Here is a 288,358-nt window from a genome sequence, read left to right on the forward strand (position 1 = left end):
CAATATTTTTTCCTTTAGATTTAGTCCTGGCAGCAATGAAAAATAGTGCTGCTGTCATTGCAATCTTGTTTTTCATTTCAGTGCTACGTTGGCATACTGCTAAATCCTTGATTCTTAATATGGAAAAATCATCCATCCATCTGTATGTAAATATACAGGTATGTATGTATACACATACATGTATATCTGCATGCAATGGATAGAATTTGTGGGCAAATGCTCGTGGAGCTTGTACATATTCTTAGAAAGCAAAAGGTATTTGATAGTTTATTATATTTGGAAGATGTTGTATTTTAGCTTGGACAGTACATTAATGAGATTTTTGTTTATTACTGCTGAAAATTAACAGTTTATCCTCGCAGAAAGGTAAAAATTCTTAAGTTGGTAAAATTTTGAGGGAGTTTTTTATCTGAAAATGTGCAAATTTTGGCACATACACTATTATTACTATGAAAGCTATCTCAGACATCTATCCATCCAAGTTATGCATGTGTAGGTGTAATAGGAAAACCTGAAGAACAATAGAAAACTTTTATATACACTGGCTGTAGTCATTTTTACTGTGGTTGTTATTGCTATGCAGGCTTGGGGAAGTGTGTCCTTGAAACTGTCAGGTCAGTTCATGGCTAGAACATAAGAATAGTTGCAGAAAATATGTATGAGCATCCATGAATAACCACGATGATAGCTACTTCTGCCACTGCTTGTTGAAAATTTAGTATAATGGTTAATTAGTCTGGAATTGAGAGTCCTTTTATGTATGCACCGTAACAACTTTGGTCAATACATTGATGAAGGTTTGTGTAGTTAACAGTTCCTTCCTTCTCAAAATAAAGTAATTTTCTAATAGGGAGGCTGGGGAATTCCTGAGACATCTCTAAATAAGTTGTTCTTGATGTTCTCGGTGTCTTTGGCATAAAACTGGATTTTTCTGGTTTTTACATGAAACTGAATCAAGTTCTGCATATAAGGTTATACAAGCCTGTCATTCTTTCTTTACGTAAATAAAAGTTTCTGTTTTATTTTCTTTTCCTAGAAATTGTGACCTCACTGTTTAAGACCTGAAAGTGTTTGGAGAATGCTGGCACATGTCATATCTAATATGAAATTATTTTTCTCACGTTTCGTTGTACAGTATACGCTATAAGTTACTCTCAGTTAATGTAGAACCATCTGACTTAATAGCCTGGTCTTAAACCTTTACGTTTCTCCATATGAGAAAATAGTGTCTTTACTCCAGATCATGCCTTTTTCCATATACTCTAAGTATACAGTCATTGGGAAAGAAGGAAAATTCAAATTCATATCTTGCAGGAAAAAAAATTATTTCATGGTCATGAATTTGTTTGTTTTTCCCTATCTAGGGTCAGGTGAGACAAGGCTATAGTTTCAGATGTGTTTGCTGGGGGTACAATCCCTTGGTTAATTTAGCATTAATTTTTGGAATTCCCAGTTTGCCTAAGAGTTCATGCTATGAGAATCAGCAATATTAAGTACTGTCAAGAATGAAACAGAAAGGATCATGTATTCCAGATATTCATCATTTATGTGCTTTTAAACAGCCATGAACTAAACTGTCTTTAAATTTGTATTTTTAGTGCTGTACAATCAAAAGAACTCTAACTAGAAAAACAAAAATGAGCCTACTGTGCATGTCTCTAGACTTTCTCTTTCCTTACTTGGACAGCCAAATAAATGAGTGGAAAAATGGTAGGAAAAAGATTAATATGGGCTGCTGGAGATCATAGTTGGTGACTGTTTAAAGCCCACTTCAGAAAATTTTCTATTGCTCTAAGAAAATACTGTGTTTCCTTAGGAACAAATTTGATATCAAACAGAATCAGATCTGGGGTAAGTTTCTGGAGTAACATTCATCAGCCTCTCCTCTGCTGATGTAAAACAAATCAGCATGCATGTCTCTGCTGTTTCTTTGATGATGCTTTAGAGCAGTTCTGTGTGGTAGCATGCTTCAAAATTGCATGCTGTGGATGTTTTAGAGGTGTAAGATTTTCAGCTGATTGGTTTTCAAAGGCAAACCACTGTGGACAAAAATATACATGTGTCTTTGAAGGAGACTGTATACGTTAATAAAGTGGGGTGTATTATGTTTGAGGACAGGCAGCAAATATATAAAGTTTAAGGCAAATGCATGCCAAAACAATTACTGAAAGCAGAGACATTAGTTATTTTAAAATTTTCTCATTTGAGTATTATGTAGAAAATATTCCACATATGTACTTGTTTAGAGTAAGATATTTGGGCTATGCTCTGCAGGTATATAATGAAAAATGAACAGTAGAGCACATAGAAATACTTTCAAAGAACATTTGATTTTATATAAGAATATCACGTCTCCTAATATTTCAGAGATACAATTTTTTATTGTTATTGTTGTTGTTAACAACAGCAGAAGAAACAGTAATATTTTTCATTATATGTATTTTCCAAAGTTTTCAGTCCATATGAAGAATAGTTTTGAATTCCTTTGCTGTGGAGCAGCTCTCTGACCAAGCAGTAGAGGGCATTCTTTCTTTAGGAGACAGAACTATTTCCTTCAATAGACTAGTATTTTATTCAGGAAGTTGGTGTCCTTGAGGCCTCTTTGTCTTTAAGTACAGGCCATTCACATGTAGATACTGGAGATAGGATGAAAGGGTAAATTCTTACATCAAATGTACAATATATTGCTTAGGGTTGAGTACTGAGTTACTAAAGTTGTATATGTCTTCCATTATTTCATAGAGCATTTCTGGAGAAATGAAAGTTTATATACCTTTCACTCAAATTCATTGCAGCATTTTTCATAAATTCACTTCCCTCTAAGCTTCCCTCTGAGCTAACTAATTTGGTATGATCAACCAATTACCCTAATAAAAGCATTTTTAATAGTACTTACAGCAAACCACTCATAATCCACTTAGTTATATACACCAACCTGGGTAGATATTTTGAGAGCATATTCATTTTATGTTGTTTGGGACCTCATTAAAATTCCAATTAGCATATTGTTTCTAATAGGTTTTTACATATTTAAGCCAGCCTTGCTTGTAATTAAATTTAGTGTGGTGTGTTCCTCTTCTACCTGGAAAATGCTACCTCTTCTGGGGAAAATGAGCATTGAGGGTTAGACCCCACCCATTCAACATCTGGAGGTTCTCCACTCAGCTGTGTGGAGCCTATGCAGTCAGAGCCCCACACAGAGCAGCAGTATGGGTGCTGTGCACACAGAGCAAGTGTGTGAGGTGACCTCGGAGGAGCCTTCGGGTGCTGCTGAATGCTGCTTCCCCCTTACCCAAATGCTGGCTACACATGGGGTACTTTGGGAGGAGGTTTTTAAGTGTTCCTCTGTTGTGAGATTGAGGTCCTCTTCTTCTTTTTAAAATGAAGTGAGACCAATGTGACTAAATGACTGTTAAGTGTGAATACTAGGCAAAGACAGATCCATTACATTCCAGATTTCTTTTCAGAGGGTGGCTAGCTGCTGTAGTGAGCCCAGCATCTTTGTCACTGGGCAGTTCAGAGCCACAGGTAAGGTATTAAACAGCATACACAACAAAATGTTTCTATCTATATGCACTTTAATAACATGAGAAAAACAAAATGCCAGATATTAAAATTACATATTAAATTTGAGGCAGCCTATTGCAGTTAGAATCATGATGTTGCAGCTGAGTATATTAAAATAAAACTCTTTCCCAGGGCATTTACCTAATGATTCACATCTGCTATTTTATAATTTTTCTCTAACATTTCCTGGTCATCAATAGTGTATAACCTCATTGTATGTTAAAAAGAAACACCATGGGAGAAACAATAATTGACAAATACAAGAAGCCTGAAGAGACAAACAACAGAATGTGATCCAATATATCACTACTCTGCTTATGATACATAATTTCATTTGAAGTCTGGTGAGTTATTGTTTTAACTTTGCACAAATTTTGCTTTAGAATCAAACCAACTGCTTTGTTTCTATATAGCACTCCTGACAGACCCTTCTTACAACAAAAATTTTTGATGTCTACTTCAGGATTTTTCTCCAACTTTATGAAAGAAGTTTTACAGACCATATTTTTTTACTTTAAAAAAACCCAAAACTAACTAAAACAAACATAACACATTAGAGTTTATTAGAAAAAAATAGCAATCAGTTATGAATCAGAAAAAAACGCTTTTGTTCTGTGGAAAGGGGAGAGTCCAGAATCTAGTGCCCCTTCAGCTGCCTAATAGTTCTTCTGGTACTAAAAACCTTCGAATAGTTACTTAAGATAATGCCTGCAAATAAAATACCTTTCCAAGTCACTGGACTACTGATTTGCATTATATTTCCTTGATATTTTGATTTTAAATAAAGAGGTTTTGCTTATCAGATTCCAGAATCTAACTCTGCAAAGCAATCCTTATTTCCAAGGATGATTGTGAGCAGGAAACAAGTGAATTTGGCCTCACCTAGATGCCAATTAAGTGTAAAAGAATGAAATAAACCTGAAAAGTAAGTACCACAGCTTTCTTCAGCTGTAGAATTCTGAAGATCTTTCTGAGGATGGAACTTCTGTAGTTTAGCTGGAATATCTGTCCCATGATTTTCTTTTATATTAATGGGTTGGCAAAGAGAACATAAGAGAAGGGACATTTAAGCTCACAAAAGAGTCATTTTTGGAGAAGGTTCACAGATTTGAAATTCAAAAGGGCTTTTTGTGGAAAAGTAGCCAGAGTGAAGCCCGAAATAAAAACTTTCTTTTTATTCTTTTATCTGTTTAGGTTTTGGTTTTTTTTTTTTTAAATTTAACCATGAAGAAGGGAAATTATGCTTTCATGTGGTTCAATGAAAAACCCCAATAAGAACTTCTGATGCCAAGCAAGGTGATGAGAGTGCAGAGCAAGACTGGTCAGCCAAGAGAAAGCAGGACCTCTTTGAAAAGTAAAGAGCTGTCATTGAGTCATCTGACTCATCCTCTGAAATAATAAAGAATCACAGAATTAATTACATTGGAAAAGACATTTGAGACCATTAAGTCCAACCGATGACAAAACACCACCTTTTTAACTACACCATGGAAGTGAGTGCCATATCCAGATTTTTCTTAAACACATCCAGGGATGGCAACTCCACCAACTCCCTGGGCAGCCTACTCCAGCGCCCAGCCATCCTTTCTGTGAAGAACAGAATATGGGTTGGTAAGCTTCATCCTATGACTTTAATCCCAAGAAAGTGGAAAAAGTCTAAGGAGCAGGGAAAGTTCTTCAGACCAGTCGCCGGACTGGGTGAGACACAGGTGAATTAGACAAAAGAATTCAACATTTATGGGTCTTGGCCTGTTCTAGTATCTTGTTGCTCCATCTTGGCAATTTATATTTGAATGAAACAATTTTTTAGGCACTTTTCTCAGTGCTTCTATAGATTCTTAGGAAGTTAGGCAGTAATGTAACATTTTTTGTATTTACATTTTTTGATTTGTGCAGAGATAGTAGAACATAGTCTTAAATTGGTCCATGAAAGTCAGTGGGCTGCAGCTGATTTGTTTAAAAACAGAGAAGTAGCCTGGGGTGAGAAGAATATTTAATGCAAGCATCCCAGGTTCTTCATGTTCTGCTTTAAACACTGGTGTTTTTCTATTTAAATTGTGACATACCGCTTTTTTGCTTCAAAGCAGGAAGATTGAAATCTTGACTTTGCATTTAGCTGCCTCACCAGTGAATTTAGGGCTTTGTAGACACAAAGCTTTGGGTGGAAAGTATTTAACAGATTAACTAGGAAATGGAAAATTCCCTGATAAATGTCTAGTCTAATGTTTATGGTGCACATCATAGAATCATAGAATGGCTTGGGTTGGAAGGGACCTTGAAGACAATCTCCTTCCATCCCAGCTGCCATGAGCAGGGACAACTTTCTCTAGACTCTGAGGTTGCTTAGAACTCTGTCCAACCTGGCCTTGAACACCCCAGGGATGGGGCATCCACAGATTTTCTGGGCAACCTGTGCCAGTGTCTCACCACCCTCACAGTAAATAAATTTTTAATCTAATCTAATCTAATCTAATCTAATCTAATCTACTGTGTTTAATTTTGAACCCATTGCCCTTTGTCCAACCACTGCATGCTCTTGTAAAGAGTCCCTCTCCAGATTTCTTGTAGACTCCCTTCGGGTAATTAAGGCTCCCTTCAGGTAGTTGACTGGTAATCCTTTTTATATGTCAGCAGCAGTCCTCAGAAGAAATGAAAAAGTTAAAAACCAGATTGATTTACAGTACTGTAGTTGTATGAAGTCTGCCTGTCTTGGGAATAAAAATGTAATGTGATCTTAAAATTTTTAAAAATATTTACTGATGTTGGAGTAATGATGTTATCTATCCTGAATGCTAACTCAAAATAAGATCTCTAATTGTCTGGAAAAGAACAGCATTCTCTATGACACTTGTTTATTTTTTTCAGGAAAAAAATGACAACAGAAAACATTAAACATTGTCTTTAAATATTAAATATCCTAGTGCATCATAAATTTTTAATATGCCAATTAGCAAAGCAATATCTGTCTTTGTTTCTGTGCAAATGTAAGAGGACTGCAAAGAGTTCAGCAGACAGAATACTAGCTGCAGTGAAAGGAAAGGACAGCACTACAAAGCAAAACTGCAGTTCCCAGAGGAGACCTTATTTCACCCAACTAATGTTTTAAGAAGCAAGAATCTTGGGATTTTTAAAAACATCTTAATTTTTGGAAATGCTTGAAGGATATAACAGATTTTTAAGAAGAAGTGCTTTTAAGAAATTAGTGCTTTAGCTTATCAACTTACCTCTAACATTAAGGAAATGAATGTTAAAAAAAAACAGAACAGCAAATGGTGCAGCTGTAGCTATTCACAAATGCAAGTATATTTTTATAGGTAAATACATCACCAAGATGTTATTGCAGATTCCTGTTGCTGATACCACTTGTATTACAGTTTTATATTGTAAGACTGTTTTCAAGGTGCATACCCATTTCCACCTGGCAAAGTACTATGAGGTTCTACCCCTAGAAAGCTATGAATGTTAAATGGCAGCATGTAGGAAAGAAGGAATTTCTTAAATTTGGCACAATTAACATGGAAATGTGTGGATGCTAGCTTTGGAACAGGCTGCAGGGAGCTGCAGAAACTGCAGGCCCCATAGCTTTCTCAAGTCCAGCCTGAGAAAGTAGCCTGGGAAGTTTTAAGGAGGAATCAAAACAGTTCTTAGAGACAGAAAACAACTGCAGGTGCTGTTTTCCTGTCTCTTGTTGTCTTTGCAAGAGAAAGTCAGAGGGTGTTATTCACCACTGACCAATGATGGTGATGTAGCAGTTTACTAACCAATAAGAGTTTCCTTTCTGTATTTTCCACTAACTAGTCTATAAAACATAGATGAAATAATAAACTAGAGGATTCTTCTGTTCTGACTCCCCAGAGAGTCCTTGTCGTTCTCGCCGTTCCTAATTAGAACGACAGAAATGCCCTGCCTCTAGCTGTCTTTGGGGCTGAGTACTTGTGGAAGAGTTAGATGTTTGATAAGCTGAACATGAAGTTTTTGACAAAACTTGATATGGTAATTTCTGGGCAAAGGACGCCTGTTTGGGCTGCATGACAATGTGTGCACATGGCATAATTCCAGGACTTTGTGTTTTCAGAGTTGGAGTACTATAGCAGTTGGAGGTTAACACAAAGGTCTTCATGTGTAAGAGTAGTTTCCTTTCCCACATAAACCCATAGTTCATAGAATACAATAAGGAAAGTAGGAATTCTTGGTATTAATTTGTTTATACAGATATATACTTTACTGCCGAGTTGAGAAAGATCTGTGCCATCACTGAATTCCAGTTAAAAAAGCAATTGTTACAGTCATTGGTTTTTAGCTTACTATGAGCATAAGACTACGTATTTCCTAGTGTGAAAACATGGTTGCAACTATTCTTAATACCAGCACCTTTTAGAATTCTAAAAGTCTACTGGGCTAGGCTTCATCTAGTCTAGTTTGAACTTTTCTCCTTTTGTCTCAAGTACACACCCATACTACCTCCTTTCCCAACATCATTTCCAAACATCCCTCCACCTTTCAGGCTGTTAACATTTTATAGGCAATGGGACATTAAGAACATGAATCAAGTTAGTAGAATGATTCTATAGAGTCTCTTTTCCTGCATGAAATAGCCTTGAAAACAAACTGTTATTTTTTTCCTATTAGAGCATGCCTTTTTTGGCTGGCTCACTGGACTACACTGATGTTTTACAAGACCTTCAAAAATTCCTATTGTACCTGCTATATATCTGCCTAGGTATTTGCTATATAAAAGCTATAGACTTCAGAGCAGAGCTTTCTGCTGTTCTTTTCTGCTCAAAGCAATCAGTGTCAGCAGCTCTCCAAATTATGTGTTAATTAATTATACAATTATTAATTATATAGTTATGTAATTATTAATTATATTAATCAGGTATGGACAGCACTTGCATACTGGAAATATACAGTACTTATATACAGTATATAGTATATATATTTACATACAGGACTAATATACAGTACTTATGATGGGATCTCAACAGGTTCAGAGGAAAGATTTTTCATGTTTTGATATTGGAATTTGGTTAGTTTTAAACACAGAGGAATCAACAGCCGAGGCTCTGGTTGTAAAAATTTTGTGAGGTTTGCAAGACCTAAGCAGGTGTATTCTTCACTTTTCTTGTTGTGTGGGCCTGTGAGATAAGTAGAAAGAACTTAAAATTTGTTTCCTCCTCTCAGGTCCTGCTATTGAAATACAGATAGAATTAAGTACATAAGAAGAAGCATATTTTGATTGTAGAACTGTCAATGTGGTTTAAATAGTTTGGACTGCTAATCTCTTCTTATGTTGTTGCTTATGGCTGTGCAGTGGGTTGACCATGGCTGGACTCCAGATGCTGACCACAGATGCTCTATCCCTTCCTTCCTTAGCTGGGCAGGGGGAGAGAAAAGAGAATAAAAGGATTATAGGTCAAGATAAGGACAGGAAGAGATCATTCATCAAAACTGACTCTATTAAGAGAAATTAATTTAATTAATTGCCAATTGTATCAGAGTACAGTAGTGAGAAATAAACCCAAATGTTAAAACATCTTCCCCCCACCGCTCCCTTCTCCTCAGGATCAATTTCACTCCCAAATTTTCCACCTCTTCCCTGCAGTGGCTCAGGTGGACAGGGAATGGGGGCTGCGGCCAGTTCATCACATTCTGTTTTTGCTGTTCCTTCCTCCTCATGATCTTCCCCTGCTCCAGGGTGGGTCCCTTCCACAGGATGCAATCCTTTAGGAACAGACTGCTCCAGCATGGATCCATAATGTGACACAGCAGTCACAGGCTCCTTCAGGCATTCACCTACCTTCACCTGCTCCACAATGAGATCTTCAAGGGGCTGCAGGTGGATCTCTGCATCCCCATGGACCTCTATGTGTTGCAGGGTCACAGCTGCCTCACCATGGGCTGCACCATGGGCTGCAGAGGAATCTCTGCCTCTGAGCAAGTGAGCAGAGGTACCTGACTCTGGTACCTGACTCAGGGGATGACTTCCTCCCCATCCTTCTACACTCACCTCAGTGTCTGAAGGGCTGCTTCTCTCACATATTCTCAGCCCTCTCTTTCGGCTCCTTTTTGATTTTCTCTTAGCAGCACATTTTTCCCTCCTTCATAAAAGGGTTATCCCAGAGGCACTGTTACCATTGCCTATGGGCTCAGCTCTTTGAGCCAGCTGGAACTGTCTCTGTCAGACATGAAGGAAGCTTCTGGCATCTCTCACAGAAGACACCCAGTCTCCTTGTTACCAAAACCCTACTAAAATCCAGAATAGACTTGAAGACATTCTAGCAGAAATCAGTGGTAAAGTTCTCATTAAAGTTCCAGTTGTAAACCATAGACGGAATTCCAACACGTTCTTAGTGTGATCACTGAGACATTGAACTGGAATATAAAATGGGCATTCAGATAAATGGTGTAATTTTCTGTCTGTCTAGAAATACACATGAGCTGACTGGTTTTCTCAGATTCTTTCAATTCAATTCACTTAAATACCTTAGAGTTTGTATTTTATCTAGTTTTACTCTGGTTATTCATGCTTATATCATGATTTGTTTCCAATAGCTGCTGAGAGTCAAACAGAGAAATTTATTGTGTTCTATCACAGGTTACTATATGAGACTTTCAGCAAACAAGTCAATGCTAACTCATTCTGAAAGTTGAAATTAATATGGAAAATAATTATTTTAATCTTTCAATCAAAATCTCAGCCCGTTTTTAAAGCCTTGAAGCAGAAATTAACTTTCATCACTTTTGTTAATTAATCCACTAGTGGGCAGAGCAGAATCCCATGAAACTGCATGTATATCTCTAAGGTCTGTGATGCTGTGTGCCACTGGAGCAGAATATATAGACAAGCAGCATGTCCTTCAGTTGAAGAGACAATGAGTCCTTCAGTCCGCTATCCCTAATCCACCCACGGAAAAATTATTTCATTGCTATCACTTGACATATTTCTGAAAAAAATTTGCTTCTCACGTATTTTACATGGGCTTCCATCATGTATGGCATTGATATTTCTACTTTTGGAAATATTGAGACAGAAAGATGAATATAGCATTCAAAATCTATCAAAAATACTACTACTGATGTTTTTCGTGTATTTGGAAGGAAGAAGAATTACAGTCAAATGACATGGCAAACTTAGATAGTTATGGTACAGTTTTTATACAGTGGAAGTGATAATTATTGCTGCTAGTACGCTTCTATTATTATATCAAAAGGAAGAGAAAAACACATTTGCTGTATGTTTTGACATAATGTTCCAGATTAGATGAATATTTTTAAATAAAAGCAGAAGGGTAACTTCAGTATACAACACTGGGAATCAAGTCCCTTGTTCAAATAACAGAAAAAATGTGCTCAACCTAACACATGTATTCAACGGACTTAGACAAATGTTAGCATTTGTGTGCTTGTGAGATCTGAGCCTTACAAAGAGTTTGAGACAGTATCAATACTCATGTTTTAAAGTAAAAGAAGGAAATGAGATAACCTTTTGCCAGAGCTCAGTGCAGGTAAGGGAAAAACGGGTAGCACCTGCCAAATGATTTTTCCTTTTTTGGTGACTACTGTTATCTATGATACTAGAAAGAAGGACAAATTACCAAGTGTTAAAATCGGTTAGTCAGTTAACTAAGAATAATTTTCAAACAGCTACCATTTTCAGAAATAACACCTGTTCTACATAAATGATTTTTTTTTTTTTAATATTAAATAAATAAATTAAGATATTAAATGAGACATTAGTTTTGGCATTCTGAAGACACTTAAAAGCCCAAGGCAGTTTATGTTTAATTGGCTCTCCACGGTAGAAAACAATTCTATATAGACAGATCCCTTAGCCTTTTATCCTTCATCCCTACCTTGGACTTACCCATCTGAAGGAGAACTAGAGGAGAAGTAGAAGTACAGTCTAGCTGGAAAAGTAGATAGGTCAATTTCCCACCAGAAATAATTCCTGGGTACCTTGAGAATTTGCTGCAAAAATTAATAGTGTATTCATTCTTCTATACTCTGTCTTATTTGAAGCAAATAATACTAATTCAGTAAATTGTCCTCAGAAAAACAGTTGCTGAGATTTATGCAAGGTTGAGAAACTTCAAAAAAGTTGTGCCCTCATAAAATGATCAGTTTGTCTTAGTTTACTTTTACTCAGATTACAGTTACTTTCCTGTAGGAAGCTTATGGACTGTAAGCAATGAGAGGCATGAGGTTGCCTGCCTGCCATCTTCCAGGAATTATCTTTCTCTGATTCTGCTTACAGAAGCTTTGGGCTGTAAAATCCCATCTTTCTGCCTGTAATAACACAGTTCAAATATCCCTTCTCCTCAACAATTTCACACATTCTGGATAAATATGAGCTCTTCAAGAAGTGATAATTGTAACATACAATTAGATTACCTATATACTGCCAAGGGAAAGAATCACAAAGGAATTACTTATCAAGAGCTATAATCACTATATATAAAGGAGGCAATTTCTAGCACTCTCTTCATATTGTCATGCACATATAAAGCCATAAACATAAGAAGAAAGACTAATGCTAGCAAAGGAAATCAGCATGTATAACTAAATTTTGAGATGCTATGAGGAAGCTACAATTCCCAAGCTTTTTTCTTTCATATTCTAAAATCTCTTTCTTTCTCCTAGTGGGCAGTTTGCACTAAAAGTGACTAAGTTTTCTTTGCTTGTTTGACTGTTTTTAATCTTTATTTTTGTAATTATATACTTGCCCATGAGGAGAAACTGGAACAAAACATTTTATGATCTATCACAGTTTTTAGACACTTGTCTGCTTCTGCAGCTCTTATCACAACCTCATGCATCCAACACCAGTGTTTACTCCACAGTGCAAAGATCCACATTTATTCTACTCTTTTTCTATGAAAATAGGAGTGTTCTTAGTTGAAATAAAACCTCATTTCCAGAGCTGCATAGGGAAGCTTCTGCAACAGCTGTCTGCACTGTATTTTTACTGTGGATAAGTAGGGGACTTTGAATAAATATCATAATTAGGAACATAATAGCACATTTTGATTCCGTTAATAAATAAGACCAACATGAATCTCTTTATAATGGTGACACTAATGATCATTAATGGCTAAGCCTGTTATCTTTACAGTATGAATTCTTAGTTGAAAAGCCAAAGTCTTCAATACAAGACATACCATTATTGAAGCAGAAAATAAATGCAAGTCCTTGGTATTAATCCCATTGGTTTAAGATAGTCCACAAAAACATAAACCACAAATAACAGAAAACACTCCAAAATTGTAGTTTTCATTTGTTTCCATGCAAAAGTAATAAATTTCTGTTATTAATATTATTGCTGTTTCTTACCTTATTGCTGTTTTCAGTAAATTGTTCTTATCTCAAGCCATGATATTCACCATTTGTACTTCCAATTCTCAATTCCATCCTGCCTTAGAGGGAAGTGGGAGGGAAAGGGGGATCGAGAGAATGGCATTTGATTTTGGACAGTCTTGGTGTGGGCACTGAATTGGGGTAAACCATTGCATTGCTACCTAATACAACGCTCCAACCATTACATTGCTACCTAATACAATGCTCCAACCCACAACGCTGGGATTAAAAGTCTTGTGATCTACTGGCTGAGCAAGCAAAGGCATGGGATGGTATAGAAAAAACAATGTAATAACACGGTATTTTTTTAGGAATGTTACTTGTCTGTTGAATGAGAGGATCTGTCTAAAAATTATAATGTGATATTCAACTAATTAAGAAATTTCTTCCTTAAAAATTTTAGCTGTCTGTGATGAGCCCTTGCATATTCTGGTCAATTTGCAAAATGAGAAGTTCTTACACTATTTTTAGATTTTCAAATAGTTACCACTACATTATTCAGTGTAATATGTTTCAGAATTATTACCACAGAGCCAATATTCTCTTCATGTTATTTTCTATCATTTGAAATCTGGGGTTCACTCTTATTTCCTTTTTATCTGTATTCAAACTAATAGTTGTAAGAATGTTCCCTTCTGAACTTCATCTAAACATCTAAAAATGCAAGAATAATAATCATACTATATTAAGTTGATCAATGGTAATCTATAAAGCCAAAGTTTTATGTACTGTTTACTCTAATTTTCTTATAGTTAACTTGAAAATGCCCTGTGCTCACTGCAGCATTAAGCTTCTGAGGACTTTGACCCATGTACATGGGAAGCAAATTATGTTAATGATTTAAGTCAAGTATCTTAAGCCCTTACCCCTACTTTGACAGAGATTACCATCCCTTGGAAACATACTTTCTGCCTAGTTAAAACACTACTAGTATATAAATTAGTATACTAGTATACTAGTATGATAAATTTAATAAATTAACTTCCAAGTGAGGGGTAAGTGGACAGGAGATTTGGTAATAGTTTAAACTGAGCCCGTCTACCAGAATTACTTCTTTGACCTGGGACTAGCTTCACACAGATAGCCTGTACTGAGGCTGTGCAAATGACAAACATACTCTGCCATTTAGTAGATTGATCTTTTGTACAGCTGGAGATGGATTCACATGGCACACGCAATTTGCCTAAATTATCAGCATACATGGTGTAAGAAAGAGGCAGGAGCACAGAAGGTTAACTCATATAATAACCTGTCTTAGAATACAGCTGTGTTGAAATTTGATGAACAGCCTGGGAACTTGGATTCCATGGACATAGTGCTGATGGGAAACTAATCGGAACTCTAGCTTCTCACACCTAATTTCATGCTTATTTGGTACAAGCTGTAGTTTGGGAGTGGACTAAACCTGCAGTTCTATTGTCCACCTTCAGCAGTACTTTCCCACACAGAAAGCCATTCAATCACTCATTGTTTGGGATACCTCCAAGTACATTTGGCATTGATTCAATATTGCTTTTTGGCCTTGAATTAGTAGCTAGCCTTGGCTCAAAAGTGCACACTCCAGTATCTTACTCAGTTTTGCAAGGAGGAACAGAACAGACAATTATTGTAACAGAGGAATTAAGTGCTATTCACAACTGAAATATGGTTAATGCACTTGGTCTTTGAAAACCTCAACAGATATATGTATCAGACCTTTAGGAGTCTAACCACGCATGGCTTCTTTCTCTTCCTTTGACCCTCAGAAAAAAGCAGTGGCTATTTCATTTCTTTGTACCTAAGATTTCACAAAGAAACAGGGCGTGTTATAGTTTCACCTTGAAATTTATGGTTAGGAATGAAATAACCAAATAAAACTAAACCCTTGGAGAGCAAATTTTCTTAATAATACTTGGTTTACATTGAACAAATCAGAAGTCCAAAAGGGATGGTGAGTTCATTGCGTCCATTTTCCTGCTCACTTTCACTAAAGTAAGATAGGAGGCATTCACAGGATAGAGGTTTTATGCATTGTTGATGGGTAGTCGTCATGTTTGGAGAAGAGTCTTCTGATACTTGAAATGCTTTCTTTTTGTTTGTGTTTATAGGGTGACTGGCAACCAGTCACAAGTAGTGCTCCCCAGGGCTCAGCAGTGGGGCCAGTTCCATTTAATATATTTATTAATGATCTAAATGAAGGGTTGACTAGGTGCTCCCTCAGTCAGTTTGCAGATGACACCAAGCTGGGTGGACTTGTTGATCTACTGAGGGCAGGAAGGCTCTACAGAGGGATCTGGATGGACTGGATCGACGGGTCAAGGCCAGTGGTATGAGGCTTGAAAAGGCTAAGTGCCAGTTCCTGTCCTTGGGTCTCCAGAACACCATGAAACAGTGCTACAGGCTGGGGACAGAGTGGCTGGAAAGCTGCCCAGCAAAAAAGGACCAGAGGCTGTTGGTTGACAGCAGCTGAACATGAGCCAGCTGTGCCCAGGTAATCAAGAAGGCCAGCATCCTGGCCTACATCAGCAACAGTGTGGCCAGCAGGAGCAAAGGGAGCAAAGGGTAGCCCCTGTACTCTGGTGAGGTCTCACCTCAAATTTTTTATGCAGTGTTGGGCCCCTCTCTCACTACAGGACAGAAACTGGGGCTGGAGAGCATCCAGAGAAACTGAAGAGTGTAGAGGGCAAGCCCTATGAGAAGTAGCTGAGGGAGCTGGGGTTGCTTAATCTGGAGAAAATATTGGCATTTAGGGACACAGTTTAGTGGTGAACACTAGTGCTGGATTAATGGGTGGACTTGATGATGTTAGGGGTCTTTTCCAAACTAAACTTTCCATAAGCCTGGGATCAGGATAACTGAAAAATGAAAAACTGTGGAAATGCTAACCAGAGGAAGTGAAGACACTTGATACCTAAATATAACTTAGGATAACTGGTGATTCTAAGGACATGACCTGTTGGTAAAACTCTTAAGAAAAAAGCAGTAGCTTTCATAGGTGTACATGGAAATCATAGAGAGTAAAATGCCTTGAGTGCCAATGCAAATTACTGTCAGCCTACACTCAGTCAACTACTGTCAGCTGCTTAAACACAGCTTTGTTCTTTTTTGTTTCTTCGGGTGGCTGTCTGGAGAATTATTCTTTCACTAATTTCTGAAATCACCTTTTTCCTTTCAAATGTTAAAATAATATCCTCTTAGAAGAGCTGAGAGCTGTGAACTTCTTTTGTGCTATTATTAAAATGATTATGTTACATTCTCATTCCACAAGCAGGAACTATTTAGTCTTACTGTGATAAAGTCTTGAAATGGGAACCTCAGCCTTATTTAACATGAAAATGATTGTTAATACATTACTGAAATGTTTATCATAAAAAACCATTTTGATAGAAATGGTAGACCGCTGGATAGCTGTATCATGACACCTCTTCTATTTCCTTGCTAAATGGTAAAGATGAGTTACAGAGTTCAGCTCTGAATTGTTCTGAGACGTGTGTGATGATTGGTTTTACTTCTCCATTATATGGAATAGAATCATCTGAACGGTATGCCTGGAGAATAAATAAAATGGATATGAACCACAGAAACTATGGAATGTCACAAAAGTCTGTATTGTTTGGTAGCACACAATGCATGAGGATAAAAGGTTTTACTAAGATAGTTTGTATATCATGCAAATTGCTTTTCCCTGGTTGACCACAGTGAAAATGGGAGTTCTAGAAGAACATGAAGCGTAAAACAGTGTTCATCATTACTAGAGTTACAGGAATTTCTGGGACACAGTAAAATGACAGAGCAAAATAATCACATATTTACACATGCCTGAATAATGGCTGAAATTAAGAACTTTGCCATGTGAACAGAGAAGCATTCACTTCCAAACCACACTCTCCAAAGAAGTATGACATTATTTGTATTTACATTTTCAGAATAACAAAATATACAAAGAAAAACTCTCAACTTACATCCTAAATCCCTTCAGTGTGACAAGATGTATAGCAAATGTGCTTATGAACAAGTATCAACAAGTCTATTTTTCAATAATTTGATTCTATAAATAAGATATTGAGCAAATTCTCACTTTGGGACACATACATGATTTCACAGATTTCATAAGGAGATAAGTTACACATATCAAATGAAGAACACACCTTAGAAAGGCCCCTGGATGACTGTGAACTGGTTTTAGCTACTTTAGGAAGAAGGATAAAAAAATTTATCTGGGTCCCGATTAATCTCTGATTTACACTTCAGTAAAGTGGAAGGAAATTAGTGGCTACAAGTGGGGTAGAAAAGAGGAGAAAAAGGCTTAAGAATTTATATTAAATATTAAACAGATAAAAAGATTGGTACTCTGTCTCTTGTTTTGCACAATTGGATATGAATTATTAATTATTCAATAGGTAACTCATACAATAATTATGGAGGCAAAAAAAAAGTTACTTAAAAAGCAGTTTCAAAAGCTATCTAGTGCTAATGTTTTCAGGGAGCTCAGGTGCACTCTGTTTTGTTTTCAGTGCAGCTGTACTGAGGCCATCTCTGGAAATCCCAAATAAGGGTCTGCACAGTTCTTCTAGATTCAGTAAAGGATCACTTGGATACTACAATGTAGATGTATATTTACATGCACAGATCTATTCAGTGGATGTACAATGAAGTAATTAGTCAGCACACTTTATTTACAGTGTATGAGAGTGAGTATGCTTTTTGGTATGAGGTGTAAGAACACAATTTTCCTGACTCTTTTGCAAATTCAGCTTTATTATTCAATTATTTGCTGTTCTGGTGCCTTTTTTTTTTTTTTTTAATACATATGCATCAAAAATTATCTTTTCAAGCATCAATTTCCCAAACTGAAGTTTAGTTCATGTAGCAAGTCAGATAGTTTAATTTTGTTCTGCAGACTTTACTGAAGCGAAATGTATACTTTACTCCTTTTTTTGTGTGTGTGGCATATTGTTTTTTTACTTGGCAGCACATTCCTAGTTGACCTCAACTCTGCATCCTAAGTTACACAGCAATTTCTGTATTGTAATACTTCAATTTCAAGTTTACAAGTATGAAAGTTTGTACCCGATTACCTACCTTTCTACAGAACCAGAAAACCCAAATTCAGGCAAAGTTCTGAAACAAATTAATGTGCAAACACACAAATGCATTTCAGAAGAAGAAATGTTCAGTAACTGAAACAGAATTATCTTTTTTTCCTGTAGAACACTGTCATTTAGAGTACTTTGCTTCATGTAATTGATCTACTCAAGTATTTTAATGAAGATTTACCTTCCAGTTTTAGATGGTTATGATACAGATTAAGGTTTATTTTTTCTGTTCCCCAGAACAATTTCTAACTGGAAAATATGACTAGGCAGAGCAGATTGATTATGGCAGGAAACACAGTAACAGGATCTGCAAGATATCATGGACGAATTAACAAATCAAATGAAAGTAAATTACAATCGTATGAAAATGTTTGTTAATAAGGAAGCAAGAGCTTTTAGCTCTTGCAGTAGTATCTCTAGTGAGCTAAAAAAAAAAAAATACACGAGAGAAAAATCCCAGATTTCATAGCTCTGAATTTATTAACAATTAGTCATCACTAACTCCTCAGTGAGGCGCAACTTGATTGGAATAATAACACTGCACTATCCTGGTTAGTCATTTTGAGTGGGGAAAAAGCCCCACACTGATGAACACTAGTGAGAGCATTGTAGATGCTGCAAACCCTACAGTTTATTTTCTGATCTACTCTACACTCATTGCATGACCTCAGATTGACTTCTAGTCCTGGACTCCAGCTCTTTGACAGTGGACTTTAGCCTAGGAGGCTCCTTTGTGGGCTGTTCAATTGAATAGGTATACAAAATGTGACTGTGGGCACAATATTTAGAAAGGATCCGAGGTTTGAGGCACAGGGCAGGGTTTATTGAGGCTTTACTGTGAAACACAGAGTTACAGAATCACAGAATGGTTTGAGTTGGAAGGGACACCAAACGACATCTAGTTTAAATCCCTCTGCAATGGACAGGGACACCTTCCACTAAAGCAGGTTGCTCAGAGCTCCTTCCAAACTGCTCTTGAACCGCTTCAGTGATCAGGCATCCTCAACTTCCCTGGGCAGTGCCTCGCAACCATCGGAAGAGGTTTTTTCCTAATTCGTAATCTAACCTGCTCCCTTGCATTTGAACCCGCTGCTTGGTTCCCTCCAGACTTTTTGCCACCGTGGGTAGGGGACCCCGAAACGTTCACTGCCTCTGACCCCAATGCCCTCGACTTCCACTGATGAGTTTTACCAAACATGAAACGGGGAACTGGGACACCGCCGCCCAACCAGCCCCCACTAGCCACCAGTTGGTGCCTGTTGCTTTGAGCCCCTGCGTCGGGCGGGTCTAGGCGCGATCTGTCCTTGGGCTAGCAGCTCTTGCCGGAGAGCAAGCCGCCGCTTCCCAGGGCCTGCCGCCCGGAGCGGCGCGGGGAGCACGTCCCGGCGCGGGGTGCACATCCCTCCGTGGGGAGCACATCCCGCCGTGGGAGCACATCCCGCCGTGGGAGCTCATCCCGCCGTGGGAGCTCATCCCGCCGTGGGAGCACACCCCACCATGGGAGCACACCCCACCGTGGGAGCACATCCCGCCCTAGGGAGCAAATCCCGGGGCGGGGAGCACATCTCGGAGCGGGGAGCACATCCCAGAGCGGGGAGCACATCCCAGAGCGGGGAGCACATCCCGGCGCGGGGAGCACATCCCGGCGCGGGGAGCACATCCCAGAGCGGGGAGCACATCCCAGAGCTGGGTGCGCGCCCCGCGGAGCCCCGCGCCGGCCCTTGCGGCACGGGCTGACGTCAGCGCCCGCGGCGGCCAGGGCGGGGCGGGGCGGGGCGGGCGCTCCGCAGCGCCGAGCGGGGCAGCGCCGAGCGGGGCAGAGCGCAGCCCCGCCGCGGTGCTGCCCTGAGCCCGGCCGGGGCCATGGAGGAGTTCCTGCAGCGCGCCCAGTCCCGGCTGGTGAGTGACGGCGGGGGGCAGCGGGCGCGGGACTTAGCCCGAGTTGCCGGTGACTGCATCCATCGGCCTCGCCCCCGCAGCCCCGGGTGCGGCGCCCGCGGGTGCTCTCCGAAACTTCTCGGGGCGGTGCTGTGGGTCCACCCGGGCAGGCGGCGGGCACAGGATGGGGCTGGTGACCTTCGCAGCGACTGGGGCTGCGGCGTGTTTTGGGGGTGCTGTCTTCTAATTCCTGCTGAATAATGCTCTGCTTTACGAACCCACGAGCCCGCGTTTGACAGGCGTTACGGGGGGTGTCAGCATGCCCTTTGAGGATTATTTGCACATTTCTTGGGACTTTAAGATGCATCAGGTTGCATAGTTGAAGGGAGGGGAATAATATGCAAAGTCGCTGAAGAAGTATTATTTCTGTGGTCTAAGTGACACTAGCTGTAGGGGATAAGTTTGGGTAAGCAAGATAATAAATAACTGAGCAATATGCAAGGATTACCAAGGTTTAGCATCGTAATTGTGTCGCAGTTGTCATTGGTCTTTAACACTGTGTTTGGAATCACAGAGGTATATAGATCCTGTTCTCAAACGGCTTGTTGATAGGGCTGTGCTGGAACTGCAGAGTGCTTATTTTGTTTACAGTGACTGTTAATCTACCCCAGACAGTGCATAATCTTTTCCCCTTTATGTGCACTGCAAAAGTAGGATGTTTTAAGACTGGGATGGTCTTAGGCCAACTCGTTGTCCATTTTGATTTTCTCTGCAAAACTCGGTTTTACTGGCTTCTTACCTTCCATGTGTAGCCTGCATGCCCACTAGCTATCCTAGCTCTAAGAAATGTGTTCAGTTATAGGAGTAGGAATGGGTTTATCCCATGGCTGCTTGTTTTATCCTGTCTTTTTGGGTATTTGGTACTTGCAGGTCCTTCCTAATTTCATAGAGCTGTCCTGGAGAAGGAGGAATCATAAACCCGAGATGCACTTTCTCTGACAGACATGATTCTGTATTTAAAATGATTTGTAAATGATGTTATACGATCCCTTCTTGGCATGCACTGTTGGAAATCAGAGAATCAAGTCTTTTTGAGGACTGGAGGACGGGATGAGAAAATGAATCCCCTGGTGGCTTCCTTAATATCTAACTGTGTTGACAGGTATTAAGGGTAAATAAACAGGAAGTGTATAATTCTAGTCACATGCCAACTAAGTTGTTTTATACTGTATTTTCAGGAGGTTTTAAAATATTTCCCTTATGTTTTCATATACACAGTTGTAACTTTGGCAGCCCTCTTAAAAGATACTGCACAGTGCAATATCCTTAATACATTTTTCACATTAGCACTTCAGGTATTATAGAATTTGAGATGGAGATGGTGGTGGTTTTGACAAACTTTCTGCTCAAGTAAATCATAGGTAGTCTGTCTTGCTAGACAATTATGCAATGATAATGCTTCCCATTAGTAAGTGGCAAGCAGTGAAAACAATTTGTTTACCCCTAAAACCAAATACTGCACTAATCTTTCTGAATAGCTTTTGATGATCAGAAAGGAGTTGTCTAGAAAACCAGAATCTAAAGAGGCCCATGGAGAATGGAGGATAGATAATATTATTTCTTTCATTTAGATGAAGTGGGGTGCACAACAACTGAACACACCAAAATAGCGCAGCCCTTTATATTCCTGTGATATGTGTTTTCAAAAGAAATGCAGAATTCTCTTTTCACCTTCTGAATCATGGGAGGAAAAGCCATGTTTTGGAGGAGGCCTCCTCTAGAGGAGTGGTGTTATGTGGGGAGAGTGTCTTTCTGACCAGTGTTTCCGTGTATGGGCATGTCAGCTGAGCGTGGCTGGGGATGAAGTGTCTGAGCACTGGTGTGTTCAGTTCAGAACAGATCCATAAATCTTATAGGTTGTCTCCAGTTTGCCAGTTTACTCTGAACTACAGCGGCCTGAAAAGGGTGACACAGAGAAATTCAAGATTTGCCTTCTGCAACATGAAGGGCTGATGATCTTCTCTCCTTTCAGCCTGGTCAGGCCTTTTGTGGGGAATCCTTCTCAGCTGGTAGTCGTAGGCTGAGCTGAGGCCAAACAATGAGCAGTCTTTGTTTTGACACTGATGTAAGGTAAAGCTGTGCAGGGGAATGGGTGAATAACTAAGGAGGAATGAGCTGCTGTGTGTTTTGCTACTGCAGTTGCCTCTGTGGAAGATGCTAAATGGCCTAAATTTGTCTGAGAGGCCTGGTGATGCCAGTGTCACAGCGCTGGTGTTTCACACCTCAGGTATTCATTTCATGTTAGGTTAAACAGATTACAGCGCATGGATTGCATGATTGCTGCTCAGCATGAATAAAGGAAAGTTTTCTCCAGAAGAACAGTTGCTCCAGACCATTCAGGAGAATCTATTACAGGAAGTGCTTTGTCATTCACTTGGGTCTGGATCCAGCCACAACATTAATCAAGGCTATTTATCCGCACGGAACAAATTATAGCCTTGGACTGTGCTGCACAAAGGACATGCTTGTTTTTTGTTTTCTAAGACTTTGTATTGTGTATCTTCATTGATTGTTGGAGAGGAAAATTCTCTGTGTATTATCTATTAACAATAAGGTCTCAGCTAGACTATTCCTTCTTAAAGAAAAATGGATTTTGCTTTCTTAGCTTGTCAACTGTAAAACACCCTCAGTAATTTTCAGTACCAATCTTTAAAGTTGTTACATATAATCCATGTAAAACCAAGGAGGCAAAATTTTCGAAGGCAATACATGACAAGGATATAAGAAATGCCATACTGACATTTTTTCACATTTATGATTCAGTTCTGCAGGTTTTTCTCCATTTTTTGTAAGTCTAGTAATAAAGCAAGAATAGGTGAGACTAGATGAGATCAAACATCCTTCTAAACCATTCTATCTTTTCTAGTGGAGGATTATAAAAAGTATAATACACAGGCTGATCAGGTGTTGAAAGCTTAGATCAAAATGTATAGGTGAACTAACATGTTAGCCACAGCTAGAACCGTCTTCCATACATTTGGCTACATCATGTGCTTGGTTTTTTCTATGCTTTGGCTTCAACAAAATCCCTGAGACAGTGAGTTTTACAGTTTTATTATGTGCTTTGTTTGACAGCGACAACATCCCTCTTTGTTTGCTTTAAATTGCCTGACAATTTTGATGTGTATTCTATGATGCTTCTACCAGAGTGAATATTTTTATTTCACTTTCTCTCTGGTCTTTATTAAATACTACCATATCCTTCTTGTCTTCTTTCAGACACATTTCCAAGCTAAAGTTTTCTGTTGCTTCTTCATACATGAGCATAATTCTATGATTCTGCTCATCCTTGTGCCTTTTCTCTGAAGATTTTATTTAACAGTTTGAAAGCTGGGGAACACAGAACCACCTGTCAGGTTTAAGTCATGACAGCATAAAAGACTGACAGTAGTACAATGACTTCTTTGTTTTTTCCCCCATTTTCTTAAGGGTTCTTGCTATCCTACTTATACTGTTTTACTGTCAGAAGGCATTTTTCTGATGCTATCAGAGTATCATGCAAAGTGAACGCATGATGTTTTTGCTGCTTGCTAATACCTTCTTTTAAAGCTCATCTGACAGTGTACAGCACCTCAGCTGAAATGAAGATGGGTTGTTTTCTCACAATTTGCCAAGTCTGCACTTCTTGGCCCTTGTTTCCACTTACTCTTTTATTCCCTAGTCCCTCAGTGTCATGAGTCCTTTCTGCAGTTCTTGTAGCCAGTTGCAGATTTGACTCTCCTAAATAATCTGGTATTGTGTGCAGCTTTTTCCACCTCATTATTTGCCTGCCTATTCTACTACAAGTAATATTATTATTTATGGGTATAAGAAACAGCACAAACCTCAGCACTTACTCTTTTGGAGAATCCTTCGTGGTTATTTTTTCTTCATTGAAAAACCGACCATTTGTTCCTGTCCTTTTTTCCTTAACTTTTAATTCTGTAGTATGTCATGAAAAGGATAACACCCCTTTTTTCTTTGGTGATTTCTTTAATTTATTGGCATATAGGAAATTTTCCAGTAATATTTTGGAATATCCAAATATAATATTTGCTTGTCCTTCTCTGCATGCTTATTGATTTATTTAAGAACTTTTCTTAACTTTAAACAATTCTGTGTAAAAAATTAAAAAAAAAAAAAAAAGTTACAGAATTGCCTCTGAGAGATGCTGAAACAAGGACTGCCAGAGAGTGCTTTCTCCCTGGCTTTAGGTCTGTGCCTAATGGAGAACCTAATGCTTTGTGTGCTGGCTTCAGGGAAGTCAGAGAACAGAATGAGCCCCAGAAAGGCGTAATGTGCTGATGATACTGAGATAACCACATACTGCAGCAAAGTGCTTCAAACTAGTAATTGAAAGATGGTCCTCCTCCTGCAGAGAATAGCGAATTAGCTGGGGCAATAATCTTTCTAAGTGCTATGTCATCCTCAGCAGTTAACAGTATTTGGGGAAAAAAAACCCCAAACCCTCTAAAAATTGAAGTTCTTTTAATCCCTTGCTGATAGAAGGAAAGAGACCAATGTTACACCTGGCGGGGTAACACACTGGACAAATCAGCTATTATGGTCCCAGACAGGTGTGCCCAAAGGAATACTGGATTGTGAGACTGGATATTTTCCAGACTGATGGCCAGACCCTTGACAAGGCGATGCCCTTGAGAATAGTAAATAAGGCTTTTAAGGCACTGCTTTGATAGATATGAAAAATGAATGTTGTGCTTGTTTCTGAGGCACAGGAGTTCAAAGAACAGTTAGTGATGATGGCATGACTTGGGTCGATTTATGTGTCCGCAGTTTAAAGACAAGCTGAGTCACTTACGTGCTTATTCATATTGCCTCTTACTTTCCGATCTAGAGTTTTTAAATCAATAATACACAGTGGTTACTTTGAAAATAATATTGGATTTAGTTGGAATAGTTTTGGCTTTACAGGGAGACACTACAGAAGTGAAGCAGAAGCTATTTTCCCATAAACTGCTGAACATCTCCAAGCCCAGGAATAAAAAAACTTTCATTTAGACAAGGAATTAAGTCTTACCCTTTCATGTATCTTCTTCGCATTCATCCAGCAGCACACAAGGGGCTTGACTCCACTTAGCAAGGCACTTACACTATGTAAGAATTAAAGAGTATGGATAATGATATTGACTCCAGTTGAAAAATTCAGATACAGAAGTTGTATATACGCCTGAAAAGGTTGCAGAATCGGAGTGTTATGGCTGATTATCCTTTTACTACCTCAGTCTGTCAGAAGAAATCATGCAGCAGCAACTACAGAGTCAGTGTTTATTAGTAATAAGAGAAAAATGTATAAATGTTGCAACAACATAATTCTGAGGTAAATTTCTAAACAAAGCATGGTTATGAGCAGTTGGAGTAATACTGAAGGGCTGGTTTTTGTCATCATGATACAGTTTGAAAGTGGAATACTTCCTTCTTTTATGGGTACCACATAATCAAAAATATTTTTTAACTGGGAAAAGAATTCAGGGAATCATAAGAAAATTATTTAAAGAATTGATGTCCAAGAAAAAAAAATGAATTAAACATAATACTTGATAAAACTACTGCTGCACTGAGACATGAGAAGCAGTCTGGATCTATGAGATTGCCAGAAGTAATGCAAAGAAAGAAAGAAAGGAATCATTCATTCAGGTACGTAGGTATAAATATCTAATTGCAAAACAGTCAGCAAAAGCTTAATAAAGAAAGTATTTCTAGAAAATGAGGTCAGTTAGAGAAGGGAGAGAAGCCTTTGCATATAAGCAAAGCAAAATTAAACCCGGATTGGATGAGCGTATGTAAAACTACTTTAGAAAGCAACATGTAATTATAAGGAAAATATATTAGGTAATTTAATAGCTTTTGCAGTTCCACGAAAGTCAGACAGACTGCAAACATGTGGCAGAAATTGAGAATTGAAAATGCTTTTCCTCATGGATTTTTATGGTTTGGGATGATAGAAATAGCATTTTTAAACAATAACCTACATTCCTTGCATTTAGTCAGTTTCTGCTGCAGTGATAATTGAAGCACACAATAAGGTTAAATTCTATCCTGGTTAACTTTTGGGGTGTTGAATCATTGCATATGTAGCTGACATACTTTATACTCTGTTCTACACACAAATGAATTCCAAAGGCATTTCAGTGCACTGTAGTAGGGTATTTACTAGGGTATCACACAACTGTTAAATTTTGGCCATGATTTTGTTGTGTTAGATTACATGCAAATACTTGATTTAAAAATTAGTTAAATTCCTATCTTAAGGGTCTTAAGAGTGGAGGAAGTGGACAAATTCAAAGTAGTATGGTGGTAGTAGTTGGTAATAATTGGTTTGATTTTTCCTAACCTATTTGTTAGCATTTTAGCAAAGGACAGTTTTGAGTAGGAGTTAGAAAAAAGCCAGAAGTTTCTGAGGTTTGGAAACATGTCTTTAAGCAAAGGGACAACATCAGAGAAGAGTGAAATCTGATTTCTCTTTCCGTTCCTCTGCTATATACTGTCTGAAGATAAAACTTGGTGTTTCATTATTGAGTAGGAAATGATAAATGAAGCAGAGGAGGATTCAAGATGTTTTTGAGGCATTTTCTTGAATGTCCTGGAGCAAGGAGGGTTGGAAGAGGGAGGTCTGTATGGGCAGAGACAACATGTCAGAGTCAGAGCCACAGGCTAGGAGGGGAAGGCTTTCCACAGCATGGTTGTGGAAGCTGCTAGGTTACTTCTGTTGAAACCAAATAATGTTTATTTGATTAAACCATCTGTTATCTGGTAATGATAGCCAGAGTATTAGCTCTTAGGATAGGCAGGAAAGGTTGATGAGCTAAACAGGCCTGCAGGACTTTGCAGTAGATAAGAAGTGTGTGTCTGAACTGAATATGATGCCAGGATTACAGACTGGAGTTACAGGTGGGATACTTTCAGCAGTCCCTTATTTGTCTGTGATTTATGTTCCTCTGAGAGAGAGGAGTAGTAAAAGGAGAGGGAGTAAAACCTCAGCTTTAACTATGCTCAGCTGGACTATATGATTGTGTTTATGCTGGGAAGGTAGGATTTTAGTTTGGAAAGGGCAGGACTGTAGCAGCATGGAAGTCCTGTTTGCCAGCCAGGTGTCCTGAGGGAGATCAGGCATAGGATTTGAGTGCTTTCATAACATTCCTGTTATATTCTTTTTCTTAAAAGAAGGGAGTCTGGTCCCAAAAACAGTTTGACGGATCCTTAACAACAGGCATGATATCACTTGTTCTAATGAGATCCAAATGTATTGTAGCACAATAAGGACAAAGGATGGACAATGAAAAGATTAGGAAAATTTCAGAAAATGATGACGTCCAGAGGACGTCAGATAGTTCTCCTTCCTTGTTTACTTAATCATTTGACAGTAACTGAATAATGTGTAATGGGCCTAAAAGACCTAATGCACTGGCCCAGTTCCATCTTGCACAGTCATAACCTGCTTCTGTACATTTCCTTCTAGCTGTAATTTATTAATCTTAAGCCTTATTATAAGAAAATCTGTCTAGAACACAGTTTGATTTTGCAATGTACCTGTTTTGGACTACTAAATGATTTACCTGTTTTGTACTACCTAGAAAATTTTGATCTCATTGTACTTTGATAGCAGTAATTGTGCTCATGTCTGTTTGTAATTGGCACAGTTTTGTTTTTTAATTTAGTCTTGTGTATGGAAGTGGGTCTGTATGCAGTCCCTGTAGTTAGTTGCTAACTAACCAGGTTAGCTGCTAAATGAGCCTTTGCCTCTGAGACACCATTACGCTGTAGTGACCTTTTCCCTAATGGTTAATCTCATTGTGCTACCCAGCATGAAAATTGTCATTCTCAGGAAATATTTCCTTGCACTTGTACAGTAGTGATTACAAAATCCTGATCAAAGAGGAGTTGGTAGGAAAGAAGAAAACTCTGAATTGTTTTTTCAGCACTGTCATGCTCTTATAAATCCTGGAAATATGTGCAGACTTAGAATCTGGAGTGCTACAGAGACAGGCATATTCTGCTTGGGGAACCTTGTATGCTGTTCTGGAGTCAGTGGGATGGGTGGAAAGAGGAAAACTTCTCTTTGATGAGAAGCAGAATTCCTGTGCTTAGAATGTATTTGACTTTTTCTGAAGCAGTGATAAATGTTAAACATTTGAATACTTGCAGGGACAGTCCTAAATATAGACAGTTGGCAAATAACCAGTTGACTAAGTCAGCAGTCTTTCTCTGACTTAGAAAAGGTTTCAGCATTCAAAGTCATTTGCAGGCCTGGCTGTGTTACAGCTGAGTCAGATGGAGTACAGTGGTGGTTTACCCTGCTGGAAAAATAAGCTTCTATGTTTGACAATGCCTGTATGCAGTCCACATAAATCTCGTATATGTTTGCTTAGTTTTCTTACAGTTAAATCTGTTTGAGACTTTATCATTAGAAGTCACATTACTTAGAGGACCAAGTGGCTTTTTGTGATGTACCTTAGTATTGTGTTTGTAAGAGGGTGTTCAGGACTATATGAAATCTTGGAAAGGTTAGTCTGCAGGGTTCCTGCATGTCTTTTTTACCTCTTTCAAATAAGTAGCCTCATAAAGTTAAAAGACCAGATACGATTTAACCCCCCATTTCACTTCCAGTTTCTTTGTGGTTTTGTATTTGGTTCTGTGCTTCTTTGATTTTATCTTTTTTTTTTTTTTTTTTTTTAATTTAACTAACATAAAAATGGCAATTACCCATTCAATTGAAATAATTGTAATGCAGAAAACAAACACAATTTTCCCTTTTTCCAAAGATGGATTTGACTGTTCTTTCTCTTGATTTAGTTGAAATAGGATGTATGGTAATTTTTTGACTTGCAAAAATACTGTAATTCAAGTTTACCTGAATTAAAAACTTTCTTTTTTAAAATTCAAAATTAATTACTCTTCCAGTTTGTGAGGGGTTTGTAGACTGTATCACTAGGGCATTCGTTGTCTGTAGTAAAGAGATGATACACTTTTTCTCCACCACCCAAAAGGAAATCTCTGCATTTTTCTCTGTGACAGGATGGGACTGTAGAGGCTGATGATAGATAAAACCGTTTGCAGTTGCTGCAAACAGCTTTAAAATTTTGCAACTTGTCTACTGTTTTACATAAAATTTGTTTTGTGTACAAAAGGAAGAGGTATGGGATGATTTTATATGCTTCTTTGCTTTCTGCATATTCTAAATGGCAAACAGCATAAACTTATATAGAGGCAGTTTCATACTGCTGTGAGGGATGCTTTTCCTTCTTTGACAATCTGATGCACACTAGAACTTCAGCACTGACGGTCTTAGGACAAGAATAAAAAGATTTCATTGACTGAAGTGGTGTAACTATGCATTAAAGACTTCATTCCAGGGATAAGACAGTGGTGTAAACTGGATTTCTAGTCTTTGCTTTCCAGGGACACTGGCTCATATCCTGTTTAAATCACATGTGAAAGTGAATGAAATAAACTAATGCTAGCTATTTGATAACATCCTAAAGATCATTGCACAGTTTTTAACTGTCACTGTTTGTGCAGTGGAAGAGGAATTTCTGAAGCTGGGTCAGAGATACTTTGCTTCATCTGTTTTGCAAAGTTTGTGCAATAGTTGTGGTATGGTATGAGCCTATCTCAATATCAAGGTGTTGAGCCTTCATTTGAAAAACCAATCAAAGTAGCCATCAATTCCCCCTGACCGCCCCCCACCCCATATGATAATTGAACCAGTTATAATCTCATGGTCTGAAAAGATCATCTATTTACATATCCTAAGTAAAACAGAAGTTACAGTTGATAAAGAAAATTAACTGATCAAAATAAATATTTTTGTTTAAATTTAGGTAAGTATGAAATCTATGAACTCTGCTTGACTAAAAATGCTGAAATCTTGTTTACATTTATAGCTGGGTAAAACTGAGGAGAGTGGCCCTAGTATGTGGAAATGGAGCACTAAATACAAAAAATGCTCTCTTTTAATGCTGACAGCAATAAGCAGATGAACTTATCTTCTTGTATCCTTTTCTACTCAACTTTGGAGTTTCCAAAGAGGGTGAATTAATGAGATATTTACCTGTGTTTTTATTTTTCCTTTCCGCTATTTTTTCTCTCTACTTAGTCTCCTTTCCACCAGGTACAGTACCCAACAAGCAGAGCTATGATACTGCCATATGGCTTCCAAGAGCAGAGGAGTGTACAGTGTGTGTGAAATTAGTGTAGACTTTCTGTAAATTTCAACAGTTTCAGAACACTGCAGTGTAAGTACTTTGTGGTTCTTCATCAGTGCTAGTGCTAGTGTAGTTTGTCTTTTCCTTCTGTGGCAATGAATGAGCTACAGATTCATTCTTTCATACATCATGTTTTACGATAAATTAACCTTTTGGGATGTGGTTGTTTCTGAACTTTCAGTTCTGCCATGTGACATGCTGTCTTTTGCTAAAAAGCCAGATCATCCTATCTGCCTCTGCATTTTGCTGCACTAAAAAATGAGCAAAGTTGCTAAACAAGATGTGAAATGACGTTCTGCATATTTCTAGCTCCACTTGTTTGCATGTGTCCTCCATCGACTTAGAATTCGTTTAAGGCTTTGCATATTTCAAATTTTCAGACCCTAAATCAGTGCTACTTGATGATGGTGTGGCAGAAGCAACCTGGTTAGTTGCCCTATTAAGCAGTGGTTAGAATTTAGCTGCTTTTATTCCAACCAGATAGTAATTACTGATACTCAATTAACAGCAGTTTGTAGGAGCAGAATCTGTTCTCTGCTTCCATAAATCAGAAGTGGTTATACATACGTATTTCATGTAATTGTTTGAGCCACAGTAAAATACCAGAAGCTACAGCTGGAGTAGTAATCTGATGTGTTCTGTCCAGTTTAAAAACTCAGAGGATGATTGAATTCCAGGAATTGTAAGGTGTAAGCATCTTTCTCAGATGCATGAAAATCTCCATTACAGATTGATTGCATTGTGAGAATGCAGGACATTCTCACATTTTAACATTTCCAAAGTGACAACATAGATTCTTTACGAGGAGACTCTATATGACAGCTGAAGAAGGTAAGACTGGGGAAGATGGAAAGGGGCTGCAAACACTGAGTGTGGTTGTCCAACCTGGCATCTCAGCCTTAGCAGTTTTCACTTAGTCTATATTGTTAAATGAGCACTTTCATGTAGGTCCCTTATACACTCACATTCTCTGTAACTTGCACACACAGAGAGAAACACAGACCCCCTAGGGAGTCTGTTTCTAGAAATTGTTGAGATAGGCAAGAAAATTCCTGAGGTGATGGGACTAGAGATCTTACTGAATAAGACTGGTCAAGTTGGAATCTTTCATATGTATTAGAAACATGGATCTCTTTGGTAAATTTGCACCTCTAAAGACAGAGGAAGCTAGGCTTTCCTTATTCCCGTATAGCATGCTATACCTTTTGACTTTCTGACAAACACTGTTAAAGAAATAAAGCACTCTTAATGCTCTATTTTCACTTTGATTTGAAGGAAAAATTTGAGGGCTTCAAGGGCTAGACTTCAAAGGAATATCTGAGGTCACCTGGTTTGCTCAGCTTGAGGGAAGAGAAGGCTGAGGCAAGGGTGGTGACAGGGGAGCTGTTGATCTCTCCTTATGAGCGATGATAGATCATAAGGAAATAGAATGAAGCTGTGCCAGGGGATGTTCACACTGGACATTAGGAAGGTTCCTTGCTTAAAGAGAGGGTGGTTAGTCACTAGAACAGGCTTCTCAGGGAAGTGTTCATAGCATCAAAGCCTCTCAGAATTCAAGGAGAGTCTGGGTGATGCTTTTGTTAATCTAGTTTAGTTCAGGTAGTCCTGCAAGAATCAGGGAGTTGGACTTGATGGTCCCATGAATACCTTCCAACTTGAGGTATTCAAGGATTTTATGACTCTGTGAAATATGAAGAGCTTTAATTTCTTCCTTTGAAACAAAAAGAAATATGGTAAACAACTTTTTTCAAGCTCTTCTACAAAATCTGAAATAGGTCTTTTTACTTTGTGGCCATAGTTTGATATATTCTTGCATGTATTTTCAAGCCTGAATATTAATAAGTGTGTAACAGATAGATTCAGAGCATCACAGATTCTTGAGAAAGCACATTAAATCAACTGACTTTTCATATTTAGACAGGAAGGACAGGATAAGCTCCATCCCTCAGAGATCCCAGCAGAATACACAGCTGTAGTCGGTGACTGGATGACAGTGAAACAGTTATAGCGGTAAGACACAGTAAAAAGATTTAGCCCTTGTGATAGACTGTTAATATCTGACAGTCCAGAGAAGCTCAGAAGTGGCATGCTTCTTTATTCAGATATACCTTTTTTCTTTTTTTTTTTTAAGAGTAAATCTTGACAGCATTTCTTTTGAGGACTCCTTTACACATTGCTGAATGTTTAGAAAGTAACTGATTTTTGTGATAGGTTGGTGTGAACTAGTTTGGTATGTGATAGAAGAGAATGTTGTCTGCACTGAGAGTTAGAAACCACTTCTGTAATAAAAAATACACAGAAATCTGGAGAAGTGGATAATAGACAGGGCAAGGAAATTTCTTTTCACTATTGCTCTGCATATTAACAGAAGTATTTGGGTGCTTGCAAGCCCCATTCTTTCCCCAGTGCTTGTTAACATTAAGTACTATTTTGAACAAGGGTATGGTGTGACACATTTAAGTTACAAATAGGTAGCTGGAAATTATGGAACCTTATTTGACATGATTGCTGAGTAAGACAGGCTCTAGGCTGGGGACTGAATAGGATACACACTCAGCCCTCCCCTCCCTCTGGCCCCCAACCAAACAAAAAACAACCAACCAAAGAGGCCTCCAAACAAAACAAAAAAGTCCAGCAAAAATATCCCTGTACATCTTTCCCCCTGCAAAAAAATACTCCATATCAACTAATAAATTAAAATCCTGAAAAAGACATAAGTGAAAGTAGAATGGTAATATTTATTGAATTCCAGAAGTGTCTTGTTTTCCTTTCCCCCCCTCTTCCTTTCCCCCCCTCTTCCTTTCCCCCCCCCCCTTCCTTTTTCCTTCTCTGCCTTTTTCTTTTCTTCACTTTTCCTCTTTTCCTTCTTGTGTTTCAGTATGTTTATATGGAGAATCTGCTAGCTTGGTTTTTGGGTAGTGATCATTCTCTTAGTATCAGTTAGCCAAGATGGATGAAGAATTACTTAGACAGAGGTGGTATCTATTTTCTGTGTCCTGCTATTTGCAAAATATTTAGAGGTATCCAAAACTGATGGCAGTTTTTTTATTTGAGGTGTTATATATCTATTAAAAACTCTTTAAATTTAGGTATTTTCTACTGTATTCTCTGTATGTTGTTTCTATGCATTAAAACCCAACATTTTATACTGAAAAGGAGAATTCCCTTTTGAGGAGCAGTTCGGTGTAGGTTTCATTTAGCTATTTTATGAACTTTCCTTTGTTGTGCATTTTTAAATGGTGTTTTGAGTTTCATCTTATTGTTAAATACCACTATCACTTCATATCACATTGACTACACAGACTAATTGTCAGCAGAGTAAGAAATGCAGATTTTCTTGCTAATGCTATGTTAAGCATATTACACAGCCCAAATGCTTCATAGTATACCTTTCATAACAAAACAGGTAATTTAAGTTAAGCTTTTATTAAAACATGTATATATGTTGATATTGGTGTATCATACGGTCTGGTTTTAAGGAAAAAAAAAATAACTTTTTATTTTGATGGTAATTGTGATACTAACTACCATAATTGTTAACATCCTGCTTCCCCAAATTAATGGGCATCATTACAGTATGTTTGTAAGGCTGGCCATTTAATCACAGGAATGTCAAATTCACATGGTTTAGCGAGTGTGGATCTCCTCAGACAGGCATAGCAGTCTATCTTTGTAAGAAGACCTCATTCTCAATATTTGCTTCTCATGTACTGCTGTGTGTAATAGATGACTTGAATCAGAAACCCTCTGTGGGCTTCTATAAATTTTAACAGCTTACTAGTATCTTATAATCTTGTAGTGAAGTATCTCAAATCTCTTTTAAGTCAGTATGTTTTTTTATTATATGATATGCTTTTTTTATTCAAGCGTGGCAGTATATATGGTGGTGCTTATATATATGAACTCTGTCTTCAGCTAGGGATTGAATGTTCAAATGTGACTGAATATAATTATATTGCCATTATACACCCTCCTCTTTGGCTGATGCTAAGAAAAATTATTGTTCTACTTAGCTGGTGAAAGGAAGGAAAGAATTACGCTTGATTTTTAACAGGCTTTCCTAATTCCATTAATGCTGAACAGATACCCTTTCAAAAGCAGTACAAGTCCAGTATATGCTTCCCATATAAGGTAAAGAAAGCTACATGTAGTTATTAAATTTTTTCTTCCAGTGAAAAATACTTCCAGTACACAAAATACTGTGTAATCATCCTCTGATATGCTGAGATGTATGCAATTAACTAAGCAGAATAATGAGCTAAAAAAATACCAGACTGGGAGCAGAGAGTGACCTTACGCTGCAAAGTTGTGATATCATCACCAGTTTCTTACATTACCACTGCTCCTGTTCTGACAAGTGTTTATCTGGATGCTTGTCAGTATCTCCAAGGGCAGTGAATCCCTGTAACAGCTTGAACACATGGAGGATACAGAGAAATTTTAGTTCATGCGTTGTCGCATTCGTATACCTGGAAATACAGGAATTGTCTTACTGGCGCAGAATGCATGTCTGTGAGTTGGAGTAAGTGGTGTTGCTATTCAGTGAGATGAGGTTACAATTTTAGGTGCCATACCAGTGTCCTCAGAGTTTGCTAGTAGGAAAATCTGGGCCTGGATGCTGTGAGCAGCCTTGTGCATAGGTATTTTGGCTTACATATGTCACTTTTATGGACATAACGGTTCTGTTTCTGTTTGTGGGTTTGGGGGGGGTGGGGGTGGTGTGTTTGTGTGAGGGTTTTTTTGTTTTGTTTTTTGTTTGCTTGTTTATGGTTTTTTTTGTTTGTTTGGGCTTTTTTTGTGGTTTTTTTTTTTGTGTTGTTGGATTTTTATTTCTGGGGGGTTTTGTTTGTTTGTTTATTTTGGGTTTTTGTTTTTTTATTAGTTTTTTGAAGGTTTTTTTACCTCCACTCCCAGAGACTTAAGACCTAGGAAGGATGTTGTACCTTAGGTTTTTCTACATTCATAATCAGAGTTTAAGCAAGTTTTTTGCTCTGTGGTGTAGTGGGAGTAAAGTAAGCCTGAGAAGAAGAAGATTATTTTTTGCTGGTTTAGGTACCTCTCCTTACCTTTGGGCCATTTGTTCTTAACTACAGTAAGATGGCATGGAAATCCGTGGAGATGTCTTTTCCCAGCAGTGTCCTCTTTGATACTTTGACCCAAACCATCACTGTTGAAGAAAATCTAGCAAGTCTCTCTGTGGGGGAGGGCGCATATATCTATTTTCATAGATTAAAAATCCATAATAGAGTCTTCAATGCAAAACTAGGAGATACTGAAAGATAGAAGTTGAAATATTAATGTAATTTACTTCGTTTGTAGTAACCGTATTTTTAAAAAAAATATTTCTTGTGTTTTGAATCAGCTAGGGCAGGAGATTTGCCAGGGATGATGAATTACCCGTTTTGGTCTTAAGTAAGAGGATTCAGCAAAAATCATTGAGGAGGATGTCTTAATCAGTCATTAATGTCTCTTCATATGTAAATTTGTCAATTTATATCTTCTGTTTCTTTCTGCTTAATAAAATTTTAAATAATACATCCTGAAAAACTTAATGCAAATTAATGAAACTGGGCAAATCTTAAAAAAAAACTTCTAGTTGTGTTTGTATCTCTTCCATTTCTGTTTTTATTAACAGAAATAATGTGATGTCCTTAAAAAAAAATAAAATTATAGCTTTATAATACAAGCAGTGCTTTATTTTACATTGTAATTACACTTTAAATTATTTTGTCTTATGTTTTCCATACTTTCAAAGCAGAAGTTGATATGCTTACCATAAAGATAATTTCTAATCCTATATACTCTCTGATTCTATGGTCAGCTCTCTATGACATATTTTGTAGGAGATGAATTGAACTACTGTGATAGATAAGAATTTGTGCAATCAATATCCTATTTACTATTACTGCAGTTTTCCTTCATTTCCTTCATCCTGCATTTCCTTTCCTTATTCAAGGTGGGAATTTTGTGTAGTTAGTGACAATCTGCCTATAATTCTGTATGAGGAAGATGTATTTATTGTATTGCGGCTCTCACAGATCTTGGCTGTGCTGGAACATTACTTGTTGACTGCAGAATTAACTTAATTCTTTTTTTTTTTCCTCTGTACCACTTGTTCTAGTGCATTAAATTAATAACGTGGCTCAGTTACACATAATTTACAAATCAGACAAAGTACTGTAAAATGGAGCTCTGTTTCAGAGGAAAAATAATAATCTTCATTATAAATACTGTTTTCAGTATCATGTCAGTTGAAGGTGTCAATGGCACGATACAAGAGTAGGAGTCTTACCCAGAATCTGTAATCTCAGTGTTCTTAATCCTTTTTGTAATCTTTTTAGTGAGTGCTGTGGTGCCTTGTGGAACTTTACCTACTGCAGTACTGAACTAAGTGGAATAAGGAATGGGAAACGCAAGTTGGAGAATATTTCTTCCAGTAGATCTTTCCCAACTTACCTTGGGAATGAGGAAATAATTATTCTACGTCCCAATAATGTTTTGCTTTAAAGTGAATATTATTTTTTCCAGTTCTTTTTCTATTTTTACATAGTCAATTTTAGACAATTGCTAGACAGTTACAAGGATTAGATCCACTGTTTTCCCTGATGCACCAAATTTTCATAGAAAAATCTGTAAGTTCCTGCTTAAACTTATTTTTTCCTTGAAGAATCATATATCCTCAGCAGTATTTTAAATATTTTTCCTGAAACCCAGACATTCCATTTCGGTTTCCTACCTTTTTCTCATTGAATGTTAAAAGAGGAAGTTTTTCGGTAAATTAGGACTAGCATTGCATTACTTCAAATAGGAATATTTGTGGATGTGCTTGTAGTGTAGTTTTTTGTTGTTGTTTTTGGGGTTTTTTTTTTGGTTTTTTTTGTTTGTTTTTTTCTTTCCAGGAGTGTATTTTGACTGCTTTATCTAATGAAAAGGAAAACTAACACCAGCACAGCAAAAACTAATGTTTTAGATTGCTATTGTATATTGCCTTTCAGCATACTTTAATTAAAGTGACATTTGTTTGTCCTATAATATCACCATTCCCTAATCGATGTACTGAGCAAGCACCATGGTGACAAGATAAGTTGCTTTGTTTTGTTCCATATGTCTGTGTTCCAAATTTTCTATAGTTTTAATTGGTTCCCTGCAGAATAACATTTACAAACATATGGTATGGAAAATGCTGACTGCATTTGTTATCATATATTTTAGTATATTAGTGGCACTAGCTCACTAAGCCTTTAAATGTGATTATGAGGTTATTTAATGCAGTAAATAGTGTGCTTAAAATACAGCAAATTTCTGCAGTGAGCTAAATGGTATCAAGGAATTATGTTTAAATGTCTTCTTAATGCTTCAGGGATAGATGGGGAAGTCTGATTCAGAAAAGGTTTTGGGTAATGTTTATGATGAAACATACTTTGTTACGTGACAGCAATTCTGAAAGCTCTGTGGATGCTACTTAGCATCAGAAGAGGACTGTCCACAGGAAGTGCAGAGGCAAAATACCTGTTGATATGTCTAGGCTAATTGACTTCCGAAGAAATGCAATAGTGTAAGCTGATGAAATTGGTTGGAGGATCAGCTCCTAAATCTCATATATCTGGCTCTGAAGACATCATTAGCACATTTTTACATGATTCTGCTTTGGAGAAGGATGGCCTGTGCAAGAGGAAGGGACTGTGAGTGACAGGGAAGACCCCAATCATCTCAGTGCATGTCAGGGGGGTCTTGGTTCAGCAGTACTGATACAGGTTTATACCTCTTTGGTTATGCTGAAGGGGAGGTGTGTCATGGTGGAGAACATCTGAATTGAATTTTTTGCTAAAGCAAGTTCGTCAAGGTGGTTTGAGACTGCTCCAGTAAGTGTTCAGTGGGTCATTGTATTAATGACCTCTGGATTTCATGAGCAGACTGGATACTTGGACACAGCCCAAATGATCAGAGTAAGAGCTTCACTCCATACATGGATATTTCTGATGTATGTGTACGTGTTCAAGAGGTAACGTACTGTCTCTGTTCCTAGCCTGAACTCAGATGAACTTACTAAATTAACTACTTAGAAATTTCTATTGCTGTAGTGTCATCCATGTAAAAAGGAGTATTAGGCATTAAATAATTTTATTAGTGATTAGCCCTACACTGAAATCATCTGCATGTTAAAAGTAATACAGGAACGAAATTACACGTTTTCTCTTTCTCATTTGCAACATATCTGTGGTTCTGATATTAGTGTTATAGTGAGGTCTTCAGAGATCTAAACAGTGTAGACCTAACTAATTACTGTATTAGTAAAAAGTGCATTTTCATAATGAATCATGTTTTATTCTCATAAGATCGCAAATAATTTTTTTTTTTTAAGTCAGGTTTTATTCTGAGTGTACTGTCATTTTACTAACAAGCACAGTATTACGATTTTTATTGTGTGCTCAGCTTTTAAATCAAATCAACCAAATGTTTATCTTTCAGAAGGACAAGAGGAGTAAAACATATTACAATAATAGAATTCCCTCACGGAAAAAGAAGCTGCCAATGATAATAAAGAGTTTTTGTGGAATGGCTGAGCAGAGCAGTACTGGCTGCTACAGAGGAATAGGTGTCTGGTTTTCACTGTGGAATAAGAAAGCAACTGAAATAATGCTGAAGTTAAAAACTGAAACAAAACAAAGACTGGCATCTTTTCATCATAATTCTTGCAAGAGAATGGGTAAAAAACCAGACATTTTAGAATTTCAGTATGATAAAAACCTGCTGAACAAGAAAGGCAAAAGTGGAAGTGACTTTGGCCTGATCTTCTCTTCTGACTATGATTTTCATGCTTACTAATGATACTGCCACTGAGTTGTTGGCTTACTTCAGGCCATGGTTTCATGTTCAGCTTGGTGCCCATCACCTGAGGGTTATTGTGACTTAAGAAATATGAAACTTAACTCCAAAGGCTTCTTAAAATGTAGTGTTCAAGTGCTGCCTGGCTGTTGGTAAACTTAAACTTGGTTGCTTCCTTCATTTTAAACAAGCAGCTAAACTTAAGCAATCCGAGGTCAGGTGTTAGGTCTGTGAGAAGCAGGTAAATTAACTGCTTTGTTTGGATTTCATTCCCTTGCCTTCACCGAAACAAACCCACCTGTTTTTCTCCAATACACTTTCTCTTTGCTCTATATAATTTATTTAGCCTCTGCAGTGTATGATGTTTATTGCTACCTGTCACCTCCTGACACACCACAGAACTGATATATGACAGGGGCACTCTGCTCCTCAGGCAAATGTACTCCTTAAAGTCATTTATATCAAATATCTCGAAGAAGAGTTTGGTTCTATAGTAAGCCAAACAATTCCTAAGGGCAATAAATACAATCAAGTCCTGTTAGCTAGGTAGGCATCCTAGTCTCTCTCACTTCTGCATGTTAAGTGGCAGGTGGGGAGGAAGTGGGAAGAGGAGTTAGTTAGCTTGAGGTGGAAATTCAAAGATTTGCTGTGACTGACTTGAGGCACTGAAGATGACCTGGAATACGAATATAACTTGCTCTTTTCCAAAGCTGAATTTCTGTATGCTGAATACTCAGTTATTAGGTGAGAGCACTGATCCTATGCAAGACAGGTTTTTGAACAACAAATTAACTAATGTGGCAAAAATGAAAGAGGGAGACTTTGATTTTTATTTTAGTAACTTCTGTCAAAGAGAATCCTATTGACAGACTGTTGAAGTATTGCTGAGTAAAGCTTAATAATCATTGTGCTGGGAACATTTTCCTTTTCCAGCCACAGGAGACCATATCCTGTTTGTCTTGCAGGCAGAATAATATAATGTTACTGAGCCTAAAGCCATTAAAATAAGAATTTGCTTTATCATTTTATTTATCTTACATCATAAAAACTTAGGTTTCTCTAAGACAAAGCATATTTAATGTCTGTCTGACTTAATGCATTTTTTACCTTGATATAGCAGCAAAGTTGGGATAAAAGCATATGGTGTCAAAGTCACACTTTCAAACTTGTGTGCAAGTTGGGCATATAAATGTACCCTATGTAGGATTCAGTTTGAAAACCACATACTATTGGGTATTCTGGGTACATACACTCTATGATCTAATAGGAGTGGTGTCTCAAGTGTTGATCCTGAAGGCAAGAAATTTGTAGAAGCAGGAGAGTGCAAACATGTAAAGCTTATAAAACATGGTGAAAAATCAATGCCAAAATAATTGATGGAATAAATCTAATTTTAAAAGGAGCCAACAAAATTTTGATTGATGTTCTGATTTTATGTAGTGCTTCTTTCTTACATTAAAATGGAATTTATGCATTATTTGATTATTCCAGCTATTCTTTTTCAAATGAAAACTTGATGTAGAAATCATTGTTCATTTCTGGATTTTTGCAATGTGAATGGATATATATAATAAGCTAGAGAGAAGGTATTTCCAAAACAAGCAGAGCAGACTTGCTTGCAGTTACAGGCTGTAAAATAAACTAAAATTGAAAAAGGAATAAATGTTTCTAGTTCCTCAGGATTATTTCTTGAATAGTGTTAAGTTTGTCTGCTTGTAGAATTCCGAGTCAGAGCCTGTTGGTAATGCAGAAATACTGAACTACATTCTCATCAACAGTAGTTGACCGTGCCAGTTCTTAGATTAGAAATGACTGGAATAGAGAGTTCCTGTCCGGTGGAAATTCCAGGAACAGTCTAAAGATAAGACTTTCTTACCTGGCTGGCATGTCAGATAGCTACCCTGCCTCATTTCCATTATTAATTTTGAAGGAAAATCCTAATCCTGTGGAATATTGTGAATTTGGGAAGCAACATTTTAAAATAAAACTATTTTTATCAAGAGGTTGACTCTTAAATACAGCTTTTAAAATACTAATGTCAGAAGAGCAGATGTAATCATAAGGCTATGCTCAACCTGCCGTAAGGAAGTGCACTCATCATCAGAGTGCAATATGACTGGATAAATTGTGTACAACTTCTATATATGCAACAGCTAAGGTGTGAAGACCTTCCAGCCTTTTTTATGGACTTGTCATAGTCTTTTCTTATCGTATCCCATTCAAAGCAAAGTATCAGATAACATTTTATGCCTCTCCAGCAATTCCTAAGGATAGTGTTAAGTTTTTGATCCTTCCACTTTTGTTTATTTTACTGGTAAGGCTGTGTCTCCCACACAAAAGCAGATGATGTGGAATTAGAAAATGCCCCTTTTGTTTTGTATTTTGTTCTGCTAGTGGTATTGGTGTTTGCTGTAAAAGGTTGTTTTTTTTCAGATTTTTAAGTAAAGCAAGGCTGTACAATGGATATTAAATAGTTAATTATTAGAACATGTCACACTTGAAATTTTTGTGACTATACTTATTTTCCTTGGGAAAGAATCCTTGTGTGACCAGATATTTGACAGCTACTACTTTAGATTACTATGTGTCATATACTGTCCATGATAACTGGGATACTACAGGGGCAGAGAAGTACAATAATTTTTTTGACTGACCTAAAAAATGGGAGAAAACAAGGATTCCCTTATATCTCTTCTTAGAATAAGAGACCATCTGTTTTTTTCCAGGCCAGTATAAAGCTTTCTTCTGGAAAGACTTTGAAAGTATTTAACTAACTGTAACTTTGCATTAAATATTAAATTAACTTTGCTTTGGCTTAAAACCATTTCTTTGACAACAGAGACATATAATCATGTTAAAAGCCCTCAGGCCACTGGAAGCATAATACTGCCTGATACTATAAGGCAAATGAAAGTTGTGCTCCAAAATGACTACTCAGTAAATTGTACCTCCGATTTGGAGGTAGAATTTCAGGTACAGAAATCCTCTTTCATCTCATTTGATGAGTTTAAATATTGAAAGATAGATTTTTTGACTATCTTGGCCTTAGTCCGAGTAGGTAGGGTTTTCCCCTATGCTCCTCCAGGAAAGCTGTGTCTGTGAAGCTTGGATCCATCCCCTGGTTGGTGCTTCAGCCACAAGGCTGGAGAAGTTTTCAGTGTTGTATCTGACGCTGTATATAACACACATATATATGTGGTTCTCCAGCTTCTTCCTTTTTAATATGCTTCTGTTAAGCCATATTGTTTCTTCAAAGAATTGCTTTGTTTGACAAGTGCTGTCCCATTCCTTGCAGTAAAAGTCAGTGATTTCATTACAGTTTAGGCACAGAACTTGTGAAATTTGAGGCAAAAAGCAAGTAGTGACTCAGAAAGCAAGGCCGTGTGTGACTGTGGGTGAATGTGTATGAAGGAAATAGAAAAGTTTTTTTTGCCTTGAGACAGTAAGCATTTTTAGGCATTCCTGTTTATACTGAGTCTTCAGTGTTTATTATCTTGCAAGATCACTTCAGCTTCTCTATTAACAGAAGAAAAAAAAAAAAAGTAGAGACAATGTAATTTTTGACTGGAATACTGTAGTTTGATCAATCATTGTGGTTAACATGTCCTGATCAAAACTTTTACAAACCTGATTGCCAGTATGTTTGAATATATCAGCTGTTTGATGCAGGTGGGAACCAATAAATGATATTTTTACTGCAGTTACATAGAGATGCAGTTGCATAGTCATGCTTTTATGTATTACTAGACTACAAAACTGAACAGATATGAGAGTTTCTTCATGGTAAATATCTGTGAGAGATATGAGAGAATCAGATCTCTTACGGAAGTGGCCTAATGTTTATAAATCTCTTTCCTGAGCACAATAAGTGAATGTTAATCTAGCAGGTCTGATCTAAATTAAGTTATCCTGACTGATGCCATCTGAAAATGACACATAATTTCTTTAATTCATTTTATCCCAGTCATCCAGTGCTTGTGCATTTTGCAGTTTACCTTTAATCTAGCTAAACGAAAACTCATCATCATGAAGAGAAATCTCTGATCTCCTATGCATTTTAATTCAAGAGTTCTAGCTTCATTATTAACCTCCTTAATTTTTTAATTCTTAGAGAGATATTGACAGTTCAAGTTTCCTCTCAGGTTTAGCTGTGGTAACTGCAGGAGGTAGTTACATTTTAGTCCTATTGTAGCTAAGCCTTACTGGGTTTATGGATCTTTGTCTTCTGGACTGTGGGCTTCTCTGCCCAGGTTTTTGCTTGGGAAGACCTGTGAGAGGAAGCCTTCCATCCATGTGGCTGCTTTTCCTGAAGATGGCTGATTTAACATGCAGAAGGCTAACCAAACTAATTGTATTTGAGATGGTGAAAGAGGAAGCAGTGATGCACATGAAAAATGAGCAGTATGCAATACTTCAGGGTTGCATGGTTATTATGCTAAAAAGCCATTCATTCAGCTGCACATGGGGAAATGGAATAATGGTGAAATCATGTATCTTGGATCTGCAAGAGGGGCAGCAGAAGAGAACCAAGTTCTGCTCAGTGAAAAGCAGGAAAGAAAGGTAGGGAAAAAGTTACTGCTAGTCACTGTCAGTACCACACAGGGACCTTGACAGGCTTGAGAGATGGGCCTGGGTGAACCTCATGAACCACAAGGCCAAGTGCAAGGTGCTGCACCTGCGCCAGGCCAGTGCCAAACACAAACACAGGCTGGGTGGAGAGCAGCCCTGAGGAGAAAAACTTATGGGTGTGTGTTCATTATAAACTGGGAATGTGTTACATCTCAGAAAGCCAAACATGTCCTGGGCTGCATCCAGAGCAGTGTGGGCAGCAGGGCCAGGGAGGGGATTCTGCCCCTCTGCTCTGCTCTGCTGAGACCCCACTGCAGTGCTGCATCAGCTCTGGGGCCGAGCACAGGGAGCACATGGACCTGTTGGAGTCCACAGGAGATCCTTAAAATTGACCATAGGGCTGAAGCAGCTCTCTTATAAAGACAGGTTCAGAGACTTGGGAATGTTCAGCCTGAAGATGGCTGCAGGAAGACCTTAGAGCAGCATTCCATAATGTAAAGGGGAAATACAGGAAAGCTGGAGAGAAACCTTTGACAAGGATGCGTAGTGATAGTACAAGTGTGAATGGCCATAAACTAGAAAAGGACGGGTTTAGATTAGATATTATGAAGAAATTCTTTACTGAGAGGGTACTGAAAAAAGGATGAGCTCATGAGCTTTATTTTTGTTTTTTATTGTGGCAAATCAATCAAATGCATGGTGCAGAAAAATGTGTTACAAAAATTATATTGAAAAGAGTATATGGAGACAGTTTGTTGAAGACTTAGAGCATAAATGAATGGATCTGTTCCAGACATTGTATTCTTCAGTAAGCTAGGTCTGTCTTTCCTGATGTATAGGGAATGGAGAATGTGTCCTGGATTTATTACTCAAATGTATTTTGATGGCTGTGTTCTATTAATGGAAAGAGAACTTAAGTCCTTATATCCAGGTAGAACTAAGACTTGACATAGAGGGAAAAGGTTAGCTTAAGAAAAATTGCACATTTGTAATTATTAAGGGTAATTACATGCTTCTGCTGAAAGACTAAAATTTTGACACCTGGAATTCCAGTTAAAAGTAGCAGAAAGTACAACAGCCTGTATATGCCAACACAAAAATGTTTACTTTCGTGTGTTTGTTTCTGAAGCGTGTCTCTTAGCATCAGGCACCTATGTTTCACCAATTAAGAAACAGTGAAAGTAGATAAACTGTTACGTTTTCATGCAGCTAGCTTGACCGTAATGATGTGCACAAGAGAAAAACTTAATCTTATATTTTATGTGTAGTTATGAAGAAGGTAGATCCTTCCCTTCAATACTTTTCTTTCACACAGTCTTCTCTTTTCCTCTTGTTGGAAAGGCTCCTAATTTTATTAAGTGGGAACAGTTCAAAACTCTTAGTACTTCAGCTGTGTTCAGCTTCTGAAGATTCAGTGTGAAAGGCATTTACTTTTTCTATTTACTGATTTCAGCTAAGTGAAAAGGGTAAAATTAAAATCACAACTTGCTAGGTATTATTTCCCGTGCATTTTGTTTTGTGTATTTCTACACCCTTTTTGTCTGTTTTATGAATGAATTTGTCAGGTGTTTTGAAAAGCTTTTCCACACATACATTGAAGCTGCTGCTTATCTATTTGTTGTGAAAGGGACTTCTGTCAGTTTCAGACCTCACTGGGTTCTAAACTATGGTGTCTTGTGAAATTTAGTTTTTGGCTTTCTTGGGAACTCTGAAGCCAAGGAATGTCTTATCCCACAAGAAGTCCACTCCTCCAGCCACCAGTGAAAAATGCTACAACTGAGAACAAAGTCTGATATTTAACTTGTCCTTTAAAATGTCATGGTGATTTTACTTTTTTCTCATCATATCCACTCATGGCAATTGTCTTCTAATGTCTTACAGAACAGGAGCAAACGCCTGGAAAAAGTCCATGTTGTTCTTGGGAATAAACCCTGTGATTTGGATTCACTTATTTCTACCCTGGCCTATGCCTACTTTCTAGACAAGGTAAAGGAAAAATTGGACTGAGTGGTCTTAATTCACTTGTTCCAGGTTGTTATAGACATTTTATTGTTAAGTCAATGGCTATAAAAACATCTTTTCTGGACAATGATTTTGTTACTATCGAAAATGATTTTTAAAGAGATAAATAACATTTCTTTTAATACAAAAATGAATGGGTGGTTATTAAATGGCTTGTTGAGTAGCATGAAAAATCAGTCCTGTGTTTCATTCCTTTTCCCATTCTGGTTTTGTAGGTACTCTGTAGGAACAGAGACCAATGAAGAAAAAAAAGAGCCAAATACCTCTTTTTTCTTTTAATTAAGTAAAGGGGAGAAAGCCCCAAGCAGAAAATCCAGGCTGTTTCTAATTGATCACTGTTAAAGTACTATGTTAAAGTACTGTCCTGATGAAAAACAAGTCAAATTCTCACAAATGCTATGTTACTGTGCTATGTTACAGGTCAGTCCTCCTGATGTTCTTTGCTTACCTGTGTTGAACATACCAAGAAGAGACTTCAGCTACTTCACTGAGACAAGATTTATTTTGGAGGAGCTGAATATCCCAGAGTCATTCCATATCTTCCGAGATGAAATCAATTTGCATCAGCTGAATGCTGAAGGGAAATTGTCTTTAACACTTGTAAACAGCAACATGCTGATGAGGTATTGCATTTTATGTACAGTAAAGTGGCTTATGTGAGTTTGAACTGTTTAAAAAATTACATTTTTTCTGTATTAATGTCAATATTGCTATGTTAATACAGACCTAAAAAAAATGTATTTTTTCTCCCATTATGTTTAATAAATGTAACAAGGTGAACATGATCTTTTCATCACTTTTAATGAAATTTCCACTTTTAAGAACCTTGTATTTACACACATCTGAGATTAGATATTTTAATTTAGTTACATAGTCTGGAAGTTTCCTGTGGCCAGTAGATAAGAGATCAGAGTTTTTTTCTGCTTCTTAGTTAGTTTTCCCTTGAGAATCTTTCATTGTTTTGTAGGTACCCAGACACTTTCATATGTGCTGTTAAGATGGCTGGATTGTTGTGGTCCTTACCAATGACAGCCTTTCAAAAGGCTTGGAGTTGATCTCTGGGAGATCAGAGTCCGTATACCCATAATAGTCCCATCCTTAAGAGGGACTATTTATGAGGCCATTGTGAATCCTTTATGAAGAGCTTCTTTATAATGGTATGCATGTCTTGCCCAGAGTGAAGGATGCTGTTTACTTCCAGCTGTCCTTAGAACTTCATTTAAGACATGTAGCATCCTAAGGCCCCATTGTACTCTGAGAAGTTTATAGAAGTTTATATAGACTAAAAGTAGGGAAAATCTGAAGAAAGAAGTATATGTGAATCTCATAGCTGTTGGTGTGTTAAGTGCCTTCAGCTCAGTGCATCATTCAGTCCTCAGAGTAAAAATTATCTGTAAGATCTGCTTTTTGTTTATGACTGTCACTTCCTGTGTTTCTTCCTTCTGAGGAGTTACAATTAGTATTTTATTATTAAAATTAGTTTGGCTTGATTACTGCTATTGTAAACAGAAACAAGAACTATCTAAACACACCCAAAAATTTTTTTTTAAGTTTTCAGAATATTCAGTTGGGAAAATCCTGAATCTCCTCTATATAAAGAAGGCTATTTTCAGCACATGTAGAAATACTTTTTGTCAATAATATTTAATAGATTTTGATGAGGCAAATGTTGTACTTAGTGATGTATCAAGCAGTAAAAGAACTCTGAACACTTTAAAAAATAGCATGTTTAGGATCCCTGTGTTATCCTTTGGCTTTATAGCAGGCTTCAGGTAGCTATAAAAATGCTGTTGTAGACCAGAATTTAAAAAAATATTTTGTACCTTTTTACTGAGTTGTCTAAGCAGCTATAAAGATAAATATATGTATAACTTCTAAATTTTCTTGATAGTGAGGATAAAAGTTTGGAATCAGCTGTTGTCAAAGTCATCAATCCAGATGAGCAATGTGACAGGAGCCTGGAGATACAAGCATGTTCTTCCTCTTTAGTCGTAAAAGAGATTCTTCAAAAGGCACCAGAGTTAATCACTCAGCAACTGGCTTATCTCCTCAGAGGTGAGAGATTACTCTTTATATTAAATACTGAAAGGTTTAATGGAGTGTTTCTGAATTTGCTCATGCAGAAAGAGTGTGATCCATTCTTTGGTTAACAATCCCTTTAAAGACCACAGGAAGCTTCATAAAAGAAGCAGGGAGTAAAGAGTTTGTTAAAGAGTAACATTATATTGAATATTAAAAATGTGCATTTAAAAATAGGCATGAGAGGTCTTTGCTGTATCACTAGACAAGAATATTAAATGAAACTGTCGACATACCAGCTGGGTAGCTGGAAAAGCTGTGCAGTTCGTTGATTTCAGGGGCACTGTGGACAACAATATGGATTGGAATCTAATATTTACAAGTTAAAGCTTATCCCTCCCAATGGTTGTACTTTTTTATAGAATGATGTTTTAATGATGTGATGCAAAACTTTTTCTGTTTAAAAGCAGTGTTACCAAATCTTCATTGCACTCTGCTTTTCTTTTGTACTGGGTATGCCCAGTAGAGTACAAAGTGGGGGTGGGCTTCAACAGTCAGAAGTATTTCTTCTCTGTCTTTGAAGTTCATAATTTGTATTCATTTTTTTAGTTTATTTGCTGCAGCAGAGCTTTCCAGTTGGAAATAAAACTGGCGTTGAAAAGAGCAGTTACTTCTTTTAAGTTACTGAATTCTAATAATGTTCAATGAATTTTATAGGTTTTAAGTTTTAATTATGTGAAACTGCTAAATATCCTTTTACGAAATTAATGTGGGCATGTTTAATGAGGATTATGAAAACTTGTCTACGTTTAGACTTCAGAAGCAACTAGAATCTTGGTAAATCACTATACTCATCACTGTGATAACTAAGAAGTATGTTATAAGAAATCACAAAGATTAATATTTTTCAAAAATATTCCACAGAATAAGCATTAACAGTAATACACCATTTAGCCTGCCATTACAGTATCTTTCCATGCTAACAAGCTTTAGTTAACTTGCCATGAAATGTTTTTGTAAGCTCCAAATTTCTGTTGAGTAGCTCTCCAGGAATCTGAGCAAATGACCAAGCACAATAATTGGTTTTGGAGGCAGAACAAAAAAGGGGTTTTGAGGCATATCAGGATACTTGTTTGTTGGTGGAGTGTCAAGAGGGAGAGTTAAAATGTTCAAGAACAGGTTCAAGTACTGTATGTGGATGTGTCAGCATGTTTTGTGCCTCTAATCTGTATCTAAATTAAAATATTTAGGCTTTTCTTAGTGTTTGCATAGTGCTTCCAGCTTTGGGAAATACAGTGGCTAATTTTTTTATTTTTTTTTTTTAATCAATGAGCAATTACATTTTGATTATTAAATTTGGTAGTGCATGTTTGAGGAACTTAGTGGATAAAAAGTCCCTGCATACCTTCTTCTGCATGGTATGAGAAGAAGCCTAGGCAAAGCCTAGGGTACAAAACACAGTTGCACTTGAGACTGGATGCTTTTCTACTTCTCCCAGCAGCACAGCTTGTACAAATCAAAAGTGAAACAGTGCAGCAAGTCCTCTCGGTATCTTAAAACAGAAAAAGTTTTTGTTACTTAAGAATATTTAATTACAAATTTAGAAAAGTCAGTGGTTTTGATGAGATTAATTTAAAAAAAAATTAAAAAGTCAGATAATAATGTGTGTAAATGACAGATCAAACTAAAACAGTCAGAAAATAAGAGATGAGCTATAGCCTGCCGTGTCTATGTTTTGGTTCCCTGTATATATTATGGTCTTTTATTATGAGGTATAGCTTCTTAAATTCATCTCACCATACCATAGGGAACAAAGGGACTGTGTATCATGGAAGAGGGTTGGCTCTTTTCATTCCCACAACTGACAGATAAGTACGTAGAGGCTTGCAGGTTGTCATCTTTCTCTGGGGGCACTTCACGGGTACAGAGGCTGCAAAATACTGGGATTTTCACCTTTTGTTATGTTACTTCCAGTGTAAATCTGTATATAGTTAGTTTGTATAAATTTCAGGTTAAGTTCAGAACAGAAGGCCAAAGTAGAAGTCAGAGTGCTAAGAGTTAGGATTTTATTTTCATAAAAATACTGAGAGATGCTGCTATCTGAGTCTTTGAGCTGGGAGGCCCTCTTTCATTTTCTGACTTTCCAGTGAGTATTTTGCTGGTAGACTTTTAAGATAAAAGAAAATCTCATGTTTTAATAATGGTCATGTAGTGATCAAGACAGCTTCATTTGTTGACGTTTTTTGAAACTTTTTTTCTTAAAGTCTGTTAGCAATTTTTAAGTTTTAATAAAAAAGAAAATGTTTATATATATAAATTGCACCTTTGACCAAAATTCACCTGTCTGTCAATGTTTAAAAAACAGCAACAGCAGCAGCAACAACAACAACTCGCAAGAGAAAAGGTATTTCCTATGAAACCAAGCATTATTCATTTAGGCATTTTTCTATTTAAAGAATAATTTTTTTTAGAGGAGTGCTTTTCGGGTATCTTTGTCTCCTTATCAGATGTTATATAAGCTAATTCTACCCTTGTGCTTTTGAGTAGAGCCTGCTTGGGGAATCAGTGTTCTACAGCCATATTTGCCTTACATTTGAGCTAGTGCAGTCCCTGGATTTGTGCCAGAAGCAAACAATTACAGAAGCTGCCAGAGTCCTAGGCCTGTATTATTTTATTTCCCAAGAGATGTTTATAAGGGGACTGTTGCCAAACTCAAGATCCATTAAACTGCTGAATCATTACATTCTCTGTTGCAGCCAGCTGGCAAGGATGTTATTCCAGGCACTCACTGTCAGGTATCTTGGGTCAATGCACTCTCAAAAATGCCTCCTTATGTTTATTTGTATAAGGCCTTGAAGGATGCCACAAGGTGCAAACCACAACATGTAAATATAGACAGATTTCCAGCAAGAGCGTCAGCAATTTTTTTAATGTGAATCTGCTTTTGCTAGTGATGAGCTGCATAGCTGAGGTATTTTCATGCCATGTTGGGGCAGTCTGACTTTCAGTAGAGAGGACTAGTTTGTTATTCTAGCCACCCAGACAAATGTTAAGAAATGCCCTTTTAAGGACTTTGGGGATTATGCCAGTATTTTTTTTTTTTGTTCTGTCTTGTACATTGATCAGATGATTCACATGCTCACTCATTGGTGCATCCTTAATGCCAGGAAGAAAGGATCATTTTGACCTGCAACAAGCACTTCACTTATTTGGACTGACACTCCTTTTCAATATATGGAAGCAGGTTTTGTTGGAGGCAGTGCTCCTCCTCTCTTTTCCCCAGTTACATTTTATTCCAGCTTCATTGCATTTCCTGTTAATTACTGTAAAGATTGCTTACTTGGGTATATTTACAATTTTGGTTTGCTGTTTTTGGCGGGGGGGGTGGGGAGCGATGCATGAGGAGTGTTGAAATCTAGTTTCCATAAGGGACTGTTGGTTTTCCTCTTTTCCCTGTCCTTTATTTTTACAGGTTATGGAACAAAACCTTGACAGGAGAAATGCCTGTGTTTTCATTGTACTGTTTCTCTCAGCCATAAACTTATAATTCAGGAGATGCTTTTGCTGTTCTTAATGTTTTCCCAAAACGACTTCTGCCTTCATTAGATCATGTTTAATATTAATGCACAGCAATTGCTTTTGGCAAAACTAATGCTTCACTTTCAAACTGCTTTGCAAAAAAAGAATAAAATGCACATTTTTTTAAGAGCCGTAGCCTATTTTCTAGTGACCTCTTCAGAAAAAAAAATGTAAAGTGTGATGTACGCAAGAAATAATATTGAATCTTGTGTTGCCTATTATATATATATATATTTTTCTCTGTTTTTAAGCAGACAGCAGCCACCATTATACTTTCAGAAACCCTGGGGGAGTTGCACCAACACTCAGTAAAATCTGCAGGAGATTTCTGAGACCATGTGTTGCTTTACAGCAGGTTTTTATAAGACAGCACATGACTAAATGAACTAATGACCTTTGGTCAAGCAAAAGTAGCTTAAGTGAACTGTTTTGCTAAGCTACCGGGAATCTTAACTCTCACAGGAATGCTGAGGATGCCTGAGGAGGAGAGGTGTGCCTTTCTTTCCTGGTAATGAGGACAATTTTGAAGAACAGTCATAGTATTAAAGGACAAGTAAATGTTGATCTTAGGGCTTGCTGACACCCTAGTGATTTGAGAATTATCCTTTTCTGGCTTGCATCCTAGTAGAAAAGTTATCAATTGCAAGCAGTACAGTACTGTTGTGGCTAGTGACAAAACCAGAGCTTTTAAAAAAGCTTTCTAAGGTGTCTGCCTATTGTGAGTGAAGGTTGCATCAAGTTGACTTCCAGACTGGTGAGCTTGGTTGGATATACAGCTCACACCTTTTGTTTTTCTACATTTTCCCTGTATGTTTGTACTAGGATTTTCTCTTCTTCATCTTACCCAAATATTCTATTTCCTGAAGCACACACAGCTGTGGTAAAAGTTTCATGCATTGTGTATCTGAGGTTCTGTGCAGATGGACAGACTGCCTGACTCATCCTAATGCTGCTGGAGGGCTTTATGGTATATGCTGCAGCCTCCCTCCAGTAGGTGTGATGAATTTGAGCACACATTGTAGATCCAGCACTTTCTGCTAGAGTCTCCATTTCCTTTGTGTGTGCATGAGCAATTTCCCTTTCTGTTTCTGGAGGAAGAAAACAAGCAGAAAATCACTGTTACTAAAATACTCCGTGCATCCTGGTCCCTGGGTCTGCCATTTACCCGGACGCAGCTCTGTGCTTACTGAAAGCATGTTGTGGGGTGTCTCACTCATTCTGGTCACCACTATTTCCAACCTATAGAATATACCTCAAGAGTATATATGTAGCACAAGCACTATTATCTGTGGAGCTGAACAACAAAGGGATATTTTTAGATGAATTACCATAGAGGGTGCTGGTTGAGAAACTTTCTTCCTGTTAGAGGGACTGAAAATTCGGCCTTGATAATGGGTATAGATATCTGGGTACTTTATATATCAATTATTTACCTATAGAAATTTGAAATCTGCTTGTTATGTTGTGTACTTAAATTTAGAAATAGCAATCTGGATCAGTATACATGATTTTCATGCAGTCTGTATTTATAGAGTATTTTTAATACTATTAAACAGAGCAGGAACATTGTCTTAAAGTGATTGAGATACTGACATAGAGAGTTGCTGCAAATTGAAAGAATATTGGCAGTTACAGTATCTGTAATAGAAACATAGACTGGAACTTCATGTATTTGTATTTAATTCCAGAAATTAGTATCTGATGGGGAGCAGCTTTTGGCTTGTTAAGCATTATTTATTATTTAATCCACACAGGATTTGTTTAATAAGGGTGTGTATACCCTTTATAATGGCACAATTATTTTGTGTTGCAAGAGGTTTGTAAATTTTGAAGAAATGCTATTTGTTATTTAATGTGACAATATTGTAGGAGAAAAGGAAAATTAATATATAGTAGATGTAGTAGATGTTTGGATCCTAGCTCATCTGGTGAGATTGAGGGTGGCAGTGTCAAGGTTTTTCATTTACTCTTTTTTGCTCTGTGCTAAAGCCTAAGCTCTTTGTTTTGTAGTCACTATCTAACTCATTTATTGTACTTATTGTACTCGATTGCTCATTGACCCAGCATAATGCAATGAAATCATACACTTGTTTGAAATTCTTGTGCACAGTAGAATACTAAATAATTTCAAGGCTGAAGTATAAGATTTTATTATCCTGAATTCACTGTGAGTGATTGGAAGAAAACACTATTTTTGGGTATATTGATAAATGGAATTCCAGTCTGCAGGGAATGGAAGGGGTGACTTAATGTGCAGCATGTAGTTGTCTGAAAAGACATCACTCTCACTTCCATATTGTAAGACAATTCCAGTCACTATGAAGTTATTTACTGGGTTATGTTTCTCTTAAATTTTAAAATTTTGATTGTCTGAATTGGTGGTTTTTTGGTGTGTCTGTTGACAAGAATTAGCCAGAGTCAGTTACACTGCAGTGACCAATGACTTGAAGATCATTTAGTTCAAACACCACTGCCATGAGCAGGGACACCTTTCACTATCCATGTTGCTCAGAGCCTGGTCCAACCTGGCCTTGGACACTTCCAGGAATGGGGCATCTCCATATTCTCTGGGCAGCCTGTTCTGGTGGCTCACCATCCTCACAGCAGAGTATTTCTTCCTTACGTCCGTTGTCGGATTTCACTGACATATCTGTAGAGGGAAGGCTGACAGTGTGGATTTATGTGTCAAAACACACCAGCACTTGGTCTAATGCCTGGAGAGAGGAGAACGTAGGGTGGTGTTTGTCCATCAGCTGCTGCTGGCTGTGCTGCACTGCCCTGTTAGTGTACAGAAGCATGCTGCACCCTGTGGCAGCACTGGGACCAGCCAATTAGCTGTAGCAGAGGCACTGAGGAGGCAGCCAGTTCTGATCTAGGAGCTTCATGTTAGAAGGATGTTTCTGGTGAATTCAGTGAACTCTCAGTGGAAACAACCTCCAAGAGTGAATGGGCTTGGGAAGCAATACAGTAAAACTTCTGTTTCAATAGTTCCTCTTTGATATTTACAAGAGACATTGATTTTTTTGTCTTTCAATATTTCAGGGAGCATTCTCTTCAAGTGCATGTCTTTGGAAACTGACAGAATGACAGAGCAGCAGGAGAAAGTACTGTCCATCTTGGAGGAAAGGTTTCCAGATCTTCCCCCACGAGAGGAAATTATCTCTGCTCTCCAGGAAACGCAGTTTAATGCCCAAGGTAGTGCAACTTCTTCCATTTTTCAGACCTGTTACAAATTTATTTGTGTAACTTATCAGAATATTGTCTGTGGTGAAAATAGATGCAACATGCTATCTTCATTGGCAGTTAAATGTAGTATATTAATTTTAAAATAAGTTGCTTACATTCTAAATCGTGGAATAATGATTTCTTTTGAGGAGCTACTTAGGTCATAAATAATATTTTATTGTTTTTGCAGATAAAGTTAACAATTCATATTTTATATTGCTTTTACAAGTATAAGCTCATCAATTTATGTTGATTCACATGGATGTAAAAAATGTGTCAGCCCATGGGCAGAAATTGTGCAATTGCCTATGTGGTGTGGAAGTAGATTTTGTTTTATGGCACAGATTTACTAAGGGCTGTGTACAGGTGAAGTGAATTTGACATCAGACTCGCATTAATGATGCAGTGGGAAAGTTGCAATTCTTTTCCTTTCTTCTGATAGAAATACCAAACAGAAATATTCAGTGATCTAAAGCGGCAATGTTTGAACCCAAAATTTACTTTTGGGTTCAAAACCAAAAAGCAGGCTTTTGAAGAGATGCTGTGAAAGCTGAAGATTGTTGCAATAACTCTTGCATTTTTTTACTGACATTTGCTGCCAGGCTTTTACCAAAGAGTGAGTATTAAATTCACAGGGATATTTCTCTGTTAGATATATCAAGTAAGCACAGGGTCCTTGCAGACTAAGTGTCTTTTTTTAGTCTCTGTCTTCCCATATGCAGAAAGTAGTCGTTGAAATTCAGACCATCAGTCTGAGACAGCTGCCCTGTCTAGCAGATAAAGACAGAATTTGCCCTTTCTTTCAGTGAGATTACAAGTTAATTTAGTTCAGGTCTGTAAAAGTTCACATGATTTCTCTTAAGTTCAAGAAATCATAGTTCAGTAATGAACTGTACGCAGTCTAGATTGGAAAGTGGCAGTGAAAGTGGCTTTTATGGAAGTCAGTACTTAGTTCTTCCAGTTGCCAAGGAAAATGGTTTAATACTGTTTGTCATTAAATTTTCAGTAATAGCAAATGTGAAACTTGGACAAGTATATGTAGTGGGTCTAGTCTGCATGGTTGCCAGTAATTTATATATGTCACATGAGGCATGGGGAGGGTACTGTCCTCCACTCTTTTTTTCTTTTTTTCTTTTTTTTTTTTTTTGCTTATAGCTTCTGTTTCAATGTATTACAAGGTACATATTTACTGTGTATTCATATTACAGATGCACATATTGCATGTGACACTTATTTTAGTAGGATGTTGCTAAGTTTCAGGAGCCCCTATGTAACCTCTGCTAAGTATTTTACCTTATTTACCTGTTACTTGAGGCAACATTAGGACAATTGAGCCAAAAAAAATCTGTTTCTGGCAGAATTAATGATTTATTGGCCTGAATTCATTTGTTATTTGAGGCACAACATGTTGCAGCCCCCCAGAAAGTCTACAGGTTATATACAAAAATTTTTACATGTCGGATGTGTAAATGTTCATCTTGTCATTAGACTGATTGCAGTAGCTGGACTCAAAGAACAGTAATGAAAGGATTAATTTCTTTGACTCAAGTTGGTATTTGTTTCCCTCTTGAAAATCATTTATACAGACACGTGGTGGATGCTAAACTGCTGTGCCTTAAAGGTTGGTGGACATTTTAGATGGCTTGCAGCATTCTTTACACAGACATTTGGCTATCAGGTCTGCGTTGCAGTCATGTGATGTAGTTATGTTCCTCTACATAATATGTATTTGTTTTGGACAAACATGTCCAGTGAGGGAAACTAGCCACCTGGATTTTCAATACCTTGTGCTTAAACTTACCAATGTGTCTGGTTGCAATTCCTGTTTTACGCCATTGTTTCTGATGAGAGTGTTTCTGTGGTCCATAAACATACACTTGGTTCATGAATGATTTGATGTACATGAGAAAAACCCATTGGTGTTACCAATTTGTGAAGATGGTCAGAAAGATTGAATGATTGTGTTTACAGAATATCTAAAATGCCTTGATTTTGAATGAATTATGATATTTCATAAACACCATAATAGTCCACAGGTGCTTTCCAATATATTACTTATTTCAGAACTAATTTTATATTTGTGATTTCATATTAGACCATGGAAATTGTCTAGCTAGACATTTATCATCAGCTGGAAGTATGTTCACTGCAAAAATTCAGTGTTCACACAGGAGCATAGGTGTTGCAGGAGACTTAATTCTTCATATTCATACTTGTTGTTAGTGTGTATCCTCCTTTAAATTTCTTTCTTCCTTAAAAAAAAAAATCCCTCTAGAAACATTAAGCACTGAAATATTAATGTTAGTTTTTATTTTCTCATGTGATGTTCTGAAGTACAGAAAGAAGGTTCAGCATTAAGGTAAGGTCTAAGCTGCGTTTTTAATTTATGTTGATGCATCTGTCTGCTGTAGATAATTGTATATATGGAAATTTGTTTCTTTTCTTAAGCAGGTGCGAGTATTGAGGAGGTTTTGCTCAAGGATCTCAGGGAGATTTCAGATGGAGAAATCAAAGTAGCAATTAGCACTGTGTACATGACACTGGAGGTAAGACAAAACTTAAAACATGTTTAACAGCCTTATTGCATATGGAGATAGTTCTTTAAAAGAGATTGTGAACAAATTGTTTTCTCAGTATTTTTTGCAGTATGAACAGAATTTACAGTGATTTAATTAACTTTGAGAGACCTAGTAGATATTTGTTGTCTGACTTTCATTGTTATGGTATTATGATTATTTCCTCCCTTTAGATTGTACCCTGGTGTGTTAAAAACAATGGCATAAACAAAGGTTGGAACCTTTGCATGAATTGAAGGTGTGAGCTTTCCACCTTGATCTGAAGGAGAGTTATGTTTTTCTGGATATTATGTAAAAATATTATTTTTAAAAAATGAATGCTTAGATTACTGAACAAGTATGACATGATGCTGTTATTTCTCACTGAAGTTTGAGTACTGGCATATTGATTAGTAATAAAACCTAAGTGGTCTGAAAAAGATATCAGTAACTTAAACATCTTTATATAGTGTATGTTTGTAATTTTCAGTCCTTTCATTTGCATGAAGGTCACCTATACAAAAGTATTTGAAATGTAGAAGAAATTTTCGTCTACTTTTGCACTAAATCCAAATTGTCTTTTTTTATGTCAAATGCTACTAACAAAAAAAAAAAAATCTCTTGAATAGTTCTTGCCTTGTATGTCCTAAGAGATTTCTTAATATGTGTGTCTTGTGATGCATTTTACAAAAATGCTTCTGTGGTTGAAGGAGTTTTTGTTACAATCCAGCTAATAATTATCCATAGATTTCTGCTTGCATACTTAAATATAAAAAGCAAATTGGGTAGCAAAGCTTCAAGAAATTAAGTAGAATCTATTAGTTTTCAATTAGTTGTTTCAATATTAAGCAGTCTTTACCATAAAAACAACATTGCTTTATTAACAATAATTTGATCCTAAAAATTATGCTGAGGCTGGGCAGAAAGGGGATGGCGAAAGAATATTGTAAGATAAATCTCCAAAAGAGAAAATGGGATTTTCTAAAGTTCTTAATAAAATCCTCATCTTCTTTTGTTTTAAATCTTTCTCTTTTACTCTGTTAGTTTCAGTTAATGTTGCACAGAGCCTGGAGCTAATCAGGAGCTAGCTAGCACATTACATTTTCTTTTGTATATTTTGTGTTTTAATAACTATGTAGAATACAGAGCAAATGTAGGAGCTAGCTAGCACAATGCGTTTTCTTTTGTTTGTTTTATGTTTCATAACTATGTAGAATACAGACCTTGTGCTCCACATGTCTAAGCTCCAGGTAGATCAGTCTGACCTCGTCTTTGCAACTCTATATGCTCAAATTAGTGGTAACTCAGAACTTGTCTTCCTTTTGGCTGGATCTCACAGTTTGACTTTGTCAAGAGTGGGTATTCCTAGTTCTCAAAGTAGGCAAATTTTCAGCCTTTTTTCAATGAAGTGTAACATGTGATGCTGACTTAACTTGGAAGTTAAGCAGTAAATGTTTCATAATTGTTTTTCTTATTTAGCTAGTGGTCATTGTGGAGGGCAGAGGAAATTTGTTTGCCTGTAAGAACAAAGTGAACAGATTTTACTGATGTTAGATGATTTTAGTCTGTTAAGTAGTTTTTGTTTACTAGTATTTGTGATGGGATTTCTTTCCGGAGGTCACAGGTACTTTCCTTTGTTTTTTGATGGCTGTTGTTCTTCTGTGAATAGTTTGTGTCAGAAAGGACTAACTTTTCAGGGGTTTAACTGCTTTTCTTTTCCCTAAATATAATGTGTGTGAAGTTACTGGGATGGAGATGAGTTTTGCATTTGCTTCATTACAGCTCTTTGTTGAAATGTTTCCTGAACACCTTCATTTTTGGTTCTTGGCCAGCAAATTATGTTTTTTTACTCAGTTTTATTAGCGATAGGGATGTAGTTACTTCACCCAGTGTCAGAAGCACAATATGTGTAAGAAAATTAATGACAAAACTGTCCAGACCTGTCTATTCAGTTAAGAGTTCTGTTATGAACTCAGAATCCACAAACTTTAATGAATTTGTGATTTTCTCGGCAATAATAATGGTAATTTGTTATTCATCCTCAAAGTGCTCCACAGACGCTACCTGATTAAATATTAAGGAAACATGAAGAATAGGCCTGGCAACAGGTGTTGAATCTCTAGTGTGTTTGTGTTTTTGCTTCTTCAGAAGTATTGCAAGGTCACTTTTTTTCCTTAATAATCAACAAATAAAGTATCTTCCATTAAAGTGCTTTCTATTGGGCAGTCATTTTGTGTGAATGTGTTTAGAGAGAGTCTGTATGCAGCTTTGCATTTCTTGAGATAACCACCTTTGGCTATCCTGGATTTAGGTGGCATTAAAGCTATAAGTTGCAATCAGACCTGTCAGAGTGCACACTGCTTGAATTTTGCATACACAACCACTTTATTTTTGAAGAGAACAACGAAATAAAAGTGACACTGCCCAGATCACAGTTATTTTTGTTGCCTTTGCTGGGAAGTTTCTCCAAGACATAATAGTGATTACTTATAAGATATTGTAGCAATATTCAATGGATGTGGTACTGTTAATTTCAGTTACATTTTGTTATACCCTTTGAGTATCTTGCTGTTTTGCTACTGGAATTCTCTTGGAATTGAGAAATGTCTTCTCAATGCAACTTTCTGGTAAAGTAATTTTCTTCCTGAGAAATGAATACTGTTGTAAAGCAAAGTCTGTTCTCTGCTTTTTTTTATGAATGTTCAGTTCAGCTGAAATGGCTTATTATAACATAGATTAATAATATGCTTGTTGTACTAGGTCTTTTATCTGTTGGTCCATGAAAATTTATTCTAACTACTCACACAACTTAGAATTAAAGAAAATCAATTACCACCTGAGGAAGCAGGCCAGTCAGTTAAAAACAAGTTCTGTGTTTGTCTGCTGCTGACTCTGACAGACAAGGGAGTATGTTCTGAATGCCTGTTGAGGTTCATGCCTCTGGCCATAGCATCCACATACGTCGTAATGACAACCACTTCTGTAGTGGTTCTATGCCACTTCTAAAAGCTTACAGAATATGTCAGATCCGCAGCAGAGGCTGCTGTCACGAGTGACCTGCAAGTTCATGCTGCCATGGGAAGCTTGACTGTCCTTAGGTAGCCTCCATAGTCCAAATGAGTTGGGAATGGTACCAATAGGAAGTTTTGTCTCTTGTAATAATTTCCCCTTTTGTGGCTTTATGCCTCAGAGGAACTTAGAGTAGCAGTCCCAGCAACAGTAATTTGAGAAATACGAAAGTGTTTGGTGCAGGGTTTATCATCTTCCTGTGCAAAACCAGTCTTATCTTGGAGATACAGTTTAATTTTAAAGCTACTTCGTAGCATTAGTAAGAAATGCCACTGTTTCACTAGTTTGGACAATTTTATTTCTGCATTTTGAAAAGTGATGTTTTTAATACTTCTGTAAAGCAAATCAAGAACTTCTCTCTTAGTTGAAGCATGTCAAACAAGTTCTAGGTAGACCATTATACCCAAATAAGTGAGATTACAAAGTGTGTCTTTGGAGATTTGAACTTCTGTTGTCTGTGTATAATGATTATGTATATATATATGGTATATTTGGCAACTTTTTTCTGTCAGTATAAATGTAAACGTATTTTAAATGGCAGATTGGTCCATGAATTTGTTTTTAATGCAAAAACCCCAAGTAAACATGTTAACATTTAATCTTCCAGTAATGGAATTGGAAACAAAATTCTCAGCAACTTACAATAGCAATATGGCTCAAAAGTATTTTTCTGATGCCTGTTGTGAGAAGTTAGGGTATGTAAAATAAATGATGTATAGAGCTGTAGGAATGCGACTTTTGCAGACTACCTTATGTCTAAGGAACATTAAACATAGGGTTCTCGTTTAGCAAATAAATAACCATTCATTTCAATGGCTGCATAGTCTGGACTTTTGTGCATATTTTTGCAAAGATGAGAAGAGGCCATTAGGGATTTAATATAAAATAAATCGCCACGGGGTCTTCTTGTAGTCCTAGTCTTTCTGCCACATGGTGTGTCACTAATGTGCATAAATGGGCTTAAATGAATTTGTTATCTGTATTACATTTGCAGTATGTATATATTTATATATTATTTTTTAATTGTGTTTAAAAATAAAACATTAAATACATCATTTCTGAGAGTTGAAAACATACCATTTGTAAATAAATCAACCTTAATTAAGGTCTTAAAATGTCAGTGTGTGATATCTGCCTTAGGAAAATTTATAACATATATAGTACATAAAGCTTAAACATACTTTCATTTGCTTTTTCATAAGTATTAAGAGGCTAATGTCATAACCTCATATGACTGAGTAGTGCAGCCACACGTGCATTAACACAAATACCATACTTCTGCTTAAACATCAGACTCCTGTCTTCTGGAGCACAATAGCTGTCCAGTTGATGCCTCAAGTCAGCCAAAGTACCCCCGTTGTAACAAGTACAATTCAATGTGTGGAGAGGTTAGACAGGCAAGCTGAATTCTCTGTAGTGACTTCCCTCTAAAGAAATTAATCTGATGGGGAGAACCGTTTAGGTGGTGGTTTTAAGTGGTTACTGTTGTAGCCATTTGGGAAATAAGCCAGGCCAATCAGAGCAGTGACAGCTGTTCCTTAGCTGCCTCCCAAGAAGACCTGGCACCTCATGTGTATTTATACAAGTGTGCAGAGCCTGGAGAATAAACACTAGGAACTCTACATCCAGTCAGAAAGTTAAGATATCATGGGAGTAACTGAATCATGACAAGACGAGTCCCATGACTGGAGGAATATGATGGGCTGTTTTGTAAAGAGAGGGAGGGGAGGAGGGGGACTTGCACTTTAAGTTAAGGAGAACCTCAATGCATAGAAGAATAAGAATGTATTATGTATTGTATACTATATGTATATATTATATATATATAATGTATATACTGTATAACTACAGTAACTATAGAAGCCCTACCAAGTGCCTCTGGTCCAGGTTGAAAGGGTCCTCTCCAAGCAATATTGCGGAGTTTGGGATCTATGACCTCTGAAGGTTAGTACTAAGTACTTAAAAGAGCAAGCTTCAGCTTGCTCGGAGCTCAATTGAAAGGGAAGCGTTAATGGAGAATAAAGGAGCTAGCAACTGCTGTGAATTTTTCAAGATGGCTCTCATGAAAGCACAAAACCAGTTCATTCTTTTCAAAGGGAAGAGAAGTAGGTGGAACATGAGACCCTCTTGCTTTAACTGTGAGCTTCTGAGTCTGTTCAGAACCAAAAGAGAAGCACACCAGAGATGGAAAAGGAATTACAAATCTGTTGAGAGCCACAAGAACATTTCCAGGGCATGAGATGCCATTAGAAAAGCAAAGCCTCAGCTTCAATTGAAATTGACAAGAGATGTCAGAAACTACAAGAAAGGGGATAAAAGTTGAATATATAAACAACAAGCAGAAACAGCGGAAACTATTGTCCCAGTTCTAAATGGGAGAGGTGAAATAGTCGCCAACAGCACTGAAAAGTCAGAAGTTCTCAACACTTCCTTGACCTCTGTTGTCACCAGCACAGCTGGGTCCCAGATGCTAGTGGAAGCAGAAGTGTGTGTTTATGCAAGCAGACCCACTGTCAGTGAAGGAAAAATTGCTGTGTGGGCTATTGTAGGAACTTGGCATCTGCAAATCTATAGGACCTTACTGTGTCCACTCAAGAGTATTGGAGAGCTGACTGGGGTCATTGTGAGGCTGTTCTCCATAATCCTTGAGAAGTTTTGGAGATCAGGAGACAATCCAGAAAGACTGGAAGAAAGCTAATGTCACCACCATCTACAAGAAGGGCTTAAAAGAGGCCCCAGGAAATTCGAGGTCCTGAAAATGTTACGACACAAATGCTTCTGGGAGGATTTATTTGGATTCAGATGAACCAGGTGACTGGGAAAAGCCAGCACGGGTTCACCAAGGCCAAATTGTGCTTGATGAACCTGATTGCCTTCTATAGCTAAGTAGCCTGTATGGTTGATGTGGGACAAGCCATGGACATTGCCTGTGTTTCTCCAAGGCTTCCTCTGTGATCTCCCACAGGCTCCTGGTGAAGCTGTTGTGTAACAGTCTGGACAAGCTGCCCTTGCAGTGGGTGGAGAACTGACCCACAGGCAGCACCCAGAGTAGGGGTAAATGTCTCCTTTTCCAGCTGGCACAAGTGGGGTCCCCCAGGGATTGGTGTTGGCCCAATGCTGTTTCATGTCTTCATAAGTGGTCATCCAGGGCACTTAAAGTCACTCAGGGATCGAGTGAACACTTTGGAAGGGAGAGCCACCCTGCAGGAAAACCTGTGTAGGCTGGAAGAGTGGGAAAAGAAGAACCTTTTGAAGTCCTGCAAGGACAAGTGTAAGAAACGTTGGGAGCGCAAGGTTGGGAGGCAGCTCCATAGAAAGGGACAAGGGAGTGCCAGCGAGCAACAAGGTCAGTATGAGTGAGCAGTGTGCTGCTGCAGCAGAGGAGCCCAGTGAGATCTTGGGCAGCATCCACAGGGGCTTCAGCAGCAGAGGTTATCCCATTCTTGTCAGTGTTTGTCAGGCCACACCTGGAATACTGTTGTCAGTTTTGGTCTCTTTGATACAAAAAAGATATGGAGAGGCTGGAGAGGGTAGAGAGAATGAGATGATCACAGAGATGATCAAAGGGCTAGGAAGCCTGACATTAGAAAAGAAAGCTTAGGTGAGACCTTAACACCAGGTTCTAGTATTTAAAGAGTGGCTCAGTTTTTACAATGAGTCACATGGAAAAAATGAAGGATGATGCATACAAGTCACTCCTGGGGAGATTCTGATTAGACACAAAAGGAAACTATTTCATAATGATAACAATCAGTCATTGGAATAATCCCCAGAGAAGTCGTGTATTCCTTAGCATTAGGCATTTTAAGGTTCATCTGGGCAGGATGCTGGACCACCTTGTCTGGAGTGCTTTTGCCAAAAAAGTTTGGACTCGGTCATCCCTGAGATGTCGTCTAACCTGTTATTCTGTTATTCAAAAGAGTGCTTCCTAATTAAGTATATTAAATCAAATGGCAGCAAAAAGTACTTTGATTACAGTGAGTAGCAGGATTGCTTATAGTTTTCTTATCAGATTCCTTTCAGAAGGTGATGTGGGAGTGATACAAGCAAAAGTTCCTCCACTCAGTGAGCTGCTTCTGCATGAAGTCATATAGGTTGTTACTATGATTTCTTGAAATTTGAGAAAAATGTAAACTTGTAAAACTGGCTAGGACCATTACATCTACGAATCTTCCCAGTTCAGCTGTGTGATTTATTCAACTATCATTTTTGCAAGGTGTATTTGATCTTTTTATTCTATAGTACTGTCACAACAGATAGTAAGCCAGAAGCATCAGAATTTTGTACTTGCAGTATCACCTGAAAATGCACAGGGTAAACAATGGCATCAGGTATGATTTTAGGATTTAATTTTTATTTTGGCATTTGAATAAATTGGATAGATGTCATTGGTTATAATTAATGTGATATCTGGTTTAATTTGGTCCAAGCTATCATTTACAATTTTGCTTTTAATGGTTTATTTCAGTCTTGGTTCAAAAGTTAATAAACTAAAATAACTATGGAAATTATTAAAGGAATGAGCAATCTGCTAACATTACAGTAAAAATGTGCTTGTGCTCACAAGTACACTGTTTAAAAAGATAAAGTGTTTTCTTTTGTATCATTTGTGAAATGTGTTTAAATAAAGGTAGTTTCTTTCTGAAATACAGTTGCAAAATATGCACTGTCTTTCAGCTAAGTAAAATGCTATAATCTACTGTATCATTATTGGCCTGTATGTCTGACTTCTACAAAGCTGACTAATTTATCATTTGTATACTCTTGTAGTTCTTGTCAGTAGCACTCAGCTTAGCTGCTTATGGGGCATAGACATTGACAGCGGGAGGTGCTATTTTGAGAAACGTTCAGCATAAAGAGTTGTTTCTATGAAATTTAATGCACTTTTAAAAAAAATTCAGTGTAAAAGCTAGCGTGAACATTTAACATTTTAAGATCTGGCCATAATTCATAAGAATACAAGAACTGATAACAGGGATGACAATAGGAATATTACAGAAATTATATTTTCTACTATGTAGATTTTGTTTTTTCTTTGATAGTGTGTGGGAAAAAAATTAATTAAAATGTTGAACTGTTGATCCAAAATCACAGTATAATGTAATGTAATCATTAATATTATAATATAATATAATATAATATAATATAATATAATATAATATAATATAATATAATATAATATAATATAATATAATATAATATAATATAATATAATATAATATAATATAATATAATATAATATACATAACATAATATAATAATCTAGCTATAAGTAAAAAGACACTTTGAGTTTGCTAGTGTTAGTGTTACAGTACTACAGAAGCCGGCCATTCTGTCAACAGGATGTGAAGAGAGATACAGTGTATTTCTAAAGAAATATTCTGCTTGATGACTGCTTTTGTGCTTTTAATTTAAAAATTTTTAAATCCTCCCACTTTTAAAATCGTGTCATATTTATTTAGAATACTGATGTTTTGATGCTGAAATCCCATGAAGTTTTCCTGATGTGTCTTGAAATACTACTTTTGTTCCATTTGGCAAAACGTGTCCTAAAATTTCTTCTGAACTCTAATCTAAAGGAATGCTTAGCACTTGTAAACACTACAGTAGCCTCTGATTTATCATACACTACGGATTTTATACCTCCTAGTACATATCAGAAGCGCAGTCCTGAAACTGTTGGATATTTCAGGATGTAGGAATTTTTGAATTTTGAATTTGGCAGATCAAGTGCTTTGAAAGATTTTTACAATGCACATATATTCTCTGTTTAGATGATGATGGGAAAGATCCTTTCTTTGACTCTGTAACTGGATACACTCTCAGGACTTGAAGTCAAGTGTTTTGTCTAACCAGAAACTTTAGGGTTTATTTAATTTTATATGCATTTTTACATATTTTATTTATAGTACAGGGATTAAAAATTTACAAAATTGTTCAAGTTGAAAGCTTTCAGCCTCTATTTGAATTTTCAAATTCAGGTTAGCTAAGAATACTAATTCTACCAAAGACTGCAATTTTCCTTTCACTCTTTCCAGGAGACAGATAACATTTTCTCAGAAAGGTCACTACTTCTTAGAATTATTCACTGCTTCTATGTGTCTCCATCCAAATGTAGTTTTCATCATAAAGCTGCTGCATGAATGGTATTCCCCAAAAAGTATAGTTTCTTCTGCAACTCCGTAGCTAAGTTGTTTTGGTACATTAAATACTTTGTGTATTTAAATGAGTACATATTAAGTCTAACCTGCAGGCTCTTTGAGGCAGAAAAACCAACATTCATAACTCCTGTGTATGTTGAGAGTACTGCAACATCTTACTTTTTTGCCATTTTTTCTTTTTCCATATAGACTTGATAAACTGTAAAATGAAAATTACTTCAGGGTAATCTTGCACTGCTGTCATGATAAAGATCTTTATTATTTTGTCCATTAGAAATTCTGTGCATGAATGTCCCAAAATTGCTGCATTTCTGAAATGAAATAACATCTTTAACAAAAGTTGCATAGTACAGATTGAATTTATTAATTACAAAAAAAAAAAAAAAAAAAAGAGTAGGAAGGTCTACATTTGTTGTTTTCCTGACTGCTTTGTTGTTGGTTTTTAAAAATTTCTTTGTCAGAAGATAATCACAGTACTTTGAGTTTCATAACTTTCTACTTATTTGTGATTTGTGGTTAATAAAAGAATCATCCTATAACTGAAAATTCAGGTATGGAGAGCTTTATTTTCTTATGGTGGCATAAGTTTTGGAATTTTGTACAAAGCCTGAGAATTTTTTTTACTGTTTAGACTAAAGAAGAAAAAAGCAAGACATAAGCAGAATAGGGTACTTTATTCAGCTGTGGTCATGTAGCTCTCAATGTGTCAGAATTTCTTTTGCCTATTGGACATAAGAATGCCTTCCAGAATTCTTGCTTCTAAACAAAAAATCAACAGACCACTGTTGAGGCTGGTGAGGAAAAACCTATTGAGGCCACAAAGTTTATGGCAGAGCACAACAGTAGCATCTGTTTAATCTTATCTTACCCGAATATGAAAAATCAAAGTTTTTGCATTACAGCTATGGGGAATTGAGGCATGTATACTACCTTTTCACATTTCTCTCAGTTCCGTGAGAAAGAATTAATATGTCTGAATACAAGCTGCTTTGTTCTGTGTCAAACAGGATTATAGAGTTGGTAGTAAATGAAATAGAGAACCTGAAAATTTTTCTATCTTAATTGTCAGACAATTTTTCTTCCTCCTTTACATGAAGAGCTAAAGACCTTGAAAAAAATATCTCCTTCCCTGGATGCTACCTTTACAAACAAAGTGGATCAGATGGTATCTGTTATGGGTTCTGGCACTTTCTACAGGAGGACAAATGTCACTGCTAGATATATTGTAACTTGTCTGCATTTTACCCTACCCATCTTGATGCTGTTGTTGCCTTAGTCACATTTTCAGAGAAATTTTGTAAAAAATTATTATTTCTCCATCCTTTACAGGGGGGCAGGGGTAGAAGGGAAGATCTAGATTTTAGATCTCTAGGTTAGATCTAGACTTACAGAAAGGTAAGAGTAAACAAGATCCACAAGGAATCATCTTCAGTCCATTCTTTATTTTCCCCACAGCAAGATTGCCAGAGAGATCTGGTCAGCAATCTGTGCCTGGATTCCACATGCAGAACTTGTTTGTTTTTCAGGTTTCATGGGTGATAACTCTCTGTGCATGGTAATCTCATCATCAGTGTTTGTCACAGTCTAGTAAGGAAAAAAGTTGGAATTGATTAATTTTGAACCTCTAAGGGGAACTGTTAGGTTAGCTCTACAATTGGTAGAACACCACAGACTTAGACTAGTTGTAGATTGTTTCATTAGAAGAAGGATTTGAGGATGAGTTTGAATAAATGGTCACTTTACAACCAAGAACCTCTGTAATTGTGTTTTATAACCAAAAATCTTAACTAAACATTGATTTAAGTGTAATTTTTTGTCCGATTTCATCATATATTGAATCATATTCTTCTGCAAATATATTATTTTGGTCTTTAAGGTGTGCCACCTTATAATTTTTAATATAAAACAGTATTATCTGGTTTGCTTCTGAGTATTTGCTATTAAAGAAGACTTTATAAATAAAGGGGCTAGATGTAATTCAGAAATAAAAAAGTGATTTTCCTTTCACATCTCTCAGTTCAGTATTTGCCATATGGGTTGCTCAGCATTACACTCTCAGCAGGTCTAATTTATGGTAAACACACAGTGAGTGAACAGAAAAAAAAAAGACAGTAAAAATATTCATATTCTTCCTTCATTCCTTTTTTATTTTTTTTAAACTGAAATCAGCTTATTCAGGTTCAGCCCATATAGTTGTGGTTAGGTGAGTATGTATTTCCCACTCTCCTGGGAATTTCTGAAGACTGAAATGCTGCACTTTTCTTGCCATGAGACTGATTTACTGGAACTTGCATGGCTGTGTGTAAATTATACCTTCCTCGCTCTGGTCTGGCATGCTGCCAGCTGCCCCAGGGCTGTGCTTTCTCCATGAAGGGCAGTTGGTGGAAAACATCATTTTCTTGCTGTGGTATGGATTACTTTAGCTTTTCTGTGGACCTTCCCAAGAGTATCACCAAATAAATGAATGTGTTCATATTCTGGGCCACTTTTTTTCTCAGTCACAGCCACGGAAATTCATAGCATCAATATTTTGAAGAACTACAATGAATTCCTGGGGCTTTCTCTTAGTGTTTTGTATATGCTTTTTTTTCTCTCTGTAGATTGTCTTCTTCTCTAGGGACTTCACTGTCATTACTGTCCTTCAAGGGCTCTTTAGAGTTTGGTCAACACTAGTCCTTGTATGTATTAACAGCCCAAGTGACCAGTCTTTAATCAGTGCGTCCAGCCCAAAGAAAGAGTTTTTTCCCCACAGGTGCATCTGCATTGCTATATTTAAAAATACCCCAAAAATACTTGTTTTACATTTAGGAGCAGACATATCTGAGCAAAAGAAACTGTAGCATGAATGGATGCATTTTTCTGAATAAAAGAAATGGCTGCCATTATGCACTCCATATTGTAATTACAACCATGAAATAACTACAAAAGGAAATACTTTAAAAAAGCAGTTTTTTGCATCCTGCCCTCTGTCTTATTGTTATACATTAGACCTTGATAATGCATATGCTTTCCTTTCTGCCTGGATGCTGTCTGTGCCAGCTGGAAACCTGCACATTTCCAGATACGGATTCAACTGAGAAGTACTTGGGGGTGCTGGTGGATGGGAGGCTGGACATGACCCAGCCATGGGCACTCACAGCCCAGAAAGCCAAACATGCCCTGGGCTGCATCCAGAGCAGTGTGGGCAGCAGGGGAGGGAGGGGATTCTGCCCCTCTGCTCTGCTCTGCTGAGACCCCACTACAGTGCTGCATCAGCTCTGGGGTGCCAGAAGGATATGGACCTGTTGGAGAGAGTCCAGAGGAGGGCCAACAAATTTATTAGAGAGATGGAGAACCTCTCCTATAAGGAGTGGCTGAGACAATTGGGACTGTTCAACCTGGAGAAGAGAAAGTTTTGGGGTGATCCAGTTGCAGCCTTCCTGTACCTAACAGAGCTTACAAAAAAGATGGAGAGAGACTATTTGCAAGAGCACATAGTGATAGGACAAGGGGAAATTACTTCAAGCTGAAAGAGAGTAGGTTTAGGTTAGATACTACAAATAAATTCTTTCCATTGAAGGTGATGAGGACCTGGAACAGGTTGCCCAGGGAGGTCATGGATGTCCTGTCTCTGGGAATGTTCAAGGCCAGTTTGGATGGGCTCTGAGCAGCCTGGTCTAGTGAAATGTGTTCCTGGCCATGGTAGGTGGGTTGAAAATAGAGGACCTTTAAGGTCCTTTCCAACCCAGGCTGTTCTTGATTCTGTGATAATTCAGAACTGTTCATGATTCTGATTTATAAGAAAGTGCATTGAACATTGAACAACCATGATACAAGTATCTTTGTATCCAAGGCAACATTTTTTCCATGTCTTCAAGAGAAAATACTTAGTTTACAGCATCTGGAGGTATTTAGTTCCGATAAATGCAAAACTCTTTCATTGTATCCTAAATATTTGTCTTAGCATGGTCACCACAGGTTGCTGGTGTGATCCAGGTTGCATATTTGGCTGGTATATTAGTATATGCTGTTACGTTTGATTTCCCCTTGTTCCATCTTATGGATAGGGGTTAACTGGAATGATCAGTTTTGTTTTTCTGTTTGGTTTTGAGTATTTTGTGCTGCTCTAGTGTGTGGAGTCTTGTTGGTCTTCTCCACAAACTAATCTGTAAATACTGACAGCTGAATAAATAGAAAGTATTGGTTGTTTTATCATCAACTGTGAATTCTTCCTTACTGTATATCATTAGCTTAATTGTTTGTAGTGTTTCAGTCAGTTACACTTACACAGATCCTCTGAGGTAATGGAATTTTGTTTTGTGGTATAAACAGTATTTATTCAGAAGCTAAGCCTCAGCCTCTCTTACTGTGGACTTGGAGTACTAGAAGTGTAACTGTAAAAACTGAAGTAAGGTTTTTAAGATGCCCAGGTGAACAGAACCCTGAAAGTAGTAATTTCACTACTTATGCATTTAAATTTCTACAAGTACTAGTTAGCTGAAGTCAGGAGCCACTGGTGTTTATGCCTGAAACCATTTTAGAAAAATGCTAATTTAGTTTCTTGTGTCAACTGGAAGGAGTTGGGAGGTTAAAGTAAATTAAGTGATGAGTGATCCTTTGTGTACCATATACTCAGTCATCATGAGCTCACATTCTGAACACATTTAAGGTTACATAGAATTTGGCTGTAATTTTTTCAATCCACATTATAGTCTAGGAAAACAAGCACACTTTAAAACGGCCCTCTGCACTGTCACTGATTACCTCTGCTTGATGTCACTATCCTTCACAAAATGTGATAATCATGTTACCTGTTAACATAAGAACAAAGTTAGACTCCACAGAAGCAGCTGGAAATGAATAGCCACATACTTAAATCTTTTAGGAACACACTGTTTGGCATATACTGCTAAAAGTTCTTCATATTTAGGAATGAAATTCTTATGTTGTGTCTCAGCTGGTGTGCATGAGGGAGCATTCACTTCTCAGTGGTAACATGGAATTTGATTTTATAAAATGTTTTTATATATATTTAATGGATTGAAACACTTTGAAGAAAACATACATTTCTGGTCTTAATCTAACTCAAAGGGGGTTTATAGTTCTGATTCCAGGCTTTTCTCATGTTTTATGTATAGGTAAATCAGAGGGTTATGTCTTGTCCAAGCTAGCAGGGAGCAGCAGCAGTCCTTTTCTGTGACATCTAGGAACATCAGTAGAACACTAATAAATGGATGTTTACTGGGTGAATACTGCAGATGATTTGAAAATGGGTTATCTGCAGTTTGGGAAGAGAGTCAACAATATGTGCTAAAACTTCTTTTTTAATAGATGCAAGTTGTGAAGGAGTGTTACATGAATCTCAAGATATACTGAGTGTTCATGCCTGCAACTCTGTTATACTTTAAAATTTTCAAATGCAGCTATTATTTTGTAGTGCTCTTGGCATAAAATCAAGCGAGGTTCCTGCAGTAGAAGTCGGGGGTAAAAGTAACTGATAGGAAGCAGCCTGCATGGATTTGGTGTTTGGTGTTCCAAGAGTCAAAGAAGAGATACGAAATTGTGGCAGAGGAGGGGAGCGAGCTGTTATGGTACAGAACATGAAGACGTAAAACAGTAGAAGTGTGATATAAGCCAGGTTGAAGCTTCCACCAACTTGTGGGCTTCAAGACTATGCCATAGTATTTTTCTTAAAAGATGGGACAGCTGATTTGTGGCACTGCATGCCATATAAAAGTGTGCCATCCATTTTTGTCTTTGTATATGTGTACATATATACCAGATATATCTGAGACATATGAGCTATCTGCCATGTAATGTGGAAGTTTTGCTACATGGAAGATTAATTAGGCTCACTCTCATCTTCATTACCCATTTTCATTTTTCTAATGCAGTTTGCTTAGTTCTGTCTGTGAGAGTGCATCTAGATTTCTGACTCAAATACTGAGAAATAGATTTCTAACTTTCTGTATTTCAGAATTGTTCTAAGAAGGGACCTTGCCAAAGTTTCTTGTCCCAAATAAATGGAGAAATGACAGAGTCTCAGCTGATGTAACTGCTACCAACCAGTAGCACGTTTCTCTCTTAAGTTTTACCATATGCAAGCCATAAAACTGATTCAGTTACTCTCAGTAGTAAAATCTTTTTCCAGGACAGCTTATTATATGTATGATTTGGCTTAAGCTTTGCAATTGACAATGCAGGTTTCAGGGATGAAAGAAGTATTCGTGGTGAAAGTCAACAGAAAGAAAGGAATTTTCTGGTGCAGAGAGAGTTAACATATTGTAGAGGTGAGATACAACCCTGTTGAGGGAAAGCATAAATGTAAGCAATGAGTGGCAATTCTTTTGTAACAGAGACATTATGCCTAAGGCAGCATCTTGAATGGTACCTACAGTAAAATACTTTAATTTTTGGGACAATGCAGAATGAAGATCAAGATATGGAAATAACTGCATAATTCCACAGATTAAAAAGCACACTCAGATATAGAGGATATTTCATACTAGGACTTAGTCAATAGTGTTTTGTAATTGCAGACAGTAAAGGTGAAGCTCTTCACAGAACTGTGCGTGATTTAGTTACAGTGGGAAAATGGTGATTTTAATAGAAAACAACTTATTTTGGGTCAGAAGATGGAAGCAGTTTTTCTGAAGAAAAAATTGCCTTAGCTTCCCACTGTCAATATACTACCGGTTTTCTTGCTTTTAAAGATATCCCACTGGTAAAGCTTTAAAAAAGGGGATCTCTTGACCTCATGAAAAGTTAGTTGTTTGGAATGTTGAATGCAATTATATTGACATATGGTGATAATGTGATAAAGCGTAAGGGTTAAAGGTTGAAGGAACCATGGCTTGGCAATTAGCAATGTAAATGAAACATTCATTATCCAGCATGCTGAGAAGTTGATGAACTGTACAATAAATCTGAGCCCAAGTCACTACTGAGATAACTCATTTCAGACATAACAGTATTTATTAGGATTCTAGACATTGTTATGCAGTCTCTGGTGAAATATCTTGCTCTAGAAACATTTTCTCCATTAATGTATTTGAAGTAAATCAATACTAACAGTTCTTCAAATAATACAGAATAAAATACGTAGGAGTGTGAAAGACATGGAAACTCATTCTATCTGAAAATATGTTTGGTTGGATAGATTGGTGTCTCTTCAATACATTGGTATTGGTATTTCTCCAATGTAAATTGTCTCCTGTGACTTCTGTTAACTCATTTGAAGCCATTTTTCGCATCCTCTGAGATGCAGTTGAAATCAGAATCTGACCTAGTAAGTGGACAGGCAGTTATTAGATGTTGTAAATTCCATTGATACATAAAAGAGGGCATTTTTTTGGTGAGAAGACAGGAAAAAGACTTGTTTGAGAGATGAATGTAAAAAATGTTTGCTCAGCATTTTTAAGTTCTGTGAAGAGGAGGATTGAGTGTTATCAGGATTATTTGTTACCTGTCCTTGTGTCCCTCTTAAAATAATGCTTAGTACCAATAAAATTAAATAGCTAAATTTATCCACTTGATGAAAGCAGAGGTAGATTATCTCCCACTCATTAGACAGTTCTATGAACAGCTTAGGAATAGTTTCTAATAATTGAATAAATAGTGCATAATTTGATCAGTAAAAATAAATGAGGAGGATTTAGCAGAAATCCAAGGCACAGAAATATGTTCTAGCTTCCTTGTCAATGGCAACAGGATATATATTTGGTTTGTGTTAAAAAATGTTGAAGTAGTCTGTTCCTTTTAAAGGCACCCAGTTTATCATGGCCATAGCAAGTAATGCATTATGTTTTTCTGCTCCAGCTTTGCATCTGTTTGGCATTGCTAGAAATTTTGTTTTACATTTTATTTTACATATATTTCCCACTGTGGAATAGACAAATTCTTTACTATTGAGGCAAAATATTTGGAGTAAGTATGTATGAATTACATATAAATTCTGGAGGAGTATCACATAATAGTCAATTTTCATGCTAGTTCTTTGAAATGTTGTTCTTATGGATCATTATGAATCTTGACAGATCACATTAATTCATTAATTGCCCCAGAAAAAAAAGAATCAGTATTCTCTTAATCTGCTTGTCTATATCTGATCCATGTAATTCTTATTTCACTCATCAGTGTCAGCAAAAAATACAGTATTTGTTCAGTAGTACAAGGAAATATAATGCACTGTACAGAATAATAAGTTAATAATCTATATTCTGTATGGAAGAGGTAGCATTTCTGTATGTATGTAGTATGATATATTTGGATACTAATCTGTTGAACAGTGAAAGTACAAGGAACATGCAAGGAAAACAAAAGAGCATTGGCTCTCCTTCTCTTCCCTTCATTTATTGCACAGAAAACTATTCAGAGAGTGAGTTGATGTGTTATACATATTGAAGAGCTGAAAATTGCTTTTGAGTAGTCATGTCTCAGATACTTTGTATCTTCAATTTTTCTTTAGAATCTCCTAGTTTTATTATTAAACTGACATTTCCTTTGGTCAGCATGGTACACAGATTGGAGAATGCAGGATATGTTTGCGATCATATGGAAAGCATGTTAGAGTGACAAGAGTTAAGTACTCACAGTTCTTCAAAATTGCAATTTAAACTGAAAGAGAAAACATCTTCTAATTTCTTGGAATAATTGAGATGGCTGAAAATTCCATCATTCAAAAATAGGTTGCAAAACAGTTTCTGTTGCAGGCAGTACTTGGTTTCTGCTGTGGTTGTGTCAGAGCATGGTTGTACCTTAAAACCACCATTGTGTGAATGTGACACTTGGTGAAGCACATCAACCAGAGTACTTGTTATCAAGACAAATGCACATACTGTGTTTAGCACAGCTCCGCCAGAACTGAGAGTGTAGCTACTAATTTATTATAAATTTGTGAGGAAAACACTATGAAGAAAGTATTTAATAACTCACAAGTTGTATTTATATCTAATTACCTAGCTTTGAATTTCTTTGGCTGTTTACATAACATTCTCTTCTGTGGCTGCTGCTGTGGTAACAGTGGTATCAGTTAGGTGAGTTTCTGGCAATAAACTCTAGAATATATTACAGGTTTTCCTTTACTCAGACTTCTAAAATTAAAAATTATCACAAATGAGTTAGTGTTCTGTTGCTTATCTTTACTTTTAGAATATTTCATTGTAACATCTCTAATCTAAATAAACTTGCTGACCCACAGCTTATTATATTACTAAGCAGTGTTCTGAATTACAGTGTTTTAAAGTCTTAATTTCCTGAATACTTATGTACTGGATCTACTTGAATTGAGATAGCTAAGAAGTATTGTGTCTCTGTTTATGTAGTAATAGACTATCTTGAAAAATACATACATGCATATGGAAACTTTGGAAATATGAACTATTTAGTATATACACAGTTTTTATACAGTATATATAAAATATTCAGGGCATATACAGTAAAAAATGCATATACATTAGATTTTTTTAACAATTTTTTTCCCATAAGCAGTTCTATTAGTAAAAAAAGGTAGAGACCTCAAGTCTGAATGTTGCCTTTAGTAATTTCTAGATGTTTTCTTTAATTACTGTGGTTTCAGTTTCTCACTTTGGAAAGCTATTAGAATTTTGAAAGAAAGCTTCGTGGAGAGGGCTGGTCTTTCATCTCCCATCACAACATTATTTTAGATTTCATAAGCTTTCTTTGTCATATTTTTCACTACACTTGACATTTCCTTTTAACTAAAGGTGGAAAATTCACCAGTCACTGTGGTGTCATGACGATCCAAGACAAGTAGGCCAGAAGACTCTACAATCATTGCTAACTTGCTAATGCAGAAACCACTTGTGATGTTATCTCAGAATATGTCTCATTTGTTGCAAAGTACTTGAACAAACCTTCTGGAAAAATCATAGATGATACGAGAAAAATTACAGCATACTAAGATGAAGATACCTGCACATACACTGTGCACTTTTCAAACAAGTTAAGACAACTTTCATTTTTATGGCATCAAGTAAAGTTAAATAATGCTGTGACCATAGAAACCCAAATCTAAGTAGTTTCTCAGAGTTCCAGAACTAGCAGGTAAGTAATATTTCTTCTGTATATTTGTGTATTTCTCAGTGAAAACCAATTAAAGATATTCAGTGTCATATTCATAGGCATGTATGATAGGTCATTGTATGGTATATTAAAGATATTCAGTGTCATATTCATAGGTCATTGTATGATGTAGGAGGGTCCACATACAGACAACAGAAATACCATTTTGAATCAGTGTTTTTTCCTGAAGTTTTTTTGCACAGACCTCTCCAAAGTATCAGTGCTTGTTCTCAACAAGTAACTCTCCCATCCAAAAATAGTCTCTGTACAGTATGATGCTCATGAGTTAGGAGTAATCAGTCAGGCTTTAGGTGATGTGTCTGTTTTTTACCACAGAATCACAGAATATGTAGAGTTGGAAGGTACCCCCAAGGATCACTGAGTCCAGCTCCTGACCCTGCAAAGGACCATTTCTTGGTGTCACACCATGTGCTTGAGAGCACTGTCCAAATATGTCTTGAACTCTGTCAGGCTGGTGCTGTGACCGCTGCCCTGGGGAGCCTGTTCCAGTGCCCAAACACCATCTGGGTGAAGAACCTTTGCCTGATGCCCAGCATAAACTTTCCAACTGACACAACTCCTGGGCATTTCCTTGGGTCCTGCCACTGGCCAGCACAGAGAATCAGTGCCTGCCACTCCTCTTCTCCATATGAGGAAGTTGTAAGTGCAGTGAGGGCTCCACTCAGTCTTCTCCAGGCTGAACAGACCAAGTGACCTCAGCCACTCCTCATACAGCTTCTCCTCAAGGCCCTTCACCATCCTTGTGGCCCTCCTGTGTATGCTCCCTAGTAGCTTTATACTTTTCTAAGTGTTGTGGCACCCAGAACTGCCCCCAGCACTGGAGGTGAGGCTGTCCCAGCTCAGAGCAGAGCAGGACAATCCCCTCCCTTGCCCCGCTGGTGATGCTGTGCCTGATGCCCCCCAGGACAGGGTTGTCCCTCCTGGCTGTCAGGGCACTGCTGGCTCATGTTCAGCTTTCCATTGACCAGGACCCCCAGGTCCCTTTCCCTGACACTGCTTTCCAGCATCTCATTTCCCAGTCAGTCCATCCCAGATGCAGAACCCAGCATTTTCCCCTGTTGAACTTCATATGGTTGGTGATTGCCCAGACCCCTTATTTGTTGAGGTCGCTCTGCAGGGCCTTCCTGCCCTGGAGGGAGTCAACAGCTCCTCTCAGTTTCTTGTTTTCTGGGAACTTGCTGAGTATTTCTTCCAGTCCTGTATCCAAGTCATTTATGAAGATGCTGAAGAGCAGCGGGCCAAGGATGGAGCCCTTTGGAACCCCACTAATGACAGGTCCCCAGTCTGATGTCTCCCCATTCATTTTAAACCCTTGTGCCTGACCCACGAGCCTCTTGCTCACCCATTCCATGATGTGTTTGTCCAGCTGTGGGCTGCACATTTAGTTCAGAAGGATTCTGTGAGAGACAGTATTGGAAGGTTTTCTGAAATCCAAAAAGATCACATCAGCTGGCTTCCCTTGATCAGCTGGGTGTGTTACCTTGTTATGAAAGGAAATCAGGTTGGATAAAGCAGCTTCTCTAATGAAGCTGTGCTGGTTCTGACTGATTACTGTGTTGTCCTTCAGGTATTTTTCAATACCCCCAGAATAATCTTCTCCGTAGCTTTACCTGTCACTGCAGTGAGACTGACAGGCCTGTATTTTCCAGGGTCCTCCTTCTTGATCTTGAAAATCAACTTCCAGTCAGCTGGAACCTGTCTGGGTCAAAAATCATTGGGAGCAGCTTTGCAATGACAGCAGTTCTTTGAGATGTAGTGGAAGAATCCCATAAGGACACATAGATTTGTAAGGCTCCAGCTGGAGCAACAGGTCCTTCACAATTTCAGGATCCACTGGGAATTGATTGTTCTTGCAGTCGTAATCCTCCAGCTCATGGCACTGTGACCCTCTTGGTCAGTCATGTGTGTTAAAGACAGAGGCAAAGAATGCATTAAACACTTCTGCCTTTTCCATGTCCCTGTTTGTGGGATAACCATCCACATCCTGTAATGGGACAGTGTTATTTTCACATTGCATATTTCCATCAGTGTGTTTGAAAAAATTCATTTTATTGTCCCTCACAGTTCTGGCCAGCTAGTTTATAAATACCAGTTTTCAGTTTTGCAATCTAATCTCATTGGTGTTTTTTTGTTAAGCCCAGCTCTTCTGTAGTGTTGATATAGGGACAGAAAGTACTTTTTTTCCAGTTATCATATTCAGATTGTGTTTTCTAATTGCTTTCCTCGTATCATCTGCATGTCCATAGATCTAACCATGACCCTCTTGGCAGACATGACCTTAGACCATGTGTCTTAGGAGAAAAAAAAAACAAACCAACTTTTAAATTATTTTTCTGCCTTGAAAATTACTGCTAAGTGTGCTGTGCAGAATGGATGTGAAAAATCATATTAAACTGAATGGTAATGGGATGTCATGGTATATGATATTGAAATGACTGGGAGGAAAATTTGCTGCATCTTCATGCAAAGAACCATAAACATGAAGGCTTTCCAAGGAAAAAACCAAAGATTCTTTGTTCAGTCATTTTCCGGATTGCTTAATGCATATCAGGCTACAGAGATTAGCAAACACAGAGGTAGAATCTGAATGTACAAAGCCTGCTGTAATTGGCATTTACTGTAAGCTAGTTTCCCAGGACACTGCTTGTGGGGATGAAGACTGCTGGTTTGTAGGGTGGCTGTGTAACACTGCTCACAAACAGCACCCACTTAACAGCTTGTTTATCCATATCCTTCTTACTGCATAACAACTCCCCTATTCCTGTATGATGGAAGCGAGAGTCCTGGCTGAAAATTTTAGTCATTGCCTTCTTTTGTGGAAAATTGGAGCCATCTGCTGTCTAAAGAGGGCATTGGTTAAGGTGAAGTGTGTGGTTTTTCTGTCTTGTCCTATATCCTCAAAAATTTTCTGTTGTTTGTTGCTAACACCATGGAAGCAAAATTACTTAGGTCTAGATGTTTCTAGAAAAAAATCACCCATTAGTACATCCACTAAAAGGCATTTATCCAGACTTCAGCGTTAATCAGAAATTTATGTTACATGGGCAGCTTGAAAATCAGGAAAAGAGCTGGACAAACAGCCATCTCTAAGTGTGCAACATCAAAACATCTCATTCAATATTCTCTCTCTTTCCTCGGTTCATAATTGGCTCCCATTACTAGTTGTCTTCTGAATAATTTATTTTAAATCCCACTCATTTCAGACACTTCAGCTCTGAATATGACTCAATGGAAAAGCATGCCAGGGTCCTAGTTTCCTATTTCTTCCTGGTTTTCTCTCTAATAGATATCAAAAAATACTTGCTCATACACTAAAATACCCCAGCCAATCAACCAAAAAACACTCCCAACCAAAAAACCAAACCAAACTGAACCAAACCAATCCATCACAAACCTGGGAAAAAATCTTAGTCATGCTTTTTTCGGTTTTGTGTCCAGTAACTTTTCCAGATCAGATTTAACTTTGTGTTAACATCTGTCAAGCTGTTTTTCCTCTAATACTTGTCCACTACTTCTGCAGGCCACATTGAGCTATTGTCTGCTGGCCAGTTGCTCCAGTTATGTCCAGTTATGTGCTATGTTTTGAAATCTTTAACCACTGTAGCTACATGGAACTAAACAAATATTCATGTCAGACTGGGACATAAATAGGCTGTATTCCAGGCTGCTCTTCCTTATGAAGAATGAGCTGTTCAAGAATGGAAAGAAAGAAACACGTGAAACACCTAATTTTCTGCTAAAGGCAAAAGGTACACACTAATTAGTTTAATTTGTAAAGTTCCCCAGCGTTTTGATTGCTGTGGCAGTTGCTCATGTCTTCTCCAAATACACAATCACACCCAGTGCAAATAAGACAGCATTTACATGTAGGTTGAACCAAATGATTATAAATGAATTGACGGATGTCTCCTGGGATTGGACATAAAGGTCTTGTAAACTGAAAATTTTATAAACAAACAGCTGTTGGGAAAATACCATTATGCTGTAATAGCTGCTATTAAAATCCATTAGCAATCTTGATGGCCTGTTTGAATTTGATGCATCATTTGCTCTGACAGCCTTTCTTACTAAAGAATTTTGTAAAATATATGTAGATTATGAAAGACAGTAGTAACAGACTAGGAGATTAGCACTGAATACATATTTTACTTCTGTGTGCCAATCAAGCTTTGAAGAATGCTGTGTATCCTTGAGTTTAAATGTCAGCAGAGAAACAGGAGCACATTAACCTGAACAGCTGCAAAGCTTTCTCCATCACTGTGGGAGAAATACACAGCTCTGTAGAGATGAAGTATTTCCAGGTTAGAAACCATGTTTCAGGCAACGAAATAAATCTCCAGTGTTTTCTAAGAGTTTGTGTGTTCTCCTAATTGATGCCAAACTGTCATTCTGCTGCTCACAGATCCATATACCGCAGCGGATACCAGCTGCCACGGGGGTAGGTATGGCCTGTAGATCATGCTGCTACTAAAATTAGTTAGACTTCTAATGAGATTTTGAAAAATATGAATGCCAAGAACTATCTGAAAAGTCTTCTCTTTTAAGAACAGTTCAAGTGTCAGTGATACAGCAAAACTGTCCCTTCAGAACCAGATATGAGAACACACTGAATAACCTGTCTGTGTCTGTGGACAGAGGCAGAGATTCGCTTAGCTTGTTCATGGATGCTGCAAGGGCACCATCTGGTGGATAGAAAAGAAAGATTAAATCAGATTTAAACATGTTTTAATCAAGACCTCTTGTCGGCTCCCTTTGTTGGTAATGTTCATACTAAGATGACATAATACTTGTTATTGTACATATTTAGTGTAGTATTTCTTCCTCTACCTTACATTTTTCAACGTTTTACTCAATGAACTCTACATAACTGAGAATTCTCTGTAAGTATTATTCTGGTATAAACTCATGTGCCCAATTTATGGGTACCTTCTTTTGGTCCCTCTCATTATATCTGCTCTCAATTTCTTTATCGTACCCTCTCTATCTTCCCTGATACCTGCAAGCAGCTGTTTGCTAAAAGGTCCGACAAAGAAGTCTATGTCTTGTACTATTTCCTCTCATCACTTTTTCGTGGTGGATATAGAGTGGTGAAGGTAAACCACACATTACATGTAATAATTTTGTTGTGCTGAAGAGTACAGCAGAACTATGGTCAGTTACTTTTGTTTGAGGGAGGAATAGCAGGACTTGTGGTTCACTGTAAAGAGAGATGAGTCAGTGCCTTTTATGTTCTTTTAGCTCTGGACCATCGTGTCTTGCAATTTGGATGTTTAAAATTATATCTTTGTTAAGGATTATGATTAAGTATATTAACTGAAGGAGCTGTAGGTCTGTTTTACTGCTGTTTATTCTTAACAGAGTTGCAAGAAACTAAAACTGGATTAATGCAGTAGATGCACTGTTTAATGTACATGTTGTTAAAAAATACCTTTTCTTTACTACTTAGCATTACTACATTGTTTCAATAATGTATTCTGCACTCAGCAATAGATGGTCTTTCAAAGCACAGTGGAACAGAGGTAAAGCCTTTGTGTCATTCCATATAGATTTTTAAAGTGTTTTGAAAGAAGACTTGCTACTTGGAGCCTTTCTCATTTACATGTTAATGTTTTTAATGATATTTTCAGAAAATAAATGGGGGTCTGAATTAAAATACATCAATTTCACAGAGTTTGAAGTGAGAGAGTTCTAAAAATGAGCCAGCAGGATAGAAAGCCTTGGATGTGACCTTATAAAAAAGATTCATGTTTTAATTCCATGTAAGATCATTGAATACATTTTAAGCATGTTTTTCCTAAAGTATATTATCAGTTTGACCATCCTAACTTTACTTTGTTTCCTTCGATGTCCAGACAACACAAATTCAACATGATAAAAAATTACATTCAAAACCTTAATTTTGAAGCCTCAAATTAGCAACAGGTGTCAATGAAGTCAATGGGAAGCGGTACAAAATCAAGTAAAATAGGCTGCTTGCTTAGTTGGGTGAAATTTTGCTTTTAAGTTGCTGAGCAGTATCTGTTTCTTAGTGTGTTAGAAAGATGTTTCAGTCACAATGAATGACTGCAATGATGAAGCAGAGACTAAGCACATGTTTAGGCTTGGCTTAAAATTTAAGTTCATGGAAGAAAGCTGTAATGGTGTGAGTCAGTTGTGCTAGCTAGAGTCACTACTGCACATGGTGTTATTGCCAGTAAGTTTGTAAAGCCCATTTGAGAATCCTGTTATGCTGCAGGAGTGGTATTGATATAGCTGAAGATTATGGAAACTAATTGACATGGCTGCTGAACATATTGGAAACAAACTGATTTTGCATGCCACTTTTCCTGTAATGCTAAATCTTAAAGCACATTTTTGTTTACTGACCCCAACAAAATCCCTGTGTTATTTTTCTTTAGAAAAAAAAAACAAACTTTTTCCTTTTTGACATACTCTTAGTCATAATTTCTTTTAAACATTGAATATTTCATATAAGTATCAAGTAAAACTAAAACAATATGAAACATATTCCAGTTCATTTGGGTGGTTGTTTAACTGCATTTACATGCCAGTATCACCAAAGCAGTCCTGTGTCTCAGAGTGGTTAACTTCAGATTGATTTTAGGGTACTGATTTGCTTTGCATCTCATTTTTCACTTTTATTTGTCTAGTGAGAGAGAAAAGGACAACTTTCTGAAGGATACAACCTAAGGAAAGCATGTATGCTGGACAACTTGGTCCTGCTGGTCCAAAAGCAGCCTTTCAGAAAGCTTGTATTTGTTTCGCAGGAAATAGAAACATCTCAGTGATAAAGCTGCTCTTGGTAACTGTAAAACAGAGACAAGGGTGCCACAGCTAACTTCAGCTTGGTGTAACCAAGTGTGAGTCCCCTGGCAGGCATCTGCAAAGAACTTTGTTTTATCCTATTTTTGCTTGTGTTGGTAATGACTCCTGTTCTCTCTTCTGAAGGAACTGACTGTTTAACAAACGAGTTGCTAAAGGCATTTTGTTTGCATAACTGTAAGTGCTTATTAGAAGAATCCATAGGAAACTTAAATGAATTACAAGAAACTGAATTGCTACTCTTATTTGTCTGTGAGTTTTTTTGGTGGCAAAGTTCAGCAAACAGCATTTGACTATCTCTGTCCAATTTCTAGTTCCTAGTTTAATCTCACTGCAGATTCTACTAAAGTCAGTTGCACTGGTAATGTATTTGTTTGTTCATGTGTTTTGAAGGAAGACGTTCAGTTTCCCACAGCAGAGAGATAAACTGAATGAATAGAAAATTAATTCTTTTTCATCTACAGTTGTATTCCAGACAGTTGCTCCATATTGACAAGGCACTGTGGTCAACCAGAGTGCTAGTGATTTAGCATACAATGCAAAAGTGATTTAATCAAAATAATTGAAAATGCATTTCTAAAATACTAACATGCTTAGCAGGGAACTTTAACTTCCTGGAAGGACCTTTGCTAAACTTGAGTGCCTAGGCAATACCATATCATCTGTGTATTTTAACTGATTGGGAGAATCTTATGTGTAGATTAGTGGCATGTGCCAAATCCTGTGAAGTCAGTGAGAGGATTTCCACTGATTTTTAGTTTGTGGAATTCTGAACTGGCCTATTTATTCAGGCTTGCAGATTGAACATCTAAAGGTAATAATTACTTTTCGTATTTTCCCATATGAAGAGAAACTGTTTAGAGTAGGGTTTTTCAAAAACACGGGTCTGTGGTGCTGACAAGGAACATTTGTTTTAACCAAATTAACCAACATTAACCAAAGGATAAAAGTATAAGAAAGGCAGAAGTACAATTAGAGGGCATTGTGCCTCAGTATGAAACTGTATTTTGAATTTAGACACTTTTTGGGTAAAAAGAAGGGGGAAGAGAAGTTGAAAGTGGGAGCAAGAGTGTTCATGACAAGTGATAGCAAAAGTAAAAAATTATATAAGAAGAATTTTCAGCACTGGAGGAAGAAAACTTGGAGAAAATAGTATTTTGGAGTCAAGAGCAGGAATGGAAGAAGTAAATTTTTTGAGAGAAATGATTTGCAGTCAAAAGACTGTGAATAATCAAACAGCTGCTTTAGAAAGGCAGAAGATGTAGCTAGATGAAAGAGAAAGCTTCACCAACTACTGATATTTGGTGAAACAATCCAAATGATGTTAACAACCTAAAATATATTAGAAGTGATAGAACTGAATCCTGCACAAATGATTTTAATTTATTACCAGCTGATTATTTTAAATTTTCTATCAATTATCTTACAACATAATTTTCTTCTCTATATATATGGAGTGAAATGGTTTTAATAATTAAATAACTGTGGTTTATTCGTGAAGTGACATTGTAAGTTGAATACATAAATTAGCAAAGTAAATATAACAGGGAAAAAAAGGTAAATATAAAAGAAAAAACTAAAATCACCATGTAACATTTTTTTGGTTTGTTTTGGAGTTCATTCCAAAAGATTTTTGCTGTTTCTACAGTAATAATATCTTAAAAGTGTTGATGTTTTATTATTAAGTGCAAGTCACACTGAATGATTGTTTAGAATACTGGAGTGTAGGTACCACAGGTTTCCTTCTACCTTCTATACACAAATGAGCTCTCTGGATAGGGGCATTAAGGAATTGTGTTGCTGTCAGAGAGGGTACAATGCAATTCTCCTAAGCCATCCATATTCCACCGACATCAGGTGGAAACATTTCTTGGCTCTTCTCTTTGGATTGCAACAGTAAGTCTGGCACCGTTTTTCCTCTGTTACCAAAAAGGCCTGAATGTCATTGTATTAGAAAAGAAGTTAAAAAACCCAACCTTTCCCCCTCAAAAATAGACATCAGGACTAATGGAGCTGTACTACTTCTAAATATACTGTTGGCTGAAGACTGAGTGTTTATTTTTAGCTTGAGTTAAAATAATTTTCAAAGATTAGGAGAAAGTAATTTCCTATTCTGGAACATAGAATATGTGTGGTATCTGTAATATAGAAGGTGTCCATGAATATATAATTGTTCAGACTGCATGTGATGGCATCCATTTATAATACTTCCAGCTTCTTGCTAATTAAAGCGTTTTTAATGGTACATCTAGTCTTGCTGTCTCCAAACAAAAGAAGTGTTCCTGAAGGTAGGAGAGAAGAAACTGTTTCATCCCTCTGTAGTGGCAGCAACTGAAAAGATCTATCACTTCTTGCCAGACAGAACTCCATGTTACAGAGTTATGTTATGTTAAGGGAAAATGGCAATAGTATAGTGTTGATGTTATGACAAAGCAAGTTTCCAAATCCAGTTTAAGCTAACATTAAAAGTACACTAAGAATAGGCTGCCATCCTGCCTTGATATTTTTGTTGGTTTTTTTTAAATTATATTTTCATGAAGAATTAACATTTTGATACAACATTTGTTCATGGATTTGCAGTGGTTAAATCAATAGTTAATGAGGTTCATCGTATAATTTGAGCTTGTAGTTTGTTTATGCTAGACCAACTTTATCCATACTCCAAACAAATTATCTCTTATAATCACCAGCCTGAAGATAAATCTCTAAATGTTTTTCTGATGATAGTGCTGTGGTTGGCAGGTGTTAGAAGTGCCTCCCAGGGACAAAGATTGAAGATGGGCTTGTTCTCACAAATCCTTCAGGCGAGGTTGTTTAGCTTTCTATCCTGTCATCTGCAGACGAGCCTTGTATGGTGCCCTGCTAATGAAATCTAATAGGCAAAGGTCATATATCTTTATGAAGAAAAATGCAAAGCTGGTGAGTGATGAATGTGCTTCATGGGGTTCAATGGACGATGCGTAGCAATAAAATCCATGTGCCTCAAATGGCTTGGCATATCTCTGTCTTGTGCCTTAACTACTTTTTATAACAATTCTCATTACTAGTGATGGGAATAGATAAATGCAAGAACAGTTGAATATGCATGCAAAGTTGTGTGTGTAATTAAAGAAATAGGTGGGGGTAATTAGTTTTCAGTATTCATAGCCTAATGAGTGAGATGGCTCACATAACAGTACACAGCAGTATTGTATTTAAATTTGAAAGCTCTGTTGAGTAACAATAGAAGCATACTAGGTGGTGTGAAGATTTAGGTAGAGCCTAATATCAGTTATAAATCAAAAATGCCTTTGTCAAATGTAAAAACAGAATATTAAAAATGTGGGGCAGTGCAAACAAAACATGCTAGTATAAAATTGCAGCTAGAACTACTAAATAATGCAAGTCAGTGCCTTTAAGAAATTGCTTATCTGAACTTAGAAGGAATCAAATAAACCAGATATTGTTGAATCACTGCTGTTTTTTAAGAAGTTACCAGTTCATTTGCTATAGTTGCACCGCTGAGCTAAGAGACAGTTCAATAAATCAACTCAGGCTTGATGGATTTTACAAACCATTGCAATGAGCGCGTCAAAGAGGAAAGAAATCTCTTAGTATTCTCTCTTTGACAAAAGGATATGCAAAGAGCCTGAATGGATGAATGGTTGATTAATTTTGCCAGAAATTTTCTTGACAGCCAGAAATGTGTTTTTGCATTATCATGTTTGCATGGGGATTATTTTGTAAGGTATGAATTATTATGTATAAGCTTACACCTGAGACTTAGCTGGCTAAAAGAGACAGCTTCTGGTCAGTATATGTATGGTTGTGATGTTTCTTATGTTTTAATTCATCACTCTGTCAATTCAGCCTTTTGCTTGTTACCACTTGCTAATCAGTCAACAGTGAAATCAAATATTGTATGTGACTAAATGAACCTTGTAACTGAAGTAATAGGTTGTGTCTTTTTCAGTATTGTTTAATTGATTTACAAGCTATGGAAAAATCAAATGGAAGTTCTTAACGTAGAATCAGAAATAGAAAACAGAATAATATAAAGGAGAATAAAAAAGTGTATTGTAGGCTATGTCCACATGGCTTATGGATTAATAAAAAATAATGCTTCTTTTTCTCCTATAAATTTTTGAGATTATACTAGATTGTATAAACTATTCTGTATTTTAGTATGGAGATATTTATTTTAATTTATACATATTTTGTGTGTACTTTCTATGTGGGATCTTTGCATATAAATAAGGTGCATAAGCAGTTGCCTTTACTTTCAGGCTTTGTATGCCTGTGATTTCAAAATAAAATGTAGTTTTGTCAAAAAAAAAAGTTCATATTTACTTCAACCTTTTAAATTATTTGGAAGATATACATTCCAACATACTACATTTCTCTGTACTTCTCTACTAGGACCAAAAGTTATACTGCTATGATTGCAGATTTTCTAGTTGTTCCCTTTACTTATTTTACAGAGGTAGAGTTTTAAAGACACATTTGAAAGAGAAGGTGTAATTTAAGCCTTTAAACTTGAAATTACATCTATATATTTTAACGTATTTTGCATTTTTAACAACTCCAAGCTACTTACCCTTCAACTACCAGAAATGCTCAGAATTGGCAACTTTATCAGTCATGGTTTTCCTGTTATAGAAAACATCTACTAACAATGAGACAAATTACAAGCACTTTGAATTTCTTCCCTTAGAGATGGAAATAAATGAGTACTTTCACCTCTTCACCAGACTACATGATATTTTTTGATGTTCTCTGATCCCTGTACTGCTGCAAACCCTTTTTTCTGATAGATATTGAGGTCACAGCAATCTAATACTATTATTAGATACACAGGAGTGTGCAGACTATTACCTTTGTTAACGTCTTTCGGCTATGCCCACAGTGTTTATGTTGTGCAGTAGTGGCAGTGTCTTAACAGGGCTGCATCTCCAGCCCTTCTGATCTGCTACATTCTTTGAGTACACGTGCACAAAACCCACTGACACCGGGGAGCATTTTTGACTGTTGTATTTCAGAGGGTTAGCTGCATACCTCAGCACTCATGGGGGGCTGCCTTGCTTATGGATAACAATTTGTGTTCCTTAGGTGGGTGATAGTGACAGTCATTGAAGGCAGGTATTCCAGCTCTAGAAAGAATGTTGTAAGCCAGATGTGCCATGACTATATCTTTATGTTACATGTATATCATCATGTCTTTTAGGATACATGAAGATGCTGTACCTCAGCTGCTAAATCCAGAGCTGCCTCAGCTAGTTCTGTAAATGGGAAATAATGAAACTGTAGCTTTGAAATTTTTTTCTACTTCAATTTTTATGAATGAATTGAGACTTCACAGTCTTTCCCAGAAATAATGTGCTGTGCTAAACACACAAAGACATGTAAATCTTTATAAGTTCTATTTAAACACAGGTTAAAATGGACAAGCCTGAATTTGAATATATAGAATTAGTGCCTGTATCAAATGCAAGTAAAACCTGTTTAGCTGCAATCTGAATTCATAAAGAATGGATCATTGTTAGGACATTATGATAAAATGCCCCAGTGCTGTAGAAAAGGCACTCTGTCCATTATAAACCTGTCTAAACATGCTTCCATTGAACAAAACATGCTGATATTTTTTTTTATTAAAGAGGAATATTTCTTTTTTTTTTTCTTTTTTAGTAACTCTGCATTTAATGAAAATAATCGACTGTAAAAACACAGCCATCATCAGTACTAAGGGGTGTGAGTGCTAAACAGGCACTCATTGTATTATTCAGTAAGAACATTCCACAATGCTATAGTAGTTTCAGTTCAAATTCTTTCCAACTTAAATTTGGAATGCCTAAAGTTAAATGCATGACTGGGATTGTCATAGAGCAAGCTCAAAGATGCCCATTTTCTTACTCTTCAGTTTAGGACCTAGTGCCTTTTTCATCTTTTGAAACTGTAGACAGAAAGGAAGCAGAATTAGCTGCTATTTTTGTTCTTTCCAGAAGACTGACAAATATCAGTGCAGAAGAGCGGCTATTTGGTACATTGAAATGCACAATAGAAAAATGCTGTCTTTCCTTACAGAAAAGGTAGTGATTTTTCATAGAGCATTTTTACCAGTGATGTTGATATGAGAAAAAAAAAAAAGAAAGAAGTAAAACAATAAATACACTTCTTCATGTTTCTGAAGTCTTCTAAACATCATACTGTTTGTACTGTTCTTTCAGGTTTTAGTGATCTTTACCTGAAAACTTATAAAAAATTGAGTAATTTTCTGCACTCTTTTGCCTTGCTTTTTAAATTTTGTTTTTAATAAAGGAGGGGGCTTCTGGTAATTAGCTGGATTTACAACAAATGGCACACAGACTGTTAGCTCTGCATGTGTGCTGTATCATTGGTGTTTACCCTATTATACTGCAATTTAAGTATGTCATAAAGTTTTATCAGTGATCACATAGAAATAAACTGGAATGCAGAAGTACCAACTATGAAATATTAAGAGAATGCAGTATGTAGCAGTATGTATGACTTCTGTATTGTGATAATTGCATCAGTTGTGAAAATTGTAATGGGATACGATATTCTTCATTTATATTTTGTGACGGTTGGGTATTTTTAGCAAATGAGTTGTCAGCAGAAAGGCTTCATTAGACCCATCAGGGTATCTGCCCATGAATAACGAATCCCAAACTGTACTGACAGTTTCCTTGAGCCAAAATGATGGAGCACCTCTGACAAAAGCCATATTGTGCTCCCCATGTGAGAAGTGTGAAGAACAAAAGAGACAGTTTGTTCTTAATTTGGTCAGGTTAATATTGACACAGTTAGCTTAGAAGACTCAGAAGTGTGTGTAATGTACACTTGCAGTGATCACTTGGGTAATTGGCTGTTGATTTCATGAATCAGTGTTGCAAGAGACAGAGAAGTTACAGATTCTCTTCAGATATTTCTTGGATATTTTGCCTCTTTTAAAGAATCATCCATGTTTATAGTTACATTATCTCTTAAACTTAAAAAGATATTCTTGAGAATCAAGAAAGAAAATAGAGTTTCAGAGAAAGAAATTTCCCAGCAGTACACAACTTGCATAAAATGGTATTTCTCAAAAAAAATACATAATTACTAAACAGGTCATATTCAAAAATCCTTCAAAACTCTTTGGATTTCTTCGACTTTTTAATTCTGCCATCATATTGCTGTGTTACAGCAGAAGCTGCTTATATGCATCAGACAAAAGAACCATTTTATTACATGTTATGACACTGAATTATTCCAGTGGTTATATTGCTGTTAACTATGCAGAATATATGTATTACTCGATTCTATTTATTTCAACTACGTTCATTTCAAATATTAAAACAATTTTTTTGTTTTTGAATTACTTAGAGTGCATTATAAAATCTAATAATATTTACAGATGCTGTTTACCTGCTGTATACTTTGTAAATATTGGTTAATACTTAAGCCAGCACATGCTAGTAAAAGAAAAGGAGTGTAAAAAAATGTCCAGTTAACTGACCTTTGTCATTGTTTAGCTATGTCAGTATATCTCCTGCTATACTAATTCATCAACGGCATATTTTAAATGCTTGTAATTAATTTGGGATGTACCAGCTTAACTGTTGAAATTATTTGCATTTTTTCATTTCTGAAGGATTTTTTTTTTTTTTTTTTCTGAAGCATTTATATTTGCAATGTTCTGCTTGTTAACTTAGGTTAGCAAATTTGTGGGAAAGTCCATATCATGTCTTTCAATATATGGTCTTTGGTAGGTTTTAAGAGTTGTTTGCAACTGTCATTATTTAATTGCATGTTTGGATGCTTGTGAAGGGAGTATCTGAATTTTGTTGCTGGTACTAGTTTAAAAGAATAAAATTTAGAGGTATTTAGGTGAGTTATCAGAGATTTTCAGGTGGTTTTGAATCTGATACAGTTCAGATTTTTTTATTTGAATAGATTTTAATTATTCCAGCTGCAGTTAGGAATGGGATAAATTAGGTGACTTTTTCATGCTTAAGGAGATTTTGGAACTGTTTCTTATCTATCCAATACTTGTGTCTTCAGGAGATTTTACTGGTTTAGACACTCAAAGCTTAAGCTTATTCAGAGTAATTCCTCACCATAACCCTCTATTCAGATTTCACATCTGAGTGTCCAAGAAACTGGCAGCTGATTGTTTGTGAATTGATCTGTGTGAATTTCACATAAACCTCATTTTTAGGTGCTATGCAAAAATGAAAGGGAAACTTCATCACTATTTGGCATACATATTTTTTTGTTTTAACTTAGAGGGAGGGAGATGCATTGTGTGGACACACTAGAGTAGATTAATAAATAGTATTTATATATTTGTAACCAAAACAGTAATTTATTAGGTAGGAGACAGATGCAGGGGAATAACATGCCAATCTGCACATACAGTTGTGCTGTGTTCATGATGAACTGCTGTTTATTCAAGGCCGGTGTAGCTTGGCAGCATCAAAAGAAGTCTTGGCCAGAAGATGGCAAAAAATTATTTTAGTACAAACAGCAGAAACATAAAGGAGAGAATAAAATTTCTAAGTCTGTGTTCACCAGTAGTTATCAGAAGTAAGGGCTGAAAAAAGACATTTATACTTCTTGCATTATGTTCCCAGTTGAGAAGGGTGGATGTATGGTTTATATTTCAAGTTCTACAGAACTGGGCTAGTCCAAGCATTAATGAGAATAGGAAACGTAAATGTTTACCTCTTGTGTATTTGGTGTGGGGTGCGTGTGAAAAAAGGCAATTTTTTTGATACAAGTAGTGTAAAAATACTTAGCCTCAGTCCTTGCTTGTGTCTGTGTGTGTGTGTGTGTGTGTATGTGTGTGTGTGTGTGTGTGTGTGTGTGTGTGTGTGTGTGTGTGTGTGTGTGTGTGTATTTTTTTGCAGATTTGCACAATTCAAGGGAACAAGGGAATTTATAGGAACAATGTGTGGTAATTGTGTGTTACAATAGGGTAACATCATCATGGACACATTTAAAAGGCTGCAAAATTAAGATAGCTTGTGGACTTTGCATCGCAGTGCTATTATTTTAACATCTATTTTTTTAGATTAAATATTGGCATGACATATTTCATAAAGTATTTTTCTTTTTCTAACAAAAAACTGTGATTTAATAAAGAAATAGCAATAGACCAGTATCACAGAATTACATAAGTCTTAGGGTTGGAAAGGACCTCTGGAGATTACAAGGCAGGGTCACCAAGAGCAGGTGACACAGAACACGTGTAGGGGGTTTTGAGTGTCTCCAGAGAGGGAGAGCCCACAACCTCCCCAGGCAGCTGTCACAGTGCTCTGGCACCCTCAGTGTAAGGAAATTCTGCCTCTTGTTGAGGTGGAGCTTCTTGTGTTGCAGTTTATGGCCACTGCTCTTCATCTTGTTTCTGGGCACCAGTGAAAAGAGTCTGGCACCATCCTCCTGACACCCACCTTTGGGATGTTTCTATGCATTGATGAGATCCCCTCTCAGTCTTCCCCAGACCAAACAGGCCCAGCTCCCAGAGTCTCTCCTCACAAGAGAGAAGCTCCAGACCCCTGACCATCCTTGTGGCTCTCCACTGGACCCTCTCCAGCAGCTCCTTGTCTCTCTTGTGCTGAGGAGCCCAGAACTGGACACAGCACTCCAGGTATGGCCTCACTGGGGCTGAGTAGATGGGGAGAGTCACCTCCCTCGACCTGCTGGCCACACTCTGCACCCCAGGATACCACTGGCCCTCCTGGCCACAGGGGCACTGATGGCTCATGGACAACTTGTGATCCACCAGGAGTCCCAGGTCCTTCTCCACAGAGCTGCTCTGCAGGAGGTCAGCCCCAGCCTGTGCTGGCATTGGGGCTGTTCCTCCCCAGGAGCAGGACCTGACACTTGCCCTTGTTGAGCCTCATTAGAATTCTCTCTGCCCAACCCTCCAGTAGATCAAGATCCCAGGGAATGGCAGCAGAGTGGATCAGCCGCTGCCCCCAGTTTAGTGTCACCAGCAAACCTGCCGAGGGTGCATTTGATCCCTTCCTCCAGATCACTGATAAGTAAGATTGGTCCCAGTACTGATCCCTTGGGAATACCACTGACTGCAGGCCTCCTGCTGGACTCTGCTGCACTGATCATGACCCTCTGAAGCTCTGCCATTAAGCCACTTCCTGATCCATCTCACTGTCCATTCCTCCAGCCCACATTTCCTGAGCTTACCTGTGAGGATGTTATGGGAGACAACATCAAAACCCTTGCTGAAGCTCAGGTAGACAACATGCACTCCTCTCCCCTTGTCCTGCCATGCTCTCATAGAAATCTCAGATTTGTCCAACCTGATTTGCCTTTGGCAAATCCATCCTGACTGCTCCAGTACTCCTGATGACCTTCTTGACTTCCACATGCTTTTTGATGATCTCCAGAATGATCTGTTTCATCACCTTTCCAGGAACTGAGGTGAGGCTGGTTGGCTGGTAGTTTCCCTGGTCTCCTTGCCATTTTTGAAGACAGGAGTGACACTGGCCTTTCTTGAATCATGAGGCACTTCTCCCTGTCTCCATTATTTTTCAAAGATGAGAGGGCGGCAGAGCAACAACTGCCAGCTCTCTTAGCACCATCAGATCCCATGGATTTATGGTGTTAAGTTTGCCTAGCTGATTTCTAACCCAACCCTTGACAGCCAAGGGGAAACCTTTCTTTCTCCAGCCTTCCTCTCTTACCTCTGAAGTCTGGGACTCATGAGGGCTGGTTTCAAAGCGAAAAAGTCTTTCAGTAATTTTACCTTCTCTGTGTCTTCTATAACCAGAACACTCATCTGATTCAGCAGCAGCCCTGCATTTTCCCTAATCTTTCTTTTGCTGCTGAAAAAATTGTAGAAGCCCTCCTTGTTGTCCTTGATATCCCTTGCCAGACTCAGTTCCAAGTGGGCCTTGGACTTCCTTGTTGTATCTCAGTGTTCCTGGAGTCCTTCTGTGTGGAAATATATGCTGAGTTTGGGTTTTACTGGGAGTTTCATGCTCATCCATGCAAGACTCCTGCCCTCTTTTCCCAGTTTCTTTATCATGGGGATACACTAGCCTAGAGTTTGGACTGCTTTTAAGCAGTGTTGCAAAAGCAGGTAGCTGGAACAAGTAACAATTAAATTTCACCAGCAGATTCAAAAAGTCAAAACCTGCATTTAGTATTTTAGTGTTCTTCTGTGCTATGGGACTGGTTCTTGATTTTTATCAGGTATGTAGTTGTTTTGACAAGCGAAATGAAATTATTTTGCTTGTTAGATCTGCTAAGCTTTTTAACATTTACAGCTATTTTTATGACATATTTGGATGAAAAGAACCAGAAAAGTTGCTGACATTTATTTTAATTTCTTAATGTTTTTCAGGACTGCGTATTACACAGAAGTCTCATTGGTGATCTGAAAGCATTCATAGATAAATATGGGTTTGATGTACTTGTCATTTTGGCCAACAGCTTGTCAGATGAAAAGAAAACAAAACAACAAATAGCAGTATACTCGGAAAATGTAGAGCTAGGTAATCAAGTAAGTACCTGGAAAAAGAGTCAGATGTTTCTCCTGGAAAAAAAATGTTGGGATTTTTTTAAGTAGTCTGTATCAAGATGTTGATTCATTAAGTGAGGTCAAAACGTAGCAACAGTTGACCAGCAACTGAGCAGCTATTTGAAATGGCTGCATTAATTATATGGTAAGAGAATGAAAGATTATGATATTTATTATTGCTTCAGACCAAGCTGAAAAGTTTATGAGAAATACTGAACGAGGCAAGATTTTTCCATTCAGTTAAAATGCTGTTTTGGGGTTTTTTTCTCACTAGTTTTGACTTGGGTTTGTCTTGTGATTTACACAAATGCATCTTTGGCAATGAGTGATAAGCAAACACTGTGTCAATGGTAATGACCAGAACTCATTATGTACATATATGTATGTATATTCCTAAAGAATTCAAGCTCTGAAAACAAATTATTACTATTGTGTACATTTGTCCAGAGCTAGGTGCTTGCCATTTTTTTAAGGTATATTTATCTCCAGATGGAATATTCCAGACGATATTTATCTCAGTGGCAGCTTTTTAAACCTTTTTAAACCTTTTTAAACCTTTTTCTCAGTCTTGATTCTTCAGAAATCACCTTTTTCTCAGTCTTGAAAACTTGTGATTTTGGGGACAGGTGCATAAGTAACTGCATTGTTTTCAACGTCAATATAAATGCATTTATTTATTTTACTAATACAATTATTTTGTTGTAGAAATACATTCCTAAAGTACTATTACATACATTTTACTCAGATTTCTTAAGGAAACAACCCAACATTTATTTGGATTTTCTATTACTAACAATATAATAATATAAATTAATAAAATATATAATAATATAATAAAAATAAAATATAATAATTATAAATAAATATAAATAGAAATAGTAAATAGAAATAAATATAATAAAAATAAAATAATAAAAGTCAAATGGTATAATTTCTGACCAATCATACAAAAAATATGATCTTCTTGATCTTGTGTTGTAATACATCATCTATTTGGGAATCATAATAATGATGCTGCAGTGAAACGGCCAAGCAATAGGTTAACAGAAAAAGATAGGTATGGCTGTATTACATTATGAAATAGTCAATATGTGCCTTATGTCCATGACTGCAGCGACTTCTGAAATATCCCGTTTTTCAACAGATCTGCTGTGAATTAGAAGAATGTCAGAATCCTTGTTTAGAGCTGGATCCTCTAGAATGTGAATGTGACCAAATTCTCATATATCAACAAGAAAATTCTTTGGTGACCTGTGATCAAATTTTTCTTCTAATTAAGGAAGTTATAAATAGAAGGCAACCAGAAATGGTATCGAATAGTAGAACTTCCTCTACTGAAGCTGTTGCTGGAAGTGCTCCACTTTCACAAGGATCTTCTGGTATTGTGGAGTTATATGGTTCTGATGTAGAACCACAGCCCAGTTCTGCCAATTTTATAGACAATCCTCAAGAGCTAAATGGGTCTGTGCAAGCCCCCATTGATGTTAATGTAGACCTTGTGAGTCCAGACAGTGGCTTGGCTACCATTAGAAGCAGCCGATCTTCCAAGGAGAGTTCTGTTTTTCTTAGTGATGATAGCCCTGTTGCAGAAGGTGCTGCTTCCCATCACAGTCTTCTGCCTGGCTTTGATTCCTACAGCCCTATTCCTGAAGGAGTAATAGCTGAAGAACAAAAGTCTCAGTCAGAAAACAATAGTGGTAACTTCGATCTTTTCAATTTTGATCTAGCACCCATGGTTACAGCTCCATCTGAGTCATCTTCTCATTCTGTTAATTGTTCCCTGGCAGATGACTATTTTCTCAATAATGATTCATCAGAAGGGCATCAACTCACTCTGAAGAAAAAACTTGACAAGGCAAGCCTATTAGAAAATGATACAGTAAAGTATTCAACTGAATTACTTACGACAAAAATTGAGGAAGACAATCTGGCTGAATTTGATGAGAATCCAGGAGAAATGTGTGAGAAAACTTCAAGTTTGATTGATTCAGTTGAAGGTGATTCTTCCTCACCAGAAATGTTGAAATCTACTGATTCAAGAATTCCACCAACTCCTATGAATAGTCTTGTAGATACCTCACCACTAGATAATGAGCAGCCTTTAATTTTCTCACAAGATGTCATAAAAAGAATTAATGAAATAGATGGCACAAATTACTCTCAGTCTCGTATTAGATATGGGAGCTGGTGGGATGGCTTTGACCTAGATTCCAGAAATGCTGATGCATGGAGCTCAAGCGAGCAGGAATCTGTTTTTCAGAGTCCTGTTTTATGGAAGGATTCCAAAGAAAGTCCCTTGTTACGAGAACATAATGATAGAAGAGCCTCAGATTCTGTGTTCCTCCAAAAACAGCCAAAGCAAATGGAATATATGAAAGCAGGTCTGTGGGATAATCAGTTTAAACAAGATAATTGGAACCATGAGAATCAAGAGAAAAACAGTGAACATTCATGTTTACAACCTGCTTCTTTAGACGAGAGAAAGCAAGAAGTGGAGAGCTTTACAGACCTGTGGAGGGTCAGGCAGCCAACACCTATATCAGATGCATGGTGTCGTGATGAAGAGAAAGGTAGCCAGTTAGCTGGAGACTCTTACAAAGTCTGGACCGAGTTTGATGAAGGAAATGTAAGTAGATCCTCAGAGAATGTATGGAATATGCCCAAACTAGATAGAGAATTAAAATCAGTAAATATTCCTGAGGAATGGGCCATATCAAAAACTGGTTTATCAGATTCTTCAGAAATCACAGTGGACAATGAGACTGAAAATCCAGAAGTGTGGGATAAAGGAAGATACTATTCAGTAGAAGACCATGAAAAATCTAAAAATACAAATTTTGTTTTCAACAATATGCAAAATAACTCCAAGCTGAACACGGGGGGAAAAAACGTGTTTGGTGATCCTAAACACAGACCAAAAGAATTTGAAAATATAGATACCTGGAATATGTATGATAAAAATGTCAGAAAAGAAGTAACAGAAGTAGTGGTGCCATGGGAGGATACCTTCTTATACAAAAACTCGGACCTTAGTTCCTCAAATATAGCAGAAGATTTAGTTGTTTCGCCACCAGACACCAATTATTCAACCTCTGATTCATACTTATCACCTACATATATGGAAGATGACAGAGAAAATGAGGACAAGGATTTTGATGAAGAGACTGGTCAATTCATGAAGACAAATTTGGCTGAGTCTGAAGTACCTGAGAAATCAAGCAAGGAACCATTATCTCCTAACAATGCGCCTTTTTCAAATACTAGAAATACAGATATCTGGAATGCTCCCCTAAATAACATCACCCAGTTACAAGAAAGAAATTCTGGAATTACAGTTCCTTCTGAACTGTGTTTTTCAACTGAAACATGTACCAGTGAAAATAACTTTCCTGAATCTGAAAGCAGAAGAGTAATACTGGCATATAATCAAACAGTGAATGACTTATCACCATCACAGAATGAATTGAATACGAGACAGAGAGGAGCTGACAATGCAGAAACAGTGGGCAGTGTTCCTGTAGAAGAGACAAACATCTCTATGCCAACTTCAGAAAATAAGAATGGTTTGGAACTGAAAATAAGTGACTTAGGAAGTGAGAAACTTAGTAAGAATGCAGCACAAAACACTGCTGATATTGATGAAGAGCTGGATAGTCGGGATTCAGTGCACCAGCAGAACTCATGGAGTTTACAGAGTGAGCAGGGTCGTGGGGAAGACTGGGATAATGCCACTGTCATCTCTAAGGAAGGAAAAGAATGTAAGAGAACACATGTGACAAGTGGACAGCAGATGATTAATGACATTTGTAATAAACCAGTGGAAGAGGGCAGTGAACCTTCAGATAAAACAGATTTGGAAGAAAATGAGCCAACTGAAATTGTCACTTCCCCAGAAAAAATGAGAAATACTGTTAGTTTGGAAGTATTAATCACAGAGAATGTGTCACTTTCCAATCAAAGCAATCCAGTTATTCAGGAAGAGAGAAAAGGCGTTTTGCAGGATAGTTTAGAATCACCAAGTATTTCTGAAGGAGGCAGAGATTATAAATTTTTTGATGACCCCTTACAACAAAATTACAATTATAGTGAAATGTCACAGCTGCTTTCTCAGGGAGCTGAAGAAGAGGCTACAGTGACAGAGGATGCAAGAAGTCCTAAGATGGAAAGTATTTTTGAAAGTTCTGATAAGGGTAGTGATAATCCTGAAAATAATTCTTCTAAAATGCCTGGAAGCTCAGGTGTCTGGAATGACTCTGGAAAGAATGGTTATAGCCAGGCAACATCAATTCCTTTGATGGATAAACAACAAGAACCTCTGGGAGGAGGGCAAGAATGCTTACATGAAGTGACTCCTAACCATCCAGACATTTGTAACTCTGAGTTAGCATCTTTTAAAAATACCTCAGAACTGATGAGGACCAATGAAAATTCTTTCATGGATGAGTTTAAGAAAAATCTTTCTGGATTTGTTAGTGTTCCTGATATTACACATATGTCTGTGGTAGAAAATTCATTTTCACTTGAAATAGGTTCTGGGAGAAATGAAAACCCTGAAAGTTTAGAACCTGCTAATAATCTTTGTGGAGAGCCATTTGCAGTGCTTAATGACAGTTTTCCGCAAACTGCTTGGGATTCACAGCCATGTGAAGATATGCAATCTCCTGGAACAAGTCCTGAGGCAAGCGAAGTCCTTGAAATAGCAAATACCGCAAGCAGCCTTTCAAAAGATATACAGATCAAAAGCTATTTGGAAGAAGATAATGTGTGGAGTAATTCAATAAATGATTATACACACTCAAGTGGAACAAGTCCTGACTTAAGTGATGCATCTGTGAATGTCTGGGGAGACCTTCCAGTTGCTAGTCATCATGGAAGAAGCAGGGATATGTGGGAGATAAAAAATAACAAAAATCTTGAAGATTCTTTTAAAAAGCAGGAAATTGGGAATGAATATGAAGAAGGATTTGAAACAAGTGGCGAAGAGAACAAAGTTCCTAAAAGCTTAGATTTTTGGAATGCCCATGTAGATGATGACACTGTATCTTCTTTATCAAGTCCTGACATAAATGAGGATTCAGAGAATTCAGAAGCATGTCCTGAAGTGATTAATGGAGATTCAGTGTTTGAAAACAAACAGCACAAAGGAGCTGAAAATGGAGAGGATTATGTTCAATCCAATTCAACAAGTCCTGAAGCTAATGAAGACAATTTAGGTGCAAAAACTAAGGTGGGAGGAGAAAAGGTTCTGGTAAGCATCTTCAGTGAAAATTCTGAAACAAATGAAGCCAGAAGGGTATTGCAGGAGGATGTGACTATTGACTTTATTGATCATAATACAACTACTCAATCTGCTACAGGCCACTGTAAAACACTTGATGAAAGAACTCAGGTGAGTATTTTCAATGAAAAAACAGATGGTGGAGAAGATTCATATTTGTATCAAATGAATGAAGATCCTACATTGACTTCTGCTGCTGGTGATAAAGAAGAGCATATTTCAAAAGCTGTTGATCCATGGAGTATGTCACTGGAAGCTGAATCAAGAACTAATCCAAAATCTACAGTAGGAACATCTGATTTTCTAGATAACAGTTCAGAATGGTGGAGTTCACAAACTTCTGAAGAAAAGCAATTGGAAGATCAGTATTCTGTTTCAGGTCACTCTGTAACAAACCAGTTAGGAGATAGTAAAGAGGACTCCTGTGGTTCTCCTTCACAAGATGAAGAACTAACAGAAGCACATTTCAATGATACAGGTAATGATGAAAATCCACCTGCCCCACTCTGCTCTGATGAAAAAGAAAATACAAGACTAGTACATTCTATCAATAGTCCTGATGGTCAGATAAATGAAGACACTTTACAGTTCACACAGCTTGATTCTTTCATACTGGATAAAGAGGAAAGGGAGCTGATAGAGCGGTTGTTTTCTACAGATGAGGAAAATCAACTGACTCCCCAGAACTCTTTTTCAGGTGAGGAACAACCTGTACCAAATATAGCGGTTGAAGCAATAACTATACTGGATCTACCAAAAGACAATGAGGGAAATGGAAATCTCACTCCTCAAGGACAACAGGAGAGCACCTGTGAAAGAGTAGAACTGCACAACTCCATGCAAGGTGCTTTCACTGTAGAAGACTTATCTTTTGAAATGGCAGAAAAGTCAAGTTCAGAGTGGAACATATTAGTTCCCCAAACTACACTTATCCCAGATATTTTACAGGATAACACACAAGGAAGTAATCAGCAGTTTTCAGTGGAACCTGACCTGTGGACTAATGCTGAGCAGACTGTCACTTTCAAATCAGATGGTGAAAATCCTGATATTTTAAGTCACTGTGACCAAGACAATGGTTCAGAGTCATCAAGCAGTCCTGATGTGTGCCAGGAGTATGGAGCTAAGCATGCCTCTATCCCATATTCTCAGATTCTTGTAGGGGAGCCTGAAGACAAAGACAGTCAGCCAATTCATACAAGATCAAATACGAATAAAGAGGCAGATTTTGATTCAAAGCGTAAGCTAGTAATGCAGAAGGTGGAGATGCACTCTGAAAACAGTGGCCCCCAGGACTATGAACCAGTAATGACCAAAGAATTCTATCAGCTTATCTCTTCTAATCCTCAGGAGCCTCCTGAATCTGCAATTCCGGAAGAATACAGTCTAGAAAATAAGCTGGTTTTTGACCCTGTTGAGTCAACTGAAATTGCCAGTGAAGTTATAAAAGTGACATCATTAGATCTGAAAGCCATGTTCCATGAAAGTTTCACTCATGCAGACCATCAAGGAGCACCAACTGATGCAGCTCAAATAGCAACCTCTCAAATGCATTTGCTTCCCATGGATTTCAATCAACCTGATAGGGAAGAACAAGGCTTAAAAGAAATTAGTGCCTTGGGTGAATTTGTAAAATATTGTCATACTGACCATACAGCAGTAACTGGTGTTGAGCCAGATAGGTCAGAAGAATGTGTGGACCAATCTGACACAGGGATAGAACATAGTATCAGCAACACCTCAGTGACTCATGTCCCAGCAGGCACATGTGATGCAATGAACATACTGACACTGCTAGGCAATGAAAGTAGTGAGGCAGCAGAAAGGAAATCAAAAGATGAACAGACACTCTTTCCGAAACCCTTTCTACCTGGTGGTAATGAAGGTGATAAATCTGATTCAAATAATCAACTGTTTGATGACACAACAGAAGAATATGAAGCTGTAATGGAAAATTATGTTCCTGTGTTTAAGGAAATACCCAGTGACCAATCACCAGCAGTGTGTACTCCACCATCCTCTGCATCTTTTTATGCTGAACCATCTGGCAGCAGAGAGTATGCAAATGGTGAGCTCTTGTTACAGCAGCCATTTTATGACAGCATTACTTTGGAAAAACGATTGCCGCTGCCAGCTCCTCCGGAAGGTGCGGAGGGCATCCTAATGACCGAAGATAAGGTGTCTGAAACATCCACAGAGTGCCTTGAGGAAAATCTCACCTCAGTACCTTTGCTTTCCATGTGTGAAGTAACTCCACTAGATTCTGGTTTTTTGACAGGAAAATCTGAAGCTGAAACAACCGATCCCGACTCACCACCAGGTGGAGATAGAAGATCATGTGATGGTAAGAAAATCTGCTTTCCAGGGCAAATATATATGTAGGATGGAGGAAGGAGGAAGTGTCTGGCGTATTTCTGCTTAATGAGGAGGAGGCTTTGAGTGAAGTGTGAAGTTTTTGTATCTCCCTAATGTACAGAACATGTATTGTGGAAAGAGCTCTAGTATCATTCTCTCAGATCTAAAGCTTTTAAACAGTGAAGTAGGAATATAATTTCTGTTGTTTGTACAGGGCCTAACCTATGGGACACTGAATTGTTTGTGCCTTGGGGACAATTGCCATGTTAATGTATAACCTTTAACAATAATGATGATGATGTTATAAAATTCAAGTACACATTAACAGAGAAAAGCAAACTGAAAAGAGCTTTATCTCTCAGCACTGATTAAAGCATGTTATCGTGACTAAATCAGTAATTCAAAAATTCAAAAGAGTTTCTATTTGCCTGTTCTTTTAGCAGCTGGCACTGACTCCCTACTTTGTCAGGAGGAAAAGCTGAGAAATTCCCCTATGAGCCCTGATCTGGAAGGTACAGAGAGTAAGAAAGATGCGAGGATGCAGGTGTTCCCAGCATCGCTGGAGGTAGATTACATCCTTGTTACTGAGGAAGAAAATACACCTGCAACAAATGATACCCTTGAAAGAAGCAAAATTAATTTTGCATTTCAAGAATCCCATGAAGACTTTTCACCAGGCTCCTTGGATACCTTTCCGCCAATCTCCATTTCAGATGAAAGCAAAGATCACTTTGGTTGTGGGACTGGATGGAATGCTGTTCACTTAGAAGAGAAAAACTCTTCTGCTGTGCCTCAGAAGCTGAATGGTGAAAGGAAATCACAGGAAAGCTGTGGGCAAGATGAGGGTTGGATTATATTGGGCCAAAATGAAGTAAGTGACATATCACCTGAAGAAATTTCTTCCAAGACAGAGATGCCAAAATCAGAGTCTGGACATCCTGCTGAAGAACTGGCATCTGCTGTAACACAGGAATTGTTTCTTGACACTTGGACAGAATTTCAGGTAGAAACTCCCCTTGAGAAATCTTTTGAACGTGAAAGCTGTTCTCCTTCAGATGGACTGACTGCTGAGAATGTGAGTCTGGGCATTGCAGGAACATCAGAGTTGCAGGTAGCTGGTGATGATAGTACATGGGAAGCAAATTCTCAACAGAGGCTTGGGAATAATGTAGCAACAAAACAAGAAATGAAGGAGGAAATGGTTCTTCTCAGCAGTGACAGAGAATTGAATCAAAAATCAGGGTGAGTAAAAACCCATTTTCTTTCAAAAGTCTGTTCATTTGTTACCTATGTTATTGAGGTGTGTGCCATTATGAATAGATGGCAAGACTTTCAAGTCTGAAGTATGCAATGTATTTACATTATTTAACTATCAATCTATTTCCCCCTTTCTGTAAACAGATTCTTGGTTCTTCGTTGCCTGACATGATCCAAATTAGGGGTGTTTCGCAATTGATTTGAAGGTCACTTTCTTGCAAGAGTAAATTTATCTTCCTTGTGTGAAGTCCCATTGATTATATTACCTACCTTTAAATCTGAAACAGATGTGGCCAGGGAATACAGGCCCAAGGCAGGTATTGGTGATATTACCAGTACATGATGAGATCATGGAGGGATTGAAGTGAAGTACTGTCTCAGCCCAAAGCAAAACTGCTGAGAAGGAAGAAAGTAAGGAGTCAAGGCCCAGAGTCAGAAAAATGTGCTGCTTATACAGGAAAGAAAAGCATGAAGGAAAGTTGTGGTCTTTGTGATTATTTTCAAGCTCTGATCAGGTCAGAGAAGCATTTATGACTGTTTGAATTGAACTGGCAATTGAAGCAGATCAAGTGAGTACATATGGACCTGACTTTGTGTGGACATGCAGCCTCTGTGCTGGTAGTATTCCTGCTGCTAAGGGACTCCCTGCTGTGTTACCAGATATAATGAGGGGTGGCCCTCCTGACTCCATTTGCTGTAGTGTATTCGAGAGGATGCTCCTGTTGTTGACCTCTCCTCCTTTGCAAACAGCAGGTTGCCATCAGGAGAGAGAAAAATTTTCAGAAGTATTAGCAGAAGATGAGCACTCATCAGATCTGTAGAGTCTGAAGTAAACCAAATATTGAGTGCTTGACCTTGAAACTAGCAAAAGAATGGTGGGTTGGCACAGCATTTCTGTCGCACCCAGTCCTCTAAGCTTCTAAATTCCATTCCAGAAGGAAAATTAGAAATTTCCTATAGAAGAGAAATCTGGGAGAAGCCCAAACAAAGAAAATTTCCAAGCAGCTGTTTTGCATCCATGTTGTTGTGTGGAAGGGTGGCTTACGATCAGCAAATCTAGGAAAGTTAGATGTCCTTTGACTTGGAGGTGCTTTATTTGTTAACCCTGGAAGCCATTTTCTGGTGTTACCTCTGCAGGGTTTCACTGGGAGTTCATTAAAAACAACTAATTTCAATTAATAAAGATGCATTTTTGACAAACGATGCATTTCTAGTAAAAAAATTTAGGCTCATGAAATGCTTACCAGTTCCGCTCACGATCAGTATTGAATGGCACAGGAAACGGAAGAGTTGTTTAGGGGTGCTGGCTAGTTGCAGGCTTGCAAATCTGACATGAAGAAATCGTCTGTTATTTCCTAAAGCATTTTAAATTAAAAACTGGCAGATGTTGACCCAGTCTAAGTCACACTGATAAATTACATATAGGCAACATCCTAGTGGTTTGACTTGTCATACTTACATACCCATGATGTTTTTAGAGAGGAAAAGAAAACTCTAGGTGTCTGATTTAGAATAATTTTTAAATAAACCAGCACATTTTGGACTTGAGATAACTTTAGTGCAGTAGGATTCTTAGTTAGACACCTCAGGAAAAAAAATCTGATTTTTGAACTTAGACTGATACTAGAAAAAATATGGCCATGGATTTATAGTGGGGGTTTAACATCTTATTACTATAAATTTTTAGATCCACTTTGAGAAGAGCTGTTTTTTCGGAACTTCGGCAAATCCTGAAGTACTACTCCACAGTAGTTCACATTGGAGTTTTGCATGCAGTACATTCATTATTCTTAGAACTTAGTGTATTTCCTTAGACTAATTCCCACATTAAAATCCAGTACTGGACTATGTTAATGTTCTTGTGTTTTCAGTAGAAATTTAAACGGATGATGGAATATGGTGCATCCTGCAAGAAAAAGATAAAATAATTCTTGGTATGGAATATATATTGTCACTGTAGCTTCTAATTTAGTCTTCTTTCTTATCTCACTTAGAAATTATTTAATACAAACTGCCTTTTTAGTCAGTAGCAGTGGTTATTTCTATCCTTTACACTACTTGATACTGATGCCCAGAGAAGCAAGGTAAGGAACTTCTTCAGCTTCCACATTAACAATTAATTGTGAGAGCATGAAACCAGTAAAATCTACTTTGCTTTGGTTTAAGTTTTCTTGTTAGATATTTTTCTTGGTAAGTTGTAAACTTTAATAGATGTTTCTTCCAGCATTGATAATATTAAAAGTAATTAATCCTCTTCCATGTATGGAAATACATGGATTTTGTATGTAATAGAGTTTGCTTTTCTGGTGTGGTTTTCCCTTCAGTTTCCCCTCTGCTTGGTAGTTGATAAACTTGTAATAAGCCCATATCTTCAGTCAGTTAGATAAAGACTTCTGACTTCTTAGGATGACAGACATATGCCTCCCTGTGCATGCCCACAGCATGATCACAGAGGCCTTGATTCCTTTGAAACCAAAGTAAACACATGAAAAATACTATGATGAAACACGTACAGGAGTCATTATTTGTAGGTGATACATAAACAGCTGAAAAACTAGCAACTCACGTGGTAGAAGCGTGTAATTGGAAATGCTTTCTTAATATGTTTGATTGGCAGTTTTAAACACAGAAATTCCTTCTTAAACATAGCTCAGTATGCAGCTTTTGACTTTTTTGTCTGAAATTAACTGCCCTTCATGGCCAACAAAGTTTAAAACAATGTGATGCAGCTGAGCTGCCAGACTTTGGGAGGTTAGTGAAGAAACCCTGGCATCATCATGTAAGAGAAGAAACTAAGACTTTCCTGATTATTGCAGTACAATTTCTGGAAGGCATCTGATGGTGCTAGTCATCAGGCTCTGAGTCTGCCAAAGATTTATGTCAAAGTAGGATGTAAAGAAACTCTTCAGGGTGAGAGTGATGAGGGATTGGAACAGGTTGTCTGGAATAGCTGTGAAGGCTGCGTCCTTGGAAGTGTTCAGAGCCAGACTGGATGGGGCTCTGAGCAACCCACTGGAGTGGCAAGTGTTCCTTCCCCTGTCAAGTGTGTTGGAACCAGGTGATCTTTGTAGGCCCTTCCAACCCAAACCATTCTGTGGTTCTATGATCTTTGAAAAATAAAGAAACTTCTAATTTGTATTCAAAGTCAAACCCAGCCAATGAACAACTGAATTAATAGTCCAAAGTTTATGAAGGCAGTTACTTATTAACTGTCTTCTAATCCCTTTTATAGCCATATGCCCCTGTTTAGGAAAAAAAATTCCTACTTGTACTGTGCTGAAGTAGATTCCCGTTGTAGTGGAGTAAAGGCCAGTGAAGGACACAATTTGCATTGGTTTCTGCTTTCATTCAGCAGATGTCTGCCACTTCTTCTATTAAAATTGCCTGTTACATAGAAGAGATAATTAAGATTTTGAAACGGCGTAAATGAAAACCAGCATGAGGAAGTGCCTTAAAATCTTAATGTCTGCTGGTCACTGCCCCCTTCATCCCAATGTCAAACATAACAACTCTCAAAGCTGTTTTAAAAAAGTCTGTGGCTAGAGGTAAGGCTCTTCCACCCACTTCTGTTTTATTTCTGCAACGAAAAGCTTCAGCAGAGAGTGAAGAATAAGGAAGCTTACTTCCTGTTTCAAAACACTGGAGAAAAGACATAAGCTTGTCTCAGAAATAGACAAATACCAAAAGTAACAAACCCTAGAGATTCTTTGGACTCCTAAAAATAGTACAAAAAGATTCAATAGCACATTACTAAGGTCAGTCTTTCCGGAAAGAAAACAGCTTTTTATGCAGCATATTTGGTGAGCTGGATAACATACTTTGCTGCTGCTGACTGGAAGTATGCCAGCAGTAAAATTTAGGAAGACGGGGTGTAATTTTCTTCTTGATAGAAGGTATCTTGTCTTACAGAGCTGTATGAAAGTTGTTGGTGATGAATTGATCAAGAAGCAGAGGGAGAACACTGCAGATAGCTATGCTAGTTTTCACCCAGCATATTTCTCAGAATATTTTAATGGCTGTATATACCAGATCATTCTTGCTTTTACCTTTGTTCTAGGGAAGTATTATCCTTTTCCTTATTAGAAAGAGTTAGAAAGAGCTGAACAAAATACAATGAAATGATATATTGATTTGAGGTACAAGAAGCAGAGAGAGCAGTAGAAATAAGAACAGAGGTATTTGGAAGATTTGGGGGAAAGCTTAGAAAACTGGTGGCAAAACTGAGCCGAAGACAATTTCCTTTGGAGAACTACCACAATGTATTTAACATACTAGAATAAGACTTCAAAGTAAAGCTTCATTTTTCTTTAACAGGAGGTAACAGGAATAATTCTTTTCTGCTCAGATGTATAATGATGTTTTGGAAACGATAGTTCTTCCACTGCCTCTGTCCAAAATGTCTTTCTGTGACCACTACTGTCATGCTGGCTATTAAAATTGCCTAGCAGAGGAAAAAATCCAGTGTTATATTAATAGAAAAGCCTGCTTTCATCACATTTCCCTATGCTTGCCAGTGAATAAAGATAATTAAATTTAATTAAAGAAAAATATGTGACTGTTACAAGATTAATAAGAATTCTGAGATGACTCTGCTGTCTCTGTGACTTAGCCAAATACAAATAAATCTGAAATCCATGAATTATTCAAGTCAGTATCAATGCCCAGTACTGACATTAAATACTGACAGACTGAAACCCAGGAAAAAAATCATATTGACTCCAGTGAGCAAAGTTTTCACTGAATATTTTCTCAAAATGTCTCTTCTGTCATCCCAAAGTTAGAATAAGGCAGTGAGTTAGGGATCCCAGGTTTGCCTTATTTTTTATGGGCAGAGCAGGGTGCTATATACAGGATGCTGAAAGGCTTGAAAATCTGTTGTAAGAAAAAATAAAGTAATATTTACTTCCCTTTGGATACCTGTTTCCTTTTTTTTCCTTGGAAACCTGTGGGGTTGCCATCTTTCACTTCCGTCAGGATTGTTTATTAATTGGCCAGATCCACTGGAAGGCAATTCCAGGCACTCTGGGGACCAGGCATGCTGCTTCAGTTATGCTTCCAGCTCCTGCTGAACTACAAAATTATGGACTTGAAATGGCAACTGAATTTAGATTTCCCACTTGGCAGCACAAAGCATGGCATTTGACTTAACACAAGGACCATGCTTTAAAGGTTAAAACCAAACATATAAGTAAAGGAGCAACAACTGAGAAGGTTGCTTGTAGGAAGGCCCTGATGGTCTCATTTTGGTAAAAGGAGCTTTAATATTTACATGGCAAATACCATGACCTTTATAAAATCCTTTAAGAAGAAAAGAACAGTGCTTCAGTGACTAGAAAACAACTTTAAAAGGGAAAAATCACACAACTTACTATTATTTACTAATGGTACTGAAATTTTAATTAAATTGTGAGATCGGCCTGATAGAGCCAGGAAGCAAGGAGACCTGGACTTTGTTAATATGGTTTAGCAGTTAAATTAAAAAATCCCCCGCTATTAAAAGCACCACTGTTTTCTGGGCTAATTAACTATATAATACATTCCAATCAGTGGGATCAATGATGAGATTTCAGCCTAAAGTGTTAACAAGCTTTGAAATTTTAACCCTATTGATGCAGAGCTGACTTTGGCAGTGAGCCCCAGTGAGGTTAGTGGTCCCAGCAGGGCATCTGTTAAGGAGTCCATGAACTGGTTCTGGCCTTTGCATAATGAAGGGCACAGGGAAATGTACCAGCAGGTGACTGGACACTGAAAGACACAGCAGGGACTCTGCTGGACGACCCCCAGACTTCTGCATGCACAGACTGTGAGGATATAAAAGCCCAGAGTTTCCTGTGTTCACGGTCTTTCCACAGAGGTACCCAACTCAAGCTATTCTTTTGTTGCACCATGATTAGATTATTTTAAGGATTGAGACTCTGCTATGGGAAACGTGGGGTTGCACCGGTAAGGGAACTTGGTCTGACTGCGTGAGTGTGGGGTTCCAGCTCAGGTGCTCTGAGTGTGACTACCAGAGTGGCTTGTGGATGGTCAGCATTCTAAAATCTCAAAAATATTCTATGGTACTTGAATGGAGAATTGGTATGGAGAATTAAGGTCTTGTTTTTGGCCACATTACTAATTTCACAGCTTCACCATAATCTTGCTACTAATGACTTCTATTATACATAAATATTTATATCTTAATTTCCTGGATACAGGAAATCTGGGTATTATGGACTTTCGGGTCCATGGTTACTGGGTTTGTGGACTTTTGATTTTAAATTAATTCAATTTTGGACAGTTGAAAAAGTCCTAGAAACTTCCCTATCGCTGGAAATTTTACATACAGCTAGACGACAGAAACATCAAAGATGATGTGTCTGCAGCACTGTCCTGTTTAGAAGTGTATTTTCATATTGGTGATGATTTTTAAATCTCTTGAAATGCTTTGTATTTATCTGTTTTCCTTTTTAAAATGGCATCTGGGTCTGACTTACCAGGACATGCATAGCAGATAATGACCACTTTTTCTGTAGGATTACTTACACCAAGAAGAACAAGGTGAGAGCCAGTGAATTGTGATTTACACTGTGCTGCAGCTGTGCATAGAGCTGTACTGGAAAGAGAAAACAGGGTTAGGCTTTTGTTTGTTTTTGACTGTTTATGGCTAAGCAGTCTGATGTGAGAGCTTCTCCAGTTCTCAGTGTTTTCCAGGAGGATATGTGCAGTGTGATGAGAGATACCAAATGAAGGTTAGGCTGTCCTAGGGTCTATTGCCTTACTGTACAGATTAGGATTGGAAGCTGTTTTGCATTTGGAAAGAAGTCTGGATTTTTTAGGGTCCCTCCTCAGAATACCCTTCTATAAAAGAGACTGTTAGACTGCACTGCTTGGGAAGAAGAATCCTTTCTCTCCCTAAGAAGCACAACCAGGACCACAGGCTGTGGGCATTGCTTCCTGCTGCACATAGTTGGTGTTTTCAGAATCTGTCGTGCCTTCTGAACTGGTGGTTGTTGGTATTTTTGGTTTTTTTTTTCGTTTAAATTTGCACCTGCATTCCCATTGTTAAATTGCAAACTGAAAAAAATTATGCAAACCCTGTCTGAATGTGCATGTGCTCTTTAGCCATTGATGCAAGCAGAAATGAGGGCTGAGATTGGTTGAATCCATAGGAACTTTTGTCATGCAATCTCAGCATAAGCTTTCCTCAGGCAGTGAAATGAAGCAGCAGGGAGCCTTTTTGCTACCGCCAGCTGACTCGCTGCATCAAAGTTTGATGATGCTCCGGTGAAGCTCCACAGGGAATGTGAAAAAGAATCGTAATTTTCACAGCTGAAGCACAGCTCTGCATTTGTTTAAGAGTGCCTGTAACCAAAGCCCAGTAGCTGCTGGTTCCCACAGCCGGCTGTGTGAAGGCAGGTGATCACCCTTATTTAGCAGTACCACTACCCACGTGACAAGAAAATGGTGGAGGATCTGTGTTCCTAGTAAACTGCTGGAGAACGAGGGATGCTGAAGTGCAGCAGTGGAGCAGCCTTTCTATTTTTGCAGTAGAAAGGCCTTTTCAAGTCTTCAGAAGGTAAGCATCTCTTTGCTCCGAGTGGCAGATGTGCGGAAGATTTTCTGATTAACGGCTCTTTATTGCAGTTACTTCAGACAGAAAAAGGGTAAATGTTAGTCAGCATGATGCAAAGCACTCAGGACCTCATTACTGAAAACAGGGCAGCTGTATTTTAATTCTGTTGCAGCTCTTTACCAGAGAAGCTTGCATCAGTTCAGAAGGATTTCTTTTGTCTGAGCACAGGCATAGTATTTATAATTAGGAAACAAAACTTCACTGCGCGGTCACCTAATATGCTGGATTACTTTCAGCTTTTTTTGCCTAGCTCTGAGGATACAGTGGGCAAAAAGGGATGAAAGGGCATTGCCAGCATATAGCTTGCTTTTTAAAGTGCTTAATTACTGGTAGCTTGACTGTTTGTGACAACTCTCATTGTAGGCTACTTGGCATTACAGTTTCGGGTGTTTTTTCCGTGTCAGTTGAAGCATATGATTTTTGAATTTTTTGCAGTGCCCTCTTAAAATGTTATGATGAACAGTATATGTAATTTTTGAAGGTTAACTGATGAGGGATGCAGCAATAATCTCAGCGGTAAGAGATTTAATTACTGCAAAAGTTGGTTTGTGCAGGCAGTATTTTTTTAAAAATTTAATTATGGGAGCTTGATTCAACTCATTCAGTTACTTGCTTTTCTGTCTGTGATGAAGGAATGAAAATATTCTTCAGTTCCAAGTATGGTAAGCCCATAAATGATAGTGATAATACAGGAGGCATTGAAATAAACAGAATGTAAAAATATTGGCTACCTGGAGCAACATTGAAAGGAAATGTATGCAGGCTGGTTTTGTGCATTTAGCCAGAATTCTTCTAAGGCAGCTGGGGAAGGGAAGCAGGGGCAGGCAGAGATGTAATTTCTGGATTTATCTTTATTTACTTGGAAAGCAGAGCTGTTTTGAGAAAGGGAGGATGCACACAGCCCTAGCAGCACTGTCAGGAGGCATTAAAACAACCATGGGGGTCAGAGCAGGGAACAATGCACACTGATCCTTACCCTGCCAAACATTTCTTTTTCCCAGGGCTGCCATGTTCATGCTTTGATTCTCAGCCACACTCGTGTGGCTCTCATGTGGGGTAGGGGTCTACAAAGATCTAAAATAGCCTTTTCTTTCCTGGCTTCGATGAGTCTGTTTTTTTATTTGGCCTTGTATTAATCTGGACAGTAGAAAATTCATATAGTTAGAGACAAATCTAGTTTTTGTATACATTCACTACTTTAAAAACTTAGATCCTGCTACAAGCAGTCTGTTGCAGTTTTGTGGCACCTCTGTGTAATATTCAGCAGTAATAGGAGAACAGTGTTATTTACAGTTTGTAATATATCTGTAGGAAAAGGCATAGGGAAAAAAAGCCGTCTTACTGCCCCAGTCTTTCTTTGGGCAATAAAGCTGCAGCTTGCAAACTTTATAAGAAACAATGTGTAGGTGAGAAATGATTTTGAAAGTACCTGTGTAAGGCTTTTTAAAATCACTGTAGTGTCTTCAGGACTGGAAACACTTGCTATCACACCCTGTATAAATACCCAGAAAATGACAGTGCCACTGCAATAACAAATGATACTGAGGCAGAGGAAGGTGGGAGTGACATTTGAGTTACTTGACAGATTTCATAGCTCATCTACTTGGTTTTTCCTTTGGACATTGAAGGAAGTGGTTTAGCTGTTATGGGATTTTAAGAATTAACTCCTTATTAGTTCTTAGTGTATCTTGTAGTTTGTGGTCTTACCTACAGCCATTGCACTTACGAAAACCAGACAGCAGCAGATGGGACTTTTTTATTTTAGGCTAACAGATGAAACCTGACTGTGTTCTACACATTGGCAGCAGACTCTAAAGAACTTTCTGCTGGGCACAACCCCAGCAAGATGTACCACTGCCTGCTTGTTGGAAGTAGAGCATATAGCTAACCTTGCCCGTGTATTTCCTTAGCTGTAATATGTGAGGAGTGCCATGTGGAGGAAGGAGGAGCCCCATTTTCTCACCTTATTCCTGAAGATTACTTCTTCAGTCTGGCCTTTCCTGTCACTCTGACTCTTTCACAGCGTTTTTGCTATCACTGACATTACTCCTCTTTCCCACACTTGACTTGGTTTTTATCTTCCTACTGCTTGTGTGGCACTTCCAATTCAGTGACAGAGTTCTGCTTCTGAAGATAACTGGTGGCTTTCTGCATCTCCCATCTCTCTTTGCACATGCCTTTCAGACCTGCCAGCTGCCGGGTCTAACAATCTTTCCTGCCCCTAACACCTCTTGCCAGTGCAAGCAAGCTGCAGGCCAGAATGTTTTCCAGTTTTACTGCTTCATTAGAGCTTATGTGACCTGTTTAAGTTTTCTCTGGCTCATGTTTGGGACTTTTCCTGTATTTTTCCCATGCTGATAATTTCCCAGTATGGATGTGAATTAATTTCAGTTACCAATTTACACCCAATATGATATTTCCATTTTAATTTCCTGGTTAAAATTTCCACTCTACATTTTTCATTGTAACTTAAATTCCCCTACTGTTTATTACATCTCCAACAACTGCAACTTTAAGAGAGACTAAAGTTTGACATTAACACCTTTTTAGAAACTTTTCCTTAGGTCACTCATAGCCAAGACAGGGAAAATGTAGCTGTTAGTTATTTCTAAGTTTGTAGTAGGTCAGGTAAGAACCTAAATTATAATAACATTGAACACTGTAAATTGTGAAATTATTGATACAGCAACATGGAAAAGATGGAAAGGTAGACATTTGGCAGTACAGTGATACAGATGTGAGAAAACAAAGAATTTCACAATGTTTAAGGTATTGAGGAAATAGAAGTATTTTGAGGATAGGGAATGAGATGATAAACAGGACCAGAGAAAAGCAGTATGAGGGGAAGAAAAGATAGAAGTCATACCTTATTAAAAAAATGTTACCATGTATCTTTTCCTATCTATCAACATACTGTCTAAAAGCTGAGCTTGAATTCAGAAGACTGTTAAAAAATACTAATGCTTTAATGGACAGATAAAAAGAAGCATGTACATCTTGATGTGAAGTGGGTTCTTGTAATTAGCATCTCTAAAAGTCATCATCACATTTTACCATGTGGACAAGACATACTTGACCTGTTGTAAGAAGCTTTGTTGAAGCATTTCATTCAGCCTAGTTTAGGATGGTAATAAGTACTATCATTGCTGTACATGCAACCATCTGATAAACAAATCCATTAAGCAATACAAGAAGTTGCCAATATTGCAGAGAAACCGAGTAGTAAAGAGAAATACCCACTGAAGTTCAGGTACTAGCTCAGTTTCAGAATGAATGATTATGAATAATAGTGAAGAGCAGACTGAGGCATTTTAGCTTGTTTTAATTTTGAAACAAATGGGCTTGATACAGTCTAGATTGTAATAGTTGGAGGGGATTTCCCACAAGTCCAGTGGAGAACAGACAAGTCCAGTAGGGTATAATATTTAAAACTTACTAGAGATTTTTTGGCTTCTGATCATGCAACGTCTCTTCTGTTAACTACTCTGAAATCATTAGCATACTTCTTGAAAGTACAGATGGCTGCACTGGATACAAGGTGCACCCTGCTTTTTCAAGTGCCTCTCATGTACCAGTTACATAATTTGGCGCTTCAGGTATTCTGATGGTTGGTCCTGACAGAACAGTATGGCAGGAAAACGGTCACTGTGAGCCACACATTCAGGAAGGTAAAATGGTGTAAGAGTTAGGAAAACCAAAACTGAGTTTTCTCAGGGAATAATTAATCGCTTCATGAGAGTGGAAGGTGGGAATCAGGTCCCTGGCATCTTAATAAATTTTAAAAGTTGATTTTAAAAGGAAAATGTATTTTCAGGTTATACTTATGGATCTTTAGAATCAGATTGATTTAATTTCCACTTTCTCTGCTGGCATTTGTAGTGTTTGTTGATTAAGAGATCATCTAGATATGTGAAATATTATCTGTAGAATACTATAGACACCTATTAAGAGATCAGGAACACGCTTTCTAAATGCTAATACTGCTTTGAACGTACACAGCCAGACCTTGTGATCTTTAAATACTGATGGAGGAGCACCCATGACATAAGCTCCCCAGCTCTGTGTTGTTAATTCTGGTGATTTTCCATTGTCTCAGTAAAGATGAAGGAGCATTTACCTAGGTACCTAACAGAGAATAGCCCCTGCTCTAAGGCCAAAACCCTGTGGTGGTATAAAAGTGCAATGCTAAGCAAAGAAATAGATGTTAAGTGACGTGTTATTCTGCGTTAGAATTCATTACTCACTATCGGTTTTTGCACACAGAATACTGTCTTATGAGAATGTTATTAAAATGGTAGTATTAGGAACCTAGCAGGTTTGGTCCTTCTGTGTAAGAGCCATAGCAGGAGACAGTGCTATTATGTGGATGCGTTTTGAAAGCACCAGCATCTTCTGTCCATATTCATGCCATGAAGTTGCTACATGGTTTTGGAGACTCAGGGATCTGCTGCTGGCAGCATGAGCCTGGCTTGCATTTCTAAGTCTCCATTTCGGCAAGATATAGGTGGGACTTCAATTTTCCTCATTTTGTATTAAGTTGCATTTTTATTTCATGTGGCTGAAAGTCACATGTAATTGAAGAAGGCTGGAGCCCTGGATCTCTTCCGTAGGCCTTCCTCATCCATGGGTGTGTGCATAAGGTTGATGAAATAGCCTACGGAAATCCATTATTTTTGTTTACTTGGATTTGTCCCTTCATGGCTCTTTGCATCCTTCCATGGCTTTACCTGCTTCTCTTGTGCTGTGACACAGGGAGGGAGCTGGCAAGGGGTCAGGACAGACAGCATGTGGCTGCCTAGCAGCAGTGAAAGCAGCAGCATATGCTTAAGAATTATCAGCTTTTGTTTTTTAACAGTCTTAAGCTGATATGAGGAGCCAGGAGAGCCTACTACTGTCACCGGCTTCCTGGAATAAAATGAGGCTTATCGTATAAGTTAAAAAAGAGGAACAAGGTAAAAGATGGAGAGATAAACAGACACTAAACAATGAATGTGATTGGAAAGTAGGAAATGTTTTAATAAAGAATGGTTAAAAATTTATTCAGTGGCTCTAAGTGAGAATTTTAACATGCTTTCAAATCTCGTGGCTATAATATATGACTTTTCTACAGAAAGAATATTACCTCTTATTGTCATGCCTAACTTTTTCATTCAACTCCCATGCTGAAAATGGAGTAAAATGTCAGCACATGAGAACTGAAGTATTAAAAACAATGAACTTATCATATTTTTGCTAATATTTAGCAATGGCTTATTCCGTAGCTTTTGTAAGTGACATATTTTTCTGTAAAATAGGATTTTGAGCCTGTAATCTACTATGCAGCAAGTAGTATGACAATGATGAGTTAGCATTTGCACAGATGTGTGATTAATAAACGTTTTGGCTTAAACAAATCACCACAGCATTTTTTATTTTCCTTTTCATACAGATATAGGAATAGAAGTCTCATGCTATGCATAAATTATAGTGCTCAATCTATAGATTTTTCCTAAACTAATTTGTGATTAAGAGCTACAAAATAAATAGCAATAGAAACACTGTTAATTTCTAACATATGGTTGCTAAATTCAGGTCTTGGGAGGTTATTGAATTAATCCATTTTTAAAAGTCACCTGTATACAGTATAATTATTTTACACAGCTGTGAGTAAAAGTAATTACTTTTTTATAGTCTCAGATATCCTGGAGTGGATTCTTTTCAATACACTAGTTTTCTTGGTATGTGGATAGAGCATAATCTGTGACTGATACTGACTGAATATTGCACAGTGTATGTCAATTTGATTTGTTGCGTACTCTTCTACAGTTTAGGGATCTTTAATTCTGCAGAACCTAAAAAATTAGCACTGCAGTCCCTTTTATCTTTGAATAGGTATCTGCATAAATTCTTTTTTATGCCTAGAAGTTTTGTAGCAGGGGACTAGTTATAGGAAGTAATTTTGGGTTTAGTGGGTGCATTTCCGAATGGGGTCTTCATCTCTTAGTGTACAATCCATTCAGGCTTTTGCGGACTGATGTTGTTGCTTTCTTTCTCTGTTTCTTCCTGTGTATTTTCATTAAAGTTTCTTCACACTAAAGTCCATTATTTTGTCAGGTGTTATTTCTGAAATTCATATATGAACACTATTTCCTAAGGCATGTCCTTCTGGCCTGTAGACACAGTTGATACTGAAGTATGTCCAACATTTCTCTGATTGCAGAGAACTACGTAACCTGGACGATAAGCATCAAAACTCAAACACCATGTAGATTACATTAGGATTTGTTATTAGTCCAGTAGCATTAAAGGTCTCGGAAATAATACATCTCAGTTACAGCAGTTTGTGGAGTTACATCTACAACTGGAAGATGATGGACAAACTGACTTTCTTCTCTGAGCACTCCAAGTAGTAAAAGTAGAAGGTAGACATTTGCTGTTCTTTTAAAAAATGCTGTTGTAGCAATGGTCTATAAATCTCTAATATCTTTTCTGAACAGAAATGGCACAGAAATTACAAGCTGCCAGTGTAGGGCCCTATGAAGGAAAGTAAAAGATGTGCTATTTGGATATAAATGCAAAATAGCAAAACAATTTCTTTTCTAAAAATGAAATAATACATTGGGTGTTTAATTGTGATAACAGAATGGGTTTTGCCATTCTTTTATATGAGGTGAGGTGAATGTTGGAGTAGTGTCCTGGTTTTGACTGGCATAGAGTTCATTTTTACTCAGCTGATAGAGTGCTGTGTTTCAGAGTCAGTATGAGAACAATGTTGATGGCACACTGATGTTTTAGTTGCTGCTAAGTAACGCTTACCCTAAGTCAGGGAGAGTTTTGGTGTCTCATGCCCTGTGAGCAAACAGGTGTACAGGAAACATAGCTGGAACAGCTGACCCAAGATGATCACAGACATCATGCCTGGTGTATAATCTGAGGGGTTACCCAGCAAGGGGGGGGAGTGATCATGGCTCGAGGATGGAGTTTGGTATGGCTTGGTGGATGTTTAGCAATTGTATTGTTCTTCACTGAACCCCCATGTCTAACTTTGTATTCTCCATCCAATCCCACTGGAGTGGGGAAAAGTGAATGAGTGCCTGTGAGATGCTTAGTTGCCAGCTCAGCTTAAACCGTGACTAGTAGCTACAGAGATGGGTGATAGCAAAACACCACCTTGTAAGTCATGTATTTGGAAAGAGATTTTGGCTCTAAATTTATATGCGTTTCTGTAATTTTAAACTGAAGGTGAATGGAGCAATTAAGAAAACATTTTGTGTAAACACATCTTTGATGTAAGTTGCAGTTAGTGGAGTGTTTCAATGATTGCTTTAGGTTCTTCTAAGGCTTTTAAGTGCTTCTGAATAGGAAGGAATTCTTTTTTTGTCTGAAAGAAGTTAGACATTGTCCAGGTGGGGTGATCAAAATGATGTGAAACCCATCAGGCAGGCCAGAGATGGGTTTACACAAGATGCTGGCAAAACACTTAATCCTCCGTAATGGTAAGGCACTTTCAGAGAGAGCTGTGCTGAGAGGCAGTAGACAGGAATTACTGGATAAATGCCAAGGGCTTTTTCATACCTTCCAAGGAAAATACTCTCCTCTCATATCCAATCCCTCAAGCACTCCATTCTATTTTCCTGGGCTCAGTACTTGCATGAGGGTGTTGTCACAGGGTGGGGATGGGAGGGGTTCAAAGGAAAAGAACGTCGTGCTGCCTGTGTGCTGCAAAAGTATCTCAACGAGTTTAAGTTCCCCTGGTTTTGTACCTAAAATGTCACTTCATGGGTTCTTCAAAACAGCTTAGTTTTTCACTGCAAACTAGTGAGAAAGTGGGCTATCAGCAGGAATCTTACTTCATCCAAAACCAGGGAATACCTGCATAATATGTGGAATTTGAGAAGATTAAAAAAGCCTAAATATCCAGCCTCTAAGTAACCTATCCACTGCACTTCATGTCCCCTCTTCACATTTAGTGTCCAAACCAAGCATGTATTAATATGCACAGAGATGATTTCATCCATGTTGTATCTTTACTCATCATGTTTTGAAACTTATAAAAAAACTTTTGATAGCTTGTGAAAATTTAAGAATAAAATTATTTCTGTATGTAGAGAAAACAGCATGCAGGAAACATGATTTACTCATGTAGGAAAAGTGCCTGGAAGTTGTGGGCTCCACTTCAGATTAAACTTCTACAATGATGAGTAAAGAAAATGGGAAAATATATACATTTTGAAGTCCAGCTGGTGAATAAATTGTGGTGACAGTCACAACTGGATTAATGTTGATCTCTTTTGCATGTTATAGGTGTTTATTCAGAGCAGTGCGTTGGAAGCATATCTTGTTTTAGACTAAAGAAATTAACTTCTTGATATGTAATAGCTGCAGAGCAACTTGGGAAACTGGTGATAGATCACAGATGACACAAGGGTGAGGCAGCACAGCCCATAGGGATTATGACATATTGCTGTGAATATTCAAAGCTGCTCTTTCCAAAATATCAGACTGCTGCTGTGCCTAGAAAAGTCAGGAAGGATAACTTTAGTTTTGAGAAATACTGATCTGAGAGGGCATTAAGAATTATTTAAAGCTTATTAATTTATTGAGCTGTAAGAATGTCTGAACCAAAAAAAGAGCAAGAAAAGCATTTCAGCCTCCAGCCTCTCCTCTTTTAGTATGAATTTGATATCTGTCTCTGATCCACCTTTGAGAAATGAGGGGTGTTTAGCTGCTTCTGAACAAGATCATAGACCTGAATATCAGAGCAAATAATCAGTAACTTGATTCCCAGTGCAGCTGATCCTTAAATGACCGGTCTGTGTACAATATAAAAGAAGTCATTTATGACACAAAAAACCTTAATTGACTTTGACTTGTGTTCCAAGATCCCTTTTTTATCAATCCAGTAAATCATACTTGATTAGAACGGGCTTTCCAAAGTAACTTATTTCTTCAGTAGGAGCATTCATTAAAAAGGGATTAAAAAAATATGTATCTCTCTTTCTTAAATATTTTTGTCCACATCATCCATGTTATAAGCTGCGCCCTTATGGCAGGGCAAGGGATTTTATAAGCCAGAATTTTGAAAGCATGTGGAGTAGTCTGTGGGAAAGGAACAGGAGATAGTTTTCTATTTTAAAGTTTCTGTGGTCTGACTTCCATTACTAGGGTTCCTGCTGAGGTCTGTTGAGAGCTTCTGCACAGCCAGGAATTACTGTGCAAGATGCTGAGCTGCTCAGCATAACATCCTCTCAAAATCCATCAGAAAATGTGAAGCTGTATCTGTAGAAAACAGTCTTCATCCATATCCTCCTTATTCTCTTTACTGATGGCAATCCTGAAGCCTTATGTTGGGGCACAGTATCACAGACATATAATTTAAATATGATTTTAAACATGTCTGTATTGCCCATTAATTTATGACTGAAATATTGACTGTGGCATATGAAAATTAAGAACTTTCACTGAACTGTATGTCTGGCAAGGAATCTTTAATGTCTTTGTGTAAAGCACAAAGGATTTGGAAAAATAAGACTAGCTCCCAAGTCAGACTTTCTCCTAATCTAATCTCCTCTAAAAATCTTCTGAAAGGCAATAATAGCATTTTATGAAATTGAAGATAAAATGGAGAACCTTGTGTCAACAATGCTTTTGGTAACTGGACTTTTTAAATGCATGCTTTGACCAAGTGCTTTTAGGAACAGAGAATCTTACTTTCCAAATTTAATAATCCAATATGAACAGTACAGATTTTTTGATGTTAAAAACAGTGTCAACAAAATAAAATTAGAAATTATCCAACAAATTCTGATGTTATTTAACTGTAATCCATAAGTGAAGGATATTTTTTGAGTATATTGCTCATAGCTGAATTTCACAAGAAATTCAAACAAGTGTATGAAACACATATATCTTTTAATACCTAGAAATGTACTGTTCTTCACGACTATGATAAAAAATTTTGGTTTAACTCAGCTGCAGTGGTCCTAGTGAAAGCAGAAAAATACTTTGACTTTTTGTTGTGAAAGTGTAAGAGGCCCTAGAAAAAGCAGCAATACCAACTCAAATACCTGTGTGTTAAAGAAATAAGAAGATGCCACAGAGAGAAAAGCAGTCTTGAGGTAACCCTAGAAATGTCATGATTTAGGATAATTCTGTCCTGGGCATTGCAAAAATGTTACGCTACCCTAAATTTGTGAATTAATTACTTGTGGAAAATTGCTTTATTTCAGGTTATCATTGTCACTGTTTCTGTAGGTATAGAGTATATAAAACTCAGTTGTTGTCTTTTCATACGGAGGAAAAGATGATCTTCATTCTTAAACATTTTTTTTTGTTTGTTTTATGCAGAGAATAGTGTCTCTTTTCAATACAGAAAGCCAGAAATTTCACTATCCTGCTGTATCTCACTATTCACACAACTTTGAATATTTCCTTTCAAATAATTTCCTCCAGTAATTTCCAAAGGTTGTGCAGTATGAAATTGCCAAAGCTATAAGAAATATCACAAATTAATGGTTTGAATAACCAAAGTAGTAACCAAGTACATATAGTGGTTTTAAAGCACTAGCTAAAACATTACTAGAAAGCTTACTTTCTTGCTGTGAGATATGGATTAGGAGAAGGGCAAAACAGGGTCAAAACTTAAAAGGAATAAAGAAAGTTTATTAACAAAACTACAATAAGAAACCAGAATAAAACCTCCAGAAACCCTTCTTCACAACCACCCAACCATTCTTTTGTTTAACTGACAACATAGAGACAAAATTTGGTGGTTAAAGCAGTCCCAACTTTACAATAGTATTTTCATCAGTCTTTGTAGAGAAAAGGAGTCTTCTGTTGTCATTCTAGTACCAAAATTCTATTCTTTCCAACCAGTATGAACCCTGAAGTACCCATGAGTCATCATCTGACTAGTCATGAGCTGTTTTAATTGAAGAACTCTTTATAGTTTTATTTTTTGAAAGCTTAATAAAATAAAATTTCATTTTATTTAATTTAATTTTGTTTATTTATTTATTTAATTTTAATTTTTAAAACCTAAAATCCCAGTCTGAATTTAAAAATGGGTTAGAAATACTCATACTCTCCCCACACCCTTTCCACTAAGGCTTTTTGCCTTAGCTAGCTATTACTTACAGCACTTCCTTGGAATTAGGATTTCTCTCTAGTTAATTCAGGTGAATGAATCAGACTTCATTACTCATCTTTTATTATGGATTGTATAAAAACCCCCCGAAAAACCCCAAAACCAAAACAAAACAAACAAAAAAAACCAGCAAAAAACCCCCAAAGACTCTAATGATTTATTTACATTATCTCTGTAAGTTGTGGTGGTATTCAGTTTTTCTGAATACAGATAATTGTAGAGAGAAGGGGGCAAAAGGGATAATGTGTACCTCCATATTATTCATGAACAGGATCTGTTGTGCATCCTAAGAGAAAGAGTGTTTCAAGCCTTCTTTGTAATTAAACATATTCCAGAATTGATATGTTTTGTAAAAATCATTAAGCTGTTCATGTCTGTTATTTATGAAAGATGTACTATACAGTATGTGGGGATAAAATCAAAATCAGCAGAATCAGGTTTTTTTGAGAGACAAGGCTTTGTTTTAAGCTGAACAGCACAAACATACTTGACCATAGCTTTAAACTGTGTTCTCTATGGTCTCATGGAAAAGTGGGAGTTCACTAGGTTGCTTGTCTGTGTTGGGAATTTGATCTCATGGGGCTTGAAGTAAACATCTTTTTCAACTTTAGGCAAAGTGAAGCCTTTGGCAGCTCTACATATGCACATTTATATATAATTCATATGAAATTAATGAGAAATCACAGAAACTATACTCATACTTTGATACACTGATTGACCAGAGGGTCTTGTCTGGGCACAATCAAGTAAAGAGGGTATTTCCTCCTCATTGGGAAAGTGAGGGCAGGAAGAAACTGTAAGAGCAATAAGCTACACCTATTCATATCTGTTCAGCTGAATCACTTGAATCACTCAAAACACAGTCAGCTGATGCTGTTGCAGGGAAGAGTACCAGTTCCTGGTTTCATCCCAGTTCTGTTGGTCAAAGTGTAAGAATAGTCTGTTCTTCAGCCTTTGTGAAAAAGAAAAAAAGAAAACAGATTTCAGAACAGGAATGCAGAGTGAAATGCTACAAGTACTATGATAAAGTAAATGAAGCTCTCTTGAAGTCATAGTTTTGCCGCTAGTTTGGAAGCTGTTAAGAGTGCCCTGAAAATATAAAATGTAGTTTCCTATTTGCAGTTGAACCATCCTTCAAGCAAGTATTTTGTAAAATATTTAAATAAAAAGTAAGCATGAAAACAGTTCAAGTCAACTTGCTTTAAACATTTAACTACCTTTGTTGCTATTTTCACCACTTAGTGCCTTTTCCTTGTATGTATATGTGTAGGTAGGAACTTACGCATGTATGTATGTATGTTAAATGTAGTATCTTAATCTTCGTAAAAATGGAGTCTAGGTAAGATATTTTGCAACAATTTAGTCTTTAAAAATCTGTGATGTAGTTTTGGTTTTCACTTTTTTACTTTCTGAACTTTTTCAGTGTGACACATTACCTGCATCAATATTACTGGTTTTGGTCAGAATTGCTCCAAGATACAAATGATACCAAAAAAGGGAAAACCTACTAATTTTTGCTATATAGTAACTATATATACAGTCATGAATATACTGTTTTACAAAGAGTAGCTGAAGCTCCTTGCAGTGATGTCTTCAGTTTGCTGGATAACCAAAACCATCTTCATTTGTATAGAATGAGAAATATTGTTGTTTGCACCATGAATTTTGTAATCACATCTGAAGTGGTTATGTTGGAGGAAATTTTAGTTCTATGTAAGATCATGAGCTATATATCTCTTTAAGAAATTACTTTGTATTTACCTCTCAGGTTGATACAAGAGGATGTGAGAATGGACATCCCCTTAGCTGAGGGTGTACTGAGTCCCAGTTCTACAGAGATGAGACCTGGTGAGAGACGCTCTTGTTCATTTTCTTAATTTTATCTTATTCCTGTGGCATTTAATTATGCAGTGAGAATGATCTCTGTGCTGGTAAAGAATCAGTTCAGTGTTAAATAGAAAATAGTATTGAGTTTGCTTTATTTAGTCAATTTTCTTCTTCACTTGAAAAATTATAACTACAGTGTGACATTTTCTCTTTAGCATTCTTACCACTTGTTTAGTCTTGTTAAGTTTTAGTAGTTTGTAGTATTTATTTTATAGTTGACTTCTGTCTAAGTGAACTAAGTTAGAACAACTTGAAATGTGCCATACAAGGTACAGGCAAGGAACAAAGGTATATCTAGCTCTTGTTTTGTTGAACAGTGCTTCCTTTTAAAACTGAGTAAGAAATTCAGAGATTTTTTTGTTACTATATTAAGATACTATGTAGTTAAAGCTAAAAATATAAGTATTTCTAAATCAGCACTGAGTGCATAAGGAAATAAGTGTTTACAATGGCTTTTAATTCATACAGATTTTTTCCCAGGACTTGGTAATGTCTTGATTCATAACTCAAATGATTTGTATTTGCCCTTTAAATTCTTAAATATTGTGGGTCAGAGCATGTTCAAAACCTGATTTTTGTCTGATAATTGCAAAATAGTCAATCTGGATTTAACATAATTTAAGAGCTCTGAGCTATATTTGCTGCTCCTATAGATTTTTTGTTTCATTTAATTGAACATTAATGCTAATATTTGTGGGTTTTGTTACATGGTCTTAAATGACATGGTATTACTAGAATTGAGCTGTTGCAGTCTGTGTAAAGGTAGTTTTTGTGTACCTGGGATATGAATTCTATATGGAGTAGATTAAATTCTTTATCTCTTTTTTTGTTTTTTCCTGTTTATTTAGAACCTCCCAATTCTCTTGATCTTAACGGTTCCCAACCCAGAAGGATAAAGCTCACTGCTCCAAACATAAATCTCTCATTGGACCAGAGTGAAGGGTCTATACTGTCTGATGATAATTTGGATACACCTGATGAAATTGACATTAATGTAGATGACCTTGACACTCCTGATGAAGCAGACTCTTTTGAATACACTGGACAAGGTAGTATTCTAAATTGTAAATGTAGTGTTCATCTCTGTTTCTTTTTTACTACTTGCATGCTCAGTTTCATGTCTTTTAGATTTTAAGTATGGTTAAAGCATTTGAGAGTTAATGCTAGGCATCCAGGTATTTTTACTGTATGTTATTTTTTAACCTTTATTCCTCCTGTGTAAAGTATTATCCTCCTATTTATTCAGAATGCAGAAAGAAAGAGTATGGCTGAATTAATAAGGAAAGGGCAGCTACTTGGGGAGAATGAAATTCAAAGTCCTGTCTTTGTCCAGTACCACAGCACTTGTCTGAAAACAATAGTTCAAGAAGGAGAGAGCAGCTGACCATTGCTGTAGAGAATGCTGCAGCTAACTGCAGCTTCTTGCAGCTCTGGCCAGCTCTAGATTACAGTTACATCAGTTATATTTAGGAATAGAACTTTGTGCAAAATATGTTGGCTGCACCAAAAATCTTGCAGTATATAAGTGAGGTAAACACAATGTGCTGAGAGGTCTTTTGTTAGGAAGAAAGTTCTGCTTTTTGTTACCTTGATTGGAAAGCTGAGATATGGAAGGTGTGTGGATGGCATAGTGAAGCTAGCTCAGGCGATGGAACAACAGAATTTCTTGTTCCACTAATTTAAATGTCCTTTCTCAGCAGGGCTAGCTGTACAGTATATAGATGCACCCTGAAGTGTACAATGGATACTTCACTCTTCCTTCACTTATTAATGATTTTCTCTTATAGAAATAGGATGTAGAGGTTTTACTCAGTTTACTTAGATTCTTGATGTTCAAAATAGATTCTTTCCTGTTCCTTGCTAGTACCTTACAAAATGTAAATGTGTAAGAGCTATAATCACTGATATAAATACCCACAGATCACAAGCTGTTTCAGGGGAAAATAAATGTGAGCATTTTACAGCCGAGAGCAGAAAGAAACTTTAAAAATGGATCAATTTAAACTGAATTTTCCCTGCATTTACTGTCCCTAATGCCAGAGAGGTTGCTGGAGCATACAAGAACAGTTGCATTATTTTAAGTATTATTGCCAAAGAGGCATTACTATGAACTCAATCATGCATGAACATCTCTAATCTTACTTCTCATGAGGAAGCTGATTTCCTTATTGGTAGATGCAGAGTAAAGTGATGAGTTGCTTGGTAGTTAGGAGATTTTATGGTGAAGGTTAAAACTCACACACACACACACACACACACGCGCATAGACATACACATGCACACACACGTGGGCTCACATGCTTACACTGTTGTGACCACCATGTGAGAGAAAAGGTCTCTTGTCTGCAGTAGAACAGATGTTGCCTTTAAGCCCTCAAGTAATTAAATTCAACTCCAGTGATTTTGGAAGCAGTTGTATTGATGGCAGGCATTTCCTCCCAGTGGTTTATTTTCTGCTTTCTGAATGTGATGATTCTTCGGTTCTTAAAGTCGGAACAATTTCCCCAAACTGTTAAGTGAAGAGCTCAGGATCCCTCTGGTTTTGGTGACATTTATACAGTTGTGTAGTTTTATTTTATAGAGTTAATAGTTAAAATGTCTTCTGCTGAGATGAGCAATGATGAGTAGAAAATAAAATTTAAAAAAAAAAAAAAAATCAACATTTTATCAGAATATGCCAGTAATAAAAGAAGCTGGCTGTATGTAACGTTAATCTGATAGCTAAGCTTATAGTCATAAAAACCAGTGCAGAATGGCTTATTTGCATGGTAAATAGCCTTTGTTATCTTTGTATTCCTGTACTCTATTAGTTGGTGTGCACTCTGATGTTACCAGCAATCTCCCGCAGGTCAATGTTTCTAACTGCCAAACCCAGAAAAGTAAATACTGAGAAAAACATAGCTGCTGAGACCAGAAAGAACGGTGATTTTTGTCATGATCAGACAGTTGAAGGTCCCTTTGAAATACAAAAGACAACTGAGAAAAGCAAGACTGTTACCATAGTTCAGGGGTCCACCTCATCACTGAAAAATGTCTCTGTATTATAGGTAATATAATGAAACCCATTTTTTCAAAAGAATTGTGAAGAATCACCACAACTGCAATATGCATGAAAGATGAGAGCAGAAATACTAAATTACTTGTCTTGAACTAGCACCTGACTTGTTCAGAGATTGGTTGATCATCAGTTACATGGCGTGGAGGTTTTAATCACAAATACCATATATTCAAACATCCCCTTTACAAGCCATGCTAGTTTCTGAAATGAGCTTTTTATGATTATTGCTTTAGGTGACATAAAAATTGCATTTCTGAAAACCATATATGAGTATCAGTGAAGGCCTCTTCTCAAATCAACACTGTTTATAAAGTTAGAATGGTTATTATTTTTTCTGCAGATACTTATTTCCTTTCTGAATTTCACACTGGTACATCTTGCTCTGCAAGATCAACACTTCAGGCAGTAAAGGAGAGCTACTTCCATCAGGAAGAGGCAGTCTGGTACCATTTCTATTAAAATATAATTCATGTATCCAGTTTCAACATTTTAAGTTTTATCAGGGTCTTAGTAATTTTCATCATCTTAGGTTTCACCAACCAAAAGAAAAGTTATCAGACCCCAAATACAATTTCAACATTGGTCAGCCATGTACGTAGCCCAGCCTCTTTATAAGCTTGTTCTGCCAGCTGTGCTTCTCAGCCTCTGTCATGTTCTTTCCACTTCACAAGGAATCAGCTGACCAGACAGTCTTCATAGGCTGTGTTGATAATCCCATCTATCTGTTCTAAAATTACCTGAGCTGCATAACAACTGTGGAAAACCTATGTCCTTACAGGAATGGGCTGCCCTGCAATAGCTTGTCAGAGTGTGTACAACTAGACTGTATGCATGCAATTGTCAAAAAATATTGCTACCAACAGTACCTTTGCAAAACTGACAACATATAAAATTGCATTAAGATACCTAGGTTTGTAGGTAGTGGGGTTATGCATTTTGTAAGCTTATTCTCAGTGTCACAGAATACGTGGTATTTCAAAGCTGAATGCTATTGTGAAACATTGTGAGCATTGTGAACATTTTTCAGTTCCTCAGTATTGAATCTGCTGAGCAGCAATGGTTAAACCAATTTGAAATACTATACTTGAAAAAACCCCATTATTTGTCAGAACTTTGTCCGACCTTAGATCTCCTCAAACTCCCTTTATTTGGAGTTCTTAAGGCAGAAAGGCTTGCATAGTCACACTATAGTCACACTATAGGTGCATATAGATATCTTGCTTGCTTTTCCATCTCTGTTTCCACCATTAATACAATTTTATTTGAGTATGTTTTTAACTCATTGGCTGGTTAGACAGTAAGGAAAGAAGTGAAATATTTGTCCTTCCTTTCAAGATTCCATCAGGCAGGAGCTAAGTAAAGCAGAGAATTGTTTATAGCCTCAGATTTCATTGCACATGAGAGAATCTGCCTCAGAGAGGGGCACCTTCTGCCAGTATAATTCCCTAATAATATTTTGTATTAGGGACAGAAAATACACGACAGGCAGCAGTAGACATTCAGACTTCATTAGTCCTAGTGTAGCAATAAATATGTGCTCAACCTATCTTTTTTAGAAGTTTTTTTTGTGGGCTTAGAGAAACTTGGTGTTTGTAACAGGTTTGGTGAAATTATTGGTAGGATTTAATGGAGAATTCCGTTTTACAAATTAATAGTGCATGTATGTATATGTCTGTAGCTTCTATGTAGATATATGTGATGTATATACAGTATACTATCATATTCCTGATTTCATAGATAACTTATTAAATTCTTATGATAAACTAGTGTGTTTTGAGGATCATATACTTAGATTTTGAAGTACTACAAGTAGTCTAAGAAGAAGCATTAATCAGAGAGGCACATCTGTAGATAACCCAATGCATAGAAAGGTTTGAGGGCATCTATGAAACATTGTGTTCTTTAATTCTTGTCAGTTAAAATCACTTCTTTTAGTTTATTCTTAATTCTCATAGATCTCCTTAGTATTTTCAAATAGGATGCCTGCAGCTTTTTATATACACCTGTGTATGTCATGATGTATCTCACTGTATCTTTGTTTACTGTTACCTCCCTTATTGATGTGCAAGTCAAGTTCAGCTCTTACAACTGCAGAGCCAGAATAATGCTTTAGAAAGAACAGTTTACTTCAAATATGTGTCATGCATAAAATTTACAGGATCGTTACTTTGAAGGTAAATTAATAATACGTACACAGAACCACGAGGCAAAGGTGCTTCAGCAAGAATGTTACAAGGGAGGGAATTTTTTTCCCCCCTTGGAAAACACAGCATGTTGTAACAATAACTAAAGAGGGAAGTTAAATAATTCCAGCTGTGGACATAATCACTTTTCATGTCAGTTTTTCTGTAAACAGGCATTAAATTTGAAAAACTGGAATGTAGTTAAATTTATTGTTAAGAGCAATCCCATCGATGTGCAATGAAAATGTAGATCTTATTAATCACTTCCCAGTTTTTTTGAAACTAGGAGTATTCAGCAGAGAGACTTTATGACTTGTCAGCCATACTGTTAGTATTTTGTGGTCATTGTGTCTTCAGACTACAAGTCTATGTTCTCTCTAGGGTGCTCATAGAACAGGTCAGACTGCCTGGCTGCTCTGTACTTCACAGCAGGAGAAAATTGACATTTAATCTCAGACAGTCCTAGGGGGAAGTAACTACTGTGTTTATATGAGGAATCAGCATGACTGAATCAGACGAAGATGAGTGTTCTTCACAGTTGCTGATAGCGGATGTAAAGAGATTGAAGACAAACTGGGAAAAAAGTTGAGAAGCTATAGCTCTCTGGTAATTCCTCTCTAGACAGGAAGTATTACAATGTTCACATTTATTTGACAGGGTGGGTTAGCATAGTTCTCATACCTCCAACATAGATTTTAGAAGGCCTACCGTGCAGTAACTCTAGTGAACAGCTGCTCAGTTTTACCAGCTGGATGCAAAAATCCCTTGGTGTTAATTGCCAGTTCTTTCCATGTTCATAATGATGAGTTGTCTTAAGAAAATGAAAACTTCTTGTTTACTGACTGTCAGATGATCATGTTCTGCTCTTATTTATACCAGTACTGTAAAAATGCAGTTAATTTCAGTAATCCATCTCAAATGTATGTAACAGCAAAAATATTTCACAGGAAGAGGTAATATATACAATTTTACTTTTCAGAAGATCAGACTGCTGCTAAGGATGCTTCCCAAGAGGAGTCTGAGTCAATTCCAGAGTACACTGCTGAAGAGGAGCGAGAGGACAACAGGTTATGGAGGACAGTGGTTATTGGAGAACAAGAACAGAGAATTGATATGAAAGTCATTGAACCATACAAAAAGGTCATTTCACATGGAGGTAGGAGAGGCTGTAAGCATTTTTTAAACTGATGTAAAAAATTAATGCTTTATTGATCATGATTTATTCTTGTTTTTGTTCTGTTATCATACTGACAAGGGGATAGAGAATTTACTTTTCAGCCTTGGCTGAAATCAGCCAGGCTTTCAATTCAATGTGGCAATGACTAGTAAGAATTTCAAATTCAGACCTATTTTGGAAGTAGCGTACTGACATATATGTGTCAGGAACAATCTGGTGACTGTAGGGTAAAACTGTCTTGAACAAGGAAAAAAGCTTTGGATCTGCAGCAAAATAAAACTTTAAAAATTTAATTTGGTGAGTTTTGACAAAACCTTTTGTGTGAGGAAGTACAATGCTTCGTGATTTGCTGAATGAAGGATGTGGTTGCGCAGATCTAAACAAGGAGAGCGGCGAAAGAAAAAAGATAGTTTTCCCTGGGGCTTTCGTTCATCTGACTATTTGCTTTATTCTATTTTTCTGCTATTTATAGTTGTCAACAGCATTTCACCAGGAACAGGTTTATCGGACTTTTTATAGAATTTATTAATAACTATCAAATAATATATCAAAGGAAACATTTAAAGTAGGAAAATGGCCCCATGTGCTTGCTATATTTTCTCATTTGCTCGTCTGCTATCCAGCTTCCTCAGAGAATTTATGGTTTCAGGGTTACCAATATACTTCTGTATAAATTAATTCAAATGGGTAAGTCTTACTATAGTTGAAGGAAAAAAATTAAACAAGGCTTTTAAATGCCTTTTCCTTGGTGTCTCAGGTGATTATCTTTGGATTCTGTGTTTTTTGGGAACACTCTATGCTATCTGTTAAGCAAGGTATTAGGTTGCGTTGTTTTATTCCTGCAAAAACTGAGGGAGGCAATATAGCATCTCAGAGGTAAGATTTATGAGTTTGTATTAGGATGCTTTTGTCACAGTGTTGTTGATCTACAGCATCAGTTAAAGATATTAAAATATTAAAACATTTTCAGTGTTGAGCCTCCATCTGGTAAAATTACATAAATAAATTATGGTTAATTTTTACATTAAAAGCAGCTAAATGCTAGCCTACAGGTATTCATGGTGGCCAGGGTTTAACCAGAAGGTTTAACCAGAATTAATAAAGATGTTTAAGCCTGCAAGCATTTTTCCACTACAACACTACTGTCAAAGATTTATGAATATGATGACACCTCAGACACAGTTTAGCAAACATACACAGATGGCTTAATTTAGGAAACAAACACAAAATATTTTTGGGCCTTGCTAATGTTGTTTATTTATATATTTTTGTATGCTGTAAACGAGTCAAAATACATTTTCAGTAAAGGCTTGTATATTTCCTACTGAATGTTGAGGTTTATAATGGCTTTTGTGAAAAATCAATGTTTAATGTAATTAGGTAATTCTCCTCAACTCTGAGTATGCAATAATTTGAATTCAAATTTTACATGTCTGATATTTTGTTAGATCACTCAAATGTTTGATGAAGAGCATTTAGTTTTCTTTACTTTTGAAAGATGTCGATACCATTATTCATTGTAAAACAAACAGTGTAAAATACAATGATAGGTTTCAGCCTGCCACTGCCTAAACTGGAATTTTTTCCTGATATCTAGGCAAATCAAAGTAATTATTTAGTAAATTAGTAAATTAAGGACTGGATTAAATTCTCCATTTATGAAGTGGCAGATTGAAGACAAGGAAACAAAATCATTTTGTTGTGTCTACCATGGAAAACTTTGGATGGCTTGAACAGTTTCTACATTATGGCAGCAAGGCCCATTCCATATGAAGTTCCCTTTGTAATAATTCAGTGGAGTGTTTTAGAGGGCCAGGAGTCTTCTTTAATCTCAAAATTAATACTAGGTTCTGACTAAAATTAGGCAATAAGAAGTCAAGTCAAGCATTTCTTGATAATTCAGAGATCTACTGAACATTTCTCCCTTCCAAATGACAGATAACAGCAAATGCAGAATCTAGGTGGTATTTCCCTAAAAGTAGGGAAGGCTAGAGTAGATTTGGCAGTGTTGGTTTGAGATTGTCTTTAACATATGCTGATGGAGAAATTTCTTAGATTTTTTTTTTTTTTCTTAGGCTAAGTGAGATTTTGGGCAAATGGCTTTTACTGGCTTTCAGTGATGAATTAAAATACACTTGTCCCTAGGGTGAACATTCCTTCTCTTCAAGCATGTGTGAGAAAAAGTGGCTTAGATTTATCTGTGGATTTTTCTTCTGTGTGTTATTAGTTAGCATCTGCACATAATTGTTTTGCTTTCCATGAACTGCAGACTGTGCTTTGTAATTTGGTGGATGCACCTGCCATAATGTGCTCTTACTGCCAAGTTCCTGTGCCAGCTGGACAGATTGCTTTATGGCAGCATGATATAAAATATTTTAAATTTTTATTAAATTTATGGAAGGAAGGAAATGTTCTCCATATTTCCCTATTTGTAAACCTGAGGGGGAGAGAAATGCTGCTTTTTCCTGTTGTTGTTTTGTTGAAACCCAGCTGGCAACCAAGCCCCACACAGTCAGTCACTCCCACATGATGAATCAGAAGAGTGAGTAAAGTCTTGGGTTGAGATAAGGACAGTTTAATACATAATGCAAAACCTGTGCACACAAGCAAAGCAAAACAAGGAATTAATTCACTACTTCCCAAGGACAGGCAGGTATTCAGCTATCTCCAGGAGACCAGGTCCTCATCCCACAGTGACTTGGGAAGATAAAGGCCATCATTCCAAATGTCCCCTCCTACTTCCTTCTTCCCCTCCTGAGCATGATGCCATATGGTCTGGAATATCCCTGTGGTCAGCTGGGGTCAGCTGTCTTGGCTTGTCTTCCCCCTTCCAAGTTCTTGTGCATCCTTAGCCTGCTCTCTGAGTGGTGGGGGGCAGTATGAGAAGCAGAAGAGGCCCTGGTGCTTAGTGAAACTGCTCAGCAGTAACAAAAACATCTCTATATTATCAACTGTTGAATTTCAATGCAAATCAAAATTACAGCCCCATACTCGCCACTCTGAACAAAATTAACTCTGTGCCAGCCAAAACCAGCCCAATTCCAAATAATCTAGCTGAATGATAGTATGTGCTGAAAACAGGACTGGAGTTCCATAAGCAGTTTAGTTAGGCTTGGATATTGCTCTCTAATACCCAGAAAGCACTATAAAAATCTTAAAATCTCCTTCTGGAAAGGTTGTTCAAGTGTTAGTATTATCCTTCAATTTTTGTCATGAAAACATGTTCCTGAGGGGAATTGAAGTTTCCTTCACAGATACTATCAGCTCTCCCTCAGTGTCAGTTTTTTTCTAAACCCAAGAGGTTTCTGAGTGTTCTCTGAGTACATCTGTCTCTGCATCACTAGTGCTATCTACCTACAACCATTCTACAGCACCTTCATAAATTCCCTCCTAACTGCATGTATCCTTTAAGCAAAACTATCAATTGAAATGCAGAAGTATTTTTTATGTATTATTAATGATAAATACAGAAAATCCATAGCAGCTGCAAAGGATTCTGAAGAAGATTAACTAACATTAATCCATCATGAAAAAGAAACATTTTCTTTTGTATAATAAGCAACTGTGCTGGGCTCTGGAATGGTAGTGCTACAGCTTTGAAGATTAACAGCTATCATTGGGCAGTGATGCAGCCCAGAGAATGCCAGTATTGGACAACTGGAGTATCCAAGGTTAAAATGTAATTTATACCAAACTTGCAGCAAAGAATTTAACTGATCCCCAGGAGCTTTTAAGGGATAGTGGAGTGCAGTAATAAAATTGTAATGTTCTAAAGCCATTGGAGCTTCACAGTACAACTCCAAGACTTTGTGAAGCATAATTCAGCAATGCAGGACAACAAACCTAGGATATATTCTTTAGCCCCTTATTCCTCAGTCTGAGATGAGCATTCAGCACATGATTGCCATAGAGCTGCAATGAACCAGAAGTAAAGCCTTAGAAGGTTTTCTTGCTGGTCACTATAGAAAGTTTACTGGTAGCTGTGCCATGTGTAGTTTTTGAGGATTCAGCTTAGCTGACTATCCTTCCTTATCACTTCATGATAGTTCATACATTTTCAAACTTTTGGTATGAAGCACTTTTGTATGCTTCAACAGTAGACATAGCAGCTTTATTACAGGACTTTGAGGTTATGGTTTTTTTTAATTTATCCTGTTTAAGCCTCTGACAAAGGTAAAAATGCGTTTTCATTTTTTTCCACAGGATACTATGGTGATGGTCTGAATGCTATCATTGTGTTTGCGGCATGCTTCTTGCCAGACAGCAGTCGAACTGATTACAACTATGTCATGGAAAATCTTTTCCTGTGAGTGATATGTGAGCAATGTGACAGGGTCTTTCGAGTTAGTACTCAAAATTATGCAGTGAGAGGTAACCTCTCTTTCCTTAAGAGGTAATTTTGGTTGTTAGAAGGGAAGTGACAAGGAAGATAGCAGTTTTGGATAAACTGCTCAGTGCAGTATTATTTTGTTATCTTTCTTACCTTCCCAAATTAAGGTGTATTTGTCAGGACCAAACCTGACTGTTAGTATCTCTCTAAATGTCAAGGATTGCAATATCTTCACTTTGTTGGGGCTACAGTCTATGCACTATTTCACTAGTGATTTCCAGATTGCTCAGAAAAATCAGCAGGGGCTTAGACAATTTTTCACTGTTCATTGTTAATTATATGCATCCTTGAAAGTATTTTTAATATATGCTGTCTTGGGTTTAGGAGTTACAGGGCCTTTTCTTGGCACTTGTTTTTTAAAAACAGGATAAATGGCAATTGCTGACACAAGCAGCTCTAACTATGCTTCCTGACTCCAGCTGCTTCTGATGCAGATAGAAGTGGCAGGGGCCAGTTAGGTAGGACACAAATTTGGCCACATAACCCCAAGTCTATCACAGGAAAATTATTTCTACTAGCCATTGGTTTGACAGCCCAAAATTTTGAAGGCAGCACTCTCCTGAAGTGCTTTCAGCTACTTCCACTTACACCTGTTAAAAAATCAATCATTCCAATGTTTTCTGTGCTAAAACACAGTATTTCCTAAAGCCAGCAGGAGACCTGGCTTTTGCCATTTGCAGCTTACAAGGCACTGACCCACGTCTCTTTAATATTCCAGTCAGTGAAGATGCACTTGTTGGCGGCCAGTGCCTTTAACATTGTCTCTACATGTGAAAATCAAGACTCAGTGTTTTAGTTTCTCGTCACAACAACTGATATCATTTGCCTTGTAGAGCCTCTAAGAACAAAATGTCACCTACAGTAACTGATACACACAATGCCCAGTGATTTAGAAGAGAGGAAGGAGTTGCTACAGTGGTTTTAGTTTGATATGTAAGGAACAAAGCTGACTGTAACCATGACTGACATTCAATAGTTGTTCTTTGTCTTCACCCAAGACCTTTGTTCAGATGGAGCTGGTGATAAAATAACTCTGCAGAGAAGGCCTTAAGAGCATTTTCCATATGGCTTAAGGATATTGCTGGAGTCAATTTTATAATTTTTTTTTTATTAATGTTTTCTGGAGTGTTGGCTGCGAACTTGCAGCTTATTTTAAGGCTTGTAGACAGTTGGCTCTTTCTAAGAGAACAAGAAAAAGGAGTAAGTTCACCTTTTTCTTTCCATTCTAGGTCTATTAATTGCATGGAAATAGAGGGAGGACAACAGTTTACTAAATATACAGTAACTGACATTTTTAAATATTTGGTAATTCTTTACTATCGAATTATATAGGGATCTGGAGAGACCTGCAAACCATTGAATCTCTTTTTTGATACAGAATGTTTCTGGTAGCATATAAGCTACCTCTAGTTTCTGATTAACAGCTGTCCTCAATTTTTCCTTTCCTGTCTGAATTCCTTTCACATTTCCAATTATCTTCTTCCTATTTTTTGTATTGACTAGTTCTGTAAAATTGTCTTTGAAGGGTTGAATTTGGGTGAAAATGCTTGAAACAGCTTATACAGCAGTTTTTGTAGATAATGCAGAACCACATGAAAAAACCCTATTGTTTAATTTGTGGCTGCCTGAAAGTCAGATTAAAGCCAGTCCACAGATTAAATTTTTTTAAATAATCTCAATTAGAAAAACTACACTTTGAAAACAAAACCAGCCCTTTGCTTTCTGAGTGATTCAGTTGTTCTAGTCAATGAGAAAATTTCTGTCCATCTTTTTAAATAATGAAGAAATTTCCATTATTACCAAATAATAAGAAATTATTAGATAGGTAAGGTTTACAAGGAAGCTCAGCATCCTAAAAATGGAAAATTATCTAATTCAACAGACATTGCATAAGAGCTGTTCAATGAAAGTATGTGAGATTAATGAGATATGAATAAAAATCTAGCAAAGATTCCTTTTTGTCATGATAGGCCTCTTAATTCTGATGAGAAATTGGCGTAATTTTTCTTACTATAACAAATTCATAATAGGCACAGTTCCCTTCAGAGTTAATAAACAGACGTTCTTCAGACTGTCATGTTCCATAAATGAAAGACATGTAGTACTTTAATATGCACTTACACAGTTCTGTGTGTTTCAGTGCTTAAGTGCCTTTGAAGCACTAGATGTTCTGCCCTGTGGGAAGGGCTAATCTTATAACTTGTCAAATAGTAGCTTTGTTAAAGTAGCTATTAAATAAGCTTTATGCATCAGAATGTCCATGCAATCCCTTGCTTTCCTATATCACCATCATATATTAGACACAAACCTTCACAAATGTCAGGCAAAAGCAGGGAATGCACATCTGCAAAGAAAGAATGAGTTCTGGAATGCATTGAGGGAGTAGTGATTTGGAGGGGATTTGTGGAACTGGTCTAGGTAATGGCTGCCTACTTTAGCCCAGGTAAAATACCACTATCTGTTGAGAACTAGATTTCCTAAAATTCTTTTAAAGACATTGCCTAAGGAATTTAAGGGTCAGATTAGATTGTGAGGCATGCCCATACAACTCTGAAAGGGACCATTATGCTTGGGGATAGAGCTGCCTTTTTTAGTGAGTGCACTCAGGCATTCAGGTTTTTAAGGTGTGACTTGTGGTTTTGCATTTGAGTTTTTACACAGGCATGCCTTGAGGCTGGCTAGTTGAGAGAACAGTTTGAACATTCCGATAATGATCAGCTCCCAAATGAGGTAGAAACTTCTGAGTGGACTATCTGCATAGATAGTCCTAAACAAAAATTTAAAACTATCCTCTTATTTGAATGAGTCGTGTGCTTTTCTAGGTAGGATGCATTTGGCCCCAAGAACACTGTCTGATAATGAGTTTTGGGAGTGTCTTGCTGGAAAAATGAAGTGATGTCAGGAATTGTCTGTCCCATCAGTCAAGCTGAGTGACAGATTTTCTTGGGTCTGAGTGTCAAAGTATTTGTATTTTGCAGTCACAGACTCTGTAGCCAGAGTGTGAGGATCACAAGAAGTATAAACAAGTATCTTCTGACACTTTTTATTGTTGTATTGATCAAACTTGGTGATGAGAATAGTGAATAGAAGTTTCTCAAGAGTTAATTTCAGAAGTTTCTAGGACTTCACTTAATGCCATGTTCGCCCTTACAAAATCTTCTGATTTAATTCCTTTTTAAGAAGCAGCAAATTCACCAGTGATACTTGAAGACTCACTAAACGAAACTCTTATTTTTGTAAGGAAACCACATATTTTTGAAGACACATGTAGGACTGTGATTTTCTAGCTGTGTATCTACAGGTACCATGGTGATGAGTGCTAAGTGTTTGCTTTTGGTTAAAGGAAAAGAAAAGCCTGTATTGTCATAAAGTGTTCAGTCTGCCTTCATTTATTCCTAGTAGCTTGATTTAATTTGGGCTCAATCAGATAGTGTACAGTATATGCTCACTGGCACCTGTACTTTTATCAGGTATGTAATCAGTACCTTAGAGCTGATGGTAGCTGAAGACTATATGATTGTCTACTTGAATGGAGCAACGCCAAGAAGAAGGATGCCTGGACTGGGTTGGATGAAAAAATGTTATCAGATGATTGATCGACGGTGAGTAGTATTTTCCTGTCCGATCCGCAGCCATTATTTTGAACAGTGTCCTGTTTCTGTAACTCACCTACGTGCATGCCAAGGTTTACCGTATATGATCTTTCTTTATCTTTTGTGGTTTTTTCTGTTTTTCTAAGAGACTATTGCTTTTTTACTTAGATTGCGGAAGAATTTGAAATCATTTATAATTGTTCATCCATCATGGTTTATCAGGACAATTCTGGCTGTGACACGACCTTTTATAAGGTATGTAGTAAATACCAGTGATTTTCTATGTCCCTGAAATACATAAGCACCCTAAATCATCAAACATGGCTGTTAATCTTTCACTGAATAGAGCTCATTTTATAGATCATGTTGGGATTTTGGAAGTCGAATTTCACTTCCCTAAGGTGAATTGCAGGAATAAAGTGATTTATATGAGTATCTAGTTTCAGAAATCATAGGCATGGTTTTGTAATCCTGTATGTGTATGTACTGGGAATTCAGTCCCTTAAAGTAGTCTTTGTTCACAACCCAGATAAAAGACATATAGAAAAGGGAACTGCATGTAATTATAATCACCTTATTTAAAAAATTCTGGCTACCAAACCAGATTAGGCTACAGTTCTGGGTTTTTAAAGTATCATTGCTACACATAGCTCATATAAGAGGACTGCCTTCATCCTGAGGTGTTTAAATCCATTTCGGTTCAAAAAAGGTTTAATGCTGTAAAAGGTAATGGTTTGATTAGTAAAAAAAAGGAGAAAAAAAAAAAAAAAGGTACCAGCTATAAAGACTGCAGACTTACTGCAGAAGATAGGCAAGTATGCAGTTGAAATCCTGAGATCAGGGAGAGCAGAGTGGCGGGTATAAAAAAGAGTTGCTTCAGGCAGGACAAGAAGCTTCATCTACAGAAGCCACACAGATGCATTATGACAGATCTCAGGGAGTTCTGCTCACAGACCTCAGGTGAAGACACTGGAGATCTCTTGTTACAGGGTGCTCTGTCCTGATAAGGTGACACTGGGGTGGGGAAGCACATGAGTTGTCCCATTGCTGCCAAAGTGCAACAGGCAGAATGTCATAACAGAGCTCCTTTCTCTTAAAGAGAAGTTGAAAATAACAATTTTGAATACCAGAGTGAAAGGGAAACAATACTTGGAATTATCACCAGTAGTTATGTGGATTCACTGAGTTGCATTTGATATGAGGTATTTCTGTTGCCATCCTGTTTGCTCCCAGAAGTGGTCTTTTTTAAAGTCATGTCAATTTCAATTCATTAGTCATTTATTCAAAATGGCCATACTAAACAGCAGTGATTAGAGGTTTTTCATTAACATACAGGAGAAAATGTTCACTCTAAATAGTTTGGCAAAGCAGATTAGCAGTACAAAACTAGACACGCTAAGTTACCACCTAAACCAAATAGATTGAGTCTTGATGCAAGAAGAATGTGAAGTGCAAACTGAAGCTGAAAAAGGTGGGCAAGACACATGGCTAGTGTGATTTTTTTGGAGGATGACATGAGATATTTGGACTCTTTCCAAGGACAGGAGAACATTATGAGTTCCCTTACCTTTCTTCAGGACGTAAGGAGATAAAAACTTGATTAGATTGAGGACCAATGACAATAGCTTAGTTTGCTAGCCCACAGCTGTTCCCCAAACCCCTGACAGACACAGTGGGAATTTTAGAGTGAGAAATTAATTGGCACAAGGCAAGCAGAGATATCAGTGAGATAGCTAAAAGCAAGCAATATAATTTTAATTGCATATCAGCTGAGATGTGGGACTAAGCAGTAGAAATCAAAAACCTGAAAGACAACAAAATGGTGAGGGGCAGTCAAGTCACTGAGGGTGGGCTACCCTCAGTTTTACCTCAGCTCTTTGTTCTACCTCAAAAACTAGTGTAATAAATTATTTGTAAATAAAAATTCGTAAAGGTATAAATAAGATGTATATGTTTTAAAATAATAAAAATTCCAAAGATGTACATAAACCCTTTTTCCAAGCCTGGCCAGGAGTTTTCCTCCAAAGGCAAGGGATTGCAGCCAACATCCAGATAACTAACATTAGCTCGGAAAATAGACAGGACGAGAGCCATCAAGAAAACAAAGGAACTAGCTCGGAGGAGGAACCCACCCCCGGACCTGACCAATGTCCCTGCAGATCTCGGTTGGGAAACAATCAAGGTCGACAAAGACAAGCCTCAGAAAAAGTATCCGTCGCTAGTCCTGAACGCCCCACCTGTCAGACCAGTGTTGGAGATGCAATCACTGGAAACAAAAGGGAAGACTCTGCCGAGATTTCCATCGGCACCAACCCTGGATCACACCACTTCTGCCTTGATAACCCAAAATTAAAATACATACAGAGTCTCTTTACATATGAGGAGACTCTGTCCGGACACAAGTTAGGTCTATTTTTCCAAGCCAGGAAATCCATTCACCGAACAATCAAGAACACTTGGTGAATGGAGCCTGCTTGGAATTTTAGCCTGAGGACTTAAAATCCCTATAAAACCCCAAGCCTGAGAGCGCTCAGACGTGGATTTGGGAACCCTACACCTCCGGTGTAGACCCTGTCCACCCAGCGCTGCGCTGACCATTTTTGTTGTGGTTTTTTTCTCTCGTTGTTGTTATTTGCTGTTTATTAATAAACTTCTCTTTTTGATTTTATCCCAAAATTGCCTTTGCATTTATAACACTAGCAGGAGAATTCAGTGGAATGTGGAATCCATCTTGAGTGAAAAATCATTTTTTGAATATATAGAATGAAAGAACTAGAGGTAGCAGAGATAGATCCTAGATATTCTATTAGAACCCTTATAGATATTCACTCCAAAAATAATTTGAGCTGTATTAGGTAAGAAATTAGATTTCTAGGGGGTTTTTCAAGGGTCTGTGAAACATATTTGGCATTCGATGGAAATATTTAAATCATGGGAAGTTACCACTATTGGCAGCTAACTTTCCCTAGAAGTCTGAAAGAGTGTCTGGGATGCCCATACACTTCCACATGAAGGAATTACTTAGAAATCAGTCACTGTAGTGGAAGTGGTGGACCCAGAAGAATCCTCAGGAGGAAAAATTACCCACTGAAAGATTTTTTAACTCCTTCCTACCATCTTTAGAGGCTTATGTTTGGCTTGCAGTTTGCCAGGTTACTTTAAATGGCAATGCTGATGCTTCAGACTGTGATTAACAATTTGGATAAAATGCTAAGAATCTGTATGTTGTGTATAAAATGTGTGTGAATCTGTATATGTGCTTTGACTGGACAATCGTGGGTGATTCTTGTATCTAAAACGTAAATCAAAATCAGACCATTGGTCTGATCCAGTGTGTGTGCCTAATTATGCTGATTGGGTACAGAAACAATTTACAGTGAATGAGCTTAAAGAACTATTCACAGCACCTTCATGTATTCCTGTTCCAGTTATCTCACTTTGCATTATTGGGAAGATATGTGTGTTGAGGGGAAGGACAGTAACCTTTGCTCAGAGCTATTTCAGATGCTCCATGTTGTCTGGCTGTACCTCCTGGTCAGCAGTAAATAGGAGGAATATGTTCTGGTTTTCAAGACCTAGACTTAACATATATGATCAATATGAGTTTGCCACTATTACTGATGTTATAAGATGATCACAGCTAAATTTAAAAAATTTAAAAGCCAAATGATAAAGATAGATAGATTTTTCATAACCTCACACTTACCAAATAACTTAGGTTAGACAAATGAATAGCCTTATGTTTTAACTGTTTTCTGAAAATTTAGCCTTTTTTCCAAATGATCATTCTACAAGCACAATAAATGAGTGATAGCACAGCTGAAATAAACAATTATTTTGTCATAAAAAGTCCATGCAGTAAGAATGGACACAATCAGATCTCTGCTCTTCTGAATAAATTATGAAATTCAGCTTTATTGTTTTTGATTGAGAATTGGTGTAAAATAGAAATGCTGAGTCATCACATTCCCTTGATAACCATCATGATGATTATGTCCATGTCAAGTAATGTTTCCCATATCTTTTTGCAAGTACTCTGTAAGGGATTTGATTTCTTTTCCAAATTTTCACACATCTCCTTCAAAATGTAAAACTAATCACGTTGTCTAGTATATAGGCATTACAATTTAAGATGTTGGCTTAATAATGTGATTCAGCCTAGAGAAGGAACAATAAAAGGTGTAGGCTTGATTTCAGTCTCACTAGAACTCAGGTAGGCTCATGATCAGCTGAACTGTCTGTTAAGATACAGTTATTAAAATTCTTAGAGAGATGTCCAAATTCAGGTGCAGACAAGACCATATGCTGAAGTAAATAGCACAGACTTTTATTTAGCAGTAAATCTGAGAGAGAGAGATAGAAAGAAATAAAATGAGTGTGAGGAGAGGAGAATGAGCTTGACAAACACAGGCAGACTAAGTAGAAATAATATCATCACTCTATGGTCTTGATGTCATCCCATTGGTCCTCTTCTCTTGGTGATGAGGGTTCCAATCTTGTCAAAGTTATGGTCACTGTCTTTATTGAGTAGGGGAAGCCCACAAAACAGAGTCCATTGCATTTACATTTACTCAAGTTCAGGTGGGAATGCCCAGGTACCTTGCCTTCTAAGATGTTGCAGCTGCCTCTTTCTTGTATCAGTAAAGGTGAGTTGTTCATGTTCCACCAGTTATGTCAGGGCTGAATACCTTCAGGCTCTATGTAAAAGTCCTGGTTCTTTCCTAGAGGGAAGTTTTGACACCTGAGCCACTGTGCAAGAGGGGACTGGCATCATAAAAAGTGCTATCCCACTTCACAGGACGTGCCTCTTACCAGCCTTCTGTAGCTGTGGCAGGTGGATTGAGTCATTAATTATTAACAGTCCTGTCTCTCAGTCTGTAATTGAAATACAAATATCCAAATGCTTAATTATTTAATACATTTAATACATTTCTTGATTTGGTTTTAGCATGTTATAAAAGATGGGGAGGGAAAGTCAATTAATACCTTTTTTTCCTGTGTTTCAGCTCTAAGTTCAGCAGTAAGATACAGTATGTCAACACGTTGGCAGAGCTTCATGAGATGATTCCAATGGAATATGTGCATATACCAGACAGTATTGTCAAGTAAGTGATGTACAGCAGTATGTATTTGTTCTAATGGAAACTACTTCCACAAACTAATAATAGTGTTAAGGACTGTAAGAAGAATAGAAATCACTTTCCTAATGTTCTTAAAAAATGATTATGTGTTGTTCCACAAACATGTCACTGTCAAACTGAGAAGCAGGAGACCATTGTGGAATGGAAACACAAACCACAATAAATATTTACTTCTATAGGAGTGGGAAAATTGTTTGGCCTTTCCTGAGGTATCATCTAGGCTGTATTTTTTCATAACTTTTATCTCTGTTTAAGTGGAATTGTTTTCAAATTTTAGTCGTGCAAGGCTCTTAACAGAGGCATTAATTAAAAGATAGCCTATTCAACAGAAGACCAGTAAAACTCCATAGGTTAACTGTTCCTTGCCTTGTCAATTTTTGTGGTTAAATCCACAACCCCTGAAAGAAAGTTTCTCAGTTCTTGCTGCTTATGTGAAGACGTTTTTCAAATGCAGGCATTTCCAAAGGAAAATACCTGTTAAAAAATGGTGGGAAGTTGATTGGCATTGTTTTCCTCAAATGACATTTTTTCAGACCTGAAAACAACGAAAAGAAATGGTATACCAAGACTGAAAGCATGACTAGAAAAGATAATGGTTTCTATGTAGTTGTTATTAAGTTCTGTTCAGAAATCTAATTTTTTTAATTGTTCTCTTTAGCAAATGTTCCAGGTTTTGAACAGCCTGTTCTAGAAGGTAGTTTGAAGAGTAGATACGCAAGTATAATTGTATTTTCATTATGACTGATCAGTGACAGCTTTTGAAGTTGTCATAGATCTACTCAGCCCAGGCAGGAGTTTTCACACCTGTTTTACAGTAGTCATAAAGCAATTTCCTTTGTCAGGCTGGTGGTGCAGTTCCAGGGAGGAAGTGGGAAGCTCAGGTCTGGATATAGCAGTAAATTGCAATTGTGAAATCAGGGGTCATAGAGACTTTCACTCAGCTTCATTTGCTGCTGTAACTTCTTTAGAGGTGGAATATGCTAAGAATGTTCTAACATCCCTAACAAATGTTCCTCTGATTCCTGTAAACATTTTAGTTTCTTATAGTTGTCTTTGATAGAAACCTTACTGTGATACTCAGAGGGTTTCTGTCTGTTTCTTTGCTGTGTCATACTGTTACACAGTGGCACATCTGTGTTACACACATTTTTTCTTCCCTATAAACGGTTCGAAAAGTCCATCCACCTCTCAGACCAAAGATGAAACAATCACAGCACTAGTACCAAAGAAACTTCAGTACTTACAGAGTTTTAGGGTAATGCCTACTTCATGTCATCAGCAGCCAGATGAGAGATCGTGATTTTGCTGAAAAAGACAGAACTGGAAAGATGACAATTGCACACATTGGTGGCAAGCATTTCAAGATGTTGTGATAACAAGATTTAGTGGCTGTGTGCATTCAAAGCATCTGTGAGTGGCTATTCCCATACCATAGGGAGAAGTGCAGTGTTCAGTTCATAGCTTCCCTTCTGCTGCAAATTCAGAGAGATTCATATAGAAGAATACAACTCATTTTTTTTCCTTCATAATTACTTCATTTCCAAGAACAAGCATACCACCTATGGTCAAGAAAAATCCCAGCTTTAGAAAATACATAATGTTATGCCAGAATTTGGGTTATGTGTTTATTTAAGTAGTTTTCAGAGAAGCACAATACAATATGATTGTTGTACCATATGAACTTGTACGTATTTTCTCTTCTTTCATTCACTCTCATCTTGTAAGGTATGATGAAGAGAAGTGTATTAAAAGAAGAATGAGGTAAAACTTGCTTTCTAGCCCATGCTGTTGCTCATAATGGAGTGAATCTGTGTGACAGCCTTTCACCTGCAGGCGACCTCAACAGCTGAATGAGAGAGGACTTGCAATGATGTGGCATCTTACTTTCCCCTTCAAGCTGTTGAGATCAGCTTCCCTTGCAAATAAAACTCACTGAACTGTAAATGTCCTTGACTTGGCGCAGGCTGCAGCTAGTTTAACATTATCTGATAGAGCAAATGAATGCTTTCAGCTCTGTCCACTGGGCATGCCTCAGACCCCTGCTGCTTCTCAGTCTGTGCCTCTAAGTGAGCTAAATAAGGACTTTAGAAATTTAAGGTGTGTTCAGAACAAGAATAAATGGTATCTTACTTAATTGGAAAGCTTTTAAAGTCAGCCCTTAATCATACTGGGTGCCTATGTTAAAAGCATGTACTGTACTTGTTCTTTGCTCTGCTATTGCTCTGCTTCACTCTTATGCTCTGCTTGCTTCTCTGTTTCTTTATATCAATAACTTTTACTCATGCAGACTGGATGAAGAACTGAGGGAAGCTACAGAAGCAGCTAAGTAAGATAGCTTTCAGCTGGATGCTGGCATTATATTGTTTCACAGGAATAGCTGGAATGCAGTAGTACATTGTGTTTGGTACAGCAGTCAGCTTGTAGTTTCAATTACTGTGTAAGTTGCCCCATTTGTGAATTGACTTCCCCTCTCACAGCTTTTGTACTGCTGGGTCTCAGTAATAGTTATACCCTTACATTATAAAAAAAAATTTTGCTGTTTTTTGATGATTGTTTCTGTAGTCATGGGAATGGCTGAAATCACATACTCCATTAAAATGGGTCATTAAACATTTTCTTTCCCTTTTATGTCAGTTGATTTATACAGCTTTTAAGAGGTAGTTATTTCAAAGATTTTTTACAGGTCACTAAATTATGGTTAGCTATCTCAGTTAAGGCAGGTGTATAAATTCTTCTGTCTTTCCAATGTTAGCTGAATATGCTGAGAAATTAATACTTGATAATAATATTATATTGTCTATGGTTATTTAATAAACCAGATGCAGGTGATGATCAGATACTTTAAAGTGATAACTCTGTGCTTTGACTTGAATATAATGTGGTAGTATGGTGTAGAGTACCAAAGAAATCCTCAAGAAGTGCACAATACTTGACTCACTGAGCAGAACTTTAGAAAGTTTATGGTGCACTTTCCTTATGTGAGTATTGTACACAAAATTCCTGTGCTGGTTCTAGTTCAAGATTCTCTCATGCAGTTTTTGTAACTAAAGATTTCGAGTTTTGTACTTTCTTTCCAGTCACCTTCCTTTTGCTTATGCACTTCACAATTTTCAACTTACAGCTTCTTCTTTGCTGTAGTTTTTCTAAAAGTTCCTTCTTTTGCGGTACACATTTTCCTTCAGTTCTTCTGAGGTTAGTTTCTAAAACAACCACAGAGAAATATCTAAAATGCTGGCCACTGCTTTTTGATTCGAGCAGTTAGCACTGCCTCAGAAGCAATAAATTCACATATGTAGTTACCTGATGCCGCCTGACTATTCTGCTAAACAAAAAGGCTTACTCAGCCTTGAAATACAGCTTCTATCCCTTTTGTTCAACATTTTCAAATGCATTGTATATGTGACAGTGAGTGGAAGAAAGCTGCTTTCTTGCCACTCCATTTAAAATAGTAGAGGCTGCAGTGTAGCAAGTGAAAGGGGAACAAAATATTCATATGAGGCACCACTGATTATTGTTACTGTTGGATGTATGAGATCACTGTAGTGCATTTCCCTTCCCCAACTTAAAGAAATAGCTTTAAAATTTGTTACTCAGACTAATGTGTGTTGTGGGCACGAAGATCCCTACATTCCTAAAAACAACATTTGTGTGTTCGTACTGTCAAAGATACTCACTACAGTTAGTTATTACATCCCCAAATTTGATGTCATATTTTAAAAGAGAAAGAAATCAACACAGAAAAAATGTTTACTTATCTTTTTCCTTGTATCCAGAACTAGCTGCCTCTCAAATGATCCAGAAATGGCTTCAGTGGAGCAGGAGTAAGAATTTATGCCTAATACTGTCATTACATTTTAACATTATTTTACAGCCATGTTGCTAGGAACTGAGGCTGGGCAGACTCCTTAAAACTTTTTTGAGAACTAAATACATTTATGGCAATATTCAGGAACAACATGTACAAGCAGACAAAGCATTGACACTTTATTATATTTATATTTTATATACTTTATGTATGTGTTATATAGTGAAGATTTATTATATTTGTGTTGCATTGGGAATGTGTTTGAAGTGTCCTTAAGCATTTCTGAGCAGAGAGAGATATAATTGTTAGCCTGAGAATATTCAGGTTAAATTATATAAAAAACAGATAGAAAAAGTGCAGCATGATCACAGTGAAGATGGTTCCATGCATTATGTTCAATTTCAAACTTGCCGTCCTCATTCAAAGATTAAAAAGTCTTATATTTTACTTTGTTTTCTGGGCCATGCTCTTAACATGTGCCTTCTCTTTGCTTTTCTGCTTCTCAGCTTCTTTCATAATTATTTTCCTGATTAAGTCTCAAACATCTTTGTCTTTTCCTTTCAAAGATGGACTTGTTCAGTTGGAAATGGGGACGTGTCAGTCCTATGGTATGCTGTTGCTCTGCCTGATACCATAACTGAAGCATGCAGGTGGAAAACCCTGCGCCGCTGCTCTTCCTGTTCCTGAGGGAGAGTGCTTGTAGGAGCAGTGTGTCACAGGAGTGCTGAGTTTGTTGCTGGAACAGCACATCAGGAGAGCCAGGCATTGCAGTGGGGTGTGTGTCCTGGCCAGTGTGCCCAGGGCAGAGGGATCGAGGCCTTTGCTGCCCCTGCCCTTCTGACCGGTGTGTAGAAATACGCTGGTGTCTCACACTGTATGGGAAATATTATATAGTAAATCTAAATCCTCAGCAAAAAGATTCCATCAATAACATGAGTATTAATAAACAGGCTAATAATTAGAAGTATGTGTAGTGAAAAGCTGCATAAATAAATTGAAGCTTTGGTTTTTACTTTTTAAAAAATAAAACAGTGCTCTAGTAAGCTGTCACACTGTCATACCTCATACACAGGTTGGAACCATAAGATAAATTCCTGATCCAGTTGACATTGTATCTCATCTTTTTTTATCTTAGACACTGTTTTTTTCCATAGTAGGTCAATACATAGTAGGTCAGAACTGTTTTTCAAAGTATGAGAACAAAAAATGGTGTGTTAAAGGCTGTGCATGATTTTGACCTTTTGTGGCTTGAACAACTTTTCTGGTTTTCTTGAAAGATAAGCTGGGCAGCAAAATGAGAAGAGAAATTACATTTATGTTAAATAAATATATATTTAAGGTCAGATTAATGTTAATTCATGGCATTTATTTTCTCTGCATGAATATGAATCTCTCTTCAGAAATGGCAATAATTTTCCTGTGATCATATCCCTTATTTTTTGTCATTTGTTCAGGAAATAGCATCCTACGTAAATCCCCTCACTCTGAGAACAGCAGTTTTACAGAGACTGTTTCTGTATGCTTTCTGTTGGAACACCTCTGGAGTCTGCCCAGCACTTAGTTTGCTTCTGTTGCTTTTCGTTCTGTTTCAAAGGTTTCCGTCTATTGTCATGCTCCGTGTGTTCTATTTTGGTCAGTTCCTTGCATTTCTTCATGACTTTAAGGGAAATATTGTGAAGTAATTCCTAGTAGAGGAATAATGTGTAACAGTTCATAAATATTATGAATTATTATGAATATTCTGAATGAATAATATGAAATATTATGAAGAAATTTAAAATTATGTATTCTTTAAGGAAGATCTTATCTTGAGGCAACATTTATGGAGACAACTTCTTCCTCTACAGAATGCCTCTGAAGTGTTTCATGACGTATGCTTTGCACTAAATAGCAAAACTGTAAGTTATTTCAGACTACTGCAAGTAAATGAGAGATAAGGATACTCAAAAACTTTGTGAGAGCTCAGGATTGGGGAAATAATTAGCCATGTTATTTTAGTGCTCTCAGAGCACTGAATTCAGAGCAATGTGTTTTCAGAGCACTCATTAATTTGTTGTTGTTGTTGTTCTTTGTCATTTTGTCTTTAATAAATAGCATCGACATGACCCTGAAATAAGAAGCATCATTGCCAGGCATTTGAAGAAGAGGGTTCACATGGATTTTCATCACCCAGACAATCACAACCATGCTGCACAATAAGTGGTTTGATGAACTGTGTTTGGTTTATAAGTTTCCCCTGTCGTTCAGAAGTTCAAGAAGACCAAAAGGGCCGGTCCTATTTGCCATGGAAACAGCAGAATTTTGAGGCCTGGTTATTTTTATTGTTTTCAGAAACAGTTTTCATTAGGAGAAGTGTACCATCCAGCATTGGTTTCTATGTGTGTGTGCCATTTCTGTTTAAAAGGATACCGTTTTGCCAACAGTGTGCCTCATGAATAGGTCGATGAGGATGGGGATTTTTTTCATTTTTGTCTTCAGCATATTAATGTTTATGCATAGCTGAACATGATAGTTAGTTGTTACAATAAGTGTTAGTTTGCTTGTGTCACAGAGCAGCAGCAACTTTATTGTTTAAAAATAATTCTAGAAATTATGCAGGACTTTCTTGGATTTGACAGGCCATTAGGCTTTGGGCAGCCTGTCCTAGTGAAAGGTGTCCCTGCACAAGGCAAAAGGGCTGGAACTAGATGATTCTTAAGAGCCCTTCTTAAGGGCTCAAAGTATTCATGCTTTTAGGAATCTGTGTTCCTTGCTGTCTGAAAACTCCTTTTATCTTCATTAAATGACTTTTTTATTTAGTCAGAGAAAAGTGTGATATGCTAAAAGATAATAATTAGTCTCGTTAGACTTCCCAGAGGATGAATGAAATTAATTTTATTTTAATAATTCAGCTTAGTATATTTATTTTAGGCATAATTTTCTAGAAGCAGCTAATCCCATAAATGACTTTCATATATTCTAAAATCCTTGAAGCATTAATTTATTGTTGCTTTCTAAGTCTTTTTCTTCCAGAGCACTTTTTTTTTACAGTTATGAGTCTTGAAGTGACATCCTGTCTCCAATTGTAAAGGCTATTAATTCTCGGAATATGAATCAGATATTATTTCCTACTAGGAGCTGAAAACTGGAAGTCATACTCATTTGTTAGGAATATTTGTTAAAATCTTGCTCCAGATGTTTCTATTAGATAAGAAAGTAAGTCTTATAATAGTATTTGTCTGTGTCACACACAGTAAAAACACAAAAAGGAAAAAACTTAAGCACTGGTTGTTTCCTGCTGTCCTATTTATTGGCACAAAAGATACTTCAGTAAGTTCTGCTCCTTACTGGGAAATGGCTTCGGTTTCTCAGATCATGCTTTTGCAGGAGTGTGCAAATTAATTATCAAGTGATTTCTGTTTGTCTGCTTTAAACAGAGGAGTCAAGAATATGACAAATGTTTTCTCTTACCCTAATGAATACACATATGCACTTTCCACACCAGCTGACTCACCTGCCTGTTGGGAAGTCCTAATGGAAATCTTATGATTACATACTCTCTGAAATACTCTTTTTTTCACAAGATTCTTGTATGCCCTAGAATTACATCTGTGGATTCATTACTTTGTAAAGAAATCCTTAGACATAACAATTCAAGACAAATTGTACCTTTTTTAGTAAGGTCTAACTCTAGCCCAGCTTTCAGTTCAGAATTATTAATGAAAGGGAAAAAACCGAAGTATTTCTTGGGGCATAAAGTTTAAGCACTGGCAGCAAAGCATGAGCCTTCATTTTTTTGAGCTTGAAAGTTCTATTCTGTCCTTCATTTAAAAGGTTGATGTTTTTGTTCTGTGGTTTGCACATTTCCAACTCTGTCAGTTTCTGTCTTGTATTTGCAAGGTACTCTGCAAGCAGTGAAGCAAGCATCTCTCACTGTGTTCACAGTTGTTCAGCTGCTGTAAAGAAGACTGACATAATTGTCAGAAAGGCAAAAGAATGCTTTCTTATTGGCCAGCATGAAAACCAAAATATGTGCCCTCTGCAGTCCTTGCTGGTATCTCTGTCTTACTTGCTAGTCTGCTGTATCACATCTTTTCTGTCAGTTCCCGTAAACTGTCACAGAGATTCTGTGAAATCCTGCTGACCATTGTTGCTGCTCTGTGACCTTGTCCTAAACTAGGGTCTGTTAGTTTCCACCTTTTCTCAGATATTTGAATCCTGGCTTGTGTCTGCCTTATAAAAGTGCTGTCACTTAGTATATTGGGGATAATGTTTTATGTACAGATAAATATTTGTATTGACTTACAGATGCTAATTAAGCTTCATTAAGATCTAAACTATTAAAAGCATTGAGTAGCATGAAGTTGCATCTTTTGTAGACCTGTAGTTAAAGCCTCCTAGGACAAGCCATGTGACTTGTGTTATGCAATAGATGAGAGACGTTTCCACTAGAAGTTTACCACAAAGCAGAGGTTCAGTGCAAATCTTCAATCACTATTTGAGACCTAAGTGGGGTATAAGGGATTTGTGATTTTAGTGGTGGACGTCAGCTCAGAGTTGAATTTAATTCTACTTGCTTTGTGTGAAATTACTAAGTAGAAAAGTTATGAATTTAATGTGATTAATATGGGTAGAATAACGGTGGCAGCCTGAGATGAAAGGAATTTAAGCCAGATGTCACATAAAAACAAAATGGGGCACTGATGTGATAGTTTAAAAATGACTGCAGGATCAAAGTATGGTTATCTTTGCTTATTAATATATTTTGAAAAGTTTTTTAATGTAATGATATGGCAAATCTATGTTATACTAACAATAACAAACCATTATTGCTAAATCAGTAGTTTGTTGAAAGAGAAACATAGTACGTATAATTGCACAGATATAAGCTTTTATATATGGATTTTTTCTACTGTGTGTCAGAGTGCTCAGATGAAATATAAATTAGTAGTTGCAATTTTTTTTTGTTAAAATACCTATGCTGACTTAAATTATAGATTAAGCAATACAAGAATATCTAATAGCATTGTATGGATATATATACCTATGAATCTAAATAAAGAATTGCAGCGCACCACTGGTCATATTTCCTTTCAACTCCAAATTGTGGGATTTTTTTATTCTCTGGGTACATGGGAACACTTTACTGGTTCAGATCAGTTTTTTGCATAGTTAAACATTTTTTGTTTTCCTTTGCATTCCCTGTCTATCCTTCCAAAAACTGAAGTGGACTCAATTTTGCGTCTCATGGTATTATTCCCCATCTCCATGTATTAAAATCCTGGCTTTTGTTCCTGAAAGAAAGCAGATGGAATTCTTTAAATTTCTTTCTAATTTGTGTCCATGCTATTATGTAAAGATCAAATGCACAGATAGTCCATCTCATATGTCAGAAAGGCAAAAGCTGTGGGGCAGGAGGACATTGACTGTGAAACCACCCTAAGCACATTAGCAACCTGACTGACTTCAGTGAAGGAAGGGGTCAGAGCTGGTGGACATGCAGTCCTCTCACCTGCCTGGTGCATTGTACCCACAGGCTAGTCTACATCTGTGCCAAATGGGCCAATTTATACTACCACTACTTAAAGTAAAGCTGGCTGATTTTTGGAGCTATCCTGAGCATTGTCCAGTGAGGCACCAAATATGAGATTAAAGGTGATGCACTGTGGCTTCTTAATTGCCACCCACCTGCAAGCAGCTCTCTGAGTGCTTCTAGACCTTTTTAGAGTCAAAGAAGTTGGATTAAACAAAACTTTCATGCTTGTTGAAAATAGGTTACTTGACTGATAAGTTTGGAGATTTATCAGATGTTTGCCAAATTATCAGTTTGAGTGTTAGAAGTGACCCTCAATTTCCTACTAGTGGAACTAGTGGGGATAAATGACAAGTCAGATTGTGTTAGCTGTGCAGCCATATTTATTTATTTCTAGAAACAAGAAGGGTGTCCCTGTATTGCCTGGCACAAATTAAACCAATTGAACAAGAATCAGGAGATTAGCAATTTCACTTCTCATTCACTGTCCCTTTCCTCCAGTCATGCAACCCTTCTGGCATGCAGCCCTGTTCCCATTGCAAAATACAGTTACCGTGCAGAAAATAATTTCTGTGCTCAGAAGACCAGAGAACAGCACTGTGAAGTTAAATACTGTCTGCACTGTTATGATTTACAGTTATGTAGTCCTTCCTTGAAAAGAGGTAAACCACTACAAAATACAAACTCTCCTCCCAAATAATTACATTGCAAATGTACCGAAGTCTCTTTAAAAATTATGTTTAAAATTTGTGTTTAAAAATTATGCTTGGTTCTTAAACTTACTTTTCCTAGGAACATTCACTCATTTCAGAAGAAGTGGTCACTTACTGCTCACACAGTGTGAATTCTCTCAGCAGTCCTGGTGAGTCTAGTTTCTCCATTCAGCCCAAGCAGTAGAATTGACTGGGCTGTGCTCTGCCAAATTTGAGAACCTAAAAGGAACTACAGCCTAAACTCACAACAGTTTTTTATTCCTTGTTGTTTTCTTGTATTTGAGGTAACCATGTTAAATGTTGCTTTGTGGAAGTAAGGCAGAACCTCTCTCAAGACTTTTGGTACATGACAGTACATTTAAAAGTGCAGACTGCTGTAGGCTTTTGTAAGTATCTTTGCTGGTTGATCCTGTAGCAATTGTTATTTTTAAGGAAAAAAAAAACCACATGACTGATTTTACAAGCACACTTGCAATCTCCTTTTTTTTTTTTTTTTTTCATTTCAGAAAATCCAGTGTCTTGGTCTTTTATATAAAACAGGAATCCAAAAGCAAAATTGCCTTTTTTTCCTTTATTTCACTTCTCAGTATTGTCTATTTAGCCAAGTCAAAACTTACCACTAAAATACAATCAGTTAAAAGAAAATTCAAATCTGCTGTGTCAAAACCTTATCTCCTTGCCTCTTTGCAGCAAGCAAAGCAGCCTCCAGCAATGGCAGGAAAGTAATCCACAGAGTACTTCCCGTGCTGTTCCCTGAGGCCTGGCATGTAAAGCAGTCTCTCTCCATGAAAAGGAAGTGCTGGCTTTCTAGCACAGACCTGTGTTAAGCCATCAAGACTACAAAACCTCATCTCTGCCTTCATTCCTTTGAAGTATGAATAAGATTGTCTTAAACAGTCAGCTGAAAGAACACAGAGAATATTAATGTGAAATTTGGCCTTTATGTAAAGTAAAATGTAAGAATAAGGAGCACTGCTAAAATTATCAGTCAGAGAAAGGAAAACTAGGGGAGGAAAGGACAGGTCAGGGAAATGACTGGGGGAGGGTAGGGTTACAGGCATCTTTCTGCTTGAGACTCCAGCCTCCTTCCAAATTCTGATTCTCCTTGGGGAAACCTGAAGCATAGCAGGCCTGTTTGCCTGGAGCCATTACTTAAAAGAGGCACAAGTGAGCTCTGTTCCAAATGTTCTTTTCCCCCCTTATTTAAAGAAATTATGGAATCCCTGGAGATAAGTGGGTTAATCTGGTGTTCACTCAGTGTAGAATAAAACCCACTCAGCCCTTGTGTAGACAGCACAGAGGAGACAGCTGAAGAAATGGGAAATGTTGCATAAATTTAGAAAAAGAAATTCTGCACATTTCTTAGTGATTTGAACAGAATAAGCATGAGTCAGAAGACGTCATAAGTGTGAATTAGGAAACAAATTAAATATAGAAAGGAAAGAGCAAGATGCAGTAGAGGGGTATATGGAATATGGTGTTTCATAGTGGAAAATAGCTGCAGGAGAGAAATGACAGAATAGGAGATGAACTGTACCAAGGAGGGAAAATGGAGACCAGAAATGCAATGCAAAATGAAAAAAACCCGAACTTATCACCTCAGGAAAGGGTTCTTGTATAACTTGACAGATCAATAGTAGTGCTCGGAGGAGAAGCTGCCATCTCCTGAAGGTGTCACAGTGGTATATGGTGGCATACATTTATACAGCAATAAAAGGCCTCAGATTATCTGTTGGCTCACTTCCTATTGCATTGCCATTGGAACAGGAAAGAATATCAGTATGGTGAAAAAAGTGAATTGAACACTGCAGATTTTGGGATCAAGCAGCAAAATTAGTGAGACTTTGCTGATCCACTAATGATACTCCTTAAGTAGAAGAGTTGGCTTTGGTGGAGTTCCATCACTGATATATGATCATACTCACTGAACAGATAAACCCAGAACATGGTCCACCAGTAAGGTTCATTATCCAGGTGTTCACTGTATTTCCCAGGTGGAAAGATTTGCAGATAATGGCTACTACTGTTTGCTCTGGAATCAATTTTCTTTGGAAAAATTTCTTTTAAAATAGAATTTTGTTTAGTTTTCAGTAATTGGAGATTCGGAATCTCTGTTCTGTCTGGTAGGCTATGACACACAGTAACTGTGAGAAGTGTCTCATTCATAGCTCCCATTAGATGGGGAGCTTTCTGCTTTTCTTACCATTTCACAGACGCTTCCCTGCCACAGACACTCATTCGCTCACTCCACACAGCTGGATTTGGAAGGGTAAAAGTCTTTTCATCCCCAGCTGTGTGCTGAGCATGATGCTTTATGGTCAGGTTGTGATATCCCTTTGATCAGCTGCGTTCAGCCGTTCTGACTGTTTCCACTCCCGACTCCTTGTGCATGCCCAGTTGCTGTTGGGTTGGGTGGAGGAGCAGAAAATGGCTTGACTCTATGTAAGCCTGCTTAGCAATAATTACAAAAAAATTTACTGACAGGGTGGTGAGGCACTGGAACAGGTTGCCCAGAGAAGTTGTAGATGCCCCTCCCCTGGTTAAGGCCAGAGTGGATGGGGCTTTGAGCACCCTGGTCTAGTAGAAGGTGTGCCTGTCCATGGCAGGTGGTTTGGAACTAGATGATCTTTAAATTCCCTTCCAACTCAGGCCATTCTGTGATTCTGTGATTTGTTTGCTGTCATTGTCATTTTGGCAACAAATCCAAAACAGAACCATACAAGCGGCTATGAAGGAAGTTAACTTGTAACCCAGCCAAAACCAGTACACCAGATAATACGTTAAAAACGTTAATAAACGTTATTTTGGCCTGCTAAATCTGAATTCAGGCATCTTTAGCTTAAAATGTTGTGCCTTAACAGTCAGCTAGACACTGGTCTAAATCCTGTTGGTGTCCTGACATTTTCAAGTCATGGGACACTTGTCAGGCAGATTCAGTACCTGTTGTGGAGAACTTTCGCAACTGCCAGAATATGAAGGGAGTTAAAATACATGAGGCTGGTGATGTGAACCCACAGAAACAATGTTGCCACCGATTTTGTTAACTTACTTGCCAGATCTAGCAAGTCTTGGGGTGGGGAAAAAAAAAAAGCATTCTTGCCAAATCAGACAGAGACAACATGGGGTAGTGGGGTAAACCCCTCTCAGAATTTCCCTTCTGAGGCTGCCTAAACATCCTTCTCATTTTCCACTGTGATTTCAGCTGCTTCACCTTCCGCAAAGCTGGTTCTCTATTTTCCTCTCATGTGACAAGAAACAGCTTAGGAAAAGGAGTAGGATGAGAGCAAGAGTGGACTTTTTTTTTGTGAATTCTGAATAGAACCCACAAGAGACAATCTTTTGCATCCCTAATAGCTTACTCTGGACTTTTTACTCTCTGGTTTGCTTAGCCTGGTAAGTTATTATTATTATTATTATTATTATTATTATTATTATTATTATTATTATTATTATTATTATTATTATTATTATTAATGATAATAATAATAATTGTAATAGTAATAATGATATTTATTTATTATTAATTACTACTGCTACTAATCCATATTAGGTGTTTTTATTTTCCTGTTGCCGTTCACTAGCACTTCTTCCATTTATAAGCTTCCTAACTTTACGCCATCTTCAAATGAATAATTACTATTTATGAATGGTTTCGGTTTTCCATGTTTCTAATTCAAACAGCTCTATTTTAAGTGCTGTCCCTTGAAGTAGGAATGTGCTGCAGTGGGAATCTTGAGGAAGCACAAGAGGGTTTCTCAGAATCTTTAGTGACCTGAAGTTCAGAGACGATGAAACAGAATGATGACAACTCTCTTGACTTGAAAGGGTGTCTGCTAAGGAAGGTAGGAGCCTCCCTCGAAATGTCAAATGTAAACCTCTCCCTCTGAATTATTATAATTTTGAAATGATAGGGCTCTCAGGCAAAGATATGGGAGTAGGAATAACAGTTCTTTACTAATATGTATAGATAAAAAAAATGCAAACAACTACAACTTAATAGGAAAATTAAAATAAAATACAGGTGTACAAAAACCACTGTCAGAGTCAGAATACAACCTGACACCCTGTTGGTCAGGGTGCTGGTAGCAGTCTGATTAAATGGTGGCTGCAGCCCTCCTGGAGTGACAGATGTGGTTCTGTTAAAGCAGTGATCCTGCAGAAGGGTGTAATTTTCCTCTGAAGGTCCAATGGTGGTGTAGAACAGTCTGGTCTTTCTCTGGGAATCCAGTGGAAAAAGGCTGACTGTGATGTTCTAGTCTCAGATTATATCCAGGTAGGAATGCTTGGCTCCTCCCCCTGGATGGAGCATCTCACAATGGGATGATGGAATTTATCAGTCATGCAGTGAGACTCACTGGCCCATTAACAGGAGATATCCCCCTGGAGGGAGGATGGGTTGTGGAAGAGATAAAGAACACTGCCCCACCTGGTTTTAACAGATGGTAACAGAATTCATACTTTTGGTTACACCTTGCATTGCAACCTAAGACAACTCACCTAGGTAGACAGATGTGATATGATGTGTTACAGTAGGCACATATTAATAAATATATATGCATATGTATAGCTGCATAAATTTATGTGCAAAGCCAGAGTTGAACAGGATTACATTGCATTCAAGTTTTTATGTTGCATTCAAGCTTTGAAAGATCTGCATCTGTTGCTCTGCTGCCTACTGGGGTGCTGGATGTTAAGTTAGCTGTCCCAGGGATACAACCATTTTTATGCCCAACAGAATGAATCTATGAATTTCTTCAGGTACACTACAAAAATACAGAGTCTGTGGTTCTTTTAGTTTTAACTTTATTTCAGTGATAGTTCACAATCTGGTAACACAACATCTCACTGCTACTTGTTTTGGTTTTTTTTAAGTGAGTATACACATACTCACTTATTAGAGTGAGTTGTAGAAAGATTTTATAAATTCAGGGGGAAGAAAAAGCTTTGGAGGGTCTCCCTATTTTTGTTAATTTGCGCTTCCATACATCTAGATCTGAAGTCCATGAAGTGCCCATATGGTTCCAGCACCTGTTCCTTTCCCACAGGAGGAGAAGCGTGGAGGCCACTCAGCTTCTGCAAGTGCTCAGAGCTTCCCCCATGATAGGCATCTTCCTGTCATCGAGGCCACAAGGAACCTACCCTATATACTGGCAACTGCTTTAACCAGCTTGATTTGTGGTGTGCATGGAGGAGCACGTGTGACAGACCTTCAGATTTATTGGTGAAGACTAACAGAGACGTGCAAGTGTATACGAGAGAAAATACTGAGTTACGTTGGGCTGCTTTCACCTAGGATTTTGCTTTTGTAAATTACTGAGCTTGCTGGGTGGCTGGACATTCTGTCTTCATTAAAGAAACACAAATAAGGAAGTAAACACAGGTTCTATCAGGCAGCTGACAACGTGTGATAAAAAAAGAAGAGAGCAAACAAGTCTAATTTCTTCATAAAAAAAGGTGCAAACCTAAAAACATTTTAATGTATGTAGAAAACTCCAGATTATTTAAAGATCATAATATGAATATTGCTATGAGTAACTTGGAAATTCTGTGGGTCTCCAGTGGGTTTTTTAATATTTAATAAGCTCTATCCAAGAAGTTGAACAAACTTTGACTGCACATCCTTTTGAACATGGAGATGTTACAAGGTGCCTGTTCAGTGCCTCTGCTTGGAAAATACAAGTGCTTGAATGTAGTGGTCATCAACTGCTGCAGTCATCAGCAGAGGGGTTCATCTGAGGGACATTTCTGTCAGCTGTTCCAAGATCACTCAAGAGTTAGAAACTGGGTGCACATGGCAAGTCAAAAATAAACATTAGTCATTTGGTGATCCAGGTTGACAAGTTGAGATTTTTCTGAGTATATTAAAAAGAAAAGTGAAAACCTGACCATGTCTGTTTTTTGGTAGCTTCTTCATGTAGAGCCAGTTTGAAAGTAAATACATGTCTGAAGAATGGGTTTTTTCCTGTTCTTAAGAATTCTCCCTCGAGACCATGCAATGGCTCAGAAGGACAGAAGCCTATCTTACTCTGCTCACAGCCTATGGCAGTAAATGCCTTTCCCTCACCACTGGTTATTGTAAACCAGGCTTGGGTGATTTCTGCTTCCCAAGATAGCCTGCAGAGAGGCTGTTGTTTAGAGTGAACATTTTATCTGAGCAGCTATTTACCAGCTGCCAGGTTCACTCCTGCCTGTGGCTGTGCACTGTCCTGCTGCTGCCGTCCCACCACACACCCTTCCCCCTCCAGCTCTCTGCCTTCTGGATTAGCCTTCTTCCTCTTCTTGCATTTCTGAGACTGTATTAAATGGGTTGTAACTATTTGCATAGGCAAAATAACAGCCTAGGGCCAGTACACTTGCACCTACATTCTCTGGCTGTTCTATTAACAATGTAATAGTCTATCCTGACTGCTGTGAAATCTGGGAAAAACTGTTTTACCTATTATTGCAATGCTCCTTAAGGAGAAAACTGCTACTAGATAGAAACTAGTTCTGGACTGGTCTGGATGACACAAATAGTCTATTACCTAGTAAAAAATATTATTGCAAGACTTAATTATGAGGCTTTCTTATACACCTTCATTTGAGACATTACCCAGTATCTATAAAATTAGATGTAGCTCAGGCAAAAGTTACAATAAAAGTAACCAAGCTCCTCTAAGTGTGAAGTTTTTCAGAACTGTGTTTCTGCCTGGGACAAGCAGGTCATTATGAGGTGGGGAAAATGCAGTTAGTAAAAAATAGGTGGTAGCTACTGGCAACAGTGTTGAATTCAGACTATTTGGCTCAATTTCTACAGGTTATAACTACCCCAGGAAAAGTCTGGTTGAAGGTTTTTCTGCCCTTCCCCAGTGAGACCTTTTTCAGTTTCAGAACTCTCAGGTCTCAATACTGGCTACGTATTTTTCCAGTTATTCTATATATTATCTTCACTTTTACTTCCTTACCCTTCCTTTTAAATATCCATTGATGTTTATTTTTACTTCTGTTCTGGGGAGAGGAATGTTTGGGGAAGTAGATCCCCAAACCCACTGGCACTATTCAGCCTGTGAAGGCCTCAGTGTTTAATAAGCATTAGGAGTATTACTCTTAAAAAAATCTTTGATAAGTAGGTCTGTAGCTATTCTAGTGTCATAACAAATGGAATAGCACAGCTTAAGCCAAGACCTTAAAAACGTGACTGAATGAAAATCTTACAAGACTGTACAAACTAGAAAGCCTGCTCCCTTGTCTTGGTCTTGGACTTTCAGGATGGATTCCTCTTCCTCTTTTCCTTAAGGCAGCATTTTAACAATGTGGGAGAAAGAGTTCAGTTAAAAAGTAAAGTCAAGGAATGGTAAGATGCAATAAAAAAACTTGATATTTTTGTCAGCAATATGCTTTAGTGCATTTATAAACAGCTGTACCTCCCTTTGATGATCACCAACACTACACTGTGTTCCATTGCTTACATTTCCAAGGAGCAAAGGTGAATTAGGTAACACAACACTCTGCTTAGCACCAGCTTAAGTAGTCTGGACAAACAAACATCCTGTATTTCAAATTGCCTACTAATCTGAAAATTTATTTTGACATTTTAAGAAGAGATTGCTTAACTGGAGCACTGAACTCAGACTCTTAGCTAAAAGGTGAATCATATTGTTATTTTTATGTTTTCTATCTAGTCCTACTTCAGTCCCCTAATAATTTCCTCTTTTTTTTTTCTTCTTTTTTTTTTTTTTTTTTTCTTTTAATAATGCTCTATTTCAAAAGAAGGAGAAGCCATCTGTTATTATTGTTAGCAGAAGAGCTGACATACCATAAAGTGTTTTGTTAGCATTTCTACTACTGGTAGGTGGGGGGTACCTGATAAGTAGTAGAAGTTAGTATGTGTATACTCATCTTGACAAAAACTTTCCAGAATGAGTCAATGCAACTGTGTGCAGCTAAAAACAACCTCTCCCATTTCCTAAAATGTGAACACTTGTATTGGTGAGCAGAAGTTCTTTTTATGAATGCTAGGACGAAGCTTTGGTTCATGTATTAAGTTTACTACATCTGGAGTTCTGCTTCTTTCTTTTTTGGGACTTTGACCAAATAACAAATTTAATTTAATTTGTAGGCACACTGGTCATAACTTCAATACTGAGGGAATGGTCAGCTAACATCTTTTGAAGGTTAAACGTGTCTGCATGGATTTTAGTGTATAATTTTTAGAAAGTTACAGTGTGTACTTTTGTTCTTTGCTGTAAATGGGGTAACAGAGTACTGTGCAAACAGAATTTAACAGTCCAGTCTGGGGTTTCTTCGCATTCATAAATGATTTCCTTTCTAAGTACTAACCAGTGTAAGATGGGACATGCAGAGAGAAGATGCCATGTGTTGGCAGAGTACTGATATCTGCACATTGTGATGAACTATAAATTTGTTTTTAGCAATCAGCAATATTTTGAAAGGTGAGTACCTTGGCTTGGAGGTTGTGGCAGGAGGGAGAGCCCACTGACTGCTGCTGCTCACTAGCACAAAGGCAACCTCAGCTGGCTGACTTATCTCAGTACCTGCCTCCAGACATTCTTGGTATACATGCATTTTCACACCTTAGCTGGCTTTCTCTTCAGCGACTTCCTGCCTTCTGTTTGCTATTCTGTTCATCAAAAAAAATAGCTCTTCAAGCTGGCAGATACAATTACCTTTTAAATCCTTTTTCATTGTTCTCTCACCAAATCAATATACAGTATTGATCACACACTAGCTAAGGCTTTTACTTCAGAACAGTAGTAACTACTACTAAATGAGAGAGTTCAGTTCTGCTGAGAGTGCCTGACACTAATTTGGCTAGGTATCAGTTTCACCCACTGCAGTCTCAAGCTGAGAATAAAAGCCTCTTTCACTCAGTTGGTCTTACTTATTAGCCTCTTAAAAGTTTCCAAGGGTATGTGCTCAGAACTTTTCAACAGAACTGTTATTTTTCTGCAGTTTTATTCTTGTTCGCATTCATTTAGACAGGAGGAAAGTCTGTGTCATTTTAGTCAGTCCTGTGTAATTGCTTTGCTTTGAATCCTCATTTCCAGATTGAACAGAAGTGACTTTAGGATCACGTCATAGTGAGCTGAGACACCCTTTACATCAGTGTATTCCCTTTGGATGCATGAAGTGAGCTGTCTGGGCTAGTCTCAGACTTGGGAGAGACAAGGTATTTACAAATGTTAGACGTATTTAAAAGGAGAGATGCAAAAACTGATCTATTCCATGAAAACAGACAAACAATAATGAGAACTCACTCAACGTGATAAGCATTTCCTGAGGGCTGCCCATGCTAATTCAGGCAGCTCACTTTAAAGTTTTTCATCCTGAAGGGTTTGGACATGGAGGACTTGTGTTCCACTAAAACCATAGCAGAAAGTTGGGAAAGTGTTATTTCTTGCATGCAAACAGTACTGCCTGTTAGATTGGCTGTCCTGTTTCCTTGAAGGGTTCACAATCACAGCCTGTGGCAGATGTTTGTGAGTGATGCTGTGCCCTGAAGAGCCTAGCATGACACGCCGCTCTATGTAAGTACAGACAGGTGGGATGCCAAAATTATTAAAAAGGATACAATTGCTGCCCATCTTGCTACTCTGCTATGACTTAATCACTTACAGGGGAAATAGTACATAATAAACACATATTTTTTCCTCCAGACAATTAGAGTTGATACAATTACAGTTGAGAATAGACCTGACAAAACAATGGGCAGCCTATGGCTTAAACATAGAAGTAAAATCTAAGTATCCAGAAAAGCTTCTGCAGAAACAGAAGTCTAATTTTTTAAAAATCTAGAAGAAAATAAGAAAATAAAATTTTCATTTTTGGGCACAAAAACTTTAACAAACCCCATGTGTCAGCAAGCAAACAAGAACTGGGACAGTTCATGACACATTCTCATCCTTGAAGGGCACCATGACTGCCTCTTTTTTACTAAAGTTGTGTCAGAAATAGTTGTCATTTGCTATAAACAAATGTATTTAAAATCTCTACTGTAGTGTATTATGTTGTGCACAATTAATTTTAAAGCCTATTTGCAGCTTGCTGAATGATGCCTGCATTATTCTAAGCTTATTTAAATAGCATTTTATTTCACATTTAGGTTCAGTTTTATTCCTCTCTGGGCACCCCTGCTGCTGCTCCAATCCTCAGCTCTGCTGTGATCTGTGATTTCCTTCTTGTTGCTGGCATCACCAGGGCTATTGCCCTTCTCTGGTGCTGTGTTGCTGCCCCTGCTGAGGGTGGAGTGGGAAGAGACGTGACAGTGGCAGCAGCTGTGGAAGCAGTGGCAGTAGAAGTGCTGGGATGAGCCTCAGAGCAAGCAGCAAGGCCCTGCAGCTTTCTGGACAGCTGGAGGGGGTTAGATAACCAGGGGTCATTTCGCAGATCACAGAATCATTTCACTTGGAAAAACTTCCAAGATTATCACCAATTTGATGGTTTTGTGGCTGAAGTGCTACTATTAAGTGTACATGTGGGGTGGGAGGTTTTTCGGTTTTTTTTATTTTGTGTATAGAAAATGAACTAGCTTCTAATCAGTACAATAAAGTAACTTACAGTGGCTTAAAATTCAACACCTGGCTAAATGTAAATATCCTATTGTTTTTTTCTGCAGCCAGCATGTTTAGCAGCATTCAGAAACACTGACTGAAGCCAGTGAAGTTACTAAGGAGTGAAATGAACTATTACAGATGGGTAGCCCCAGAGATTGAGTTTATCATTAAAGTAAATTAATTGTTCACAGAAATATATGTCTGAAAAAAAAGTATCCTAGAAGGACAGGGTGCTCTGTAAGAAATTAGATCAACAAAATACTTAAGAAGGTATACACATTTCTGTAGTGTTTCCCCACTGCTTAAAAAGTGAAATATAAATGTTGGTTAATAAATGTAAAAAGCTACTACATCCCTTTTAAAGGTAAAAGGATGTTAAAGAAAATAGTGACCCTTCCAGCAATCAGCACTCATAGAACATCTGTGGATCTGGAATTTCCTGATGACTTTTGGTTTGTGACTTACTGAACAGGTGTTGTTTCTTTTTCATAACTTTATCTGTCATAACAATTAGTCTAAACTTTATGTTTTTTTAAATAGTATTTCTTTTCTGACCTCTACTCTCCCCTGAGCCTTAAACACACACACTTTATAGTCTGTGGACTGAACAATAACCAAATGTCCAGCCAAGAGAAACAATTATATCTCAGTTTTCATTAATGAGGTTAAATGCAGGACAAGTCCTTTTCTGCATCCGGGGAAACCAGCACTGTAGTTGTACATCAGGAAGTACAGCAGGAAGTACTGCTACAGAGATAAGTTCCATTTTTAATGAAATCACAAAGAGGAACAGAAAAAACAGCATGGGATAGATTTCAATAGACACAGATCTAGGATTAATCTTGTAAAGTGCTATGTAAAAGTCAGATGCCTCCTGGAAAACTTGGTGGGAAGTGAATCACATTTTGCAATATAAAGCTCTTTTTGACCACTGCTTTATCAAAACCTTTTTCATACTATAAAGAAATTGTCCTGATCTACTGATGATGATATTCCAGATGCAAAGTCATGGGAAAACTAAAAACAAAGCAGAATTGCTTACCTCAGATTTGGCTTAGTTTACAAATGTCCACATATCATAGAATCACAGAATGGTTTGGGTTATAAGGGACCTTAAAGGTCATCTACTTCCTACCCACAGGGACACTTGACCAAGGTTGCTCAGTGCATTCAACCTGGTCTTGAACACTTTCAGGGATGGGGCATCCACAATTTCTCTGGGCAACCTGCTTCTGTGCCTCTTCACCCTCACAGTGATGCATTTTTTCCTAATACCTGAACTGTATCTACCCTCTTTCAGTTTAATGCCATTACTTCTTACCCTATCACTACATGATCTTTTTTCATAGTAGCCCTAGAATTTTTTTTTAAAAAAAATTACTAAATTCTTTAATATTATTACTTATTTTTTGTCACGTTAAGTTCTGTCTTCTCTTGTTTTTCGGTCTTTTTCTTTTTGCTGTGTGAGTAATTGTCATGGTTTAACCCCAGCCAGCAGATAACCTTCACATAGCCACTTGCTCATTCCCCCACCAGCAGGATTGGGAAGAGAATTGGAAGAGTAAAAGCTAGAGAACTCATGTGTTTTGATAAAAAGAGTTTAACAGGGAAAGCAAAAGTCACACACAAGGGTAAGGTAAAACAATTCATTCAGCCCTACCAGTGGGCAGGCATCTGGTGTTCAGCCATCCCCGGGAGAGCAGGGTCCCATCACATGTAACAGTGACTTGGTAAGACAAATGCCTTCAGTCCCAACATACCCCTCTTCCACCTTCTTTCCCCCGCTTTATATCCTGAGCATGGTGCCATATAATTTGGAATATCCCTGTGGTCAGTTTGGGTCACTTCTCCTGGCTGTGTCTCCTCCCAGCCCCCAAAGCACCCCCAACTTCCTCACCAGCATGGAGTACAAAATACAGAAAAAGCTTTGGTGGTGTGTAAGCCATAACAAAAACGTCTCTGTATTACCAACCCTGTGTTCAGCACAAATCCAAAACACAGCCCCATCCAAGCCTCTGGGAAGAAAATTAATTGTACCCCAACCAAACCAGCACAGTAATTCTTTCAGTTTATGAATGGAACAAAGCTTGAAGAATCCAAAATACTCAGCTGGAATTAGTCAAGTTATTGATCTCATTCTGTGTAGAAAACATCTGCAGGTATCTTTCTGTCCCTGGATTTACAAATCTTGTCTTATCTTACCTTTTTATCTTATCTTTTTATCTTATCTTTTAATCTTATCTTTTAATCCTATCTTTTAATCTTATCTTTTAATCTTATCTTTTTATATTTTTATCTTATCTTATTATTTATTTATAAATAAATAAATATTATTTATTATAATATTTTAATATAATATATTATAAAATAATATTGGAATTACCTTATATACCTGCACGGGAGACGGGATGAATCCTTATTCTATTCAGCCTGTTCCTGCCAGTGCTAGAGTTAATATTCAGCCTAGAAGGTCTTTGAACAAGCCATCAGTGATCATAACAGATTACAACTGGGTAATATACATGACACAAATTATAGGCATCAAACTTCCCAAAGGTATTGCGACTGCTAACAGGACTTCCCATCATTTATTACCAGATGGGGAGAGAAAGGGAGCTGGAAATAAGCAAATGTTCAACTATGTGAAAAATGAAATTAAGCCACATAGTGTTCTCTGAGGCTGATAATATATAAGGAAGATGGAAAGCTTAAGACCAGTTAAAGCAAGTGGAGTTAAAATTACCCATAGCATCTAGGCTGGCCTAAAGTCCTGCAGCCAACTACTGTGACTTTTGAAGCCAAAAATACATTTCAGGTGGCCTCAACAGTCCTGATGAGGTGACAGATGAGATGGTGTCTGAGACCAGTTTGTTCCAGACAGCTTGTTCCTGAGTCCAGAACAAGGCTAACAAATGGATGACTGAAGAAATGTGAAAGGAAAACACGTTTGAGCTAGAACACACTGATTCAAAGTAAGCTAGGGGAAAAGAGCTTGGCATGTTTGTTGGTTTGGGATTGTATTTCCTCTGAGGGCTGTCAGTTTGACCTGGAATTACAGCCACTAAATTATGTGCATAATAAAGCAAGATTCAACCTTGTTGTTGGATGATCCCTTAACTGCAATCTGTTTCTACAACGTGGCCTCAAAAATACGGCCTGCTACTCAGCTGATACCCAAAATTGCCTGATTCTGAGTTGCTCAATACTTACCTGTTGCTTGAGTGAGGATCCAGATACAGGTGAGACAAGTAAATCCCTGTGGATGGGACTAAAAGAGATTTTATTTTACATCAACACAGCTGGACTTCCTTAATATGCAAGCTTGAATATCTGCTCTGTGAATGCATATTCACCTACAAGTGTCCTATTCAGGCTTTGAGCATTCAAATTCTTATGTCCTCTTCCCTGGAAAGGGTATGGGAGAAGCTTAGGCACACAGGACTCTTCCATCTGTCTTGTATGTGAAATCAAATGGTGCATGTGAAATAAAAAACAGTGCAGTGGGCACTCTTGTTGTTATTTTATTCTTTTGGGGATTTCTTACTCCATAGTGTGACCATCTCTGGCATTTGAAAAATTATGTCTTGTACAGTGCAGTGAAACCCCTCTTTATTGCTGAGGCATTGTGCCTGTTCTTTAATTTGTGTATGTGTTTGCACAACACATGGATTTCTGTGCAGGTCTATCTACACTAAATGAAGGCATAAGACTATATTGCTTTTTTTAAAAAATGTGGTGAAAATAATGTAGTATTATATTTTTTAAATGCTATATTTTTGATTTTTATAAATGGCTGACATTGCAAAAAAGTGGACATATCCACAAGTGATGTTACATGGTCCTGGAAGAATTAGGATAAAGATAAAATGGAGGAATTTGGAAAAAAATTAGTGCTGAAAGAATAGCAAGATAGGGGCAGCTGGTTCCTGTTAGCTAAAAGACTAGTTTGAAGATTTTCCAGTAAATAGGACAGATCTTAATTTGCTCTATTGAAGTCAGTCAGTCAGTCAGTCAGTCAGTCACCTTCTCTAAAGAAATGTTCTGTGGGTTTTAACATATCTTTACTTGTGGTGACAAGAATAGACATCTGTGCAATCCTTATGGCAATGCTACTGTTAAAGATGAGCAGCCTAGCAGAGGAAATATAACATTGTGATATACAAATTAAAATATGTTTGGTGGTTAGGCTTGCCACCAGTAGATGGCTGTAACCCATCTCTACTCTCAAACTTTTCTATTTCTGTTGACTGAAAAGTATTCTAACACTCAAACTAATTGTTAAGATATCTAGAAATCTCAGATTTTTAAATACCTGAAAAGGTATGTGCATTTTTGAGTGGAGATACCTTAAATCAATCTTAACTATCACACCCAGAATAACTCAGTGTCAATGCAGAAAAAATACAAAGCATGTTGTTCCCCAACCTGGGGCCTTCCTGTCTCATTGGAGTTGGAGGATGCACAGGATGTCCCCTGTTCACTCTCCCCTCTGGCTGTCCCTGGGGACAAGGCCACTGTGTGCTTCTCCAGTGCTCATTGTACCTGACTGGCCACCATCAAACTTGTGTGCAGCCCCAGAAGACCACTGTGCTGGGAAGCAGTCACCTCACCCAAAGCTAGGGGCTAAATCTGCGGAACTGGAAGTCACAGGAAGGCTAGGGCAGTGTTGCCCATCTCCACAACTCTCCTTCGGTCCTGCTTTGCTATGACAGTGCATTTCCATACCTATATGCAATAGGAAGGAATTCTGAGATCAAGACCTCTCACGATGATTCAAGTCTTTGCTGAGGCTGGTTTTGTGCTCTTGTAATTTGTTAACCTTGGAGTGACATCTTGAAATCACCCCTGTGCTGAGATTACAGAGGATAAAATTGTTTTCTTGCTGTACAAATACATAATGTGGTTTGATCCCCATTTACTGCATGTGAAGTATCTGGAATCTATTCTAATACTAGAATTAGTGACTGTACATCTCACAACAAACATATCTGGATTACAGAATCTCATAAATTGCTGTCATAAGCATGTGCTCCCAAATGAAGAAATGCGTTCTTAGCTGTCTGGTAATAATAAACCCAAAAACTCAATTTATTTTACTTATAGGCCCAAAGAGCAGACTAGGTGAAAATGTGGTACTTGTGTACCAGAGGACTTCCTCTTATGGTTTAGACAAGATAATGGATGGTTTGTGAGAAAACACTACGATATGACTTTGTGCAAGAGATATGTCATTGTTTAAGATGATTGATATGTGATGCTTAACTTCCTGTTCTTTCAACTTTCACATGGAAATGATCTGCACTAATCTGTTTGTGGCACTATCTCAGACTTCTTTGTTTAGTAGAAGTCAGTGTGGATGGGCTTGTTCCAGAATTAGACTCTAAAAAGTATAAAGGCTTATTACACTGAATTAATTTTCCACAAGGAAAGATTTTCCAAAATCGTTGTTCCATTTTAGGTAAGCTAGAAATTTAACTTTCCAGGGAGGAGGAGTCCTTGGTGCCTGTTAAAAAAAAAAAAAAAAGGATTTTATTTCCATTTACTGCCAAATCTTTTGACACTGCCTGATGTCATTTATACTGAATGCATACATACTACTTTGCAGGTTAGTTGTTCTGGGGAGGTTAGCGGAAAGATTTTAGCTATATTATATTTTACTTTTTTAACTATGTGCTGATTTTAGTTCCTTAGAGTGATTTTCATTTAGAGCTTCTGGTTTTGCCTTGGAGGTGCAGGTCTATTGCCATCCCCATAAGAAAAAACACTCAGATGTTGTAAGGTGTCATTCAAAGTGGTATTTCTTAGCAAGAGACTCCACAGACCCTGTTTATGACAAAGGGAGCAAGTGAGTCACCCCTGACAGTCATTCAAGCTGTTGCAGGGTTTCCTAGCGAGAAAACAACTGTATTCATAATTTCTACTGTCAAAAAAGAAACACGTTCTGCACAGAGTTTCTTGTGCCCTTTACCAGCAGTGGGGCTGAGTGGGAGCCGCCCGCAGGCTCCTCCAGCGCCATGCAAAGGCTGTGGTGGAGGAAGGAGTGTGTCAGGGTGTGACATGGCACAGTGTGGCTCAGCACAACCTGACCACCAGCCTGGCAGGCAGCACTGCCCAGCAGAGCTGTGGTGTGAATCACTCACTGCCTCCTAAATGTGCAGCGCTCTCCCAGTCAAAACTTGCCGTTTCCCACAAGTACAGTATTAAGTAATTTGTAATGCTTCAGCACTACTGTGGTGGGCAGGATGGGTGCAGACAGAATGGACAACTTTTTAAAATGTCAGAACTTCATTGGAACAGTTTTTTCTGCTATATCCTGCTGTTTTACAATAATTGTCCCTTAATAGTTTTTCTATTCCTCCCTTTTGTCAGCCTTCCTGTTTTCCTGTTTCGGGGTTTTGGGGTTTTTTTCTATTTTTCTACTTCCAATCTATTTATTATTTTACTACACATTATTTTCTCATTCTATTTTTCTCAGTATAGTAAAATATGTTCTTCATTTCACTTGCCTTTTAGTGCAGTGCCCTGTGATTTTTTGATGTAGTTTCTTTGGAGGAAGTGGTCTGTCTTCCTGTTTGTTTACATTACACTTGCTGCAGTAGGGCATTTGGATAAAGTTACACTGAAGTCAATAACCCTGTGATATTTTGCTGCCTTTTATTTCCTCTGGACAAGTTAATATTTAACACTAGTAAAAAGCCATACTGAGGATTTTTTTTTTCCTTCTTTTTTTCCAGCAGTACGTGTCCACTCAGTGTGTGTCCCCTGCCATGAGTCCAGAAAAAGTGAACAAATCAATGCCATTTTCTTTTCTACACTATTATGTTCTCAAGGTTTACATGGGCTTCCCTGGCCACTTCACTACTTCACACGTAACACTGAATCCTCTGTCTTTTCTTACCATCTCTCTACTGTGTGTAGAAAGAAGCTAGGGCTTGTGCTAAGCACTGTCTCATCACTGGTTTTGCTTTTCACAGCTGATTTTTGAGACATTTTTTGTCTCTAAGTTAATATAGATTATTTCAATTTCCCTAGAAGTCACTGTGTTTTGCAAGCCTCTGCTGATGTTCTCTGTCTAACAAAAAAATGTACTGTGTGAAGCTCCATAAAATACACTGTAGAGCCACAGGAATTCGATCACAGCAGAGTCCCAAACCTGCCCAGCAACTGGACTCCCTTATGGCAGAAATAATGTGGTAATGTGGGCTGAGCAGCTCTGAAGCCAGGATTTGCATACTGAACTGCAACACTAGAATCGATTCTGTGAGAAAAAATGCCAAGGGCCTCTTGGCATACACTTAAGTGTTATTTGAGAATGTTTTATCCAACAACCTAATCCTTTTTTTTGCAGATTTTCATTTAACACCAAGTCTGAAATTTTATTCTACCATTTTTATTTTGCCATTTTTAACATATAGATAGAGAATCTTCTATATGGTAATTAGAGATGTCTAAAAGGCAGGGTAGCGAAGGTTGATTTGTTTCTCCAGCTGAGGTTTATCAGCCTTTTGAGGCTGATAAGCTTTCCTTTCTGCAACTATGCAGAATCCAGGCTCCTGTAACTTGCATTGATTTGTTGTGTTTTCCTGTCTTCTCCTGCCTGGCATTCTTCAGGTGTCAGTTCTTGAGGCTTACGATCACTCTGAGCGGCCCTCCCAGCTCAGCAGTGGGCCTCTGCTGTTGATTGGTTTGTCCCACAACCTCAGAGAAAGATGAAAGGAATGTGGTATCCAACAAGAACAGCGACACTTCCTCCTTAGCAGTCACAAAATGTAAACAGCATGTAGTATCTGCACAGAGATCTGCAAACATCAGTGAAGATGTACACACTGGGCTGTGGTTTCATGTTTAAAATGTTTTCCCAAAGGGATATTGGCATTAAGTTCCTGGTTTTCTATCTGAGATGACGCACAAAGCTACATAAACATCATGAACAGCCAGCACAGGGAATTAACAACTGCATGGGGCTGGCCAAGGCAGTGGATAGTATGGAGAAGGGTTTGTCTTTAATCCACTAGCAATTATAGACCTGCTGACTTCTTCAGAGAAGAGATCAAATTCTTGTGTAGACAGCGATATGTATTTCTCATTCTTTCAAAAAATGAGTGCCTGTGCAGTTGTCACACAGGGAGAGGAAGAAAAGGAAAGTCTTCTGAGCGTGCCTACAGCATGTGTCCTCGTGCAGACTTAAAAACTAGTCAGTTGCTGGGCTGTGCAGAATGGGCCAAGCCAGATGGAAGACGTGCAAATGCACATGTTTAAGTAAAGGATCAAAGATAAGATGGTGACGGAAACAAGATGCCTCTAACTTGAGGTGTAGTGGGGCATAGATGTAATTTTGAACATAACTGTTCAGTGTATCATATTACGTGCTTTCAATTCTTTTTAAGAATTAGCCTAGGCTAGTAGAATGAAATATGAATTGTATCATAGTCTTTTCCTGCAGTTTTGGCAATACCAAATATAGGAAAGAGAATCTGAGCCAGTGCTGTTAATGTTAAAAATCCATTTAATGGTCACTTTTTGTTACTCATATTTTCCCTTCCATTACCTTTGCCAACAAATGACACAGAGCACTCAGCAGAAACTGAAATCATTTTGGTAGAGTTATTTTTCCCTTTTTATCCCCAGCAGTTAAAGAGAGTACCATTTAACAAACATTAACCAAATATTGCCTTCTGCCAAAAGCCATTCATACTACTATGGCCCCAATGCCATTATATAAATAAGGCCACATAGTGGCTTTATTATTTATATAAATTATTAATTATATAACTTTAAATAAATAATAATACCACCCCTGATATATTTTGATGTACTAATTTTAAGACAAGATTTTCCTTGGGATTGTTAGACTATATGTCAGATAGTAAGTTCCCATCAAAGGCCTCTGTAATGTGGTTTCTCAGTCTAAACTATTTTATGTTCAGCTACTGCCCAAAGAGATGACAAGCCACACAATCAAACATGTATCAAACCTTTTTTACAGTTGTTTTTAAAAGTACCATTCAAGTCCAGACATACAGACCGTGTGGAGCAAGATGGAGCACACATAAAAATAATTACAGAAAACAGATTTGTTTTCCTACAGTTCATTATCACAGCTACTTTGATGAAGTTACTTCATCATTGCAGCTACTAAACAATATTTAAGTAGCCAAAATCCAAATAGCATCTGAGAGACATACATAGAAGAAGATTGACTTGCTTGTGCAGATTCTTCATGTCCAAACTGAGATTTTTACAAGTGCAGACTCATTTTCCTTCTAACTGCACTCTTCCTTCTTTCCTTCTAAATGCACTAAAGCAGGCTTAGCTGTGTGGGTCAGACATGGCTCAGGGCTTTGTGTCACTGGGTTTTGAACTCCATGAAGGAAAGAGATGGTACAGCCTCTCCAAGTAGCCTGTCCCAGTGTTTAGTTCTTGATGCCTGCTTTCTCTGGCTGAAAACTCCTGTTTCTACTTGTGGCAACGATTGTCAAAAAAGCCTAGCCCCGAGTAATCTCCGTGTTGGCACAGCAGACACCTTGAAGCTGCCCTCCTTCTGTGCAAGTCTTGCTTGTGTACAACCAGGCCAGCATCATCTACTGCTCTCACCTTGTCCACAAACCAAATCATTTTGTCACAGATGATCATCCATCAGATCAGGCATCACTTAGCCAGCCTCCATTTTCTGCCTTGTGTGCTTGTAGTTGCCTAAGGGTTCTTGCTTCACAGATGCTTTCCCCTGGGACTGAAAATGAGACAATCAGCCTGTAGTTCCTCAGATTGCTCCATTTGCTCTTCCTTTAGATGGGTACAACATTTGTTTTACCTTGGCCGTTTGGGGCCTTCTCCAGTCTCTATGATTCACCAGAGCTGAAGGGGAACAGCCTTTTGAGGATAGCATCCTCGGCACCCTTGGGTGCAGACCAGCTGGGCTCACAGGCACAAGTAGGTTGACAGCTCCCTTGAAAGCCACCAACTACTTTATCATCTGTCCTCCCTCAAGCAGCTGGTTCAAATATGCTTTTTAACCTCCACTGGCTGTAAAGCAACTAGTGACTGTAACATCTCAGACAGAACTATGTGAAGTGTTCTGGTATTTTTATTGTCATTCTGTTCTCCTGTGACTGTCACTTTCCAGTGTTTTCTGCTTTTAGCATACTTCCAATTTTTTAAGAGACTGTTCCATTCTGTGTCATTCATCTTTAGATGGCGAAAGTAGCCTTGTGGAGGATTTTCCCACATATAAAAATTTCCATGTATGACTATTTTAATGCTAGAAAGATGTTCAGTTGATGTAAGTAAGTTTCTGTTCTCATAGTTTCATCCAAATTAACTGAAGTACATGAATTACATGGCTGCACTGTCAGACTGGGAGATTTAGAATTTTCTGAAGATTCTTCAGGCTACTAGTAAAAATTCAGCCTTCAAAGGTCAAGAAGAGCAAAAGTCCTCTATATTGACAGCAGATTTTGATACATTAATAGGTAAAAACAATGTGATTTCAAAAATAAAACCCTAGCCGAATGTGTTTGCCAAACACATAAAAGGCAGACATACAAAGCAATTACTCTTAAGAGGGTTTAGGATGCTGAATTTACAAAAATTTAAGCTAAAAAATAACTACCAAGTTGAGAAACAGTTACCTCTCACATGCTAGATCTAATCCATCCGAAAGTAGTTTCCCTGGAATTTCACCTTGTACCTTGGCCAGCTGAAGTAGCACTTAGAAGGTCTCTTCTTGTTTCTTTCACATGTGCCCTCTCTTCACAGATAATGGCAGGAGGAGTAAAGGTAGGAAATTCCAAATCAAGGTGGCAAGGTTGGGAGAAGTCTTGTGTTTTAAGGAAGGAGAAAGCCTGTGAGATGGGAGATACTGAGACTGGACGAACAGACCTCCTTCTCTGTGCCCTCAGTTACACAAGCAGGCAGCAAAGCTTAAAAAGCAGCAAAGGAAAACACTTTGAGTAATTGCTGTGAAATCAAAGTGAAGTTTCTCTTTGGCTCTTCTGATTTTGGTCATTTGAAAAGAACAAGAGCTCTCCAAAGGTCTGTTGCCCTAGAGAGCAGGGGCATTATCTCAGTGAAACATTTTGTTCGCTGTATTTCCTGGCATGGCAGCTATTTAATTTAAATTTAGTGGGGAGGAAGGAAGAAGAGAGGGAGGGAAGAGTATGTGTGGTACTTGTGTTTTGCCTTCTATTAGAAGTGCTTGAAGAAGATATAAATTAATTGTGTGGTCTGGATATTTATTTTTTTCATTGCTCTCTCATTGCTGTCTCGTTGTTAAGGATGTATGTATCTCAGAGGCAACAGCTGCTCAGTGCTACAGTGCCACAGGCACAGCAGAAAGAATAAATGCTTTTGCCCTCAATGTCCCAATACAGGCTCACCTGGGCTTGCTCTGGTGTAAAAGCAAATCCCCTCTGCTCTTGGGGGCCCATGTAGCAACAGGAATTGAATGTGCCAGGATACAAGGCTTGCATGTGTCTCCTGTGTTAACTCTTGAGAGCACCTCCTTGTTCTGCAGGCCCAGCAAAGACATGCCACGTGGGTAACATCACCTGGTATGTTGTTAAAAACAGGTCTGCTATTTTTGCAGAACTTGAAAAGGCTTAAAGGGTGGGTTGGACTAACTCAAAATTGTCAACAACATTTAAACTCCTGCTTCTAGATGAGATACTATGAAATCATCCAAATAATCTAGAGGTTCAAAGCGGTAATTAAGATTTAACTGCCTAGTGAAAGCAATGTTTAATTAACAGCAGTCTGTTATTAAATGAGGTTATGAGCCTAGGTTATGACCTACAGACATGTCATGTGCACTCTTCTAGTACATTTTCCATACTATCATGATTTCACATCAACACTGGGAAGTCTCTATTTCCAGCATCACTAATGCTGGAATTCACACAGCTGTTGCCAAAATATACTAAAGATTCACTCATAACTGTTGATGCTATGCCACAATTTTCACTTTCCCTATCACACACCAGTCAGTAAATTACACTTTGAAGCCTTATGACAATTTCTGCTCCCCACTCCCATGTGTAGCAAAGGCAAGTTGTCTGAAAGAAAAAGAGATAAAGGATTTTGATTGCAGACAAACTAACTTCATCAAAGATACTGAAGATTTTAGTAATTAAAACATTTTCTACTAAAATATTCCTGAAATATTGCTTGCTTAAATGAGAGAATGAAGGGGGTCATGTCCCTGAATTTATTTTTTTTTAATTAAGATATGCAAGATTAATATGTTTTCATGGTACAGAACAAAACACCATTAGTTGTATATGACTCTATCTCCCAGAAGGCCTAGGTTTCCAAGCCCAGAGGAAATACTTTTTCTTTAAAATATGGCTAGATCTGTATCTGTCAGAAAAAGTTCCAGCATCCTGCCTTGGAATATGTGACATGGAATTTAAAAGATGGCATCTGCCCAAGAGCCATCCTGACACGTTCTTAGCAGGATTTTTTTAATCTTTTACACAACTTAGTGGTTTCCTTAGGAAACTTTGAGAACCTCAGGGTTTTTTTAAAGAAAACAATATATTTTTAAATATTCTGGTTTACTTCAAGGATTTGGTTGTGTTCTTATCCTCTTGTCAAGCTCTATTATAGATATAGAAAACAGACAAACTAGAACAAATACTGGCAGATCCTAGAAAAATGCAACCATGTTTCAGACTCCAGCACCAAACCTCAGTTTGAGAGGCACAGTATTTAAATGAGGGCACGGAGCAGAATATTTCCTGCTTTGAATATGCTGTGTATATACGGCACTGCAAATAAGGCAGACAATGCAAACACAAACATCCGTATGAAGAATTGTCAGATCCAGGAAAGGGAACGGGAAAAAAAAAGAAAAGGGGGGGGAAAAAGAAAGGGGGGAGAGGGGGTGGTGAAGGAAGGGGGGACCAAGATGAAAAAAATCCAAACCATTATCTGTATGCAGAGTAACAAACTAACTCATTTCAGGTATAAAACAGAAAGATTAGAATATTCCAGAAAGATAGTAGTAACATATTTAAATAACTTGAAAGATCAGATTAGTTAGATGTTGCCCTGAAAACTCAGTTTTCTGAGCTTGCTGACATCGTTTTCTAAAAACTTTCCTAGGACAGTAACTGTAAACATAGATATGTGTACATTCTTTCTGATACACGTCTTTTGATGGACACCTCTCACAGCTAGTGCAGTTAGGAAGGTGTTATCCTGACCATCCAATCCCTGGGCGTGGTCAGAAACCTATAAATTCTGAGAGAAGAAATAAAGTTCTCTCTTCTTTCACCACACCCTGAGCCGTGTTCATGTGATCCTATTCGTCTCCAGCAACAACAGTTAGATTCTTAAAAACTGAATAAGTATATCTGTATAAAGTTTGCTGGCTTGATTTCAGATGAAGAACATAATCTAAAGGTTATTGCTTTTCATGTCTGTTAAGGCACCTGCAAGGCTGTTGTTTGTTAAAAGCAGGTTACTGTTAATTTGTCACACTGTAATCTAGGGAATTAAAATGCACTAAAATGATCTATTGAAAAGATAATTTGAAAACTATGGAAACTTGTCTAGATTATTGAAACATTAAGCTAAGGATGAATGGTATTGATATTTGGAAGCCATTTTACATTTCATAATTTTCCTTATTTAAATTTACTGAAGAGGTACTCCCTACAATATTAGCTCTTCTAGTTATTCTGTGACTAAAAGAAAACAACTACTATAATTTTCAATGAAAGAAGATATAAATTTAAAAACCGAAGTATTGCTGCAGAAGTTGTATTAAATTATGTTTATTATTTTTAATAACTGCTGCAGCAATTCAGAACTGGCAACAGCACCTGAATCTGAATCCTCCTGATCAGCACAGTACATGTATGTTGAAGCAGATGACCTCTTGTTTTATTTTTATATTGTACTGCATTCACATCATGACCTGGATCACTTTTTAATTGTCAGACCCCTTGAAAATGCACCAAGTAATGGTGATCTGACTGGTGACCTTGATTATAACTGCAGTGTACGTTTTCTGTCATTTTCTTGTGCTTGATAGGAAGAAGCAAGAGGCAAACACATGCTCCCTTGTCAAACCAAACCTCAGTCAGGCAGGAGATAAAAGCACAAGTATTAGGTTTCTGGGATAAAATCAGCCTTTGATCCTAAAGGCTTTCAGCCTTTAGGTGATCCTTAGTGATATAGGCTACTTGTTACCACAGTTATCTGTAAACAGGTAAATTGTTTTTACTATTAGTAATGCCACTCAAAAAGTTTATGTGTTAAGTGGGGACTGAACTAGATCAGTGTCTTCAATGCACTGCTCTCTTTTGGAAAGCTCTGCTATGGAAAATTAAATGATGTTAAGGGACTTTGACTAGCATACCTGGCACTTCAGCAACGATTTCAGTGGCTACTGATTGCTTCCCAGCCATGCTGGTCAGCTGAACTGAGAAACTGAACCAGCTTTAAACCACAGAAAAAATAAAAAAGAAAGAAAGGAGAAAAAAAAAAAGTTTATTCAGTAGGCAAAATGCAAACCAGTTTCCCTCCTAGCAGCCCACAGGATGACAGGATCATGGTGGGAAGGCTGGTGTAAGCTGGGTGTTTGACTTAGGCAGCACCATAGCTGAACCCACCATCACAGCTTTGATACCTACTGCTCTATCCTCTGTCCATCTTAGCACAGGTCTGTATGTTGCCTTCTTCCTTCATTTGGAACCTGAAGGTGATCAGAGTAAATCAGCAGTAGAGCATTACTGTATTCAGTAGGTATGGTTGAAAGGCTTATCAATTAATTAACTACTACTGTTTTGCTATTCCTGACAAGTGCCCAGCGTCTTCAGCACAGCACTAAGACTAGCTTGTTGTGCAGTATCGGTGAAGCATTTTTCTTTCATGTTCACTTATGTTAATATTAGACTTTTTTACTCCAGTTTTCTAAATATCTAGTAGAAAAGTGAAACAAGTTATGAAAAGAACTGCTAACATCAGTAAGGAATACAGTCTAGATTTTATTTGTTTTATTGGTGCCACAAAGGTGCTTGATTTAAGAATGATGATTATTTGGGCTAAGTTTCTTGGCAGATTCCGCAGAATAATAATGCTGCAAAATGTGGAATGTGCCAAGATTATCTTAGGTCATTTTAAGATATTCTCTGATCCAATGTCTTTGTACACTTTCAAGTGTAATTTGCAAGAAAGGAAAGCTAACCAGAGTAACAGAGAGTAGCCAGCATCCTTTAGTGGACTAACAAGCTTCAAGGATGTAGAAAATCAAGCTTTTGTTTTATGTCAGTAGAACAGATAGCAGTTAGCAACCTTACTCAAGCACAACCTGGAACTAACAAGCTTTAAGAATGTAGTAAACCAGGATTTTGATGTACGTCTATTTACACATTGCTAACTTGGCAAAATACTCAAGGCCCATGTATCCTCTTGTTGTGAATTCATGTTGTAAATATTGGCTTTGCACAAGTATTATGATAAATGTTATATGCTATATGCTTTTGCTATATTTTTTTCTCTCTTAGCAAGTTATAGGCTTAGAAAGGAATTATGAACGGTAGGGATATGTTTCATCCGGACAAGGCAAGATAACTCCAACAGGCAGGACAATGGGAGGACCAAGCTGTTTCCAACAGAAGGACAGTGGAAACCAGGCTGTTAGCAGCAGGAAATGGAGAGCAAACTGTTATCAAAAAGCCGGTACCAGGATGTTGGCAGGGGGGGAAGATACGAAGGCCAGCTGCCCTCAAAGGGAGGATGAGGGGCCCGGACTGTTATCAACACTGACCATTTGCAGAAGAAAGGAAACCAAACTCCAATTAATGCTGACCAGCTAGAATAATGCTGACCAGCAAAGAAAATGCTGACCAGCAGAAAATAAAACTGTACAAGAGCATGTTCTAAGAAGGTGGAACCAGGGAAGGGACATGCTTTGAATTTGCATTAAACCCTCACAGCAGGATGGGATAAAAAGGGTGTTCCCAAGATACCAGGTGTGCTCTTGGCAGCGCACCAAGGCACCAGCCATAACTCTTTGCTTTATTTTATGTCTCTTATTGTCTTTATTAAACCTTTTATAAAATTTTACAGGAGTGAACTTCATTTTTCACACTATAGCTGAACTATGAACTATGTTCAATACTAAAAATTGTGCCTACAAGTAGAAAAAAAAGACCCCTATCCATGTGAAGACTTCCCCTGAGCATGTGTATAAATTAGCTGGGATTATGTAACTTGTATGGAAATTACTAAGCAAGCATAATAGAGAGGCTGTACTTGAGAAGTTATAAACTCTGAACTTCTGTGTATAAGTAACACAGGGAGTAAGCAGGGAGGGTCTGTAGGTGTGTGCTTGAATTGTGTCACACTACTGAGGACCCAAGCTTGCACAGATGTGAAATGAGCAATCAATGTGTCCCTCTCAGCTGTGTGGTTATTGGCTTGTTGCTCACCAGGTAACAAATCTGATTTTGTGGACAACACTAATTTACACTGGATTGCTTTCTTTACTTGTTATAGCTGGTGAAAGTGTTTTTTCTTTAGGTGTACTTGCAATACCCTTTAATTAATTCAGTAATTTCCTTTGGCATATTCAGTACTTGCTCAGGAAATAGAGTTCTTCCCATGAAAACATCTTCCTAGAACATTTAAATTCCACCAGAGCAGGGTCACTGCTCTGGTCAATTTTGGAGAGGTGGGTTTTTTTGTAGTTCACTTTTCCCAGAAAAAATTCTTCCCTACCTTAGGGAAAAATGTATGCTTAACAGCAATGCTCTCTTTTCCTTCTGAACAGAAGATACAGTGAGCATATACAGGATTGCTCTTGACTTCATCTAAATAGTAATATTGGGTGATATTTATGCATCTCATCAAGCAGCATCCTCACTATCAATAGCAGCAGTATTATTACCAACATAAATACAAGCAGGAATTCATTGTATTACAAAAATGACTGAGTACAAAGAAGACTGAAAGAGGTAGGGTAAAAATGCTCTGTCAAGTAGATTTCAAGCAACTGAGTCAGCAGTCCACCCGGTGCACAGAATATTTTATTATTTTTCATTACTTTTTCAGTCTTTTTGAAGGCTTAAAGTTCTGGCCTCATAGAAGATATTCATGTAGACTGTCTTTAGGCGCAAATTCTTAAAAACTGCTTTCTGCTAAAAATGACTTCCTGGAAATTCCCACTACTATATGCAGTGAAGTTTGTTGTAGCTTCTGCAAAGGCGAAAAAGCACAACTGTCTACAAAACCATTCCTGGAGACAAGCCAAAGGGTGGGGAAGATGGGGTATTTCCCTCAACTGCCTTTGCTCACAGGCTTTAATTACCTGCTAATGTGAAAGTCTCTAAAAACTTCCTGATCAACTTTCAGGTGGTTTTGAAGGCAGGGCTTGCCAAAACCAGGCTCCATTTCAGATTAAACGGCTTGACTCCCTAGCTGTTTGCATGATCAACAGTAAGCAGTCCTGTATGTCTAAGTTTCTTCTGAGAAACTTCACAACAAACTGCTTTTGTAAGAAACACAGGCTGCAATCACAGCACCAGTTCACAAATAAAAAAACTGAGTCTGTTTTGCCCATTGCTAATGCTTGAATTCCACTGCCATCTCAGGAATGAGACATCTGGCAGTAACTATGCATGACAAACCTGAATTGATACAGAAGGAAATATCATCCTTCACAGTGCCCTCTTCTTTCATGCCCAAGCTTCTGTGCCACACTGCAGCAGCTAAACTAAGCAAGGGCCTAACTGGAATTAAAATCAGATGAACCAGTTAAATCAAAACAAGCACAGACTGAATTAATGTGGAGCTGCAGCTTCAGTCATGTATGGAAAACCATAGTAAAAATATCTTTGGCCTTTATCATGAGGAGTTACTTGTGGTGTTTTCAGAGGGACTTTACTTGTAATTTACAACTTCTAATTGTAGGAAGAGACAATATAATTAAAAAAAATAATTTTATTTTTTCCAAAATTAGTGTTAAAATAATCTGGAATACAAGTTGAGCTTAACAGAAAGCAGAAACCAGCAGTTCCATCAGTAATATTTAGACACTACTGCAGTTCTTTAAGTTTTGAGAAGCTTGAGTGATTTTGGATACAAAAGCAAAACTCCCCATACAGTAAGAAATGTAAAATTGCAAGTCTAAATCTCATCAGGCACAAGACTGAAGTTTCCCTGAGAAGATGTAATTACAAACTAGTGTATAAAGTACCTACACAATATATATCACAATATCAGGGTGCTTTAAGAATACAAAATAGAGATTTGAATTCCTTAATACTCCATGCTGAAGACAAAATTTTCAAGAGGATTAACAATTCCATGTAACAGAACTGCAGCAAACAGATCTAAGTAAAATGGTAATAGCTGGCTTTGCATATCCCCTTTTGCACAGCTTTTAGATAATTTCTAATGTTATATTCCTGAGATCTTTCAGTACTTAACATGAAGTGCAGTCCAGCTGCTTTTTACCCCCTCATCTATCTCTTCCAGCTAGCATTACATTCATGGGGAAAAAAATATGAGAATAACCATTAACAATATGCATTTCTATGCCTTAAAACAGTTTAGCCAAAGGAAGTCCATTAATTATGCCTTCTAGATAATAAATATTCCAAATAGTTGGCTTTCCAAAAACTGCTGTCTGATTTTGTACCTAAAGCTCCAAGCCTCAGTATGCCACAAGGCATATTCGAGACATTTCTTTTTCTCCCCCTTGTCCATGGACAAGGCAGGGCATGAGCACCACCACACCAACACGGTGAGAGTCATTATACCCATTGTCAGCATCACCACCATTGCTGTAACACGTTGAAGTATGTCGCAGTAGAATATTTGCACCTTTGTATAAATACCTAACTGCAGCATACGTTTCAGTTCTTTTGCAGATACAGAGCTTTGTGCCGCAAATACTCTTCCAAGCACTTCACTGCAAAAGGGTCGACATCAGTGTCAAACTTATTAGCAAATAAGTGGTGGTTTCGTAGCATCCAGCTCAAGTCTCCTACTCCAAAAACACAGACAGAGCGAATGTGAACTCCACTGCATGGTGGGTAGGGCGCACCTTTGGACACATCACCTTCAAAGTACTGCCACTTGACAAATCTGGCCAGTGCATTCATGTCAGAAACGTCATACTTGTCACTGGAAGAAAATGCGCCTGGGACTTCAGGGATTCTCTGAATTGTTGCCCACAGGTACTCATCTGGGCTGTAAGTATCTTTCGCCCACTCAATGAACTTAAGTATTTTGCTGTTTTCTAGTACATATTCTACAAAGCTTCTGCTAACTACAAAATAAGCACTACCAGAAAAAACTGGAGTACTGAGAGGTGGTAGCTGTTTGTCTATGCCTGTGTTCTTTATTTTACCATCAACAATCTCATGGTGTTTTTTCCACCTTACTTCTTTATAAACTGGCATTTTTTCTGTTTCCAAGCTGTTTTCACCCTTAAGGGCTTTTAATTTCTCTACTATTTCCTGGTTTGTCTTTATAGGAAAGTCCATACCACATAGGTTTATTAGGTATTTCCAGTTTGAACTTCTTCTGTAGAGATCTTTCATGCAGTTAATGTCCGCCTGCACTCTGCTCCATGAAGCATATACCACACTTTCTAACTGGCTGGAAATAAAGACATTATCGAAACATGAGACTATTCCCTTCACAGCAGCAAAAAAGGATTCTGGAGACTTTTTGTCTACATGAATGCAGTAAAAATTCTGTGGAGCGTAGATTGATCTTAGAAGTCTATCAAGCATCTCAATTTTGTGATAAACAACTATTGAGTAAGCAATTGGAAATTCTGCTTCTTCATTACTGAGAGGCTCCATAATGTATTTCCTAGTCTTGGTGAAGGAGGCACAGTCTGCAGTCATGTTAATATAATCATCTGTTGTTAGTCTGGGGCGTTTCTTAAATGACACTGATAATGCCTCAAGCTGTACCTTTTGTATTTCTTCTATATCCCCCTCAATAATCTTGGTGCAGTTAACACTGCTAATAGGATCTTCCTTTGTTAGCTCCAGATGTCTCCGATTCAGGAAGTCTTCTTTCTGGTTAACTTTCAAAACTGAAATTATTACTAAAATGAGAGTTAGACCCAAGAAAAGCTTAAAGCGCAAGTTGTGGCAAAACCGTAATTTCCTCTTCAGCATTTCAAATACCAGGTAGCTTTGCAGGACTTAAAAAAAAAAAAGGTCCTCCTTCTCTGTTCATATGAGCTTCAACAACCTCAGAAAAAAATTTTGCGTTTTGCAGGAATTTGGCAAGTCGTTCAGGGAAATGGAAGGAAAAATCCTAAAATAAAATGGAATATGACAGTCATTCTTAGACTGAAAAGTTTATTTTAAAAAATCAGTGATTAATAATGACATTCTCATTTAGTGACAGTAAAAAGCTGAATAGTTCAGCCAAAAATATTCTGTTGAAAATTAAAAACTAATCAATTTTTTTTAGAAAAACACTGGGAGAAGCAGACAACTTTCATGAAACTTTCACAGTGCTAATGCTACTAACTGAAGTTCGGTAAGAAAACAGAGCTGATTCAGCTGTATCTATAGATTTTATAGATCTATAAAACTGAAGTCAGATACACTACTGAGAAGCAAGTATTTCTTGTTAATTCATGCCTTAGAGCTTGACAAGAATTTTTAATACCCACTTCAGGGTTGACATAGATTTCTTTATCATTAAAACTTACCACTCACTTCCTGGATGGTAGTCATGCTTTAGTTCTCACTGGCAAAAAGCCACTGCAGTCTTTCAAGATTTTTGTGTGAGATAGTCTCGTCAACATCCTGCATATGCACTTAGAAATACCACCAGGAAAGAGCTGATGAGAAGTGTGAGAAAGAAAAAAGTTATTATAGCAGGGCACCTCAATATTCACAGTTGTGAGAAAAACTGTTACTGGATTGCTGAAATAGCTTTATAAGGTAAGAGGCAATAGTTCTGACCCATATCTCCAGCTGATTTTATCAAGTCACTGCAAGTGCACAAATCTAAGTGCACAGCAGTGTTGTATTACCATCATTTAAACACACTTGTTTTTATGACTCAGCAATTGTTTTTATGTGGACGTTTGCTGCAATGCTGGATTTCAACAAGATTTCTAGCCAATTTTATTTTCTGCTTTACGGCACAAGCACTAGGTAAATTTTGTTTGTTAGTTCTGTTACTCTTTAAGCACCTGTTTTCTGTTTCAGTACTCTCTGAAAAGAATCACTGCAGTTATGCAGCAGCTAAAGCTGTAGCTGTTGAGAAAACCGTGCTCTAGAACAGCAGAACTGGCTGCCTTTTTTTTTCTGAAGGTGCTATTTTATGCAGGTAAATTGATCAAGAACAGGATATCCTTAAATAACTTACGTTGCTACTCAAATGCCAAATCTAATCACAAACTCACTGCCTAACAATTTAGTGCAGGTTTGAATTTCAAACCAGCCTCTACATGCAAAAGCCTACAGATGTCTTCCAAAACATGAATGTGTAAGTTTATGAAATACAAAATATTTGAGAGATACAAGGTTCCTTACATTTTTACTACTTTCAAGAAAAAAGACAGTGCCTCAGAACAACTTTTTGAATAGCTCTAAGAATAACAGCTACTCAAAAAGACTGGTAAGAAACTCTGTTTAAGAAAAATAATTATGTACTGTGCCCACTTCTGTGTTCTGCCATAAGCTATTCAGCGTAAGACTTTTCCTTTTCCCACCTATTTTCTTTAAGCTACCCCAGCTCCATTTTAGGTTTTAATTCCTAAACTGTGGCTCTTAAGCTACTACTCGCAGATATCAGAACAGACGCATTTTAGAAACTAAGGGATGGCATCACAGAGTTTTTTGTTAGTAATGCTGCCCAGGATGCATCATACATTGGGTCCACCACTTTGCCCGTCACACTGCAAACTGACTGGGGGAATGAGGTAGGTGGGAGGAAGGTGTGGAACACTGCGAAAACATCTAGCACAGCTATGGGAATCAGCAATTTTTAAGTACTGTAGTCAAATATTTTATATTTCAAGCCAACAGCAGGCAGAGACACAAATGAGACACAAATTTATGTGACTAACAGCATTATATAAATGTTTGATTTATGCTGAAGTGTACTTTGTTTTCAGAATTACAATTGTAAGTATTTTACCCTGCATTCTTATTTTAAGGAAGGCAAACATTTGTTCACAGTGTATTTTAGGTGTACGCTGAAGTCAAACTGGAAGAAAATTTCAATTTTAAAACTTAAGTAGCCCCATGAGCTAGTATACAATTCAGCTGAGAGCACACAGAGGGAAATAGCTAAGGTCTCACACTTTGAATCAAAAAAAGATTAAAAGAAAAATTCCAAAATTCTGGATTTCTGCTTGCAATATGACATCAAATAACATAATATAGAATTAACATAATTTAGAACATGTTTTAACATGCTTTGTAACTTATCACAGACTTTTGTACTTGATGTCCTGCTTGTTTTCACTACTAGATCTAATCCACTAAAAATAATATTTATCACATATTAAATTAACAAAGGAAGGAGACTAAATATATGATAATGTCCATTCGGTATATATTTTCATAGGATGAAGCTTGTGATACCAGTTAACCTTCAATTACTGTATTCTGCCTACAAACTTAAAAATTAAGACATTTCTAGAACTTAAAGTGTGCTTCAAATACAGTTATATTTGTGATACTTTAGCTGACACTGGAATCCTTTCTTTAGGTTGTTAGCACTTTTATTTTATCCTATTCTTAGTTTTTATAGGAGCACTACCACTGAGAAATAACACACACTCAAGAAGATTACCAAGCCATCACTGTTCCAGTGGAGGCAGACAGTCTTAACTGAAAGTGACCATGGCAGCCTTCACCTTCTAACATTTTCAAAGAATAAAGCTTGCTAAGAAGTCTTTCCTGCTCCCATTTTAGAATGAAAACTAAGAAAACTTAGTTTAGTGTAGGATAAAGAATTAAAAAAAAATCCTTTCATAAAGATCTTGTATACCCAGCTGGGTGCAATTCCTCTATTGTTCAGAGCTCAGAATAATCAGACCCGGCATTTTCATTATAACAAAATGAGAGATCTGCAAACATTTACACATTAACATGGCTCTTATCTTTATGCGGATTTTTTTTCCCTGCAAATTTCTCTCATTGGCATGCTGTTTCCTCAGACCAGTTTTAACAGTAAGTTACTATTTGTTAATGCTCACAATTTCAAAGTCCTAAAATTTGATCATATCCCATTCCAAAAGCTGATCTTTCACACAGTAAGATTTGTTACCTTTCATCTAATAATACACTTAATACATTTACTGAGCCTAGAACACTCATTAATATAGTTTCAGACTGCATTCAGTTAAGCTTTTACCATCAGTAAGCTTTAGATCTGCATAGTCTTATGTGCACACTAGATAGAGAATTACCTTGTCAGAGGCAGCACTTTGCACTGTGGGAGAGATGGAGGTCTGCAAAGCTATGGAGAAAATGCTTTATTTGGCAGCCTTCGTCTTGCTCTCAACTGAGGTTGAGTTGAACCACTTCCTTTTTTTAACTGCTTTCTCCTCAAGTCAAAAGTCTGTATTTCTGAAGCAGTCATCATTGAAAGGGGAAATTTACAGCAGTTGCTGGTAGTTTGGGGAGCAAGTACAAAGGTCGAGTTAGCTGCCCACTTCCCTCTTTTCTGCCGTACACAAACTGTATGGTATGACTAAACAAAACCAGGATAATTTCAGCTTGATTTCTAGTAAACACAAAATCAAATGAGAAACCTAGGTCTTCAAAACAAAAACCACCCAAAATCTCCAAAACAAACATACAAACAAAAAAAAAAAAAACACCAAACAAACACTTTCCCAATAATATACCACAGCTTGGAGGGAGATCAGAGCCGGTGTGGAGGTTTTTTGCAGACAGGCTGGACTGGAGCTGCTGGTCCCACAAATGAGGGTGTTTGTGAGCATGCAGAGGTGGCAGGACACTGCTACTCCAGTAGCCAGGCCACCAGGCCACCTCTGTGGCTTCACCACACCTCTGCTCTGGCACCACGATGTGCTGTTCATGAAGGAGGAACCCTGCTCCCATCTCTGGTACCCACTCACTGGGCCAGGAGGAGCGCAACAACAGATCCAACCAGACGGCCTCTGGGGAGCTCTCCAGCCAGAGGAGCCACAAAGATGGATTTGCTGGGAAGTCCTAACATGTTACAAAGATATATCCAGAAGGCTGCAGAGCACATACAGTTACTACAATGACCATGCTTCCATTCAGCTGCAGTTATGCAGAACATGCATTCTGATGGGGAAGTGATTTTTAAAGCAGTAAGCAGCTTGTATAAACACATCCATGAACACAAAGACAGACTGCGTGGACTGCAGTATCATCTGCAAAGATCTGCCAGACACAGAAGTCATTTACTCAGCTTTCCACCACACCAAGCAGCACAATCTTGAAAGCAGATTTGCCTGTAACTAAATCAAAGAACTTGTATCTGTTTTGTTAGGTAGTGTTCAGTCTTGAGTCTACATGAAAATGAGGACTAGGCTGCGTAGTTAGTTTACCATAAGCCTTTACGGGACCCTTAATTTTGAAATCATATGCAGCAGGGTTTCATGCAGGCACAGCTGTCTACAACTGACAACGCTCTGTAAGAGTAGATGCTTTTCCTTCAGAGGTGCTTAAGAAAACAATAAAAAGGGAAAAATATGCTCCCTTTTTTGCAGAAAAACCCCAACACATTTACAGTCCTTTGTTAACTAGGAAGACGGCTTTAAACAAAACTCCACAAGTGACTAGCAGTGCTACATCCACCACTACATGGAAATTAAATACTGAGAGTAGCTGAAAGTAGGCAGATGTTTTTTCAGAGCTAAAAAAGAGAGATGAAAATAAATTCAGACCTCCAGGTTATTTGAAGATCTTATATTCAATTTTTAGGAATCTAACATACTAAAGTATTTTTGTTTCAAAAAATGAGTAACACTCACATGAACATACGGTCTGTGTAGATTGTAAATTGAAAAAGCAGTAAGTTTTACTAGCCTCTCTAGTACTCTCTTATACTACCGGATCATGTAAACATTCTGCAGAGCAGTTCAAAGCCTGACTCCTATTTTGAGTCCTGTCCATCCTTAGAGGCCTCCCAGATAGATATAACAGTAGGAAATTTCAAGTAAGGAGAGTAAAGGTGTTATGGTGAAGTCATTCAGTGACCAGCTCCTACCTCAGGAAGCTTGTGACTTTATGGACAAAAATATATGTTTTACCTCAAGGTTACTAACATTGAAAGTACAGATAAATCAGAAAACAAAAAATCATTAAATCTAAACTAATGTTGGCCAATTTAACATGTGGTAGAACTGCCTGGGGTTCCTCAAGTAATTTCGGCTACTTCAAGGTGAAATGCACACCTATTTTTTTCACATTATTCTAAAGGAGGACCTATAACATCACCAGGAAGAGAGCAGTTGCTACACTCCTCATGCCCACATAAAAAATTTTGCTAATTTTGTGACAATGCTGTATTTTATAACAGGACTCAATAGCAGGAAATGTAATCTATAAAACCATAAGGAAGGCAGAAGGAAGAGGTTTTCAAATTTTTGAGTACTTGGATCTGTCTTCAAGCACAACATAGAAAATATTCTGGGATTTTCTTTAGCCATATGGAGAAGCCAGCATTTTAAAGCCATATCTACAGTTACAGCTCATCAGTGAGCTAAAGAATCATCAGTGAACTTCCTGAGATACTCTATCACAGTTTCCAAGATGAGGATTCTGTTTGTTTTATTCAGTTCCTCTAATAGCACCATAATTATCCCATGTAGAATAATGCTCCACATTTCAAAAAGCCGTGTCTCTGGAGCTGTGAAATAAACCTAACAGTGAAAGTTACTTCAGCTGTAGTACTGGGTATGTTACATTTCTGTGGCACTACCTTTTTTTCACCTATTCTAAGGTGAAATTCTATGTTGGTAAAGTTAGGTGTTTTCCAGTTTCAGAAGTTTATGGACCAGAGTAAAGGAAGAACCTTTGAATTATGTTAAAATCCAAAGCAAAACTAAGACTAAAAAAAGTGAAATCAAATCTTTCAGTAAGACTAGCAGTGAGTTTTCCAATGTGGAAATAAAATTGGAGAGCAGGATTTTGCTCAGTAAACATAATATTTTCAGCAAATAGACTGTAAATCTTTAGCTTGAATTTGGTTTATGTTAGGAAAAAAAGGCAGATTTGGCAAAGGTATTCATCAGGTTTTTTAGCAACTATTGGCTCTCCTGGCCTCAAGAAGTATCACTCCAAAAATTTAGATTTCATAGGAAAGGTATTATGCTGATAACTGGTATACACTACAGGCAGAATAGCTAATCATTGAGGAGAGAAAGTATTTTCTTTTATATACACCTACTCTCAAAAGCAATGTAAGTGAACTCCAACTTGAGCTACAAATACTGCATTATTTTTCACAAAGATTTTCAAGTTTAAAGACAGAAAAACTAGATTTGTCCCCTCTTTTCTCACTACCATTTCTGATTCTCATTCTTGCCAGCTTAATGGTCAAATACCTCATATTCCATTAAAAATTATATTTAAAATAGCAGACTCCAAAATGGCAATTCCCTCCTGCTGCCACTCCTCTTTCCCACAAAGTCTACTTTTCCGAGTAACGCTGAAAGCAGGCAAAGTGCCAGAGCATAGCTGAGTCTCCTGTCAGGCTTCCTTCTCAGCCCTCTCACCCAACCTGGGCCACAAAAAAACTATTTACAACCTTCTAAACTGCTTCTTTTTTATTCTGACCAAAAAGAAGTTTTGTTTTTTTTTTTTCACGGTTTCCCCGGTTACAGAGAGTTAAAGAGAGAGAGAGAGAGAGAGAGAGAGAGAGAGAGAGAGAGAAAAAGCACCACCTACGACTGCAACACCTCAGGAGCATCTGGTATGTCCTAAACCGTAGCCAATTTCACACCAAGCCAACACCCCCCCGGAGGGCAAGACCCTGCCCCGGGGTACCTGCGAGCACTGCCGCGGGAGAAGGCAGACGGAGGCTGGGAAGACAGACAGACAGACAGAAACTGGGGAAACAAAACAAACTAAGGAAAAAGGAGGCGTGGCGGGGAAAAAGCAGAGGAAGAAAGGGAAAGGGGAAATGAGAAGAAAAGGGGAAAGAAAGAAGCAGAAGGACATAAGTGGAATCAAAAATAAGAGGGGAGACGGGAGGGGGGGTGGGGGGAAGAGGAAGGTAAGGCGAGAAAGGAGGGGGAGAGAGGAAAAGTGGTAAGAAAAAAAGAGGTGTGGAAAAAAAGAAGCAAAGAAGGAGGAAAAGGACAGAGGCACAACAGATGCGTCTCCCTGCCCTCCAGTGCAGCACCTGCCCGAAGATACGGCGGCTCCTGAAGTAGTGCTGCAAGGCTTCTACTCCGTAGGGTACGGCGCCCGCGGAGAGCGACGCTCCAGGCCACCCGCTTCGGGATCACACCGCTCCCGGTACGCCTTCAGCACCCAGGTGCGGAGCAGCCCGGGGCAGCCAGGCAGCCCGGCCACCTCCCCTGCGGGCGCGGCCCCGAGCCGGACTCCGGCTCTTGCCCTGGGCTGCGGGTCCCTGCCCGGCCCCTCGCCCCTCCCGCACACACCCGTGGGTCCAGCTGGCCCGGCCCGGCCCCTCCGCGGCGCCGCGGCCGCGCTCAGGGTCCCGCCCCTACCTCTCCGCGCCCCGCCCGGCCCGGATCTCGCCCACACCGTGCCCTGGCAGCACTGGCGACTATGCATGTATTGCTTTTTTATTGCTTGCTCTAACGCTTCTTCCGGCAGTACCGGTAACGTTGGCACCCACGCAGAACCAGCTGCTCTGCTGGAGGATCGAAGGGCTCTCTCGTGGTTCCCAGCCCCAAACGACAGCGCGCTGGGGGCCGGGTGCCACGGGGGCGAAGGCGCTGGGCGGGCCCGGTGTGGCTGCGGCAGCCGAGCGTTGTCAATGGGGAGCCGGCGGGACCGGTGCTCCTGAGGCGGCAGCCCGAGACTCGCCTGCGGCTGCTACATGTGAGCTGGAAGGACTCCCTGAGGGAGAATCGAGATACGGAGGGGAGGGTGGGGTGGAAGGGCAGCAGACCTCATTGGGAAGCGGTGTACGAAACCTGAAGCGGTGAGGAGTAAGACGTGTCTAGGCAGAGCGTGAAGAAGACTCAGATTTCTTCTTCACTTTGTCTCTTCAAATATCTGCCCGACGATAAACATAGTACACGGGGCTTGGAGAGCTGTGAAATATGAAGGTGAAGCTTAGGGGTAAGTCTCTTATTATTTTAACAAAGTACTTTGAAAGAAAACAGAAAATTAAATTTCAAGGAAATAAAAAGTTCAAAGAGAGCATGTGCCTCATTAAAAAGCCCCACGTGCTGCAGCCTGCAGCAGCTTGAATGGTGTTTCCAGAATTCCTTGGAATCTCATGCATTATCTGGCATACAGCTTGATTTGGCAGCTGGAGGCGCACTTAATTGTGGACTTTCCTGGCAATTTCTCATCTCAATTGTGAGATTGTACTGAGAGGTCCCGCATCTGCACTGATCAAGAAGCTGGAAGGTAACAAGAAAATGAGATTAGCTTTCAAGGCTCTTACTGGAACACACTGCAAGCAGAAGAGGGAATTGCCTCCACATATTACCACATGGATCAAACAGCTTATTTTAGGAATGGACAGCAAGATCTCAAATTTTCATCATCATATTGTCAAGAGAATATTTAATGTATATATATATATGTATATATATATATATATATAAATATATAAATATATAAATATATAAATATATAAATATATAAATATATAAATATATATGCTGGGTAAAGAATTAGTGTGTAGCTGCATGCCAGCTTGGCAGTTCTCCCTTTTTCCTCTTTTCCTGACAGATGTGGGGGGAAACGATGGTTTTCTAGTGTTTCTTTTATTTATAGGGCTGAACTTCTGTTCACTTCCGATTGTTCATGAAGCACCATGCCAAAAAGGCCTTTCATCTGTAAACCCAGTAGAGGCTGGTAAGAAGCTTCCAGCAGGAGACAGAAATCTGAGAGAGTGGGCAAGATTTCCTATTAATTTTCCCCATGAAAAGTAATGTTTTGTAATTACTAATGATTTATGATTATAGACAGTGACTATGTCTTGTTGGTCTTTGATGTAAATTAGAAAATTAAATTATAATGTAAATTTAAGTATTTGTTCTCTTGCTAAGCTGCCTGCAAAACATTGCAGTATTGCAATCACAGTACAAGTAGTAGAGCTACATACCAGTGTTCTTAAGAGAATGAATTAGGTAAGCATTAGGGGCAGATGTTTCCTCTCAGTTTTCCATTCACCCTCCCCTACTTCCTTACAAAGCTACAGATGCAAGGATGTCTAATGCAAAGGCACCAGCTAGAGCGGATATATATTGGTGCGTTAACAAAGTACCATCTAACAAGTACTTTCTGTGGAGAGAAAAAAAAAAGGCATTAAAGTGATTACTGCATGTAATTATTTCAGGTAGAGGACTGAAATTAAGAAGCCTGTTATTCTCCAACTTTGGCACAAGTGAAAAATGGAGTTCTGTTGGGGTGTGTTTTTCTTTCAATAAGTTTGAGGTTCTTATACAGATGGTTCACTCGCTTACCCCCCCTGTTTCGTTAGTATAATCCAAGTTGAATCCTCCTCCCCCGAACCATCAATCATTGTATCCCAACCCCTTCTACCAGTACCTTCCCTGCCAGTCAAGGTAACCCTACCCCTTTATCCGGAACCTTCCCTGTCAGTTTTACTTGGTACCTAACCTTTGTTCTGAAATCTTCCCTGTTGATGTCATTTGATGCTCCATTAGATTAGGTAAACTGTTACCTCAGGCTTCCTCGTTGGTCCATGTTTTGTGAACCCTGCCTTGAATTCTTCCTCTAAGTCTTCCCTATTGGTTGATGGTTTGTACCCCACCCCTTGCTCCTCCCCTGTATATAAGTTACTGTAGCTCTGTATCTTTTGTCTTTTGTCCCTGGACCCTTCTGGAGAATGAACTTCTTTGGAGACCTACACAAAACACCCTTCCCTAGTCTTTGCCCTGGCCCTCAATGCTGACCACAAAAGCACTTTGAAAAGCAGACTTATTGCTGCTGAGCTGAGCAGACCTGCTTTACCTCTACTTGAGGCTATTCATAGCCTGATAGAGGCCACACCTGGTGCAGTCCAGGACAGCCTAGCTGGCAAATTGGTCCTGGCACTGCATCAGAGTTCTCTATAGACTGACATAATTACAGAGGTTGTGATCCTTGGCTGACCATGCTGGCAGAGACCCATCATGTTTTTAGTGCTGCTTTGTGACATTTCAAGGACAGTGTTTTACTTGTGGTTCCATTCATGGACAGTTTTTTTTTACTCTTCCTGAAAAAAATGGATGAAATGGGTTTGTGCCTGGTTTTTACTCTTCTTTAGTCTGGAATATGAAGACGACAGGGTCCACAAGCTGCCCTTTCTGCCATGTGACAAGCCAGTGATAGATGTGACTGTATGGCAGCTGTAAAACAAAAGAAAAGTTACATTTTTCACAATTTTGGAATTGCTGACAGACAAAACAATAGAAAAAGTGGACCTTAGAGGCAAAATAAAGACAAAAATAAACAAAAAGCAAGTTACAAATATGGGAAGTTTAAAATACATATATTATTTTGCTGTGAATTTTGATTGGTATGAGTGAAATCAGTTTATACATGAATATTTGATTGATGTGGTAAGACTAACAATCCAGTGAGAAAAAGTACATGCAAACTACATAGAGAAAGTTTCAAAAATAGTTTTCTGTGGCTAAACTTACAAAGTTATGGTGCAGGAGAATACAGCTCAAATATATTTCCAATAATGAGGACAGCTATCTCACAGCCATGCTTTCTCTAATTTGATATTAGTATCTCATTTGTAATTTGACAGCTGCCTCCAGGCTTTAGGCTTTTTCTTGGAAAACATAAAGTATGCAAAATGTTTCTAAATAGCTTAGATTTTTTTATGCTATGTCAAAAGTTTAAGTGGTAGAGAATTTTTTTAAACCTTGTGCTTACTGCTAATTCTTGTAATTTTACTAGTTTTAAGGAAATAAAAGTTTTCTTTTTCTGAAAAGGCCGACAGTGGTCCAGCATCTTGTAATAAGAGCTTCCCTACTAACCTTTGTAAAAAATGACTTGTCTTAATTTATCATGTAAATGTAACCCAAATATCTATTTCTTCTGATAATTCAGACCTAACATTAGAAAGAGGCAAGGTCCTATTGTCCTGTCCTCAGACAGACTAACCTCAGTCTTGAATCCTGCTAGGGCTTGAAGGTTTCTTCATAAAGAAAGTGATCTTACTGCACTAGCCTTCTCTAAGGAAAGAGTTGCTCCAATCCAGAAATTTTTATTATCTTCTCCATAAACATCCATAGCAACATTTACCTTTGTTGCAAAGTTTATGAGACTTAATGTTCTTGTCCTAGATTCCCAATTCTGCTTGCTCTGTATCTGAATAGGGGAAAAAATAATCTTCAATTTGCTGAGCTTCCACCTAAATCAGGGGTGGGGGTGGAGTGGGCCAAAAATGTGAATATCATGTGCTGAAATAAAAGGTCTGAAGAAGATGATCGCAACTGTCAAAATCATTTTAACACAAAACATTGTCTGAAGAAGAAAGACATCTCAACCCATTTTTGAAAATAAAGAAAAGCACATCTAAAGTACACTGTAGTGTGCTTCTCTTTGGAACAAAATATCTACTGATATGGGTCAGTACTAATTGGTAGGGGCAAGAGCAGCCCATGCCTAAAGTTTATTAAGGAAGGTCATATTTTCTTCCTCAGACTATGTGTAATACATATTGAAAATACTATTTCACTTTACCTGTAGTGTGCGTACACAGAATTCTGATACTGTTTGAGAGGAAAATTTCTCACATAAGTTTAATATGAATGGACTATGTCAGTACTGTATGATCAAGGACATGCCAGGACAAATTTTTTCCAAGACCTTGGCTGGCAGTTAGTACTAATTACAGAATTGAAAATAATGTGGTGTGGATTGCAACACTGAGTTGCCAGAATTCCTGTAAAACATATAGTGGGTAAAATAGGGGCATCTTGTTCTACCACTGTGGTGGATTTGACCTTGGCTTGCTGCCAGATGCCTACCCAGCTCTCTTACTTCGCTAACTTCACAGAACAGGATGAGAAAGCTCATGAACTGGAATAAAGCCAAGGAGATTACTCACCTATTACCATCATGGTCAAAACAGACTCAATTTGGGAAAGATTAATTTACTGACAATTAAAAATAGAGTGCAGTGGTGAGGAAAAAAAAAAAAAAAAGGACAAAACTAAAAACATCTTTCCATTAGTCCCTCTGGCTTCATCTCAGGTTCAATTTCATCACTTCATTTCTGACTCTTTCTACTCCTTCCCTCCTGAGAACTGCAGGGGTGTCAAGAATAATGATTGTCATCAGTCCATAACTGCTCCTCTCTGCCAATCCTTCATTCTGGTGCTGTTTGTTCCTTCGATGTCCTTCACAAACTGCTCTAGTGTGGGTCCTTTCAATGGGCTGCTGTCCTTCAGGAACAGACTGATTCAGCATGGGTTCCTGTCTCAGGTAGCTACTCCTGCCAGGAGCCTCCTTTCTACTCCCTACTGTTGTAGTATGTTTATTTAACTTTGTTGAAGTTGTTAAAGAGTCTATTGGTATGTTCCTGGTTTCCTTCATTGATTACATTAGTATGTTCCAGTCGTCCGTTATGTAAACTCCTCCTAGTTTTTCTGAACGTTCCCTATCAATCACCTTAGCCCTGCCCTTACCCCTTATCCATCACTGTAAACCCCACCTCTCCTTCCAGACCTTTCCATGTATATCATCCCTTCCTTGATACTTTATTGGTTGTTGTGTTACATTCCCACCTTCCTTGTATCCTGTCCTGGGGAGACTTTATGATACTGGTATCCCCAAATGCCTAGTTTATGTTATATATTAAGTTCTGCACCTTTACGATTAGCTTTGAGAGCTAGGGAAGTTGAAACTGCTGGAGGCTGATGGGAGTTTTTTCTCCTAGCCATTTCTGAGAACTGACAGTGGATTTAACCATTGAAAAGTGAGATCAACCTCTGAACACCACCTTAAGATGTAAGGCTGGGAATTTCTTGTTCTCTTTAGTTTCCAGCTTCTGAAGAAGTAACAGGCTCTGGCTCAGCCTCCTCCCCCTGCCACCACCATGCCAGACAAGGCTGCGGAGGATGGGGGGTTGAAAAGTGGGGCTGGCAGGGCCAGGCCGGTTCCTGGCTGGGCTGCAGTTTCTGCTGCTGAACTGAAACCTGACACCATGAACATCTGCAGCTTGAGCAAGACTTTAACTCTTTTACTACCCGGATGAGACTTGCAGATTAATTTATTTTTTTTTTTCCCCAGAGAGAGAGGGGAAGAGAGAGAGAGAGAGAGAGAGTGATCAACATGTAAAGAGACGCCATAATATATATCAGAGGAGGGAGAGAAGTAAGGAGATTCTTTAATAAGCTGAAATATTTTTCTGTTAAAGCTATGGAGATGGACAGTAGTGTTCTGAAAAAACCTCCTTTAATTCATGACAGAGTATATTGGGAGGAATGGAGTATTCAAAGTGTGTATTTTAAGCAAATGGTGAATTAGTTTTGATCCTATGAAATGCTGGAACAGAAAAAGAGAGGTAATAGTTGAAGGTTTGTGGCCTTTAAAAGGCAAAGAGAAAACTTCTGTTTCCAGAGAGGCTCACAAAAACAGATGAAGAGAACTTTTGCCTTTAAATAACTCATCCTTAAAAATTACATCCCTAGACTGATTGACCCATAACACACTTCAGAGTAATGTGAAATGGAAGGAGAGAACTGATGGCAGAATTTCCGGGCAGCTGGCATCAGAGAAATAGAAAGCTATGAAGAAAATAGTTTTCTTGTGAAAAACTCCATAGATTAGCAGAAGAAGACTTCTTTTTCTCTACAAAGACTGATGAAAGGACTATAGCAAAAATTTAGACTGTTTTAACCACCTTTTTTTTTTTTTGTTTCTATGTTGTCATGTGAACAAGGGGATGGTTGGGTAGTTGGGGGATAAAAGAGTTTCTGGAGGTTTTATTCTGGTTTCTTATTCTTTTAGTTTTTGTTAATAAACTTTCTTTATTCATTTTAATTTTTAAGCCTGTTTTGCTCTTGTTCTAATCCATATCTCACAGCAAGAAATGAGTAAGTTTTCTAGTGATTTTTTAGTTAGTGCTTCAAAACCACGACATATCCCCATTGGTCCCTGAGATTGTAACCTCCTCCCCTCACTCCTCCCCCCATGAGCTCCCATTGGACTCTGAACTGTATCCTCTCTTGGGATAAAACCCCATGCACCAAGCTCAGGGCTCTCTTCGGTCCTGGACTCTTCCAGCCCAGACCATCGTGTTCCTCCCCTCTCCTCAATAAACCTGTTCCTGGGAATCTCAACCGAAAGAGTCTCCTCCGTCTTTCTATGACTACCTGCGATGCCTGAATTAGTAGAGCTCGCAGTGAACCAGTGCTCTGAAGGTTTTGCAGTGGGGTCATCTTTCCCCTGCAGTTCCCCACTCCTGGCACCTGCCCGTGCTGGAGTGGCACTGTAAAGCTAGCCTAGAGCTCCAGTGCAGCAAACAGGAGCATCAGCCTACAGCTTTCCTCAAAACACACACCCAGCTCCTCCTTTTATGTGATCTTCCATGGGCTGCATGTGGATATCTGTTCAACTGTGGTCATCCATGGGGTGCAGGGGGACAACCTGCTCCACTATGTTCTTCTCCAGGGCCTGCAGAGGAACATCTGCTCCAGCATCTGAAGCACCTCCTCCTCCCTCCCTCACTGCTGGCATTGGTATCCATAGGGCTATTTTTTCCACGTTTTTCTCACTTTCTCTCACAGCTGCTGTAGAGTGGTTGTTACACTTTTTGAAATATGTTATCACAGAGGTGCCATCAGTGTCACTGACAGGTTCAGAATTGGCCAGCAGTGGATCCATCTTGGAACTGTCTGGAACAAGCTGTGTCCCATAGGAGGCATCCCCTGAACTCTTCTTGCAGAGGCCTCCCACCTTACCCCACTGACTTTGCCAAATAAACTAAATTGAGCCATTTAGATTATTTTTTGTTACTCTGAGCCAGTTAAGGAGTATGACTTGCTGATTGCACTGAAAAGGTGAGAAGCAAGCCTGTTACCATGTCTGCTGGGGGAATGAACAACTTCTCTTGCTGAGTGCTTTGGCAAGAATGGTGAAAGTTCAGCCTGGTGTAGCCTGGCAAAGACAAAGCTTTAACCAGATGGAGAATCCATCAAGGTCCTCCTAAGACTAACAAATGAGAAAATCTTCAAACCTCTGAACTATTTAAAATTGTATTTATTAAAATTATCATTTGTCTTAGAAAGTCCCTTCTCCAAAAGTAATAATAAATCAATACTGCTACTACATATATAACCATAAATAAATACCTATTTGCAGATCTATGAATATGTATACATCAGGAATTCTGAACTAATGTTTGAATTGTTTTCACTTGTCCTCTACACTTTTGAAACATTTCACAAATTTCAGAGCTTGGTCTCACTTGCTTACAGGTAATCCAACTGCAGACTTCTGCAAGCACTGCAGACTGTGTATGCAAAATGCTGCGCTCAAGCCCTTCCTTTGATTGTCTATTGACAGTTTCACAAGTCAGTTTCACAAGTTTGTTTCATTTCTCCTTTTTTGAAGCTGTTGTTACAGCTGCGTGGTGGATTGATGTTGGCTGGATGCCAGGTGTCCACCAAATCTGCTCTATCACTCTTCTTCCTTAGCTGGACAGAGGAGAGGAAAAGAATGCAACAAAAAGCTTGTGGGTCAAAGAAGGGCAAGGAAGCATCACTCAGCAATTACTGTCACAGGCAATACAGAGACCTAACTTGGGGAAATAAGTTTATTACTGATCAAATCAGAGTAATGTCATGTTAATGAGAACTAAAACTAAATCTTAAAAAACACCTTCCCCCTTACCTTCTTCCCATGATCAGCTTCACTCCTAATTTCATCTATCTTCTCTCTGCAAGTGAGTCAGGGGACAAAGACGGAGGCTGTGGTCAGTTCATCATGTGTTGTTTCTGCCATTCCTTCCTCCTCAGGGGGAGGATTCCTCACAGTCTTTCCCTGCTCCATTGTGGGGTCCCTGCCATTGGAGACAGTCCTCCATAAGCTTCTCCATTTTGAGTTCTTTCCACAATCTACAGTTCTTCATGAACTGCTCCAGTATGGGTCCCTTCCACAGAGTGCAGTCCTTCAGAACAGCCTCCTCCATTGTGGGTCACCCTTGGCATCCCAAGTCCTGCCAGCAAACTTGCTCCAGTGTGGGCTTGTTTCCATGGGGACACAACCTCCTTCAGGCATTCAGGTACTCTGGTGTGGGATTCTCCAGGGGCAGTAGGTGAGTATTTGCTCCGCCATGGACAGCCATTGGCTGTAGGGGCACAGCTACTTCACCGTTAGTGTAAAATCTATACTTAGTATGATTTCATGCTATATTGTGTGGTATTGCTACTTGTAGACAGAAGGAAAAAAGAATTCTGTATCAAGACTTTTTCCTAGCATATCCAAACTTGGATATGTCCAAAATAGTAGCTTAGAACCATGAACCTAAAGTTCCTTTAAATGTTATTTGTATGTACAGAATAAGCCTCTTATTTTCACTTTGTTCTATCTTTAGCATTAAGCTTTCCCCATATCTACTCATAATTTCCCCATATGTCTTTCATTATGACATTTTGTGTAAATTCTGTAAAAAAGGCAGTATTCTTATTATTGCCAGATTTTTTTTTTCAGTTAGACTTTCACCATATGTTATCTATTGTTGTGAGTTACATTTTATAGCAGCCTTGCTCTACTGGCATCAGCTGAAAATTTTTCAAGATCTCAATTTTAAGGATTTTTTTTACTAAAACTTGTGCAGATACAGAATATCCTTCTCTGTCCCTCTGGGAAGTCAGTCTCCATATAACATGTTCGTAAAAGTACTGTATATGTGATTCCTGAGAAACTGCATGGAAGTATGAAATCTGAACACATGAATTTTCCAGTACTCCAATGGGAAATCGTTTGTATCATGTCAAGTGTGGATAAAATTCATAGACTGATATTTTCCATCACTGGACTCGGTGCTCCATTCCCTAATGAAATAATAAACTGTGTGTTTCCAAGTGTTGAGAATTAGGATTAATAGCCTTGCTTAGCTCTTGAAGCTGAAGTACTTGAGGCCTTAGGCTTCAAGAACTCTCTGAGACTAAACCTTTTAATAAAGCTAACAGTGGAACCACAAAACTAGCTGAAAGTGGCAGATGCAATCAAAATGAAGCTTAGAACCAAGGAAACATTTATAAGGGAACATGCGAATTTTTTAGGCAAATGTCAGCTCAGCAACCAAAGTATAGTTGGGTTGTGTGGTCTGGAATGGGGGTCCCTCCTTGAACCACACAGCTCAAGCTCCTCTATATGTCAGATAAAGAAACATGTTATTTACTCATCAGATTGGTGGCCTGTCTCCTTCAGGCAGGAACCTCGGGTGGAGCCCTGTTGAGGTGGCATCTGCAAGATTCCTAACATGGACTAGGTGGCAGCTGCATAATTCCTGCAGCACAAGATTGTCTTTCACTTGTATATTTAGTAACTTGAATCTATAATAAGAATTGTTGATTCAATTCTTTCCTTTTTGGGACTTAACTGTAAGCTCATCACACAATCATTTAAACTGCACATTACCATAAATTACAATGGGTTTATTCATACAACTAGATACAGCTACTTGTTGAGTAGTTCCTGGAGTGGTGTACTGCAGCGTAAGAGTGTAACTTCATTTTTATGATGAATTTCATCATTGTCCACAGGCTTTTGAAGATGGTGTAAATTCTTGGAAATTGAGCAATTTTATCAAAAGGATGGATATTGCTTGGATGTGTACGGTACCTTTGTAGAATCTTTCAGAGGGCCCTTTCCAAACTTCTCCTGTTGGTTTTTCAGACTCCAGTTTCCAAGTTTCTGCCTTGTTTCTTTATGTTCCCAAGAGTTAGTGGTTTGGTTATTGTTCTGCCCTGGAGGGTACATGTGAGGTTCTAATTACAGACTAAGTTCATGATCTGCATTTCACCACTCCTTTTTTTGTTTTCTGAAGTTTAAATCTCTGTCTATGCAAATATGTTATTAAGGTTTGCCTGTCTCCTGTCTGTCACAGACAGATGCTGAACAAGACCTTCCCTAAGATTTTAAGACTGCTTATTATTATTGAGGTCTCTTGTGAAAACTTACTAAATTTCTTCTTCATACCTGATACCTTTTAACAGTGTCATACTTTCTAAGTCAAGAATACTTCATACTTTTCTTTAGTACAGTCTGCTGAACATGTAGTTTCACTCATGTATCAATTAGTAAAGTAATCTCAATATCCAGGACAAAACAAGTTTCTTCGTGTTCCAGTTCAACACCAGCTGTGAACCAAATCCCATCTAGCTGCTCACTTACCTCCTTACAGCAGCGTAGGGGAGAGGATCAGTAGGGTAAAAGTGAGAAAACTCATGGGTTGAGATAAGGACAGTTTAATAGGTAATGCAAAAACTGTACAGATAAGCAAAACAAAACCAAGAATTTGTTCCACTCTTCCCATTGGCAGGTAGATGTTCAGCTATTCCCAGGAAAGCAGGGCCCCATCACTTACGAGAGTGACTTGGGAAAATCAAATGTCATCATTCCGAATATTACCCCCTTTATTCTTCTGTCCTAGTTTAGGGCAAATTAGGGAGGAAAACTCCAAATGGGGATTTCCCCAGGGAAATGCCCCTCCCCACCAACTGGTCCGGGAAAGGGAAAAAAAATTCCTTGGAGAGAAGTGGAAAAAGCTGTTTATTTAACAGAAAATTGAATAATATTAAATAATAAAACCTCTTGCTGTTTGATGGGATGGCAAGTCTAGGAAGAAAAGTCCTTTTCATGTGGTGTAGCTCGGCTCACTCAGTTTCTTATCAGTCCCTCTGGCGCTGGAAAGTGCCGAGGCCCAGGCCCTGGTGGGCCACAGGCGTGAGCTCTCAGGGTTTGGCTGGGTGTTCAGTCCAGAGCAGGCTTGCACAGATCCAAGAAAAAAAGAAAAAAAAAAAACAAAGGTCCAGGGAACTCCTCTGCCTCAGCTAGCTAAAACTAACTAAAAACCAGAGAGAAGCTCTGTCCCGCTGTCTGTCCGTGCTGCAGACACCACAGTCCAGGAGCGGGATGTGGGGGAGTGATGCTTTTCTTTAACACAAACTGCGCGCTTCTTCTTCCCCCTCTCTTGCTCTCAGAGCCAGTCTTAAAGGTGCAGAACTTAATATATAACATAAACCAGATGACTGGGGATACCAGTATCATAAAGTCACCCCAGGACATCTTCTTCTTGTAGGTTTATGTGTTTAGCATGGTCCATATGATCTGGGGTATCCCTTGGGTCAGCTGGAGTTAGCTGTCTCAGATGTGTCCCCTTTCAACTCTTTATGCATGCCCAGCTGAATCCCTATTGGGGTGAGAAAAGACCTTGACACTGGATAAGTGCTGCTCATGAAAACACCCCTGAGTTGCCAACACTGTTTCCAGCACAAACATAGCGCCATGCAAGCCAGTGTGAAGAAAAAACACACTTCTTGTACTTTGGGTTTGTTTTTTTTTTTTTTCTTGGCAGCTTCAGTAAACCATCCTGACGGACAGAATTCCTGCTGGATCTCTCTGGGTTTTTTCCATCGGTCCTTCTAATTCTAAGCCATATTTTATCATGTAGTGCTCTGATAAACATTGGTGGTGTTTTGTGATAGAAGTAAGTGTTTTAAAAAATGGAAACAACCAAAAAAGCAGTTAAATATTTGTCCCATGATGATGACAAGGTAAGAACCTTGTCAGAAAGAAAGGGTTTCATTTCTTGTTATCAACAGTGTACTTAGTCCCCAGTAGCAGTTCAGTTATCTTAAAAGCTCAAAAGAATAAAACTTTTGAAAAAATAGCAAAACCGTGTTTCTAATGCAAACCAAGACAAAAGAGGACTTGATGTATGGATTTTCTTGTATCTGTTGTTTCTGGATCAAATAGAGAAGGGCAGTTATTTATTCAGTGAAGTGCTCTTAAGTTTACTGATTAAATGTTCTGCATAGATGTAGAGATTGCATTGCTGCAGTCGTTGACATTACTGTCCAAATCTTTTGCAACTTTTGCTTCTTGCAGCTACTTCCTGAGTAATATTTCAAGATATAATCAAGAAAACTTATGGTCTGAACACAAAACATACAAATATTAATTAAAATCTCAGAGTAAGGTCCAGTGTTGACAGTTTTGTTTCTTTTGACATACTGCTGTGGGGTTTCTGTATGAACTAGTGTATTGACAGACTATTCTAGGAAACTGGTCTGGTATTCACACAAAAATAAAGACACAATTGTGTATCACTCTTCCTGTTTCTCCTTTCCTACACACACATGGCAAGAGCTGTGTTCAACAACAAAAAGATTTTTAAAAATCCTCACTCCCCGACGTGGTACCAGAGCTGGCTAGATCTCCCACAGCTCCATGCCAAGAGTGGGACATCCCTTGGGAGCAGGATGACCCAAGGTGGGACTCAGACCAAATGCTCTAGGACACAGTTTGGTCGTCAGGTACAAGTGGAGGTAGGGATGAGGAGGAGGTCTTCTGTACGGGTTCCAAAGAAGGTTTTATTCCAGGGAGGGTCCAGGGACGGTCCAGGGACAAAAGACAGAAAAACTGGTAGTTGCAGGGACTTTTAAAGAGGGGAGGGTCTAGGGGAGGGTACACTCTTGAACCAATAAGGAACACACAGGGGAGGAGCACAAGGCGGGGTTTACAATATAGAAACCAACGAGGCCATACAGAGGGGGAGGGAACAACTTACATAAACCAATGGGGCTTTGAGCAACATATGATTGGCATAGAAGTCTCCAGAACACAAAGCGGCACAAAGTAGGACTGACAACTCAGTGGGAGGAGAGACAAGGAATTTTCTGGGTAAAAGGGGCAGGTCTAGGGTAAGATAGACAACTAGGGTAGGAGGGCACAACTTGGAATAAACCAACTGAACTGAGGGGTGACAGAGCGTACCAATTTCAGGAACATAATATTAACAACATAAAGAACACAAACGCACTGCAACAATTCCCCCCACAGCAAATATTGCATTGCATATTCTAATTGTGAAGAGGCATAAAGTGAAGTGCTGAACATACTGAGGATTTGGCATTAAAGCAAGTACACGTTATAGGTTCTTTACTGTGTCAGTCATGATTCTTCGGATACTCATTCAAGAACAAAAGTTGATTGAATAAAAATCATTATATATGATACCGAATAATGCGCAGGAAATAATTACCTCAACTTCGGAATCTATGAATAAAAATCACTTAGTTTTTTTACCAGTTTGAAACTGAAAAATCCATATTCCTGGGAAATGTATACATGGACAACTAGCCCCCGGGAGCAAAACTGATGTGGTTTCATTATACTGTGAAAAAGTGAAGTATAAAGGGAGGCACCCCTGTAATTTATTTTTATTTAAACCATTACTGTTAAATTGATTTTTAAAAAGTCTACTGATTATTTAAACTAACCAACTGCTTATTTATCTGAAATCAGAATTAACTTGATCTTTAAGTATCCTTTAGTCAGTTGATGCAATCTTTTTGGAGTCCCACAAAGCTTTCAGTGCCTTCCCCTGGAGTATCCTTCTGGACAAAATGTGCAGCCCACAGCTGGACAAACACATCATGTGATAGGTGGTCAACTAGCTCATGGGTCAGGCACAAGGGGTTACAGTGATTGGGTGACATCAGACTGGGGACCTGTCACTGGTGCGTTCCACAGGGCTCCATCCTCAGCCCTGTGCTCTTCAACATCTTTTAAATAAACATAAATTACTTGTATGTAGGACTGGAAGGGATATTGAACAAGTTCACAGATGATCTAAAACTCAGAGGAGATGTTGACGCCCTCAAGGGCAGAGAGACCCTGCAGAGAGACCTCAACAAAGGTTTGGGAAATCATGAACCATTTCAACAAGAGAAAGTGCTGGGTTCTTCATCTGGGATGGGGCAACCCTGGATGTATGGACAGACTGGGAAATGAGATGCTGGAAAGCAGTGCCATGGAAAGGGACCTGGGGGTCCTGGTCAATGGAAAGCTGAACATGAGCCAGCAGTGCCCTGGCAGCCAGGAGGGCCAACCATGTCCTGGGGGCCATCAGGCACAGCATCACCAGCGAGGCAAGGGAGGGGATTGTCCTGCTCTGCTCTGAGCTGGGGCAGCCTCAGCTCAGGTGCTGGGGGCTGGTTTGGGTGTAACAGTATGAGAAACACATTAAACCGCTAGAAAGTGTCCAAAGAAGGGTCACCAAGATGGCTGAAGAGCCTTGAGAGGAAGCTGTATTATGAGGAGCAGATGAGGTCACTTGGTCTGTTTACCCTGGAAAAGACTTGAGGACAGACCTCATTGCAGTCTGCAGCTTTCTTGTGAGGGGAAGAAGAAGAGCAGGCACTGATCTCTTTTCTATGGACCCAAAGGAATGGCATGAAGTTGTGTGAGATGTGGTCTAGGTTGGATAACAAGAAAAGGTTCTTCACCCAGAGGGTTGTTGGACACTGGAACAGGCTCCTGAGGGAAATGGTCACTGCACCATGCTTTACAAAATTTGCTTGTTTCTTTGTTGCTAAATTCAACATACTGGAGGATTATTAGTTGTTGATTGAGGAGTGGTGTGGAGAGTGAGGTGTGAGAAACAGGGGAGTGTGGTGAACTGGAAGATTAGAAAAAGTGTAACTGTATTTGCTGAAGCTATGTGTTATTTCACAGCTTCTGAAACATTTTTCAAAATATATCAAACTTCTGGGTCATTTGCTATTAAGTCAGCAAGTCTGCTGACAGCGCCAAGCTATTAGGGGTGGTCAACACACTGGAGGACAGGGTTGCTACCCAGAGGAACTTTGATAGGCTTGAGAGGTGGGCCCATGCTTGTAAAGTTCAACAAGGCTGAGCACAATGTCCTTGGATCAAGGCAATCCTAAGCACAAATACAGGCTGGGAGGAGAATGGATTGAAAGCAGCTCAGAGAAGAACTTGGGCATGTTGGCCAACAAGAAAGTTTAAGTGACATGGCCACATGTGCTTGCAGCCCAGAAAGCCAACTGTATCTTGTGCTACATTAAAAGCAGCATGGCCAGCAGGGCAAGGGGGTGGATTCTGCCCCCCTACTCTGCTCTTATGAGGCCCCACTTGGAGTGCTGCATCCAGCTATGGATCCCCCAACACAATGACCTTTTGTAGCAAATGCAGGGGAGAGCTACTAAGATGATGAAAGGACTGCAGCACCTGTCCTGTGAGTGAGAGGCTGAGAGAGAGATGGTGTTGATCAAACTGGAGAAGACTCTGGGGAGACCTAAGAGTAGACTTTCAATTCCTAAAGTAGGCTTATGAAAAAGGGTGAGAGTGACTTTTAACAGGAATATTTAGTGATAGGACAGGGAGTAATGACTTTAAACTGTTGATATAGGTTAGATATAAGGAAGAAATTCTTTGCTGTGAGGCTGGTTAGGTGCTGAAACAGGTTGCCAGAGAAGCTGCAGATGCTTCATCCCTGGAAGCCTTTAATTCCAGGTTGGATGGGGCTCTGAGTAATCTGGCGAAGTGGAAGGTATCCTCTCCTATATTGGGGGTTGGAACTAAAGGATTTTTAAGGTCCCTTTCAACCCAAACCATTTTATGATTCTAAGTTCTTTCAAAAGACAACAGATTCAGAAACTTATATTCTAGTTTATAGGCCTACTATGGGCTGCAAACATTTATTAAATATTTTCAAAAAACAAATGTGTGGATCAAAACAGATGTTTATATAGATTATCTTCCATAGCTTGATTTCTCCTTAAAAGAAGAGTTAGTTTACTTAGGTTTGGTTTTTTTATATTCTCAGCATCAGATAAAACAGTCTGAATGCTTTTGTGACACTTTCTTACTTATCTACAGAGACGGTTAATGATAGTTGAAGTCACTTGTCTGATGTGAGAAAATACTATTTCTTCTCTGCTGTCAAGGAAGGAAGTAGAAGATTATTCAAACCACTCCAGAATATGGTGCCCTTTCTCACTCATTAGTAAATGTTTTGCAATATCTCAAAATATCTGTTCCATGTTAGTACATTCTGATTGGCAAGTATATGTGCAAGTACAGGGTTGACAGCATTCATGAATTTCTGGTTTACTTTTTAGGCAATGAAGGATCATATTAATCTTCTCATTAAACACATCTGATACTATACAGATGATGTCTATGAAAAACCCTTGGTTTTGGTGGTAATTAGTTCTGTAATATAAAGCAGGCTCTACTGAATTTTCTGCTCAACCTGTTTTGCAGCATGAGTTATGGGTTCCCACTGCTATTTCTTTCCCAGTGTAAATAATGTGGGGCAGAATGAGTGATCTGTGTGCAGGAGGTAGGGATATTAATGATGTAGAAAAAGTGGTTAGAACATCTCCACATGAAGCTGGTACTTATTTAGATGACTTGTTTTAAACCTCTGCAGCCCAGGATACCCTTGAGAAAGTAAGTGGAATAGGAGATGTCATAAAACAATCCTGAGCTTTGGGGTTTTGTTTGGTTTTATTTTCTTTGGATGGAAAACTTTTTTGTTGTTTTTTTGAGGGGGTGGGGTTTGGGGGGGAGATGGAGGGAAGAGTGATTTTTAATTATAATTCCCAATGAGAAAAGCAGTCATTTTCATTGCGGTTGGATGCAGCTGAACTGGCAAAATCGAAGAAGCAGCACACAGGGTTACCACAATATAATTAATTTAGCAACAAACATACCTGCTGCGTTATTCTGAGCAAGCCTTGTATTACTTCTGGGATTCTTCTCTGTACATGCCTTTTGTATTCATAGCTTTGGTGTGATTAAGAAAATGTGTAGGGCAGCACCCAGCTAGGCTTACTAGCAAGAACAAGTGATTGCACTTTGCCCATAGTGAGGCAATTTTTGGGAGACTGATCCATCCTAACTCTTCTGTTTGCAGCACTCTTGTGTCCAGCACAGGTTGCTTGCAGGACTAGAGGGATTGTGTGCACGGCAAATGAGATGGAGCCCAAAAATCAAGGAAATAATGGCTAACACTTTTCCATTGCTGTTGTGCAAATACTTCCAGTGTTAAGAAAACACGAGTTTGTGGTCAAATGGCACATTTGAAGAGAAAATAATTTCTTTGCAGTGGCAGACACAAGCAATTATTAGGGCTATTTCGTTAATAGGCAGTAGTAAGATTGCTATTGAAGAAGTAGAAGATTGCTATTAAAAGAGTAGTTGCCTTATACAGATGACAGTGCTGTCACAGGCATGCCTTGAAAGTGCATCACATATTGATGGCAGCGGGAATATAACAAAATACAGATTCCTTTCAGCAATAAGAAATTTTCACCAGAATCTTTCTTGTTTGCTCACCTGTTGCTTACTCTGTGATCAAGGCTGGAACAGCAAGTCCAGGGAAGGAAAGAAGTAAATGATCTTAAAAATTATAATTAGCATGCACAGAAAAACATTGTAGCTACTTCCTTCATTACATCCTCCCTGCAATGTCAGTCACTAGGACAGTAATTTTCATTTTCTGCTCTTTCTGATATTACTGCATAGGTGAAAAACTTTTATCCCTCGTAGGTTGAAAACTAACAAAATCACTCCTTTTAAACAGAACAGAGGTCAGTGCCTTCTGACCAGGATACTCGTGGACATAAAAAAAGCAAATCTACCACTGGGGCAATACATCTCTTGTGATTTTGAGAGTGTACTGTCCTTCATGGTATTTCCATGAATTAATTCAGTGGTCACTGGTTCAATCTTTTTATTCTTTATGTCTTTGTGAAACCAAGTCCTGCAGTAAAGACAACCAGTTTTGACAAACTGATTTACTTTCTTTTGTAAAGTGTTCTCAAACTTAAGAAGCTTCATGAACATCAAATATCTGCTCCTTTCATCTCCATACTCATTCCCACTTGAGCTTATGCCCTTCTAACAGGCCTTTCCCTTTTTTCCTGTATCTATAAACATTTAGCACTTTTGTCTTCTATTCTCTCCTATAAAAAGCAGAAAATAAGAGCCAAGTCATATTAAGGTCTAGGTCACAAAATATTTTGGTATCTAATTTTTTTTTGCTTTACAACTTATGAGAAGCAGAAATTATGCAGAGTCACCAAAATCTGTAATTAAGTTATTCCTAGTATTTCTTAAATTTAATGAGCTGAAAAATCCCTTGCCTGTCCCATTGTTTATTAGTTTCTTATAAGATCTCAGCTATCTCAATTAATTCCTGTAACACATTTCTTATACATAATTTCCTACAGTTCTTGCATACCATTTTTGCAGATGTAGCTTGACACTGACCTCTGAGTTGCCTAATATCTACTCATCTGCAAACATCATGACAATAACAGTAAACATCTCCTAACCTTAGTCACCTAGATCCCCAGTCTTGTTCTTCTACATTCCATTGTGAGACTCCTGATAGCAGTCTCTGTTGATTGTTGAGAAATGTAAGATATTTTGGACCAGAGTCTGTCAAACATACGAGAATCTAATTTTGTTATCTTCAAGGGGGTAAGCTGCCTGAGCTGCCTTGCCCTGTGTTACTTTTCTTGTGCTGCCAAAGCCTCTGTAGGTAGGATTCTTCTGAATATTTTGCCAAACAATTAATTGAAGGTTGCTTTTATAATATGGAACAGACCAGTCACAAACGTTTTGATCTGGGTCAACTGCAGCTGAAAAAAAAAAAGTGTGATGAAACACCTGCCATTCAGATGGCCATCATATAATTCAGCCTAATCAGTAATTACAGTTACTTAATCTGAGACATCTATTAAACCATTTTTGAAAATGGACAAAGAGGGAAGGACTTTAAAATATATTTAAAGGCTCTTAAAAAAAAAAAAAAAAAAAAAAAAAAAAAAGCTTGGTTGCTTAAGAAGTATTAAAATTTTGAGAATTTTGAGCACTAAACATGAAGCATGTCCAGATGGCACAACACAGTGCTGTGCAGAGACAATGGGAAGCTAGCTGAAAGCAATGCTGTGTATTTTTCAAGGAGCTAATTGATGATTTGGTGTGGAGAAAAAACACCAGAGAGAGAAACAGGAATTCAAAAGCTGGAGGAATTCTTCAGAATCGACATAAACTTTCAAAAAGCAACATGTTCTGTGGCTTTATGTAATATTTCTGCAATACCAGAAATGCACCAGTTCTGTCTTTCACACACAGTTTAGTAACATACAAATGGTAGTTCTTAGAATTCTATGTAATTATCAGATGTTCAGCAGATAATATCAGCTATGCCTTATTAAACAGACATTCATAGCACCTGTCACTTCACTGTAATTGAACACAGTCTTGGAACCATCATACTAATATGCAGGTATTTTTCTTAGAAGAAAGTCTATTCAATTAGAACAAAACTTCGGACTGCTAAAAATAAAGATAATTTTTTTTCAAAAAGTAAAATAACTTCTGTGGTTTTCTATTCTGGACTAAAATACAGAAAAAGTACTTTCAAAACAGGTATTTGTTAGACATTCAGTAAAGAGTGTTTTGTACATATCTGTGTTTTCATCACCTGGTTTCAGCACACTAAAAGCAAGGAGTGCCAGAGTGTCCTTGAATTGAACTCCTGAATGAATGAGTGTTTTGTCATGCTGGGAATGGAAACTTCCAAGGAACTGGTTAAAATGCTACTAGTTTTACTACATGTCACGCTTTTCTCTGAGTCAGGTCCTGAATATTTCAATGAGCCTGGTGTAACCAGAATTTCCAGTTTGGCTGGGACAGACATAAAATATTCCAGTATCCAGCAGATATGGTTCTGCTGTTTTTCCACACCACATGAAAGGAAACAGGATATTCCTGGTCTCACCTTAAGCCTTGCATAAGAATGCAGGCTTTTGCAGCACAGTAGTAAAAACAGGGACTCAGGCACAGTGTTGTGATGTGATACAAGTCTTACGTTTTACTGCAAAACAAGATGAACAGAGTATGTTCTACTCTGCATTAAATGTTGGCAAGTATGATGAGTTCTCAAAGCTTATGTTCAGTTAGGTAACCTGATATGGGTCCCACACGGGTGATGTAACATGTGCTCTCTTTTCTTTATTCTGGTTTCTGTGGCTGTATGCATATCCTGGAAAAAAAGAAAAATGCTGTTCACTGACAATAATTATCAGTAAAATAGCATAAGTAGGGAACAGACATTCTTCCCTAGCTGTCTGAAATAGCACCTGAGTTTTCTCACTGGAGGTAGGAAGTATCAGTTTGTTCTTCTCTCCCTAGCAGACATGCTCATCACTAACATTTGGTGATGTTTTTGGAACAAACACGTACTAAACTGTACTAAATTTTAGTAGAATTAACTTAGTTTACTTAACAAAAGAAAAATGAGGACATAGCATGAAGGATGACTAATGTTTTAGCTGGGTCATGGCAGCCCATCATGATTACTGTTAAAAATCATTAATGTTAGAATTGTTTGAGAGAATGAGATAGAAGTCGTCAGTTAGATTTCTGTGAAATCACTTAACCGCATAGTTCTTAAAAATATTTCCTTGACTTAGTGCTATTCAGAGTTTTCTCAGTCACTGAGATTGTAAACCTCGTTCCCAAACCCAGACCCTGAAAAAGAAGTCACTGCGTGCCATCGTGTGGATATCACAAAAACAACATCTGTTCTGAAAAGATGGATTTGGTTAAAAAAAAAAAAAAAAAAAAAAGCGTGGGCAGGAGGGGGAGGAACACAAATGTTTATGTCCTTGAATACAAATATTGTGAGGAAACTCTTTCGAGAAAATAGAAGGGGTTTATTTACATTTCTTGCTTTTCAGTTAAACTAGGAATGTTATTGGCCATGAGGTCACACTGTCGAATGTTAATGGTCTGTCAATGGTCTGTCATTAGTTAAGCAACTAGGCAATGACTTCATGATTTAAACTTCGTATCCAAGACACTTCCATTATGAAATATCACTTTAAACACTCTTTGTAACATTATTCTGTACACACACAGAGGCAGCAGAACAGAATTGACCTGCTAGTAGCATACTTAGGATATCTTTCTCTTCCATTTTTTCTTCTTACATATATACTATATATATAGTTCCAGCTACACATACGGTCATTCTGTAACACAGTCAAAACTACTCAAACTGAAGTAATGAATTTAAATGTTATCATGAAAAGGATGGCAGGGAATTAAGAGAAATGAAACAAAGAAAGAGGAGGATAAGTCTGAGGCAAAATCACTTACAGTTTTTTTTTGCCTTATATAAAACAGCTTGTGTCCACACTTTCCATGAAGTGTTTTATAATATGATATATGTCAGTTTCTCAGAACAATTCCCATTTTAAAAAGTTATTTTATTGAAATACATCTAAATACAAGCACAAGCCATAGATGTTTACGTTGCTTTTCAACATTAAAAAATAGTAAACCAAATTATAGGTAAGTCCTGAAATATTTTTATGACATATATCAAACTCTTGAAATTAGAAACTGCCTTTTAGAAGGGGAGAAAGAAAAGAAAGTGCCAATTCACTTCAGGGATTTTTTGGATGGTGTTGCTGGAAAACAGTTATGTGTTTAATTACAAATATGCTTATGTGCAGCACATCAGTGCTGAATGAGACCCCAGAACGAAAATGGCCTATAGAATCACTGATACTAAGAGACTGTCTGCTGGCGGGCTGGCTGTTCTGTAATTTACCAAGATTATGGACATCTTTATTCTTTACCAAGAATATGGACAATTATACTATTTTGAACTCATGCAATCTCAAATTTATTTAAGTTGGATCAGGCAGGGCAATAGAAAAGAGAGTGCTAATTATCTAAATACAGTAATAAGCTTTATCAACATGAAGAGCAGCTGGAGACAGAAGTGAAGGAAGAGAAATGCTCAGTTACCCTCCAATTTCCTTTGAGCGATCACAGAATGAGCGCTGCTGTCTTTTTTCCCTAAGATCTCTACACTAGCGGCGATAACGGTGGGAGACGTGAGCACGTTGGTAAAGCAGAGGTGAGCAAAAATGGTTTGTGACTTTTATTTGGTTTTAGTTTGGTTTGCTGTTTTGTTTGGGCTTTGGTTGTTCGGATTATTGTTTTTTTTAGGCGACTGCGGCTCGCTGGAGCATGTCACAAAAAGACCTGTTCCCGCGGCTTTCCTGAATGTCTGCTGTGCACTGAAGCGTTTGGCCTTTTCTGAGCGAAAAGGCAAACCTAGGGCTACCGAGGGAGCAGAAATCCCTATCTCCACGCGTGGGCGCGGGGTGCGAGGTCCAGCCTTTCGGGTTAGAGGGTTGGGACGCGGCAGCTGGTGCACAAGAGTCACTGAGGTTTCCATGGAAGAAACTGCACGACGGGACAGACCCAGCTGCCCTCGGAAAGCCCAGAGTGACGAAACCCGTGGACAGCAGCAAAGGGCACGGCGGTGGCCGTGACGAGTGACAGCGGCTCGCAGCGCACAGCGCCCGCCCTCCGCCGCACCTCCACTGCGGCCGGCATCAGCAGCCCGCTCCGCCCCGCTCCCCGGGGATCGCCGTCCCGCTGCGGCCGGCAGCAGCAGCCTGCTCCGCCCCGCTCCCCGGGGATCGCCGTCCCGCTGCGGCCGGCATCAGCAGCCCGCTCCGCCCCGCTCCCCGGGAATCGCCGTCCCCCGGCGAGGGAGGGCACACTGGGCGTGCGGCGCGGGCACGTCCATTCTGGAGGGTGGGCAGGAGCCGCCGAAGCGTTGTGTGGATCGCAGGCCCGAGCGTGCCGCCCAGTTCCTCCCCTCTCGTTGGTAGCGCCTCGCGCGGGAGGCGGTGGTGAGCGGCGCCGCGGGCCTGGGGCGCCGGCGCTTCAGCGCGGGGCCATGAGGCAGCTGCCGTACTTCTGCCGCGGGGAGGTGGTGAAGGGCTTCGGCAGGGGCTCCAAGGAGCTGGGCATCCCCACCGGTGAGCGGGCGCGGAGGGCACACCTTCCCGGAACAGCACGGGCGGGGTGTCCGCGGGGCTGGGCCCAGCCGTGGGGCTGGAGGTCCGCGCAGGGTCCCGGCGGCGCTCCCGCCGGCGAGACGCTGGGCCGGGGCTCCGCAGCCGGTGGCTGTCGCGCTCCTCGAGCGGAGCCGAGCCGTGCTTCTGCCAAGCAGCGGTGCGGCAGCGCTGTGACTAAGCTCGCCTGACCTCGGCGGCCGCCCGGCTGCCCTACTCAGTTGCGCTATTGTCGTGACTTGTGCTTTCCGGGAACGGCCCTGCCTTGTCACCTACCAGCGTTTTCCTGGGGGGGCGGGGAGGAAAGCGTCAGGAAAAACCTCCTACACTGCTCAGTCTTGCACGTTCCCTTGTATTTTCCCCTGCACCCCAATGTAAAGATGTTTCCCTGAATATTGATGGTTTTTTCTCATCTAGTGATCGTCACGATGTATAGGATGTAGATCAGTATCACATTCTCGGTGCGGTGGTGTGGCAGCCTGGGAAATATCCCTTCGCATAAACCTACGATAGGATTAAGAAAGGGAGTAGGCATTGGGAATCCCTACAGGGAAGAAAGTTTAAGGGAAATAAAGCAGAGTTTGAAACAGAGCAGGTGGGCTTGGCCTACAGGGAATATGTTTTCCTGTTGCCCATCTCTGTTTCCGTTGTCTAAATGCAGGCAAATGAATACCACTGCGAGAGAATTTTGAGCTTGCTTAATCAGACTGAAGTCAGTAGTCATATTGCGCTACATCTAACAGACATGAAACTTTATTAGATGACTCTTTGTGGTGCTGGATTTCTGACATCTGTTTCTGAGAACTTTTCACATTTTTTTTCTTGATTGTTTATAACTGATGTGTTGGTATTAGGGAACAGGGAAAGGAAGCTGTTACTGTCTGTGAGCTTAGATAAAAATTTGTAACCGTAAATTCTTTGAAATCAGTTTGATACCTTGCATGAAGAGATCTATTCTGCTGGGAAATAGAGGTAGGATAGTAATATTGAGAGAAGGTTAAATTCAGTCAAAAGGATTTTGTTTTACTCTAAATATGTAGTTTTCAAAGGAAATCTGAAATCTACAGGGATTTTTCAGAGGCACAAATGCCTCTGAAAGGGAACTTGTGCAAAACTGACAGATAACTAAATAATTATCACATTTGCTTTTGCATTGTTTATATTATGCACAGTAAATATTTCAGTAATAAATAATTCTGATGCTATTTTACAGTGCAGAAGAAAGTTGATTTTTTTTCTCTCTCATTTTTCATCATAGTAAAGCCATGATGGTAATTGTCCTAAGAATGAAATGTGTTCTGGCTGTATATATTGTGTATTTATTAATTGTTATTGCAGAAGAGAAAGAAAACTATACAATACACTGTGTGTGTATGTAGGAGATATAATAACTCTGGTATTGCCACAGTGACTGATTTATGCAGCTGTATTATGTTTTGCCAATGGTATGTTGCACTATTCTTATCATCACCAGTGTTAACGTTTGTAAATAGTATGTAGCCAGAGTTTGGCTTTTAAGTATTTGAAGATGCTGTTATATACTTGACTTACACAAAATCACTCACACTTTGTACAATTTTTGCAGCTAACTTTTCTGAGCAAGTAGTTGAAAGCTTTCCATCTGATATCCCTACTGGTATATACTATGGATGGGCCTGTGTTGGAAATGGAGATGTGCATAAAATGGTTTTGAGCATAGGATGGAATCCCTTCTATAAGAATATTAAGAAATCAGTGGTAAGCATTTTGCTTTTTGTGGGATTTTTTTTGTAACAAAAGACAGAATTTTATTGAATTTGTGCACCATGAGAAATGCATTTGTTATCTATATAAGATTTATGTTCTGAAAGGATTGTAGTCTCTGTGACCAGAAAGCATGCAGATGAAATGGAATAAAGTTTTTCTTTCTTTTATTCCACCATTTCTTGACTGCATCCAAAGTTAAAATATAACAGTACTTGAAATGATGATTGCTTAACTTGCTGATAGCAAATTGAGCATAAACTTGGTAAATGCATTGAATTTACTGGTTATGAGAGCCCTAGCATAAGCTGGAACATAGTAATAATCTGTTGTTCTCTGCAATGTATCTGCATTTCAGATAAGAGATGTTGGGGCAGCTGAATTTGTAATTATTTTTTAATTAATTCTTCTCTTAAATGATGGAATCCATACATGAGATGCTTCATCTTAATGTACAGAATAAATATTTGAAGGCATAAAAGGATGTAAAGATGGAGAAATTAAAATCCTGAGCTGTGACAGCTGTGGGTTTTTTTGCTGTCAGGTGCTGGTGCTTTTCCTGAGACTTGCAGTGCTCTCTTTTATTTGTTGAAAACAATTTTATTTGTACATGAGTCTTGACTTCTAAGTGTTGGTCATAGGTAAACATACAGTTAAAACTTTTTTTGCAGATAACTTTTCTGAGCAAGTAGTTAAAAGATTCCCAAATTACAGCTGCTGGTAGATGCTATGAGTTGGCCTAATTTGGAGATGAAGATGTGCATGAAAAGGTTTTGAGTGGCAGGTGGAACCGGGGATTAGTCTGGACTTGCTCTTCAGTTTTCTCATTCAGTTCCCTTAGGAGGTAGTTGTAAATGCTCTCCTTGAGCCAATTACTTCTATGAAAATCTTCATAGTTATTTGAATGTTGATGAAACATTCACATTTCCTGCCTCGGAAATCTTACCTCTGAGAAGGTTTGAAGCATTTGTCCTGATGTCTGGGACTGTGGTTGGTTTGTGGTTTTTGTTTTTTTTTTAATTAGTTTGTTTGGTCTTTTTAATTGATTTGGGGGCTTTTTGTTCTTTTGGTTTTGTTTTGGTTTGTTTTTCAGGTTTTTTTGTGGGTTTTTTTTGTTGGCTGGTTTGTTTTGTTTTTTTTTCTTTTTCTCTTTACACAATTTTCAGTCTTTAAGGGAGCAATTTTTTTAGTTCCATGCAGAGTACAATTCTGCTTCCTAATACAAACTAAAGCCGTGGTCTTTTAATTTTGGATTATACATGCTATACTAAATATCCCTTTTATTTTTTATCTGTTGAGAATTTGAATGTTGGATATTAGGCCTAAATGCTTACAGAGAGGGAAATAAATTAAGTTAATAATAAATGTCCACTTACTTATCTTCCTTTAGGAAACACACATTATCCACACCTTCAAAGAAGACTTTTATGGAGAAATTCTTAGTATAGTCATAACTGGATACATTCGACCAGAAAAAAACTTTGATTCCATAGGTCAGTATTGGAGGTCTCCCTCAAACTAGTTTCTTTTTGCTCATGCAAGTTTTGTGTCTTCACTCTACCTCCTTCCATCATGAGATGTTCTATTGGTTAACCTTTGAAATTTCAGTAAAATGAATAATTTAAAAAAACCCAACATATCCCCACACCTTCTTTTGTATCACATTAAAATCTTCACTTTTCTTTCACTTGTCTGATGAGTAATGTTAAAAACATGGGCTTGTCATAAAAGTCAAGTGTACTAATTTCTTCTTAAAATGCAATTTTGTTAGCATAGAAACAGAACTGCTAACGTGTCTTTTGGCAAACAAAGAGGATAGTGCTGGTAATGGGTAGAAATGTAACTTTAGCATGTTAAAAAAAGGACATTTTAAAAGTAAAAGAATTCTGCCTTTCAAACCTCATAGTTTTAATCTGCTTCTGTGAATGTTGTTTGATATTTTGTGGTGCCTTATTTTCACTCGTTACTGTGTTCAGAATACAAACTTCTAAATATCCCTATTCTACCTTTTCAGATGCACTCATTTTGGCAATTCAGGAAGACATTGAAGAAGCAAAAAGACAGCTAGATCTACCAGAACATCTAAAACTCAAAGAAGATAACTTTTTTCATCAGCCAGAAGGCAAAATAGTAAACAGCCGCTGAGAAAACCCATACAGCCTTTTTTCTTTTTTTTTTTTTTTTTATAATTTCTTTTTCTTATTTTCTCCTCAGTCACTGAGCTTTTGTATTTGCACTGCTCTCATAGATCCTTTTGTGTCATAAGTCTGTTACGTGCCTGAGATCAGAACCACCATACAAGATGATTCCAATTTTCTTTGGTTAAGCCATCATTAGATGAGTTGTACAAAAGAACTAGAAGGCTGTACTACATTGTTATAGATAAACTATGTATCATAAAGTTACCAGGCCTTTGGAGATCTGAGCACATTGAGAACATGACCAAAGTTAATTGTAACGCAAAGGTCTAGTTAGCTCATTTAATGAAGAATGTCTGTTTTTAACATAATGTTTTTACAGCTTCTTTTCACATTTTTTGTGTCATTCTTAGATCTGGGTTTTAGCTTAGAAAATGTTGGTATTGATTGACTCAGAAAATTCCTGTTGTTAGATATGATTAGATAACAATAGCAGGATTAATTCTCTATAGTTTTTGGTTTTTATATACTACGCAGCTGTTGTGCTTGAACTGTTAATTTAATTGAAATTATTTATTTTAAGTTTATTTGAAATGGAAGAAATCGCTGTTGCTCATTGTGTTGCTAGAATCTGAGCTATACTTTTTCACACTTGAATGAACATATGATAACACATGATTTCTGTAGTCTAATTCTGAAAAGGTGTTTCACTTAATTTCAAAAAATGAACAAAAATGTGAAAGCTGATGAACTTTAAGGTTCAGGTGCAATAGATGCAGAAAACAAGACTTCTGCTCCTTGAATCTTAAAGGAAAATGGGTAGTGAGACACAAATTTGCATTTTATGTGCTGCTGGTGTTTTTCATTGGAAAGTCTTGAGTTTATTCACTGTGCTGGCAATAAAAAGTCTGACTTTGAGGTTGTCATTATTGTAAGGCTTAGAAAAATCTCATCAACACTCTGCACTAAGTGCAGGTAAGAGCCAAGGTTTTGGCAGACCAAGTGATGAATACACAAATAAAAGCCTTTGGGGATTTATTGCATAATATATCAACACTATAGTGAATATTGCCTTTTTTTTTTTACAAGTAGTTGCAGACAGTCCTACTCTGAAATGTGGGGATACAAGTGAGGGATGGACAAGATAATCTCTGAAGGTCCCTTACAACCCTAACTATTCTCTGACAGAGAAGTAGAAGGAGTACTGTGTGAGTTGATGGTAATTTGAAAAATTATTTACAAAGTATGTAATGTGTGATTCATTACCTACTCTTCTTTTTCTCTGATAAATTTTTCTATCCCTTGGTTAATGGAAGCAGGTTAGCTACAGTGACTGTCACATTCATTATTTTTTGACGTCACCCTCTTTGGTGAAAAATGTGTCAGCTTTGAGAATATGTCTGGGACATATTCTGAAATTCAAAGTACTTCTATAAATGTGTCTCAGCTGTGATTCTCTCTTAACTATGATGTTCAACATGGAACGCACAATTTCTGTAGTGAAATTTGATGAATTTGCTCCTCGTCCTGTCCTATTCTAATTTTACTTTTCACTGTAGAATTTAAGAGAGTTTTAGCAAGGTTGCGGTTTGGGTCTTTGTGGCAGATGCTGTCAAGATGATAGCTTCACTTCATATTGCTTTAAATTCTACTCAGTATCATGGACTATTATTAGGGAAGAGGTCTTGAGGAAATCAAGGGCTCATGTTTTCTCTTTAAGACTTCAGGAGAAAACTTTGATTTTGCTTAAATTAATTGTTTGCCAGTGCTGTTGATAGCAGAGGCAGATACAGGATGTTTGGGAGGGACATGGGACGATATACTTTCTTTTAAAGGAGAAGAGAAATAATTTAATGAGCTTTTTACTATGTAACTTGTTGGAAACTGTTTCATTTCAAATTTCTAAAAAGTCTGCAAAAGAATTTTCTTTCCAAGATTGATGATTGGGATTTTAAAAACAAGAGATGAAAGGAGAATTTTTTATTGCTAAGAGTTTATGCTTTCTTCAGTTTGTAGTAACATTAAAATCATATATTTTACTAATCCTTTTAGAGAATAAACAGAAGCCACACTAGTCAACAGAGTATGTTGTCAACAATAGCTTGTTTGTCTTGGTACTGTAGCCAAACACTCATAGCTGCCTTTAAAATTGATTTTTGCCAGTAATGTCTTGGGTCTGTTGTGGAAACTGGTGCCTTAAGCTGGTTCTGAATAATACTTTTCTGTGTCTGCTAATAAATGCCACTATCAAAAATTCAGTTCACCATCTGGTTATAGAACTGCTGTGCTATGGATAGAGAACAGTAGCAAAGGGAAAACTTGAAAGAGTTAGTTTGCTCTCAAATCCAGGCTGAGGTATGATGTATTGATACACTGAACTATAAAACTGCTCTTTATGTGTTTGTCTTCAAAGAGAACATGTTAGTATAGCCATTTGGCTTAGTGTACCTGACCATATTATTTAAGAGAAAATGTTGTACATCACTCTTTAAGCTTAATACATAATTCCTACCACAGTATAAACTTTATGGAGGGTTATATTTTTGTATTATGCACAAGTAACTGTATTTTGGTTGATGGTGTTGCACTGTACTGTTACTAAAGGAACTGTAATTTATAAAGTTACCCTTCTTGTCTTGGATTTCCTTTCCTTTGCCACTCCTAGCAATGTTAGTTGTCTCAATTTTAGGCAAAGCTTTAAGGGTGTGACTGTCTTATTTTGAACTTTTTAATCTTCACATGATTTTGTGTTCCTCTTTGTTACTGAAGGTGCAATGAATAAATCCCAAGTGGGTTCCATAGAACTCTGTCAAAGTTCCAGGGTGATCATGAGGTCTTCAGGAGTATCTAACACAAAAAAAAAAAAAAATCCACTGAAGAATTACGACTTAAAAATTAGTCCTTTTCACAATTAATTCCTTTCTAGAAGTAAGTCTTAAATGATTAACAGTTCTAGAGCTGTTTATTTTCGAAAATGTGAAGGAACTATTTTAAGACTCAGTCTATTCTCTTAGCCATGTGACCATACTGACAACAAATAACAGCTTTTTCATGCACTTTTGTGTAAAGACTTTGTTCTTCACAGCGGTAGGTTATAAAGAGCATCCTGTATGCAGCAATGCCAAAAAATTGCTTTGTTGTGTCCATTTCAGGTAATTTACTCACTGAGTGCTATTTATTCCCTTTGGCATAGTTTGAAATTGCTGAACCACTTCAAAAGTGGAAAGTTTCTGTTGTAAATGATCTCTGCTTATTTTAGTTCTCTGTAGCCCGAGAAGATGGAAGACAGAAGAAGTCCTTTTTGCCAGTGTACTTCTGGACTATATTCCACTTTGCAATAAATTCAAACTTGCTGTGATGAAACACTATTTAAACCACTGGAATTTGATTAATTAGGTGCCGATGATGTATAGAATATTTCCAATATTCATTCATATGAGGAATACTGCAGAGGTACTTGGTGAAAGAAGTCATGTCATAAATGCAGTTCCAGTGAGAAATATCCTACAAGATTATGATGAAAAACATCAGCTTTGAGGAACACAGATGCACAAGATGATACCAACAAGTCTGAGTACAAGACCTGCTATATTATGAATTGCTTCCCAACTGTAATACCACTGTAGTAAACTACTGGCAGCCATCCCAGTGACATTAGGTAAATCTTGCTAATGTCTGTGTGCTTTGGTAGTGATTGGCGTGGTTCTTGGTAAAAGTCTTTGGGTGGAAGGTTGTAGTAGTTACAATGCGCTTGCATACTGGCAAAGAATATGCTCTCTAAAGAGTGAACAGAAATACGTTCTCCTACAGCAGTGTGCATCTGAAAGCCTACAAAGTAATTAGGTAAAGCTTTAGAAAAACTGCTTTTAGAAACCATGCCTTTGTCTTGATGTTTGTTTGAAATCTTGAGCTCAGCATGCTAGGAAAGTGTTAAATACAGTGCAGTAATTCTGTAAGAAGTGCAGCATAGAAAATCCACAAAGTAGTAAGAATTTCTTCAGAACAGTGACTTCCCTCCTATTCACGCTCACCTTCCTTGTCCCCAGAAGTCCATTTTGAAATATATTTTGAACTGTTGCCATCTTATCCCATATATGCTTTATCTTCATCTCCAGTGTCAATCACTTGATGTTCTTGTAGTAGTTGCTTATGTGGGAAAGAAAGGCTTTGGATTGATTTACATCCTCTCATACCCTCCTCCATTAACAGCTGTGGCTTTGCCTTGCTTTGTTCTCCAGATCCATGGTTCCAAGTAAAAAGAAAAGCCAAATTAGCTGGTAAGAAAGTAAGTGGTTTGTGGATTGTCCTCTCTGGTACTAGAATGGATTATAGTGCAAAGTCATCTGATAACAGCAATTAAAAAAAACTGAAATTATGTGAAGTTATATAGGAGGAGTCTTTCTTTTAAATGTCCTGGTGGAAGTGTAGGTTAGAGTACCATTTTTAATGTTTTAATGTTTTGGAGATACTGTCTTAACCTTCCAATACTACGATTATACTCTGGTACCTAGGTGATGGTGATGGTATAAGGCTAAAGAAAAGGGGGTTGGTAGGGCAGCTATAGGGTTTTTTATTAGATTAAAAATAGAAGCAGAGAAGCTAGCAGGGACACAAACACAACTTATTTCTTATATATATATTTCTTATATATTCTTATATATATAACCTTAGGCTAGAAACACAACACTCAGAAACATTTTTAACTTTAGTGTCTAGAAAAAAATTGAGGACTGGTTGTGTGGCCTGAGCCTGCTTTTCCCCAATTGTATCTGTTTGGTTTAATTGCATTTTTTTCACTCCACAAATCTATATGTAAGCTGCAGTAGCTGTTTCAATGCCAGTGAGGTGATCTTGGCATGATGATATAGATTGCTATCCATTGAAATAGGTACTTTCTAGTCAACTGTTTTGTAAAAAGCATGGGTGTTTTAAAAACGTAGGAGAAAAGGTAACATGTCACAAATCAGCTGCAAGTAAGCCTGGCCTATTCTGGTGATGGAGTAGAGGCATTGTGTTGTCTACCTGCAGCTCAGCATCACACTTTCGCTCCTGCTTTTCATTTTTAAATGTCAGCCTAGTCAGTCATAAAGGCCTTAAATGCCAGTACTGCTCCTCAGCAAGGTCATACGTTGGGATTTTTGCTTCAAAGAAACCTGGGCTGTCTGCCAGTTGGAAGTCACCACAGCAAGGTGGGCAGTAGCCTTCTTCACTGTACAGTGGTATGTTACCTGGACACAAGAAGAACAAAAATAAGAACATTAAAAGGTAACCTATCCTTACAGGAATATTCTCCATTGTTCACATTGTGTTCAATAGTTAAAAGTATAAATAGTTAAAAGTTCCTGTGTATAAATCACAGGAGAAAATGCTTCCAAATGGTCACCTCTTATCCTGGTATCTCCTGGACTTTGTATTCATCTGCAAAACAGCCTGAGTTGCACATTTCACCCAATAAACCTTATCTATATGAACAAGGTACACACCCAAATGCTTTCCTTCCTAGAAAAATGGTTAAGGCAATATCACAACAACAAAAAAAGTCATCTAACTTCCCTTCAAATACACACTGAGCACCTTTGTCTTCACAAAGAATCACATGTGAGGTCTCCAGCAGAAGGTCAATATTAAAAAAAAAAAAAAAGAATCCTGAGCCTGGTCTTGAAACTGTGTACCTACAAAGCAGATTTTTTTGGGTGTTTTGAAATCTGTGAAAAAGCTCTTTGTGAACTGCAAGGACTGTGATGGGCTTTTGCCTTTTTTGGTTTTCCTTGCTATCATTCTATCATCTGCCCTCAAGAGGGGTCCCAAAGAGTTTACAGAGTCCTGTCAGGGTTCTTCATATAATGTACATAACAGAAGAAAGATGCAGACTGTCAGGACAAATGTGGGACATGAAACCCAGGTGAAAGTGCTGAGCCTCTGCAGACCACCAGTAAAGTGTCTCAGCTGTCACAGCCTGTGCTGCTCAACTGAGGGTCTGAAAGGAAGAGAGCAATGGCAAAGGAGTTCAAGAGCGATACAACTCTCTTGGTCTATAAGCTATACTAAACATTTGAAGTTTCTATTTGATATGCTTCATTGACTTTTGGTCTTTGTTCAAGGAAATAAACTGTTGCAAGACATTTATTGCAAAAAACTCTTCATAGCCTTAACCAATTACGTTCATAGAGCCATTCTATCCTCTAAGCTGATTACACGGCTTTTTTATTTTCTCTTGTAGGCTCCAGTTTCTCCTGGCAGCCACAGCTAATTGTGGTGCAGTGGGGGAGCTTTAAGGGCAAGCAAACCAGTGTCTGCCTCTCACGGTGAGGTCAGAGGCAAAAGAAGAGCAGATCGGGGCACTCAGAACTTGAAGTCAGTTTCAGTGAGCAGCAAGAGCATTCAGGAGCTGAACTGCGCCTCTCTGGGGCCACCCAGCGGTGGAGTCACATCAATGCAGTAGTGGAGCAAGATGAGTCAGAAGATGCTAGCTTAAGGAGAAGGGCAGTGCAGCAGGAAGGAAAAGCAGTTACTCAGATCCCTGAGACTGGAAACAGTCATCTGAGTCACTGGATCCAGGTGCAGCATGTTTACCGGGATGTTGGTGAGAATGTCTGATTGAAGAGCTACTGGCAAATTTTTCTGAGAGGTAGAAATCAGGATTGGTAGAAGACTGCAGCTAGAACAAATGTCTAGCATATAGGAACCCAACACTTCATCCCCACTCTGTTATGCTTTTTTTTTCTATTCCTCCTTTCTGAATGAATGGAATATTGTTCACTTGAGCACACCAGTCAGTCAGGTAGTGGGGATGAAACATAGTGGGTACGGAAGCACAGTAACTTGACCAATTTCAAAGTCTCACTTTTTAGACGTAATAGTGCAAATACAAGATTAGTGAATCTTTATAACCAGAGTATTAGCAAAATTATCGCTGACTACCCTAGGGGAAAAAACCCCAGTACTATTCAGTGTGGTCTGTCTCACTAACTCATCCTGCCATCTGAACTCAAGGCAAGAGCAGGTTGAGGGTGCGACTCATCCCCAGCATCCAGGGGCTGCAGAGACGGCCCCAGTGCCCCATTATTCCTTGAAGAAAGCTTTGACTAGCCTCTCTATGTATTAGTTAAATATATTGATATAGATTAGTAGTACTACTAGCTCCACTAATATAGTGAAGAACTAGAGACAACAAAAATTTTTTAAAATGCCTTTTCCATTTTAATCTTAAGTTTCATACTTCCTGGGGAGAATGATTTTGTTCTGCTTTCCTTAGCTGATTTCAATGGAAGGATGTGGATGTCTTGCAAGGCTTCCTGCACTGGCAAGGTCCTAAGAGTTTAGATCACTTCTTTCTTTCTGACATACTGTCTGTGTTTGCTTTTTTTTTTTCTTTTCTTGCTGAAGTTCCATTTTTTTACAGAGCAGATTAAGACATAACAATGATTGACTGATGACATTGGCTCAATGAGTCCAGTCTGTCTTAATGTCCCTGGGAGTAGAGTGTAGTCCAAGTCCCTCTCAAGCTTCTACATATATCTAGCTGTGTTAGCACAAACATTTTTAGCTTGCTTATACACGTAACACTCAAAGAAACTTGCTGATGACCTCTCATCACTCGCATGAGATGCAGAAAATCACTGTCACCAGATTTTGAGAAACTATTTTCTAGCTTTATATTTTCATGACCATATTGAACAGAGTATCCTACTAAATGCCATCTCTAAGAATATAAGGAATATCCTAAGATGTTTGATCTTAATTTTGTTTTGTTGTGTTGAGCAGTACTCATATTTTCCATTTCTCTATCCTCACCGCTGTGTAAATCCTAAGATTTTTTTTTTGTACTTGTTGCCAATCACCTGCAGAGGGGAACATACACAAGCAGGTTGTCTTAATGTTTCACGAGTGACAGTCTTTAATGTTACAATCAGATACATATATTTAAATGCCACAATTTGTGCACTTCCCTTGCCAACAAAAGGAGTGGAATTAGACTTTCTTTTATTTAAAAAGAAATAATAAATTTTTTTTCATGTCTAAAAGTTTATAGAATGAACAGTTGTGATACAGAAGATTTTCCTACTGAAACGTGTGCAGGGTATTACTTCTAGTAATATAACTAGAGATTCTGCCAAAACAGGCTCACGAAGTTGCAAAGAGAATTAGTCATGAACAGGTAAAATGTTTATCCTTGGCCTTTGAATGATTGCTAAAAGAAAACAAATGACTCAGTTTAGTCACATAAAGATCTTTAACTTGCCAGTTAAAATTTTACTCAGGAAAGTATGACAGGTTGTTGCATAATGCTGCAGAAGAACTAATTAATTAATAACAGAGTTTCTTCCCTACATGGGAAGACTGCCAGTTGGAGACTTCATCTCTTGTGTTCCAGCCTATCATTCATTAGTTCTTGCATGTAAAGACGAATGGTTACTCATGTCTTTGTTGTTGAACTGTTTTTGTTCTACTTTTTCTACAATGTCTACAACCATGCTTTACTCTAGGATCCTGTAAGTCTCTGTTTAAAAAGTTCAGTCTGTACCTCTTCTAGTTGTTAGTGAAATGTGTAAAAAACTCCATGTTTATGATGGGTGAATCTGAAATTTTTATGCAATCATGTATCAGAGGCTACTGTAAACTAACCACATTCTATAAATGGAGTATTTACGTTAGATGGACCACTCCATTTTATTATTGTTATGCTCTTGTGGAATTTTAAATACAAAAATATACTGTTTCAGACCTACTGAGCTGGTTTTATTAATATGTGTAGTTTCTAGTTGGTTGGTGTTTGTTTCTTTGGGCATTTCTATATGGTTTCCTTTCATTTAAACTTATTTAAAAATCCTGTTCAGGCCAGGCTCTGCCTTACTGTCACATTGATTCTTGTGACTTTATCAGAACATTGACTACTTTGTCATACATACAGCTTATCTCCTGTTCCTGGAAACCAAGAAATTGATCACATTGTGCCATTTCTTGAGCTAAGGTTTAAGAAGTTACTGCTGTGCTCTGCCCAGTCAGTCTATTGCAGCACTAAAACTCTTTGTGGTTCTTGGGAATCTTAGGTACAAAACCTGAAAATTGCTTCAGAATTTGTTAATGGGAAGACAGTAACAACCTTCCAAATAGTCACAGAGATCTCATTACTGCAAGGTGTGGGTAGGTTGCTTGGTCTGATAGCACTATGAGTGCATTCTTGTTTTAGACCTTCTTATACCTCCATGAAAACACACAAAATGGGTGACAAGGAAACACAGCTTTTTAATTTAATGCAATTCTGAACTGGAAAAATTAAGTTCTCAGTCCCCAAAGCTGCCCATACTTCCTGTGCTAACCTATCTGTTGAAAAAGACCTTCAATCATACTGTTTTCTTACCTATGAATTTTTTTCTGGACTGTGCTGTGATATATCATGGTTGATCATAGATATTTGTATTGTAAATTGTAGGATTGTTTTGTTGTTTTGGGTTTTTTCTCTATTCTGGAATATGTTTTATCAGATGACTCCAGTTTCATACTAGAAAAAAATTACGCTGGTCTGTCATATCCTGATATTCTACTGCAGCACAAGCTAGGAATAGATTCATAGCAAAGGAAATCATCACCTCTTTCTGCAACAGCAGTTTTCTTTGAAGCCTCCTATGTAAAAGTTGGTTCCAAGTGGCTAGAGAGATTTGTCCAGATTTCAGCTGGAAGTATTCCACCTGCAAGCATGTTTGAGACAGAACTCAGAAGAGTGAGTCACATGGAGAAAAAGAATAGCATGGTGCTGTTTCTTTGTTTTGGGTAAATATTTATGCTTTCATGTGCCTACAGCAGTGATTTTTTTTTTTTTTTTAAGCTAGGACTGCCACATTTGGTGTCTTCTGCAGAGCCAGATTTTATGATATTTTTTTACCTTTTCTGCTAGGATCACAAAGTTATTCATTCACTCATGAAAATGCTTGAAATGTGTACTACTACTTTATGTGTTTTACCCTTCTGTTTTAAGAATGAATGTTGGTTCCCCTACCAACAAGGAATATCTGCTCTTTCTTAGACTCTACACAACAGCAACGGAATTCAGAATTAGATTCAGAATTAGTAATAGAATTCAGAATTAGATTACACGAGTGAATGACTGGGTGTGCGAAGCAACAATAAAGATCAGAAAATACTTCCTGACTATTGCAGGAGTGGACCAGAAGGATTAATACAGTTCATCCATTGTGCTGCTGAAATAATCTTGATTCCCTTACTGATAGTCATAAAAATGGAAGTCAGCCTGGAAAGTCTTCTAAAAATCCACTGATAACCAAAAATAGTATAAGAAACTGTGGCCCAAACTCACTCACGCACTCACTCACTCGCTCGCTCGCTCGCTCGCTCGCTCGCTCACTCACACACACCACCTACTACATGAAAAAGAATAAAATCAAGATAATGATTGGAACTAAAGAATTAAAACCCTTCTCCTAGTTAATTCTGCCAACTTTCTAAGACGTGATACTATTCTGTGATTTGAATTTATAGAATTGAAAACCAACAAAAACATGTACAATCAATTCTTCCATTTTGTCATGTTTGAAATGAGGTTTAGTTTTTGTTCAAAACTATAGAAATACAGTAGAGTTTGACCTACATATAAGCTGGAATAGGAAGGAGGCAGAATCACTGGGCACTTCTATGTGGTGACATAAGAATTTGTAGTCTGCTTTGTCTTTCTCCAAGTTGTAGTTAAAATAAAACTTAGTAATTTGGAAGGCCCATTTACCTTCAACAGGTAATTCGCACATAGCAGTCATTCAAATCCAAAAGAGGAAGAAAAATATTTCTACTCCATGAAGAACACAACTGGTGACAAATATTAATGGGACAAAGTACACTTGAAATTAAGTGGACAAAGAAAAACTGAAATAAGTCCTTCTAGAACGGTCATCTACATGCTCACGTCCTGTCATACTTTCAAGCACTTCAGTGACCATTTTAGTGGATGTTTCTTTATATGTCTATTTTTCATGTAGTAGAAACAATAGAAATACTTATATTTTTTGAAGCTCATTAATATAGTTTTGGTGATGTCCAATAACCTATACGTTTAAGCATGCCTTAAAATCCTCTACTGTTAATCTCACAGATGTAGACATAATAGATGTATGTTTTATGGCTTCAAATACCTTATTTAAAGTAAACATCAAAGTGTTAAAATTCAGAATTCTTTTGTTAGGAAATAAGTAAGAACAGATTGATTGTTTTGTGATGTTATTTAGCTGCCTGAAGTTTAATGTGCCTTGTAATTTAGCAAATTATAGATTAATAATTAAAAAGTAATGTTATAGCCATCTAAAATATTTAATAGTAGAAGTCTTATAACTTATTTTTAAATGTGAGAAAGTTGATTTTCCTAGATTTGTCCCTTCTAGATTTGTCCCTTCTGATGTAATACTATTTCTTTCTGAGATGGTATTCAACCAGGTTTGAAAACTATGTGTTAGGTTTGCCTGACTGATAATTTCAGTATTTAATACTAATTAATTCATCTCTCTAAAAAATTATATTTTAAAATAAATTCAGTGGTCATACATAAACAGTTTCATCTTCGTCTGTATATATATCTCTTTCAAAATGTGTTTCAAGGCTGGAATTTTCAGGAAGCCAAAGGCCAATTCTGTACTTATCTCTCATAACCAGCAAATAGAAGTAACCACTCCTGTGACACTCTTACCAAAGTCTTTCCTTCAATCTCCATATTTTTTTTAAGTGCTCATACTGAAGCAAATGAAACTGACCTGTGCACTGGGAATTAAAAGAAAAAGAATGCCAGTAGCCCAAACATTTCTTCTTCCTAAGAGCTCAGTTCATAAGTGGCCCCTACATAAAAAAGTACAATGTAGCCAAGCAAACAAGGGTATCAAGGCAAAGGGATTTTTTTTTTCTGTATAGAGGTCTTTTCTTGTTAGACAAGCACTTGATAAATGCCACTGTTTTCCTTGTGGGTAGGATTTATCTCACCCAGAAGTACAAAATGAAAAAAAACAACACAGAAATAAATAATTTGGCATTATATCACTATATAAGTCTCTGGTATGGTAAATGCAGTGGAATTACTCTGGGATGTTACAATTAGAAGTCCGGTCTGAGAAAACTAGTTTCAGCACCCAAGAAAACAGGTATCTGTGTAATCTGTGTATGTACACATATATATACATATATATATATATAATGACTGCTTTCAAATGTGGCGCATAAAATGTAATGCATTTTTATGTCTTTTTCCTTGAAGACTGTACCTACTAAGAATTTTATTTTGTTTTTTGAAGCACTGTTTCTTGGTAACATGTCAGGTGTTAACTGGAATCTGAAGAATGTATTCCTCCTGTGATATATCTCAGGGAAATACATAAGAAAATTCATGTGTTGCTCAAGTCTAGAGTCCTAGGGAGAAGATCACATCCACTAAACTTACTGTCTATATCTTTGGTTTGAATCAATTGTCCATGACTGTGTCTATTCAAGCGGCTATTCAAGATTCCTTGCAAATAAATGCCTACCTAACTACAGGTACCTATGGAGAATTTTTGAGTCATATTTGCCCATCTCCTGCATCCCAAGAGGTACTAAGATGCCTCAGTTTAGGTAGGTGGTCTAACCCCTATAGGAGATAGGTTAAATTCACCTTCAGTACTTTTGTTCTCTATACTTTCAGGACTTTTTTCCAGTGCTGATGTATGCATATTTATTAATATTTTTAAAGTAAGTAGAATGGGATTTGAAAGGCTTACAAATAAATGAATGATTTTAATTCAAGTAAAGCAATTACTATCGTCAGTGAAGATGAAATTAACTGCATGCGTGGGTCAATAAGTGCAACACAGACTACTGAACTGTTAGGCAAGTTCAAGTTGCCACATGCACTGATTAAGACAAGAAGTCTGAGGAAAATTGTGTGCTACTTTGAGATTAAAATTGCTAACGTAACACATACTTGCAAGTGGCAAATTCATGTTGTGAAGAAACCTTTATAAGATGGTTCTAAAGGTTAACTCCAAGAAGTCTCTAAAACATCTTTTATTTTAAATTTAATGATATTTGGTTTTAAGTGAATAAATCCCCAAAATGTAACAATAAATGTATCCATTAATTGTCTTCTTGTTGCATGACTTTAGCTGGAATCTGTTCTATTCTTGACAGATGTAGAATTCATAAACTCATACCGCAGTGCTATGAATTTATTCTGCTGTAATTATTATGCTCAATTTCCCTTCAAAACATTTTGATTCCTTGGAGTATGGTATGGCCCAGTAAGGAAATACAAAGGAGTTAAATTTTCCTCTGCTGAAATTTAGAGTGAAGTTATTTTAAAAAATGTGATTAGATAAAACTGAAAAATCTCCCTATAACCTCTCGCTGTAGCAAAGAAACATTCACCAAATACTGAAATGCTTTGTTAATTAAAAAAAAAGTAATTTTGATATTATAACTTTGAGACACTATGTTGCACCTGGTGACCATGTCAACATTATTCCTTTTAATATCCAGATAATATCCAGTGTTGTCTTTTAAGCAAGGCAAACACCCTGGTTCAAGGAACAGCATGGTGGCCTCCCCTGGCCACTCGGTCCATTGCCCACAGACACCAATGTGATGGATGGCGAAAATGGCGTTTATTGCTGGAGAATTTGACATTTTATAACCTAGGTTCACTGTGTTACTCCCATCTGCTTTCATCACAGCTAGGTGCTACTGGCTAATTGCAGGAGGCATTACCATACTAAAGAGGAGGGGGTGGGGGGGTTACTATCTTTCCGTTACATCCCGATATCTTCCGAGCGCCAGGCCTTACTTCTACATATGTGTATGTGTATTTGCATTAACTCTGTACCTAACTAATATGCCTGAGGGAATGGCAATGCTTTTTTAGCAGCACAAGCACCAGGCAAGTGAAATACTTCAAAATTTTGAGGAAGAAGGGAGAACTTGTCTTAAATAAAGCATTTTAGATGTAAGAGATCACTGGTTGTTTGTTTAAAAAAAAATGAAATTGAAGTGTCAGCTATTTATTTAAATTGATATATAAATTTATACATATATATACACACACACATATATAGTATATAGTAAATATATAACATTATAATTCTTATGATGATACACAGAGAATAGTATCCCGGTTAGTTTTTTAATAGATGTCAAATATGAAAACTTATTTCTGTGTCTTGGATCAAAATGGAGTAATACAGGAGACTAGCAGGCATAATCTGTATTCTGCTTTGTGGAACCATTGATCTAGGACTTTAACATCAAAAAAGTTTGACCTTCCAGAGAGGAGTAGCCACTCATAGGAGGAGTTGTAAACTTGGAGAGCCTTGTAAGTTCATGATCAGCACTAAAGCCAGATTTCATTTAATGTTGCTGCTCTTTGTCTTCCCTCTCACTGATTTCTTCAATTGTGTTTTCTGTATGGAACACTATTAACTGGTATAAATGGGTTAAATTCTGAAATATTAGCTTTTTAAAAATTCTGTAACAAAAAGAGTTGTTCACTTTCTTAGTTTTCTTTTCATATCCTCTTTTTCTGCTCATTCTAGAAAATAAAATTGAATCAGTGAGAAATATAAAATAAAAATTTGCATATGTGAGCCCATGTAGGAGGAAATAATATGAGCAAATGCAGTGCAACTACAGAATGCACATAACTATGGTGTCTTTGGAAGTGACAGATTTTCTCCAGTAAGATTAATTTGATGTTGGGGGTTAGGTGTCCTTCCTTTTGTTCCTTCTCACCTACAGAATTTTTACCCATTAGGGGTGAGGAAACCCCTGACTGCTGGTACTTAGCGGGTGCTTGAGAAACACAAAGAGTTCGGCTGGGCCCAGGGGGAGAGGGGGGCAGGAAAAAGGGGCGGGGGGGGGGGCTGGGCCAGCTGGGGGCTGGCTGCCTTCTTCAGCTTCAGAGCGGAACTCTCACTGGGAGCTGTTGCTGTGGAGAGAAGGGAATTTGCCATCACCCAGACAGAGCTGCTGCTGCTTCTTCTCCTTCTTCCTTCTTCAGTGGTGGGCCTCACACCCCCTGTCCTGCCGGGACGTGCCAGTGCCAGGAGCTGCTGATCCACCTCATCCACCAGCCCAAGATCTCAGCTCGTCCCTGCTGTTCCAGCTGGGTGTTCCTCAGAGCCCTGCAGGAGCACCGGGACTGACTGCCCGTGGGGTTTGTGAAAACAAAACCTCTCCTCCATCCCTTCCCGTCTCGGCCGAGAAAGGCTGTCACAGGGTCTCTGGTTCTGTTTTCTTGCTAACGCTGTAGTTATTGTTGTTTGTGTGCCTTGTTATATATACTAGAAAAGAACTGTTATTCCTATTCCCTGATCTCTGCCTGAAAGCCCCTTGATTTCAAAATTATAATACTTCGGAGGGAGGGGGTCCCTCCAGGACCTTTTCGTTCCAGGGGAGGCTCCTCCCGTCCCTAGCAGACACCTGTCTTCTAAAACCGAGACATTTGAATATCTTGTATTTTTACTACCACTACAGCATAGTGGCTCCTTGTGAAATGGTTTCAAGAGTATATCTAAAATTTTCTGTATTATAATTTTAATTCTATGCTTTATAAATGTATTTCACTAGAAACCACCTTCTGGTATAACTCTCTTGTCAAAGGAATATAGGAACGTGAAGGTTCATACATGAAATACAGAGGTTCAAATATAATTTCTGGATTAAATCCAGAAATTTGCCAGATACATTTTCTGATGTTTGAAAGTTGCAGCAATTTGCATAACATCCTACAAAAGAAATAATTAAAGTAAGGTGCTATATTCCATTTCAGTGTATATCAGTAAAAATATGATGTACTTACTGAGTAAAATAGATCATATAATTTACTATACAGTTTCTTCAGTTAAACAATTATCAGACTCACAAGCACCGTGAAATCTAAATCTAAATTAATATTTTATTTTTTATTCATTTGCCTACGAAAGAAACACACAAGACTGCAAGTTTCTGTTTCAAAATATGCATTTTCTTTTAACTTTCCTTAGGGCAGTCCACCACAAAATCAGTAGAGTATGGAGCACTCGGTGACACTGCAGAGACCTGACTGATTTTGTGGTAGTGGCTCTCTTCTGATTTCCTACTGCTAAACTTAATTTAAAACATTAAACCTGATGTTATAAATACATAGTATAATATTATTTTTTCGCAAGTATTAAGATGAATGCTATATGCATAATGTCAAAATGGTTTTGCTGTAACAGTATGAATATTTGAACTGTCTGCTTAGTTAGGATACCCTCCAGTGAACAGATGATGAGGACCCTGCTGATGTATCAACCCTCACTATCTGTGGAAAGAAGGAGCCAAGGCCCAGATTAAAAGACGATAAGAAGAGCATTAAAACCACAAGCCAAGAAACATGCATGCTCTAAAAAGGTGGACCCAAGGAGTGGCCATGCTAAAATGTTCCTGGAAAATGTAATCTAGTTAATAGAAGAGTTTGAATATACGTTAGGTTAATGCAATATAAATGGTATATAAAGGGTGTTTCCAAAACACCAGGTGTGCTCTTTGCAGATGCCAAGCACACTGATGTTTTAAGGCTTTGCTTTATTGTCTTTGTCTCCTACTGTCTTTTTTATTAAACCTTATAAAATTCACCAGAAGAGTGAATGTGGTTTTTCACACCAACATTAAATGCCTTCTTGTTTGTCTGTGTAAGTAGTTGCCATACAGCAGTTATTCAAATGCCAATTCATGAACAAGTTGTTGGCAAATCCAAGCAGAAGTGGTGTATAAATAAATCTTCTTTCTAATGTTGTTTACATTAAGAGGAAAGTTTAAAACAGACTGTGCAACTCTCAAGCATTGTTGTTACTTATATGGTGTTTTCAATGTAGTGAACACTTTCTTTTAGTTCTCATGCTGAAAAGAAACACTTTTTAGTTCTTGTTGGAAGGAAGTTAAAAAAAACTCAGGTGGTGTTTGAACAGAGCCACATAATTCCCTGGTTTTTTTGCAGCTTGTCCCTATGCCTCTGCTATTCTTTTAGAATCAAGTAGGAGATATTGAGAACAGAAAATCATTCTCTGATTTGCACAAAACCAGCCAACCAAAATTGCAAGTCATATTAGAAAATACTTACATACTGTGAAAAATGAGATTCAAAACCCTCCCTGGTTATGCCTTCTTAGAACATGCTCTGAATGGGTTTTTTTTCTGCTGGTCAGCATTATTTCTGCTGGTCATCATTATTCTTGCTGACCAACATTATTTTGAGTCTGGTTTCCTTTCTTCTGCAAATGGTCAGTGTTGATAACAGTCCAGGCCCCTCATCCTCCCTTTGGGGGCAGCTGGGCTTCATATCCTTCCCCCGCTGCCAACGGCCTGGTCCTGGCTTCTGATAACAGTTTGGTCTCCATTTCCTGCTGCTAACAGCCTGGTTTCCACTGTCCTTCTGCTGGAAACAGCTTGGTCCTCCCATTGTCCTGCCTGTTGGAGTTATCTTGCCTTGTCCGGATGAAACATATCCCTACCGTTCATAATTCCTTTCTAAGCCTATAACTTGCTAAGAGAGAGAAGAATATAGCAAAAGCATATAGCATATAACATTTATCATAATACTTGCAAAAAACCAATATTTACAACATGAATTCACAACACATACGGGTTGCTGAAATTTTTTCAAGACTGATTTTGTTTTTTGCATGAGAATTTCAAGTATTTGTTTGTCACTCTTGATTCAGGTGCTGTTGCTATATTTTATGTATTAGTAAAGGCCTGTATGCACAAACCAGCCTTTGAAATAAGTCGTGATATTAAGGGCTAAAGTCCTTGAAACCTTCATGCAGAAGAGAGAGTAAAGCAAAACAATATCCCTGTGTGTAAGAGAAAAAATGTAAACTGTGTGTGTTAGCCAATAGTAGCTTGCTCTGCCTGCAGACCCTATAGAACCCTATAAAAGGTTTGCTAAAGATAGAAATAAATGGCATTCACAATTACTTCTGTGAAGAGTGGTGAACAGCTCGGGGGTCTTTCAATATTTGGCGCTCCGACCAGAGACACCCCTGCGGGCAGAGGGGCTTTGGAGTCAGCGGAGTGGATCTGGGCATTAATCGTCGCGGGCTCGGATCGGCACCAGATAGGCAGCCTGAGCGCGGTGAGATGCGGAGCAGTTAGACGTGGAAGTAGGGCTGCTGGGGGGGGCCCAGGCAGGCAAGGGCGTTGTAGAAGGGTTGCAACCTTCCCTCTTGCGGATTGCCGTCAGCATGGATGTGGGATTTGTGGCGGCAGATAAACTGCTTCTTAGCATCCTCGTTAAACGAGGCGAAGCAGCCCAGGAAAAGGACCTGGATATGCTCATTATATGGGCTAATTGTCTTGGGCATTTGCAGTGCTCACTGCTTCTTGCGGGGCAAGAACGGACTGATAAATCGGCTCTGATATGGGAAACGGCAATTACGGAAAAGAGCAAGGACACTGTGTTTCTCGGTCGAACTTGGCAGATTGTAATTAATACCTTAAAAAACAGAAAAGTGAGATATGCTGAAGCTGTGAGCCCCGTAATTCTACCTGCGTCACAGTGGCAGATGCCTTTACCTCCCACTGCTGGGCAAGTACTCCTATCATGCTGCCCAGATCCAGAACTATTTGCTTCATTTTTGGAGTCACTTTTAGCACTACAACCTTATTTAAGTTCCATCTTTACCACCCTGGAAGAAAAGAAGCCGGATTTGGACTGGTTTCCACCCGAACCAGCGGGACATGAGGGAGCGAGGTGGGTGCAGAGAACAAAGGCACCCTGGGGGTAGAAGCAGCGCAAGAAAAGTTCCAAGGCCACTCTGAACAATTACAGAAACAACTGAGCAGAAACAGGTGGCTCAGACAGCTTCAAAGAGAGACAAACTAGTCAAAAAATCTCAAACTATATGGTATCTAGTTCAAAATTCATCCTTGTAATTAGAAGCCGATAAACCGCAATGATCACCGTTGCTAGCACCTGGCCGTGAGAGACTTTTCATGTAAAATCACCTGCTTTTGCAAAATCGTGCCCTTTCTTCCTCTATCGGCGAACAACAAGAGAGATTGAGAGAAAAAACTGCATTTATTAAAGTTAACTTTGTGAGGCTTTTTTTTTTTTCTTTCTCTCCGTTTTTCCTCGCTGCGAGAGTATGTGGAGAATGTGAAGAAAGATAAGAGCAGAGCTGCAGCAGCAGCAGAGTGGGCAGTCCACCCCCCCGCTCCCTCTGGGGGCACTGGGATGGTGCCTGGTTTGTTGCAGAGTCATGATTTACTGGGTTTTCAAAATGTTTTTATATACCATTGTAGAGTTAATTTTGTGTTTTAAGTAATTATGAGTTTATGCAATTGCAGTTTTTAGAGTTTTACTAGAGAAATTATTGTGGTTCTTTGAAGGTTTGGAAAAAAAAAAAAAAAAAAAAAGGGGGAAAAAAGTGCTTAACAGAAGTTGCCTTGCAATAATTGGTTTTAGAACCCAAGGTTAAAATATGGTGTGATTTACAACTTCTAGGAAAACCTTCTTCCAATTAATGTTATCTACAGAAGAGATTTGTGGTTTAAAAAATAATTAGTCAAGAGAATTTTACTGTATAAGACAAAGTTAAGTTAAAGTATATATTATCTATTTGCTCGTTTTTTCCACAATTTTAATAAGGTAATTTTAATGTGAGTCCTTTTGTTATATAAAACACATATAACTGCATATATACCAATTTGGATTTTGGGTTTTAGTTTAAAAATTGGCCTTAATGTTTTTGAAAAGTGCTACAAAAGCTGGATGGCAACTTGCCAAATCCCATGTTGTTGTGGTTTTTCTCCAGAAAAACTGCACTTTAACATCCTAACCAATTTAAGCATATACTAGGCAAATTTCTATTATGAATAAGTATTTTTAGTAACATTTGCAGTTATTGTGGGTTATTCTCAAAGCTAGATGACATAGAATTGTGATGGATTTGTTACATTTTTATAATCTTTATAGTGAATCCATGTTATTGTTATATTGTGTTTAAAAGGTATATATTAAACTTTTAGTTGCTCTTTTGTAGTAACAGAATAAGATTAAGTTATGTTTTCATTTAATATAGATTAAGTGCTAATAGAATTAAGGATAGTAAAGTTTTATAATGTTTAGGCTTGAATGTTTTCAAGTTAAGTTTTCTAACTTAGATATTCTTTTAAGGTTAAGTTTATTATTTCCTTTTGTCATATGTAATTATTGTTGGGTTTAGATATTGTTTAATTTAAATTGTTTTATGTTTTGTTAGAGACACTTGTTTAAACTGCAAAGTATAGTTGTTTTCCTAGAGAGAGGAGGACGGCCACAGCTGAGACAGCTGTGATGGAACACTGGTGAACACCTGCTTGTGAATAGAAGTGAATGCAGTCTGTGACACCCTTGACTCCATTAGGAGTTCTACTAGTTGTTGCAATCTCTGCAGTTTTTGTTTGTTAGAGTTTTCTTATTTTCCAGTGTTTCCAGAATTTTAAGAAGATGTACCATTGCTGAGGATCAGCTGCCATGGGAGAGGCTTCAGATTAAACCAACTGCTGCATGGTTTAATTGGTCTGGTACCTGAGGCTCCTGATCATTTGCTTTGTACAAATGCATTTTAACAGTTTGCTGTGCTGTAAGCATCTCATAGCTGCTACTATTGAGAACCTTGTTTTAGAAATGAGTTAAGAGGCATCTTTCCAGTTTAAAGCCAGGCCCTGGCCAAGCCTTGACTTTACCTGGACAGAATGTTTGCCAGCAGATCCAGATGTTTTCTGTACCAAAACTGTATTTGAGTCACTTTTTGACTCAACAATTTGACCCTATTAATATGACAGCTGGATCAATTTTGAAGTGGGCTTGGAGAATCATTTCCGGAGGTGATTACCCAATCCTTCACTGATTTTTTGTTTCTGTTTGTTTGCTAACTATGGGATGCTAGTTCAGTGTTTTAGTAATTAATAGCAGTTTTATATTATATATGTTATTAATAATGTTTAAGATTTAATTGATTTTTAACTGGTATAGGTTCTTATTAATTGTGTATATGGTTTTGTGTTGTTGTTGATGTTTATGACAGAAGTACATCTCATTTTTATTTTTTTTAAGAAAACGGGGGAGATTGATGCCCTAAAAGCATTTAATTAGTGTAATTCATTAACTTCAAGGAGAGAAGTGTCTGTGTTTTGTTGGCAGGTTCAGAAAGGTCACCTGTCCATCTGACCAGACTGTGTGCCTCTGAACACATGAGATCCAGTGAACAGAGAAGTCATCACACAGCCTTGGTACTCCAGACATGGATCAGAAGTGGACCTGTCAGGACACAGTTGTGTCTGAACACTATATAAACAGTTGCCAACAGAGATTTTATGTTGTTATTATGATGTTGTGTCTCTACCAATTTTCAGGTAGCCTTTGTTTTAAGATTTAGAAGGATTTGAATAACAACTTGAACATCAAAGCCCTCAGTCACCGATCAGCTGCCAGCTGACATCACAAGAGCAGTGAACGTTCCAGGACTGAATCGTGCTGGAGAAATTCTGTAGAAGATCTAAGAAGTGTAGAGACTTCATTTAACTGTATATAAAGCAAACTGTAGTTATGTGTTTACCCTTTCAGCAAATTGCTTTCACGCTTAGACTACACATGTACCAGAGCACATGTGTTAAAAGTAGTTAGATAATGGTTTAAGTGTTTAGCTTGTATAGTAATTGTTATGTTAGTATAAAGTATAAGTATTCCCTCTTCAAGAGGTAGTGTAAGCATCTTTGAAAGTTCATTTAACGATTGAAGTTCTAGCTGTGAGTTTGCAAATATGGTGTCATTTACATGGTAAAATGCTTATGGTAATTGTGTTGTGTATAGTCATGACCAACTGTCTGCTAACTAACATCCAAAAGTGACAGAACATATGGGTCACTCTGGCACATTGAACTGGCCAAAGGTCAATGTGTTTGAGCCTAGCTACCCCTGGAGATCCTTTTGCACCTGTCTCGTAGGAGTCCCTGAATGGGATCCTCCAGCATTTAAAGGTTTAATTAGTAACGAGACTCGACTGAATCGATTGGCAATGTTGCAAGAGTGTAGTTGCACTGTTGGCTTCACATTAAGACAACTTGAAGCCTGTTAGCAAGCAAAAATTACCAAAGTTCTTAATGTTACAACCCTCAGAAGAATTAGATTTGTTATGTTCCACCAATACCTCAGGTGGATGGATAATGTTTGAGGCCCTGACAAAAAGTCATTCTAACAAAGTAATACAGCACTGAGTTGCAGTCAACCCTATAGCTGATCTCGTTACTACCACTGTAAGTAAAGCCTTTATTTGTGGTGCAATCTCACAGGACAATTACCAAAATGATCACCTAGTTCCATATTCCTAATCTGTGGAGATAGAGCATGGAATTAGATTCCTGCTAATCCACATGGAAGACCCTGTTATCTTGGGAAACTCACTTTGTTCCACCCAAGCTTACATCTATTGTTGAATATAGCTAGCAAAATGAAGAACATCAAACAGTCAAAGCGAAGCCTGAATGAATTAAGGCCTAGCAACTCTAAAAAGGCTCGCTTGTTAGACTAAGGAAGAATTGAACTTAACATCCACAATGTTAAGTGAGCTTTCAGCCGATGTGAGTAGTGTATATCATGCAGTACTATGAAATCAAGTTGCAATTGACCTTTTGCTCTTAGCACAAGGACATGGTTGTGGGGAGCTTGAAGGCATGTGCTGCTTAGATCTTACTGATCATTCAGCTTCCATCCATGAGCAACTACAACAGCTACAGGATGGGTTGCATGCCCTGAAGGAAGATAGTGATCCCATTGGAAGTTGGTTCACCAGCTGGGGCATCACTGGATGGTTGAGGTCTCTTGTGCTAGAAGGGGGACAGACTTTACTTACAGTGTTAATTGAGATGACAGTCTAAGTTGTATGTTATCTTATCCAAAGCCTGGTTTGTGCAAAAAGAGAAAGGGGGAATTGTTGCTATATTTTATATATTAGTAAAGGCCTGTATGCACAAACCAGCCTTTGAAATAAGTCGTGATATTAAGGGCTAAAGTCCTTGAAACCTTCATGCAGAAGAGAGAGTAAAGCAAAACAATATCCCTGTGTGTAAGAGAAAAAATGTAAACTGTGTGTGTTAGCCAATAGTAGCTTGCTCTGCCTGCAGACCCTGTAGAACCCTATAAAAGGTTTGCTAAAGATAGAAATAAACGGCATTCACAATTACTTCTGTGAAGAGTGGTGAACAGCTTGGGGGTCTTTCAATAAGGTGCCCTCTTTCTCAGGACCTAGAGAAGGGAAATAATTTTCTTCCAAACAGAAAATTGTGAGTTCAGCATTTATCCTGTTATACTCCCCTAAGATGATTTATAAAGTAAAAACTTTTTTTCTCATTCTGATATTTTTTTAAAAAAATTGAATTTATCTCCTTTAATAAAAATTTGCACATGTGTAAATACTAGATAATTAGTACTGCTAGTTACTTTGTTTACTTTGGCTCCCCTCAGTTACCTAAAGAGAGCTTTAGTCAGAGAGCATACAAATGCAAGCAGGTTTAATCGGTTCCACATACAGAAACTTTAGAGCTCTGTATTGATTTGTTCAGTCTAGTGGAACTGTAAAGACAGATTTGTTCCAAAAGCTTTTTCCAGAAGAGACCACTTCTTTGCTGAAGCACCATAGATAGTATAACCTATGCTTACTGCATGTGAAGGTACATTTGCTTACTACAGTAATCTGTTAGCGAAAAAAAAGGTTTTCTCAATCTCTAAATTCTTGAGTTTGTGACTTATAGACAATTTGTCAATATTTAAGGACAGGTAAAACTGCCAAATCCTTCTCAGCGTCCCTTAACAGTAGAAATCTGTGAGCTACAGAACTTTCAGAGGATGTAATGTGGAGCCATTTCCTACCCTTTGCAGTCCATGCTGTTCTGCCTGTTTGCAGATCAGCCTGTAGGGAGTTCACAAGGGTGTAATCCTGCCACTTTTAAAGTGGATGTTACAGATGGATTGTATCCCAGTTCTGCTTTTGTACTTTAAAACATGTGAGTGATAATTTTAATTCTCATATTAGGAAATCTTCTCCATAAAACTTTTATTTTAACGTCTGTTGTAAGTAACCTGGTGTTTCTTTAGTATGCCTTGTCAGCAACAATGAATAATGATCACTTCAAGAACAACCACATCAGGAATAGGTTTGAAATGGATCATGCCACCCTTATAAAAGAAGGCACTCTTATGAGTAGGACTACACGTGTTTTCTTCGTCTTCTATTGGCTAGAAGAAAACACTAGTTAAAGAAATTTGAAGCAAAATCCAACAGCCAAATTATTAATCCCATCTAGTATTCTTAGGTATGGATGGATCCTTAAAGCAAAACAGAAGTTTAATTCATCATATATTGGCTAAAATTCATCATAATAACAACCATAGGAATAATAATTTAAGCTACTATTAGCTTTTGTTTTCAATTATTGAAACTGTTTGTAAAATGCGTTCTGCATTGCATGATTGAAGAGACCAATTCTCAAGTCAGAGAGGAGATAAATACAAGTGGGAGACAATTGATTGTTTTACCATGATTCTCACAAAGTGTGGTTGGGCATAACTTGGAAGGAAGTCCTCAACATGCTGATAAAGTCTTTCTCCATTAAAGGCATGGCAATGCTTAAGCACAATAGTTGCCATCCCCATTCTTCCTTCATAATCTAAAAATATTGAAAAATAGTACAACAAGTAAGAGTGTATGTGAATGTTTTATAATATTTGGGGGGGAATTAGTATTAGAACAAATAAATTGAGATTGTGAAATATCTGTCCTGTTTTCTCTGACATCGAGTATAACATACATGATATTTTATTTATAAGGTATATGATATTTTATTTACTATACATGGCATTGGAAGATTTTAAAAGTTACTTTCAGTTGGTTTATTCAATTAAAGAAATGTCACTGATGTCTTCTTACTAGGAATTCTCTGTAGCTAGAAACTGGCTGGTAGGTTTTATTCCTACCTGAACACTGGTAACATAATGCCCTAATTAAATCAGGGGGGCCATTAATTAAAAAAAACCCCACAAACTGCACTCACACAAAGACTAATGTGATAGATGTACATAGACATGTATGAGATGGTACTTGTTCTAAATAAAGTTAAATGCCTATTGTACTCTATATATTGTACACTGCTTTGCAATCTATTCCACAGACAAATTTGTGACAAAAAGGGTGAGTGGCCCCTAGTAGATTACAGACACCAAATTATGTTTGGCACGCAAACAGAAATAAAACCCTTTTCAAAAATATGTACCAGACACAGTTCCTGCATTCTATTTACTGAAACACAAGTAAAAATTCCAAGTGGAGAAAAATCTAAGTTGGAAGAAATCAGCTGCTGCAGTTAAATCTGTTCAGAAAAAAAGATCAGCCTTGAAGTGTGCCTAAAGGCACTGGAAAGCAAAAATATGGGTATTCCTTTTCCTGAAAATGAATCTGAGTTACTGAAGTGGTGATATGCTGTAAAGTTGGTTATGGCAATATTTGAGACTCAAGTCAGTATAGAAATATGAAAGACAATGCTATCTAGATTTTACTGACACTACAACCAAAAGTTTATGTGAATCTTGAAGCATTTTTTATGTGCTGTTTACTGCCTGAGGTAGCAATAACCCTTTCAATGAGCTCCCATTAGCTCCAGCTGTAGATGAAAATGAGAGATACTCTGAACATTAGACTACAGTTTTGTTTGCATGCACTGCATGACTGCCACCTGCTGATCAACCATTCAGATTATGGCCTTTTAATTTTATTTTTATGTATCATCTTTCTTTGAACCCTTTGTGTTTCCCATCTTGCAGTGCTTTCTCTTGACAGCTTCTTCTTCATGTGACTAGTTTCTTTTAATACTAGGCTTCATTTGCCAAAGGAAATGATGAACAGTTACTCAGCACTACAAAAAGTTTGTCTTACTCAACCTGTTTCTTCAATGGCTACATCTGAGAAATTTTCTGATTATGTAATCTGGTTTCCTTCAGCTTTTCAGCATGGTGTTGTATATTTTTATGAAGCATCATATATGATTGAGAACATTCCAATTATGAAAAATATATATGTTCTTGGGCAGTACTCAAAAGATAATGGTTTCAGATGCTATATTTTAATATACTCTATTTTACCATTTTTCAGATGAAAGCCTATAGTCTAAGAGAAGTCTCATGTAGTTCGTAACTTTGTGTTCCTCACTTCACATTTTTCATGTCACAGTGTTACAATTTTTAATTTATTCCAATGTTTCTCCCATTAATTACAAAATTTCAGCACATCATGTTTATTAAATACAGTATTTTGCTGAAATTGAGATTTTAAAACACTGTGGAAAAGCCTGAGTTGCCAAGCTGAAACCACTTATATCCTTACATGTATTTGTGCATGCAGTTGCAAGAACAGAAAAGTTACAGTAAGAAATTACTATCTTCATTTTATATTCTTAAACTATAGGGAATGTCTTACTTACTACACTTACAGCATAAGTGTTAATTTCTTGGACAAAATCCATCATAACAATGATCTCTGCAACTTCTAAAGTGGCAACATTTTCTCCTTTCACCTGTAGAAAATATTTCTTATATTAATATGGATTTAACTTACAGTTTTATTCTGTATGTGAAGGAGGACTACTTTTAATGTGGGCTGCATTCTTAACTGAAGAATATAGATGGACAAATCTTTTTCTGGTTTAGCACCATCTCACTTGAGACCCCAGTGGCACAAGAAGAGCCAAATTTGAAAAATTCTACTATATTGGAGTGGACTTTTGTTGGAGTCAATCAGGGCAAAGGATTGGCAAGAGACTTTGCCCCAGGCCCTTGAAAGAAGGATCCCACAGTGGCCCCTGGAAAGTTTTATCTTAATAGTACTGGAAAGTTCTATAGTTTATCTGTTATTATTGGTTAGAATTTGCTGCAATGTTTTACGTATTCCTAATCCCTGGTTTTGACTGGGCCCTGTTCTTTAGACTCTGCCCCTAATCTACTTTATATAAGTTTGTAACCTACTCAGGCCCTCACCTTTTTAGTGGACCCCCATGCTCTTGTCCATCCTATGTGTTTGTTGTTTTTGTATTAAAGTAGTATTTTTTTGGTCTTCATCCCCGCCCCTCATTTATTTGTCACCGTCTTGAGGACCTCTCGCTGAGGATCCTGAGGTAGGACCCAGCCCAGCCATCCAGGCCCAGTGTGCCACAAACTTCAGTGAACTTGATTTCTATCCTTATTATTTTTGTTTAAACAAAGTTGACATTCATCAGGTTTGAGTGTGATCTGTGTCATCCACTCCTGAGTATGTGTGATTTCTTCCAAGTTCCCTGGATTTACTCTTAACTTTGTGCTACACTTGAAAGTGTCTCCCCACCAGTCAGTGGAGGAACCCATCCTTATCCATCACTAGGAGGTCCCCTGTGTCAAGATACACATCTCCTTCTACAAACACATTATGCAGGAGTTTCTTCTCTGAGGCTTCTTTATTTACAACATATTTCCAGAAAACGGGGCATCCTCAGAGACTTGAAAAATTAGAAGACCAGGTTTACCTGCAGGCCATGAAAAGGGGATGCAAATAAGCATATACAGAGTGAGCTATAAGGAGCATAAATTATCATATTAAAAGCCACATTTGGAAAGCCACATCTGTTCTATGTGTCTTACTGCTACATTTCCTTAGCTACTCCCTAAACATAAGAAATGGGTGAGTGGAAAAGGGAACATAATTTTGCTTCCTTCTCTACCAAAAATCCGGATCACAGGGAAGAGATTTTTGGAGTGTGTTGTACATACTTATCTGGTTGAAGCATTTATCTGTTGAAAGGAGGGTTCATGTGTCATTTGAAAAGGGTGATGATGTCAAACAATACATGTAGAGGCAAAATATATAGTACCTAAGATCTTGTGCTTTGAGGTTTTCCAGGGGATAAGGGTGCTGACACCCTAGGACTGGTGTGCTGGTATGACAAAAAAACATTGTAAGCCACAACGTGTTTGGGCCCTGACCATCAGGGAGTCCTTGGTGTCTGAAGCATACCTTTACTGGGCATCACTCCTTGTTGCTGCCTGTCTAAGCCCTATTTCTAACAAGGGCAAAACTTCCATTGACTTCACTGGAATTGATTCAGAATACCTTTTATACATGCTTTTTTATTATTCTATATTGGCGATAAGTACTGGCTTTATCCTCACTATGCTCGTGAGGTTGAAATATAATTCCATCTTCAAAATTCCATCCCTCAGCAGATGTAAGGAAATGTTTTCAAGTAAGTAATTATATTCATACCTGTATTTCTGCCTCTTAAATTAAATGCTCTTCATGTTTTTGAACATTCAGTGTGGAAAATGGAATGCAAGCCTTTCAGAAGAGAAGCTGACAGTGCTGCAAATATGATGCATAATATATAACAAAAGAACAACCAAACAAAAAGGTTGAATTTAAAAAAGGAGTTGCTCCAACTCCAAGTCAATTTTACAGGAGGGTCCTCTTGTCCAATTGTGAGTTTACTGTCATGACTGTCTCACACTATATTAAGTGACAGCTTCAGAGTTATCTAAAAATTATGTGTAACAACATGCAAAATTTTTCTAGTCGTGTCATGAAACTGGGAAGTCGTGTCATGAACTGGTTTCACTGAGAAACCAATAATTTTTAATGCAGTTATTAATGTAACTGTAGCGATGAAGCACGCTCTTTTACAGAAAAAAGGAGAATTTTTTTTTTTGTTTTTGATATTATCAGCAAATTATGTATTATCAGAAATAATAGAAGATTTCTACTTTTTTTTCCAGTACTACGACCAGAATATGCTCTGTTCTGTTCTATTGTATTGTATTGTATTGTATTGTATTGCACTGTATTGTATTGTATTGTATTGTATTGTATTGTATTGTATTGTATTCTATTCTATTCTATTCTATTCTATTCTATTCTATTCTATTCTATTCTATTCTATTCTATTCTATTCTATTCTATTCTATTCTCAAAGATAAGCAATAATAGTTGCTGATTTGAAGACCAATACTACTGTATGTCATTGAGATCTGACATTATCATGACCTGTTATAATTTAGGTCCTCTGTACAAGCCTCTCCCTACCTTCAGGAATTTTATCTCTAAGATAATGAAATCCACATTCTAAATCTAATGATGTTAAAGATGTTTCCACCCAGAACTGCTAACTTTGACACAGATGGATTCATGTATGTGTACACAGGCACATGAATATTTGATGTGGCTTTGATAAATGCAGTGCTGTCTTTTGTGAGACTTAGTTTTCAGGATTTTTCTCAAAGATATTCTCAGCTAGGAGACTACAGACTACCTTATTTTCAATCTGGGAGCTTCAGATCTTTGAGGTGGAGTATTCCATTTTTAGTAGGAGTTTGGAAATAGATACGAAATAGATAAATCTGGTTTTATCATTAAATATAAAAATATGATCCATAATATGAAATTGTACTGTTCTTCCTCAGAATTTTAATTGGTCATCAAACTAACTAGTTTTTGTTTGTTGTGGCTTTTTTGTTCTATAGAGTCAAAAAAGCAGTAAAAGTGGGGTTTTATTTACTTACACTCTCTGCTTTGTTTGTCTCTTTTTTTTTCTTTTCAGCTGTTCCTCTGCAATCACAAGGATTGAAAACACTTCCTTCTAATGAAAACTGATATTCTTAAGTATCTCTTAAGTATTCTTTATATCTCTTTAGAAAATGAAATAAAATTCAAATTAAGTAGTAAGTGGTATCAAAATACACAATGGACTATTTTTCAGTATTTTCTGGCAACCACATGAATAATGACAAACAGGGAAGGTTTCTGAATACAAGGAGCTCAAATATTTACCAAGAATTAAGATAAAAATTCTGTTTTCCTAGTAATCTGTGAGCTTTTTCGATGAAACAACATGCTACATTTGCTAAAAGCAATCTAACCAATAGGCAGCAAAATCTGAATTTTAAAGCTCAGTATATAATTAGTATATAATTAGAAGGAATATACTGGGATGTTTCTCTGATTGAAGAAATACTTCAGAAAATTTTAATGCAAGCAAACAAAAGGATATCTCTAAATTGACTTCTGATGCATCCAGTGCAAATTGTTTCATGTAAAATAAGAAATTATCTTAAAAATAAGAAAAGAAAGGCAGACATTATGATTTAGCTGAGTTTATACCCAGTTATTTTTCCAGAATTTGAATGAAAAATGAATGAATTTACTTACCAACCTTTTTTTTCTGTGTATCTGTCCTGTATGCAATTGGATCCTTTCTGCCTTGTGTATCACTTGTTGGAAGGTTGCATGGGTTGTCTGAAGATGCTCGTTTTGTCCAAGCAGATGATCTTTTGAAGCTCCTCACCTATAGTGTGTGGCTGGTGACTGCATGCCTAGACATACAGGTTAAGCCTCCTTTCTGTCTCCTGCGTATCACAGGTCCCCAGTTCTGTAGCTCCTTGTTTTGCAGCTGTCTTGAAGAGTGTGAAAGGGAATGCAACAGTGTATTTTGGAACAAAGTGTATTTGCTGTCTGTGTTGAGAGTTAATTGTTAAAAGATGAAGAAGTCAATTATGCACTTCTTTTTTATATGCTTAAAAGGATGATAAGCAGCAAGACATAGGGTTGTACTGAGGGAAAGGACTAATCTATTGAAATTACTGTTTCAGTCAATAGAAATAGAAAAAAAATAGAATAGAATAGAAGCCACTTAGTGATGTTTCCATATGCTCCTAAATACAGTACACAGCAAACATGTCTGTAACATTTCCCTGACATTGTCATGTAGTCTCTGCAATGGGAACAAAATCCTTTTATGATTCACACGTTTTTTAAGTTTAGTCATACAAATATTAGAGGACATTCTTGTTATACAATGCAAATGCTGAAAAAGGATGCTACAGTATGTGGCACTGGCAGCCTTCTTGATTGAGGAAGGTGGCAAGATTACAGTAATGAAAATGTATACACACTGTTGACTGACAGTTTAAATCATGTGGATCAACCTTTAATTTCTGAAACTCAAAAGTACAAGCTAAACAGCTTTTAAAAACTTTTTCAGTACATGTGGATTGCCTGATTCCTGTTTGTGTGTTTGAAATTCTTTTATAAGACGTATCTTCTATTTGTATGAATATTTCCTGAGGCATAATTATGGTATTCAGTTATTAGAAAATCTGTATGCCACTACTTTTTTTTTTTTTTTTTTTTTTTTTAAAGTGCATAATAGCTTACATTATTTAACTGGATTAGAATGTATTATTTAAGGTTATGGACTTTGTTGCATTTACATACTTAATATTTTATTTTGTTTACTGCATTTGGAGGGCATAATTTTGAGGTGATCATACTGGCACTTTATGGAAAGGTTGGACTATCATCCTGACTGGAGAAAACTATTAAAGACACTGTAAAGGGAAGAAGATTACTATGGAGCAGACAGCCTGAAAACATGACTCATCTCTGAGAGAAGAAGAAGAACATGAAGAAAATAGCTTGACGTAAGGGTCAAGCTGAGTCAAGATTTGGATTCTTTCTAATAATATAAGTAGTGTTTTGTGATTTTGTTACTGTTTTTGTTCCCTCATGAATAAATTTTTTAAAAGGTGGTAGTTTTTATAACTGAAAACAAGGACAACACTGGAAAGTAAAAAGTAAGGTCAGGAAGACAGAAGAGTTTCAACTGGAAAAGAATTACAAGATCAGTGGAAGAGAAAGAGAACATTTATTCATAATGGCTATGAGTGTTTCCTAGTAGTCTTAGATTTCAGTCATTTGCCTAGTAGCAGAAACTGGACTTGTATCACACATTCCAGTATGTGTCCTGCAGATGACTAACAAGTATAAGGAAAGCAGAATTGTACTACCTTCCATACTTTCTTATTTAGTATCTCCAAAATGAAATTATTAGACTACATTATTTACATAAATTCTTTCACTGAATCACACAAAAGCTGAGCTTGGAAGGGATCTCTGGATGTCATCTTGGCAAGGTTTCTGGCTCAGCAGAGACAGTTAGAGCTATTTACCCAGAACTATGCCAATCTGCTTTTCAATATTCTTTCTCCTTTCACATGACACTGCTGGAAAGAGCCTGGCTCCATCTCCTTAACAGCATCCTTTTTAGGACCTTTCAGGTTCAGGCATTTTTGCACATTGATCAGATCCTCTCTGAGCACTCTATGCTCCAGGCTGAACCATCCCAGCTTGCTGAGCTATCCTCCAAGCCTGATGATCATCCTTTGCTGGACTCTGTCCAGCATGTGCATCTCTCTTGCACTGGGGAGCTCAGAACCAAACTCAGTGCTTCAGGTAAAGGATCAGCTTCTTCATCCTGCAGGCAAAACTCCTAAAGCAGTCCAGGACTCCATTAGAGGCAAGGGCACATTGCCTGCCATGGTCTCCAGGGCTTTGTCTCTACAAAGCTGCATGTACAGGCGCCTGGGGAGACCTTTCCTCAGGAGCAGGAGTTTGTGCTTCCCCCTTGCTGAACTTTTTGGGCTCCTGTCCTGGCAGAGTATGGCCCGGGGGGGATGCAGAGAGAAGCATCAAATTATGACTCCATGTAGGAGGGATCTGTTTGCTGCTATAGCAAGTTTGCACCAAGCAATGCAGGCTGGTAGGAGAGCAGAACCCTAGGATCACAGAATCACGGAATCACTAGGTTGGAAGAGACCTTCAAGACCATTGAGTCCAACCCATGCCCCAACACCTCAACTAAACCATGGCACCAAGTACCATATCCATTCTTTTTTTAAACAAATCCAGGGATGGTGACTCCACCAGAATGTTCCAGTAGTTTGTCACTCTTTTCATGAAGAACTTTTTCCTAACGTCCAACCTATATTTCCCTTGGCACAGCTTAAGGCTGTGTCCTCTTGTTCTGTCAGTTGCTGACTGGTGAAAGAGACCGACCCCACCTGACTGCAACCTCCTTTCAGGATGTGGGATCAGAGGGTGTGGTGAGCATAAGGACAGGCCTGGAGTGATAAGCACTAGAAGACAGGCTGGCCCTGAAGACCTCTGTCTGGGAACATCTGCCTGGGGTCAGTGGCAGAGATGCAGGTTGGAAGCTGGGGAGCTTTTGCCTTTGGGGGAGTAACAAAATAGTACCTGGCAAATATAGAAGGACCCAGCAGCATTAGTATGCCAGTCCTCCTGGTCAAGGGCTGCATCCCCTCACCCCTTCTCCCATGCTGCTCATCCACAGGGGCCAGCAACATGAGAGGAAGCAGAGGCCATGCACCAGGAAAAGGGAGAGAAAGCCCAGCTGGAGGTAGCAATACAATAGCATTGTTAAAAATACTAAGGTTCTATATTTTTCATCCATTTGATTGCCTTGATAGAATACTGAGAGCCTTCTGACTTGTGGGATGGCAAATAATCCAGTTAGTGGACCAACTCCCAGCTCCATTTTCATCATTGTTTGGGGCATTCTTCCAGTACTGCTGGTGGGTTGGCCTCTTGCAGGACAGGAAAGAGCCTTGGGAGCTGCTGGCCAGCCAGTTGAATAGTTTCTATCCCAGCTGGAATGGAGGGACCTGGCATGGCCTTCCCTGGACCCTCTTGAGGCAATAGCTTCTCCTTGTATGTGGGAACAGGGGCACTGGGGGGACTGCTAGCACCCCCATGAAGATCAGCAGTTGAAGTGCTGGAGCACTCCTCTTCAGCTCCAGCAGGGCTGCCGGAGGAGGCTGGGCCAGGTCTGAGAGACCCCTTCGGTAAGGCAGCACCAAGGATGGGGAGCATCCAGGGGTCTGCCCTCCTGCTCCTCAGCTCCTCCTGTCCTCCAGGCCCATCAGGCAGTGGGCCTCCCTGCCCCACCGCTGCGCAGCAACATAGATGAAGTTCCCTACAAACCTTGCCATGTGGTTTTTGAGGCTGAACCTTGGATGCTGGATCAAAAAATCTATGTTTAGCCCAAAGCAATGCAAGGTGAGCATTACAGAGTCCTCCACTATGTGCAAGTGTTGATTCTGAAAAGCCAGTCTCAGTTTCTGACATACCCAGAGTAGAAAGGATTGGAGGAAAGCCAGGTGGTTGAGGAAAAGGGATGCCCAGGTATCTGCAGGACACCTGCTGGACACCTGGTGCAGATGGTGCTCCACCGGCTGTTGTGCTGCCACTGCAGGTCTGTGGGCAGCTGGGTGGCCATGAGGTCCTCCTGTCTGGTGGCCAACAACTGATGACACTGCAGATGATGTGACAACATGTTCCTCAAAGTCATGGTCCACATGCACAGGCACACAATGGAGAGAATCTCTGTCTTGTAGAGGGGGCACTTGGGCTTGCTCTCAGCCTGCTGCAGGATGTGTGGATAGGCAGCATTGCCCCAGCTGTCCAGCCACATGGAAAGCACCTGCCCAGCTCCATGGTCATGCTTGGTACTGCAGTGGGATCCTGGGAGCTGTGAGATGCTGGGAGCTGTTGAGCGGGTGTCACACTAGTGACAGCAGTGGGTGTCACACTAGGAAGGGAAGAGGTGTTGCAGTCATCATTTGCCCTGGGGAAGGGTGGAAGTGCTCAGGTCTCCCAAGAAATAAACCCTCCCAGCTCTGCAAGGTAATTTCCCTTTCCTGCTCACCTCTGCTGTTGAAACCACTCCTGGGTGCCTCAGATGCCTGAACCTGTCAAGGCTGAGGACATTACTCTGATGGATATGGTGTTGGACACTTAAGACCAGCAATAAAAAAACTCCCCTCAAACAACACTGGCACCAAAGGTCTCGCTGAACACTCCAGACCTCAAAAGCTGACTCAGCTGGAGTCCAGGCATGAGCTGACTGGGTGAGACTCTGTGCCTAGGTAAAGCAGTAAGGTCACAATCTACCACTCAGGTAAAGTCAGTAGCCAGCATCACAGTCTGTCACTCAGGGACATCTCAGTGTTGCAAAAAAATTCAGTAAATATAAAAAACTCCTTAACACCAATATACACCAAGAAGCAGGCATTTAATTGGCTGGATGCTCAAGGGGATATCTCCTCCAAACACCGTGCATGCTGAGTACAGGAAATTTTCTGTTTGTGTACTGTATTTCACATACATATTCATATTGATTTTTCCAGAATATACATAAATATGATAATCCTTTCCCCAAGATCATGAATACATATTCTTACCCTTTGTGCATGCATTCTTCTGTTCTAGGAATCTCTTTGGTGATCCGTACCGGGGGTGACCCCCAATGTTATAGCTGGCAGACTGACACCAGGTGGAACTGGCAGAACACTGGGGCGGGTGGACTTCCAGTTCTCCTTCTTACACAATGGGCATTATGCAATTCCACAGGCCAGTGGATTTTGAAGAATAAGCATTGTGTTAGCTCAGTGGGTGTAGACAATTTATCATCTGGTAACATCAGTACATCCCTTGGTGACATCAGTTACCTTGGAGTCACCTTTTTCCAGCACTAGGTTACACCAAAATGTGCCATCCTCCCCCAGTGCTCTCTCCAGGAGCACTGTGGACGAAGAACAGTGTCTGAGGTTACTGCAATGCCACTGCCAACAATGACCCCTCTGTCTCGTCTCGTGCTTCTTACCAGTGTTTCGTAGCAGCCACCAGGGCCTCATCCCTGTGTACCAAAGCCCATCAGGTCTCTATGGCCAGGACAGACATTTCCAGGCATGCCTGGCAAGAGGGCTCTCTGGATAAGAACTTGTGTCCCCCTGAAAAGCTACAAGACAAAGCCAGCAAAATGGCTGAGAGACTGACAGCTGCTGGTGGCACTCACACTAGAACTTCATCAAGCTCACATCCACCTGCAGCTTCTCAGGACACCCAGGCAGTGACAATTCTGGAAATGTGAAGAGGCCACCAAAGGCTGAGTCTCTTCTCTCTGTCTTACCTCAGGTAATTCTTTCAGGTAATTCTAAGTGGGAATACATATTTAGCAGCTTCCAAACAGGTGGATATGACAGTTTGTGCACAAATGGGTCAATCAATTTTATTTCAAAATGAAAAATCTCTGCTCCTTGCTTTGAACTTTGCAACATTATTGTGATTTGTTTATTCAGTTTTCAGCAGAGGTTTTGGGATGATCAGAATGTCCCAGGAGGCCTTCCAAAGTCTACATAGAGACCAACAGTCTAATATGATCTGTATATTTAAAGACTAGGTAACCTACCATATCACATGGCCATAGTCCTTGCTCACTGTTGTGGTTTTCGTCAGGAAGAAAAACTCCCATCAGTCACCAGTAGCTTCAAATTCCTCTTTTTTTTACTCGGTCTTAAAGGTGAAGCTACCCCATGACACTCACACAGGATGGGATAGGGAGCAGATGGCTTTTCAGAGGTTCAAGTTGTTCCATTTATAAGCAAGTACAGGGTGCCACAGGGAATTTACTATTACACTCCTCTTACCATTTGTATGTCCCCAGAATCTTTATTTCCATGAGACTTTCAAAACAAGTTGCCTCACGCCATCAAGAAAAAAAGACTCTTGGATGTGTTACGTTATCAAAAGACATCCTCTAATTTGATTGTATATTTTTAACCTGCTATATGTGCAACATGACCACAAAGAAAAGCAAAAAATGCAAGCAAATGAAGGAAAGGCCAAAGTATGTAATTTCAATGATCAGTCTTCCCTTGCCCCAAGTACACAGTAAATTATGTAAAAAGATTCATATCAAGTAATGCATTCTTACCAAAAAATCAAAGGAATACTTTAGGCTACATGAAAGGAGAACAGCTCAGAAAAGGGGATACGCAGATGGTAGAAATTGAAGTCATGGTTGCTTTGGTGGCCCTGTGAGCTGAGAGGAACAGGTACTTTTTTCCTGCTCCCGGGTTTCTTTGGTCTCTGTTGCAGAAAAAAATGGAAGACAATTTAGATCAGATCAGAACAGAAGCATTTTATCACTACAGCTTTAAGAGAGAGCACAGAATGGCAGACTGACCATTGCTGCTGATAGGAACTCTGTCCAAAGGAGACAGACGCAGAGCTGATAATACCTGGCATGCAGGTTATACAACTCCTTCTTTGTCAAAACTGTGTCAGATAAGCAAGATATGGTAGGTAACCACAGAGATTTAAATCCTTCGGATAAGTAGGGTCTATGCATTACATCCATCTACAAATAGTCTACTCCTGTATGAATAATCCACTCCTTTCTAAATAAATCTTGCTGACTAGCAAGACCCTTAGCTGTAAATGTGTCTTAATTAAGGAGACTTTTAGAGGCCTATGAGACATTAGCTATTTTGCTTCCACAACACTGGATTCTTTTTTTCTTCTTTCTAAAACAAACAAAGTCAGAGAATGTAGCATGAAGTCATTTTAGCTAGATATATTATGCCAACAACTCTGAAGCCTGCAACATGAAAAAAAATGTAGACAGGAAGCTAAGAAACAATTTGTGCATCAACTGACATTGAAAAAAATATAAGGCTTATAGCTAAATCATAATGCTGCCTATGTTATACTGAACCACATAGATTTAATAATTTCTATTATTGTGAAAGGATGTTTTATCTAGTAAAAACATGGGCACAAAAGGAAGTAAAACAGCTTATTGTGATTTTTTTCCCCTCTCTTCTATAACAATTAAAGACAAACAGGAAAGAGAAATTAGATTGGAATTTAAATGAGAAAAACATCATCTGTGAAATAGTAATAAATCACAGAAATTCGAAGAAATTTGTTTGCTTGTTTTTTTACTTTGTTAAAGGGGATTTACTGAGATAATTTGAACTGCTAGTAGATAAAATCTGGAAAATTTTGGAAGATTAAAGTTAGAATAATTTTATAGTTTCTCAGAGAAAATTGATTGTGCTCATAGTTTAGATTTCCTTCACTAAAAATAGTGTTTTCTGGCTTTACCAGAATCATCTTTCATCACTCCAGCTAGAGGAGCCAGGAAGGAGAGGAATAATTAATTTTCCAGGCAGCTGTATTATGTCAGACCTGTTACTCACTTCTACAAGGCAAACAGTAAGCCATGCTTTTTAACTGCATCAGAGTAGCAAAAGCTTATCTAGACACAGACACAAGAGGCCCTAATTTTTCCAGTACATGTTTTATGGTTAGCTTCAGCAACTCAGGCTTGCAATTCATTGCTATTTTGTAAAGCTGTTTCAATTTTTTTCATTTTGTATTTGGCTCTAACAGCTAAGCAGTCTCTTGGAAGAAACTTGTCCCAGGATGTCCTTGATCTGACATAAGTTGTTCATATTAAGCTCACCTGAAAAAATTGTCTATAAAAATTATGACAGCTGGTGTGAACTCAAAATTCATAAAATGAAAAACTGTTTAGGTTGCTATATTACAGATATTTTTTATACAGAAAAAGAAAATCTGACCTTGCCTTATGTCCTGGTCTCAGCCAGGGTAGAGTTAATTTCTTCTCAGCAGCTGCTAAAATGCTGTGTTTTGAATTCAGAATGAGAATGGTGCTGATAACACACTGATGTTTTGGGTTTTGCTAAGCTGTGTTTATCCTCAGTCAAGGACTTATTTTTCCTTGTCTCATGCTTTGCCACTGAGGATATACACAAACTAAACTGGGATGGAGCACAGCTGGGACAGGTGGCCCAAACTCCCCAAAGGGATATTCCACACCGTGGAATGTCAGGCCCAATATGTAAACTGAGGGAGCTAGCCAGAAGGAGGAGGGCTGATGTGGGATCAGGAACAGGGTCTGGCACCAATCAGTTGGTTGCGAGTGATTGATTTGTGCATCACTTGTTTTTTCCCCTTTCATTATCATTATTATCTTCCATTATTACTGCATTTTACTTTATTTTTTCTTATTAAACCCTTCTTATCTCAATATACAAGTTTTACTTTGATTCTACTCCCCGTTGCACTGGGGTGGGATGTGGTTTAAAGCAGACATTGAGTAAGCGGCTGCATGGTGCTGAATCTCCAGGTGGGCTTAAATCAGGATACTTCATAAACCCTCATCATGAGCAGCACTCATCTCTGTGAGGGATCATGCAAACATGGAAAGTCTCCTTGTTTGCTTCGAAGTCTGTTTCCTGAACCTCAGTTAATTGGTGAAATTCTTCCAATCAGAAAGAGATGGGATGAGAAAACTGCTCCTGACAAACTATGGAATCAGACTCTCCCTTCTGAGTAGTTACTTGACAAATAGATTCTGTGTGCCCCTGTGCCTAGAGGTTACTGCTGCAGTCCTTCCACGCAGCTTCTGGTCCTACGTCCACCTGAATGCATTGGACCCCTTCTCAATCACTGTTTGCACCCAGGCTGAAATATAAAGATAACATGAGAAATTGCGGCAATAAAAAAAAAGCTTTAATACAATATATGTTGTTGATTTCTTGAAACCTCACGATGGAGCACAGAATGAAGTGCAATGCTAGAAGTATAGGGGTGAATCCAGAGCAGAATACCAATCTCTGTCAGTAGCCCAGCCCCAGTTAAATTATTTCAATGAAGAGCAGTGAGTCAAAGTGACCCCAAGGCATTATGGTGTTCTGCTGTTCTGAGCCCACTGATGGAGTGGGTCCCTCACCAGGAACAAGGACTCACAAGGAAACCTGAGGCACACAGCATGATTCTCTTGGCAGCAGAAAACACTGGTGTCATTAAACCTCTAAAACATTTTCTGTTTCTGAAAAGCAGTGGAAGATCACCTGCTGGGTGCATCCTATGTGAGGCTGCTTCAAGACCAGCAGTGAGGGTAGAGGCTCTTAGTAGAAACACAGGTACAACAGAAGAAGCTCCACTGGCAATTCCTGGGTTGAATTTTGCACTTAGGAAGAGGGAGGAAGAGTATAGACTCCTTCATCTGCAGTGCTTTCACTCAATGGCACAGGAAAAAATCCATCTGTTAACTAGACTCTATACTTACATGCATTAAAAATATCCTCCAGGGTATTTTGCCTATGTGGGTGAGGAGGTGTGAGCCAGGGAGGGTGGAGGAGGAGCAGCAAATTGGGGAAGTCAGTAAGATTTGGCATACTGTTGCTCCTCTGTTCTTGGGAATTATCCTTCTCTCATCCTTTAATTTAGGATGAATGTCCTTATTTGTAGCTGAGGAAGCTTAGGAAGGGAATTGAAAATCTTTCATTAGATACATGTGATTTCAGGCACAGTGTGGGGTTTTTTTTGCACAAAAATGGTGCAGGTACTGTCAAGAAAGGGCAAAGCAGTGTTGGCTGTACAATACATGAGGCATACATGAGGTGATTAACATAAACAAAATAATTAGCAAAATTTAACCATTTCGTAGCTGAGTGCATCCAAGCCACTGAGAACAGCCCACCTTAGAAGAAATATGAAGCCAGAAGGGAGGGTAAGGTATCATGCTTGGCACTTGTATTATTTCAGTTCAGCAGCAAATTATACATAGGTAGAATTGCATATTTTCCTGCTGCACTTTGCAGAGGGTTTCCATTCTGTAACACAGAGCAGGAGTACTTCTTTGGAGCAGCCATTCTCAGGGACTCTGGTAGCTAAAGGTCAGGTACCTAATCAAGGGTCAAAGGAAGACTGGAGAAAATACAGACCTGCTGCTGAATGGTTCAGGGAACCTGGTAACAGATGACATGGAAAAGACTGATATACTCAGCACCTTCCTTCCTCAATATTTACTTTACAATATTTTCCAGCAATGTTTACAGTGCTTTTAACCAAGCTGCTCCAATAGGTGCCAAACCCAGCAGCATCCTTTGAGGCAAATCAGACTATTTCAGATCTGAACTTCAGTTGCTGAGGATGATTGTATCTCACACTGAAAGCATTACTGACACCATCCCATTTACTGTTAGTGACTTGAACCTCCTCCTCTCTGGGTTGTCACTTATACTTTTGCTGGCACAGGACCTCAGCAAATTCTGCCTATCCTGTAAAATCTTGAAGCAATACTTGCTGCCCAGTTTGTTGAACCAGCACCCCCAGCAGCAGCTTGACTTCCATATAAAGTCTCCCAGACTGTCCTGCAGGACTTCCAAGCAGCTGCAATTCCCAGCAGGGAGCTAGGGCATGGACAGAAACCTCCAGACTTCCTGAGGCAGCCTGTGCATCAGGGCTTGTTGCTCCTCACCCTCCTGTCCAGGCCCTGGAAGTAGGGCTGGCAGAGAGTGGGGGGCACTGGGACCAGCTGGGCTGAAAGCTCAGCAGGTGGGATAAAGAGGAGCATGCAGAGATAAAGAAGCACAGGAGGAGCAAAATGGACATTAGGGTGATTTGCTCCTAATTGGAGGGGTCAGAGCGGTGATCTTTTCAGTCAAATTAGGTCCTGTACACGTGCAGCTCTCATGCGTGAAGTACAGTATACTGAACGAAACAAGACAAATTTTCAACTGAATGGTGTAGATATGCATTAGCACTGTGTTAGTGCTACCATCAGGAATATGTTTACTTTACCTGAAATGTTAGAATTAATTCTGAATACTTAATTCCCAGAAGTCTCATTTCTGATATCTTCCATTTTTCCAGTTGTATTTCAGAAAACCATAGGGGTTTGAAGGGTTTTCAAATTCATCCATATTTTAAAATTTTTTTGGTGGTGTAAAAAAACCCTTCATTATAGCATGGACAAAAGCTTGTAGAGGGTAATTGATATATTGCCTAACAGCTTCTCCTATAGCGAAGCCTCCATTGTAATATCTAACCCTGGGCACTGGGGGGTGTCTTCTGACAAAATATGTCTGGCTTTCTACAGCACACTTAAAACGTGCCAGCAGCAGCTCTCTACAGTAAAGATCATTGATGTCACACAGGAATTTCGTCTGATTCTATCAATCCAGCTGAATCCAGCTACATCTGGCCTCTTGCTTCCACACTGGATTGCCAGTGATGTGCTGAGGATGTATGCCTGATCAGCAGGGGATGTCCCAGGCCCTCTCAGCATGCTGCTTTTTTTCTTCCGAAGGCACTGACAGCAGTGCTTCTGGCTTTGTAAAAGTGCTTAGCACTTACTAGGCCTGTTTTTCATCGTGGATCATCTGAACCTTATGCAGTTTCCCTTTTTTGCATCTTCTTTTGCTGTAGGACAGGCCATCCACACCCCGGAGGTGTTTGGGCACTGGAATAGCTCCCCAGGGAAATGGTCACAGCACCAGCCTGACAGAGTTCAAGAAGTGTTTGTACAATGGTCTCAGACACATGGTGTGACTCTTGTGAGGTCCTGTTAAGGGCTAAAAGCTGGACTGAATGATCCTTTTGTGTCCTTTCCAACTTGGCATATTCTTTGATTCTGTGATCTTTGTACCCCAGTTGAGAGGTGTGTGTTCCTGTCCTCAAAGGACTCCGGCTGTGTACTTGTGAATTTATTGTCATTAGTTAGGTCTATGACTGCTGCCCCTTCATTTTGTTTAGTGCTTCTTTTGAGACTGATATAGTGAAGTACTTGTTCAAGAGCAGGGCAACCTGAGGAAAAATATAATTAGGTCTAAGTGGAACTTTCATCCAGCCACAAACCAACTGAAAACAAATAACTTCAAATCTAACTTCATCTATGCTATTAATTTAAACAACCTAAAAAACATTTCTTCTGTTTCCCTGAAAAGGTGAATTCCTTTTAATTTCCACATTACTTAAAATTAATGGTCCTTCTATGTCACATGTACCAGGTGCATTTTCTTTAAGAGATTATTGGTTTGTAGGTACCTGCTTAAATCCTGGGAAATTTTCTCAGTTTATATTTTGCTCTGCTTTTTTATGAGATATTAATGCTCTCCCTTATTTTTGTCTCTGTCCTTAGATGCCATATTCACAACAAAGCTTTCATATAGTTTAAAAATAGACTCATATTTTTAATTCAAGTAAAGTTTTAATTCCGTAATTTCTTCCTTCACAGAAATTTGTTTTGAATCTGTATTCTTCCCAATGCATTAAAATCTTTAAAAGGCAGAGTATATCTTGATTTAACTAGCAATCTATTGGAAACTTGCAGAAGATCTAAGTTACTACTTTCAGTAGCAAAAAGTCTGGGGGAAAAAAGAAGAAAAAAATAAAAAAATAAAGAAAAAATAATAAAGAGAAAAAAAAAAAAGAGAAGGGTTTATCAGTATTGGGTAGCAAGCTAAAACCATAAATACACAGAAACTCTTTGTTTACACCTCATACCTCCAGGACCTCCAGCAGGGCTCAGCCTGTCTGCTAACAACTCCTACTGCATTTCCAGGGATCTCTCACTGCTGAGCTCAATATCACAGTAGCTGGTGAGGGGTTTTGTCATGCATGTCATGAAATACAGACTTGGCTTGAAGGATATAAAATAGGTATGTAATGGATATAACTTCCAGCCTTTAGCAAAATCAGCTGAATGCAATATACTAATTGCAGATGAAAAAACTTGTGATATATTTAATGGTAAAATGAAAGGCAGGAACATAACACAGATGTTAGTTTGCAAAGGGCAGATCTAAGTGGATCATCCTACTGTTCTTTTTCACAGTTTTCTTTTTCTTTATATATGTATATCACAAATTCTCCTATGGTTAAAAAAGAGTCAGGGGAATAATCTGATGGCTAAACCTTTCCATGCAAAGGAGGACCATTTGTAATTTGAGGTGTAGGAGAAAGTACTGGTAGACATACTTAAATCCATAATCCTTATGTGCATGAGTGGTATGATTTGGGTTATGTTGCAAAGGCTTTCCTGAGCCTCTCTTGGCTTGGAGGCTGGCCAATTCACTGAGGCCACCATGGACCACACTGAGAGCATGTTGTCTGTGCAGGCCCAAAGGACAAGGAATGCACCATTATGCTTCTTGTGCTGTGGTTTCTGGAACCAAGGGAAACAGAAGGGCTTACCAACTTGTTCATATGGTGAAAAGCTAACAGTTGTGAAATGGGACAATTGATAAAAGCTAAGTCAGACACTGGGGATCTGTGGAGATGCCAGAGTATCTGTCCTGCAGAGAAGTTAAATCATTGCCCAAAATTACTGGAGGTGCTTATCTACTCCCCTTTAAAAAGACCCTAGATTTTAAAGACAAAATTTTACAGGATAATTGATATATTGCATATACACAATATTCCTTGATGAAGCAGAAAGGGGGCTGAGACCTTTCTTTGTTAAACCTGTGTATAAGGGAGGGTAAATTACTGTGGCACATGCCCAGAGCTGCAGTAAGCCAGAATTGTTATGATCATGCTGTCCCATTCACTGCTTCCTGCAGTGAGGGACCAAGACAAAGCAGATGCAGGATCCAGTCCCACCTGAAAATCCAAGCTCTCAGGGGCGATAAAGAAGACCTATGCCATATTAAAAAAAAGCAAATCCCCAGAGTTGTGGGTTGTTCATCAAAGGAAAGGAAAGAAAATGTCTTGAATTCCAGAGCAGAGGAAGTTCTCAAGAGTACTCAGTGAATATTCCTGCCAAGCCCTTTCCTGGAAAACAAATGTGACACACTGGAAAATGTTCATAAGCTTCCAGCATTCCCCAGTATATCAGAACTCAGATGTTAGGAAAAAACTGAGACAAATATCCCCATTCAGTTGAATTCAGTATGAACAGATCAGCCTTTTCTGCCTTAGATGGCTGCCAATATGGGAGGGGAGGGGAGGGGGGGGAGGGGAGGGAGGGAGGGAGGGAGGGAGGGAGGGAGGGAGGGAGGGAGGGAGGGAGGGAGGGAGGGAGGGAGGGAGGGAGGGAGGGAGGGAGGGAGGGAGGGAGGAAGTGCGGAAGGAAGGAAGTGCAGAAGGAAGGAAGGAAGTGTGGAAGGAAGTGCGGAAGGAAGTGCGGAAGGAAGTGCGGAAGTGCGGAAGTGCGGAAGTGCGGAAGGAAGTGCGGAAGGAAGTGCGGAAGGAAGTGCGGAAGGAAGGAAGGAAGTGCGGAAGGAAGGAAGGAAGTGCGGAAGGAAGGAAGGAAGGAAGTGCGGAAGGAAGGAAGTGCGGAAGGAAGGAAGGAAGGAAGTGCGGAAGGAAGGAAGTGCGGAAGGAAGGAAGTGCGGAAGGAAGGAAGGAAGGAAGGAAGGAAGGAAGGAAGGAAGGAAGGAAGGAAGGAAGGAAGGAAGGAAGGAAGGAAGGAAGGAAGGAAGGAAGGAAGGAAGGAAGGAAGGAAGGAAGGAAGGAAGGAAGGAAGGAAGGAAGGAAGGAAGGAAGGAAGGAAGGAAGGAAGGAAGGAAGGAAGGAAGGAAGGAAGGAAGGAAGGAAGGAAGGAAGGAAGGAAGGAAGGAAGGAAGGAAGGAAGGAAGGAAGGAAGGAAGGAAGGAAGGAAGGAAGGAAGGAAGGAAGGAAGGAAGGAAGGAAGGAAGGAAGGAAGGAAGGAAGGAAGGAAGGAAGGAAGGAAGTGCGGAAGGAAGGAAGGAAGGAAGGAAGGAAGGAAGGAAGGAAGGAAGGAAGGAAGGAAGGAAGGAAGGAAGGAAGGAAGGAAGGAAGGAAGGAAGGAAGGAAGGAAGGAAGGAAGGAAGGAAGGAAGGAAGGAAGGAAGGAAGGAAGTGCGGAAGGAAGGAAGGAAGGAAGGAAGGAAGGAAGGAAGGAAGGAAGGAAGGAAGGAAGGAAGGAAGGAAGGAAGGAAGGAAGGAAGGAAGGAAGGAAGGAAGGAAGGAAGGAAGGAAGGAAGGAAGGAAGGAAGGAAGGAAGGAAGGAAGGAAGGAAGGAAGGAAGGAAGGAAGGAAGGAAGGAAGGAAGGAAGGAAGGAAGGAAGGAAGGAAGGAAGGAAGTGCGGAAGGAAGGAAGGAAGGAAGGAAGTGCGGAAGTGCGGAAGTGCGGAAGGAAGGAAGGAAGGAAGGAAGGAAGGAAGGAAGGAAGGAAGGAAGGAAGGAAGGAAGGAAGGAAGGAAGGAAGGAAGGAAGGAAGGAAGGAAGGAAGGAAGGAAGGAAGGAAGGAAGGAAGGAAGGAAGGAAGGAAGGAAGGAAGGAAGGAAGGAAGGAAGGAAGGAAGGAAGGAAGGAAGGAAGGAAGGAAGGAAGGAAGGAAGGAAGGAAGGAAGGAAGGAAGGAAGGAAGGAAGGAAGGAAGGAAGGAAGGAAGGAAGGAAGTGCGGAAGGAAGGAAGTGCGGAAGGAAGTGCGGAAGGAAGTGCGGAAGGAAGTGCGGAAGGAAGTGCGGAAGGAAGTGCGGAAGGAAGTGCGGAAGGAAGTGCGGAAGGAAGTGCGGAAGGAAGGAAGTGCGGAAGGAAGTGCGGAAGGAAGGAAGGAAGGAAGGAAGGAAGGAAGGAAGGAAGGAAGGAAGGAAGGAAGGAAGGAAGGAAGGAAGGAAGGAAGGAAGGAAGGAAGGAAGGAAGGAAGGAAGGAAGGAAGGAAGGAAGGAAGGAAGGAAGGAAGGAAGGAAGGAAGGAAGGAAGGAAGGAAGGAAGGAAGGAAGGAAGGAAGGAAGGAAGGAAGGAAGGAAGGAAGGAAGGAAGGAAGGAAGGAAGGAAGTGCGGAAGGAAGTGCGGAAGGAAGGAAGGAAGGAAGGAAGTGCGGAAGGAAGGAAGTGCGGAAGTGCGGAAGTGCGGAAGTGCGGAAGTGCGGAAGTGCGGAAGTGCGGAAGTGCGGAAGTGCGGAAGGAAGGAAGGAAGGAAGGAAGGAAGGAAGGAAGGAAGGAAGGAAGGAAGGAAGGAAGGAAGGAAGGAAGGAAGGAAGGAAGGAAGGAAGGAAGGAAGGAAGGAAGGAAGGAAGGAAGGAAGGAAGGAAGGAAGGAAGGAAGGAAGGAAGGAAGGAAGGAAGGAAGGAAGGAAGGAAGGAAGGAAGGAAGGAAGGAAGGAAGGAAGGAAGGAAGGAAGGAAGGAAGGAAGGAAGTGCGGAAGGAAGGAAGTGCGGAAGTGCGGAAGGAAGGAAGTGCGGAAGTGCGGAAGTGCGGAAGTGCGGAAGTGCGGAAGTGCGGAAGGAAGGAAGGAAGGAAGGAAGGAAGGAAGGAAGGAAGGAAGGAAGGAAGGAAGGAAGGAAGGAAGGAAGGAAGGAAGGAAGGAAGGAAGGAAGGAAGGAAGGAAGGAAGGAAGGAAGGAAGGAAGGAAGGAAGGAAGGAAGGAAGGAAGGAAGGAAGGAAGGAAGGAAGGAAGGAAGGAAGGAAGGAAGGAAGGAAGGAAGGAAGGAAGGAAGGAAGGAAGGAAGGAAGGAAGGAAGGAAGGAAGGAAGGAAGGAAGTGGCGGAAGGAAGGAAGTGGCGGAAGGAAGGAAGTGGCGGAAGGAAGTGGCGGAAGGAAGTGGCGGAAGGAAGTGGCGGAAGGAAGTGGCGGAAGGAAGTTGCGGAAGGAAGTGGCGGAAGGAAGTGGCGGAAGGAAGTGGCGGAAGGAAGTGGCGGAAGGAAGGAAGGAAGGAAGGAAGGAAGGAAGGAAGGAAGGAAGGAAGGAAGGAAGGAAGGAAGGAAGGAAGGAAGGAAGGAAGGAAGGAAGGAAGGAAGGAAGGAAGGAAGGAAGGAAGGAAGGAAGGAAGGAAGGAAGGAAGGAAGGAAGGAAGGAAGGAAGGAAGGAAGGAAGGAAGGAAGGAAGGAAGGAAGGAAGGAAGGAAGGAAGGAAGGAAGGAAGGAAGGAAGGAAGGAAGGAAGGAAGGAAGGAAGGAAGGAAGGAAGGAAGGAAGGAAGGAAGGAAGGAAGGAAGGAAGGAAGGAAGGAAGGAAGGAAGGAAGGAAGGAAGGAAGGAAGGAAGGAAGGAAGGAAGGAAGGAAGGAAGGAAATTTAATTAAAAAAGGAAGGCTCTTGTATGCCAAAACAAAAGTGATCAGTGTGTCTAGGCAATTTGGCAGATTTGAAAAGTACACAGAAAATGGTAAAACATTAGTGTTTCCATACTCAGATAGAATTAAGCCCTCTCATGATAGAGAATTAAGACATCCTCTAGCTTATGTGGTGCTTAACAACAACTGGCACCAACTGAACTAAGACACTCCATGCTGGAAAACTGTAACTTGGGGCTTCATTCTGGGCCACTGAGTTGATGTTTCTCTAATGTGGATAGGAAGGTGTTTCTAGTGGCATCAGTTACAGCTGTGCTCTGATATAAAAATTGACTGTGCTAACGCTAATATGCTCAGATGACAAACAGTTTGTTTCCTTTCTTGTTGGAGGTACTTAGGAGAGAAGGAAAGCATTGTGTACACACAGCATGATCAGTTAGTCTGGAGAAATGCTATTGTTCTCACAAGCCTGAGAGTGCTTAGAGAACTGTGTTTGTGTTCTTGCACCCTTTGTACCCACACAACATTTCCTGCTTTTGCAATTTAACTGAAGTATGGGGAAGTATTTGGAACCTTGCACACATTACCTCCAAAGTCATGAGAATTTCTCTGCTAAAAAGGCAAGGGAATAAAAAGTGGAAGAACTTGAAAAGTCTGTTCTCTAAAGAAGCCTTTTTTCCCCCAGCAAATGTTACCAATAATTAAGAAATGGAATGTATTGAAATGAAAGATATTTGGCTAACCTCATCTTGCTTCTTCTTGCTCCCTCTCCATCCAGCAAACCAAAAGGGTCACTTTCCATAACTCAAAAAGGATCACAAGAAGGATCATGCATAGCATCACGCTGCACAGAAGTAGTTCTTTCATTTCATTTTCTCAGGCTCTTTTATTTCCCTACTCATCAGCAATGAGGAAAGTGAGAGTGGAGAAGTCAGTCTTGCAGCAATAAAAATACATCACATATCAAATAACCAAATAACCACTGATCATGGTAAAAAGATTCTAACAAAAGAGGTGCCTATTGGAAAAGATGGATAAATTCCTATACCACAGACCACAGTTAGGCTCCTAAGAAGAAAACTAAAAAAGGATTCTTTGTTTGTTTGATGGCTTGCATGGAAGGGAGCCCTTCAGGACTGCACAGCCTCCCGGGGCTGTCGCAGCGCAGCAGTATGGCCAGAGTACCACTTGAAGGGCAGAGCCTGCTAATACAGCACAGACAGTGAAAATGAGCCCTCTGCACTTTTTATTCCCCCTCAGGAATAAAACATTCTCATGTCCAGACACACAGCTCTCAGCTGAAAACCAAAACAGATGATCTCACTGATGTTAGCCAGGCAAGATATAAGAGTGTGAGTTTTTCCCCTGTTCTTGCTTGTACAATTGCAGCGTTTGCCTTTGTAGGGTTTGTTCCAGTCTCATGCCTTTTCTTCAAGTGAGAGGGATTCACTGGGCCCTTTGAAATAATTTTCTTTCCTTAGGAGAAGTAACAGCTGTACCCCTTTTGTACATTTCCAGTGTGAAAGAGGGGACTTCTCTGAAAGCCAATTCTGAAATCTGTCCTATTTTTTCTTTTACTGCCTCTAGGTATCTTGGCAGACCTTATGTGTTGGAAACAGAGTGTGCTCCAAGAGAATGAGGGGCTTGTCTCTGCCCCAGCTGATCCATGGGGAGGACAAGGAGCAAAGTCACCTATATACCAGATCAAACCAGAGGAAATAGAAGGAACACAGATTTTCTCTTTATGCAGTGTTTCCTATACTGTTTGAAAGTAATAGGTCAGCTAAGTTACCTGATATTATGATGTTCTCTCTCAAAACGTAGATTTTAATGTCATTCACCTGTGGTGTGCTGGGCATTACTCAGCTGCATACAGAGCAGAGTAGAACCATCACCACAGCTGCAATTTCTCGTTGGTATTGGTCATGTGCTCTTACACAAAACTACTTTTACTTTTTTCAGACATCTCTAACAGGATGTAGCAGGAATAGGAGACATCCTAAGATGTTCCTTACAAATCACTGTAAGATTTGGGTAGCTCTTAATTTCAGGACAGGTAGAAAACACAAGAGGTATTGGGGTTGGAACTGGATGATCTTGGACATTCCTCCCAGTAACTGAAAGAAAGTAAGTTACTCAGGTAATTCTTCCAGGTAATGTATTTACTTTGTCCTGTACACTTGATTTGAATGGAGAGACTATCCAGAAAATACTGCTGATTTGGTGTATTTTATGTATTTATATTGATACTGAAGTTGGCCAAATAGAAACTTTCTCACATAGTTTGGAGTATTAGAAATCAAGCCTTCTTTATTCTTAATCTTCTTTAATTGACTGCCCTAGCATTGGGTGAACAAAGTTTTTATCATACACACTGATTATGTATTCATTAAATACCCCTTCTTACTTGGCGTATATATATATTACTTTACAGAGTCACACCACTTGTTGGAAGTCCTTATATGGTTCTTTGGGATCTTCTCTAGTGGTCTCCAGCATATGGTGTCCTTTCAATGTGGCTGTTCCTTGACACCTGCTTTTGAGTAAGTGCAATATTGTTTTGTGTAACCTCTACTTTGTCAACCTTGAAGAGCCAAGCTGGCATCCTGCTTGTGTTTTGCATGACTTCTGTTTTTTCTGCTTCTCCAAGGCTACACTGTTCCCTTTATTTGATAAGAATAAAATGCTGTTTTGTCCCACCATCCTTATCAAGTGAGTAAAATGTTGTTCTGTTCTACTGTCCTTACTGATATGAATAGTATGATCGTCCACCATTGCAGATTGGTTACTATTAAAAATATAAGGACCTTTGTGGTTTGGGGACATGAGTCAGATTGCTGAATAGCATGATTTACAACAGACTATTCCAAAGATAACCGTGTCAGTGTGTCCCTTTGAAATACCTAAAGCACTTCTTGGTCAGAGCTGAAACCCTGATCTGATCCAACACTGTACTTTCTGTGGCACTGGATTTTTGTTTATGCTGTGATATTTTTGAAAGTTTTAAAAATAAACCAATCAAAACTTAATGCTATCCTTTAAAATCCCTTCTGTTAGGAGAAAAGGGTTAAAAATGGAAGAATGGTGAGAAGGATGGTAGATTAGCTCAAGTGACTTTGCAGTTGGGACTGCCAAGGCCTGGAGAATAACAGTGTGGAGAACCCTGTATCTTATACCTACTGCTGTTTATCCTCTGTCTGTTTTGACAAACAGAATTTCTCTGTGGGGATAGCATGGGTGTTTGGAGGGACTTAGAGGCAGTCTCACAGACCTGCTCAAGAATCTTGTTTTGGGGGGAAAGAAGATGAAAGTTTAGAGATCACAAAAAACGGAGGGGAGATCACAGCATGGGGATAAACCATGTGTGTGCAGGCCCTTGAAAACTGGTGGAAACAGCAGACTCACCACCTGCCACCTGCCAGCTTGGACTGAGCCTGACAGTGCCTGTGTTCCTGCTTGACTGTCTCTGCCCAGGCATTGCCTTGGGGTCACCCTGCTTAGCGAAGTAATGAAGTAAATTTTTTCTTTGCATTTCAGCCTTGATTTTGTGGTTGTTCTGGCTGCCTGCCTGTGTCAACTCATGCACATCCTTCACTTCACATATCATTTTGAAAACATATTTCATCTCAGTTAGTTAGTACAGGATTTGGCAACTAGAATAATACTGTTGGGAGGAAAAGGTTAAAAATGCAAGATTTGACAAGGAGGATGATAAGTTTGCTCAAAGTGACCTTGTGGCTGGGCAGACTAAGAATATCCATGTGGGAAACTTCACATATTTACTGCTGATAATCCTCTGTCTTGAGAAGCTGAACTTCTGTAGAGATAATATAGAAGCTATTAGAAACTTAAAGAGGCACCTCTCACAGACAGACTTGAGTGACCTGCTGGGAAAGAGATCAAAAACCTCAGAGGTCAGAAAAGCACAACACTATGATGAACTGCACCTGTGTGAGGTCCCTTGGTATTCCAGGGCAGGTAGTGGGTCCCCTGCCCCACTGGGATCCGACCAAGCCTAACTGTGCCTGCAACCCCATTTCCTCTGTTTCTACAGCACAGTGGTGTCTAGGGACTCATCAGTTAGTGACCTAATGAAACAAATCTACTCGTTGCGTTTCAGCTGTGGTTTGGCGATCACCTTGGTTACTTGTACATATCACATGGAAATACGGGGGCGTTATTTAGACATTTATCTAAACAAGAATATGTAAGTTGTCCTTTAAATAACCTGATCTGAAGTTTTCTTAATCTGAACCATACTTTGAGTATATAGGGCTTCTTTTAATCCAGTTTAATTTACAAATATATTATTATTTCTCAGTTCCTGTATTCGTATCATTATCAGCTGAATATTTGACTTAGACCAAAAAATGCATAAAATATTTATGTTGCAATAACAAAATACATTTTCCTCCTGAGTCCAAGCAATGTAATCAGTTGGGTAGTTTTTAATAAGTCTGTTTTGACAGGTGTGAAACAAAGAATGAAAGCAACATTTGGGGCCAGGGCAGAGAAGGCATTTTCTAGAATTATCTTCATGTAAATATGTTACTTGTCCTAGTAGGGAATTTTAAAACAAATAACTGCTAGAAAAATAAGTAATACAAACTCCTGATGCTGATTACATAAACATCACACTTCTTTAAAAATATTTTCTCCTGTAAAAATAGTCTCCTGGAGGCTTGATGAGAAAAAGTCCTCTAGTGCATATTTTTATAGACTGGATTTGGGCATCCATTTTAGTTTCAGAGAAGTACAGAGCTGCTTACCTGTTTTACTTGCTTGGCATCTACACAGCCAGGGCAGTTTATGCCTGGCAAGCTTAGCAGTATTGAAAAATACAATAACATTGTCCCAGGTCAATCGCCGTTTATTTAATGAAGGATTGCTGGTCACCAGTGAATTCTCTTGAGGAGGCAGACTTATCCACTGGAAAAGTCTCAGACTCACTCAGCTAATCTTTTTGGTATCGAATTTTAAAAGCACATATCACTTTGATTCACATACATAGTTCTTTCATTCAGTAGTCATAATGTACTCCCGTGTTAGAGAAATTACACTTTTTTACTCTTTTTACTAGCTTTATCTGTCATTTTATTTCCATCCTTAGCTGAAGAATCATTTTAAACACAGATTTTTCAAAAGATTTCTGTAAGCCCCATAGATCCCAGGAAGTAAGTTTCTGCAGATACAAGATTTAAACAATCAGCTGGAGATTGGCTTCCTTTGCCTGCGACAAGGAGTACCACTGGTGAGTTCTCATGTCAGGAACTGCTTTCCCCAGCACTCCACACTGACTTGATCTGCCTCAAGTACAAATATCTACTAACATGAGATCTTGAAATTAAACTTACTCTAGATCATCAATCTTGCAGAACACACCTGTGCAGGTAGCTTGGCAAGCAAGCTACAGGTTGTGCCCTGGCTGGTGGGAAACAGCTGCAGCCCCAAACAACAAGCTGTGAAGGGGGGCTGCCTTTCTGCCTAACAAAGAGCACAGTCCTGGAATTCCAGCCATCATCCAGAGCCTCTGCAGGGCCCAGTGAAGACCCAGACTAAATAAAACCATAGGACCAAGAGGCAGATGTAAAGAACATGAAGAGTGTGTGAAGAGAGTGTGCAATGACTGCAAGGCTCAGGGATTCCTTTAATCAGGGTCCCTCCTGGGACACCCAGATTGTGCTCTTACTATGTTGCTTCTCCACAATTTATTACTTAGAGGCACCAGAGGTCTCACTCTGCTGTGGGAACCCAGGGTTGAACTGGGAACAGAAACTGGTGTGACAGCGTGGTTGTGAGGTGTGGAGAGTCAAACAGGGTACCACCAGTTCACTGGAGCCATTGGCTGCAAAAGGGCTTTGGTCCCAGCAGCTGAAAGCTTGGATTGTGTGACTCTGACTCCCAGAGTGACATCTGAGTGATCATACAAGAAAATGGCTTTAGCTATCAGAATATGTCTGTAACATCAATATTTGAAAGCTCATTTTGAATAAATCTCAACCCAAAGCAGCTCAGCTGAAAAGGAAAGTTATTATTTTATATTATTTTATATTTATAAAATATAAAATAATTATATATTTATGTTATTTTATATTCACCAGTAACTAGGGGCTTTTTGGATATGTGGATCTTAAAGTGTCATGAATGAGTGTGTTAAGATCACTGTGTGACTGTTTCAAGAACAACCTTGCCTGCAGTGACCGTGAGATTGTGGAGCTTAGGCTCCTGAGGCCAGTGAGGAGAGTAAAAAAACAAGCTCATAACCCTAGACTTTAGGAGATCAGACTCTGGCCTCTCCTGCTTGGAAGGGTCCCATGGGATGATCTTCTGAAAGTCAGGCCCAAGATAGCTGGTTAATGTTCAAGGGTTGCCTCCCCCAAACTCAAGAGCAGTGCCTCCAGGCAAAAATGCCAGGAGGCCTGCATGGATGACCATGGAGCTTCTGGCCAAACTCAAAAACAAGAAGGAAGCATATAGAAGGTGGAAGCAAGGACAGATAAACTTAGAGGAGTACAGAAATACTGTCCAAACATCCAAGGAAGGAATTAGGACAGCAAAAGCCCAAATAGACTTTCATGCAGCAAGGATGTCAAAGACAAGAAGGGTGAGTACATTTAATGAGTACATATAATAAGTATATGAGTATATAGGTGATGAAAAGGTGGAGGTCTGTTGCACAGAGGTTATGCAGGACATGGAAAAGGCTGAATTGCTGAATGAGCAAAGGAAGCAAAAAATATAGGAGCAAAGCTACCTACATACCAGATCAAAACAGAGGAAATAGAAGGAACCCAGATTTTCTCTTTATGCAAAAACTCCTATCCTGTTTGAAAGTAATGAGTCAGCTAAGTTACCTGATATTATGATGTTCTCTCTGAAAACGTAGATTTTAATGTAATTAACACATTGTCATCGCTTAGCCTTTACTAGAGAGCATGGCCTTTGGAGTTCTCAGGTTGCCGAGACCAGAGAGAAGTCTGGAGCAAGAGAGATGTACTCTTTTTGGAAGAGAATCATGCCAGGTAATAGTTAATTAAACTGGACTTATGGAAGTTCCACATACTATGACATCATTGTGAGGCCACTCCCAAAAACCCTTGATCATGGCAACCAGAAGTATCTGATGACTGAAAACTGAAAGAGCTGAGACTGTTCAGCTGGACAATAGAAAGGTGAAGGGAAATCTCATCAAGGGAGGGTACAGAGAAGATGGAGCCAGGCTCAGTGATGCTCAGCGACAGGCTGAAAGGCAGTGACAAACCAAAACACTGAAGGGTCCCTCTGAACATCAGGAAACACTTTTATACTGTGAGTTTAACTAAGCACATATTGCTCAGGGAGGTTATGGAGTCTCCATCTTTGGAGATATTCAAAAACCATCTGGACATGATCCAGAGCAGCACTCTAGGTGGCCCTGCTTGAGCAGGAGTGCTGGACTAGATGACCTCAAGAGATCCCTTCCAGTGTCAACCAGTCTGTGATTCTCTGATTCTGTGAAATACAATGCACAGATTTGGATCTCCTCCTGACCTATTTAAGTGATTTTGGATACCAAAATAGGACTCATTGTTCTCGTGAGACTGTGCTTCCTGCCCAGTCTGGAAAGGCAGAAACAACTTTTTGCAGGCTCCATCGGTACTTCTGTTTCTCAGCTAAAAGAAGAAAGCACAGTGAATGATATGACTCATAATAAAAAGCCAAAATTAAAAATAAAGATAAATATTAGCACAAAAATGCAGATCCAAATAATGCTAAGCTGCAAACTTACATGGATCTATCCTAACTAATGTACTTGATTCCCAGTACAGAACTGCCAGGGCCATGAAGAAGCAGTGCTTCCCTGAGCAAAATGATGAGGCAGTTGGCATCATGTTTAGATTTTTGAAGGTGGTATGAGAACTTCTGTGGTTTACACTCTAGAGTGTAAAATACATTTGTATACTACAAGAGGATTTGTATTTGTAAACTGCACACAGAATTAATTATCAATTAGAAATATTTTTGAGCTAATGAGAGTTAATGACATTATGAAATCTCATGTTAATTTTATAGCAATTATAACTTAAAGAATGGTTTGAACATTTTATAGCAGAAAGGCTGGCTACTTTAACACATGATCCCTGTGGGTCTCTTCCAGTTCAGAATATTCTTTACCTTCTCTTTGCTGAGCTATTGTGTTTATACAATATTAGCACTTAATGCTCCTGTTACCACAAATGCATTCTTCAGCACAATGCGCATCCAATATATTAGAAATAGTGCCAAACAAGGGAGCATTGAATTGACAAGTAGGAAAATAGGATTACCACCCTTTCATTTACAGATTTGCTTAGGGAAAGACAACTAATTTTCCTTACTCCTAACATACAGCTTTCATGAGGCAGAATTTCTTTGGAACATATTACTGAGCATATTTCCTTATTTTTCTTATTCAGTTTAGGTGTAAGAGATAAGAGATCACAGAAATCATTAAGATCAGCAGGCTCCTTAGGCATATATTTTCTGGCTACATTAAGATTCTAGCGTGAAGTGACGTCAATTAAATTCCATTTTTACTTGATCTGTGTGATTAGCTGTGAGATAAGGATCCAGTAGGAAACGTGAAAAAACTTTATATTCAGCTCCATGTACAGAGGTTACTTTTTGGTTAGCTGGTCAGCACTGGTTGCTGTTTCTGTGAAGTTCCGTAATTGCATGAGTGATATTAAAACATGTTGTGTTTTGAGCAAATGGCTGAGGTCTCCAGTCACAGCATTTCGAAATTGTTCACATTTGTGATGAACAACTGGGCTCTTGAAAAAAAACAATGCAAAATCCCCCACATACTAACCAAAAAAATTGTTCCCTTTCTCCCATATTTTCTCTGTGTCCTCCCCTCCCCAGATACAAACTACAATTTAAATACAGAAGCAACATCACATTGAGAAGAGATTTTTTTTACCAGGAAACACTGACAAGAGAATTTTTTTCCAGGTAGTAAGCATAGCTACAAAAGTAATATATCAGGAAAATTATATCTTTTAAATTGTAAAGTACAGAATTATTCTTTGTGACATACTAGTGATAAACATATCATTTGTGCTTGCTTTTTTAAGTGCTATTTTTAGTCCAACACCTAAGAAATAAGGGTAATAAAAACATTTATCACACTTCTTAGACATGAATCCTGCTCTTTGCTCAAAGGTCTCAAGCTGTGATGAAGTAGAAGGGCATGCATTTAGCAGATGGACTACTTCCTGAAATTGCCAGAGTGCCCACAGAAAGAAGGGAATGGGCCATTCCTCCTAAACTACTCATGCCACACTACACCCCCCATCAGGGGCGGCCAGAAAACTGCTCCAGCTCATTTTCCAGGTTCCTTGGGTACTTCTGGCCATCTAGCCCAGCTAAAAACTGCATTGGCTGTGAATCTCCCACATTTCCCCCCTTCTCTGAGAAATTATTTTCTCATATTGACTGATTGAATGTGTTGCTCTCATGACCCTGCAAAAGATTCACTGTGTGTCTTACTAGGAGGATAAAGGTGGGGTACAACAATCTTCTCTGACTCACTGGTGGTTAGAAGCATCCCTGACACTTCATCAGTGATCATTACCTAAGCAGACTTACAGGAACACGAGTTTTAGTTTTATTTGTTCTAAAGTCAGTGAAATAGTTTGGTTTTCTGATAAATTACAGAATTCGAGCATAATCTAGGAAAATGCTAAATAAACTAGCGAACATGAGATCCAGAGCAACTGCTGAAGTTTAATAATATTCATGTGAATATTCACCAGAAACTAATAACTTACCACCATACATCTGCATTTTTTATTTTTTCCACCTTTTTCCATAGTCACAGCTTTGTCAGAGATTATTGAAACTTACCCAGTTCCTACTTTACCTCTTTTCATAAAAACACCGCATATGCCAGTTAAAAAAAACCTGCAAAGTAAAAAGCTTATTCTAATTTCCTTTCCTTCTTTGAGATGGTCTTGGAAACCCATCTGTTCTGGTAAGTACTCCACCTGTGAGCAGATGCCTCCCTGGCTTGTGCCTTATTTGCTTTGCATGCCTTTAATTGAAAGCTCTTTGCCAGCAGGTCTGGTAATCACTTATTATACCAGCTTTATTGGAGACGGCTGTATTTACACTAATAGCACTACTAGTTCTGTATTGTTCTGTGTCACAGAGAGGAAAGAAAAGTGCTATGAAACTGCCCAACAGCCCACTACAATGTGAGTCTTGTAACAGGACTTCCCAGCAGTCAAATTGCAGCAATCATGCTCATGCAATGGTAGCTCTGAAGTCATGACACCAGCAATGGTAATTATAGTATCTCAGGTTATATTTTTTTTTTCTGTAACAGAAAACAGTAGAAATTCATCTGGCAGTTTCTTATTGAGCATTTTCTGTTTCAATTATATGTACAGTTTACTTGGACAAAGCAGTGGTGTAACCACACTGCTTTGCTCAACATGTGAGGTGGCTTAGTGATAAAAAACAGGGAGAAAAGTCACAAGAGACTAAGTCCTGTGATTGCTGGAGTCAAAATAAAATACCCCTGTTGGTTTTAATGGAGAAGTGTGGAGCCTGTGGAATGTAAACCACAATTCTGAAACAAACTGATTAATACTAGACATTATTATTTAGCCTTTTGTACTTTAGTATCATTATCAACAATGTGACAGGGGAAAATGTCAAGACTTTCACTTTGATTGTAAAAGTGTACCTTTTTTATATATGATTAGGACTTCTTACCATGACCTGTATATGATATTCCAGTGGTTTGGTTATAGCTTTGATCTTCCATAATGTTTCTAATGAAACATTATGCCTTATTAGACTGTGTGTTTCCTGTGGCACACAGGAAAAGGAGCAGCAAACCTGAGATGTCAAGAGAGTCTTAACAGAAATATTATCCAACATTTAAATTTAAAAAATAATGAAATACAACGTGTTAAATAATGGAACCATTCTGTTTCAAAGTGTGAAGCAGAGTCCTATGGGACATACCCAAAGCATATATTCCATGTGGGTAAAGAACATAGCTATTTACAAAACATATCAAAATTATTACAGCAGTCATCTAATCAGATCTCCCAGTAGATAACAATTTTACTCTGATAACTACATTAAATCCTTAATTACAGAGTAACAGTAGACAATCCAATGTCATTGCAAAACACCTTGCAGCAGCAAGACACCTCTCCCCACGTCAACTAAGAAAGCTATAATTGTCACTGTTGTATAAATCTGGTAAGAGTAGTACTTGATGATTCCCATCAAGTTATTTAACCTTTGCCTGCCTCAGACAACAGGATGTATCCTCTGTAAGAAAAAATGATAGCTGTGCATCATATTCTTGGAGTGGGTTATAAACTGAAAGGGTTTAAAATCTTTTACAGATGGGAGATCAACTGGATTATCTTTTCATAAATATTGATATGTTCCATCTGTTTCCATCACGTCACTGAGGCTCTTGGTGACCACACCGTTGCTGATAATATAGCAGTACTACTTGAGAAACACACTTAGCTACAGCTGTACACATCCCCTTCTGTTAATCAAGGCTTGTCTGCAGAAGGTACAAGCTTATGTCCCTCGTGCTGCTTGTAGACGTGAACTTTTTCTGTTTGTCTTTTTAGCCGTGATAGCCTCATGTCTTCAGAAGCAGTAACAGCTTGGACTCAATATTACGCTATCTCTTTTAAGCTTTTCCTGAGTGCTGACCACTGGAGTTGGGGTTCGGGCTATTGAGGAGCCCCTCTTGTAACCTCTAGCCCAGGCTACTACCTGTGGTCCCCAGCAGGTAGATGCTGTTTAAGCAATTCTGGGTACGCGTAGTCACAGGTTCACATGCTTCCCTTACAGCCTTCTTGATCCCAGAAAGAACAACCCTCTGAGCACACACAAGAGTGGCATCCTCATTTCTCCCTCACGTCATTTCTCCCTCACGTCATTTCTCCTGCTCATTTTCCCCTAACTCTTTCCGTAATGCCACATAAGACAGAAGTGTTGTGAGGATTTTGCATAGCCTATGCATCCCAGGGGAACATCTGCTGTTTTGCTTGTGGGTCACACCTGTGCACATGCAGAATTTACCGTGCAGCTTATTCCCTACAATTATCTGAACAAGTTTCATTCCTAAACACTGAGAAACCCCTGGACAAAAAAAAAACCAACTCCAAAGCAACACAAAACAAAAACCCAAACCCACAAAACTAACCACTGCCTTCACAAAACCCCCCGCCCCAAACCCCTAGTCATCTCAGGCACACAAACACTGCAAAATTAAATGTATCACTGCTTTGAAAATTTCTGCCCTTCTCTCTTGTGAATGTCTGGAACACCGACACGATTAAAAGATTGACTCCTCAAAACACAAAGCAGTTTCAGTGTGCTAAAGGGAGAGCTGCTCACAAGAGCAGTGCCATGGCAACTGGAAATCTGCCACCTCCTGTAAAGCCCGGAGGTGAGACAGGGAGGGAGGAGCCTTGACGGGACTCTACAGAGGACCAGGAGAAGCAGCAACACCTGGAAACATCTGTGCAGGGCCATGACACTTGCAGCCATGCATCTAATGGTCTCACTGTCCGTGGAACTCTGCATTAGACAAAACTACAGGATCACTGCCTTCATATCCCAGCTGATGGGATTATTATGGGGACCACGGCAAAAACCTGTTTTGACTTTAAACTGGAATTTTTAGGAGTACATTTAAACAAACTGATATTCACACCTTACCACAGAGAATTTAGTTGATAACCTCATAAGAAGTCCCTCTGTGTTCAGGTAGTCAGACTACATGAGTATTCTTTCAGAAATGTTGCCTCCAAACAGATGAGTACTTCAAAATTATTCAACACTATGTCACTGTACTACTCTACCATCACAGCTTTTGCTGATTAGTTGTGCCTGATGACTGGGATAATAGTCTATTGCTTTTCCAGAAGACACAAGGTTATTCTTATATTGAGAGAAAAAGTGGATTTTTTTCTCTGCTCGTTTCCCTGATGTGCTTACTTTCTGTGTTAGGAAAACAATGCTGTCCTCTCTGCCAAAGCTTTGCTCTCCTAGTAAAGCTGCCAGTCTCCCTTGTGATAGTCAGTTCCCCACTTATTAATGTTTGAAAATTGTGGGATTTATTGGAAAATTAATGTTACCCAGTTCCTACTTTACCTGAAAACAGATGTTTCAGGACCATTGTCTACTCTATGCCACTTATACTTGATGAACCTTTGGGAAATGTAACATGACATTGGCTACCTTGAGCTGAGATTAGGCAGGAAAGAAATATAAACTTTGAGTATCTCAAGGCTGCCTTTATTTTCATAAATATTTTCTGTTTTCCCAAAGCAGGTAAGTTTCTCTAAGTACTCCCATGCACTTATGCGAAGGAGGGTTTAAAGGACGCCTAAACAAAATCACAGAATCATGGAATTAACTTGGTTAGAAAATACCTTGGATATCATCAGGTCCAACCTATGAAACATGTACTCTTTGTAGTCTTCTGCAGCTCAATGACATCACAAGAAGGAACAGAGAGGAAAAAAAACCCAAGTTTTTTCCAATCTCAGAGTTATTACCTTGAATATCAAAATATTGTGTTTTATAAGATGTATCAATAAAATCATAATCATTTTAGCCCCTTTTCATTCCTTTTACATGCTTCTCTAAATTATGAACCTGAGGTCATATGTTTATCTCAATGCACAGCAGTGAAATTCCATTCTGATTAAAAGACCCTCAGTTTGAGGTGAGTTAATTTTGTTTATACTGGTAAGCAAAGGAAAAAGTAGTTTTTGATGTTCTGTCCTCTGATGTGAGACATAGCCTCCCTTTACTTTACTGGGAGTGCCATGAGTTTATCAAACCGTGAAATCAGAGCTTTGCTTTTCTGAAGAATCAATCTCAAAATCCATTGTTTTGTCTTGTGTACATGTTCTCCCCTGGAGAGTCCGCATGATACTGTAATAGGACATTGTTTTATATATCTGAAAACAAGACTTGGAGTCACACATGCCCGCCACTATGAACACCTGCCACTTAATAACAACCCATTGTTCATCTGGAAAAAAAAAATAAAATAAAAAGACATGAAAGGACGGAAAAATATTTCCCACAACCTCCAAACAGTTTAGCAAAGAAATAGGTTTTTAGACTGGATTTGAACTTTGTCCAGGTTTTAAAAGGAAAGTAGCTCTTTGAGTTGGGAATTCTGGGGGATCTCCCTTGCTGTTAAAATTAATCTGGAATGAAACTCTCCCTGTATGAGGGAGGATATAACATCAGTTCCATTGCAATCCTGGCTAATTGCATAATCATACAGCTCTTATATGCAGACAAGCCTTATACTGAGTCAAAGTACAAGTTTACATGTACAAGATGTGAGGGTTCAAGCCTTTAATCAGATTATTGGCAGCAATTATTCAAGCAAGCCTTTCCTGTTTCTTTTCAATTTTCTTAATTTATTTGCATCTCTAGCTACTGTGTTTGTCATATGTGAGGTCTAGGCATTCAGAAATGAAAGGGATTTTTTCACTTGTGTTAATTTGAGCTTAATAGTATCTTTCAAGTAGTAGAGTTATGAAAAAGTGGTCTGAAATAGTCCCAGCTTCCCTGCAGTTGGGGAGTTATGAGATAGTTAATAACATTATGCTATTTATAGCAAGAACAACAATACACTGCTTCTACATTTTCTTTTTCCCTATCCTGCCCTTCATTCTTTCTGTCTTCAAGTGTTTTCTTCTATTTCCATTTTCACTTTTCCTACTGCTGTTTTTTCTCTTATTTACCTAATCTCCCTTGTTAAATCCCATTTTAGTAATATAGTTCTGTCTAATATTTATAGCCAGTACCATAAAATGTGGGTTAATAATGTAATGGGATAAAACTGAAACAAGACAGATGGCCACTTTCACTCTATTTTAAATAACCACTCATGAAAAACTCTTCAACTTTCAAATTCTTTCTATAATATGAAGAAGAAATTTTTTTTTTAAATGTGCATACAGTTTAAAATAAGCCTAAGATGTTTGCTTGTCAAAGGATTTGCCAGCTGTTGAGTGTACTTTAGAGGTGGTCTGGGGGGACAAATTTCACATACGACTAGTAGATCATATGGGAGCATATGACAAGGAACTGGGCTTCCTAAGGAATAAATGGGTGGGCCTGAGCTCACTTCTTTAGACCCTTTAAAGGCATGAATGGCTGTCTAAAGTTAGATACTTAATAAAGAGAGGATGTAGCCCAGTTTTCTTCACAAAAGGTTATTTAGACAATTTGTGCAGATGAAGACTTGGGCAACAGTAAACTTGTTAGGAAGGAGATTGATGAGGGGATTAGACAAAAAGCCTGTTTTAGTGGTTGTGACATTGCATGAGACTTCACTGCAAAACTGATTTGTTCTTAACAGTTTTCTTTAAAAAGGGACTGTGCATTTAGCCTGAAGAGAAAGTGAAGTTCTGCCAGAACAGTTGCTACATCTGGTAAATTCTTAATGTATTTCCTGCTTGCCCTGTGTGCTTTATCACTGCTGCACTGACAGAGCCCATGTGGGGATGATGCTGTTTCTAACCTTTCTAACTGTACTTACATGATTTTCCTACACTCTGAGTGCTCACATAAAGGCTGTTCCCTGAAAGTGACTACTGAAGTTGAATTATTTAGAAAGAACAATTGCAAGCATTATTCTGCTCCTTCAGCTGTGCAGCCTAAGCCCTATTAGCTGTTGTTAAATTAAAAATAATTTTTCACAGACTAAAGACCATAGCACTGTTTGTATACATTCTCAGGGTTTTCTCAGTGCTAAATCCATATGTGCAAACTGCTTCATTTTTGTGTATATGGTCTTTCCTTAACTTGACTTTAAAAAGCGAATCTCCCCACCATACACACATCCCTCTTCATGTGGAATTTTCTTGACCTCTTTCCTCTTAACACCAATGATCAGAAATCTTGGGAATGAGGCCATGGGTTTAGCAATGGGAATTAATTTCTCTCTGGCTCAGTAGCTCAAAAGCATCCCTAAATTAATAACAGCTTTAGATTACTGTGTGAATGGATGCTAGTTGTGCTTATTCTGATTCTCCCCATTATGATCCTGAGGGACAAACTCCCAATCCATCATTCAGTTTAAATGATCAATTCACTACTCAGAAGAACTAAATCCTTCAGTGTGATACCTCTGTGGCAGGCGTATACAGGTACACAGTACTCTGACTACTTAACATGTAATTTTTAGCTAAATAAAGAAATAATTCTGCCTCTGGCTGTGCAAAACCAGTAGGTACATTTAATTCTAGAAATCAAATAATGACAATTCAGATTCACAGTTTTTTTCTGAGATTGTATCAAATGGCAACTTGCTGAGGGATTAAACAGCAATCTTGTAAGTTTAGCTGTCAGACTTATTTGATGACTAATATCACTGACAAAAGAGAATCGAGGATGGAAGAAAATGAATGTACAGATTATAGTAATCAGTGTCCTTATTTCTGCATTCAAGACTTTCAGCTGTGACAAACTGTAATAAGAATGTATGTTGGATTTTACATTTGAGTCTCTGGTTTGCCTTAAAGAGACAAAAAAAACCACAACAACCTTGAGCAAGATACTCAGCTACTCTAAAAAAAATAGATCAAAATTTTCATAACTTATGTTTGCTATATTTATATTATGGGTTTGGTATTTTCACAAAACTTCATTTTATTTTGGGTTTGATCCCACCAAAATAATTGAGGATTTTGCTATCAGTTTTAACAACAGAATGACCAAATCCATAGTGGCCTGAAAAATCCATGAGGAGAAAAATAAGCTTTTCAGTTCCTCCAATTCTTTATTTTTTAAAAAAGTTATTTCTGTCTTGCAGTAAGTGCTGTTGCACTTACTTTTAAGATTTCTCCAGTCATAATCCCTTAGACATTTTCTGAAAAACCTGAAACACTCTGATTTTGTTAAGCCAGACTCTCAATGAATTTGTCAGTATTCCAAATGGGAACTATCACCAAAAGCATTCTACCCACCAAATTGCTGACTCAAATGTATCAGATTGCTTCATGGGTATGATAAAATAATGTTTTTATTTAACATGATAATGCAATTTAAACACAGTTTGAAGAAGGGGGATTTACAAATTATTACAGTAATTTTGCAGTCATTGTGAAAATAAAATCACAGAATGGGTCAGGTTGGAAGGGACCACAGGGTTCATCTGGTCCAACCTCCCTGCTCAGGCAGGGTCATCCCAGAGCACATGGCACAGGATTGTGTCCAGACATTTCTTGAATATCCCCAGTGAGGGAGACTCTGTTCAATTTGTTCCAGTGCTCAGTCACTGCGCAGTAAGGGATCTCTTCCTCGTTTTCAGGTGGAGCTTCCTGTGTGTTAGTTTGTGCCCATTGCTTTTTGTCACAACTTGTCATTGCTTGGCACAGCTGAGCAGAGCATGGATCCATCCACTGACACCTTCCCTCCAGATACTCACAGCCATTGATGAGGTCTCCTCTCACTCATCTCTGCTTGAGGCTGGGCAGGCCCAGCTGTCTGACTTTGCTCCCAAGAGAGATGTTCCTTAGTCCCTTCATCATCCTTCTGGCCTTTTGCTGGACCAGCTCCAGCAGCTCTGTGCCTCTCTGGTCCTGAGGAGCCCAGAACTGGCCACGGCACTCCAGATGTGCCTCACCAGGGCTGAGTAGAGGGGCAGGATCACCTCCCCCAACCTGCTGACAATGCTCTTCCCAATGCATCCCAGGACACCATTGACCTTCTTGGCCACCAGGACACACTGCTGGCTCATGGACAGCTTGCTGTCACCAATAACTAATAACTAATAAAGAGGTCAACAAAACAGTCCAATGCATTTGAGATGTTGCTTACCTCAGCAATTACTTTTGAAACACAATATGATCCTAAAGAAAAAATGTTATGCCAACATTCTGATCCTGTGTGTTTTTTAAGCTTCAGTTGAGTGTTTACAGTACAACTTCATTGACTTCCTGTGCTAACAGACTATTATTTAATTTACTAATATCAAGAAATGGCTAAACTTCATCCAATAGACTTCCTAAACCTGTGAAGGTTTCTTTTGGGTTTGTGTTGTTGGTTTTTTTGTGGTTTTTTTTTGTTTTTGTTTGTTGGGTTTGGGGTTTTTGGGGGGTGGGTGGGGGAGGGAATATTAATAAATTTAATATTTACTACCTAGGTTTATATATATATATATTGCTTATTTTTGACCTTTTCATTTCATAGGAATGAATATTAGCTTATAGACTTCCAAACATGAAACCATCTTAGCAACATGGGCATTACTATCTTAAGAAACATTGATTGAAATGAAAATTTGACATAATCTGAAAATATCTCCTAAGAAACTGATGGTCTGAAATTCACTGTAGCAAATTTGTAGATGACAAATAGGAGTAGATTCCTCTTGACTTTGGCACCACAGAACTGAGAGAAAAATGTGTCATCCATCTCTGAAAAAAACCAAACAAGCCAGATCTAGTATTTAAATGGTTAGGAATTTCAGAGGAAGTAAATTTGGAGTTTCAGTTTGTGGAAACACTGACCTGAAAGAAGTGAATTAACTTACAACTTCAGAACCCCCCCTTGACCCCCACCTCCACATCCTGCTTTTCATTGCCTGGCAGGTATCTTTCAGCTTACACACTGATAATCACTGACAGACTTAAAGATTGAATTTAAAGTAATTAGTCTTTCTATAGATTTCACCTGGGACAGTTGGATATGTAATTTATTAATTAGAACACCACAGTAGGAAAACATCTCTTGTTATATATGTTAACTTCTACTGCTCTACCTAATGTTTTTCATTATTAGAAAGTTAAGGAGCTCGAAAATTCTCTACAGATCCGGGGACATGAACAACAATGCTGAGGAATCTAGCCTGAGGTTAAGTACATCCCAAAAGTTTAAATGATCAGCTTGGATTCATTGTCCTGTTTGCATGAGCAGCAAATCAGAGGAAGATGATGATCTATTACCCAAACAAAAAAACAATTGTGACATCTTCTTATATATATATATAAATGAGATACTACCAATTCAGCAACCCTGTGTGTGGAGAGCTGTGCAATGTTGAGCTTTAGGTTATGCTGTTTCACTGCAGGGTCTCCTTGTGTCTGGGAAAAAAAGGCATTGCTGCTTGACTTCACAGCTGTCCAGGCAAGGAAGTTCTCTTTTTGCATGAATTCAGATTTTACACAGTGCCAGACATTTAGCAGCAGAAATTTTAAGATAAATTTTGTAGGCCTTTTCTTAAGCAGAAGCTGACAAACCCTTTTCAATAGTGAAAGTAAGAAACACTGGGGCTTCTGGTTATTTTTATCACTTTGAGAAAGTGAAATACTCACAGGAACTGTTTCCAAGTACAAAATTTAAAGAAGGGAGTCACCATGAAAAAGTCCTTGTGTATTTCCCATTTAGTTCACCGCTCCACCCACATAGCCAACATGGTTTACAAAGTTTAAAGTGAAATAAATAAACTTGCACACCCTTAACATAGCAGAGAATTAAGTATTTCATAGAAGAAAAGTGGAGCACGTTGACCAGAGAGGTTGTGGAGTCTCCCGCACTGGAGGCATTCCAGAACTGCCTATTCTGACACAATCCTGTGCCATGTGCTCTGGGATGCCCCTGCTTGAGCAGGGAGGTTGAACCAGATGTCTCCCTTTGGTCTTTTCCAACCTGACCCATTCTGTGACTCTGTGAAAAGGCAAAAGGTACATGAATCCATAACACTTAACTTTGAGAGACTATATTTCTACAGGCTGAAAGAACAGTGGTAAAACTGTTTGTGGTTAAAAACAGCACCCAAGGGAAGACTTTGGAAAATACAGTAATCAGCTGAAAAAATAATGAGCATTAAAGATAGAAAAAGAATCAAAACAAAATAACTGCAAAACCTGAAATATTGAGTATGGAAAAACCCCAGTGATATAAGTTTTTCAAAGTTTTATGTAGACCTTTTGACATATTTCTACTGATAATTAATTCTTCAGAACTCTGTATGAGGGAGTGGTAGTGAAGTTTAGTTTTTAAAGACTTTTCTTTTGTTTGAAATAATTACAAAGATTAATCCATTTTCTATTTCATAAAAGCAGTTACAGCTTAAGAGAGAAAGTTCAAGAGTCTACAGCCACATATGATGAAAAGCCCAAGATTCAGACTCACTAAATACAGGTAATATATTCAAGATTTTGGTGATTTATCCAAACAAGTGATACAGTTATGAGACCTGTACTTACATATAATCTAGAATTCAAGTGTCCTCCTCCCCGTGCTTGTGCATGATAGGAATCTGACTTCACCCCAGCAAAAAGGTATTTTTGGAACTTGTCATGTACTAAAGCTTTAGCAAAGTGGTAGCAGCTCAGGAGCCAAGTTTGGATTGATCTTGATTATGCAGATTATAGTTAATAATACTGGCTTTTTTTTATTGTAATGACAATCATATTCCTCCTAAATGACCACAAATATTATGTGATGTGTTCCTGCAGTCTCATGCTTGAGTTTAGCGCTTATTTCTGTGAGAAGGCCAGAGAAAGTTAGTGGGGCTATATAAACAAATGGGAAATCAACCACCTAGATGACTGAAAGTCATCATATGTTAGTATGAAGAAAAAACCAGCTTTTTCCTTGCTAACAAACTCAGTTATAGTCCCCTTATTAGAAAAGAGTTTCTACAGTAAAAATAACCTTGCTCTGAGGTATGCATGGCTATCTTAATTCTTATTTGGCTGAGACTCTACACACACTTAAAGGATAAACGGATTCAAAAGGTGAAAATCTGAGCAAAAAGACATTACCTACTACAACCAAGCCAGTAGCAAGTGAGAACGCACTGTTATTTTAGTTCTGTCTAGCTGAAGAAAGTCTAACACCTTGAACATACCTACTGGTGAAAGAAACAGGGTTTTTGTTCCTTACAGATTTCTTAAAAATATTTTGTCTCTTACTGTCTTGATTGCTCTTTTCTCCTGATGGTGTAGTTCACACCAAATAAAGACAGGTTTTCTTTTAGTGTATGAAGAACTCAAATGAAGCTTGTAAAGCAAGAGCACTGACAAGAATGTGAGCCTAGCACTTTTAAATTTTTTTCAATAAATTGATATCAATAATGGATTAATTATTAATTAATAACATTAATTAATATTAATTAACACTAATTAATAATGATATTATTAATTATTAATATCAATATTAATTTATATTAATAATGGATTAATTAGTGTTTCTTAGCTGATTTTAGGTAAAGGAAATCCAATTTTTAGACATGCAGACCTATTCATAATTTTTCCTGGTTGCTTCTTCAAATTCGTCTACAATTTTAGGCTACAGAGAGATGAATTGTAGTCATGGGTGTAAAAGAAAAAAAAATTCAATATTTCTCTGTATTTCAATGTTTCTTTTCTCTTAAAGTTGTCCGTAAATAGCATTTCAATACCAATAAGCAGTGATAGCACAGAAAAGCTCTCAGTAATGTTCAGTCTAAAATGATATCACTATCCACAACAAAACTAATGAGTTACAGAGAAAAAAATTTCTTCTGACATAATCTAAATATAATCTAACATTCTAACAAAATCATCTACCAGTGTTTTCAGGAGACTCTCAATCAGAAGTATGGTAAAAGCTAGCAATTACGTGATTTGTGCAACTCAGGAACATATAG

General features: G+C 38.3%; 4 protein-coding genes across 10 annotated transcripts; 3 read left to right on the top strand and 1 right to left on the bottom strand.

Moving 5' to 3' along the window:
• Positions 1 to 19,807: 19,807 nt before the first annotated feature.
• On the top strand, positions 19,808 to 152,507 carry PRUNE2 (prune homolog 2 with BCH domain). 2 transcript variants are annotated; one of them, XM_058827890.1, is made up of 21 exons: positions 19,808 to 19,895; positions 45,413 to 45,517; positions 45,974 to 46,176; positions 47,445 to 47,608; positions 54,194 to 54,346; positions 56,828 to 56,922; positions 94,414 to 94,572; positions 95,735 to 102,212; positions 102,664 to 103,226; positions 103,335 to 103,465; positions 123,989 to 124,068; positions 124,956 to 125,156; positions 130,328 to 130,504; positions 134,729 to 134,831; positions 138,386 to 138,517; positions 138,677 to 138,763; positions 143,515 to 143,613; positions 145,375 to 145,410; positions 145,937 to 145,975; positions 147,423 to 147,470; positions 149,549 to 152,507. In XM_058827890.1, exons 1-21 carry the CDS (start codon positions 19,860 to 19,862, stop codon positions 149,568 to 149,570), a joined length of 9,111 nt encoding a protein of 3,036 aa, XP_058683873.1. In that variant the 5' UTR covers positions 19,808 to 19,859; the 3' UTR covers positions 149,571 to 152,507. The 2 variants fall into 2 exon arrangements, with proteins under 2 accessions (XP_058683873.1, XP_058683874.1); XM_058827891.1 differs by lacking the exons at positions 19,808 to 19,895; positions 45,413 to 45,517; positions 45,974 to 46,176; ... (6 more) ...; positions 145,937 to 145,975; positions 147,423 to 147,470 and having other exon boundaries at positions 102,679 to 103,465.
• A 14,133-nt stretch (positions 152,508 to 166,640) lies between these two features.
• On the top strand, positions 166,641 to 194,840 carry LOC131572637 (sterile alpha motif domain-containing protein 1-like). Its single transcript, XM_058825888.1, has 4 exons — positions 166,641 to 166,745; positions 191,630 to 192,242; positions 193,152 to 193,232; positions 193,717 to 194,840. The coding sequence occupies exons 1-4, from the start codon at positions 166,641 to 166,643 to the stop codon at positions 193,863 to 193,865; spliced, it is 948 nt and encodes a 315-aa protein (XP_058681871.1). The 3' UTR covers positions 193,866 to 194,840.
• GCNT1 (glucosaminyl (N-acetyl) transferase 1) lies at positions 172,777 to 191,807 on the bottom strand. Of its 6 annotated transcripts, none has more exons than XM_058827065.1 (4): positions 191,575 to 191,807; positions 187,640 to 187,689; positions 184,922 to 185,053; positions 181,232 to 184,518 (listed from the first exon to the last, which is right to left on the bottom strand). In XM_058827065.1, exon 4 carries the CDS (start codon positions 184,374 to 184,376, stop codon positions 183,096 to 183,098), a length of 1,281 nt encoding a protein of 426 aa, XP_058683048.1. In that variant the 5' UTR covers positions 184,377 to 184,518; positions 184,922 to 185,053; positions 187,640 to 187,689; positions 191,575 to 191,807; the 3' UTR covers positions 181,232 to 183,095. The 6 variants fall into 6 exon arrangements, 5 of the variants coding, with proteins under 5 accessions (XP_058683049.1, XP_058683048.1, XP_058683046.1 ...); XM_058827063.1 differs by having other exon boundaries at positions 187,640 to 187,840; XM_058827061.1 differs by having other exon boundaries at positions 187,640 to 187,923.
• Positions 194,841 to 215,001: 20,161 nt separating the features above from the next.
• RFK (riboflavin kinase) lies at positions 215,002 to 221,787 on the top strand. Its single transcript, XM_058827020.1, has 4 exons — positions 215,002 to 215,245; positions 216,867 to 217,018; positions 218,415 to 218,517; positions 219,039 to 221,787. The coding sequence occupies exons 1-4, from the start codon at positions 215,164 to 215,166 to the stop codon at positions 219,167 to 219,169; spliced, it is 468 nt and encodes a 155-aa protein (XP_058683003.1). The 5' UTR covers positions 215,002 to 215,163; the 3' UTR covers positions 219,170 to 221,787.
• The last annotated feature ends 66,571 nt before the right edge of the window (positions 221,788 to 288,358 follow it).

This window comes from Poecile atricapillus, chromosome Z (genome assembly GCF_030490865.1).
Source record: "Poecile atricapillus isolate bPoeAtr1 chromosome Z, bPoeAtr1.hap1, whole genome shotgun sequence".
In the NCBI taxonomy this organism is placed as follows: Eukaryota; Metazoa; Chordata; class Aves; order Passeriformes; family Paridae; genus Poecile; species Poecile atricapillus.

Coding starts and splice junctions, on each gene's coding strand:
- RFK (XM_058827020.1), top strand. CDS start 215,164: ATGAGGCAGCTGCCGTACTTCTGCCGCGGGGAGGTGGTGAAGGGCTTC. Junction 215,246..216,866: donor GGAGCTGGGCATCCCCACCG/GTGAGCGGGCGC, acceptor CAATTTTTGCAG/CTAACTTTTCTGAGCAAGTA. Junction 218,518..219,038: donor AAAAAACTTTGATTCCATAG/GTCAGTATTGGA, acceptor CTACCTTTTCAG/ATGCACTCATTTTGGCAATT.
- PRUNE2 (XM_058827890.1), top strand. CDS start 19,860: ATGGAGGAGTTCCTGCAGCGCGCCCAGTCCCGGCTG. Junction 56,923..94,413: donor CTGTGTACATGACACTGGAG/GTAAGACAAAAC, acceptor AATGTTTTTCAG/GACTGCGTATTACACAGAAG. Junction 138,764..143,514: donor GTGACACGACCTTTTATAAG/GTATGTAGTAAA, acceptor CCTGTGTTTCAG/CTCTAAGTTCAGCAGTAAGA.
- LOC131572637 (XM_058825888.1), top strand. CDS start 166,641: ATGAATCCTTATTCTATTCAGCCTGTTCCTGCCAGTGCTAGAGTTAAT. Junction 192,243..193,151: donor CTCGCCTGCGGCTGCTACAT/GTGAGCTGGAAG, acceptor TTTTATTTATAG/GGCTGAACTTCTGTTCACTT. Junction 193,233..193,716: donor TGTAAACCCAGTAGAGGCTG/GTAAGAAGCTTC, acceptor TAATTATTTCAG/GTAGAGGACTGAAATTAAGA.
- GCNT1 (XM_058827066.1), bottom strand. CDS start 184,376: ATGCTGAAGAGGAAATTACGGTTTTGCCACAACTTGCGCTTTAAGCTT.